Below are 285,170 nucleotides of genomic sequence, written 5' to 3' on the forward strand. Positions count from 1 at the left end.
CTGGTCGCAAGAAAGCTAAGGCAGCACTCCATGACACTCGTCCTGGTTGCTCCAACGTGGGCGCGCCAGGCTTGGTACACCACGTTCCTCGAACTCTCGGTGGTGCCGCATCAAAGACTGCGCCTCACACCCAGTCTTTTGACGCAGAACCATGGAGACATTCAGCATCCAGATCCACGACAGCTCAACCTGGCGATCTGGCTCCTGAAGTCCTAGAGTTTGGATACCTTAACCTACCTCCAGAATGCATGAGTATCATCAAGGAGGCGAGGAAACCTACTACTAGAGCATGCTATGCTGCTAAGTGGAAGCGTTTTGTCATCTACTGTACGTCCAATGACATCAACCCGCTAGATGCATCTATTCCCAACATCATCTGTTATCTGTTACATCTCTACAAGTGCAATCTGGCGTACACTTCCATTAGGATACATCTCTCAGCCATAGCGGCTTATCTTCAGAACAGGCAGCACCTCTCTGTCTTCAGGGTGCCCGCCATTAAAGCCTTCCTTGAAGGTCTGAAGAGAGTCATTCCCCCAAGAACTCCACCAGCTCCGGTGTGGAACCTCAACGTCGTTCTCACCAGACTGATGGGGCCACCATTTGAGCCACTGCACTCGTGTGAGCTCCAATTCCTTACGTGGAAAGTGGCCTTTCTGATAGCTATTACGTCTCTGAGGCGTGTCAGTGAGCTGCAAGCGCTCACCATACAAGAGCCGTTCATTCAAATTCACCCAAATAGGGTGGTGCTACGCACTAACCCTAAATTCCTTCCTAAGGTGGTGTCACAGTTTCATCTTAATCAAACTATTGACTTGCCAGCATTCTTTCAAAACCCGCAAACGGTGGCGGAAAGAATGCTCCATACCTTAGATGTACGGAGGGCGTTGATGTACTACATAGACAGAACACAACCCTTTAGAAAGACGAAACAACTCTTTGTTGCCTTCGCACCACAACACAAAGGCAACCCAATTTCCAAAGCAGGGATAGCCAGGTGGATTGTTAAGTGCATCCAAATATGTTATCAAAAAGCCAAGCGCACTTTAACAATACCCCCCAGAGCGCACTCCACACGCAAACTGGGGGCATCCATGGCTTTCCTAGGGAACATTCCTTTAGAGGATATTTGCAGAGCAGCCACGTGGGTCACACCACATACCTTCACAAAACACTACTGTGTTGATGTGCATTCCAAGCAGCAAGCAGCTGTAGGACAGGCTGTTCTAAAGACACTTTTTCAGGTTTCTGCAGCTGGCACGGGCAACCGCCGCTGATGGAGGGACTGCTATGTATTCTATGCTAAGATATGAATTTAGCAGCCCACATGCCTCGAACTGAATATGCTACTTACCAGTATGCATCTGTTCTTGGCATGTAGGGCTGCTAACATTCATATCGCCCGCCCTCCTCCCCGGTGCCTGTCGCAGCTGCAGATATACTATTGTATTTATTCATTAGCATGGACATCCTTTACACTTTCACTCCATCTCCTGCCACAATGGCGAAAAACAATCTGGGGATGGAGCCGATGCCCATGCGCACTGTAGTCCAGGGGAGGAGCCACCTATCTCAGGATACTTCGAAGACTCTTCCAGGACAACAATGTGCAATCATCCGAGCCCAACACTAGGCGGCGATCTAATGCTAAGATATGAATGTTAGCAGCCCTACATGCCAAGAACAGATGCATACTGGTAAGTAGCATATTCAAAACTCTTTATCAGATCCTAATGTTCAGGTTACTCAGTCCAGTGGTGCTCCTAAATGAATGACTCTGGTCTATACTGTTGAACAAAGTGTCATAAATGGAAGAGTGTAACTAGATGTAGCAAGAAGTGTGAGCGTGCTTTTTTTTCATCATTGGATAATTAGCATCTCTTCTCCTTCTCCCCCAAACCACTCTTTATAGGTTACAGAACAGCTACACGGCGTCCCAGAGGTCCAACCAAGACCTGGAGGAGAAGCTGCACGCACTGGTAACTAGGCCTACCGCCATGATCTTTGTGTCCATTCGGCAGCCGCAGTGTATTTCTCTCTAATGCAGGAGCGTGTGCACCAGTTAGCCTTGTATTCGTTTTATGATTTAGTTCCATAAATAGTCTCATATTTTCGAAATTACTGCCTTTCTCTCTTGTCCAAATAACTGATGCTGTTTCTATGGGGGGCATGTGGCTCCTTTGGAAGAAAGGGAAACTGAATGCGAGTGGCTGCGGGGAGCGGTTCTCTAACACAGATGTTTCCTGCTTTGTGGGAAATCCTGAAGCTTTGGGAGTAGGATCTTCAAATGCAGGGTTCATTTTGTAGCCTATTCACGTCATTGGCCTCAATGGGGAACTATCATGTCTGGGTGGTTTTATGACCCCCCAGCACCATCCTACTGTGGTACCTGGTTTGCAGGAATACAGTAGGCCAAATTCCTGCTTTTGAGTAGCGGGTGTGGCCCAAAGCATTTGAATCAGTGTATTGTTCCCTAGCTGTAGATCTAGCATTATTGGTCAGTTCAGGATCATTGGACCCTTATTAATTACTGGGATGGGATACCCGTATAATCCATATTTAAAGTCAATCTTAGAGTTTCACAGTAGTTGCTGCTCAAAAAGGTGTGGGAGGGAGGGAGAGCGACTGCGGAGTAGAAACACTAACCTCAGCCTAACGAGAACTTTATACGTTTGCATTGCTACTTGTCACATTCACATGCAGCCCCCGAAGGGGGCATACATCACGTCCATACACAAATGTGGTGCCTCGCACACGTATTTATTGGCAGTTTTATAAAGTGCAGACCAGACCCGGTGAGTGACAGTGCGCTATACACTGGATTTGGCTACAAGCGTGATGGCGGCGTACAATACGGAGATGCATGATAAAAAAATAGATAAACAGAGCATCATCCAATATATGCATTGGTGAAACAAAATCTGTGTGGAACACTTTGAAACGCAGGGAAATAACCAATGTATAAACAAAAAGATATCTCAACTTATTTGTAAGAGTGCTTGGAATAGCTTTAGAGAAGATTATGCAGAAATGTACAACTTGGCATAAGCATGATCCCTTCGTAATAAGTGGAGACGTTGAAAGAGGCTCTTCTGGTGTTGGGTGACATGGAGTTCCAGTCCACTTGTATGCAAAACTGTGTCACTTATTCATGTGAAATTGAATGAAAATGTAGACAAATTAAGTTTTTGTAGAAAAATCTAATCTGCTTTGCTGTTATTGCAAATTACTTTTGTTTTACCAGCATATGCATCTCATGTTAAAAAAAAAAAAATTACCGGGTACCAGCCAAAGACCAGTTGTAGCAGAAACTGCCTTGTGATGAAACATGTTCTTTGCGAAGTAGTCCCTCCTTGGAATCTTAATTTTTCAAAATATTTTTATGCGATGTGCCTTGCTTTGTGGGCGTTGTGTCCGCTTCATTATGCACCACATGTGAATCTGAAATTGCTTCAAAACAACTATTACAGGCAAATATTATTTTTTCCTTCATGAGAACTCATGAGCTTCCCAATGCCGCCTCCTGATCTCCCATGTTGTAAAGGGCAGACCTCTCCTCCTTGACTGTGGGGTGGGTTTTTTCTCATGAGCGTAAAAAAAGAATTCTCCCACTCCCTCGTCTTGAGTCCTGTCACTTTTATGGGATTGTTCCTAAGAAGGGACCTTTCGTAAGTTTGTTCTAAGGAGTTATTGTCTTTAACAATACATTTATTGTCACTTTGTTCCTGTTGTGGACATCATTGTTCTTATTGTGCCCACCATTTCAATCCGTACGTACTGTTTCTGGACTTGGTTTACTCACCTTTTCCACTAGATTTACAGTGATTGCGATCCTGCTCCTCGCAAACCCATTACTCAAACTGAATTTGTTGTTTGGACTGTCTCTTACAGTCACCAGATTTAAATTTATATTTTTCCCAAATGGAAGTGAGAAAAATGTACCCGAGTGAAGCCCGACCTTTTGTTATAAAACTCATATGTACCTATAAAAGGTTTAATTTAATGGGCTGAAGCTCATTTTAGATACAACTCTGAACTAATGATCGTAGGATTGGATAGCCAGCAAAGGCCATCTAGACTACACGTGGTCTCTTAAATGTTGCACTGTCTGCGTTCAGTGGCCGAGGTAAGCTTTGAGCATAGTCTGAACATTGGTGTTCAGTGGCTGGTGCCCTGTTAAGTGAGGACTCTTGTATGTCTGCTCCAGACCGCTGCTGTAACGGAGCATGTGAGCAGTTGCCTTTTTTGTCATGCTGCCTGGTCCTGCTGACCTGTCTTTTCTGGGAGGCCTAGAAAATACCCCAGAGTCGCTGCATTAACTCCTGTGGTGGTAGTATAACTACGGGTCCTTCTGAGATGTTGATCTACCTGGCACTCAGTTCTGAGACATCACAAAGCCTATAATCAGAACTGTACTTGCCTAATGCCCATTTCATTTCTGGGATGTGTATGGGGCTCACCAAACTCTAGTGCAGTCCCGTTGTGTCCTGTGCCCTAAATAACCAAGTGTCGAAGTGGTTTAATCTTCCTCCGGGTACACACTCATGTAATTCTGTTAGAGATATCATCCTAAGTGTCGCCATTTAGTTGATGTGAATCTTTAAGTTGCATCAGACCTTCAATGTGCAGAAGGAAGCATTATGTAAAGAATAAAGCACCCTTCCAGCTCTTCACTCCTGCACTGTGTACTATGCTGCTTGTCCAATACTGCCCATCAGCTCCCCTCAAAGTGGTGCAAAGTGCCTTATAAATGACATAATATAATATGAATAACATCAGCCATTCTCTGCTTGAGAGACTGCTCTATTGGTGGCCTGTCCTGGTTAGTTTTATGGCCCCCAGGTAGACTTCAGGAGTAACTAAGAATAGTGTATGAGCCTTACTACATTGTGACTTGCGTGATGACACTACAATGGCAAAGAGAATTGATCACCCACAGATGGGTGTCCTCTTAATGCATTTGCAGTGTATAGGTTCTAGAATTGGTGTTTCAGAAATATTGGCCCTACCTCCTTACATTTTATTGGAGAGGTTTGCTGGTTTCATTATTGTAGGTGATTGGGAACAAGAGTTTTGACTGTGCCCGTCATGAGTAAAATAAGCTGTTGCACTTTTGAAGGACCTCCAGATGGTTTATTTTTGTTGTGAAGTAATCTAGACAAGAGGGGACCACAGACCAGTGGCCGAAAGCACTGCAGGCCTACTTGGTTCCTAGGTCCTTTACTGGCTTCACCTCTCCCCACCCACACGCAGTGATAGTGCCATCTTGCCTGGTGTGTCAAAGCCCAGCTTTGGCTGGCATATTGTGCCAAGAATCCTAAATGCTTGGAAGAGAGGACCTTCCAGCAAGCTTTGAAAACCGAGAGATCCACTGGACCTCACCTATTACCTGAGAGTTTGGATGCAAAAATGACCACCAAGTACATGTCCTTTAACATGAGCTTAAAGAACTATACCTTGTTGAAACCCCCATAAAGGTTTTTGAGTCCCCCAAACTGACAGACAAAGCCACCAGGGGGCATATTGCAGGGTTATCCTCTCATCTCATCTCATCTGCAAGTTTTGCAATTTGAAAGCATTTTCATTGCAAACATGGGATTAAATCATTGTCATCAGTTTCTGATAATGATAGGCCTAGGATTGACATAAAGGTCAAGCTCAAGGTTTGGTTTAGAATTTGGGTTTGGATAAATGTTGCAATCTAAGGGTAGGGTTAGACTGAGAACCAATGAGGTACAGGGGCAAGTTGGGGTCAGGGTAGTACAAATGTTATTTAGGTCAGGTTTGCTCATTTACAAGATATGCCTTCATCCCCGTTTCCAAAACTCCCAGATATGTTTGATGCGAGTAAGCCAAAGGGCTGGAGAAGATGCTGCATTACGGTAAGTTGCATGTTCCGTACTTTCTGTTCCAAGGACCTTCCTAAAGTCAGGCCTTTCCTCGCTGTGGAATCTCACTCCTGTGTATGATGAGTGCAGCATGCACCTGGGGACTCTCTGCCACCTGCTTCCACAGGACAGGCCGAGCTGCCCTTGCAGTGCAGCTAGACCTGGAGGGAGACGATAACGCATGGGTTTAGTTTAATTCAGCTCCTTCGTAGGACCTTCGGCTTTTGAAATATACCAACTAACTGTATGCAATTTGTTGTGTTTTTTTAGGATTCATTTGTTTCTCTCTTCTCTTCTCTCCTCTTCTCTTTTTCTCCCCGCCCTTCTTTCCTTATGCTGCCTGTGGCCCTCCTCTCAGGCCTCGCTTAGCCAAAGCTGGATCCATGCAGTTGCGTTTCTTTATTTCATTTTCTGTCTTTCTTTTCCTTGATGAACTTTCTCTAGTTTTTATCCCTTAGCTACCTTGGCATCCACCACTTTGAGCTGTTGCAATTATTCTGCCACAGAGATTATGCAACATTTCCACCCCTCTGAGACAACATAGAGGCTCAGAGCTGCATGCTTGTTGGGAAATAATCTGTTTCTGATGTATTACAATACTCAGATTGCTTCCTTGGCTATTTGTGGTGAGGACTTGCTCCCTCTTTTTTGTGCCAAAACCATGATATTGAGGTCTAAAAAACCAAAACCCGTATGCCTGATCTTCTTAACGTTTATTGTTCTCAGACTGTATCCAACTACTGATAAACTCTGTCTACTAGAAATCTCTCTGCTTTGTTAGGTATCCTTTAATAGTAGTTTGTTGCTTGGTAGCTACTGAGATGCTCTGCTAGCTGCCTCTCTTTTAAGCAAATGCCCCTTTGCCCCAGGCAAACTGAGTAGCACTTGGACCTCACAGAATCTTGCTGGATACTTCCTGGTATGAGTTACACAAGAAACCCTTCAACTTAATCAAATAGAGTTTGAGGGGTTTCTGCGGGTTGCACTTCATTTGCCTACATTGCTGTATTCAACATTGCTTCCATTTGCTCATCTAGCAATGCATGAAACAGCAGGTAGTGCCATGTTAAGACTGGTCTGTAGTAAAGCATGTCAAATAACTTCATCCCGCTGCATGCAACTATATGGCGCGAACTCACACTGTGACTGGAGCATGTGAGTGTGTCATTTATCAATTAAAGGAAGTGCGTTCCTATGCTGAGTAGTAATGTTTTCTTGCTAATTGTGTCATGAAACAACATATAGCAAATGTTCACTTCATGAGATCTCCATTTTTAGAGTTTAAATTAGGAAGCTGTCTCCTAGTTTCCCTATTGCTGAAATGGAGCAGCTCCGGCTCGCTCCCTTCCAACTTAGAAGAATGCGTGGTAGTCCGTGCTTGGGCGCTTTGGAGTTTGATCCTACTGCCAGCTCCTGTTTTTTTGTCAATGTCTGGGGATCACTTTTGTCATACATTAGCAGGTTTTCTGGCTTTTACAAACATGATTGTTTAATGTTTTTGTTGGTCTATTCAACCATCAATCTACTACATGCAATGCGAGTCATTGGCTAGCATTCTCCATGACAACTGGCAAAGTGAATTCTATCATGTCCTAGCGTCTTTTTTTTAACCTTTTCTACTAAAGGACTGGGTTGCTCCCCTGGAGCATGGGAATACATTATCTTGTTTAGTCTAAAATGTCAGAGGAAAGGACTGGGAACCCAGATCAAAGCAACATCTGGTTTCCCAAGTCTGGAAAGGGCACTTCAAAAGAGAACCGACCCAAACCCGGTTTGAAAGGGGCAGGCCAAGAATACGTATCCACTTTCTGCTGTAGCAATATAAAAGTAGGAGTTATTGACCCACTTGTTCTAGCAAGCTCTTCGACCAAGGAAAGGGATACTCCACAGAGTACCCAGAGGACTTGCTAGCAGTGAGAGAATACTGTGTACTCAGACTGAATGCACAACTCTGACTAGCAAGGGGCATTAGCATTGTACCTGTGCCTGAGACCTGCCTTTTGCGTTAAGAGAAAGTGGAGCAGGGTAAGAGACGCCTAGACACCTTACTAGGCTACAGCGCCAGTGAAAGAACACCTGCATTTTGTAGTTTGAAATATTTTATTTTAGTGTATTAAATTACTTCCTTTTTACGAAATGCAAGCATTGGGTTGAACAATCATTATTGCGCTGCTTGGTGATTGTTGAGTTCTGAGTTGGTTACACCCCCCTTCCCTCCCCACTACCTCCCTGAGAAGCCTGGGTCTGCTCGCCATCGCTACCACTGAGTGTCGATTTCTAAAGGGGTTCTACTTGGTCCAGTTTGCGGAGCCATAAACTGAGCCCAGCAACACCAGGCACCATGTCTGAGGTCCAGAGACCCTGCTTTCCACCCTCCCCATCAAACAAAGTCTGACAGTGACAAGACAAGCCTCGTTTAGGCACTCACCCCCAGTCAAGTAGGTTTGCAAGGACAGTGGTGGAGCAAGACTTTATGACTCAAACCAGAAGCTGTGACTTAATGTGTGACCGAGTCTTGCTCCAGGTGGCATTCTGTGAGTCTTTTCACTTCCCCAAGGTGGTGTCTTCTGTAGAGGTTCTCCTTGCACTGAGGGGCGTGGTCTCTGCAGGTTAATGTGAGAGGGGTGTGGACAGGAGAGGCTTTGGGTTGGAGAGACAGTGAGTACAGTCATAGGACATCTAGTCAAGGCTTATTCCAAAGGAGCCTGTGGTTAGATAATGACCAGAAGAGAGAGGGAGGCCAACTTTCACTGTCAACAGTCTGACGAAGGTTGAAACTTGCGACGTTAAATGGTACCGTATACCATGATGTTAAGGTTTATTCCCTCCCCTAGGGTCCCTTTGTGGAACAGGTCCATTTGCTTTAGGCCTGCTGATATCTGGTGTCTAGGTTAATTCCTTAAAGTAATCTGCCATATTCTCATCTAAGTGCACATCTCTGTCCCCTACTGCCCCATTCCTGTTTTTAATGTTGCTGGCTGACCCTTATTTTCCCTTTTATTGGCTCTCTGCCTTTGTGTGTGCACATGTCCTTGTGTGCAAGCAACAGAACAATATAACTTCTCTGTGCCTTGAAGTATAATGGCAGCACAGTAGGTAATAGATGGAATGAATGATTTAATCTCAGTCACTGCTAATTACTCTAGGCCACATTCCTGACCATCGTTGCTTTCGCTCATCTGTGCCATTGTAAACCTTGGTCAGCCATATACAAGCAAGTCTTTTCTCCACCCTATGACCAATGGTCCCAGGCCAACCTACCACGAATATTCACTGCGTTATTTTGATTCCAGAATGCCCCTTTGTTTTGGTGTTGTCTGGTATGGTATCATACGTTTGTTTGTTTGATGGCGTTGGTAAGGCTTTATATTCCAGAATGCCCCTTTGTTTGATGTCTGTTAAGGTTGCACATTCCAGAATGCCCACTTGTTTTATGCTGGATAGAGGATTGGTGGAATCCAACCCTCAGGTGCTTGTTTTTTTAAATTAGTCAAATAATAAACATATAAATAAAATTGATTTTGGGGCTGCGGAGTACTGTTGCAGCAGCATTTTGAACATGCTGCACCTTAGCAGTAGCTTTAGAAGGATGTTGACCAAGTTAAAGAAATCAGGTATGTGAGTGGACAAAAGCATTTACCAGCATTCTGAAAAATAAAAAAATGCAAACACACCCGCTGCAGAACACGTAACTGAAAACAAGACCCGTCAAAGACTGGAGTCCCATTGGTTCAGAGAGTTTGTCAGGAGAGGTTCAGATTTTGAAGGGCTCTGTTTCAGATGTAGGTTTCTTAGTGTTGAAGAGCCTAGACTGGGTTAGTATCGAGAATGGATCATTGTTGCTTATTACAACAGCTAGATTTTACTGTATTAAACATGCATGTCTGCTTACCTGGAAGCTGATGACATACATCATCAGCGCCAAGTGAAGTTGTAATGCACAGGTCCTGATGTGTGGTTGCTGAAATGTGATAATTCCAGGGTATTTGCATGTCATAGGCGCGGACTGTCCGGTTAGCTTGACACGTGCATCCAGTCGTCTGGGTTGGCTTGACAAGCGTATCCCAACCTCCGGGTTGGCTTGACATGTGCATCCTGACGTCTGGGCTGGCTTGAGATGTGCATCTGGACATCTGAGTTGTCTTGAGATGTGCATTTTGACCTCCAGGTTGGCTTCCGATGTACATTAAGATGCCCAGGTTGACTTCACATTTGTATCCCGCCGACCGGCTTAGTTTGACGTGCATCCTGATGTCTGAGTTGACTTCACTTCTGCATGCTGTTGCCCAGGTAAACGTGGGGCATGCATCTTGTAGTTAAACATGTGATTTGCATCCCAAGGTCCAGGGTGAACGGTTCGCTTCTGCCTCGTACCGAGGTTAGGTTAGAGTTTGCATCCTGGAGCATTCCTTTACTGGAAGTATGCCTTAGTGTTTTGGTTACCTTCGGGTAAGTATCTTCATGTCTAGGATCACTTCTGGCATTCTCCTTAAATACTGGATTAACATCTGCCAAGCATCCCAGTGTGCAGAATATAGTGCATGTGCCAGGGCACCATAACCAGTTATAGGAAATATGCTTATTGGCATGTGGCTTAAGTTTGATAATCTTCCTGGTATCTGGATGAAATTGTAAGGTGCATGCAAATTATTGTCTGAAATGTTTTCTTTTATTGTTGATACAAATTAATATGTAATGTACAGCTGTACAACCTGGTGGGAGTTAACGCGTCTTAGTGACCCATAAAGGGATAGCGTGCATTACACTGCTTTAGGGCCTGTGTCCATATAAGCGTCAAGTCACAGTTCCATCTGTAAGTTTTAGTCCCCAAAGCCCCTTAACACAAACCTGATCATATAATATTCCTCACTGGCAGCTCGATCGCCCCCACATGAGTGGAGACATCCGGCTGGATGTTGCCAGGTTAAGCTGGTATAGAATGTGGCTGGGGGTGCACGTAAAAATATTGGTGATTTAGGAGGCAGTCGATTGAATGTGTACCCTTGCCTTAATTCCATATCGCTCATACATGTGTAGCAGCAAAGAGGTCTCTGCAGAAGTTACACATGGTGGACGTTCCACTGGCTGGCCACCAGTTCGCACCTTTTTACACATGCTCCATATAGAGTGAAAGTGGCTTTATCGCTAGGACTCCCATTATGATGGACACAGGAACGCGGTGTATCACTTGCTTGATGCTTGTACTTCAGTGTTCTCTATCAATTAAGTTGCTCTATGTAAGACTTTGAACCACCTTTCTCTGAGCTGACAGTCTGTGTCCTGTGTGCTAGATAAAGAGGGCTGAGCAGGACCGGAAGACACTTGACTGGGAGATTGTAGAACTTACCAATAAGCTGCTTGATGCCAAGACCACCATCAACAAACTGGAGGAACTGAACGTAAGTATCGAAGCATATGTACAAGTGCAACACAATGACAGCACAAACTGACTTTACTTGCTGGCGAAGCTCAAACAACCTTATTAGCGGTTCCTATGCCACTGTCTGCTGGCTGTGCTTTCTCTCAGAATGGAGATACCTGTACTCCCTTCTGCAGCCACCACACTGGGCGTGCTGACCTACTTTCAGTCATGGTCTCTAGCCCACATACCCTGGCGGACATTGCACATCGAAGAGCTGTCATCTGGGAACATAGCTATCCGAACCGTCGCCTGAGGCGTCCTCCAGGCAATAAGTGTACTGCAAACATTGGTCATGCTTTAGCCAAATCATTATAATGCAGGCCTCTTCCAGCCCCCACTCCACCTCTGTGCCTAAGCTGCTGCACAGGTTGGGGGCATATCTCCCATCCCTTTCTTATCAAAGTAACATTGTTTGTTTCTCATGCTCAGGCACAACCTTTTGGATTTCCTTATGGGAAGTTCTAGGGTGTGTTTTGCATGTACTGACTTGGCCTCCAGTTCTAGGAAGGTTCACGTGCACCTCGTTGTGTAAATTGGGTGGCAGTGTTCGTGAGGGCATTTGTGGCTGCCCAAGGTGCCATTGGGAAAAGATAGAGCTTCTCAGGGCATTCTTTTTAATAGACTACAGATGTATAGCAAAACATCACAGATTTGACAGTCAAAGTACCATATACAGTCTTGTAGGCATCATCATCTGTCTACTTTCTTTAGGTACTTCCCACTAGTTTCAGGATATTTGGGTAACAGACCGGTCGTCAGTTAGCTCCTGCCCCTTCTATAAATACCTCTCATCATGCATCATGTCCCTTACATTTCGTCAGATCCCTCTATCTGTCTCCCACCTATTCCAGACTTTCCCCCACTTTCCAGATAAATTGCTTTAGTTATTTGTAAATGCACAAACAAGTGCCAGAAGACTAGCTTCTAGGTATAGAAAACTGTATTAAATGGATGAACCATATAATTAGCAAAGTAGAAATAAGTAGTCAACAGAATATTAATACTGTAAGACTGAAAGTCAAGTTAAAATGTTAGCAAAGGTTTACATTTGCTGAGCAGAATGGTTTTTTTCTGTCTAGAATAGCAGGCAGTCTTGCATCCTCATGATAGCAGCCCTGCAGAAAAGATGCAAAGGCTAGAACAGTGCTGCACGCTATCAATTCCATCTTCTTCTTTCCAGAATCACCTAATTTTTGGTAAATATTTTTATCTAAACTTTAGGATGGTTCATATGTTCCCATTGGAGCTTGTATTTTCTCTCTCCCCAGCACCAGACTAGCATTTCTATATACTCCCAGTACGCAGGCCAGCCCCATCGGACTGGATCTTTGCGGCCTGTGATTGCCCTTTTCTGTAGGGTACAATCTCCATCCGTATCCACCACTTTCAGTCTTCCTCTGCATCCGTTGAGGATCCAGAGTCGTCCACCACATCGAAGCAGATGCTAGCCGGTTGTGTCAGGACTTGGGAGACCACAAGCAGATAAAAACAGGCTGCATCAGGACTTGGGGGATCACAAGCAGATTCTAGCCAGTTGTGTCAGGACTTGGGAGCTCACAAGCAGATTCTAGCCGGTTGCGTTAGGACTTGGGGGTTCACAAGCAGATGGTAGCCGGTTACGTCAGGACTTGGGAGATCGCATGCCATGGAAGCTGCCTGGTAGATGTTGGTACAGTGGAGCCAAAGATCCTTGCCAGCTTTGTGAAAAGTCTGTACTTGAATACACCTACTGCTCCTAACCTAAGACACTTTGTATTCTTGGGTTCATATTTCTTGATATGTTCTTAATGTTGCAGTATGTTCCCTGCCTCTCTCCCTTCATGATAACCGAACCATGTCTCTCCATTTGCAGGAGCGCTATCGGCAGGACTGCAATCTGGCGGTGCAGCTGCTCAAGTGCAATAAATCCCACTTTAGGAACCACAAATTGGCTGATGTGAGTAGCTGCGCGTGTGATTTGCAGTTGTTTGTGCGTACTGTTTGCTTGTAACTGTGCACTGGAGGTGTTTGTTTCTGAACATTAAGGGTCGGTAGGGTCAGTAGGTATATTTGGGGCTATGAGTGAGCCGATAGCTGCACTTCGTGATCCATGGTTACTTGTGTAGCGTTGCAATTTGTAACTGCACGCCTAGTGGTGCTGTTTCTGAACATGGAGTGACGAGAGGGATTTGTAGATACATTTTGGGGCCGGTTGAACCTGTAGCTGCATTTTGTGATCTATCTGTACTTATCGGAAATGTATGGTTAAACTTGTAGTGTGCCTATAATTCCCCTTGGGAGCACCCATAGCTACACCAGAGTCTCGAACTGCATGGTAGTATCTTTCAACTGCAATTAGGGGTACAAAAATGGACATGTGGTTTAATAGTCCACTCGGGGATTGTGACTGTTGATCTGTAGCCTCATTCAGTTGTGTGGCCTAGGGTGCACAGTGGCTACACTCGGCGATGAGGGCCTGCTTGTGCTCTCTGTGCTGCACATTAGGAGGTGGTCCTTGCCTACTGATGTGTTCTATGCCTGTTCCTAGAGCTACGCTGCTGCATTGTGCTATGTACGGGAGTGATCCTTTGCCATTATCATAACACTCTTTAACTCATAGGCAACTAGCCTCATTAATAAGGGAGGCACCTCCCTCATTGTGGAAGCAGGCTGGCGTTCAGACCTTGGCCATACAGAGCAGCTGTGTATTAAAGCATAAGCATTCCAGAAGAGTGTTCCACAGGCCGCTAGCGTGAGATTGAATGGCTCCCCCACCACTTCTAGCCCTACTGAACTTGGATGAAGACAGCCTGTGTTTACAGCTCCTGCATTCATTTAGTTTTTGGCTTAGTAAGTATTTGCATTGGTCTGAGTGCCCACGACTGGCATATAATAGGTTCTACGGCCCATCTGTATTTGGAGAAAGCCTCTTATTTATCATGTTTATGCTACTTTACCACAAATGGTGTCTGTAAAGATCTTAGTGTTTTTCTTTTTACCAAAGAGAAAGACACCAATGGGTGCAGATTAATTACTTTGGTAACTCTAGAGTCAACAGTTCAGAGAGAGGTTTGTTCACAAGAGATGTATTTTAAAGCCCATCTGAAACAGTCTCCATAACTGGAGATGAAACAAACTAAATATATCTAGCCAAGAGGTGTTGTGTACAGTGCAGCATGTTGCTCCAAATGGGAGCCAGTGGGGATAATTCAATTATGTTTTGTCGAGGGCTGGTTTAGTAGACTTGTGAGAATTGCCCTTCTGGTGATTAAGACCAGACCTTTGGGCAAAGAGCCTACTGCAGCATCATGATGAAATTTTCATTGAGTTAAGAACCTAGCGTTCCACCCGGCTAGTTGATATCCTAACGTGACCAAGGTAGAAAGGATGTGAAGAGTGATTGAGGTTCGATTGTGTGATGTGGGCTTATGAGGAGGACCTCTGTATCCAGTCAATTCCACTTCATCCACTGTTCCAAGTTCTGACCCTAAAGGGGTCAGTGCCTCATCGGCACAAGGATTAGAGAGCAGAGTATGAGTTCTGTAGCAGAAAAGTGAATATATGCCCATAGGGATTTAATATACAAGTAAATCTTCACTTACAAAATTAGACAATGAAAAAATTGTATTATAGGGATGATCTCCCCTTCCTCAGCTGTGCAGGGAGAGTTCTGAAGACCCCACTAGGGTTGAGGGCTGTACTAGAGTGTCTTCCTGTGTATCCCAGTGACGCGTATCGCACCTACTTCAGTCCTAAGATGGTGATTACAGTCTCCTGCAAACCCAGTGGCTAGTTGCTGAAAAGGGAGAAACGGTGCCTCCCCAGGAGTGGGTAAGGGAAGGTACCCATACTTGTCTTTAGAGAGCTCCCTCGGCCCCACTAAGATTCAGGCGTGCATTTGCTAAGGACTGCTTTGCCAAACCGCGAGTCATCTCATGACCAGGCTTCCAGAGAGTATTGCTTACAGAAGGCACGGAGACGCCCACATGTCCGTCCTACTGATTTCCCCTGACTGGGAAATGCCTCAACAATCCCACGGAAGCTGCCTTGGCTCTGGTGAAATGTGCATGTACACCATCTGGACCAGCCCTAGCTTGGATTTCATAGCGATGAATAATACAGGAACGTCTCCAATCCACAACACGTGCCTTTGAACCTTTGCCTGCTGGGGAATACCAATTTTTAAAGCTTTGAGGCACAGCTTTTTACAACAGTGAGGCCTAACTAGATGAAAATGAAGAAACCCTCTTAAGCCAAAATGAATGAGTGTCTGTTCAGTAGTGCATGTTTCTTAAGGGTGAGGTGCAGGAGGATTTGAGTGACCATTTCCAATACAGGATGACGGTGCACAAAGCTGCATCATGTTTGTGTATAAAGTGTGTAAGGCTCAGAGACCAAGATCTGATGTCTCTGACCTTCCTAGGACATACTGTGTGTGCTAGAACGGTCCCCATCCGGTAAAGTGGTAATTTACACAAAAGGAGTGCAGACACTGTCCTGTTACCACATGGGCACCATCACAGTGCAGAAACCTAGAGATCAAACTTTGTAGTAGATGGTTCCAGTGTAAAATGGAAAGCTGTTTCAGAGCAGGGTATCTCCACATGTGTTTGGCTATGTCTTTGAGTCCTAGTGCAGAAAAGGAGTACTGAGCTGCACTTCACACTACACTTTGCCATAACTGGACTAGGATAACGTGTAGTATTTCCCAGAGTCCTTTGGCGTACTACAGCCTCTGGTGATAGCCTTGTTGAGCTGTTGAGGCTTACGATACAAGGTGATTTAGGTTCAGATCCCCAACGACACAATGGTCTGTCACAACAAAGATCAACAATTCTATTCTTTATCAAATAAAAAAAATTAATTCCAGTGTTCTGACTCCCTTTGCGGGGTGTTAGTTTTTGAGACCCGGAAAGAGATTCCCACCTCTCTCATGCTAAGGTATGGAGCTGACTAGAACCTAGAGGGACTCTTGGCATACCAAACTATAGCTTACCATACTATAGAATACAGCACCTACTTACCTTGTACTATACATAGGTTAGGTAGACTGGGATAGAACTAGTTAGAAGCATCAGACGAGTATTCACTTTTTAGCTTGTGTTATTTATGTAGATGTATATGAATATGTGTTCTAGCTAAAAGACAATGCTATTGCAGTATTATTTCTTTCTACTGCTTACGCTGTACATAATATATCTCGCTATTTCTGTGTAACTCTGAAGAAACTAAGCATGCACGATTAGCTGAGTGAAATTGTTATCTATTGTTTCCACGACTCTGAGAGTGTTGCGATTCTAAAGGGAAACAAAGTTGTCATGTTTATGCGGTTGCCAGAAACTACTCCCTTCTTGTTTACAAGGAGTTTCTAGTGGCCTCTGTGTTAGCTGGCACACAAAGTAATTAAGTTTAATATACTTGATAGGGGCATACTGACCCAGTCCTATGCCAAACCTATAGTGTATATTATTCCAATGCGCAGAACCTATTAGGGAAATAGGAACTACACTACTGCAGGACAATGTAAAATGGGACAGTGGGAGCGAACCACTCATGAGAACGAATATGATATCGATGCAGTTTCTCTAACAGCCGATATTCGCAGGTTATTCAAGTGGGATAGTTGTATGCTCACATCCCAGCATGTTCCTCCGCAATCTACATGTTAATGCTGCAGGGGTGGGCAGTGGACTTATGACTAGTGGTTACAAATATTTAGTAAGAGGAACTTGAAATTTTGCCTGGATCCAGGAACTCCCACATTTTCTGGCTGAAGTGCTGCATATATTGCTGTTTTCACTGCCTTTTCGGTTTGTTTTTTAAGCAGGCACTGCATATGCGATAGCTTCTGACACAGAACCTCTGGGGTCGGGGTCATTATATAGGGTACAGAGGGAAGCAGAAGGTTGCCCTTGGATTCGGAACTCTGAGGTTGGAAGTCTCTTTTGGTTTAGTCTCCCTCCACAAATAGATAGTGCAGGTAAAGTGGAGAGGGGTGGAAAACTAACTATTAGTCCAATTGTTTTGCTAACAGGGTAACTTCAACAATGCCTAATAGCCAAGCTTGATCATTAATAATTCACTTTTTTTTTGTTTGTTGAAGCATTGATCATTATTTTCTCTCTTCTGTTCTCTTTTGCAGCTCCCTTACGAATTACAGGATATGGTTAGTAAGCACTTCCAGGGGCCTCAAGATCCCAGTGTGCCTGGGCAGGACAGTGTTTACCCACTCACCCCGTCAGATGTTGTGCCTACTTCCATCATCGCGCGAGTCCTGGAAAAGCCAGAGTCTATGATCCTCAACTCTGCCAAGTCCAGCAGCAGTAGTGGTCCAGTGGCCGAAGACGTGTTTGTCCATGTAGACATGAGCGGCACCCCGTCTGATGCCAGTGCAAGCCCAGCACTGTCTGGGAGGGATGGCAGCCCAGTGTCTGGAGATTCTGGGCAGCGACAGCAGCAGAATGGAGGACTGAAACAGCAGAACAGTGTTGAAAGCACTTCAGAGGAGATACCTACCTTTGAGAAGTTGAATCCTTACCCAACACCCCCGCCCCCACACCCCATGTACCCCGGCCGCAAAGTCATTGAATTTTCAGATGAAAAAGTGAGAATCCCAAAGAACAGTCCATTGCCGAACTGTACCTATGCTACAAGACAGGCCATCTCACTGAGCTTGGTGCAGGGAGAGGAAGAGGGGCCGGATCGTCACAGAACCGTACCAAACAGCCCTGCTTCAGAGGGCAGGCGCTCAGGAGCCAGCCATGCTAATCGACCATCATCTACACCAGGCAGAGCAAGAAGCGCAGAGCAGGATTTGCGCTCCTCGCACAGCAGTCCCTTCAGCAGTCCTCCTCCAGTCCCCAGCGCCTTTGCCAGCTCTGCCAGCTCTGAGGAGGACCTCTTGGCCAACTGGCAAAGGATGTTTGTTGACAAGGCACCTCCAACCTCTGGTGGTGTGCTGGTGAACCGTACTTCCTTCAGCCGGGACACAGCGCAGGAATTGCAGCGCAGATTCAGCCGGTCCATGCAGGAGCTGGGCAGGGTGGTTGCAGCATACTCTGATGGAGAAGAGTCTGGGCAAAGCTGTAGCTGGACAGTAAGCAGAGACTCCAGCCTGGACACCGACAGTACGGAGAACCGGGCAAGAAAAGGCCGCTTCTCATCAGAGTATGGCACGGACTTCTCACATGATGAGGCCAAGAACCTTCTGCAGGCATGCGGCCCAGGCGAGCGCAGTGGACATGGCAGTCCCCAGGAGAAGCACAAAGAGTACCCTGCTGATGAACTGGGCGGATTCCCCCTAGTGTGTCCATCTGAAGAGAGAGAAATTCTGGTCCTTCAAGAGAACTTCAAAGACCTCAGCGCCGGCCTTGAGGAACGAGGCGAACTGAGGGAAAAACCGCCGAGTGGCCGACCCCACCGCAGCCCCAAGAGGATGGGGGTGCATCACCTACATCGAAAGGACAGCTTGACGCGGGCTCAGGAGCATGGCAACTTGCTCCAGTAGAACCACAAGGGTGACTTCAGAAACTCTGCAGCTGGTTTCTTTCCCCTGACCGCACATGAATATATTGGATGCAGGGCTTGGAAAGTGCCTCTGGACCATGTGAACTTGTAAACTCCAAGCGCTGGCATGGGCAACTCCAAAAGAAGACTAACCCCCCCCCCCCCCCACCCCCCACATGTCTGGGAGGTCTGCACTGCAAAACTCAGCTGCTCTTGAAAATGCAACCAATTGTGTCTGGGGGTACTGCGGCCCCTACCTTTACCGTTTCCCTGGTGGTGCAGCCCTGCTCGTTTCTGCAGTGTTCCTCAGGAAAGTGACTGAGGTGTGAAGAACACACTTCTAGACATGCACATCTATGCCATGTCAGCCCCTTGACCATGGAACTGTGTGACGGGTGCCCACCGTCCTATGCCCAGGGATTCTCAGGTCTCTATTTATTCTCTTGTGTCTAATGGAATTCTGCTACATTGTCATTTTTATAATTTCATTTTTAAATTCTTTCCAGCGCCCCATTTCCCAGAGTTGCTTTTTACATAGATGTGTGTGTGCCCAATACCAACCTGGTACAGACGCGCACACATCCTGCTCTAACACACTGGTTTGTGTGCAAGTCACAGGTGACCAGTGTCATTTGCACTTTCCACATGTAAATCTTACTCAATCATTGGGTGAACTGTGATCATGTTAAATGAAAGAAGGCACCCTGGCAGGGAGTTCTCTCCCCACTTGGATTTTTCCAAATGGTGTGTGCCCAGAAAAGAAAGACGGTCATTTTTTTTTTTGTGGTTTTGTTTTGCTGTATTGTTTTTGATTATAGTTTGATTTGGTCCAAAAATACGACTGAATATTCTTCTGTTGTCCCCATTAACCCCCCTCACTGACAAAGTGAGCTCCATTTTGTTAGTGCCCGTCTCCTTTATAAATCATTGGGCCACCTCCCAGCAGCGGAGCATCAGCTAAAAAACAGACAATGATTGTCCTCGCTGCAACCTCAGCGACACTAGAATGTCTTCTAAGCACTTAGGGCTGGTGAGTTACCACCTTCTGCTTTCCCGTCCCTTTTTACTTCCAAGCAGTGCTTCAGAACACACCCTCCTTGGCATTGGGCTTGGCAAAAATGACGCCATAGTCCAGACAGGACCAGCGGAAGTTGTTCTGCCTTGTACAGTGAAGGCCATGTTGTTTTCTTGCTAGTATTAAGATTACACCGCACATGTTAATGTATTTCTGTTTACTGCTACATGAAATGGGATTTCTGAAAAAAATATTCCCTAAGCTTCCGAGGCCAGTAAGATCAGCCCATCTGGCTCTACTCACTAGCAGCCCACAGCAACAGTGTTTCCTTTCAAGGCATTGTAGCCTATGGTGGTAAAGGCCCGTGATGTCATCCAGAAGCAACTTGGTTGATGTCATCACTGGGCGATGGGTGCTTTGTCTTTGGACTGCTAGTGCAGCTTTACTCTTGCTTTTAACCTCACAGTCGATATTTACAAATGGATGCCATATTGTATTTTTAAAACTGGTGCAAAATGTACTTTCAGTTCAAGCGATTGCAGTCAATGTAGGTTTGCGAGATTGCTTGTATGTTGCATCTGCGGAAACATAGTTACTGAAAAAAAGCTTAGAGCTTTACTTCAACTGTAGTGCCCGATCTTTGACTTACACAACTAACACCGACATCAGTTTGCATTGTTCACGGTGCTAAATGATGGTACTGTGCATGAGGGATGCACAGTAGAAAGGGCTGCAGACCCCACCGCATGCCAGGAAATGGATGCATCTGTTGTGAGGACATGGTTGACTGAAGAGCATCATCCTCTCTCCCTTCTTTTAAAGGTATCCACAGAAAGTCTGCACTACAGTAACCTCTGTGTTTGCGAACATGTTCTTTCTTGCACCATTGTGGTTTGAGCAGAATGTCTGGAAATCCAAACCAAAAGCATCATTTTTGTACAAGAGAAAAAACTATTTATTCCACAAATCTGCAAATGTTCAGTATTGTAACCAGCCGGAATTCCTGAACGCTGTTTAATGGCAAAAACTGTGCCAAAAGTCTTGATATGACATGAGCATTTCTGGTCCTAAAGGATGTATTTCAATCCATTCAATTTATGGGCAGGAACAATAGTATGTCACTGGTAGAGCGTGCTTACCTGAACGTATAGGTGTGATATACCTACTTTTCAAGGTCCCAGATTTCACATTACCTTGTACATGATCCTGTTACAGGTGGGTTTGACTGAATAGATTCCTTTGTACTGTGTCTGAGCCCAATAAAATATCATCAAATACTTTCTAAATTAAATTATCTATCCAGGATGGTGGTGCTTCAACGGCGCAGGTGCTTCCTAGAGGCAACAGTTGGGTCCAGCCATTTCTACTGATAGTGGTACCAAGATTAAAGCAGCGCATTGATGGTTCATTGGAGTCTGCCTGGTATTATCATTCCACACAGGCTTCTGTGTGCTGTTATTTATATTCTCCTCTTCCCATATCTCCGCCCCAGTGTCTGTTCGTTTGTGAGGAATTGCTTTCTACAGTGGTAAGTGTCTGTCTCCTTCCTCTAGACCCTAAGGATGAACACATGCATGGCCATGTACTGAGGCCCAGTTTTCCTGAGTGTCTGACGACTGTAGTATCTTCTTTAGATTGCTGCTGCTTTTTTTCTATTTTAGTTTGAATGACTGGTCCTGGATTAGCCATATGTGTTTGATGAGGATATGTCATAGACTCGGCCATAATCTAGATTTCCTCAAGTGGGGACATGAAAGCTATACCTTTGTTGTTGGTAAGAGTGAGGAATGCTTCGGGTGGCAGTGCATTTTGTACCTTTTTATTAAGGTTTGTTGCAGGTCATAGCAGTTTGGATCTTGAGGTCAGAATTTCTTTCCTTTGCCCTTGGTTTTGACAAATAAGCATAATCCAGCTAGTTTTTCAGTTAAAGATTTTGCAGATTTGCTTTGTTATGCTTGTGTGGTGCAGCCTGTCTTTCTCCAGAGTCATACGGACCGCTTAAGAGTGTCGTCAAGTTTGACTATTGACATCTTGTCGCAGGTCTTTGAGACCCGTCCTAAATTTCTGCATTCTTGTAACTATACGTTTTTTTAAATATTTTTGGTGGTTGGAGATTGATGACCCCCCCAGTATAGCAGCTGCACCAAGATTTCAGAAATAGATTCTGAATTGAAGTTATATTCTGCAATTTTAGAATTCTAAAAATAAATCCTAGTCTGATATTAAAATAGGCTTGAAAAATAATGTATGCAACAAGGCATACACTTAGACATTTTAGGTGGAATGGACAGTAGTGAATTGGAAATCTAGCTTCAATAAAGTTAAATAATGGCATGTCCTATATTTACTTACTTTTACAATATTCTGCATGTGTGATGAGGAATTATGTTATTCAAAAAACGTATACATAAACAATACTTTTTCTTTTGACTGTAAATGTAACTAATCACATTGACAAATTCGTCAAATAAGTTTTACCGTTTGTCCTCATACCATTAACTGAAGATTCACTAGCCTTCCTTTTATCAAGACCAGAATAGCTTTGCAGTAATTTATTCAACGACCATGGGTTTGAAACTTTATACAATGCTCTACAGTACAGCTGAACACTATATATGCATACAAAGCACTGATGTATATTTGCAGACCACACATATGGAATGATCACTGGTAGAGCTGAAGAAAATAGATACAGTGTCCTGTGATGGAGCTCAGGTACTAATAATTCTTGGAAAGTTAGGCTTACGCAAAAGTTTGATTTTATTTTTACTAACCTGAAACTCTAACTTTGAAAAGTTTTTAAAAGTACAAGCCTGGTTGGTAATCTCATGTTTCTAAAGTCTCTAGATATTTGAATGTACTGTAAATCATTACGTCGAACAAGTATAATATTTCTCTAGTTTTCTATTTCCTACAGTGTTTGTCTCAAAAACATTGTTGGACGCTTTTGCCACATTGGCTACCACTGACTACTTACCAAAACCGCACAGATTCTGAGTTCTTGTTTCATGCCCGGAAATAAAACTGAACTTTCTTAATTTTGCTTTCCCAATTATTTTTGAAACTTTGCAAATCTCTCCATGGTAGAACCACTCTCTGTAGACAGCATTGTGAGTATGTTTGCCTCCAAGAGATGTAATTATGGTCTTAATCACAGACATTTCAGCACAAAAATTGAGATGTAATTGTTGTGGTGCCCTTTCTCACTTTCTACAACTTGCTTTCGTATGATTAACAAAATTGTATTTGATAAAAATAGAAACTGATTAGCTCGTCAAAAATGAATAAATCCAAATGACCTCCCAGATAACTGAATGTAGAGAGCTAAACAGTTGCAGCTCCTGATTGTTTTCCATTTGCAGTATCTAACAGTTCCATGTATATATCCTGAATTAGATACTCATGGTCTAGGTATACATTAGGTCCCTTCAGAATACGTGCCTTAAATACATTCACCTTAGTAAGAAACAGTTGTCGTCCGCCTGCTATCTTGTATAAATCCCAAATAAGTCACTTAAGAAATGCAAAAATTCCTCATTTTCCACAACTGTGTTTCAGTGCACATTGTCTAGTTGGACTTTCCATTACTTTCATTTTCAGATAATTGCCCAAAATATTGATTTGCAACCATTTATTAGTGCTAGAATTATTTAAATGTGAATAAAAGGAAATCCATACCTTAGCCTATGCAAATCAAACTGATGCCCTCATTACAGTCTTTATCAGACCTCTAATTTGAAGCCTACATTTCTTTCTCTTTTCGTTTTGACAGTAGTGTGATCTTGTCTTGGAAAATTTTAAGAAAAAGTTTCCAAGTATTCAGCTTCTGCATAGACATCAATGAACGTTTTCAGTGACACGTGGTGTTCATGAATTTCAGTTTTTGGGACATGAGTAAGTCATCAGGCTGGAATTCACAGGCCTGATAGGAATGGTGCTGCTGCTGTCCCATGTGAAATATTTTATTGAGGCTGCAAACTTCTGTTACTGTCCCAATTAAAAGCATTGATAACTTTCTGAGAAGTTCTGGTATCGTCCCAATTAAAAGAAAACTGCTTGCGCTGTCCAAAAGTGCTTGTTCTTCGGTCCACCAAAGGAACACAATACTCCTGCTTTACCGAAAAATAAAATGCTGGAGTTTGAAAAATTGAAAATCTTACAATACTTCCTAACCTGAGTAGTCATCACCTTTCCAAACTCACATATGCATTGATGACAAGAAACCGTGACTTCGTAACTTTCTCTCCACCCACAGAAATTGTTCTTATGTTTGCCCACTTCCTGGTCTGGTTTTGCAATTAAATCTCACTTAAACCTATGCAGACTTGCATCCTCCAATGGGCCGTCCTCTCTTCTGATGTGAACCATGTGACAGTTTCAGACTTTTTTAGACCAAGAGATTGGACAAGAGATGTGAGCCCTGTGAACATCCCGCATTCTGATTTGAACTTTTTACTACTCGGCCAAACCCAGTGTAACGGATGCTTATTTTTTTCTGAAACAGAAATCTTGCATGGTGTATAAGTTTCTGCTGTTATAAGAATGCGATCATAGTGACATTTTGTGTCATTGAGCATTATGTTACTTTCCTTCTCACAGTACTAGTTATGGCAATTTGAGATGCCTTCGTGTTTTCACCTTGCAGCTATTAGGTCATGACATTTCTGATTCTAGTGGTCAATCAAAATGTTCATGTCATACTTTGAGCTGCAAGTGCAAATCAAATATAGCTTCTCAATAAAATGCATACAAAAAACACTGAAAAATTATTACTTCTTCGTATAGTAACATAGCATACGTGTTTTGCATGTTCTACCTGAGGAATACAAAGATCTGTTATATCACAGGCAGACTTTGTTTCTTGAACACATACATCATAGTATTGTCGGCCCTACTGGACACATCTATGGAAGCAAATAGTATGTGAATCATTTAACTTCCAAGGGTTTTCTTCAGAGTGAAGGTATTCACTTGACTTTCATTTGGAATCCACTTGTAATTGTTATGACTAACCCTGGGGCTCTTCAGTCTTTCATGTCTTTACATAGCTCACGGGATTCACTTCCAACTGCATCTCTCAGGCTTGTTGGAGTTTCTGAAGTTTGAAGTGTATCTTGCAGAATTGTGTCACTCTTGTGATGGCATTCCAAACACATGTATTTGGCAGGACCTAGATCACTTATCTAGGGTCTTGTAATGTTTTAGTTTCAGGATAATTCAGACAGAGATCAAGTATGTTTTACTTTTCTGTCCTTAATGCCTTTTCAAGATCCTCCTTGGTACGAATGTGAAGTTTTACTACAGGGATATTCTGTCAAAACCCTCTAGTCCATCCCGTTTTGTTAGTCGATAGTTTTCACAAAACTTTTCTTTACCATCTGCGAAAATGGAGGGTCTGCGACTTAAAAAAACGCCTTTGTCCTGATTCTCTCTTTACTTCGTTACACAATTTTCTCCTTTTGAATTTCTTCAGTAGGAAAGATTTTAATACAAGCTGACTGTCTCTTTTCTCAGTTGGACTCTGAGATCTTATCTGTATTAAGCACTCAGTAGTATTCGTCTTGAAATCCTAGAAAACAGTCTTGCTTCCCACATAAACAACACCTTGTATCATTTTTGGGAGATATCAAGTGTCATATTTTTGACATCTTACTACGTTCCCCAGAAGCTGCTTTATCAGATGCTTTCTTTCTGTAACCTTTCTCCCTAAAGTTTGATCGAATGGCTGACTGAAGCTCAAACAAATTGTCTGTCTGAAGAGTCCTTGTAGGACGTGCTGTGTTGCACCTCATGATCTTGGATTGTTGGGCAGTCTCTTCTCTTTCAACGTTGTGTTGATTTTTTGGTTTTTTTTTCTTTTTCTTGCTAGTCTGTATCCTCTGTCAGACATTTTATCTTCCACATTAACCCCTTCGCTGCGGGGGTAGTTCCCCCGCTGTGCTGGGGGGAGGGGGGCGCGCACAGCGCCCGCATGCTCATGAGGCACGGCGCTCCTGTGCTCATGACGAGCTGAGCTCGTCACAGGCGCACCGGCTCCCGTGGAACGCTCAGCACAGCAGGGGAATTCTCCCGCACCTGAGCGTTCCACGGTCATGACGAGCTGAGCTCGTCATGAGCACCGGAGCACCGTGCCTCATGACGAGCTGAGCTCATCATGAGCATGGAAAAGGTTATTCACGCCAATCCGTAGAGTCTTGGACATATTTTATGAAAGGTGCTCAAACACCAATAATTGTTTGAGTCCCAGCGGGGGAATGTCTCATGAATGTTCATATTGTACCATGTTTGTGTAACTTGTTATTCTTTCTGAGGTTGAGCATGACGTCCCTTCAAGGTATGGGTTTGAACCGTGACAGGGGCCACTGTGGTCTAGGTATAGATAGATCTCGGGACAAAATGGCTGAGCCGTATCACCATCATTTAAATTTTATCTTTGTACTTTATCTTTCTCCCTAAATTACACAATTCCAATAAAGCAAACTCTGCCTGGCGCACTCAGCTTATAAGGATAGTCTCCTTATAGCAGTGTTAATTCCCTCTTCATGATTTAAATGGTATATATTCTTTAAGAGATTATCTGTTGGGCCTCGGGCAGAGATCACTATTGACATGTAGGTGTAAGGCTGCCGGTAGATTTGGGTGAACGCATTGCCACTAGGGTGTACCTACTAAACTGTGTGGTAATGGGTCAGTTTCTTCATCTTTTTGTGTCTCTCTTCTTATCTACCAAAATTGGCTATGCATAGAAAAGGGCTAAATATTTCCTATGGTAAATAAGGAAAGGCTGTAGTGTACAGGAGCCAGCATTGCGTTCTCGTTGATGGACAATGAGTTACGATGTCCCTGAAGATGTGGTGGTCTGTTGGCTAACAGATGCATGTCTCCATCTGCTGTCAGGGCCAAACTTAATGGGAACTGAAACTTCAGCAGTGACCTGTGCAGGCTGCATGTGGTAGAGCAGTGGTCTGTGAGCAAGTTACATGCCTCCCGGTTTAAGCAAACACTAGCCATAGCGGGAGCTGCATATAACCGACACCCCTACGGTGTAATATTATTTAGACCTGGAAGTGTGGAAATCTCGTTGTACTGACAAATGCTAGAAGCCTTATCACTGCAGCAGGAAGGTTGTATCTTCACAGATACCGCCTGCAAATACTGAGCTTCATGATATTTGAATGCAGATCATCTTTGGCATTTCCTATTACCCGTGAAGGCTGTCTCTTCGGTTGCTCTAGCATAAAAGCAAAGCGTTTTTTTATAAACCTCGACCGGTTAATAACAATGCATATGCGTTCAGCCTTTAAAGTCCTCTCATTAGTATTTTTGAACTGCTGAGTTTTCTGATAGGTACATTTACTTCTTTCTCAATTTTTTTTCTCTAGTCAAATTTCACCAATTTGACACAATATACAAAAGCATGTTCAATATTTGTTTCAATATTTCTGGTTTTTTTATTTTTTTTATTCTTTGTTTTGCCCGGATGTTGCGTGAATCAGCAAAATTTGGGAAATTGTGTAAAATGCAGAATTCATCTGCATTGACACCTCTCAAAGTAGGCTCACTGATGCTTGTTCCCCCTTTTTTCCATCCCGATGAGTCTGAACCATGCAACAGGACGATTCCCACAGCCACTCCCATCAACCCGGAAGCCTTTACCTCATGATCATCTTCTGATTCGCAATCGGTTTTAATCTTCAAGCCTCTTTTGAGGACTTTATGCTCTGATGATCGCTGACCGTGGTTTTATCATTCGTGTAACAGTGCTTTAAGAATTAGTAGGTGAATAGATTTTTTTTTCCTAAAATGACTTTGTATTTGTGTTATGCTGATATATTTTCGCAAGAAGGAAATGATCCTATTGAGTACAATTTTAATGATTACATCTGTATAGCAGATGCATCATTTCCCGAAGTGTATGCGATCTGTACGCACCTTATGCAACAAGTATATTTAAATATCGCTGCTGTCAATGGGCTGTTTTGTCTGATAAGTCCTATTTGAATGAGTAGCGAGAGAGAGAATATATTGTAAAATAGAAAGCTGATCTAAAGGATGTAAGAGAATTTGTACTTCATCCTACAATGCAAAGTTGACATTTTAAGTAGTGTGGTTTGAAGTACCCTAGCATTGAGGACTGTCCGGCGTTCTGGTTCTGAGTCTCCCTACTGTTTTTCTTAGCTTTGAATAGGACAGACACAAAGTGTGTCATTCTCCCTCACCTTGTTTGTTTTTCATAAAATTCTTACCATACACAGCAGTGCTGTCAGGCTGCTGACCTCGCCTGGCAGATAATTCAGCTTAATACCCCAGACCCTCCTATGTTTGACATAGTGAACTGACCAGGTATGCGGTTAAAGCAGCCAGGAGTCCTTCTCTGCAGAGTGTTTCTGAGAACCAAAGTGGGATTGTTAATGACAAGGTGGACCCGCAATTACCACTTTGACAATGGCCAACACTTTGCAGTCATGTAGGTGACACATCTGTAGTAAGTGACACCAGGGTCCTAGGTTATGGCTGATCAAGACATTTGCTCTTCTCTGCAGCCCCCTTACACAAATGAAATGACATGAGCATAGGAAGTTACAAGTTTCTAACTTAAAGTTAATTGCTAAACCAGAGTTGTGTGATGAAGGCTGTCTTACAATGGGTGTGCTAGGCTACTTCTAAACTCTGAAATAAGACCCTCCTACCCCAAACGTTTTTGGTTTTGCCCGCTAGACCTGTGTCTCCGTGACACTGATTGACATGCGCACCCATATAGTGCTCCCGGCTTCACTGCCGTCAGACTATGCAGGTGGTTACTATTTTGAGTCTGCATGTAATTTTTGTTTTTGTGTAATTACTATTCTAACAGTATTAAATCTCTGAATGTCTTGCGTCTCTCGCCTTTGGTTCTTCATACTTCTTTTCTTAACACAAGAGACTGTTAATCTACAACTAGTTTTATTTTCAGAATTTCTCAAAACTGATGTATATTTTAAGACAAGAAATAAACTATTTTAAAAAATATGTCTGGCTTTTTTTACTTTTGTTTTGTGGTGAACCACCTGGGTTCTTGTATACTGTGAATGTGTCAATGGTGAAAGCATTCTGGGACGACTCCAGGTAAGCAGAGTTAAGGGGGTCCAACTTTTGTTTATTAAAAACAACTGTTTATTTCTTTTAAAATCCAATTCATACAAATGGTGCAGGTCTTTGCAGACTACTGCTGAAGGCTCGATACGGCGACTCCTACCTCGATGCAGGAACTCGAATCCCCGCTATTTGCGGAGATCCCACTGCCCATGATCCCATTGTCGTTGGCACATGACATCGATCAGCCAGTCTTGGCTGAGCAGATTGACAGGGCCCTGTTGGAACCGGCCTTGTGTAAAATGCCAGGCCATGAAAGGTTCTGATCAAAGTTCTTAAGCGCTACCAATCCCTCTTATTTCCTCTAGCATTGCATACAGAGGCGGCAGACCGAGGATCGTTTCCCCATGACTTGGACACTGCCGCCTTTGTTGTGATACCCAAGGCGGGGCACCCTTCTGACCAATGCTCCTGGTATAGGTTTATCTCTTTCATCAACGTGGACATCAAGGTGTTCGCTAAAATCTTGGCTGCCTGCCTGAGTCCGGCCCTTTCACACCTGATTCACACCAACCAATGTGGACTCATGCCAAATTGGAGTACTCAACAGTGCATCAATCAATCAATCATATAATTTGTAAAGCGCACTACTCACCCGTGAGGGTCTCAAGGCGCTGGGGTGGGGAATGCTGCTACTGCTGGAAAAGCCAGGTCTTGAGGAGTTTTCTGAAGGTCAGCAGGTCTTGGGTCTGCCGTAGGTGGATGGGGAGGGTGTTCCAGGTCTTGGCGGCGAGGTGGGAGAACGATCTGCCGCCTGAGGTCCCTCTTCGGAAGCGGGGGACTGTAGCGAGGGCGAGGTCGGCGGAGCGGAGCTGGCGGGTGGGGGTGTAGAAGCTGAGTCATCTGAGGTACGTTGGTCCGGTGTTGTGGAGTGCCTTGGGTGAGGAGCTTGAAGGTTATCCTCTTGTTGACCGGGAGCCAGAGCAGGTCTCTCAGGTGGGGTGTGATGTGGCTGCAGCGAGAGATGCCGAGGATCAGGCGTGCAGAGGCGTTCTGGATGCGTTGGAGCCGTCTCAGGAGTTTGGCCGAGCCTCCTGCGTAGAGGGCGTTTCCATAGTCCAACCTGCTGCTGACAAGGGCCTGGGTGACTGTTCTTGTTTCAGTGGGGATCCACTTGTAGATCCTACGGAGCATGCGGAGGGTGTTGAAGCAGGAGGAGGAGACGGCGTTGACCTGTTTAGTCATGGAGAGGGTGGAGTCGAGGATGACCCCTAGGTTGCGTGCGAGGTCGGTGGGTGTTGGAGCGGTTCCCAGTGCGGTCGGCGACAAGGAGTCGTCCCATGCCGAAGGGTTGGATCCGAGGATGAGGACCTCCGTCTTGTCAGAGTTCAGCTTCAGTCGGCTGTTCCTCATCCATTCAGCAAAGGCCTTCATTCCTTCATGAAGGTTGGTTTTGGGGGTCATTGGTGAGGGAGAGTATCAGCTGGGTGTCATCGGCGTAGGAGAGGATGTTGATGTCGTGGCGACGTGGGCAAGCGGTGCCATGTAGATGTTAAACAGAGTTGGGCTGAGGGATGAGCCCGGAGGTACGCCGCAGATGATCGGTGGCTTTGGAGCGGAAGGCGGACGCTCTGTGTTCTGCTGGAAAGGAAGGAGGTGGTCCAGTCCAGGGCCTTCTCTTGGATCCCAGCGTTGTGGAGGCGTGTTCGTTGTGTGTAGTGACAGACCATGTCGAAGGCAGCTGACAGGTCCAGGCGGATGAGGGCCGCCGTTTCTCCGTTGTCCAGCAGGGACTTGATGTCATCGGTGGCGGCGATGAGGGCAGTCTCGGTGCTGTGGAACCCGGACTGGGAAGGGTCCAGGATGTTGTTCTCCTCGAGGTAGCGGGTCAGTTGTTCGTTGACTGTCTTCTCGATGACCTTTGCCGGGAACGGGAGCAGGGCGATGGGCTGGAAGTTCTTGAGGTCCTTGGGGTCTGCCTCTTCTTGAGTAAGGCTTTGATCTCCGCGTGCTTCCAGCTCTCCGGGAAGGTTGCTGTCTCGAAGGAGGGGTTGATGACTTCAGCAAAGTCCAACTGGCTTTGTCCCAGGCACGTCGCCTCAACGCCCCATCGGCCTTGTTCTTAATAGATTTTGAGAAGGCATTTGACACTATTGCATGGACCTTTTTGGAGATGTTATTGCAGAGGACACGCTTTGGACCCTTCTGTAGACTGGTCAGCCTCCTTTATGCTAGACCTAACGCGCAGATTTGGGTTAAACGTATCTTTTAGTCACAATTTCCAATCCTCAGAGGCACCTATGAGGGTGGCCTCCCTTTCTCCCCTCTAATTCGCTTTGGCGATTGAACCACTCTCACTTTTTATCAGACGCTATGCTTGGATACAGGGGTGGTCCTGGGGAGGAGGTCCAGACGAATGTATAGCCTTATACGCAGATGACCTCTTGCTGTTTCTGGAGGACCTGCTAACATCAGGTCCCCGATGTTTGGAGATTCTTCGCCTATATAAGGAGGCCACTGGGCAAACATATCCAAGTCTCTACTGATGACTGGCAACGCAGGGGTAGGGACTCCTTGTGCCCTAGGATCCCACAGTGCCATCTGTCCTTTAACCGCATGCGTGCGGGCGGAATTCCGCCCGTACGCTGGGTTTTTAAAAAGCGCACTTTACGTGACGAGCTGGGCTCGTCATGAGCGTGCGAGGAGGCTACGCCATGACGAGCCCAGCTCGTCATGAGCGTCGAAGGGGTTAAGTACCTCGGCATCCATGCTTCTATTCTCCTGCAGCTAACATGGAGTCTTACCCTGCGTCCCCTTATGACCAGAGACCTGCAGAGGTGATGTAGGCTACCTTTGATTCCCCTGGGTCGAGTAGCATTGTTCAAAATGATGCATCTCCTGCTTTTTTTGTACACCCTCGCAAATTTCCGTCAGATGATGGTTCCATTCACTGGCGTCCAAGATCATCACTTTAAATGGGTGGGAAATCGTCACAGAGTGGCCTTTGTTAATACAAGACAATCTTCCTAAGACCGGGGGAAAGGAATAACCCGGTCGACCGGACAGAATTTCACCTCCTAAGACTTAACGATATCACAGTCCTCCTTTATGGAAGCCCACTCTTTAGGTCCCTCCCTGACTACACCCAAGCGAACCTAATCTGCTGGAGTGCAGGACCTCGTTTTGTGAAATCGGGTCGTTAATTCACTGGAATTACCCTGTTGTGGCAAGGGATGTGGCTGAACCATATGGCAGCCCTGCATGGCTTCACACAATGGGACAAAATAGGGATTGCCTATCTTAGGGATATCTGGTGAGGTGATACTCTGATGTCTCAGGAACTGCAAGAATAATTCCAGCTTTCTCATGCCCAGTTCTATCGCTAGCTACAACTAAGAAACGCTTACCCACTAGTACTCACATCTTGGATTTCAACCCACTTGAAGCCAAGCTCCTACTGAGGAAATTGGGTAAGTGTGCTACCTCCCTAACATACCGCTCTCTCGTTATTAACGATCCAGACCGATTTACTGACCTGCAAAAGAGGTTGAAGGCGTGGGTGGGAGACCTTAATTTTGACAATTGGCCTCCCAGGAGCTGGCCATTCCCAGGAGCCTGCGTATGATCCAGCTCAATTATTTACATTTGCATACCTGACCACCCCTCCAACTATTCCAGTGACTATTCCGGGCAGGCAGTGCCCCTCAAGCCTGCTGTGCACAATGCTCCCTACCACAGGCTGTTTTCTTTCATGTGGTCTGGACTTGTCCTAGCTTTGACCCAGTTCTGGGCAGGGATTGAAGGGTCCTGCAGCATCCAATCGCCCTTCCCCCTGGGGTTGCACTACTGGGGATGTTCGGGACAGAGGATAGAGTGGTCCTTTGTTGGAGACGCAGGTTGGTGGCCAAACTAAACATTGCATGTCACTGGAAATCTCTGGTTCCCACCTCACTGGGGGAGTGGTGGATGGGGGTGCACTGGGATGCTCGCCAGGAGAGACCTATTTATGAAGTTTGAGGATGCCCGCAGGAGCATAATAAGATCTGGGGCTGTCGCTGGTGGTGGGAACATCATGGACTGGATGTATAATACGGATGTGTCTTATTTGATGCTGTGCTTACCTTACAGTCATGTGGAGTTTTCCCTGAACACAGAATGTGGTTATTAAAAAATAAAGTTCAATTTAATTCACTATACAGTTTTAAGAACTTTGTTTTGATGCAGTTTGTTAATGAATTGAACATAACTCAGTTCTACTGCTGCCTTCAAAAAGCTCTTTTCAACAATCAAAAATACTTATATAGTGCTGCTAATCCCCCATGAGGGTATCCAGGCGCTCAGCATCTTGCTGCGGAGGCTTAGTTGAACTGCCAGGTCTTGAGTCTGTTCCTGATTTCCAGTAGAGAGGGTAAGGTCCGGAAGTGGAGGTTGTTCATGGACCTGCTGCAAGGTACGAGAAGGAACCACTACCACTGTAGCTTTGACGTATTTGAGGGGTGTGAGTGAGGTGAATGGAGGCGGAGCGCAGGTGTCTGAAGGGTTGGTGTAAGTATAGGCGTGGCTAATGTACGCTGGTCTTTCTATATGCAGGGCCTTGTATGTGTGGCTCAGCATCTTGAATTGCCATCTTTTCTGAAAGAGGAGCCAGTTGAGATTCCTGAGGTGGGGGTGATGTTGGTCTGCTTGGGGAGGTCAAAGATGAGTCTCGCCACAGAATTCTGTATGGTTTGTAGTCTCTTCAGGAGGTGCGAGGTGTTTTTCCTGCAAAGAATGCATTATTGTAGTCCAACCTGCTGGTGACTAGGGCTTGGGTGACGCTTCGTCTGGTGTTGATCGGGAGCCATTTGAGGATCTCGCCGAAAATGAGGAAGCGGGTGGAGACCTCATAGATCTGGTTTTCCAGTGCTGAGGTTGTGGGCATGGTCTGTTGGTGAGGGTGAGGTTCCTAGTTTGGAAGGCCACCAGGAGTCATTCCACGGGGAGGTGTGGTTTCAAAGATTAGTACCTCCTTTGTGTCAGTGTTGAGTTTAAGGCAGATTTCTCTCATCCAGCCTGCAATGCTCCTCATGCACCTGTGGAAGTTGGCCTTAGTGGTGGAGGGCTCTTCTGATAGTGAGAGAATGAGCTGGGTGTCGGCAAAGGAGATGATGTTCAGTCCATGGTTTCTGACGATGTTGGTCGGAGGGGCTCATGTATGTGTTGAACTGGGTGGGCTGAGAGATGAGCCTTAAAGGTCACTGCAGATGATGGTCTTTGGTTCGGAGGTGAAAGGAGGATGGCAGATTCTTTGGGTTCTTCTGGTAAGGAGGAAGGCAATCCATCTGAGGGTGTCTCCTTGAATTTGGATGTGGTGGAGCCTCATGATAAGTGTTTGGTGGGATATGGTGTTGAATGCTGCTAAGAGGTCGAGGAGGATCCGGGCCGCCATTTCTCCTCGATCAAGGAGGGCTCTGGTGTCGTCGGTTGCCGCGATGAGGGTGGTTTTGGTGCTGTAGTTGGTGCGGAATTCAGGTTGGGAGATGGCAAGAAGATTGCTGTTCTCCTGGTGTTCCGTGAGTTGGCAGTTGCTGGATTTTTCGAGGACCTTGGCGGTGAAGGGGGGCAGAAAGATGGGACGGAAGTTCTTGCATTTGCTGGGGTCAACTGATGTTTTTTTTAGGAGAATTTTGACTTCAGCGTGTTTTCATTAATCTGGGAAGGGGCCGTGACAATGAAAGCATTGAGGATGGTGGTGAGTTTGTTGCTGATTTTCTTGCTTCCCATTTTGAAAATGTGGTGGGGGACTGGGGTCAGTGCGTGCTCCTGAGTGGACGGCGGTGGTGTTTTGAGTGGTGAGCTGATCCCAGATGTTTAGCATGTGGTTGGGGTTTGCATTTGTCAGAGCAATGAGGCTGAGGATGTCAGTGGTTTGGGGCTCGAAGTTTTTGTAGATGTTGGAGATCCACCTGGGTGTCGTACAATTCCTTGGAGGGGTGATGACGGTTTCTGAGGGGTTGGAGAACTCTGACGATGTTGACTAGTTCTTTGCGGTTGTAGGTGACCTCTAGGCGGTTAGCAAGGGCGTTCCTTTTCGTCCTCACGAGTTTTTGGTAATGGCTGAGTGCTGTTTTAAAGGCGGTTTGGTTTGTGGTGCCCTTGCTGGTACGCCACTTTCTCTCCAATTGCTTGGAGTTGCGATTTATAGCTCTCAATTCCGTGATGTACCAGATGGCATGTTTGGTTCTCTTGGTTTTGCAGGCTTGATTGGGGCGACTGTTGGCACAGGCAGAGAAGTTCTTGACAGCCTGTTCTATGTTGGTTGAGGAGTTTGGGTGGGAGGAGTTGAGGGCCTCCGTCCATTGGCTCTTGCCAACTTTTCTTCGGCGAGGTGTGCTGGGTGGTTTGGCCGAGGTGCTGGTGGCGTAGTCTGTCCCTTTCATCATGTATGTTTCAAATACAATGAAATTGAATTTTAATTTCCATTGCCTCGATTATTCTGCCTATATAATCTCTTAACGTATTGATTATAATTGGGGATTAGGTGAAAAAGCCTCGGATGCCCACCTGTGACCAAGAGCGAAGCAGCCAAAACATACCACCCCACAACATCCCCTGGATTCTAGTGAACTGCACAAAACATACTCTTTCAATTCGTAAATTCAGGGATGGGACAAACAGCACAAAGAGAACAGCAATTCGTGACACATGTAGTGACAGCAAACTGGTCATCTGCAGCCTGGGCTTTAAGTGGGCCGGGTCTCACCGGGTTTGAGCACCGGCAGTTTTTTTAAGGGGGCCTCGAACCGGGTCTCTAGCGGGCTCTGTCTTGTGCCCTGGCACAGGCGGTCTGTTTTTTTCCGGACTGCAGTGACAGCAGCACATCGATGTGCGCTGCTCACACTGCTCACTTCTCACCAGTGGAGAAGTTAAGGCATGACGTCATGCCAGGTGAGTGTTGTAGGGGAAAGAAAATCCTTTAGAGAGAGTCATTTTCTCTCTGGATTTCTCTTCTCTTTTTGAAACTCAGGAGCAGCAACATTGTTGTGGTGTCACCAGGGCTATAAGTGGAAGTTTTTTAATATTATATACAATCCATAGTTGCTGCTTATTTATCTCATGTAACAAACAACCGTTGACAAATAGTCCTGCCTTGTTGTAGGTATGATGTTACTTGTTGTATCATATATCTGGGTGCAATGTCAGAAACAACAAAATACAAGTCGGGCGGCACACTATGCGAAACACAGATTTTTAGCTTATGTTGTTTTAAGCCATGCCCTTAAATACATTGGCCACACCCCTTTGAGAGCCCCCTCCCCCCCACTCCCCCTCACTCCCCCCGTTTATCACCCCACTTAAAGCCCTGACTGCAGCGTTTCTATGTTTACAGTTGTGTCCACCGCGGGAGTGCGCCTGGCATAGGGGCGACCCGAACTGAGACCTTCCGCAGGCGGCTGAGGGACTTCCACATTCTAGATGGACAGACAGACATCATTACTAGAGTCGGAAGAATCTTCCAGTGAATCCTTCTGGACGCCAGCTTAGAGCAGTGGTTCCCAAACTTTTTTGACCTGTGGCTCCCTTGACCAAATTGGCAGTTGGTCGTGGCTCCGCACCATTTATTTTACCGGTGGGCAGGAATGTAAGCCCGACCTCGGGAGTACTTCCTGTTGATATTTCATTTTTCAAATTGTTGTCTAATTAATATGTTTTACTTATCTAATTTGGAAACCGGGTCAAATCGGTAATCGAATCATCATTTTGGCCGGGGGATTAAGCATATTGAACCACAAAGAGGAGGATATTAATGAATGTCGCAAAGAGAGCACACACACATACACTACCATTCACACATAAACACATGCAAACGCTGAAAATACAGCGCTGCACACACATACACACCATGATCGTGATAAGCCTTATGTGTAAAACGGATTTCCACATCAGGTGAAGCTAGTGCTTATTTGAGCTGGTGGTTGTATGTGGGGCACACAGGCACACATATTGGGGGCGGCACTTATTTTTCCTCATCAGACATGACCCAGTGCAAGAGAGGAAAAAAAACTAAATGGGAAAACCAAGAGGCAGAGAAAAACAAAACAGCGAGGAAGAAACCAAGATGAAAAACAGAGCAGGCAGGAGTGAGATAAAGAGGCAAATAGTGTCTGGTAGATGAGAGACATGAGGTGAAATTAAACTGTGGCAACCTGAGCATATCAACACCCAAGAGTGCCCAACTCATTATATTCCAAATTGAGCACCGAGTCCTGCAGCACACCAACGGGAGCTGCGAAAGTGATGGAAAGGAACGGTAGGGCCTTATTACGTAACAAGGGTAAGGTTTGGTGAAATTTGTTTTCCTTTCACTTCCTGACAGAATAACGTGGTTTCTTAAACAGGGAAGAGTGTGATGTCCAGGCTCAGGTGTGCCAGAGAAGGCTCTCTAGACTCGGTCGTATCCCTGAACCTGGGGGAGGGTGGGCGCCATGTTTCTCTCACCCTGGCCGGTCCCCTCCCTCCCAGCCCTGTAGTTATCAGAGGGATTAGGAAGGAGCACAAATATCCACTCGCATGTATGGCCTGGGGGCGCTGACAGAGTTTGGGAACCACAGGCTTAGAGGGTTATCTTGTCCCCGCTGGTCTTCTCTGCAGACTGTATCTCACAAACGCCCAAGAACGTCTTGTGTCTTCCTATTTCCGTGATACGTCTGCTTTTTCCTAGCCCATTAACATTGTAATTTGAGGAGACTCGTTGATTCAGAGCAGCGCCAAATACTCTGAAATCACCTGCCAATGATAGGCCGCGCGTAGATCTGGCACGGCTGTACACCGACCTCTCTCCCTTGAATGCGGCGTTTCAGCGGTAGGTGGCGCTGTTGTAACACAGCAAACATGCTTTTGAACTATAACATGTAAAGCACTCGCGTGGCCTCAGTTTCTCTTACCTAGTAGTGTATAATTTGGCTTGTTTAACTAGAGGTCAGGGTCGGATTGGGATCACAATTCGGTCCGGGCACTCCTCAAAAAAAAAAAAAAAGTGGCCCACACCAATTGATTTAGTCTCATTGAGCACAAGTTTATAGAAATGTTTGGTCATGTGAACATTTTATAATTTTTAGAGCCAGCACTACAACACCGGATCTGATGGGTATTTTGGTACAAAAAATGACAAAACTCACCCGAATCCAGTATTTTTCCCCCTAATCAATATGTATTTTAGAATTAAATCGGTTTTTATTGACAGTACACAGGGCAAATAGAATACAGAGCGTTAGCGCCTACAACCCTGTGGGCCGGCAAATTAACAAACATGTAGTAGAGGGCATAGTACATGGTCCAACCAACAATTATACCTTTACAGTATGTATTTTAAACAGTAAACGTAAGGCAAATGCACTCTATATTGGTTTCTAAAGGTGCTTTAATGACCCGTGACTGATCGTAAAATTAACAAAGCTAGAAAAGCCATGTTAAAAAGGAATAAGGTATTTATTGTATATAAAGATTTGTATTTCATTATCGTGCTCTGGGGTTTGCAACATTTAATACATGAACAATGTCTGGTTATTTTTGATTAATTGTTTTAATATAGTTTTATATAGTGTGAACTGCACCCAAGGGCATTGGATCTATTTACATGAGCACCAACTGCCTTAGAGGAGATCAAATTAGTTTTTATTTTTCAGCCTCAGGACATTAAGTGATTTGCCCAGAATCACAGGATGTTGAGCTAAAGCCCGGACTCCAACATAGTTCCTGAGTTGCAAAATTGGCAGCTCTGGTCAGGGTAGCCTCACCGCTAGGCCAATACAAACCCCCTTCTCCCCCTCACTCCCCTCCCCCGCCACCTTACACTCAGTGCAGAAAGAGACGGGGCTGTCGCAGATTACAAGGTTTTGTGAGCCGTGTGACACAGAGCTTTAAAAACAAGCATTTGGAATGCAATAGGTCTCACATTTGTGATAGTTTAAGCTATTACCATTGTAAATGACAATGCCTTTTATTCATCTGTTTTGATAATTACCACATAAATGAAAGGCATTGTCATTTACAATGCCAATAGCTCAAACTCATATAAATGCGAGACCTGTTGCATTGCAAATGCTTGTTATATACTGCTTGGACTTTTGGGACCCACCAAAAAAACATTGCAGCCCACAGTTTGGCAAACACTGCTCTAGCCACCTTAAGAAATACATGCAGTCTTGCGCACACGGAAATAAAGTATTTTGATTACTTTAGATGCACCCCATATATGGTTATCTTTCTGCTTCTTGTGCGAGTGTCAATAAACACACTTTTCCCCAGCACCTTTTTTGCATAGAAAGCTGAAAAGCATCTTCCTTCGATTTCTGTATAGTCTGTGATAGGGTATACATTGCAATGCCAGCATAAAGGGTCTGTGTCTACGTTCCACTAGTTTGAAAAAAGGAAGGATTGCAACTAGGCAGCGTTGGATTGGTAACGCGGGCACTCGGGCAATGCCCGAGGGGCCGGTATCCGAATTCCAGCTGTGGGCTGCTTTTTTTAGCAGCCTGGGGAGCCGATTTGGGCGGTTTCTGCTGCATTTGAAGCCGCCAGCGGCCCAGCGGGTGCCTGAGTGGACTTTCTGGAGGCAGATGGGCGTCCATTACCTCCCTTTTATCAACGGCAGAGGTGTCACTCCCTGTCTCTTGCTGGGCCGGCCCGGCCCATTAATGTATGCATATTGAATAGGGGTAGGGGACCTGAGCAAAAGTGGCCTCACTTGTTTTCAGGTGTACTTATTAAGGAGTGCCTACAGCAATGGACTTCCCCGATGCTTTCAAAATCTTCTTGCTTTAAATCAGAATAATGCTCTATGTAAATTAGAACAGGCATAAAGTCCCTCTGATGTTAACCGTTCCTAGGGCAATCTCCCAGCCTGTGAATGTATGGCTCTTTAACACTGGAGGCGCAGGGTCCCTGCACAGTAGATGCTGGAACCGTGGCCCACAGGGCACTAGAAGCCAAATGTTCACATTCCGGACATTTTGTGAACTGTAGTCCACTGAGATCTGCTGCTAAAAGTGAACCGAACCATTGCCCTTTGAAAGAAAATGTAGTCAAATAAGATCAGAATTTTAAACTTTCATAATTTAAATTTAAGGTCCTGGTATAATAAAGTATAAATCATTCACATCCAGTTTAGAATGGAGTCAGGACACTGTCATAACAACCGCTTTCTTACGTTATTTTTCTAAGATTGAAATGTCAATGGGACTTTGAATTCATTACAACCCCACACCCCGACGTTCATTGTGTTGCGCAGCCACCCATTTCCTGCGCTGTCTAACGCGATGTAATGAGATAACGTGATTTACATCCGTTTACAACTTCGGTAGAAGTTGGGTGAATGCTACATTACTAAAACATGGGCAGATACATTGGAGAACTAAAGGGTTTTTTAGTTTGAAAGCACGTTCAAGGCATTTTTTGAAAGCATTTTTATTTACTTAAAGGCAATTCAACCAAGTTTGTTGATATCTTGCCGATATCTTGCCTAATTTTACAAACAGCTCCAGTAGGGTGAACGCGTTATGTTCTGCAAGCACGTCTAAAACCTGGACAGAAACAATTGAAACGGGCATTTGTAATGCAATAGGTCTCCAATTTACGCGAGACCTATTGCATTGCAAATGGTTGGCAACTTGCCATCACGGACAACGGGAGGGTGGGGGGGAAGGGAAGGCACAGACATCGGTAGGGAAGGGGGGAGAAGGCATGGACAATGGGGGCGGGTGGGGGAGGAGAAGGCACGGACCACGCTGCCTGACACTAGGTGTGCACAAATGAAATTGTACATGCCCCGTTTAACAACCAAATAAAGGGGCCAGTAGCCATGGGAGGATACAAATGACGACATGGCTGTACTAAGGAGGAACTAACAAGCCTCATAATGAATCAGAAGCTAGCATTTACAAAGGACAAACCCACAAGCCAATGAAAAATAAGGGTGGTGGGAGTGGGCGAACCTTCTCTCCATAGTCGAGTACCGCAGCTCTTTGGAGAGCAGCACTTGCGTGCTGGTTCACACTCGACCTAAAAACGGCCCACAGGTGACACTTAGGCCTGGCCCATGGGCCAATGCCCGCCTTCCCAGTCTGACCCTGCTAGAAGTTCGGTCCAAGGGGCAACGCTGTCAGCTAAATTGAGTTTCACTTCTCTCCGAACTGCAAAAGCTGCTCCCTCGTCTAGAAAAACACAGGAACCATAATTTGCCTCGCAAAGGATAACTGTGCAATACAGTGCACTAACTGCCAAGAAGCACTGTTTGGTGTGTCACAATAGTAGTTAGCCCACGATTTTTAGCCCAATGCGTATTGCATTCTGGGACTTGTAATTTTGTGTTTGCTATTGAAAAGATGAGTTCACGAGTGTTTATTAACCGCATGCGTGCGGGCGGAATTCCGCTCGTACGCTGACTTTTCCGCAACTGCATGTTACGTGACGAGCTGGGCTCGTCATCAGCGTAGCAGGAGGCTACCTCATGACGAGCCCAGCTCGTCATCAGCGTGGAAGGGGTTAAAATCCAGGACTGCTGAATGTGTCCTACAGTGGAGATACGAAGGGGGTAGCAACACCAACTTGTGGTGTATGGGAGGGGAAAGAAGAAACGTGGGCAAAAAAGTACAAATAGTGCCAGAATCACAGCGCTAGCAGCAGACACTACATTACAAAAAACATCAATATTCCACATCCCACCGCAAAGTGGAATCTATTCCTTCTAAAACTGAACGCTTTAGATGTTGACTGTTGGCAGTAGGTCCAGGATGAATAAATCTCAAATGGTCTCCTGCTTAGCATCCATTTCTAGCAAAATATCACCTAATTTAAGGTTTTTTTTCCCCCCACAATCTTCTGATGGCACTAGCATCATACCCTAACAAACACCATGACTCAGGATGGAAATTACTTCAATACACCAAAATTTGATCTGCCCAAATTACAAATACCTCCATGCAACTTGTTTTGTAGACGCGTCGTAAATACCAAGCAGGGATCTGCCCTGGTTTTGGCTCCTTCGTGCCATTTTACTCCTTGTTTTTTTTGGTTTTTCGCTTCATCTCCTTTGTACCACTACACCATGGTTTCAAGTTCCCGACATCAGCAACGGCCAAATTATTTCAAATTCGAGTGACCTTTCGCCCGAACTGGACACAGCTCCTGGAAAAAGGGCACATTTGCCCGAAATGCATCGGAGCAATTGAGCAACATAATGAAATATGATTTGAAAATGATTAGACCAATGGAATTGAAAACATGAGAGTAAAAGTGAGATGAATATTAAAAGCAATTAAGAACTTAATAACAAATCAAAGAGGAGTCTGTCGTTTTTTGACCGAACCTGAAGAGTGCCCACATATAGGGATGCGTCCATATGCCAATGTTCGCACATGATGCTATTCGCTTTTTGTAGCAGCTGACCAGGGTAACCTCTGTCTCTTATGTCTGGGGAGAAGTCACCTGGTGCAGGCCTGCTCTCTGAGCTGCCATCTTTACCTAGCCCCACCAGAACTTTCTATTTTGCAAGCAGAGCAAGGGCACATTCACGGTCTTGGACACTGTGTCTGATACCAAACACACTTCCTGCTTTAAAGTGCTCTGGTTTGTGGACATATGTCATGGCATGTCTGCTGTCTGAATCCAGAGTCCTCTTCAACCACACGTTGACTGTATCCTTGTCTTTGACACTGTGCTAGGCCACCGCAATCCAAATATCACATACATGGATTATGCTCCTAATGTGTGTGTTCTTTCCCATCAAAGTCTGCTGCTCTCAGTCAGAAAACACACCCGATTAGTTCAATTTTTCAAATTAATAGGAAATGGCAGGTGATGGGCCATGCTGCTTGTGACTTATGCTGAACTGGCATGCAAAAGCTCTCCATTAAACTAGTGGTGAGCAGAATGTTCCATTTCACTCCAGGATTTTGGCCACTCTGTGTTACTCTTTAACGCCGAGTTTTGGCCAAGTTCCACTAGTCGCCACAACGTGGAATTTTTCTCCCATGAGGCTCCAGAATATGCTAGCTGGCGAGCGAGATTTGGCATCCCCTGGCTCAGTTCTCGAACTTGAGCAAAGTCTGGTGTTCGCAGTCAGATGGCTCCCGTTCGAGTAGATTTGCTGCTGTTTGAGTACATTTTCTACTCGAGCTGCAACAAAATCAACTTGAATGGCTGCACACTCTTGCGCAACGCATGGTGCAGTTCGCTCTGATTTTCCACGGTGCTTGCACTGCTGCCGCTAAATTTCAGCACAAGCTGCACGTTTTCCATCTGTTTGAATCCAGCAGAGTTTTTCTGTAACTCTGCGTTATTCAGCGGAGTGACACTCCTCGTGTTCTGCCCACCCCTAAATTAAACAGCAAGGGAGGTTATTGAAGCCGTGTCCAACTTTGCCTCTATGTGGCACGGCTACACGTAAGCTGATGACTGATAAGGGCCTTCATACTAAGAGTACAGGTAACTTTATCCTTCAATTATCTGGGTACTGAGTATTAGCAGGGCTTTATTTTCTTATTTGTGGATCAGCAGGTACACCCTACCTGCGTGCAATAGGAGCCACACTGCCCAAGCTTTGCTGTTGAAGATGAGTGGTGTCTGAAGTGCAGTTGGAAAGGTAGTGGAGTACCAGTACGTTTGCCTCAGCACAGGGACAAGGGATCGTTGTTTTTCATTCCTTGTGTTCCTTTTAATGGTGCTACAAATCAGAAAGAATGACAAATGATTTACTTTGATCAATTAGCCGCCTGTCACTGGAGGACCTGAGAAGTCTCCTTGAAAATGATTATCTTGTCCAATAGGCACTTCCCATGCTGGGCCAATTGCAGACATAAGATCCACTTTAGAACCCACAAGTGGCACAGAGGGAAAGGTACCAGTAGAATGCAGAATTCCAACAGGCCTGAAAAACAGTCAAGGCTGGAAGACTTGCTCTCGCTCAAAACATCGGGATCATAGGCCGAGTGTCCAAGACCTACTGTGTTTGGCCGAAAGGTCCTGCATGTGATTGTATCTACGATGGCTCCAAAGGCACCATCTGCATGGTTTGAAGGCGGCATTTGGATTGGTTGATGCACACAGTAATGACCTCATACTCCGAAGGTGGACAGAGGCTCGCTCCCCCTGTAACTGCAGCCAGTCGAGGAGTTATGGAAGCACCTATAGCCGCAATATGTGAAGGGGACCCGCGACCCTCATAACTATCATAAAGAACTGAGGGGCTGATGTAAAAATCAAAAAGGAGGACCTTGGATTGAAAATGAGTGGAACCACCTACAAGACAGGTATTTCCTGTGGCACATGTGCAGGTCCAGCTCAGCCTTCATGGTCCATGGCCAGCTATACCTGGGCATGGATCACCATTTTCAATTTTTGTTCCTGGGGGAATGACTTCAATACTGAGATCCAGAATCTGCCTTAGTGCTTTGTCTTTTTCGGCAACCAGATGTGGCACAGAAACCATGGGCTGTGGGAAGGAGCATCCACCGTTGGGTAGGGTATGGCCACTTTGGCCAATCTGCGGGGCTCGTTAGTCTGAAGTTATCGAATGCCAGTGGGACAAGAGGGGCAAATTCAACCCTCCACTGAAAGCTTGTGTTTGCCCAAGGATGCTCAAAAAAGGTATTGTTGTAGAGTCGGACGAGGACAAGGAAGAGGTTTGAGGCTGAGCTCTTCCCTTCGAACCACCTCTGCCCTGAAGGAATGACTTTTGTGTGGTCTGTTTGAGAGTATGTGGTGATTTCTGTTGATGAAAGACGAGGCCCCTGGAGTCACCTCTTAATTTTCTACATTGCTGGTGGAAGTGATGCTCTGGGGAAGCCAAACCCATAGATCACACCATTTGACAGCTGGTCCTAAACTTCCCCAAGGCACTCTCACCGAAAAGCCAGGTGTCACCAAGGAAATCACCATCACAAAATATTGGACATCGCCTGAAAATGCTGTCCAGCACATCCAGGCTTCTCAGAGGATGATAACACTAGTCCCCAGTGCACAATCTACCAAGTTTGTAAAATCAAAGCCAGAATGCAAGATGTGCGTGGCCCCGTCCTGGCTTGTACTTCAACAAGCAGTGAGGTGTGGTCTCATGCGTCCTTTGTCTGAACTATTGTGGCACTGGCTGGCACTCAATGCGATCTCGCTGGTGATGAAACGTCTAGTGGGGGTTTGGGGAAGCTGGCTCTGTATTTACTATACCAAAGTGAGGTATAGTGTGCAGAGTCCAGCTGATCCCCAAAGGTAGGCAAAGGTAAAATTAGATAATACTTTACTCTTTGTGGTAGTTTAGGCGAGCAGTAAGGCTTTATCAGAGGGTAGTGTTAATCATTTATTGTACACACTCAGGCAAAAAATGATGTCACACACTCCGAGACTGAACTCAGATCAATTTGTTTGTAAAAAAAAAATATTATTTAGTTGTGTTTTATTTTTCTAGAGCCAGCCAGGCCTGGTACAGGTAAGTATATTAATACTTTGCAAGAATTATGCAGTGCAATGCAGCTGAATGTAATTGGATTGGTTACAGGTAAGTAATTTGTTTATAAAACAATTTGTATGACTTTTCAGATTACGTTTTAAGTTACAGTTTTTGTACATATGCAGTTTCTCAAGGTTTCATACAAGTCCACTCCACACACAGAACAATTTTCACAAGAAAGCAGTCAATGCAGTCTTATGGGTGAAAACAATGTTATCAACTTACTGGTATACTTAGGTTTGGGAGTTGGTTTTCTGGGGTTAGAACCAGGGTTCCCCCAGGGTCAAGGATGCACTCTCAAAGCACCCTCAGCAGCACTAGGACGGCTGGGCGCAGAAAGCTGAGGATCAATGTCATCCAATAGGGGATAGGAGGCCTATGGTTGGTGGCTGCTCACGAGCAGGCCACAAGGTTATGGGAAAAAAGCTCCTGGATTTAGGCTCCAGGCAAAGAGGGATCCGATTTAGCCCACAAGGTGCACCCACAGCGGCACGGGGCGCCCAGGTGCAGGGTGCTGTTTTGGCGTCTGGTTCCTTGTTGTTTTCAATGGGGATTCTCTTGTTGCAACCAACACTGCAGGCTTGGGGACGTAGATTTTTTGGGGGCAATCACCAGTTTGAGAGGTAAGTTGTGATGTCTGGACATGCCGGGACACCATCAGTTGGACCACCCAAGGCAGTGAAACTTCAGGTGCAGGAGTGTCTTTTGACATCGGGTTTTTCTTAACGGCTCTGGAACGGTTAGGAGGATCTTCCAGAAAGGGGTTGCAGGTGTCGGTTGGAGACTCGAGGTAGGTCTTGGACCACTCGAACTCAGACTGTGGACGTCGGGTGCAGAGTGGTGCAGACTGGTGGATTTGGCAGAGACAGTGTCTGTGGGTGAGCAAATCTGGTGCTCATGGGAGACAAAGTCTTGGGTTTGGGAAAGTTGGGCAGGTCCTCAGTGTTCTTGGGAACTGTTGGCTACAGGACACTCTGGGATTTCGTCGGCACAGGCTGGTAGGGCTGAGGCCAAGTCTGTTGGTATCCTCCTCTTCTTTCAGCACGGCTTCTTCGGTCCTTCTTCATATCTCTTCTTGTCTGAGGAGGCAAGGTTAAGGTTTGCCCCTAAATATTACATTTTGGGGCGTAGGTAGGCACAGGTTGGGACCAATGGGTCCCTTCCTTGGGGGTGAGTAAAATGACTATCCAGTGGGTTGGGGGCATATGCCTCACTCTGGATGGCTGGGTCCCTCCATCTTCAATAAGGGGGGGAGTTTGAGAGTTGTGCTTCTTCTCGCCTCCCCCACCTGAGGGGTGGGGATTGGCAAAGGTAGGCACACCTTTCCTCCTAACTTGGTTTTCCCGCCTTTTGTCCCACCCAAAGTGGGCATCAGAACCGGTGGGGCCAGTTGCTGGGAGCAGCAATTGGCTGGGGTAGCTCACAAAGGCGGCAAGCCTTTGAAGCTTCCCAGGATGTGCTTTGTTTCAGGACCCCGAGAGCGGCAGTCTCTCGACCCAGGGGTCCAGAAACATGTCTGGTGGTGGCAGCTGGCGAGCAGCCACTCAGCCAGGACACTAGAGTTGGGTCGTTTTTCAGGAGGCATCTCTAAGATACCCTCTGAGTGCATTTTTCATTAAATCACACACAGGCATCAGCTTGGGTTTAATGTGATGAGAAGTTTGATACCAAACTACCCAGTTTTCAGTAAAGCCATTATGGTGCTGTGGAGTTTGTAATGACAAACTCCCAGCACCATATACTCTTAATGGCATTACTGCACTTACAATGTCTAAGAATTGCATTAGACGCTGTAGGGGTACAGGTCTCATGTACCTGAACCCTCACCACTGGTATAGTGCACCCAGCTAGAGGGGTGGCTTACTTATGCCAGAGCAGTGGTTGTAGGCTTGACACACAGGGATGTGTGCCATGTCGACCCTTCACTTTGTTCTGCACCCAAACACACAGCCTGCAATGGCAGTGTGTGTGTGTACAAGTACAGGGCCTCCAAGGGTGGCACACTAAGTGTTGCAGCCCTTAGTGGCCTTCCCTGGTCACAGTGCCCTTGGTACCTATGGTACCCTTTACAAGGGACTTGCATGTGGCCAGAGAGTTGCCAATTGATTTTTGCAACAGTGCAGTTTAGAGAAAGAACATAGGCCCTGGGTACCTGTTTGGCAGGAACCCTGGGCACACGCAGTCAAAGTACATCAAAATTAGGCAAAACACGGGGCAACCATGCAAAAAATTGCACTTTCCCCAAACAACCCCTTCCCCAAACGAAAGAGGATGAGACTATCCTTTCCCTAGAGAGTCTTCATTTTCTAAGTGGAAGAACCTGGAAAGTCCACCTGCATTGGCATGGGCAGTCCCAGGTCTGTGTTCCACTATAAAGTCCATTCCCTGTAGGGAAATGGACCACCTCAACTGTTTAGAATTTTCACCTTTCATTTGCATTAGCCATTTGAGAGGTCTGTGGTCAGTTTGAACTGTGAAGTGAGTACCCAAACAGGTATGGTCCCAGCTTCTTCAGGGACCAAACCACAGCAAAGGCCTCCCTCTCAATGGCACTCCAACGCTGCTCCCTGGGTAGAAGCCTTCTGCTTATAAAAGCAACAGGCTGGTCTTGGCCTTCATCAAAAGCCTTTTGACTACTAACTGTCCAGTTTACCTTCTTGGGCATCTTCTTGGAGATGAGTTCTGTGAGGGGAGCCACAATGGAACCATATTCCTTCACAAACCTTCTGTAGTACCCAGTCAAGCCAAGGAATGCCCTGACTTGGGTCTGGGTTGTGGAGGTGCCCAGCCCTGGGTGGCCTGGATCTTGCGCTGTAAGTGTTGCACTTGGCCGCCACCAACAAAGTAGCCCTAGTATACCACTGTTCCCTGCCCTATCTGGCATTTGGAGGCCTTGGTAGTTAGGCCTGCAGTTTGCAGGGGTTTACAACCTTCCCCAGGTGGATCAGGTGATCCTGCCCGGTGGAGCTAAAGACAGCAATATCATCAAGATAGGCTGCACTAAAGGCCTCCAATCCAGCAAGAACTCGGTTCATCAACCCTTAGAAGGTGGCAGGGGCATTCTTTAAACCAAAGGGCATAACAGTAAACTGATAGTGCCTATCGGGTGTGGAGGATGCTGTTTTTTCTTTGCCTCCTGGGGCCATGCCAATCTGCCATTACCCTGCAGTCACGTCAAAGATACTGAGGTATTTGGCTGCTCCCAATTTGTCAATCAACTCATCAGCTCTTGGGATAGGGAGAGCATTTGTCTTGGTGACAGAGTGGAGGTCTCTATAGTCCACACAGAACCTCATTTCTTTATTTTGCCCCTGGGGTGAGGTTTTGGGACGAAGACCACTGGGCTGGCCCAGGGGCTCTTGGAGGGTTCAGTAACCCCTTTCTCCAGCATCTTGCTGACTTGAGCTTTGATGCTCTCCTTAACTTGATCAGACTGTCAATATATATTGTATGTTTGACAGGTACACTGTCCCCAGTGTCCATATCATGGGTACACCAGAGGGTCTAACCAGAGGTCAAGGAGAAGAGCTGAGCGTACTGCTGTAAGACTTGCTTGCAGTCAGTCTGCTGTTGGGCAGTGAGGGTGTCTGAATGGGCAACTCATCCACTGACCCATCTTTGCGGCTGTAAGAGAGGAGGTCAGGGAGAGGTTCACTCTCTGTCTCCTGATCCTCATCAGTAACCATCAGCATGGTTTTGTCAACCCTGTTATGGAATAGCTTTAAGCGGTTCAGATGGATCACTCTTTTGGGGGTCCTGCTTGTGCCCAGGTCCACCAAATAGGTGTCCTCACTTTTCTTTTCTAACATGGGGTAAGGGCAACTCCCTTTTCTTGGGAGGACCTTTGTGCCACAGGCTCCAAAACCCGCACGTTTTGCCCTGGTTGAAATTCCACCAGTGCAGCATTTTGGTCATACCAGTGCTTCTGGAGCTCCTGACTGGCCTTTGTAAAGCTTTTTCCATGTACTCTGCCATTCTGGGCATAGTCCACCATATCCAGTTTGGGTTCTTGGCTTCTCCCACCCTCTTTAACAAGACAGAGTGATCCCCTAACAGGATAGCCAAACAGAAGTTCAAAGGGAGAAACCCTACTCCCTTCTGAGGAACCTGCCTGTAAGCGAAACGCGAAATTGCCCAAAATTCTGCGTTGCGCGGCTTCGCGAAATTTTTGCTTGTTCGCGAAATTTTTGCTTGTTCGCGATCTCAAAATGCGTGTTCGTGAGATATTTCACCCCGAGCACGCAAACCGCAATTGCGAACAGTAAATAAGCATCGCTAACAAACCATTCCGCGTGTTCGCGGAATTTTTGCCTGTTCGCGGCGATTTTGTACCGTTTTGCGGAGATTTGCGTAACGCGATTACGCAAATTCCGCCCACCCCTAAATTGCTTCAGGATACCCAGTGGCATGATCCACTGCCACCAGCATAAATTAGTTTTATGAGGTGGTGAGAGGTTCAAGTGGACCCACTATGTCCCCACCTACCCTTTCAAAGGGAACCCTAACCACTGGTAGTGAAATTAAGGGAACCTTTGGGTGTCCGCCTGTTTTGCCACTGGCTTGATAGGTGACCCAGGAGCTGAAAAACTTTTACTTGCTGGGGCCAGTAAAAGTGACTAGCCTTTCCCAAGTCTTGGTCTGACCAATATGCCCAGCTAGGGGGATGCCATGAGCCAAAGTGAGTAAAAACTCTTTGTACATTTGAGGCACTACCACTCTCCAAGTGACACCAGGGTTGGGGTCTTTGGCCTCAGTATACAGGAGTCCCTCCTCCCAATAGTCTCTGTGGTTACCACTGACATCTCCCTTTTCCTGTGCAGCAGCTAGCTGCCTCAGGCTTTCAAGAGTTGGACAGTCCTGCTGTCCAAGGCACAGCTCTTCCCTAGAGGGTCCCCCTGGGCCCAAGAGTTCAACCTGGTAATGGTCAAGTTCCATGGGCTCAGTGCCCTCTGGGGCTTCCAAGCCCTCTCCCTGAGGTGAGGGGGTCCTGAGTCTTAGGCAGGTTCAAAAGCTGGTTTCCCAGTATTCTTAACTTTCCTCTTGGAAGGTTGGGACATTCTTTTGGGCTCCAATTTTTTTTCACTCTGCTTTCGGCTCTGTGCTCTAGTCTTGACACACACAATCTCAGGGATGTTCAGCAATGCTGCATACGTTTTGAATTCTACCTCAGCCCATGTTGAGGTCTCCACGTTTTTTCCAAGCAGAAAGGCAGCTGGAAACTTTGGAGAGACCACTTCCTGTTTCAGGCCATTAACTCCCCCCACCCCAAGTCTAATGTTACCATAGACATGGCATGGTTAGTAGTAACACTGTCAGTGTTGGTGACTGGATAAGATTTCCAATCCGGTATTGCTGTGGGGAAACCAGATTATCTCTCACCATAGTGACACTGGCACCCATATCCCTCATGGCTTCTATTCTAGTCCCATTTATCCAGGGGTATTTTTAATACTTCTTTAAGTTGGGTGGCCACGTAGCTAAAGCGATAAACTCCACTTCACCCCCAGTGACTAGAACTGCTTCAGTGTGAACCCTGATCTGCTCTGGACACACTGTTGATCCCCTCTGGAGATTGGCCACACCAGTACTAACTGGAGGAGCACTAGGGGACTTCTTGTTAGTAACAAAGTTCTTCCTGTTGTACCTCCCATTGGATTGAGAAGAGTTTTGGGACCCACCCGAGCAGGTTTTTGCGTTCCTTTAGAAGACTCTGGCTTTTTGTCTTTGGGGTTTTACCCCCTTTTCCCTGGGGAGGTTTGGTAACCACTTTCTTTTGGTCGCCCCAGTGGCTGTTTGGATTACCCTAGTCTTGGCCCAGTTGTCTGCCTTCTTTCCCAATTCTTGGGGAGAAACTAGACCTAGGTCTACCAGATGTTGATCCAACTTTTCATTAGTGCAATTACTCAAAATATGTTCTTTCATAAAAAGATTGAAAAGTCCATTGAATTCATGCACATTATTTCCAGTTAAACATTCATCTAGTGTCTTAAATGAGTAATCTACGAAGTTAATCCAGGATTGGTTTTGGGTTTTGTGAGGCCCCCTGAATCTAATCCTATATTCCTCAGTTGTGAGCCCATAGCCCTCAGAGTGTTCTTCATGAGGTCATAAGACCCAGCATCTGCCCCTGTAAGGGTAAGGAGTCTAGCCCTGCAGTTACCAGTGAATAGTTCCCAAAGGAGTACCCCCCCCCCGTGTGACTTCCTTCCTTTCCCCATTTCACAAACGCTCTCAAATGCTGTGAACCATTTGGCAATACAATCAACAATCGACATAGGAACGAATCGTCCGTGGGAACAAAAACGGTTCACAAATTGCAATAGTAGCAATCTCATATATCTCATCACCTGCCCGTGCGCACTGAGATATGTCGGAATGACTACTCGGAAGATCAGAACGAGAATCTCAGAACATAAGAGCACAATAAGGTGCAAAAGGCAAGCAACAAGACTGACAAATCATTATATTCAAGTGGGGCACAGACCTACGGACTTCGAATGGACTGTGTTAGAACAACCCAACATTCCCACGCACATCACAGATATATCTAGACATTTGTTTAAAATTGAGCAAAAATGGGTGTACAAACTCAACTGTGATAAAGGCGGGCTCAACGAAGACATCCCATGGATGACACTGTAGAAACATCATCGGATGATTTCATGTATATTGATATGACTTCGGAGATGCTTGACCAAATAGACTGACTGGCCACCTGCTATTATCCTGAGGTATTATAGTAGGGTTGTCCTACCTAACGAGTTAAAGATCACATGATCACCTTTACTGATTATATTTACTGATTGTATTTCCACCATCTATATTCAGGCTAAATAGCCATGAAGATGTCTGTCTTGTAACTGTGCTAAGAAGATGGCGACATCTGTATAAATAATACAATCAGCCGCCTCGGGACACCCACGAGCCGTCCTTTTATAGCGTTCACACCTATTTACCAGCACTTTCTATAGCGAGTTTTAGTTTTTCAGTGCTGACATCATTAATACATTAATTTATGTATTTGCCGCGTTTTGAATCGACACTCCCATGCCCGGTAGTGGGCTTAACGCAGTGCGACTGAGGGGCGCTTCTCAAACTACATTTCCCAGAGGCGAGTGTAGTTTTCATTGACGCGCGCCAGAGGGCGCGTGCGGGACCACATTTCCCAGAAGCACGGGTAGTTTCAGGAGCCACGCGTGTAACCTATCGCGCAGGCTCTGAAACAATAAGGAAGTGCTCGTCTCCCCCCGCGGCACCTCCCCAAACAGCCCGGCTGGCTGTTTGAAGTACCGACGGAGAGGTAAGGGTGCGGGAGGGGCTCTGATTAACTCCTTAGATGACACGATGTGCATGATAGACGCTGCGTGTGAAAATCTAGTGAATGCGCTTTAAGATTCAGCGCATGGGCGCATTTTTAGACAGTCAGCGCATATTTATCTGTGGCTGATTACCATTGATCGTAGCCATAAACAATTAATGCCTAGATGCGCTATGTGTTAACTCCAAAGCTGATGATTCTGGAGTGAAGGCTAAAGTGCAGATATCATGCTATGATAGCAATAGACACTGAATGGCTAATGAATAGACCATCTTTATACTGCATGCCTGATGCCATTGAATTAAATTTGCCTAATCTTGGAGAATGATAAGACAATTGACCCCTGTTGGTTTGCTATTGGGCATCCCACAGGTTGTGACTCTGCACTGACCCGACACAGGTTTTTAATACTGACTTTTGTATATATTTTCTGCACTCTAGAGCGGTGCTTCATTTTCCTGAGCTGTTTGCCAGGTGAGGTGAGGCAATTCCCCTTACAAATTAAGGTGAGGCATTGATTACGCTGACAATGTTATACACACTAGGGTCATTTGACCCAGATGCAGTACTGGAATAATTTTAGCAATGTCGCTTGTATAGCCCTTACTAACGAAGGTGTTATTATTGTTTATGTCTCATTACATGTGGATTTGCTGGCTTAATCACAACTGGACTTTCACAGGAGAATAATGGAAGTGTACAGGTGACACTCTTTTCTGTTCACAAATGTCCTGTTTTTTCACATATTACCACGTAAGCAGTAGCAATTAAGTTTATGGGTCCTGAGGAAGCGGTTGGTATAGTAATTGACCATTACCCGCAGAAACATGTCGACCAGATAGCCCAGTCAGAAGGTATTTGTTTGAACCACCTGACTTTTTTGCACTATTGTTGTTTTTAATATTGGAGGTGCATGACCCTAGAATAAAGTAATAATTGTATGCACTATCCAATCTTACACTTATATTTTTTCTTACACTCACTTTTTATGCACTGCTCTCAGTTACATACAAATAAAATCTACCAGACATCCATCCATCACTACGTATCTCCAATATATATCTATGGGGATAGAGTGGTGGTCAAACTACTGTGGAGTAGACCAAATGATGTACTGGGTGCCCAAAAACGAGTAACTGATGGACATTTTTCATAGTGGTTAACTGTCCAGTCTGTCTTCTATTTTAATAGTAGCAGCAGACACATAGCCAGCAACACATAGCATGTCTTGAGTTTATTACTAGACCCACAGTTATTTGTTGTTCTCTAACCATTTGGCAATGTCATCACCTTCCTCAAATTTGGGGACCATTCCTTTGGGGATTTTGGGACATTAAGATTTCTCTATGTGCCTGTTTATTAAGTTGTTGCCTTAATTGATGGGACGTAAGCCCATCTCTGCTTTTTCTTTTTTTAGAGCCATGAGTCTAGTCTCTAGGTGTAATATTTTGGTCATCCTCACTAAGAGGTTGGTTTCCTCACTGAGGTTGTCCTCAATGGACTCAGAAGCACCTGACCCATCTCTGTGGGATCTAGGTGATGTGAGTTGTATTCTTGGAATCAGAAGCACAGGCACCCTGACCTCCCTAGGAAGTGGCGGTGGGGGGAGGGGGGTGGGTGGGAAGTTATTCTCATCCCCTCCATCCTCTTCCCCCATCTGAGAGGTCTTCACCTTGGTCACAGGGGTGGTCCTTTAGCATTCCCTGCGAACAGCTCCTGGAGCCTTTGTTTGAAGGGATTGGACCCCATAGCAATGTTTTTAAGTTTACATAGAAACCTTACTCCCTAAATTCTGAGTGGGGATAAGGGATGACTTGGAGCTCCTCAACCATGTTCTCTGTCATTGGTTATATTTTCACTAATCGCTAGGTTCTGGTTAAGGGACATTCTAACAAACATTCTAACCCCTCTTACCCCGAACTATTGTGAGTTTTTCATTTTCTAAAATACTAAAGGGACTTAACCAAGGCCCTAACAAGGCTTTTAGTAATTTGGAAAAATGTGTCCTCGGCATTCTGAAGACAATTTAAGAGTAATGTTGTGTGATCCGGTGTTGACCAAATCAGTCCATCAAATGCAAAGTTGTAGATCACCCTGCTACATGTTTCGAAACTCAAAGATACATTTTCGTCTCTCTCCATTGATATTACTCACACTTTAGCTGTTCCCATCAAGTGTATTGCCGGTGGCTATCGGACAAGATAACCAGGGGTATCCAACAAATCATTTGAAGGTAAATCCATTTAAGTATGGTGCTCTCAAAATATTTTTCACTTTTCAGGAGGAAACTGAGTTTTAAAGCTTCTGCCCCAGGTTTCGAAACTCAAACTCCAGTCAAGAGTTGTGTCATGACAAGTTAGTCAACCAATCATCTGTATCCCATGAGGAAGGGAAATTCAAAGCGCCTGCAAAGGATTTTGGCAATCGATAAAACACAAAAACAGCTGCCTGGAGGGTCAACACAACAGGTATTTGTATTAATAAAAACATTCTCTCATTATCAAAATGTGGCTCCACCTAGTAGGGATATATAGTTTTCACTACTCCAAGGATGCGGCGTTGTTTGTCCACCTAAACGTATTGGCCAGACCAGCGCTTAATTTGCAAAAAATAAGTACCAGGGCTCTCATCAGGAGGCCACTGCACCGTGTACCACACATTGCCCATGCCAGTCCTACCAATGATGGTAACAACACCACTACTAACCATCACACTCCTACAATTGAGACAATTTGGACTATTTCAGGCCCCCAAAGCTGAAACATTGATTTGGGTGGCGGGTAATATTAATTTTTAATGTATATTGAGTTAATATTGAATACACCATCGGGGGAGAAGCAAGATGGCAGTCACGTAGGTGGCTGACAACAGCATGCTGACCCGTGATAGTGGACTGACCTGATGCTTTTATGGCCTCTGACACTCTCAACGGGTATCCTGGCACCTCTAGGAATTGTTCCAGTGTGGCGCTGATTCTGGGAGGCCTTTTTGTCTTCAGGCACCTTGTAGCAGCCGCTCTGAGCCGTTCGGACTGCAGTATCTGCTGTGCTGTGGCTTCAACGGCAGGGATGGGGCCTAAAGGTACCGCAGAGCTCTGAAGGGAAAGATTGTTCGCCCCACCACACAGGCTGCATCGGGCTCAGAGGCGCAGGGGAGCGAGATCGCAGGAGGTCCGACCCCACAGCCAGGTAGAGTACGTGCCCTGTTGACCCAGGAAGTGGAGCCGGAGGAGAGGTGGGGCCGCCGGCAATCCACGTCCGGCCGGCCCTACGGTGGCTGATCTCCTGAAGGGCTCTGTGGGGAAACCGAACCGGCAACTTCAGGATATGCCGGATGTAAGTGAATCTGATCGACCAGATTCGCCGACCATTGTACCCCAGATGCCGAAGGATGTGCTTAAGCCGGGGACTCAGGGTGGCCAAAATGCAGCAGGGCTTCCCACCCTTCACCAAGCTGAAGGTACCCAGGTGTCTTCTTTCTTTTTAACCACAGCTCTTACCAAGGGAAAGAGGAAGGGGGGCCCCATTGTACCAGTTACTGTAATGGACGAGGAGGCTATAAATGATGACCGCAATGCACTAAATGCAGGGGTGGGCTCCCTGCAACTGGGGAGGGCCCGGATCACCCAATGGGAGCCAAAAATTTAGCTGAATTGCACCAGAGGGTTGTTACGAACCTTGCACCCCTGAGCTCAGCCTCACAAGCTGTATATAATTATAGCTCTCTGGATCAATCAATTTATGCTATGAATGTTCAGGCATTAAGCTCAATACAGTTAGGCCAGCAACAGGAGGGGACAGAGCCTGGCAAAAGCGACCCGGAAAAGGAGCCTAGCGACTGCTTTTTTTCGTTGTCTGAAGAGGCTGAGTGGTCAGTGGATAGGTCCAACTCCTTTTCTGATTTCAGCGAGAAGGACAGTGACCCAGAAGAAGTTCAAAGGGGGCGAGCCATGACAGCCTGCAAGACGGGCAAGAAGGATGGTCGGCGAGTATCAGAGGGTAAGGAGTTGGCCTGGGATTATACATCCACAGAAATCTTAACCCGCTCCCATCCTGGCACTCAACAAGGCATTGGAGTCTCTGACTACCCTACACTGAACGATATCTATCAGGCAATTTTAATGCATCGAGAAGAGACGCACCAAGATAGCCGCAAGGCTCAGTCTGCATTAAGGAAAGTGCAAGGGGTGGTCAGAAAACGTTCGAAGGCATGCAATGTATGGAGACTCATGTCAACAAAACGACTGCCTGCTGTTTTGCTATTCTCCGATCTCTGAGGAAAATCCTACCACTTTTACCATCCCACGCACGTGCTCAAGTGGCAAGGTGCACAATCCTCAGTAGATTGGACTATTGCAATGCTCTTTTATTGGGTTCCCCTGAGTTTCTCTTGGATAGGCTCCAAAGGGTGCAATCAGAAGCTGCCAGAATGGCTCTGGGGCTTCCTAGAAGAGCACATGGACCGGCTGCCCTTGCGAAGCTGCACTGGTTACCTGTGCGACAGAGGATACAATTCAAAGCCCTCTGTCTGGTGTTCAGGGCTCTTCACGGAATGGGCCCTGCCTCTATGCAACTGAAATTTACCTGGTACACTCCAACCAGGCACCTTCGGTCCTCAGCGGCCAAGTTGGTGAAAGTACCTAGATTTAAGAAGGTTAGAGCAGGAGGCAGATCCTTTGAGGTGACAGCTGCTAAATTATGGAATCTGCTCCCACTCGAGATAAGACAAACCGCTGAGCTTCTCCCATTTAGGAGAAAGATTAAGACCTGGTTGTTTCCTGAGTAACTAGATGTGTGGTCCTTGCTCTGTCTGATACATGTTCTCTGCCCGCGAGTTAGCTAGCGCCAGGATGCCTGCACGGTGACAGTGCGCTTTAGAAATAATAATAATAATAATAAAATAATGTCATTGGGGAACACCTGACAGATTTTGAAACAAGAATTACCTCCACTGAAACAGATCTTGCCACCACTCTGCCACAATCGGAGGCACACAAATCCCAGCTGGGAGATATACAATAGAAGCTGGACAGAGGCGCAATAATCTTCACTTGTTAGGGTGCCAGAAGGGGTTAGACATTCGGGCATATGTGGTGGAATTATTACGTAAAACCCTCCCAGAGTTAACAGGCTGGAACTGGTCACAAGAAGTTCAGCGGGCCCATAGAGTACCCTTTGTGTTGAGGCAACCTCTTGGGGAGGGCACTAAGCCACAGGCTATTCTTGTCTACTTTGGAAACTTTCTGCTAAGACAAGCAATCTTTGAGAGAGCAAGGCCTGAAGCAGAGTGATCCAGTGGTGTTTCATTTTTTGTGCAACTGGATTTTTGCCACACAACGGTTGAGCGACAATGGTAGCAGCTAATCTAGCCTTTTCAGGACAAACACGCACAGGCCTATTTGGTTAACTTCGCCCGTTTAAAAGTGGTCTGGGGGAACAAATTCGAATTTTTGTTTCTGAGATTAAGGCTAAGGGGTTCCTGGACTGTATTAACCAATAAGAATAGGGTCATGCCTGTAACCATTTCACATCTGTTTTAGACATTAGATGCTAGATTTAGGGCCAGGACTAAGGCCAGTTATATATATATATATATATATATATATATATATATATATATATATATCACACACTCCTGGCCTGAATCCTTTCGTGGAAAAACCAGAGTCGGAGCCCAATTATATTACGGTGCTTCATCAGTGTTTATTCAGCAGAAAAAACACACCCAACGCGTTTCGAGATCAGCCGATCTCTTGCTCACGGGTGGAGCTTACCGGCACCATCATTCATTTAAAGAAACATACTTAGTTGTAAGGTGTACCACGTGATCATAGACATAAAGAATTTCTTCAGATTAGATGCTGTGTTAACCAAATAATCATTTCATGTGAATATATTATTATATATGCAGAAACTAAATCAGTTATAAACGAAAGTCACCGTTCATCTGGCAATTAGAATTCAATTACGAACTAATTCACGAACTAATTCAACATTGCGTGTAAACAAAATTTCTCGCTTAGTGGCCATGTGAAAATTCATCTTCTCATAATTAACAGCCAAATGTCGTACAATACCCCAACTGTATTAATTGCATACAATTGTGAAATAGTTCGTGATTTAACAATACCGCCCAAGTGGGCATATGTCGTGTATTCTGTTTGGCCCATGGAATGACTTCCAAATTCAGCCCAAGTGGGCACAATCAATGAGAACTTCATGTTCCTGAAAAGGAAAAAGAAAAAACACAGCTGTATATGACAAATCTTACTTTACAGATCCGTGTACTATTAAAACCAATTAAAATCCTTGAATTTCAGTTACCCAAGAAGCAGCATCATATTCCCACACCAAATTAGACTATTACTCAAGCCTGGAGGCGAATGGCTAACTCCTCCCCCAAGTTGTGTCCCACAGGCTGCATGGTGTTGTACATTATGATATACTTTGATTCTAGTTTTCTCAGTTCCAGCCATCTGTTACCTCCCCTTTCATTGCTTTCAACGCTGTCCAGAGCACAAAATGTCATTAAGTTCGGATTCTTGTTATGTTTCTCGGCAAAGTGCCTAGCTACAGGATATTGTTGGTTCACATTCCTGATAGCTCTCTGGTGTTCTAAAATTCTGAGTTTTGCTTGTTTCGTGGTACACCCTATATAAAACTTCTTACAGGGACATTCCAGTGCATAAATAACGTACTCAGTTGTGCAACTCAGATGTTTGGTAATCTTATGTGCACAACGATCGTTGGACAGTTGTATGGATTTGCAGTTGTTACTATATTTGCAAGCCTTACACCTGAATTTGGAAGTCATTCCATGGGCCAAACAGAATACACGACATATGCCCACTTGGGCGGTATTGTTAAATCACAAACTATTTCACAATTGTATGCAATTAATACAGTTGGGGTATTGTACGACATTTGGCTGTTAATTATGAGAAGATGAATTTTCACATGGCCACTAAGCGAGAAATTTTGTTTACACGCAATGTTGAATTAGTTCGTGAATTAGTTCGTAATTGAATTCTAATTGCCAGATGAACGGTGACTTTCGTTTATAACTGATTTAGTTTCTGCATATATAATAATATATTCACATGAAATGATTATTTGGTTAACACAGCATGTAATCTGAAGAAATTCTTTGTCTATGATCACGTGGTACACCTTACAACTAAGTATGTTTCTTTAAATGAATGATGGTGCCGGTAAGCTCCACCCGTGAGCAAGAGATCGGCTGATCTCGAAACGCGTTGGGTGTGTTTTTTTCTGCTGAATAAACACTGATGAAGCACCGTAATGTAATTGGGCTCCGACTCTGGTTTTTCCACGAAAGGATTCAGGCCAGGAGTGTGTGTAATTTGAGGGGGTTGGCGAACCCCGTCGAGAGCCCGCCGCCGAAGTGGCTTAAGCATGCCAATTCTGTGTGTGCATATATATATATATATATATATATATATATATATATATATATATATATTGTTTTTCTTTCTTCACTCAGTCCTTCTCTGCTCATCAGGAAGAAACGTTTGTATAATTTTACGGGGCACATGTGCTGCATCCATCTCTCTCAGACTGCACCGCAGCAGTCGGCCAGCTTCTCATGGTTGGGGAGGGAGGGTATTTCTGGGAGCTGGACCTGGGGTGGGAGGGAGAGGGAGGGAGGGGTGGTGGGTCGGGGGCACAAGTGCAGGGGGGCGCAAATTCCCCCAAAAAATATTACCCAGCATGAGAACGAGAGGCTGTTGGGGGAATTGGCTGAGGCCGTACAAGAGCATGTGACCCGTATTGCACGGGGCAAGGGATAGCACAGACGCAGCTCAAAATTAACACCTTAAAAGCAGAGATTAACAGCTGGCTAACTCAAACATCGGCTGAAGAATTCCAAACTCATTGGAACGCAATATATGAGTATGGAGCATCAGTTGGGAGAGGGCTTGCACTGCACACGCGATAGAAAGCAGCTAGAAGTATGATCACCTGTATTAGGAAGGATGGAAGAACCTATTCAGAGACTAGTGACATACTTCGAGTGTTTCAGGGATTTTATCAGGCATTATATAAAGGAGATGTTGGGTTACCCCCCCCCCCACCCACCCACCCCCCCGATATCTCTCGAGCAGTGTCAGAGCCGAATCTTGGGGCTATATGAGATCAAACTGCCAGGAATGAGTTAGGAGAGGATATAACACTTGAAGAGGTCCTAGCAGCAATAAACTATCTTTCGTCAGGGAAAGCTGCCGGTCCTGATAAAATACCTCTTGAATTCGATAAGACACTTGAACCCCAGTTAGCCACTATTTTATTAGACTTGTCTCCACCTGAGCCCTGGGAAGGTACTGATATCATATTTACCAAGAAGGGCAAACCCCTGGACAACCCAGCCTCTTATAGGCCAATATCATTGATAAATTCCGACACTAATATCTACTCCAAACATTTGGCGGCTGGCTGGGGAGGGTCATAGCCCACCTGGTGTCACCCTGGCAGCATGGTTTCATACCAGGCAGAGGAAAAGCGGACCATATAAGACGGGCTATAACTTTATTTGATATCACAGCCGAGACACGGGGAAGATGGCTATGGTCCTCCTCAATGCTGAGAAAGCTTTTGATCAGGTGGTTTTTGTGGGGGGATACTTGAATTAAAGGGGTTTGGCCTCCAAATGACTACCGCTATTAAAGCCATGTATTCTAATCCATATGCACGAGTTCAGCTTTTGGGTGAAGAGTCGGAAATTATAAATGTATCGAGGGGGACCAGGCAGGGGAGCCCCTGCTCTCCCATCTTGTTTGCCCTTTATATAAACCCATTAATTGGGAAGATCTTGAATAACCAGGGGATAAAACCGATTATCTGTGGAGGATAGGAGACTGAGGTGCTCGCATATGCCGATGACCTTGCTATTGTCATCACTTACCCTGAAGGAGCAGTCCGGAAAATCAAAGCTGTAACCTGAGAGTTTGGCCTAACCTCTGCCTATACTCTGAATAAAGGGAAAACACAAGTCATCTGTCCAGACAAAAAACAAAATTCAAGATCCAAGGCGGAGGATACAGCTGTGTATCTTGGTATCCGCATTAGTCCCAAGGTAGACACTAAAGGCAAGATCAATTTTAATCCCCTGGTCAAAACAATATCTACAGACTTGAAACTTCTAAATGAGCTACACTTAACAACTATTAGTAGGGGCAATGTCCTGAAAATGACAATGCTTCCTAAGATCCTTAATTTCTTTCCGTCGCTACCAGTGGCTGTAGATGAAGCAATATTGACAACTCTGGAGTCCATTTTTATAAATTGTATTTGGCAATATAGGAAGGTGAGGCGCTCACTAAGGTATCTGTCTCTCCCACAGGGACGGGGGAAGGTGGCAGTCGGTCCCTAATAGTACGTTTTAATATTTGGCGGCTTTACTACAGTTAATGCGAATTTTTCTTATTATAGACAATGGTGAAAGGACAGATCAGGAAAGCCATAGTGCTCTTCCCACAATTTATGAGTTAGGCCTAGGGAGAAAGGCAGAGGGACTGGTGTTGCAGATGGAGCCGAGCTATTATAAGAAAGTCTGATTCAGGATAGTACTTAATGCTTGGAAAGTGTGGAGTAAGGCTTGCAGAGTTATGAGGATCTTGAAATATTGTAGATATCCACCACTGTGGAGTTCCTCCCTTTCCCCCTCTCTGTTTTATGATGTGATGGGAAGACAGTGGGAGCAGCTTGGCCTGACAGTAATAGGGAATCTTTATCTCTTTGACCAGATATGTCCTTTTACCCATTTGCAGCAAGGGTTTGACATCCCTAACAATCAATATTTTAAATACGTGCAAATTAGGAACACCTCAGCAATTTTAGGGTGGCCATATCCCTAGATAAAATACCACTTGTGGAGGTAATCATCCGAGCTGACTGTAAGATAAGAAATATCTATAGCATGTTGCTGGACAGTCTGCCCGATGATCATGAGAAGACGGAGGCAAATTGGTCTGGGAAGTTAGGTGACCCCCTGCCGATTTAGATAAGGCACTAACATTAGCCACAAATATGTTTTTGTCAACAAGCCTGAAGGTGAAGCATTAGAAAACTCTATTTAATCTGTACTTCACCCCCGCCAAATTGTTTGAGTTGGGTAAAAGAACAGACGATAAGTGTCCTAGGAGGGGGGGGGAAGGGCCCGGCCGCGCTGGTACATATGCTTTACGACTGCGCCAGGTTACTCCCTCTTAAGAATGGGCTGGAGCTCTTCTGGGAGGGATTATTGGGGCGCAGGATCAATCTTAGTCCAACTTTGATGATTTTAGGACATGATAGCAATAGTGGCATGGGTACCACGCAGATGTATTTGTATCAGTAGCTGTTGCTAGGATATTCATTGCTGTCAGATGGAAGGTTCCAGAGTCCCCCTGGTTTCAGACCTGGCTAGCCCGGCTGCTGGGTATTTACAATCAAGAGATGGCACTGTATGAATGTAGGGGCAGACAGGCCAGGAAGCGGGGGAAAAAATTAGGTCTCCCATTATAGACTGGAAGAACAACACTGAATGTGTAATCGATTAGCGTTCTGGCCACCTATAACCATTTTAATTTTGATTTACCAACTGAGAATACTGTTTTATAAGATAGCCTGCAGGCCCCGGAAGATTTATTATCATTTTATAAGATATATTTTCCCTATTAAAGGGTGGCTCAATTCAGCTCTTCCTAGGTAGCGACTGGTAACTGACGTGTTGTAAAGATGGATGAAATATATTATTTGATGTTCTTACCGCTATTTTTATGTATGACTTGTAACTATATTGTCTTATCCATGATACTTGTATATGTCTGCATTTTACTTTGTACAACTTATAATATGCATTCTCTGGGTATGCATAAATTAAAAAAAAGAGTTAATTAACGGTTGTTGTGGTCATATCTAAGTTAGCTGAACAGCGCCACCTTGTGGAAGACTATCACAGGCCCCGGTACTAACAATTAAGTGCCAGTGCCGAGCACCGTAAACCACCAGCTCAAATTAAGCACTGGTACAGACCGATGCAGAACAAACACTGTTCATACACAGCTGTCTTTAAAGGGAGCTAGGACTGTGGGTGAGCGAAGCAGAGGTGACGTTTTCCCATCCGCCCCATTGGGAAATTACGTCTGGGCCTCATGCATCCTTGATCAATGCATTCACCCATGACACCATTTGCCAAGGATTCCCTCTGGGAGTTGTAGTCAGGGTTGTGTTTTCATGATGGAGTGTTTTTTAAAGCATAGTCCATTAGAGTCATCATTGTGATATTTGAATCCCGGAGAGGCTGGCTGTGTGAAAGTGTACTCTATGCACTAATTGCATCAGCATTGGTCTACTTTAGTGAGCCACTCAATATTCAAGAGTGGTACTCGGCCTGTTGGTTTCCTCTGGGTTGGTCCAGATAGAAGCAAAATGCCTGCTTAGGGTCTAAGCGATGAAGTAGTTCTTCCTCCTTGGAAGGGTGAGGCGGGACATAGAACGCAAATAAGGTGATGGATTGCCGTAGATGGATGGGTGTGACTACCTTGGGACAGGAATGCAGCTTTTGTCCATAGGACTAATTTGTCTAGGACAAAAGATGTATATGGGGGAACTACGAACAAATCCTGAAGTTCGCTCACTCGCCTGGCCATTGTTATGGCGATGAGGAATGCGGTCTTGATGACTGAGAGCAAAAATGGATGGGTTCAAAGAGAGTGCACATCAGCTAGGCGAGTTCCAAATGAAGGTCCCACTGCGGCATGACAAATTGGGGTGGCAGGAACATAAGGGCCAGCCCCATCAGAAAACCCCATCACAAGAGGTGATGCAGCCCCTTCAAAAAATACATCTGACGACTTGAAGAGTGTTAGACGGGGACCTGGAGGGTCGGCCGAGCACAGTGATCGCACAGACAGGTAACTTCCCCCCCCACAGATGGACACCACACAAAGCTTATGGTAACACCTTTTATAGGCACTTCGGGTAGTAGAGTGGTACGATACAGGGCGACCAGGACACGATGATCCTCTCAATTCTAGTCTCTAGTAAGGGAAGGGGGTAGCGGGACAGTCTTGGTACCCACGGGTACGGGTGTGTAACGGTGATAGCTCACAATCCTCGAGCTCGGTGTTCGGAGGGGGGGTCAGACCGCGGCGGCGCCGGCAGGTCCCGAAGAGGTCGTAGGTGGCACGGGCCGCGGCAGCGCCAGCAGGTCCCAACGAGGATGAAGGTTACAACGGGCCGCGGCAGCGCCAGCAGGTCCCACGAGAATGCAGGTTGCAAAGGGCCGCGGCAGCGCCAGCAGGTCCCACGGGGATGAAGATTACAACGGACCGCGGCAGCGCCAGCAGGTCCCACGAGAATGCAGGTTGCAGAGGGCCGCGGCAGCGCCTGCAGGTCCCACGGGGATGAAGGTTACAACGGACCGCGGCAGCGCCAGCAGGTCCCACGAGAATGCAGGTTGCAGGGGGCCGCGGCAGCGCCAGCGCCAGCAGGTCCCACGAGGATGAAGGTTGCAGAGGGCCGCGGCAGCGCCAGCAGGCAGGGCAATAGTTCCCAAGGCAGGGCTGGGGCAGCGCCAACAGTCCGTCAAGGATGAGTTCGTCGCGGTGTCTCTCGACTCCAGGATACAACTGCCTTCCTGTCCTGGGGCTGCCTCAGTTATAGGTCTGGCGCCCTTTGATGTCCGGACCCTCGCTCTTGGAGGTCGGGAGGTCCGGGATGAGGGAGTCCAGACACCCAGCAGGGGGGTGGAGCCAGCGCCCGAGGAAGCTGGGGGTGCTCGGCACCTGGCGGGGGAGAGCCATCGACACTTCGTACTCCCATTGACCTGCCAAGTGGGCCGTTCACCTCCTGGGTGGAGGGTGGTGCCGGGATGTCGGGGCCTGGCCAGGCCCAGGGTTGGGGTCGGGCTGAGGCCGCACGGCCACGTGGTGCCGTGTCCAAGATGGCGGTTGGGCCGGGCAGTGGTGCTGACGGTGGCCCGGGCCCTGTCCTGCGGGGAGGGAGCGAGCCCTTCATGTGGCCTGTCCAACATGCGTCCCCCCCAGCTGAAGGCGGGGAGAGTCACCCATCTTCTTGGGGACTTTCCTCGTCGAGGCGGAAAAAGCGGGACAGGCCATCCGCGTTGGCGTGGTCTTGGCCGGGTCGATGTTCCACAGTGAAGTCCATCCCCTGCAGGGAGATGGACCAACGTAGTAGTTTCGGGTTTTCCCCCCGCATCTGCATGAGCCATTGCAGGGGTCGATGATCGGTCTGGACCCGGAAGTGGGTGCCGAAGAGATAAGGCCGGAGCTTTTTGAGGGCCCACACCACGGCGAAGGCCTCCCTCTCGATGGTGCTCCAGCGTCGTTCTCGGGCCAGGAGCCGTCTGCTGATGAAAGCCACTGGCTGGTCAAGTCCTTCGGGGTTCAGCTGGGAAAGGACTGCCCCAACGCCGTGGTCGGAGGCATCTGTCTGGACGATAAATTCCCGGCTGTAGTCGGGGGCCTGGAGCACCGGGGCGGAGCACATGGCGGTCTTCAGCTTCTCGAAGGCCGCTTGACAGTCTGGGGTCCAGTTGACCTCCTTGGGTTGGTTTTTAGAGGTGAGTTCCGTGAGGGGCCCTACGATGCTGCCATAGTCCCTCACGAACCGTCGGTAGTAGCCTGTGAGTCCCAAGAAGGCGCGGACCTCGGTCTGGGTGATGGGGGACTGCCACGACTGGATGGCAGCGATCTTGAGTTGCAGAGGGGCCACCAGACCGCTTCCCACCTGGTGCCCGAGATAGGTCACGGACCCCTGGCCAATTTGGCATTTGCTGGCCTTGATCGTGAGGCCAGCTCGTTGGAGGGCCTGTAGCACCTCTCGGAGGTGGTGGAGGTGGTCGGACCAGTGGTGGCTGTACACAGCGATATCGTCCAGGTAGGCGGCGCTGAATCCTTCGAGTCCTGCCAGGACCTGGTTTACTAGCCGCTGAAATGTTGCTGGCGCATTCTTCATGCCGAATGGCATGACCTTGAAGTTATAGTGGCCATCAGGGGTAGAGAATGCCGATCGTTCTTGGGCCCGGGGTGTGAGACCGATCTGCCAGTAGCCCGCTGTCAGGTCGAAGATGCTGAGGTAGCGGGCAGCTCCCATGCGGTCGATTAGTTCATCCGCTCGGGGGATGGGGTGTGCGTCTGTTCTGGTGACCGCATTCAAGCCCCGGTAGTCGACGCAGAACCGGAGCTCCGGCGTGGCGCCGGGAGCGGCCGCTTTGGGGACCAGTACCACTGGGCTGGCCCAGGGGCTGTCTGAGGGCTCGATGATCCCGAGTGTGAGCATCTTGGCGACCTCCTCTTGGATGCAGGCCCGTACCCGATCTGGTACGCGGTAGGCCCGATGGCGGATAGGGGGACTGTCTCCAGTGTCCACGTCGTGTAAGCACCAGGGGGAGACCCCTGGGGTGAGGGAGAACAGGGTGGAGAACTGGAGCAGGAGGACTCGGCAGTCTTGGCGCTGTTCCAGGGTGAGGGCCTCCGAGAGTCGGACCCCGTCCACGGAGCCGTCCTTCTCCCGTGACCGTAGGAGGTCAGGAAGGGGTTCGGAGTCCTCCTCGGTTCCATTGTCGGTTGCCATCAGGAGACTGAGTTCGGAGCGTGCAAAGTGGGGTTTCAGTCTGTTAGCGTGGAGGACCCGGAGGGGGTTTCGGGAAGATTCCATATCGATGAGATAGGTGACAGGGCTCTTGCGCTCGATTACTTTGAAGGGCCCCGTCCATTTGTCTTGCAGGGCGCATGGCTCGGTAGGAGACATTACCCACACTTGTTGGCCGGGTTCAAATTCGATGGAGGATGCATTTTGATCGTACCACCTTTTCATGTCCTCCTGACTGGCCTCCAGGGTTGCTTTTGCCATCTCTCTGAACCTTCTGGTCTGGTTGCGGAGGGTTAGGAGGTACTTGAAAACATCTGGAGTGTCTTTTAGAGGGGGCATTTCCCAGCCTTCTTTGACTAGGCTGAGCGGGCCTCGCACCGGGTGTCCATACAAGAGTTCGAAAGGGCTGAAGCCGAGGGACTTCTGGGGGACTTCTCGGTAGGCAAAGAGAAGGCACGGTAGTAGCACATCCCACTGGCGACGGAGGGGCTCTTCCAACCCCCCAATCATCCCTTTGAGCGTGCGGTTGAACCGCTCAACCAGTCCGTTCCCTTGAGGGTGATAGGGGGTCGTGAATCGGTAGGTGACCCCACACTGTTGCCAGAGGGACTTCATGTATTTTGAGATAAAGTTCGTACCCCTGTCGCTGACGACTTCCCGGGGAAAGCCCACTCGAGAGAAGATCCCCATCAAGGCTCGACCCACTACTGGGGCTGTTATCGTACGAAGGGGGACCGCTTCAGGATAGCGGGTAGCGTGATCCACCAGGACCAGGATGAAGCGATGTCCCTGTGCTGTTCGGGGGTCCAGGGGCCCCACAATGTCTATTCCCACCCTTTCGAACGGGGTGGTCACCACGGGGAATGGTTGTAGGGGTGCCTTGAGTTTGCGGCCGCTCTTCCCACTGGCCTGGCAGGTCTGGCAGGACCGGCAATGGTTGGATACGTCATTCCTCATTTTGGGCCAAAAAAAGTGAGTCACCAGGCGGTGGTAGGTCTTGTCTTGGCCCAGGTGCCCGGCCAGGGGGACATCATGGGCTAGGTTCAACAGGAAGTCTCTGAAGTGGAGGGGCACCACCAGCACTCGACCGGCCCCCAGTTCTGCGATTTTCTGTTCGCTGTACAAGAGATCATTGTCCCAATAAACCCAGTGGGCCCCGGTGGTGTCTCCTTGGCTCTGGGCGAGCGCTTGCTGTCGCAATCCCTCGAGAGAGGGGCAGGTCTTTTGCTCCTGCCGGAATTGTTCCTGGGTGGGCCCCCCTTCTCGACGCCACTGAGCCAGGTCGGGAAGCTCGGGGGGCTGTGTGGACCCCTCTGGGGTGGGGTCCGGGTGGTCGGTCTGGAGGAAGTCTTCTTCTGGAGTGATCGAGGGCGGAGGTGCTGCCCATTCTGGTTCTTTTGGTCTAGGGATGGTGCGGGTGGCCATGGACCGGGTGGTTACGCACGCCCAGTCCGGGAGACCCAACATCCCCAGATGCTCTCTTCTTTCCACAGCGGCCCACGGGGAGCTCTCGAGATCGTTCCCCAGGAGGCAGTCTACGGGGGCATCGTCACGGACAGTTACTTTCAGCATGCCGGACACTCCTCCCCATTCGAAGGGGACGCAGGCCATCCGACACAGGCTCTCCGAGTTATCTGCCGATCGGACGGGGCAAAGTACGTTTGGTAGGATTTGTTCTGGGGTCACCAGGTGACAGCGGACGGCCGTCACACTGGCCCCGGTGTCACGCAGGGCCTCGGCCTTGCGCCCATTGATGCTCACCCATTGGCTGTACTTCCGAGTGTTGGCGGGCAGGGGAGTCCGCGGGACCATGTCTCTTCCTCCTAGGCATGCCAGGGTCATGGCGGCGGGTTCCCACTCGAACTGCTCCGACTCATAGGTCTCCGTGTCTTCGGAGACTTGTTCTTCTCCCAGGGCGGCGGCCGCCATCTGGCGGGGCCCGGGGGCCTGGTTCTTCGGGCAGGTCGGGTCACTAGCATAGTGGCCGACTCGCTGGCATCGATGACACGTCACGTTAGCTCGGAACCCCGGGCGCATCGGGGGGTTTCCCCGGCCTGTTGGGGCCGGGGTGGCGTTAGTGGGTGCGGCCGGGGCGGCGTCTCTGCCCCGGCCCGGGCCTCCTCCTCCTCCTCGGGGACGATGGTGACCTTGGTTGGTTCTGTTCTGCTCATTCGGCCCACTCCGGGCCACTCGGGTGCTCTCCCACCGGTCAGCCTCGGTGGCGAGCTGCCGGGGTTCAGTCAATTTACTGTCGAGGAGGTGCTGCCTGAGCTCGACAAAGCAGTTGTTGGAGAGGTGCTCCCACACAATGAGATTGAAGAGTTGTTCGTAAGTGGTTACGTTGTTACCCTTGATCCACCCCTCGAAGGCTCGGCTGAAATAGTTCACGTATTCCAACCACGTCGTACCTGGGATCCTGGTGCAGTTGCGGAACCTCTGGCGGTACATTTCGGGTGTAAGTCCATATCGATTGAGGAGGGCGGCCTTCATGTGGTCATAGGACGTCATTTGATGGTCCGGAAGCTGCAGCAGGGCATCACGACCCTCGTTGACGAATCTCCCCCATAGACCGGCTCCCCAGTCACTTCGAGCGACCCGGTGGGCGGTCATGGCAATCTCATAGGCCTTGAACCACTGCTGTATGTCGTCGTTCCGGTGATATTCTCGGACCACATCCTTGGGGATGTGGACCTTCTGCTCGGTAGGACCCGGGGAGTGCGGTTGCTCGGGCACCCCTAGGTTTTTGTTCAGTTTGCGCATTTCTATCTCCGCTAGTTTGCACTCGTGCTCGTATGCCAGTCTTTTTTCTTCGAGGTCTCTCTGTCTCTGTTTTTCCTCTCGCTCTTCTCTGAGCCGTAAGTGTTCTAAGTTTATCTTTTGTTCCGCCAGTTTCAATTCTCCGTCTAATCTGAGTCGTGCCAAGTCTAACTCGTGTAATCTATTTTTTTCCCGCTCTTGGATCTCTTCATGGGAGGGGCCTGTTCTCCGTTCCTCCGTCCGGGTGGTGTTGACTTCCGGGGCTGCGGGGTCCCGGGGGGTTGCGGTATTTGTCTCTGTCCAGGCCTCTAGGGCGTCTTTGAAGTCTTCTTTTGTGCTTAGCCCGGTGGTAGCAATGCCTAAGTCCATGCAAAATTGCTTGAGCTCTCGGTGGTTGTATTCTTCCAGCTTTTCCATCTGGAACTTCTCCGCCGATCCGCTCTCTTTGGTCGTCATTGTGGTTTTAGTTGTAGGGTGAGTTACTGTCTGTACGGTACGCGTTGGTTCGGATCCCGCCGCTAGCCACCAATGTTAGACGGGGACCTGGAGGGTCGGCCGAGCACAGTGATCGCACAGACAGGTAACTTCCCCCCCCACAGATGGACACCACACAAAGCTTATGGTAACACCTTTTATAGGCACTTCGGGTAGTAGAGTGGTACGATACAGGGCGACCAGGACACGATGATCCTCTCAATTCTAGTCTCTAGTAAGGGAAGGGGGTAGCGGGACAGTCTTGGTACCCACGGGTACGGGTGTGTAACGGTGATAGCTCACAATCCTCGAGCTCGGTGTTCGGAGGGGGGGTCAGACCGCGGCGGCGCCGGCAGGTCCCGAAGAGGTCGTAGGTGGCACGGGCCGCGGCAGCGCCAGCAGGTCCCAACGAGGATGAAGGTTACAACGGGCCGCGGCAGCGCCAGCAGGTCCCACGAGAATGCAGGTTGCAAAGGGCCGCGGCAGCGCCAGCAGGTCCCACGGGGATGAAGATTACAACGGACCGCGGCAGCGCCAGCAGGTCCCACGAGAATGCAGGTTGCAGAGGGCCGCGGCAGCGCCAGCAGGTCCCACGGGGATGAAGGTTACAACGGACCGCGGCAGCGCCAGCAGGTCCCACGAGAATGCAGGTTGCAGGGGGCCGCGGCAGCGCCAGCAGGTCCCACGAGGATGAAGGTTGCAGAGGGCCGCGGCAGCGCCAGCAGGCAGGGCAATAGTTCCCAAGGCAGGGCTGGGGCAGCGCCAACAGTCCGTCAAGGATGAGTTCGTCGCGGTGTCTCTCGACTCCAGGATACAACTGCCTTCCTGTCCTGGGGCTGCCTCAGTTATAGGTCTGGCGCCCTTTGATGTCCGGACCCTCGCTCTTGGAGGTCGGGAGGTCCGGGATGAGGGAGTCCAGACACCCAGCAGGGGGGTGGAGCCAGCGCCCGAGGAAGCTGGGGGTGCTCGGCACCTGGCGGGGGAGAGCCATCGACACTTCGTACTCCCATTGACCTGCCAAGTGGGCCGTTCACCTCCTGGGTGGAGGGTGGTGCCGGGATGTCGGGGCCTGGCCAGGCCCAGGGTTGGGGTCGGGCTGAGGCCGCACGGCCGCGTGGTGCCGTGTCCAAGATGGCGGTTGGGCCGGGCAGTGGTGCTGACGGTGGCCCGGGCCCTGTCCTGCGGGGAGGGAGCGAGCCCTTCATGTGGCCTGTCCAACAAAGAGGAACAGCTGGTCAAGTAAACTTCAGAAGGTCGAAAGGGACACTATGCTACAGCAAGACCTTGCTGGGCCAATGACAAATACAACAGGAGATAAGTATGCATTCAGGAGTTGTATGTCTTAGGAAGAACAGCAGACAAACTTCTCCCAGCGGCCTGCATAAATCAGTTTGGTTGATGGTCACCTGACTGAAGATCCAGGAACCACACTCTCCTCGGCCAGTTCATGGGCATTAGAATGACGTGGGCCTGGTCTCCTGAACTTCAGGAGAAGGCCGGGCAGAAAGGCAGATAGGAGTTCCAACCTGCAATGCAGCGGAGGGTGTCTCAGAGGGAGCAGTGCCTTGGGAACTCCAAAACACAAGTTTTGACACTGCACATTCTCTGCGGTAGTAAATTTGAGCAGATTGAGCAAGGTTTCTCCCTATTTTCAGAAGATGCCCTGTGCCACCTCTGGGTGTAGTTGCTATTCGTAATCCATGAGGTAATGTTGGCATTGAGGTCTGACCTGCTGGCAGTAACCTGACCGTAGTCCCCCTCAGTTTTAATGAGGCCGGGAGGCACTCCAGCGGGATCTGGTGTGGCAAAAATACATCTCTTCCATGACCAACACAATGTGATCCATATCGCTAACTTAACTAGACGTAGCTGGGAGTGGCAGGACGATGGAGACCTATTCTTGGATTTTTTATGTTTATGTTGCATAAAATACCCGAGGCCTGTGACCTCGTTGATGAACAATCATGGGAGCGCATCCATGCCCTTGACTTCGACCAGGACCGCTGTGACTTCGTCCTTGAGCGTTTTTGGGAATTACCATGTTTGGCGACAGAGAGTTTGGCTTCACGTCGCGGCTGGCCTCTTTGTTCATCTTGGGGCAGCACAGACTCAATGCCGAGTTGTGTTTGGAGCAAGGACACCCGTGGCGGATATGGTAGGCAGCGGCAGCCGGCACAGGTAAGGGCGGTGAGGTGGGCCATGGCAGGCCAATAAACGACGGGATAGGTATTATTTATTTATACCTATTCCATCGTCTGTCGACTTCACCCATCCCCACATTACCCCCCAAGACCCACCCCGCCTGCACCCTGCCATGTTAACCTGTGCCGGCCGCCGCTGGTCGTAGGTGTCATCTACCGACATCTACCGGGTGCAGTCACAGCAGCTTAAAACCTGTAGATTTGGGAGGTGACAGCTTGCACCCCTAAGAAAATTCTTGAAGGAAAATCTCTGCCTGATGTGACAGGATTCGAGGAACTCCAGAGCTGCATCAGTAGGCTTGGAAAGAAAAGAACGGACGTCAGCGCACAAAGGTGGCGGTCATGTGGTGTCCCCAAAGTCATGTCCAAAGCGGGACAAACCCAACGCAAAGCCACCTGACGCTGCCTGTTTTTTTCACGTACAGTTTAGCACGTAACCAGTACACATATCAGACAATTGCATCCGCCACTGCTCAATGCACAACCATTAGTGGCAGGTCAAATAGTACAGATGCGTGTAGAGCAACGGTTAACAGGAAAGCGCATGCAGTTGTACGACGGTACAACACTGGTAAATACATTGCATGCCTTTGCCTCGCATTTTTTTAGCACGCATGTTTTTACTGCAGTTATGCATTTATATTGTATGCCAATACCACATGTTTTTTTAAAGATTAAAAAACCACGTATTTGGGGGGGAGACCCGTAACTTGCCGAAAATACGTGGAATTGGCATGCGATGTAAAATCACGGTAAAAATATGCGTGCTAAAGATCCGGGTTAAGGCATGCAATGTATTTACCTCGTTGTAAAGGCTGTTTCCCTGCACATGCTAGTGCGACAGAGCAAAGCCAGTACACATTTGCAAAAGCAATAAAAAGCTGAAACTCTTTAGAGCTTCAAACAATAGAACTAGCCCACACCCATACATTATGTGAGGAAAATCAATATATTAGAGCACGGAAATGTATATTGCTTGGACTGGAGGACCGTCATCACTCGGAGAATGATGTGCTGGTCGAGCTAAATTAATAATCTCAATTGGCCATTGGGCGAAGATGCGTCAATAGGGGGGTTTATCATCCCTCAAGGCACACCGCAGCTCACTCAGCAGAATGTCCCAACTGGCAAAGATATGGTACTTAGGCAGGCCCCTAATATCCTCCTGATGCAAGGCCAAGCTTTGGGCTCGAGCCCCGGCATCCATGGAGTGTGCCCAGGCAGAGAGTGTGGGGGGAGTGGGTGATTTCCATCTGCGAGTGATCAAGCGCCTAGCAAGTAGAAGAGCCAGGTCTATGAACCGCGCAGTTGCTCTGTTCTTTTTGGTCCGGTGGAACCCAGCGAGCAGGCACACTTCCCATGTGTGTAGCGAGGGGTTCCCCGTGCACCTTGCGAAGTAAGTTGTGACACCCAGCCAGTACTAGGAGAGCGAGGGGCACGCCCAGAACATGTGCCGAACAAAAATAAATGTGTCCTTGTGTAATGCAACTGGTGCTTATGTATAGCGTGCCGATACCTGATACTTTTGGGTCAAGTTTGCGCTATATAAAATTGCTAAATAATGCAACACCAATAGCTCAAACTTTAATAATGCGAGACCTATTGCATTGCAAATGCTTGTTTGTGTTTGCTTGAGGAAGGAATTCCCGTTTTAATTTTTTGCACAGAAAAAACGTGTGAAACGAAAGTAGAACACATTTCATGCACACGCGGCTGTTGACTTGTGGACATGTCTTCCAGGACAGTGTGATACGATTACCCCCTGAGTTCGACTGGCCAGGACTCGGTGGGACACAGATATTGTAAATAGACGGCGCCCATGGCCTTGGTGCTGGAGCACGGGAGAGTGTGGTGCACCGACCGCCTTCTAAACCTCCACGTCCTGTATTGCCCAGAGGTCGGAGTGGGCTTCCCCTCGCTGGCCTTGCTCGTGGGGCGGAGTGGGTGTGTCCCGTCTCGTGCCCCATAGGTTCAGTAGCTGACCTTTAGTGGTAGGAGGAAACGGCGTTTGATTGGCATCGAGTGAGGCTGTGCTGTCGAGCTGGGCATTGTAGGAGGCTGTGAAGGGTTTCCAGAGTTACTGTACCCCTGATCCTTTGTTCTGGGGCAGGAAGCAGTGTCCAGTAACTGTCCCTCACCGTGCACTCGACCAAGAGGCCTCTGTCCTGCTGTCTTCGGGCGCTCTATTCCTAGCCCAGCCCTGCAGCTGCTGTCTCGCCGCAGCTGCCGCTGCCCTGTCTCTGGTGTCCACACACTCAGCCTCAACCACACTGGGTGCATTCGTACTGGTCCAGCCACCGTCTGGGGGCTGCCTGCATACCCACGACCGACTAGTATCCCCCGCGTGGGGGAAGTGAACCCGCGCCCCCTGGCTTTATGCTGGTGTTGCTGTTGGTGGAGCTGCTGGTGCCATGTGTTGAACCCTCTGATCTGGGGCATCCCGTGGCCTTCCGTGCCAAAGCTAAGAAGCATTTGCAATGCACTAGGTCTCGCATTAGGAAAGTTTGAGTTATTTGTCCTGTACATGACAAATTTGTTATTTATGTGTTATTTTTGAAAATTGTGAAATTAATAGCTTTGTCATTTACAATGCTAATACTATTATTTTTTGACAGTGTGACACCTATAGCATTTTTAATGCAACATGTTTTGTATTTACATGACTTAGAAGTATTGATTTTACAAATAATGTTTTTTTAAAATAATTAATACTTAAATAAAAGTTATTAAACTTTTGTAAATAACTTTTGTGAAGATTATGTTCAGTGTATTTTATCGTGACTAAATTATTAGAACAGAAGTTAAATATCAACATTTTTTTGTGACATTTGTAATAAAGCCCTTCCCCGGCTCCGTCGCTATCTGTTTTTTTACTCAACACCAGGTCAGCGGTCAAGCACCATCACGAGCTGTTCGTCTTGCTTGACACCAAGAAGCCTGACTTACTGCTCTTGACCGAAACCTGGTACTGTGATTCTTCCCTCCCTGTCCTCTTGGCTACCCTCCCCCCTTCCTACGTCGCCTTGCGTGCAGATCGTTCGGCGGGCAGGGTTGGTGGTGGTGTGGCACTAATCGCCCGATCCGAATTGAATTTTCAAACGCTTCCCTTTTCCCCTATCCCCCCTACTGAATTTCTTGTAGCCCGCTCCCTCTCCTTTTCTCCCCCTATTACCCTACTCCTAATGTATCGTCCACCCCAGTCTTCGTCTCTGTTCTTACCGGCATTTCAAGACCTACTGGCGAATTTGGTGATCAACTACGCCTCAGTTTTGGTGTTAGGGGATTTTAATTACTGGCCCTCGGATCCCTCGGAGTGCACTGCTTCGAAACAGTTCACTGAATCTCTTTCCTCTCTGAACTTGGTCCCGCACATTACCATCCCCACTCATTCGCACGGTCACATACTAGACCAGGTTTGGTCCCTTAATCTTCCAGTCTCCTCGGTGACAATATCTCCCTGTCCCTGGTCTGACCATGCCCTTATTGTTTTTTCCATCTCGTCCAAACCTGTATCCAAAGCCCCACGCGCCAAAAACACCTGGGCGCGGAATTGGAACAGAGTCAATCTCCCCTCTTTGTTTTCTCTACTTCGAAACTCCACTCCCATCCTCTCTGACCTCTCATCCGACTCCCAAGCCAATGCCATTAATACCTGGCTGACTGGAGGTTGTGACTCAGTGGCTCCCCTGCGTCGCATCTCCATCCGGCGACCTAAGGATTCCAACAGGTGGTTTAACGACCACCTAAAAAAGTTAAAACTAGCCACCCGACAGGCAGAGAGGCAGTGGAGAAGAAGTTATCACCCCTCATTAAAAGCTCCCTACCTCACTGCTCTGGCCGAATATAAAACCGCAATTCTCTCCGCAAAAATTTCTTACTTCTCCACCAAAATAATGTCAGCCGAGAACAAACCTAAGGAAATATTCGGCATAGTCAATGACCTGGCTTATTCCGACAGAGCTTCACCCCAGAACCCTCCATCTCAGTCACTATGTGATCAACTCAATGCTTACTTCTTAGAGAAGATCGATACCATCAAAGCCAACATCCCCCCTCCTTCGCCCGCATTTGTGGATCCCTCCCCTCCTATTGTCCGATGTCTTCTCACCTCTATTACCCCCCTCACTGAGGCAGGATTCCGGGAGATGCTCCCTAAAGGAAAGTCGGGCTCTCCCGCAGACATCTGTCCGGCACGAATCCTGCAACAAATTTATTCTTCTTGCCCTGAGCCCCCTATTACTTTTCTCAACCACTCCCTTGCGCAGGGAGTAGTGACCCCTGCGCTCAAATCAGCCACCATAGTGCCCATCTTAAAAAAGCCTGGCGCCGACCCGTCCATCTCAGCCAATTATCGCCCCATTTCCCTGCTGCCCTATTTGGGCAAGGTGCTGGAACGCCATGTCACCGCAGCTTTCAGCACCCACGTAGAGGCTAATGGGGGATTGGCTCCCCGCCAGGCTGGCTTTCGCCCCAGGCACTCGACAGAATCAGTTGTGGTTGCGGTCCTGGACAACCTCAGGAAGGGTATGGATAATAACAAACATCAGGTGCTGGTACTCCTCGATCTCTCTGCCGCCTTTGACACGGTTGACCACACCTTCCTATTGTCCCGTGTCAAGGCGGCTGGAATTGAGGGTTCAGCCCTGATCTGGCTGTCCTCCTTCCTGAGGGACCGCACCCAGGCGGTTCGGCTAGGAGACCTCACGACCACTTCACTCCCTGTCACCTGTGGTGTTCCCCAGGGTTCCTCTCTTTCCCCTCTACTCTTCAATCTGTACATCTCTCCTCTTATTTTTGCTCTTCAGCAGCTGGAGGTCACCGTGTACAATTACGCCGATGACCTCCAGCTCATCTTTGATCTGTCCTCTTCTTCCCTCTCTGTTTTTAACTTCCAGTCTTCTATGACATTTATCAGGGATTGGATGAACCACAACCATCTCAAATTGAACCCGGATAAAACCGAGTTGGTTCTCACCGGTGGTTCTTCCAGTCCCTGGAACTCTCTCTTTTGGCCCCCCACTCTTGGTCCCCCCCCCCCCCACCCCCTCAACTTCGGTCAAAACACTGGGTGTTAAAGTGAACAACCAGCTCACCCTTCATTCACAAATCAGCTCTGTAGTTTCCTCCTGCTTCCTCACTCTCCGCACCATCCGCACTGTCTCACGTTTTTTTTCCCCTCAGGCACTCAAGCAGATCATGGCCGCACTGGTGATATCGCGGCTGGATTATGCCAATGCCCTTTACAACGGCATTCCGGCATACAGCATGCGGAGGCTCCAGATGGTCCAGAACCAGGCGGCCCGGCTGGTTTTTGGTCTCCCGCGATATCATCACTCTACACCGCTCCTTAGGGAGCTTCATTGGCTTCCCGTCAAGGAACGCTCCCTCTTTAAGACCGGCTGCATGGTCTTCCAGGCCCGCCAGGGCACTGCCCCTGCCTTTATTTCCTCGCTAATAAAAGAATATGTTCCCACCAGAGAGCTCCGCTCTTCCTCCAAATCTCTCCTCCAAATCCCACGTTTCAAATGGAAAAAATGGGGCGGAACCAACTTTTCTACCTTAGCCCCTACATTTTGGAACTCCCTTCCTGATCACCTTCGCTTTGCCACCCACTATCTCTCTTTTCAAAAAGATCTTAAAACGTTTCTTTTTAAACAGGCCTTCCCCGTGTAATCTTCCTTTTTTTTCTTGACAGGTTGACTTTGCCTCTGCTGCCGACTCCCATACTAGCGCCAAGAAACCGTACGGTGCACGCTGCGCTTTATAAATGTTTTAAATTAGAAAATTAAATTAGAAATTAGAAAGTTTGAATTATTGAGAGAACATATTTGAACCAGTTGTTGTTGAATGTTTGCACAGATTGATACTGTGTTGGCGCTGAGTGATGTTGTGGAGTGGTTTGTGTGTAGAGGTAATTGTGAGAGTTCTGTGTAGAAGTGTAAGTCTGAGTGGTCTGTGTGAGTGCGGCAGAGTGTGTGGTCTGTGTGTGTTGTTTGTGTGAGAGTGGAGGTCAGTGTGTGTGGTCTGTCAGAGGGGGACATTGTGTGTACTTTGTGTGAGGCTGCAGTATGTGTTGTCTGTGAGAGGTGTCAGTGTGTGGTTTGTGTGAGAGGGGGTGCCAGTGTGTGTGTTTTGTGCGAGGAGGAGAGTGTGTGTGTGTGGTGTGTGTGCGAGGGGGCCAGTGTGTGTGGTCTTTGTGAGAGGGTGGCAGTGTGTGTGGTCTGTGTAATAGGGGGCAGTGTGTGTGTGGTGTGTGTGTGAGAGTGAGGAGCTGTGGGTGTGTTGTGTGTGTGAGTGGGGAGCAGTGTGTGTGGTTTGTGTGAGAGTTAGGCAGTGTGTGTAGTGTGTGTTTTGGGGGGCATTGTGATGTGGTGGTGTACCTGAGTGATGTGGTGGTGTACCTGAGTGATGTGGTGGTGTCCCTGAGTAGTGTGGTGGTGTCCCTGATTGATGTTGTGGTGTCCCTAAGTGATGTGTTGGTGTACCTGAGTGATGTGGTGGTGTACCTGAGTGATGTGGTGGTGTCCCAGAGTGATGTGGTGGTGTCCCAGAGTGATGTGGTGGTGTCCCAGAGTGATGTGGTGGTGTCCCAGAGTGATGTGGTGGTGTCCCGGAGTGATGTGGTGGTATCCCGGAGTGATGTGGTGGTGTCCCTGATTGATGTGGTGGTGTCCCTGATTGATGTGGTGGTGTCCCTGATTGATGTGGTGGTGTCCCTGATTGATGTGGTGGTGTCCCTGAGTGCTGTGTTGGTGTCCATGAGGGCTGTGTTGGTGTCCCTGAGGGCTGTGGTGGTGTCCCTGAGGGCTGTGGTGGCGTCCCTGAGGGCTGTGGTGGTGTCCCTGAGGGCTGTGGTGGTGTCCCTGAGTGGTATGGTGTTGTCCCTGAGTGATGATGTGGTGGTGTCCCTGAGTGATGTGGTGGTGTCCCAGAGTGATGTGGTGGTGTCCCAGAGTGATGTGGTGGTGTCCCAGAGTGATGTGGTGGTGTCCCGGAGTGATGTGGTGGTATCCCGGAGTGATGTGGTGGTGTCCCTGATTGATGTGGTGGTGTCCCTGATTGATGTGGTGGTGTCCCTGATTGATGTGGTGGTGTCCCTGAGTGCTGTGTTGGTGTCCATGAGGGCTGTGTTGGTGTCCCTGAGGACTGTGTTGGTGTCCCTGAGGGCTGTGGTGGTGTCCCTGAGGGCTGTGGTGGCGTCCCTGAGGGCTGTGGTGGTGTCCCTGAGTGCTGTGGTGGTGTCCCTGAGTGGTATGGTGTTGTCCCTGAGTGATGATGTGGTGGTGTCCCTGAGTGATGTGGTGGTGTCCCTGAGTGATGTGGTGGTGTCCCTGAGTGGTGTGGTGATGTCCCTGAGTGGTGTGGTGGTGTCCCTGAGTGGTGTGGTGGTGTCCCTGAGTGGTGTGATGGTGTCCCTGAGTAATGTGGTGGTGTCCCTTAATATTTAACACAGAAACTGTAGGAATGGCGCGGACTAGAGCTTTAAAGGCTAAAACAAACCTATTTATTAGATTAATTACGATTTAATACTTGCTGTTTGACAGCTGAGTTTACTGGACTTAATATGTATTGTTAGTGTTGCTGGGGCTGTTATTACATTGTTCCTTGTAATATTAGCAGAGATCCTATTAACAGCATGGGCATAGTTCACACTGACGATTTACATGTATGCATTAGTGGTGCAGCAGACGCAGTGACACTAAGACGTATAGGGGCAAGGGGCCTGCCAACAGTATTTTAAGAAAAGCTAATGTTTTAATGTACGTCTTTTTTGGTGATGTATTTTACGGCTTTTGACGGAGTTTCCTGGGTCCGTTCTCTTTATAAAATATAGGCAAACATGACATTTTTATTTGTCTTGACGACTACAAAGTAATAGCATTTTCCATGCATTTAAACGTATGCGAAGGGGGCGTTGTGTTTTTACCCCTTACTTCAGCAGTGACTTCCATTTTTTTTCCGGAGCTTAGCTTCCTGCTATTAGTTGATTTGCATCTCACAGATGCTGCCAGGCAACAGATTACAATCTTTACGACGCAGCTTACAGCACTAACGTATCATGTTCTGGTTTCGTTTCCAACTGGTGAAAACATGTGATGTTTCACACTCTTGCAGACTTTCGGTCTGTGTTTTTTGTCTGAACTAAATGGCAATGCATTACAATAGCTTAGTCAAGTTACAAAATGAACGTACGCAAATTTGTTTATTTAAATTGTTTAAAGCTTCTAGCGTAAAACATATTGTTTTTTCTGAACACAAAACTGCTTTTTAGGTTTTGCCTGGCGAAAGCTGCGCTCTGCGCAGCTTTTTCGCGCAGGCGAAAACCTAATGAGTATAGTAGGGGAGACAGGAACGGCCCCGTCTTCCATTGGCTAGCTCCATAAATGGAGGCTAGCCATTGGAAGACGGGCCTGTCCGTCAATGCCGGACCAGATTCGGGGGCGTTCCCGAGAATTTTTGGCTTTGGCTACGTCACGCTACGTCAGCCGAAAGCCAATTCTCGGGAACGCCCCCGAACCCCATTGCGCTTTATTTGTGCCTGCATAGCGCTGGACGCGCTTATATTTCTCCCCCGAGCGCTTCATAGCGCTTTTCTGCCCTAGCGAGTGCCCACCTCACTTATTTGTTATTTAATTGTCCCCTGGCAGGCGCCCAGGGACCTTGCCGCTATTGTTTCTTTCACCTCGAGGGAGCCCACCCCTCGATGAATTCACTCCCCGCCTGCAGTAGCTGAGGCGGGCCGCCGCGCTGCCCGCGGCGACCCGGAAGTGACTAGCCGGCCGGCCAATCCTAGCGCGGCCGGCCGGAAGTGCCCCCCCCCCCCCCGCAGCCCGGGGGAAGAAGAAAGACGGCAGCCCAGGAGAAGAAGTATGGCGGCCCACGCGGGGCTCCCGTGGCTTGGAGGGAGCCCCGGGAGAAGCGGAGGACTTTGCCGGTCTCCCATGCTGAAGAGGGAGACCGGAGAAGTGCCCAAGAGATTGCCACCCTCGCAAGGAGCCCCCGCCAGGACGGCGGCCCAGGAGAAGAAGTATGGCGGCCCACGCGGGGCTCCAGTGGCCTGGAGGGAGCCCCGGGAGAAGCGGAGGACGTTGCCGGTCTCCCATGCCGAAGAGGGAGACCGGAGAAGTGCCCAAGAGATTGCCGCCATCGCAAGGAGCCCCCGCCAGAGTGCCCGGTAAGTTAAATGGGCTACCGAGCGCAGCAGCACCACCACCAGAGGCTTGGGGCTCGGAGCCGCACCATGGTGGACCTGGGCGGCTGCCCCAGGAGACACCTCTGCGAGCCCCTGCCGCCCCCCCGCCCTGCTCTGCTGGGCCCTGCTGCTGCTCTGCTTGGGGCTCGGAGCCGCACCATAGTGGACCTGGGCGGCTGCCCCAGGAGACACCTCTGCGAGCCCCTGCCGCCCCCCGCCCTGCTCTGCTGGGCCCTGCTGCTGCTCTGCGCCCCGGAGAGCTCCGCGCTGGCAGACTTCTCAGGTAAGACCCTCTCTGCTTCCCAGCCTGTCGTCACCCAGCCTGTCGTCACCCAGCCTGTCGTCACCCAGCCTGCCCTCTCCCAGCCTGCCCTCTCCCAGCCTGCCCTCTCCCAGCCTGCCCTCTCCCAGCCTGCCCTCTCCCAGCCTGTCCTCTCCCAGCCTGTCCTCTCCCAGCCTGTCCTCTCCCAGCCTGTCCTCTCCCAGCCTGTCCTCTCCCAGCCTGTCCTCTCGCAGCCTGTCCTCTCGCAGCCTGTCCTCTCGCAGCCTGTCCTCTCGCAGCCTGTCCTCTCGCAGCCTGTCCTCTCGCAGCCTGTCCTCTCGCAGCCTGCCCACTCCCAGCCTGCCCACTCCCAGCCTGCCCTCTCCCAGCCTGTCCTCTCGCAGCCTGTCCTCTCGCAGCCTGTCCTCTCGCAGCCTGTTCTCTCGCAGCCTGCCCACTCCCAGCCTGCCCTCTCCCAGCCTGCCCACTCCCAGCCTGCCCTCTCCCAGCCTGCCCACTCCCGGCCTGCCCACTCCCAGCCTGCCCTCTCCCAGCCTGTCCCCTCCCTGCCCTTTCCCAGCCTGTCCTCTTCCAGCCTGCCCTCTCCCAGCCTGTCCCCTCCATGACCTTCCCCAGCCTGTCCTCTCCCAGCTTGTCCACTTCCAGCCTGCCCTCTCCCAACCTGCCCTCTCCCAGCCTGTCCCCTCCCTGCCCTCTCCCAGCCTGCCATCTCCCAGCCTGTCCCCTCCCTGCCCTCTCCCAGCCTGTCCTCTCCCTGCCTGTTGTTGTGTCCCGGTGGCAGCAGGCAAGAGCGTGCACTGCGTCCCCGAAGTAACAGCCCTAAAGCAAGCAAGAAGTACGCCCCCCTCCCACCAATCCCTGTTAGGTAGTGGAAACTGTCCAAACTGGGGTGCAGACAGCCCCTCTCACCTTTCGGCCTGGTACCACTGCACCAGCCGCACTACTTCCCTACTGACCGTTCTCCACTTCAGCCCCGTCTAAATTACAATTCCTGCTTGTGACCCTTTTGCCTGCTTGTGCTTGTTTTCGTGACCCTGTTTCCTGCTTGTGCCTCCGTGTGCCCCTGTTGCCTGCTTGTGCCTCCGTGTGCCCCTGTTGCCTGCTTGTGCCTCCGTGTGCCCCTGTTGCCTGCTTGTGCCTCCGTGTGCCCCTGTTGCCTGCTTGTGCCTCCGTTTTCGTGCCCCTGTCGCCTGCTTGTGCCTCAGTTTTCGTGCCCCTGTTGCCTGCTTGTGCCTCAGTTTTCGTGCCCCTGTTGCCTGCTTGTGCCTCCGTGTGCCCCTGTTGCCTGCTTGTGCCTCTGTGTGCCCCTGTTGCCTGCTTGTGCCTCCGTGTGCCCCTGTTGCCTGCTTGTGCCTCCGAGTGCCCCTGTTGCCTGCTTGTTGCCTGCTTGTGCCTCCGAGTGCCCCTGTTGCCTGCTTGTGCCTCCGGGTGCCCCTGTTGCCTGCTTGTACCTCCGTGTGCCCCTGTTGCCTGCTTGTGCCTCCGTGTGCCCCTGTTGCCTGCTTGTGCCTCCGTTTTCGTGCCCCTGTTGCCTGCTTGTGCTTCCGTGTGCCCCTGTTGCCTGCTTGTGCCTCCGTGTGCCCCTGTTGCCTGCTTGTGCCTCCGTGTGCCCCTGTTGCCTGCTTGTGCCTCCGTGTGCCCCTGTTGCCTGCTTGTGCCTCCGTGTGCCCCTGTTGCCTGCTTGTGCTGTGTGGGTGTGTGTGGAAGGCTCTGTGTGGGTGTTTGGAGGGCTCTGTGTGGCTGTGTGTGTGGGGAGCTTTGTGTGGCTGTGTGTGTGGGGGGCTTTGTGTGGCTGTGTGTGTGGGGGGCTCTGTGTGGCTGTGTGTGTGGGGGGCTCTGTGTGGGTGTGTGTGTGTGGGGGGGCTCTGTGTGTGTTTGTGTGTGTCATTTGCGAGAGATAAGGCTAGTGGCATTGTAAATGACAATGCCATTTATTTATGTTAAAAAAAAAAAAATAATAATAATGTCAAGAGCAATGCCAATAGCTCTAACTTTAACAAAGGCAAAACCATTGCATTGTAAATGCTTGTTTTCTTTCTTTACACGTTTAAAAAAGTAGCTACAATTTTTTTTTATTAGTACTGATTAGACACCGCTGGGAAGATAAAACGATGTGTAAGTTAAGGCATAGCAGGAAGCAGTGAATATGGTGAGGTAACCGAAAGAAATGTGGGGCACAGCCGTCGAGACAAAAGAAAATTCAGGAAAGATGGGCTTATCTTCTAGGAACGGCAATTAGACATGACTAGATCTGAAATTGTTTGGTATTTGGAGTGGCGGGGTGGGGCTAGGAGTTACAACATGAGCTCCGCCAGACACAGCAAATGTTTGCATTGAGACCATCTCCGATAATTAAAGTTCCCAACCACAAAAGTGTTTTTCTTGCCAGACTGGTTTGCACGTTATCCCGCATGTGCCCAGCTACAGGCAGTGGGCGCTGTAACCTCCGCCTCTTATTCAGAACAACTATATATCCTAGAGGTGGGGGAGCCAACCAATCCTGTGCACCCTGGACATGATTCTAATGTAAATCTTACAACAAACATCATGTAAAATATAGTCTGTTCAGAATTTTAAAAAAGTGCATTTCTTTATCATGTGGAAGCTTCCTGCTAAGACTTGAGTGAGCAAAGTAGCGACTGCAAAGCTCAGTCATCGTGCCTGCTAGAACACATTAGTACATCGAGCCAAATTGTGCATTTCTTAACTAGAGGAGGCAGAAAAGCAAAAAAAGACTGCGAGTTGTCGGTGATTGATTCAAGCCCTGTTCACAGTAACAGCGTGTTCCTGTTTTCTTTATTTAAGCGCTAAGCATGCTTGAAAAGAGACGGGTGGAAAGGAAGGCAAAAAAACAAGCTCTTGGCATTGCTTTAAGCGCTAAGCGTACCTGAAAACTGAGGGGTGGAAAGGAACGCAAAAACAAGCTCTGGGTGAGAGCACAGCCCGCTGCCAGTTATGGTTGTAATCTCCTCATTCGCATGAAAACCAATGCTCGGTCAGTGAGGGGAAATGCATCAGAGAGCACGGAAAGGAAGCAGCTGTTACTGGAGCTGTCTTTCTTTGATCTGTTTGAGTGTATGAGGGGCCAACAATGCAGCTTTACAGAAGGAGGCCGCTGTTGGACTCGGGAGCTGGAGACCAGAGTTCGAGCCTCAGAGTGTTGGGGGTTGGAAGAGAAAGAAAAACAAGCAATAAAAAAAGAATTACAAGCGCGAGGACCATTATAGGAGGAGGGAGCAAGCTATCGCCACTGAGCAGTTTGTTTTCCATGGCATCCGCTCCAAAGTACAGTATGTGCACGGCTGTGAGCTTCCAAGCACTCCCCTCCTCACAGAAGCGCTGTATAATCAGCCGCGCTTCCCAAACAATTCAATCAGCTGTAACTACTGACCCAGGGCAGCCTGAGAGTCTGTGGGCAGAGAGCGGCAGAGCACGTGCACAATAGCTAAGCGTGCCTGAAAAGAGACAGTGGAAAGGAAAGCAAAAGAACAAGCTCTAGGCATTGCTTTAAGCGCTAAGCGTGCCTGAAAAGAGACGGGTGGAAAGAGAGTCTGTGGGCAGAGAGCGGCAGAGCGCGTGCACAATACACTCCCGAAAGAACATTAGTACATCGAGCCTAATTGTGCATTTCTTAACTAGAGGAGGCAGAAAAGCAACAAAAAAAAGACTGCGAGTTGTGGATGATTGATTCAAGCCCTGTTCACAGTAACAGCGTGTTGCTGTTATCTTTATTTAAGCGCTAAGTGTGCCTGAAAAGAGACGGGTGGAAAGGAAAGCAAATGAAAAGAGACGGGTGGAAAGGAAAGCAAAAAGAAAAAGCTCTTGGCATTGCTGTGGGGGGGCGGGAGCGCATTGCTTTGAAGTCTGATGCGGGGGCGGGGAGCGGCAGTTTTGAAGTGTGACGGGAGGCACAGACAAATGGTTGTTTGTGCACGCGCATAGGTCACATGAACTGTGCCAAATCCGCCGTTGGTAGACTGTTCTTTTGCCCAATTATTATAATCTCAGCCAGCAATGCGCAAGCGCATTGGCAGGCAGAGACCTAAAAAGCTGTGCTTCACCTTTGTGGTCACGAAAAGAGGTGCAGGACCAGCTGGGGTGGGGGTGCTTTCTGAACACCGTGGGTGGGCTGTGGTTTCACCTTTCACCCTGTCCGACCTCTAGAGGTCATTGGAGAGTAGCCCCCTTGATTCAGAAACCTCCTGCCCCTCCTGTAGTGACTTGGCAGGGAGGGACGCAGCGGGAGGGGCTGGTACCAGAGAGACCGGGGGCTTGGATGGGGGCGGGTGGGGTGAATACCGGGGGCTCTGCAGAGGTGCAGTGATGTATCCTTGCCCGGCATGGCCTTGTACTCTGTCTGTTCTGTCGTCACTGTCTCCTGCTGGAAGCAGGTCCCTGTTCCCGCTTCAGAGTGTGGGTGGGACTCGAAGTATGGTCCTTGTATCTTCTGTCATGAGATATGAGCCTTAATGTCATCCTCAGGCTGTGGGTGTCCAGCGTAGGTCCGAGGGGGCAGGCCCGTGCCGCATTCTCCACTGCTAACCAGTGAGGGCGTAAATCACTTTCAGGCTAATTGGTGGTACGTAAATTCCCGGAGCCTCTGGCACAGATACGGCCCTCCTGCTCCTAAGGTGGACACGGGTGGCATCGAGCGGCCACGGGCACGTTATTTCACTCGAAGACTCACTGGAAATATTTAGCATGTATGTGTTAAAGATCAATTTGAGGCGCAGAGGTCGAGATGTTCGGACGAAGGAGTGAACGTCTGTGAGTGAGGGCAGCCTTCCTTGGCAGTGGGCTCTCCAGATTTTTGAGGGGGCAGAGTGGGGTCTCTTGAGGAAAGTCCGATTTCAGAGTTCCACTGCCGGAGACGCTAGAATCCAACCTGTACCCGGTCTGTCGCCTCCTTGAATGGACCGAAAATAAACATGGCTCATTCATTTGTAACCACAGATGCGCGCTGTTTATAGACCGTGCGCCTTCTTGCTCCCGTGCCACGCCCCACCCCAAGTGACCTTACGCCAGGCCAGCAGGCCATGGGTCATAGGTCATGTATTACCTACTGAAGCTTTCACCTCGTGTGAAGTTGTCATGCTGCTGACACCAACCCCTGCTTTGAAGGTACTCCGGTGAAGCAGCTGTGGTGAGCGGTGCGGCGGCCGGGCAGGGATGGACTAAGGTTTGAGGTGCTGACTGGTGAAATAGTGCCCCCTCGCAAGCACGGAGGGTGGGTGGCCGGAGCTGGGCTACCTGGAGGGTCCCAGTCCGAGCTCCCTCCTCACCCCTACAGCCCGATGCAAGCGCCTGGAAGCGGCCGTCGGCACTGTGCTGAAGTCTGGCAGGGGCATTGGAAAGCAGCTCTGGGCGTGGGTGTACGTCTGACCCTGGTTTGGGTGGGCGGGGGGCGGCTGGGGCTTTGGTTCTGGGGGCTTTAAAGGGGTTCTTTGTTCTAAAACTAGTCCAATATTTCCGCCTGCCTCCTGTTGCCGGCCCTCAGAGCACCATTCGACGGGCTCGGGGTGACCCTCTGCACCCACACTGATGCACGGAGCAGCCTTACCTGCCTTGCTTTGGACTTGGCTTTCCGCCCGCCTCTTCCGTTTCTTCACCTGGGGCTTATACATACTATGCATAGCTGTGAAGCTGACAGTGCCTCGAAGCACAGCTTTTTCGGTGATCTGTTGCAAATGGCGGCGCTCTTCTTAAATCCCGTGCCCCAGGCACTTCATACAGACAGGCTGTGCACAACACATTCCCTTGTCCTGCAGCAGCTTCTAGAATGTGTATAACACACTCCAAGTGGGTGTTGTGTGGTGAACCTGGACACGAAAGGACTGAGTTGTTAGGCGGCCTTCAAAACGCTTTGCATGATTTGGGGTTTGTGATGAATCGAAGTGGGAAACTAGACTACAGTGGCCGCTTAGACTCTGACGTGATAACGCTGTTATCGCATAAAAAACAAAGAGCGCGGTGTCCCTGAAGCGGGCACCGCGCTCGGGTGGAAGTGATAAAAAAACACAAGTTTCCAATCCGAGAACAAGGAAAGCGATCGCTTTCACTTTCGGTAAACAGATAAAGCCGCGAGTGGTGCGCGCGCATGCACGCGCCACAGCGAGCCATATGGGTCCAATTATCGCGCCCGTGTATGGGCACGATAATTGAAACCATATGGCAGGAAATGCGCGTAATAGACACCAATAGGCCAGGGGCGGAGCTGTGGACCCGCCTCTGGCCTATTGGGTGCTATCTTTAAAAGGAACACGCAGGGAAAGGCCAATAGCAGGCCGCAAAAGTAAAAACACACACACGCGCGTGTTCATTTTCAGGGTCCATTTCTGAAACCTGGTCAAAAGGACTCTCGCTGCGTGAACACTGCTGCGCAGTGTAACGCTAGGCGCGAGTCCTAAAAATGTAGAGGGAATCAGCTTCTGGCAAGAGACAGATGACGCCGCCTGTTGACGTGCAAGGGAATTGCTACAAACGTTTCTGGTTCCAGTCTAGCTCCTTGGCAAACTCACAAGGTGAGGAATTTGAGGTTCTATAGAAGGTTCTATTAAAAATAAAAATATGTTTGGATTAAAAGTGAGGGATGTGAGCTGGTATGGCAGAGATATGCACCAGTGCCGCACAGTGCGGCGTATTCTGTCTCTTGATGTAAATGCCTATGGAATTCTATCTCACTCTTCCATGTAATCGGTTGCTATTTATTGGATAACTGTAATTTGTCTCTCTTCTTATTTATTCTGTGATGCCATGTGTTGTTTCTGCTTTTTTCCCGTTCTAATAAAAACATTAAATAATTCAAGGTATTCTATCCCACTCCCTGCCAGACCTTGATAAACACATTCATAAAAGGATCTTCAATTGTTTCTGATTTTTTGTACACATCTATTATTTATTAATCACTGATTAAACCAACAGGAAAGTTTATGTAAACCTCAAACAGGGGTTGACCGAAGTTCAATGAATATGCTGTTTAGTTTGATAGACATTGTCATCTGTGTCCTTGTATATTCACTGGGCTTGAAAAGCACATTTGTGTGTGAAACTTGTCAACAGACATAAGAGCACCGAGATAGCTGTCTAGAGTGTGTGTGGATTGCAGAGAACCGTGTTACCGTTCGAGGAAAAGAAAGATAAGTGTGAAAATTTTTTATTATAGTTTAGTAGTGATCTGCATTTCACTTTTGGCGGGGGGTGGGGGGGGGAGGCAGTCTCCTTGAAGGTCCGACAGAGACCACCTATTTCCGTTGCACAGAAGAGCAGACACAACAAGCTTGTTTACAGTATAACTTTATAAAACTTCCATAAAGAGAAAGTCCATCACAGATTGTTTCCGTAAGCATCAAATGGAACAATAGAATATTTATATATATAATTTATATAGAGACTTTTTTAACAAATATACAAATTCTAATAAATATGTTTTTCATAAGTAGTCAGAAATCTATATCTACTGTAGCGTGATGTGTCTCAGCAAAGGATATTTACTAAAAATGTTGGCAGGTGTGGGAAGTCTCCGTAGGTGTGAGTTCAGGGAACTCTGGGGTTTGGGAAGTAGGAGTGGACGGGTGCGCGCCATTTCTTCCGGTTAACGGCTGAAGAAGGCATGGGGATACTATTGAAGGAAACCTACTTGATTCACAAGGCATATGTATACGGGTGTGGGTGAAGCCTGAATGGTAGTGCAGTGTTAGTCAATACAACACCTCTGGGAAGTAGATTAGTGCACAAAATAGGGCTAGATTTGATGAAAGGAATCCAGCATGGGGAGTCCTTTAAGGTGAAGGGGAGGTGAAATGTGATTAATGGGACATTTCCTTAGAGAATGGCCAAGAAATTAGATCTATCGTGATTTTGAGAAAGTGTGAGAAGAAGGGCATTACTTGAAATGAGGCATAACCTATTAGGGCAGATAGACATGTCTTGGAAAGAGTAGGGTAAGGACTGGTGTATACCTTGGTTTGAAGGTCGAGTGGTTTGTGGGACGTTGTATGAATTTTAGGGCGCTTTTCTTAGGTGGGTCTTGCAACCCTTGCAATATCTCAGTGGTCATTCACAGAGTTCAAAATCTCGTGGTGAGTGAAAGTGAGGTATGGGACGCCCATCACATGGAGGTTGTGGGAGTCACTGGCCATTTAAGAGGAACCTTGCGTGGAAAAAAAATACAAAATGTTTATTGCACGTCTTAACAACAAGTTAGTGGAGGTTTGAATAGGTCTCAAGGTGACAGTTGAATGAGATATGCTTTATTCCTCAAGATGAAAGCTGAGTGAGGCATTTTCCCTGTATTAAGTTGAATCCTGAGCCTTCATATGGTGAAAGCAGGTCGTGGAATTCCACATTAGTCTAAAATGAAGGCTGAATGAGGAGTTGGTCAATTCTTTGGATGAAAGTTAAGGAAATTGTTAAATGTTTCTTAAACTGAAGAATGAATAATGAACAAGGGCCATCTCTGAAGAGGAAGTCTCCATAATAGGACCTTTGGGTGTAGATGTTAAAGGATAAGTCAGGAGTAGCCCACTCCTCAAGATGAAGGTCAAGTGTAAGGTTGGGTGCTCCTTAAGATTACAGGTCAGAGAGGCATGGGTTATTTCTTAAAAGGAATTTTGAGTGGGATACCGCTTTAAATGATCGTTTAAGATGAAGTCCAGGGGCAGGTAAAGGCATTTCTCAAGATAAAGCTGATAAAGCTGAGGAGAAGGGTCAATTCTAACATGGAGAATCACGGAGTAACTGCATGCTCCTTAACATTAAGACTGAGTGAGTTACAGGACATTTCTTGAGTTGAAGATTTACAGAGTAGTTGAATATCTTTTGGGAAAAGGATGTGGGCCGGATGGGGAACTGAGATTTAAGGAAGGCGGCCGCGATAGCATGTAGGACTTCTCAGAAGACAGTTGTGCAGTCTCATCAGCAGGTGTGCGGCCTGTCTCATGAGAGAGAAAAGTGCAAGGCCAATCACATGAGGCGGTGTGAGCTCCCTTATGTTTAGCCAGATGAGGAAGTGGATGCAAAACCTGTTTCTCCGTTTGTAGGAAAAGGTGCACAGCCTGCCCTACAAGGGGTTTGGCGTCAGCGCTCCACCCTCTGTGGGAGGGGATATAAGGCCGGTCTCAGAGGTGGATAAGGAATGTTGTTCCACCCTCCCACATGGTGGAGAGTTTTGTAAGGCTTGTCTTGTGATGGGGCGCTAGGGGCAAACAACATGCAGCATTTGGATCACCACAGTCAGTTCACAATTCAAGTCACAAATACAAGCACACAACCAACCCATCACGATGGAAAGAAAGGGGCAAATAAAAGGCATGTGAGCTCCATGTGAAAGCAATTGTGCTAAAGTAAGTTTTTGACTGTACAGCACTTCCAATGATGAATAAAAAGGTGCACACGGGCTCTTGTGCTTCCAAAGGATGACGAGGACGACCTGGTCACATCTCGGTTTCCGCAAACAGGTTGTCCCCCAGACCAGAGGTCAGCAGCACCATCTGAGAATTGGAATCTATAAAGGAAAGAGAACAAGACATGGTTGTTAGATACACTGGATTGTGAGCAGAGTTCCTTATTTCCCATTGGCTTGAAACCAGGGTTGGATATCTTTGGAAGTAAGAGATCAGTGCATTGCAGTTGACACAGTCCCTGTTGGAGGCACCGGGCCGCGGGTACGTGAGGTCCATTTGAACAGTAGAAGTCCCATCCATTATCGGATAAGAACCTCCTTAACAATGATCTTACACAGCAAGTTTGCAATATCAAGTTGTCGTTCTACAATGCATCCTAAGCAATCACTGTATATATTAACATTTGAGCACGTATGTACTTGAGGTCATACATACCAGGAGTTAATATACTTTGGAAGCAATTAACTCTGGGGGGTTCAGCAGCAAATTAGGATTCATTTACGGGGTCCACCTTTCACCGGTGCTGCTGCATGTTGCGCAAGAGAATAACTTGTTGGCTATCTTTGACACTATCAAGTAGAGTTACAAGGATAAACATCTCACCCGCTTTATGGCCCCGGGCTGTTCGGTTAAAACTCACATTCCAACTTACAGAACTGAAGTATTCTCCGAAAGGCCCCAAGAGGTCTCTGCACCCCCAATGGGCATCCATTCCTCCTTGCCATGCTTTGAGGAAGTGGGATGTACTCTGGGGGGGGGGGGTGAGTAAAAGTTATACAGGAGCCTCGGGGTTGGGGAAAGATGGAAAGTAGCAGTCTGCTAGGTGAAGAAGATACCTTCTGGGGTCAATATGATGTCTGGAGATAAGTTACAAGGATTCTGTTCATAAGAGCAGAAAGCAGAAAGAGCAGTACTTCACGGTTAATGTACAATGTCTCGCGGACCACCACTACACGTGACTGCACTAAGAGGTTTCTTTTATTATGTATTCTGAACAGTGTATGTGCAAAGCTGTGAATGCACTATGGGTTTGTCCTGTACACTATGAGCACTGCAGGTTTATTCCAAGTTCACACCAGATGGGCATGTTGGGTGCTGAGGTATTGTCATGTGTGTGCCATTGTGGGTGATTTAGCAAAGTACTTTGGGTAAAATGTTGCTTGCCAGGTTTTATTTTCATGAATCCTGTTAGTGTATTTGATGCTCCTCTGGGCTGGGTTTAAGGGTGTATTTATATATTAACTGTGTCTTTGCTGGGTGTAGGATATTTTCAGTCTGTAGGTGTTGGCAGTGTTTCATTTGCAGGTGTTTCATTTGCCCTGTCTGGTGTTGTCTATGGACTGTATGACTGCTCCAGTTGTGTATAGCATGCCATGATCTAGTGCTTCTCTACAGAAGTTTTTTCTGTCTGGTAGTATCTACATGGGCTGCTTGTCTGTTCATTTGTGTTGCACTAAAAACAAGTGATACCTTCAGAGGTGTTTTTTTCCTTTATGATGTGTCTGTGGATTTCTTGCCTGCTCGAGGACATGATACAATGTTCCTCTGCATATGCGTGTTTGATTTTCTGCTGGTGTCTGTGAGTTGCTTGTACTGACAATGATAGCACCGACACAACGGCAACAACTCTATGCCGGAATCTCCAAGCAATTCGTAGACCGACTCTAGCCAGACCATCCATATTGCCGCCGCAAGAGTTCTACTCGCCCTCCCTCGCCGAACCCACATCTCGCCTCATCTCTTAATCAGTTAAGCGGATTATACTTTAGACCACACCATAACTGATTAAGACGCAGTAACTCAAAGGACATCATCAGGGCTGAAATAGGGTTTACAATGTGATTACTTGTTGTGTAATTTGTTGAAACCCAACAATATGAGCTGTGTGCTGATTTATATTTTATCACTTTATTTCAGCCATGATATCCTTTGAGGACGAAACGCATTGGCTGATGTATTATTTTGAAATGATCTTGTGAATCGAATTGATATAATAGAGAAGAAAATTCTGACTGTTTTGATATTTGGATATCGATCTGTGATAATTGAAATAAAAGACAAAGAATTTTCTTGAACTTGACCTACTGCCTAAGGATTGATGATTGGAAGACTTCCACATTATGGATGATTACACATTTTGAGACTGTTTGGCGCTCCTCTGATTTGCTTTTAGAATTTAAAATCAGTCCACATATGTTGTTGTCAACGTTTCAACCTCTTAGCACAATTACTTAGACGAGGGTCATCATCAGGACAAAGTAAGAACAGGAGACCCCAGAGGATTGGGGTACAGTGACCCACAACCATATATGGTTCAGTCTTAGTTGCATGAGAAAACCTCAGCAAACTGTGAGCAAGTAGCACAAACAGAGTACTGCCATCTGTAAGGAGTATATAAGATGCGTGCAGCGAGCTGGCCAGATCCATCTACTCCCTCCCAGTCTGGCTAGAGGGGGCTGAGATAGATGCAGGCTGCTGTTTTCAACCTCTTCAACTTGGAGGCCGCAGATCTTCTATCCCCAGGGCCAGCTTGCATCAACAATGCCTGTCAGACCTATACAGCCTTCTAACGGCATAATTAAGATTTTTTATTTTGTTGTTTGACCCTGGACAGACCTGGTTCCTTCAAGTTGTGGAGAGAGTTTATGGGTCTTACAGCAGAAGCTTTTCAGACATGAGATGCTATACATGATGGATTAGAAGGCGTGTTTAGTCTGGCTTGGACAAATGACAGAATCCAGAATGTTGCAGCCATCGGTTCTGGGAAGAATTTTCCCCCAGTTTGGTGTTTGTGAAAGCTTTTATCTAAGGACACAGAGCTGAGTGTGTGGCATTGTTCCTCAGATTCTGTCTGAGCATAGCCAAACCTGAGAGCTGTTAGTTAAATTCAGAAGTGGGAAGTAAATCCTCCAGCAGAATGCCCTCCGCTTTACTGTTCTCCGGTTGATTCTTTTAGGGACTCAGTATATCCTAAGAGGATTTTTAACTCCCTCTGCACCCTGTTCTTATGTAAATCTGTGAAGCCGCTTCATGGTGGGTCTGAGTAACCTGAAGCAGCGTAAAACCGGATTATACTTTAGACCACACCATAACGGATTAAGAGACAGAAACTCAAATGTGCACGTTGCAGGTCTAGAAAAAAAAGACTCTGAAACTGAGACAAGTTGAAGTACTAGCACCAAATAAGCATGCTTGCATTTGTAAAAATAGAAGAATTTAGATGCAATAAGCTTAACATGCTTATTAACTGGGTGTTATAAAAAAAAACCAATTATGATAAATATTCATGAAAATGCTTTACTGACAAAATAGTGTAACCTTAACTATCCTCTTTATGAATTAGAATACATTGACTTAATGGGTGGTTATATACTTACATGCTGTAAGATTAATTACTGAGTTGCTTAAAATGTTACTTATATGCATTGATTTTGCAATAACCAAATTACCTGCCTGAGTCTTTTCATAGTGCCCTAATGTTCTTTCCATAGAAACTGTGCCTATGAGCTATAGATGATAATTATTAGTTAAAAATTAAGACCAAGGAAGAACCCACACCAAATGTAGGTAAGATACTGTGCCTATTGTGATCACTGCAAGGTCACAGTAAAAGATTGTGTCTTCTTGGCAAGATCTAACAGGGCCATTGTAGGAAAGTGCCCTTTTCAACATGGTCACCCCCCACTTTTTGCCTGATATTTGATGTGATTTCGACTGGAAGTGCACTGGGTACCTGCTAATCAGGCGGTTACCAGTGCCAGATCTCTTTCCCAAAACTGAACAATTGCATCCCCCAATTGGCAATACAGTTAGTACCCTCTGAAAGGCCCTACTAAATGGTACATAGGGCCTGAGGTACCAAAGAGGGTCCCCAAATTAGCCATCTTGGTGATGGCAAAATCAAGAATTCTAGGATACTGATATGACCACCTCCCCGAGAAAGTGGTAATATGGGGGCGTAGTGACCCAAGGATAGGTAGGCCATTGGCTACTATCCTACCCTCCCCAACACACCTAAATTCTGCATTTAGGGGAGCTCCTGGCACCAGAGAATCAGATCCTAATGACAAAAAGAAGAATGACTGAAGAGCAGGAAACCAAGAACTGCAGAGGAAGCAACTGACTTGGCACCAGTCCTGCCGGCCTGTTCCACAGTTCTCGACAATTGCGCCAAAGTCGTCTCTCCCTGCATACTGCTGATCCTCTAAAGCCTGGAAGGACTGCTAATACTTCTCCAAAGACACAGGAACTCCCATGGAACAGCGGAGCTGTTCTCCTGCATCTTGCAGGTACGAAAGATTGAGCTGTGAGGGGACAAGACCGAGGAAACCCAACACCGGGAAGCACCACTGCACCCGAGCTGCCTAGCCCGAGCTGAAATGGGCCAATGATGAGAGTGTGGTCCCCTGACTCTCCAGGCATGAAGCCCACCTGGGGTTACTCTGCTTTGGACTTCTCAAAGTCGCCTACAACATCTGTTTGCATGCCCCATCTACCATGACCGCTACCGGTGAAGAAAACCTGCACACCAGTCGCCCCTGGCCCAGGGAGAAGAGGTGCAAAAACAACAGTTGATGGACAGAATGCAGAACAATGTCATACATTCACCCCAGTACAGAGGTCTGGGCCTAACTGGGGTGGTGTGGTGAGCAAAATAACGATGGATTAAACCCAGATCTGTGACTGGGGGTGAATGTTTTGCCATCGTGCAACATTCCGTCCATCAATTGTTGTTTTGCATTTGTCACCCCGAGTGGGATGGGTATGCTCAGACGTGAGTCCCGTGCTCTCCATGCCACTGGAATAAAGCTATCCTGGCTGATTACGGCTGATAGCCAGAAACCGTTCCTAGGATGCTTGATTCCGGTCCAGGGAAGACATGGCTGGCAGTTCGGGCTAGACTGTTCCCATGAGGCACAGGGTCAAGACTGATTTGCATATGGCCATGTCTGAACTGGGGTGGTGTGGTGAGCAAAATAACGATGGATTAAACCCAGATCTGTGACTGGGGGTGAATGTTTTGCCATTGTGCAACATTCCGTCCATCAATTGTTGTTTTTCCAGGGAGAAGAGGGCTGAAGGTGTTCCCCCCAACCCCCCATCCCCGAACATTGTGAGGTCTGTGGCCCCCCTGTTGGTTCAGCCTGACTAGTCCAACACTGCAGCATCTGTTCACAAAGACCAATCACCATCGACTTGCATTGGGTGCCCGATGCTGTTTGGTACCACTGCATCAGGCCGCTCTTGTGCCGTGGGTGGTGTTCTGCTGGTGCTGCCTTGGACCTTGCCCCATACTCACCTCAAGTCCAGGAGGTTGGTCTCGTAAATCGCTGCAGAGAACTTGTATGCTGTATTTGTTTTTCCTTCCAGAGGATAACATTGCAGCCTCTAAAAAATGCACTGTTGACTGTTTAACTGCAAGAGTATTTTTCTTGAAAAACAGACTTACCTGATCGTATTGAGTGGGCGTACCTTCCTGCATACATCTGTCAGGCTGTACCCATTAGCAAATTTTGTCAGTCGTGTCTCCTTCTTATCACTGTAGCGCCTTTTGAGGGCACTATAACATAAACTGTCTATTACTTCATTAAAGTCCCCCGCTATAGCGTGCAGTGATTCTGGTGAGTTTCTATCCCACTTATTAGAGCACCTTATCCTAGTGTTGGAGGGTTTTTTTCGCTGACAAATGTCAATTTTTGTCAGCCCAATTGTTTAAGTTGAGCCAGTGGACGCTGGTGGGGGTCCCCGGCGCTTATTTTTGGGGACTGCCACTTATTTTTCCGCATCAGATATTTACCAAGCATAAGAGAGGGAAAAACACCCAAATTGGAACAACGGAGGAAGAGAAAGATGGAAAACCCATCACAAAGGGAGGAAGCAAGTACCTGCAAGCTTGAGATAAAGGTTCAGGGAGTGTCTTCTAGTAGTGGATTAAAGAGGCAGAAGATGGATTTAAGACGACGAGCTCTGGCATTCGGTGCCACCGACGTTTAAATGCACTGGCTGCGGGTTTCTGACCAGAGCTTCGGGCACCAGCACTCTTTCTTTTACAAATCAAGCACAGGTAACCCTCATGGCTCCGTCACACCACTTTGGGTCTTCCCATTTTGCAAGTGTCATGAAGAGGAGACCCTTTTTAGAAAAAAAAAATCACAACCTCCATCTCTCTTGATCCTCATATAAAGTCAGCTGATTCAACCAGCCTGTATTTCCCTTCGGCCATGAACCTACACGCTTCGCCTACCATGTGTGTTGTTCACAACAAGATGACCTCTGGATTAAGTTGCCTCAAATATCGTCCAACCACAACACGTTTAATCCTGTCTCCCAGGTCGTTTATGTTCCACATCATGAAATTTTGTTTCTTTTACATTTGTTCTGGCCAACATGGTTACCCCCTTAAGCAAGCATGGTGGGGCAGCCGGGTCGGATGGCTTAGATGACAAATCTGTCCACTGTATCGGCCCGTGGGTCTGGACCTCATGGTCACATGTTCAAATCCCAGCTGATCCATTCAGCCGTTTATCCTTTTGAGGTCAATAAAATGAGTACCATTGAGTTGGGTAAAAATAAATATTTGTTATTCAGCGCCAAGAAACCCTTCGGGGTGAACACGTGCTTTACAAATACACACATTATGGCAAGATTGAATTCCGAGCTGCCCTCCTTTATGAGGTTGGGATCTATGAAGATGCTCCCCTCTCCAGTTTCTGTCTGTAAAAAAAAAAAAAAGTCAATTGTGTTTTGATTATAGCCGGTAGCTGATGGAATGGTGAAAGGGTATCATTAAGGAAAGCGAACCCACATTTTAGAAGTGAGGAAGGCATTATATGGGCAACTATATTCTACTACATCACAGGCTTTACCATTCACCACTTCTGGGCAGATTTCACAGCAAAAGTAATGGAGATGGAAGACAAAGTTGCACTGATGAACAAAGGCTCACTGCTAAGGAACCAGGCGCTCAAGCTGACCTATGGAAGCCAGGGATGCTGGATCCTACCTCCGTCATCAGGAGGCCCTACCTCTGGGGGACACAAGGTCCGTTGCATGAAAATGCATGATGTTGCAGTGCTGACTTTCAAGGGCGAGGAGGAAACAATAGAAGAAAATCTTATCGATCTGTCCTTGATCTTCTGTAGAAAAGAAGGGAATAAGGAATCCGGCTGTCCCCTCGGAACTGTCACTTGCCCTTCCGGGGGGTGAACATCTCCGCGCTGGTGTTCCAGCAGGTAAGAGAGGTGCAGATGACTGGGCACCTCGGGTCTTGAAGAATGGGGGACTCCTTGATGGGATTCACACTGATCGATAGTCAGGGTGTTCGCTCCAACTGTCCGCTCTCTGGACCACTGCAATATGAGGGTTCACCAGGAACATGCACTGTGCGATGGCACCTCCAGGGAAAGGTGGGCATGGTTGCCATCTTGATCATCTACTAAGCATTGAAAAAAAACAGCACAGCGAGCACAAGACCTGAACTGTGATGTCAGTCAGGAATCATGAACAAAATTTGGGGTCGCTGAAGGAGCATCCTACAAGAAGATTGGGAACACGGACAATCCTCTCCAAATTGGTTCTGGAGACAGGTGTGCCAGGGTAGGCGTGGACGGGCTTTCCAGCAACTCACCCCAACTATCTGCCAGATGCGGCAGTGGCTAGCTGATGTGGAGCTCGGCATGGAGGACCATCCGAAGACAAGACGCCAGCTGAGCCAGATGCGTCTGGGACCATAGCAATGCAGAATCGTTCTCCGGGATCTGGAATCTGATCGTTGATTGAGAATCCTTACAGGGAGCAGGCAGGGGCGTTTGCAGGTCTGAGGTTCAGGATGGCCCAGGTCAACAGATCCACCATGAGGGAATGTTATGTCAATACTGTTTGCATCTTAACTGGGCTTCTATGCCATTCAATAAGCACAATGTGGTAAGATGATGTAGAGAACGTTGTGGTATAGAGTCCGAAGGTAGAATGTGTGGATCATAGAATGTCAAAGGAGGGTAGGAATGTTCATAAGGTTCTAGCAGTGAATACACCTTCATGCTCCACCATCATATGGAGTCCAGCTACTTACTTCACACAGCCGTACAACTCCCACCTCAAACCTCGTTTGCAGATGGTCGGCTGGGGCACCCAAAGGGCTGTTCTGCACCACCCTCGGCCTCTAGCTCCATCTGCACCGAGCACCCTTCAAATGCTCGCTTCACATTACTGCTCCCACAGCCCATCCCACGGCTACCTGCTCGACGTCTTTACCGGAAGTCAATCCCCCTCATTTTTTTTGGGGGGGGGGGGGGGAGAGTTTTATATATCGCAAACTCAACCCGAAGGTATCAGAGCGGTTTACATGAGCACCAGTTGCATTACAGATGGACACATTCGTTTTGTTAGACACGGGGAGATTAAGTGATTTATCCAGAATCACAGGATGTTGAGTGTCCCTGCCGAGACTAGAACCCGGTTCCCCAGCTTCGAGATCGACCGCTCTAGCCGTTAAGCCACATCCACAACACCCGGCAGCAGATACAGGCCTTGCTGCATGAGTAATTTCAGCCCACCTCTGCCCGCCCTCACCACCCAGCCCACCTGGTGGCCTTACTTTTCCGCTGTGCAATCCAGGGGTGCTTCTCCCGCCCCTGTCCGTCCAGCTCGTGCCCGTCGCCCTCCTCCTCGTCCTCGCCCTCGGACAGCAGGTCGGAGATCTGCTGCTGCAGGTCTGTGCTGATGTCGTTCTCCGCCAGGATGAGGGTCCGTAGGGTGGTCGGGTAGTTCTCCACCATGTCCAGCAGGATCTAGAGAGCAAAGGATTCTGGTCAAACAATCTGTAGTAGACGCAGCATCGCAGAGGATTCTGGGAGGCCAGGGCATCAGTGGCCTTCACCTTCTTGTACCTGAGCTGGAGCTCGGACAAGCTGCAGAAGCAAGATGCAATCTCATGCACACGCAATGAACAGAGATCTTTTAAGGCATGGGCAAAGTGGGATCTGGCCCGGGGCCCCAGCCTTTCAGGGGGCCCCCTGACAGACACACCCCTCACCGCCGAACACTTTAACTTCCAGATTCACACCGACCCCAAAACCACCCTCAGAGGAACACTCATCTACAGACCCCAGTGCCCACGCGCACAATTCAGCGAAACCATCGCCGACTTTATGAGCCCACACGCCCTAGCCTCACCAGAATACATCCTCCTCGGGGACCTGAACTTCCACCTGGAGAAAAACAACGACAACAACACCACCACCCTGCTCGACAACCTCGCCAACCTCGGACTCAAGCAACTCGTAAGCACCCCCACACACAGCGCAGGCCACACCCTCGACCCCATCTTCTCCGCCAGCAACCACGTCTCCTTCAGCCACTCCTCCGAACTGCACTGGACCGACCACAGATGCGTCCACTTCACCTTCGAAAGGGATACCCACCACCATCGCACCCAACAAACCCCCCGCAGATGCTGGAGCAAAATCACCACCGACCAGCTCCTCTCAACACTCAGCCAGAACCCACCAGCCAACAGCTCTGACGCAAACAATGCAGCCCACAACCTCACTCAGTGGCTCACCAACTGCGCCGACAACCTCGCACCTCTCAAAAAAACCCTAGCGGGACCAGCAACAGGAAAACCCCATGGTTCACTGACGCCCTCAAAGTTTCCAAGAAATCCTGCCGAACCCTCGAAAAAACCTGGCGCCAAGAACGAACAACAGAAAACATGACAGCCCTCAAGAGCGAGATATGTTATCCTGAGCACTCTGTAGATCGATTAAATGAATGTAACTTTGACTCTTCAGGTGGGTGCCCTGGTCGTCGCACGTAGCCTTAACGTGCCTTGGAAACTGCAATGTATTTTGAAGTTAGGGTCACTAACTTCTAGACTGGGCTCTCCAAATTCACACGAAAACACTGTTTTCTCATTGCATTATTTACTTTTAATTGCAGTTCATATTGTTTTCCATTTTGATTCTTAGATTAAATGTTTACTGTTGATGTATATTTCCAACATAATAACATCTTATGCTGTCTGCACAATAGTCGAATTCATCCAAAGTTTTCAACGTTTCACAATACCCAATGCATTTCGGGTCAAACCATAGCCAAGACCCTTCGTCGGGGGTCTGAATAAGGGAAAACAAACAGGACCAAATTAGTCACCCTGCCAGATCAACAGAAATGTAAACGCCTCGCTGAGACTGACACTAACAAAGAAAACGAAAAAAGAGGGTGCTTTGGAAACCAGTACAGCCCAAGCTTCAACTCTAAATAGGTTAACGCGATGCAAAACAAACGAGCCCAAGGAGGCTCCACCATACGAAAAGTGAGAAGATCTTACGCATTACTGTTAGGCTGAAATATACACGCGCTCACATAACAGTTCACAGTGCAAAACTTACAAGTTTGAACGCGCGTGGAAGCTTCTATGGGAGTCTGCTGAATAACCATAGTCTAACAAGCTGCGTGCTGATAGGGAAACTTCATATCACGTGATCGCGGTGGTAACCAATAGCGTTGCAGCTGAACGGTCACATGTACTGAGTGCGAAGGCTTCAAAACAACATGAGAAGCTGGCGCGATGCCAGGACTGAAGTAAAGGCATAACAAATTCGAATTCAAAGCATAAACATAACGTACATTATCAAACCCGAGTGGGCTGATAAAATAACCAAAATCAAAGAAAAAAATATTAATTTACGAAATTTCAAGGCAATTGAACAAGTTCAAAGGGGACACCAGGATTTGGAGAACAAGTCGGTGCATTATAGGACCCACGCATATTCTATGCGATCATTTAACCCAATTGGCTGGGCTGAGTTCAGTTTTTTCATCCAAAAGTACTCTGCTTTAAGTCTTTGTTTGACGGGATCCATGTCGGGGCGCTGATGGATGACTTCAAGAACCGTAAATTTCAACTGTGATATCTGGTGATGACATTCATTCCAATGACATGCTATAGCTGACTTAAGGTTGCTAAGCCTGATGTTACTTTTGTGTTCTGTGATTCTGATTTTAACTTTCCGCTCAGTTTGACCAACATAAACCTTGCCGCATGGGCATTTGATTAAGTATATGCAGTTCGAGGTGTCACAATTTCCGGAATGCTCAAGTTTGATAGGAAAACCTTTGGTGGGGTGCATTAAAGTGTTGCCACAGATGACATTGTTGCAGTGGATGCAGTTAAAACATTTAGTCATTCCTTTCCAGTTCTTTTTCTCTTTGTTGGGAGTGTTTAACAATTCCTTCAGGTTTTTTGATCTTTGATATGCGAAAGTTACACGATCACTGTATATGTCCTTCAAATCTGGTTCATTTTGTACCAAGTGCCAATGTTTATTGATAATTCTCTTGATTTTAGAAGCATCTGTAGAATATTTCAATACGCACACTGTTTTTTGCATGGTCGGTTTGTTTTTAGGTGTCTAACTTCAAAATACATTGCAGTTTCCAAGGCACGTTAAGGCTACGTGCGACGACCAGGGCACCCACCTGAAGAGTCAAAGTTACATTCATTTAATCGATCTACAGAGTGCTCAGGATAACATATCTCGTTTGTCACAGGATTTCAGCCTATTTAATCCTTGAGCACCATTCTCAAATATGCAATTGGATGACATAGCACTTTCCACCACTAACAGAGCTGAAACTCTAGTATATACCTCAGAAGCCGCCAATGAAATCTACGGACTCATCCAGGAGACCAGACGCATCACCCCTCAAAAAACGACCACTGCGCAAATTCTCAGGCAATTTGAATACATAAGCAAAAAAGAAATAAATCAACGGTTGCACGCAACCACCCTCATACACTATCACAAAAACCAAAGGATCCCTAGGGGACTCAGGATAGCGCTCAAGCCGATGCTTTGTTCGAACAATAAAAAGTTTTTAGAAAAGTGGTATCAGATTTTGAACAAGTGCTCTCTAGACTTGATACTTTTGATAGTTGAGGAACTATCGAAAGTGTTGACAGAAATTGAAGAAGAAATTAAAACTGTGAAAGAGCAATTGAATACCATTCCCGACCTAGAAAAATTACTGGAGGAAACAAATTTGAAACTCGACAGATACGCAAAGGAAGTGAACGAAAGAAAAATCCGCAAGTATCGTCGTGATACATTAGATTACAAATTAGAAGAGGTTTATTCTTGGGCTGAAATTTACAACAGAAGGAAATGGCAACCACAAGCTCAACAAAAACAATCAGCAACCACCTCCTCTCAAGAAAGTGTAGTATCCGATGGGGATATTGCGCAAAACAGACCACCCTTAAAGAAATCCACCATACCAAAGGAAACAACATCAGCCGGTTCAACAGACGTGTCACAAACATCTTTTTTAGACATAAGTCCAGCAGCAAACGCCCCTCCAACCACGTCGCAACAAGAAGGGCAAAAAGGAAAAGAAACAGCAGAGGAAATCGCGAAGCGAACACGCAGTCAAGTACAGAAGATAACCTAGTCATTAATATCTCGGAGAAACCGTTGACCTCCATGCAGCTGGCAGTACTCAACAAAGGAACCACATTTGTACCTACCTACAGGTCTAACATTGGTGAGACTGAACTCTCTCTCTTTAAATTTTTCAGGAGCTTAAAACTCAAATATTTCTTCAAAGACACTAGCCAAACAGATCTCATCCCAGTGTGGGATCAGGAATTCAAACCACCTAGCACCTTCTGTGCTCCAACCACTCACAAAACACTTGAGGCATTCGAGAGGTCAGTGATGTCTGAAATTCAGAAAATTTCCTTCAGCAAAGTCAATAAGCCCAACTTAAGCACGAAAGAATGGAACACGCTTAAAAACCTCTGTAATGACAAAGATCTCACATTCCAAAAAGCTGATAAGGGCGGTGCCCTTATTGTTATGGACACCAAATTTTACACATCCAGTGTGAATGAGCATGTTCAGAACGCTAACATCTATTTACCACTTACATCTGATCCTACAATTGACTATCAAAAAATTTTGTATAATATTGTTGACCACGCTTTGAACATGAAATGGATAAGCCAGAAGACTCATGCCTTTTTTCACCTTAAATTTCCCAGGAGACCGCAACTCTACATGTTGCCCAAAATACACAAGGATCCCTGGAGACCTCCTTTCAGACCCATTGTCTCGGCCTGTGGGTCGATATCAGAACCGATTGGCAAGTTTGTCGACAAGTTTTTACAACCATTGGTCCAGAAAGGCGTCACATATATCAAAGATACCACTGCGTTTTTGAATATGTTAAACTGTGTCAAATTATCACCTAACGAGACATATTGGCTATGCACAATCGACGTTGTAGCATTATACACCTCAATTCCACACAAAGAGGGCATTGAAGCTCTGGAATGGAGCTTATTGAACAGCGACTTGGAAGACTATCAGAGAGTTTTGATATTGGAATTGATGCAGTATGCACTGTATCACAGTTATTTTGAATGGAATGGTGTTTTTTATAATCAATCTAATGGAACATCCATGGGTTTTGGGGGGGCCCCCTCATATGCGAACATCTTTATGCAGAAGTTTGAAAATGATTACATACTGTGCAACCACACTTGGATTGAAGGATTAACCATGTTCAAAAGATTCATTGATGACATTTTCCTAATTTGGTGTGGTCCAAGAGAAACATTGGAAGAAAACATCAGGGTACTAAATGTTCAAAATGAAAGGATTAAATTTACTCACACCATATCTCAGGATGCAATATCTTATCTGGATGTATTCATCAACATCTCTAACCATGAGATCACCACTAGAGTGTTCCAAAAACCCACCGACAGAAACTCAAGTTTACTGTTTCAAAGCTTTCATCCGGAGCCATTGAAAAAACACTTACCATTCTCGCAGTACACTCGACTAAAACGTATAACCTCTGATGGAGAACAAGCGAAACAAGCCATTGTGCAACAATCAGTCAAGTACAAAAAACGAGGGTATCCTAACGACATTCTCATTCAAGCTTTATCTAAAGTTGACAAAATCAAGAGAATTGATTTATTGACACCTAAAAACAAACCGACCATGCAAAAAACAGTGTGCGTATTGAAATATTCTACAGATGCTTCTAAAATCAAGAGAATTATCAATAAACATTGGCACTTGGTACAAAATGAACCAGATTTGAAGGACATATACAGTGATCGTGTAACTTTCGCATATCAAAGATCAAAAAACCTGAAGGAATTGTTAAACACTCCCAACAAAGAGAAAAAGAACTGGAAAGGAATGACTAAATGTTTTAACTGCATCCACTGCAACAATGTCATCTGTGGCAACACTTTAATGCACCCCACCAAAGGTTTTCCTATCAAACTTGAGCATTCCGGAAATTGTGACACCTCGAACTGCATATACTTAATCAAATGCCCATGCGGCAAGGTTTATGTTGGTCAAACTGAGCGGAAAGTTAAAATCAGAATCACAGAACACAAAAGTAACATCAGGCTTAGCAACCTTAAGTCAGCTATAGCATGTCATTGGAATGAATGTCATCACCAGATATCACAGTTGAAATTTACGGTTCTTGAAGTCATCCATCAGCGCCCCGACATGGATCCCGTCAAACAAAGACTTAAAGCAGAGTACTTTTGGATGAAAAAACTGAACTCAGCCCAGCCAATTGGGTTAAATGATCGCATAGAATATGCGTGGGTCCTATAATGCACCGACTTGTTCTCCAAATCCTGGTGTCCCCTTTGAACTTGTTCAATTGCCTTGAAATTTCGTAAATTAATATTTTTTTCTTTGATTTTGGTTATTTTATCAGCCCACTCGGGTTTGATAATGTACGTTATGTTTATGCTTTGAATTCGAATTTGTTATGCCTTTACTTCAGTCCTGGCATCGCGCCAGCTTCTCATGTTGTTTTGAAGCCTTCGCACTCAGTACATGTGACCGTTCAGCTGCAACGCTATTGGTTACCACCGCGATCACGTGATATGAAGTTTCCCTATCAGCACGCAGCTTGTTAGACTATGGTTATTCAGCAGACTCCCATAGAAGCTTCCACGCGCGTTCAAACTTGTAAGTTTTGCACTGTGAACTGTTATGTGAGCGCGTGTATATTTCAGCCTAACAGTAATGCGTAAGATCTTCTCACTTTTCGTATGGTGGAGCCTCCTTGGGCTCGTTTGTTTTGCATCGCGTTAACCTATTTAGAGTTGAAGCTTGGGCTGTACTGGTTTCCAAAGCACCCTCTTTTTTCGTTTTCTTTGTTAGTGTCAGTCTCAGCGAGGCGTTTACATTTCTGTTGATCTGGCAGGGTGACTAATTTGGTCCTGTTTGTTTTCCCTTATTCAGACCCCCGACGAAGGGTCTTGGCTATGGTTTGACCCGAAATGCATTGGGTATTGTGAAACGTTGAAAACTTTGGATGAATTCGACTATTGTGCAGACAGCATAAGATGTTATTATGTTGGAAATATACATCAACAGTAAACATTTAATCTAAGAATCAAAATGGAAAACAATATGAACTGCAATTAAAAGTAAATAATGCAATGAGAAAACAGTGTTTTCGTGTGAATTTGGAGAGCCCAGTCTAGAAGTTAGTGACCCTAACTTCAAAATACATTGCAGCCCTCAAGAGCGCCCTCGTGAGCACCACCAGCTGATCCGCGCCACCAAAAGGACATCATTCAAAGAACGAATAGACAACAACACCCACAACAGCAAGGAACTCTTCAACATCATCAAAGAGCTCTCCAACCCCAGCGCCAGCTCCAACGACATCACACCATCACAAGAACTCCGCAACTCCCTCGCCACGTTCTTCCACCGAAAGATCGCGGACCTACACGACAGCTTCGGACCCCAGGCCCCGCCTTCTACCAACAAACCAACAGCCCCCTCCACCACCATCAGCTCCTGGACCCCCATCAACTCTGAAGAGACCACAAGCATCATGAACACCATCCACCCTGCATCCCCCTCGGACCCCTGCCTCCTCCACATCTTCAACAAAGCAGACACCATCATCACACCCCATCTCCGGAACATCATTAACAGCTCATTCGCATCTGCCATTTTTCCCGAGAGCTGGAAACACGCAGAAATCAGCGCCCTCCTGACAAAACCCACGGCAGACACAAATGACCTGAAGAACTTCTGCCCCATCTCTCTTCTTCCCTTCCCGGCCAAGGTAATCGAGAAGACCGTCAACAAGCAGCTGACCACTTTTCTCGAGGCCATCAAATCGCTCGACCCATCCCAGTCTGGATTCCGAGCCAACCAAAGCACGGAAACCGCCCTCATAGCAGCCACTGATGACATCAGGACCTTGATGGACAACGGAGAAACAGCCGCCCTCATCCTCCTGGACCTCTCGGCTGCCTTCGACACCGTGTGCCATCACACCCTAATCACACGCCTCCGCTCCACTGGAATCCTAGGAAAGGCCCTGGACTGGGTCATCTCGTTCCTCTCTGACAGAACCCAGAGAGTCCGCCTCCCTCCCTTCCACTCAGAAGCCACCGAGATCATCTGCGGAGTACCCCAAGGATCCTCACTCAGCCCTACCCTCTTCAATATCCACATGAGCCCCCTCGTCGCCATCGCACGCAAACACAACATCAACATCATCTCCTACGCCGACGACACCCAGCTCATACTCTTCCCTCACCAAAGACCCTGCCACCGCCAAAACCAACCTACACGAAGGAATGAAAGACGTCGCGGAATGGAGGAGGCTCAGCCGCCTTAAGCTGAACTCAGACAAAATGTAGGTAGTCATCCTGGGACACTCCCCCTCCGCCTGGGACGACTCCTGGTGGCCCACGGTGCTGGGCACCGCACCGACCCCCACGGACCACGCACGCAACTTGGGGTTCATCCTGGACTCCCACCTCACGATGACCAAGCAAGTCAACGCCGTCTCGTCATCATGCTTCAACACCCTTCGAATGCTACGTAAGATCCTCCGGTGAATCCCCACCGAAACCAGAAAGACGGTTACCCATGCCCCCGTCACTAGCCGACTGGACTACGGAAATACCCTTTACGCAGGAACCACCGCCAAGCTTCAGAAACGACTACAACGCATACAGAACGCCTCCGCACGCCTCATCCTCAACATTCCTCGCCACAGCCACATATCCGCCCACCTGAAAAACCTGCACTGGCTACCCATCAACAAGAGGATCACCTTCAGGCTCCTCACCCACGCACACAAAGCTCTTCACGACATGGGCCCCGAATACCTCAACAGCCGCCTCTCGTTCTACACGCCCTCCCGACAACTCCGCTCCGCCAGCCTCACCCTCGCCACCGTCCCACGGATCCGCAGAACCACCGCCGGAGGAAGATCCTTCTCCTACCTGGCGGCCAAGGCATGGAACTCCCTCCCCGCACACCTAAGAACTACCCAGGACCATCTCGCGTTCAGGAAACATCTCAAGACCTGGCTCTTTGAGCAGCAGTAGCACCCCCCCTCTCCCTCCCCTTTCAGCGCCTTGAGACTCTCGCGGGTGAGTAGCGCGCTCTATAAATGGACGGGTTGATTGATTGACAATGTCAGCTGTGTTCTGGAGAGAGTATTGTCCCGATGACCTTGAATCATTTTTAAACAGATTGTTTAAATGCTGTTTTCCAATAGTTTATTTTTTAATGTGGGTGATGTAGGTGTCTATTGCAGACATTTTGCATAGAAATGTTGTGTTTATGTCTCAAGCAACATCCATAAAAATGCTTTTATAGATCAAAACAGGACATGGCATATGAGAAATGGAAGTGGGGCACAGAGATTATTTGCAGTAATATTAGTGAGCTGCTGCTGTGTTACAATATTTAAAACACACGTCACTAGCCCTGAATATTAGATGTAAACACATTTACAATTTGGATGAGTGTGCCTGTGCACTGCCATGACCAGGGCCGGACTGGCCGTAGCGGGGACCGGGCTATCCCCTGGTGCGCCGCACGGGTGGGGGCCGGTTTTGGGCCCCTGATGCAGTTTTTGTTACAGGGCCGTTTTTGCAGCATAGCTGCAAAATTGGCCCTGTAACAAAATCGGCCGAAAACCTGCCCTGGCAAAGAGCTCGGTCGCACCCCCAACCCCCGGGGGCGGGGAGACGGGAGGGGGCCGGCCGAGCACTTTGTCAGGGCAGGTTTTTGTTCCCAGTCCGGCCCTGTTTGAGAAGTAGGGTACCCCTATATAATAATTGTACACTTGCTATACATAGGGAGAGAAATTTACTTTGAAAATGGTCTATAGCCAAGTGAAGAAGAAATAAATTCAATAAAGAAAAAATTGTCTAAGGAAGACAATGATTAAATATAAATCCAAAAGCCCACAGGGCAGAGACTAACTACCCAGTTGATGGATCAAATTCTTTTTATTTATATAACTGTTCAAAATATATAATCCTTTTTATCATCTTTTCTCTTTTCTTTCCTTAGTTTTAAATAATTTTCAATTCATATACAAAAATTCTTTAAAAAACATGTAACAAAGTCCTGGCCATGACTTGACCGAACAAGGCACGAAAAAGCCGAAATTGTATCATAAATTCGAAACTGTTCCGAACAGGGGCCACCAAGCTACGTTTGGCTCAAGGCCCCCCAAATCCTTAAAATGTCCCTGAATGAATACATACAAGCAGGTGCACTCACACACTTCTGCCCATCTGAAACAAAAACACCTGCCTGAGAGACACGTTTTGAGATTAAACAGAATTAGCTATGAAACTTGGAGGTAGGTGTAAGTGAGTAACAAGGGGTTAGTACAGTCCATTTATATTTTCTTTTAAAGCTACCCATAAAAAAAGCATTACTCCTTGATATGCAGATTACAGAGATGGAGCGTTTCTGTAACTGTCGCAAAACAAGCATTTGCAATGCAATAGGTCTCGCGTTTAAAGAGTTTGAGCTATAGGCATTGTAAATGACAATGCCTTTTATTTATGTGTTGTTTTTAAAGCAGATAAATAAAAGGCATTGTCATTTACAATGCTAATAGCTTAAACTCCTGCAAATGTGAGACCTATTGCATTGCAAATGCGTTTGTGCTATAAACATTTTAAAAAAGCGTTAGGAGAGAGCAATTCCTGCCTGCAATAGCAGGCAGGACGAAGCTATTTGAAAAAATTGTGCTCGGAGGCTGTAATTAAAGCCCACCGAGTAACAACATACGGAACAAGTCCAGTCAAGTCAAGTCAATAAATTTGTATAGCGCGCTACATACCCAGAGGGTCTCAAGGCGCTTGAAGAAGGGTGGGGAATTATTTGTCAAATATCCACGTTTTAAGTTGCTTTCTGAATGCTAGGTGGTTCTGGTTAAGGCGAAGGTGAGTGGGAAGTGAGTTCCAGGTTTCAGCTGCCAGGTAGGAGAAGGATCTACCTCCCATGGTGGTCTTGTTGATGCGAGGTACATTGGCAAGGGCTTGGTTGGAGGATCGTAGCTGGCGGGAGGGGGTGTAGAAGGACAGTCGTGTGTTAAGGCATTCGGTCCGATTTCGTAGAGCGCCTTGTGTGCGTGGGTTAGGAGCCGGAAAGTAATCCTCTTATTGACGGGGAGCCAGTGGAGGTCTTTCAGGTGACCAGAGATGTGTTCTCTACGCGGGATGTCTAATATGAGTCTGGCTGAAGCGTTCTGGATGCGTTGGAGTTTTTTCTGGAGTTTTGCGGTGGTACCGGCGTAGAGGGTGTTTCCGTAGTCCAGTCGGCTCGTGACCAGAGCATGGGTGACTGTTTTTCTAGTTTCGGTGGGGATCCAGCGAAATGTTTTTTTGAGCATGCGAAGAATGTTGAAGCAAGATGAAGAAACGGCGTTGACTTGTCTGTTCATCGAGAGTGAGGAATCCAGGATGACGCCCAGGTTCCGTGCGTGGTCCGTCGGGATGGGTGCTTTTCCAAGGGCCTCTGGCCACCAAGAGTCATCCCAGGCGGAGGGGGAGGTGCCTAGGATGAGGACTTCTGTTTTGTCTGAGTTCAGTTTCAGACGGCTGAGCTTCATCCATTCGGCTACTTCTTTCATTCCTTTATGCAGGTTGGTTTTGGCAGTGTTAGGGTCTCTGGTGAGTGATAGGATCAGTTGAGTGTCATCCGCGTAGGAGATGATGTTGAGGTTGTGTTGGCGTGCGATGACCGCGAGGGGGCTCATGTATACGTTGAAGAGGGTGGGGCTGAGTGAAGATCCTTGTGGTACGCCGCAGATGACTTCAGTGGCCTCTGACTTGAATGGTGGAAGGCGGACTCTCTGGGTTCTTCCGGAGAGGAACGAGGTGATCCATTCCAGTGCTTTTCCTTGGATTCCGACGTTTCTGAGGCGTTGTAAAAGGGTGCTATGACAGACCGTGTCGAAGGCTGCGGATAGGTCGAGGAGGATGAGGGCGACTGTGTCTCCATTGTCCAGTAGAGTTCGAATGTCGTCTGTTGCTGCGATGAGGGCGGTTTCGGTGCTGTGCTTGGCTCGGAAGCCGGATTGTGAGGAGTCGAGGGATTTGTTGGTTTCGAGGAATGCGGCGAGCTGATTGTTGACCGCTTTCTCGATGACTTTGGCAGGGAATGGAAGGAGTGAGATAGGGCGGTAGTTTTTGAGTTCGGTGGGGTCAGCTGTGGGTTTCTTAAGGAGGGCGCTGAGTTCGGCATGTTTCCAGCTTTCCGGGAAGGTTGCGGAGTTGAGGGAGCAGTTGATGACGTCTCGGAGGTGCGGTGCTATAATGGAGTCTGCTTTGTTAAAGATGTGGTGAGGGCAAGGGTCAGTGGGGGATCCTGAGTGGATAGAGTTCATCAGACGGATGATGTCCTCAGTGGAGATTGGCTTCCAGTCATTGAGGATGTTCAGGGGGGGTGGGGGTCCTGTAGGGGGATGGGTGGGTTGGTCTTCAGGTCGGTTGTCGAAGCTGTTGTGGATGTCTGCAATTTTGTTGTGGAAGAAAGAGGCTAGGGAGTCGCAGAGGGCTTGAGAGGGGGTGATGTCGTTGGAGTTGGCTGAGGGGTTGGTAAATTCCTTGACGATGTTGAATAATTCCTTGCTGTTGTGGGCGTTGTTATCTAGTCGGTCCTTGAAAGCGGCTTTCTTGGCCTTCCGGATCAGTTGGTGGTGTATGCGGGTGGCGTTTTTGAAGGCGTCTCTGGTGCTGGTGGTTGGGTCTTTTTTCCAGGCCTTCTCAAGGAAGCGACAGAGTTTCTTGGATTTCTTAAGATCATCGTTGAACCAGGAGGCCTTCTTGCTGTTTAGTTTGATTTGTCGTTTTTTCAGTGGTGCTAGGATGTTGGCGCTGTTGGATAGCCATTGGGTGAGGTTGGTGGCTGCTTGGTCGGGGTTTGAGGAGTGGGCTGGGGGGTTTAGAAGAAGCGATGAGGAGATCTGGTCGATGGTGATTTTGTTCCAGTTTCTTTGCAGGGTGGGTTGGGGGTGGTTGTTGGATGTGGGCTTGTTGTAGGTAAAGTGAACGCAGCTGTGGTCGGTCCAAAGGAGAGCTGTGGTGTGGCTGAAGGATACATGTTTGCTGGAGGTGAAGATAGGGTCGAGTGTGTGACCTGCGATGTGGGTGGGGGTAGTGACAAGTTGTTTAAGTCCGAGGTTGGCGAGGTTGTCCAAAAGGGTGGTGGTGTTGCGATCGTTGTTCTTTTCAAGGTGAAAGTTGAGGTCTCCCAAAAGGATGTAATCCTCGGAGGGGAGCGCGTGTGGGGTGATGAAGTCCGTGATGTCTTCACTAAATTGTGCGCGGGGTCCAGGTGGCCTGTAAAGGAGGGTGCCTCTGAGTGTGGTCTTGGCGTCGATGTGGATCTGGAAGTGAAGGTGTTCAGAGTTGGCGAGAATGGCGTCTGAGCTGGTTGAGATGCGGATGGGTTTCTTATGGACGATAGCGATGCCTCCTCCTGTGTGGCCGGTACGGTCCTTGCGAATGATCTTATAGCCTTCCGGGATGGCAATGGTGATGTCTGGGGCTGATGCGGCGTTCATCCATGTTTCTGTTAGGAAGGCTACGTCCGGTGAGATGGTGTCTAGTAGATTCCAGAGGTCGATGGCGTGTCTGTGGACCGAGCGGGTGTTGAGCAGGATGCATTTTAGGTGGTTGGTGTCAGGTCTCTGTTTGGTGGAGGTGGAGTTGGTTTTGGTGCCGTCGAACTTGCAGGAGTTGCAGGAAAAGGGTCCATGGGTGTGTCCTGGGGCGGCTTGGATGCAGTTGGGGGAACGGCCGGGGTTAAGGGCTAGGAGGGAGGTGCCAGCGTAAGTAATGCGGGTGGGGTGGGCATTACGCGGACCAGGGGTACTGGCGCTGGGCGCGGTCCAGGCGCGGACGGGCGTAGACGGGCTTACTTTGGCGCACCCGCAGCGCGTGGACGCTGCACGTTGGGACATCTGTCCATAAATGGATGGTGGGAGGGGCGGAGCGTGGGAGGGGCAGCAGGGAGGCGGTAGTGTGGGTGAGGGGCGGGTCAGGGGATACCAACAACAAAATGGAGGGTCAAAGGGAAAGCTAGACAGGGACAACAAATGCACAAATGCGTCGAGTGAGCAGTTCTCTGAAATCAGTACCTAAACACTGGAGAAATGAGCGCAGCAGCCTGAGCGAGGTCGCACTAATGAAATCAGTCAAAGCAGCGGCGCTATAATTGAAAGCTACCCAGCGCTACGATTGAATGTTACACAGCGCTAACATTGAAGGTTACCCAGCGCTACAAACGAATGCTAAACAGTGCTACAAATGAAAGATACACAGCGCTACAATTGAAAGCTGCCCAGCGCTACAAATGAATGCTAAACAGCGCTACAAATGAAAGTTACACAGCGCTACAATTGAAAGCTGCCCAGCGCTACAAATGAATGCTAAACAGCGCTGCAAATGAAAGTTACACAGAGCACGAAATAGACGATACCAGGAACGCGATAGCGTGGAGTGATACAGCTGTAGGTGAGGAGGAGCGAGGGTGAGCGACCGTTCTGAAGAGAGTCCAGGTGGTCACAGTTTGGCCGGGGGAATGGAAGGCTCGGTAAACGTGGGTGGGAGGGGCAGCATGGAGGCGGTAGTGTGGGTGAGGGGCGGGTCAGGGGATACCAACAACAAAATGGAGGGTCAAAGGGAAAGCTAGACAGGGACAACAAATGCACAAATGCGTCGAGTGAGCAGTTCTCTGAAATCAGTACCTAAACACTGGAGAAATGAGCGCAGCAGCCTGAGCGAGGTCGCACTAATGAAATCAGTCAAAGCAGCGGCGCTATAATTGAAAGCTACCCAGCGCTACGATTGAATGTTACACAGCGCTAACATTGAAGGTTACCCAGCGCTACAAATGAATGCTAAACAGCGCTACAAATGAAAGATACACAGCGCTACAATTGAAAGCTGCCCAGCGCTACAAATGAATGCTAAACAGCGCTACAAATGAAAGTTACACAGCGCTACAATTGAAAGCTGCCCAGCGCTACAAATGAATGCTAAACAGCGCTGCAAATGAAAGTTACACAGAGCACGAAATAGACGATACCAGGAACGCGATAGCGTGGAGTGATACAGCTGTAGGTGAGGAGGAGCGAGGGTGAACGACCGTTCTGAAGAGAGTCCAGGTGGTCACAGTTTGGCCGGGGGAATGGAAGGCTCGGTAAACGTGGGTGGGAGGGGCAGCAGGGAGGCGGTAGTGTGGGTGAGGGGCGGGTCAGGGGATACCAACAACAAAATGGAGGGTCAAAGGGAAAGCTAGACAGGGACAACAAATGCACAAATGCGTCGAGTGAGCAGTTCTCTGAAATCAGTACCTAAACACTGGAGAAATGAGCGCAGCAGCCTGAGCGAGGTCGCACTAATGAAATCACTCAAAGCAGCGGCGCTATAATTGAAAGCTACCCAGCGCTACGATTGAATGTTACACAGCGCTAACATTGAAGGTTACCCAGCGCTACAAATGAATGCTAAACAGCGCTACAAATGAAAGATACACAGCGCTACAATTGAAAGCTGCCCAGCGCTACAAATGAATGCTAAACAGCGCTACAAATGAAAGTTACACAGCGCTACAATTGAAAGCTGCCCAGCGCTACAAATGAATGCTAAACAGCGCTGCAAATGAAAGTTACACAGAGCACGAAATAGACGATACCAGGAACGCGATAGCGTGGAGTGATACAGCTGTAGGTGAGGAGGAGCGAGGGTGAGCGACCGTTCTGAAGAGAGTCAAGGGGTGTCACCATGGGAGGTTACAAAATTAGACCAGGCGGTACTATGGAGGGACTACTAAGCCTTTTGACCAATCAACAGCCACAGTTTACAGTGGACAATGACACAAGCCAATGAAAAATATGGGCGTAGAGGGGGCGGAGCTTCAAGTCCTTACCTGAATACAGCATGCCTCACAGAGCAGTGCCCGCGCTACCCAGGCTCGGCCTAAAAACCACAACAGGCATGGTAGGATTGGTAAGGCGGGCACTCCGGCAATGGCAGAGGGGCCAGTATCCGAGTTCCAGCTGTGGGCTGCTTTTTTTTGGCAGCCTGGAGGGCTGATTTGGGCAGTGTCTTTGTTGTTCGGATGCCGCCAGTGGCCCAGTGGGTGCCCGAGTGGCCTTTCTGGTGGCATATGAGTGTCCATTACCTCCCTTTTATCAATGGGCAGAGGTGTCACTCCCTTTCTCTTGCTGGGCCGGCCCATTAATTTATGCATATTGAGCTAGGGCAAGGGGCCTGAGCAAAAGTGGCCTCACTTGTTTTCAAGTGTTTCACCACTGTGTACTAATCTGTGCATTTTTTTCAATCTATATAAAGTTAAGAAAACATGCCTCTGTCAGAGAACCCCCCCCTTCTTTTTATAAAACTTTGCAGAAGCAGAGTTTTGCGAAAAAGCAATGTGCAAATGTGGGCCACTTTTTTTTTGCGTGCCGGGCCGATTGTTAATCCCAATCCAACCATGATATCAGGCCTGTGAACTTGCTATGAAAGTGAATTGATTGTATCTACTTAATGTTCTGAAGGAAGGCCAAGTGAAAACCTTCCAGATTTGGAAGGCACATAGGGCTCAGTGAATTTTTGGTCGAACCATGGGGCATATTACCAAGGGCAAGTATCGCCGCTTTCTTGGCCTGCCCCAAGCCCACTTTGCATGTCGGCGATAAACATCGCTAATGACATGCAAAGTGGGCGTTCCCACGTCCAACCACATGAAAAATGTGGTTGGAGGTGGGAACACCCTATTACCAAGGAAGGCGATGGGTGGAAAAGACCTGCGATAAACTCATTTATCGCAGGTCTCCCCACGCCTGCTCTGGCCAGGCGTTAGGCATTGATAACATGGGGGTGTGGATCATAAAGCTGCAACACCCCCCCATATTATCAAGGCCCACATTAGCACGTGACAACAGCGTTTGTTTTCATGCGCTAATGTGCCATATCGCCGACTATCGCCGGATTTCTATTCGCCTGCCTGATGCGCATTGATAATTGCGTGCTAAAAAGGCAATGAAATCCGGCGACAGCCGGCGATACGGGAATGTGCGGTGTGCGTTTTCCAACGCACTCCTCGGTAATATGCCCCCATGATTTTTAGAAAACCTCAAAAATGTAGCTGCCCATTGCACATGCATGAATTATACACATAATCCTTTCTCTACTTGTAAATTTTCGGAACATTAAACAACAGTAAAAAAAAAAAACCTTATAGGTTAAATGTATATAATTTTCACAAATGGAAACAAAAAACAATTTGTTTGAAATCTGTGACTAGTCAGTCAATAGTACTTTTATTTGATTTCATTAAAATCATAAAAGGGTAGGACAAACCACCAACTTACATTTAAGCAGCAATTAATCATTTAGTAAAAACATGGATTAAAAACACAACAAAGTTCATATCCTCAAGATAGAAAAATGTATAACAATGTTATCAATGCGATAGAGAAATGTGCAAGCGATTCAGTTAAAAAATATTACGGTAAGTTCTGTTTTTTTATCCAATTATTTTGCCGCAACGTTCCAGAATATTATAGCTCTGCAGGACAGTTGGGTCGACGAGCCTCCGAGGCATTTTATATCTGCCGCTCTGCAAGTCCTTATTTGTTCTCTGCTTAATAATTCTCGAAGGTCAGTTTTTCGAATTTCTGATACTCATGGACAAATGTAATAGAGACTCCTCACCTTGTCCACAGAGAGGGCATTCCTTTGTTGACCACATCTGTTTCCAATTTGGAGTAAGATCTTTCGTGGGGAATGACCCCAGCCTTAATAGCGTCAAATATTGCTTTTTTGGGAGGGAAAAGTGTTCGGGAAGGTATGGTTGAGGTTTTAGCGTTTTATAAGATTGTATCACCACCCATGCATGTTATTTTTTTTCGAAGGCTGTTTTGTCCGTAGACCGTGAGATCCGTTTGTTTGCGTTATTCACTGTGTTTTTAAATCCAGAGAAGATAGTAATTGTAAGCCAGGCCTCCTCTAACTGTAGTGCCGAAAGCGATTTGATTAGGGCTTGATTTTCAATCTCCTGCCAACAATAATAGGCTAAGGTGTTATCTTTGGCTGCCCTCATTCTCCAGTAATATCTAGCTAGAGCCCCTTGTCCTGCTGGTATCTTTTTTTTAAGCCATATTCTAAACGTATTTGTTCCTGTGAGATTTGTCGAGGGATTAGAAACAAGTTCTGAACCCTTTCACTGCGGTGTGTTTCCACCCCTGCTGTGCGGGGGGGGGGCGCGCGCGGCGCCACTGTGCTTGTGACGAGCTCGGCTCGTCATGAGGCACAGTGCAGCTGCACTCATGATGAGCGGAGCTCGTCACAACCACACACGTTTTTCGAGCGTTCAGCACACCGGGGTCATTATCCCCGCATGCAACGTTCCAACAGTTGTGACGAGCTTAGCTCGTCATGAGTGCAGCTGCACTGTGCCTCATGACGAGCTGAGCTCCTCATCAGCATAGAAGAGGTTAAAGAGCCTAGATTGAGCTATGTTTAGGACTGGAACATGGGGGTGCTGGGGCTGAGGGGTGCACAAAAGGCAGGGTCTACAGCTGCATGGCCTCAGCGTCGCTGAAGAGGATTCTTTGACAAATGATCAGGTCTTAAAAACTGCTTTACTCTCAGCGGATGCAAGTCATTACCACGCATGCTTTTACAACGCATGCCTTTACCACGCAGCTTTCACAACGCAAGTCGTTACAACGACTTGCGTTGGGGGGTGCTGGATAGTGAATAGTTTAATTTACTATTCCAACTCCAGTCTCCGTGGATAGTAGGGAAGGGTTTGGATAGTAAATTAACTATTCCCTATCCTATAGCGCCCCCCAGCGCAAGTCGTTGTAACGACTTGCATTGTAAAAGTTGCGTGGTAAAGGTACTGCATTGTAAAAGTTGCGTGGTAAAGGTATTGCATTGTAAAAGTTGCGTGGTAAAGGTACTGCATTGTAAAAGTTGCGTTGTAAATGCTGTTTCCCCTCTCAGCCAGTGGTCCTAAGGGGAAATGTCCTGGACAAGCACAGTCCAGGTCAGCCAGGACAAACCTTAGCAGATCACTGACCACCACCAGAATACCTGGGGCATCAGAGGGGCACCTCAAAGGTTCTGAGGAGGCCCATCCCAGCCAAGGAGCCCCGAACATGGTTGCGCTGGCATGTTTTTGGGTTTCGGCCTACTCCTGACGTGTGCCTCCAAGGTTCATAACATGTAGTTCTTCCTGTCACTTCTGCCGAGCCCTTGCCTCCCTGAAACGTTGGGCTGATGTTTAAGCCAAAGTCTCTCTATTTATCGCCATGGAGGATGAACGGCGGAGTCAGCCCCACTGTGATTCACACAGCGCAGCGATCTTAGCAGCACTGGACCGACCCAGAGAGCTAGATCGAGGGGGGCCCTTCTTCCATTCCAAGCAGATGGTCAACTTCAGGGGCAGAAAAAGTGGAACACCTCTCTCTTGGTAGAGATTGATTTACAGCAAGAGCTCTGAGCCGGGGCTCAAGCACAGAACATATCTGGCAAATCCTTCTTTTCTTAGTGGTGGTCTGTGAGACACGTTTAATATATAGAAGCCCCGGGCAAGAGGGTGTCTGCAATTCAAAGTATAATTGCTCCCTTTTAATATAGATCTTTTTGGGATGATCGCTTAAGGCATTTCCTATGGTTTCTAGTGGGATAAAGAACCCGGGGAAGTAATGGCCATTTGCCCGGATTGCACTGTTTTTGGGGAGGCTGAAGATATGTTTGGATCTGACATCCTACAGTCCAAAGCGTTCTTGTATTGTGGGACTTGCATAAAAGCATAAGTCTGCAAGGCGCAGGTGTGTTTCTGAAGGAGGCGTGGCGGGGAGGGAGGAAGGGGACGAATAGCGTAAATTAGTTATAAGGTTGTATTTAGATCCCTTGCCTCCCTATGCTCTGGGCTGCTGTGTTTATATATTGTTATTGGCAACTAGTGATGTCATTGACCGGAAGTAAAGAGTGTGCATTCAGCAGCAGCTCTGGGCATCGCTGGAAGCTCGCCTCTCCTGGTAGTCTCACAGTGTGGAGAGGGGAGCTCGAGCTGGGGCCTTTCACCGCGTGCTCTCCTGTGCTTCTGTGCTTACTTATGTGGTGTAATAACACCACCCCAGGCTACAACAGGATCTCCTGGGAAGCTGTGTGATGGAACCGCTGGAATGGAGACTGCATTACCTCCCTGGCTCGGGCCACTCGTTCTCCTGGACGCCTCTGTGGAGCAGACACCACCAAGCTGGAAACATGCAAATGTGCAAACATACAAAAACATTGATTTCCCCGTCCAATCGAATTGTAAATGCATGAAAATGTCCGAATGTTGCCTCGATTACTTCACCCGTACCAGCAGAGAGGACAGGTGTGTGAGCAGCGTTCACATACTGCAGACATCTCTTGTTTGTTGCGGCCTCCATTTTAATTTAGTGAACTGTATATAATCCTGGTCTGAAACATTGTTTACATTATGCAATTGGTGATGAAACAAGTTTCAGTTACCAGTAAGGCTTGTTACTCTGTGCCTTATCGATGACTAGGCAGCCCTCAGCGAATGGCACACATGGATAATTCCTTGGAGTTCTTCAATTGTGATATTTATAACAAGATGTTCCACCTTATTGGAAAGTGGTGATGTTCAACCCGTTGTGTGCTCAGGATGGCCCCCGGCCATCCTACGTCACACTGGGCATGTGCTCAGGATGGCCCCCGGCCGTCCTACTTCACGCTGGGCATGTGCTCAGGATGGCCCCCGGCCGTCCTACGTCACGCTGGGCAGGTGCTCAGGATGGCCCCCGGCCGTCCTACGTCACGCTGGGCGTGTGCCCACGATGGCCGTCCTACGTCAAGCTGGGCGTGTGCTCACGATGGCCCCCCGGCCATCCTACATCACGCTGCGCGTGTGCTCAGGATGGCCCCCGGCCATCCTACGTCACGCTGGGCCTGTGCTCAGGATGGCCCCCGGCCGTCCTACTTCACGCTGGGCATGTGCTCAGGATGGCCCCCGGCCATCCTACGTCACGCTGGGCCTGTGCTCAGGATGGCCCCCGGCCGTCCTACGTCACGCTGGGCCTGTGCTCAGGATGGCCCCCGTCCGTCCTACGTCACGCTGGGCATGTGCTCAGGATGGCCCCCGGCCGTCCTACTTCACGCTGGGCATGTGCTCAGGATGGCCCCCGGCCATCCTACGTCACGCTGGGCGTGTGCTCAGGATGGCCCCCGGCCGTCCTACGTCACGCTGGGCCTGTGCTCAGGATGGCCCCCGGCCGTCCTACTTCACGCTGGGCATGTGCTCAGGATGGCCCCCGGCCGTCCTACGTCACGCTGGGCATGTGCTCAGGATGGCCCCCGGCCATCCTACGTCACGCTGGGCCTGTGCTCAGGATGGCCCCCGGCCGTCCTACGTCACGCTGGGCATGTGCTCAGGATGGCCCCCGGCCGTCCTACTTCACGCTGGGCATGTGCTCAGGATGGCCCCCGGCCATCCTACGTCACACTGGGCGTGTGCTCAGGATGGCCCCCGGCCATCCTACGTCACGCTGGGCATGTGCTCAGGATGGCCCCCGGCCGTCCTACGTCACGCTGGGCATGTGCCCCCCGGCCATCCTAAGTCACGCTGGGCATGTGCTCAGGATGGCCACCGGCCATCCTATGTCACGCTGGGCGCGTGCTCAGGATGGCCCCCGGCCGTCCTACGTCACGCTGGGAGTGTGCTCAGGATGAACCCTGGCCATCCTACGTCACGCTAGGCATGTGCTCAGGATGGCCCCCGGCCGTCCTACGTCACGCTGGGTGTGTGCTCAGGATGGCCCCCGGCCGTCCTACATCACACTGGGCGTGTGCTCAGGATGGCCCCCGTCCGTCCTACGTCACGCTGGGCATGTGCTCAGGATGGCCCCCGGCCGTCCTACGTCACGCTGGGCGTGTGCTTAGGATGGCCCCCGGCCGTCCTACGTCACGCTGGGCATGTGCTCAGGATGGCCCCCGGCCGTCCTACGTCACGCTGGGCGTGTGCTCAGGATGGCCGCCGGCCGTCCTTACGTCACGCTGGGCGTGTGCTCAGGATGGCCCCCGGCCGTGCTACGTCACGCTGGGAGTGTGCTTAGGATTGCCCCCGGCCGTCCTACGTCACGCTGGGCGTGTGCTCAGGATGGCCCCCGGCCATCCTACGTCACGCTGGGCGTGTGCTCAGGATGGCCCCCGGCCATCCTACGTCACACTGGGCATGTGCTCAGGATGGCCCCCGGCTGTCCTACGTCACGCTGGGCGTGTGCTCAGGATGGCCCCCGGCCGTCCTACGTCACGCTGGGCGTGTGCTCAGGATGGCCCCCGGCCGTCCTACGTCACGCTGGGCATGTGCTCAGGATGGCCCCCGGCCGTCCTACGTCACGCTGGGCATGTGCCCTCCGGCCATCCTAAGTCACGCTGGGCATGTGCTCTGGATGGCCCCCGGCCATCCTACGTCACGCTGGGCGCTTGCTCAGGATGGCCCTGGCCATCCTACGTCACGCTGGGCGCGTGCTCAGGATGGCCCCCGGCCGTCCTACGTCACGCTGGGGATGTGCTCAGGATGGCCCCGGCCGTCCTACGTCACACTGGGCGTGTGCTCAGGATGGCCCCCAGCCATCCTACGTCACACTGGGCATTTGCTCAGGATGGCCCCCGGCCGTCCTACGTCACGCTGGGCATGTGCCCTCCGGCCATCCTAAGTCACGCTGGGCATGTGCTCAGGATGGCCCCCGGCCGTCCTACGTCACGCTGGGCATGTGCTCAGGATGGCCCCCGGCCGTCCTACGTCACGCTGGGCGCGTGCTCAGGATGGCCCCTAGCCATCTTACGTCACGCTGGGCATGTGCTCAGGATGGCCCCCGGCCGTTCTACGTCACGCTGGGCGTGTGCTCAGGATGGCCCCCGGCCATCCTACGTGATGCTGGGCATGTGCTCAGGATGGCCCCCGGCCGTCCTACGTCACGCTGGGCATGTGCCCTCCGGCCATCCTAGGTCACGCTGGGCATGTGCTCAGGATGGGTCCCGGCCATCCTACGTCACGCTGGGTGCGTGCTCAGGATGGCCCCCGGCCGTCCTACGTCACGATGGGCATGTGCTCAGGATGGCCCCTGGCCATCCTACGTCACGCTGGGCGCGTGCTCAGGATGGCCCTCGGCCGTCCTACGTCACGCTGGGCATGTGCTCAGGCTGGCCCTCGGCCGTCCTACATCACGCTGGGCATGTGCTCAGGATGGCCCGCAGCCATCCTAAGTCACGCTGGGCATGTGCTCAGGATGGCCCCCGGCCATCCTATGTCACGCTGGGCGTGTGCTCAGGAAGCCCCCCGGCCATCCTACGTCACGCTGGGCGTGTGCTCAGGATTGCCGGGGGTTTTCCGAACTCCGTCGCTCACACAGCGCGGCCTAAATTCCACACCTGTGCGGAAGAATTAATTAGTGGGCGAAGTTCGGACGGCCCCCGGCTGTCCTGAGCACACACTCAGCGTGGGCACGCAAGGGGTTACGCCCCCTAATTAAATCCCACAACGCTGCAGAATTCGCGCCACAGGGAAGGTGTTAAATGTATGGTGTCTATCTCTGTGTTCCTTTTTACTGCCCTCTAGCGGACAGTGCCCAGCCCAGCCATGGTGTTTTCATTCTGTCCCTTACAAATTTAAGTAACTTACATTTACGGTTTCATTGAGGAGAGGGCATTAGTCCTAACTTTAAATAAGTTGGAGTAGTGTGCTATCCGCCTCGACAAGTGCTTGGGTACCTCACATGGGGTTAATAGGTGCCATACAAATACCACAATACAACTCTCAAGGTCAGATGCAAATATTGTTGTTTCCTTATTCATATTTATATATTTACATATCATGCTATAACAAAAAAGCCTCGTCCAGTGGTGTAGCAAGGTCAGAGGTCAGGTGGTACCCGGTGCAGAAAATTTCTTGCCAACATTGAAATTATTAAAATACAGAAAAAGAAGATAGTTACAATTTTTTTTGCCATTTTGTCACCCCCTCAGTGAAATTTTTTCACCCCCTCAGTGATGACACCCAGGGCGGCCCGCACCCCTTTCCTACGTCACTAGCCTCGTCCTACTATCTTCCCAAATTGTCCTGGACTTTATGCTATTAATTCTTCTCTCTCCTTTCATCCTACAGAGTGACCCTGAACTTACTTTCAACCATATACATGCCTTACTCTCTCTGAATCTAGCCTACCGGCCTGCCTGCTTTATTCTCTATGAGTATATTTCTACAAATTGCCCACACCTCACTTCATAGATCACCGCCTCGGCTTCTTTGAAACCATATCTCACCTCATAGATACCCGGTATTTTGGGATTTATAAAACGCAAACTAATCACCCATAAGGGTCTCAAGGCGCTGAAGGCAATCAGGGAGATTAAGTGAGCTATTGCCCAGAGTCACAGGGTGCTGAGCTGAGCTGCCTCCGGCGCTACGGATCGAACCGTGAACCCCACGCTCCGGAGTCAGCAGCCCTGGCTGCTGCACCACACCTCTCCCTTCACAGTCTCTCCTTCTTCGAAACCATCCCTCACCTCATACATCACAGCCTCTCCTTCTTCGAAACCATACCTCACCTCATAGATCACACCCTCTCCCTCTTCGAAACCATACCTCACCTCATAAATCACAGCCTCTCCCTCTTCGAAACCATACCTCACCTCATAGATCACAGCCTCTACCTCTTCGAAACCTTATCTCACCTCATAGATCACACCCTCTCCTTCTTCGAAACCATCCCTCACCTCATAGATCACGCCCGCTCCTCCTTCGAAACCACACCTCACCTCATAAATCACAGTCTGTCCCTCTTCGAAACCATACCTCACCTCATAGATCACAGCCTCTCCTTCCTCGAAACCATCCCTCACCTCATAGATCACAGTCTGTCCCTCTTCGAAGCCATACCTCACCTCATAGATCACACCCTCGCCCTCTTCGAAACCATACCTCACCTCATAGATCACACCCTCTCCTTCTTCGAAACCATACCTCACCTCACCTTATAGATCAGTCTCTCCTTCCTCGAAACCATACCTCACCTCATACATCACAGCCTCTCCTTCTTCGAAACCATACCTCACCTCATAGATCACACCCTCTCTTTCTTCGAAACCATACCTCACCTCACCTTATAGATCACAGTCTCTCCCTCTTCGAAACCATACATCACCTCATACATCACAGCCTCTCCTTCTCGAAACCATACCTCACCTCGTACATTACAGCCTCTCCTTCTTTGAACCCATACTTCACCTCATAGATCACACCCTCTCCCTCTTCGAAACCATTCCTCACCTCATAGATCACAGCCTCTCCCTCTTCCAAACCATTCCTCACCTCATAGATCACAGCCTCTCCCTCTTCCAAACCATACCTCACCTCATAGATCACACCCTCTCCTTCTTCGAAACCATACCTCACCTCATACATCACAGCCTATCCTTCTTCGAAACCATACCTCACCTCATAGATCACACCCTCTCCTTCTTCGAAACCATACCTCACCTCATAGATCACACCCTCTCCTTCTTCGAAACCATACCTCACCTCATAGATCACAGCCTCTCCCTCTTCGAAACTATACCTCACCTCATAGATCACAGCCTCTCCCTCTTCGAAACTATACCTCACCTCATAGATCACAGCCTCTCCTCCTTCGAAACCATACCTCACCTCATAGACCTCACCTCTGGGCCGGTCACCCCACGCACCGTGCGCACTCCCCGTGAGTGAGCCCGCTCCCGCCCAGTGCCGCCACTGCTCGCAGCTGTGCTCGGCCCCCGACCACCGGAGCTGCTTCCGCCCTATTTGTATTTTTGTTCTCCTGCTAACCTCGCATTTTGCCTCCGTGTATCTTAGCTTTGCTCTCCCCTCCTGTTGTGCTGCATTTTGCCCCGTGTAACCGTTGCTTTGCTCTCTGTGACTCCCCTCCTGCTCTCCCCTATCGTTGTGCTGCATTTTTCCTCCGTGTTTTCTCCGCCTTGCTCTCTGTGACTCTCCTCCTGCTTCCCCCTTGTTACTGTGCCCGGCCCTACCGCGTCATCCCCCTGCGCATTTTGTACTTGTGCCTACTTGCTAATTCTTCGCCGTGTGTACTTAGTTTTCTTCCGTGACTTCCTTCGTCCACTGTTGACCCCTTGTTTTGCTGTGCCCAGCCCCTGCCGCGTTTCCCGCCACCTCCCCGCTACCCGCCGCTGACCCCCCTGCGGCCCCGCCCCCTTCCCTCGCTCGTCCTTCCCATTCGCCACCCCGCTCCCGCCTCCCAGCTGACCTTCCCTCCCACTGGACCATAAATGGAAGAGTGAACACGGTGGTGAGCAGTGACCATCGTCCCTCTGGGCCGGTCACCCCACGCACCGTGCGCACTTCCCGTGAGTGAGCCCGCTCCCGCCCAGTGCCGCCACTGCTCGCAGCTGTGCTCGGCCCCCGACCACCGGAGCTGCTTCCGCCCTATTTGTATTTTTGTTCTCCTGCTAACCTCGCATTTTGCCTCCGTGTATCTTAGCTTTGCTCTCCCCTCCAGTTGTGCTGCATTTTGCCCCGTGTAACCGTTGCTTTGCTCTCTGTGACTCCCCTCCTGCTCTACCCTATCGTTGTGCTGCATTTTTCCTCCGTGTTTTCTCCGCCTTGCTCTCTGTGACTCTCCTCCTGCTTCCCCCTTGTTACTGTGCCCGGCCCTACCGCTTCATACCCCTGCGCATTTTGTACTTGTGCCTACTTGCTAATTCTTCGCCGTGTGTACTTAGTTTTCTTCTGTGACTTCCTTCGTCCACTGTTGACCCCTTGTTTTGCTGTGCCCAGCCCCTGCCGCGTTTCCCGCCACCTCCCCGCTCCCTGCCGCTGACCCCCCTGCGGCCCCGCCCCCTTCCCTCGCTCGTCCTTCCCATTCGCCACCCCGCTCCCGCCTCCCAGCTGAACCTCCCTCGCTCCGCCCCCCACTCTCCACTTATGGCAGAGTGGCTAACGCGCAGCGTTGACGCGCAGCGGGCGCGCCGAATACGCGCCGAAGGTGCACCAAAGGTAAGCCCGTCTGCGCCCGTCCACGCCTGGACCGCGCCCAGCGCCAAGACCCCTGGCCCCCGCAGAAACCAGCCCACCCGCCGTACCTACGACGCCACCGACCTCTACGCACTCAACGCCGGGAGATTCCCAGACTGCTACCGAGCCACCCCGAGACGCACCCACGGACCCTTCTGCTGCCACTCCTGCAAGTTCACCTGCATCCGGACCTGCACCTCTCCAGCACCGACCAAGACCAAGACGAGCAACAGTAGCAGCCACCTGAAATGCATCCTGCTCAACACCCGCTCCGTCCACAGACACGCCATTGAGATCTGGAACCTGCTCGACAAAACTTCACCAGACGTCGCCTTCCTCACGGAAACCTGGATGAACGCCTCTTCAGCACCCGACATCGCCATCGCCATCCCAGACGGCTACAAGATCATCCGTAGGGACCGTACCAACCAGACCGGAGGAGGCATCGCCATCATCCACAAGAACACGATCCGCATCACGACCAGCACCGACGACTCCCCCGCACCCGCCGAACACCGGCACTTCCAGGTCCACATCAACCCCAAGACCACCCTCAGAGGCACCCTCATCTACAGACCCCCAGGACCACGCACACAATTCAGCGAGGACATCGCCGACTTCATCAGCCCACACGCCCTCCTCTCCGCTGACTACATCCTCCTCGGGGACCTCAACTTCCACTTGGAGAACAACAACGACCGCAACACCACCACCCTGCTGGACAACCTCGCTAACCTCGGACTCAAGCAACTGGTGACCACCCCCACCCACTACGCCGGACACACACTCGACACCGTCTTCTCATCCAGCAAGGACATCGCCTTCAGCCACGCCACCGGACTACACTGGACAGACCACAGCTGCGTCCACTTCAGCTTCAAAAGGACCACGATCCACCACCACCAGCAACAGGCTGCACGCAGAAGCTGGAACAAGATCACAGCCGACCAGCTCATGTCTTCCCTGAGTGTGAGAAGTTGGCCTGGTAGGGGATGTTTCCAATTCTGGAACCACCTACTACCTGACCAAACAATCCCTTATGGTGTCTGGTTGTAAGTCAACCTTATTAGACAAGCTATCCTAGGGGTAGCATGGACTAAGCAGCCTAAAGGCTTAACTTAAGAGGTCGTGTTAAGCAAGCTGTTTTACCACATACAATCCTGTAATACCAAATGAAAGGACACCACACAAGTATATATTATAAAAATATATGTGTTTATTACTAAAAACAATCCCCAGTATTCTTTATGAATAAAGGGGCACAAGCGTTAAATCAAAAGCACTGTTTAAACATACAAGTTGCACAATTATGGATGAGGGCGGGTGGCCACTCAAACCATATACTAAACAAGTGGTATAAGAGAGGCCACTCGAACAGTGGTTAGGCCTAGGGCCTAGGGAATCGCTGGGAGCAGTCAGGACAAGCAATGCTGAAGTCGGGAATGGCCCTCAGGATTCGGGAGATGTGCGGAAAGCGCACGCATGCACCAATGTTAACCAATGGTGCGTAAAAGTCATAGAGTTAAAGTTTAAGGACACTTCCGCTGAACCTAGAGGAACAAAACTTAACACACAGACCCTAGAGGTGTGCACCAGTGTGGGAACACCGGCGGAGCAAAGTTACCTCACCCACAGGAAGTGGGTGCACAGGGTCGAAGTGACGTCGGGTTTTGACACGCAGGCTCTTGGTGCTTGAAGCTGAAAGGGCTGCAGGCGGGTTAAAGATGAAGTGTCCGGTGGAGTCCAAGGGTGGACTCAAGTTGTAGAGTACCTGAAAGCAGAGGGGACAGAGTCTGGGTCACTCAGCAGTGACCAGGGTGGAACCAGGATGGAACCAGGCAATGTCGGGCGCAATCAGGTGGTCGTCGAGGAGCTTCTCTCCGCTGTCACGTGGGCTCTGGGGCATCTGCGACGTCCAGGAGCAGGTCACGATCTGTCCCACGCAGGCTCTCACCGTCGGTGCAGTCGGCTTCAAGTTTGGAGCAAACAAGCCTTGGTAAGAGCAATCCACGCAGGATCGGAAGATTGCTTCTCACTCGGACCAGGAAGGTCAGAGTTGGGGCTCCTTTTCAGGGGAGCTGGTGTGGATCTGGAGCAACCAGATTCACGAGTCTTCTTAGGTAGTTCGTCGGCACAGGGACCACTAGCCAGCTGGCAAGTGACCGGGCCAACACATTGAGCCAAATAGTGCCAAAGGGCCCCACGCAGCACTCGTCGAGTGTGGAGGGCTGAACTTCGGCTCAAGAGTAGCTCAGGGTGGGGGCTTCTCAAACCCCGGTGCACAGCTTCGAGGGTCACTCGTGGGCTGCACGGTCAGCGTCTCGTGGTCAATTCAAGATGGCGTGCCCCACGCTTCCGGTCGCCTACACGGGTCTCAGCTCTGCAGGGACTGTGGATCGGGCTGTTGGAAGACAGGCAAGCTTGATCTCGTCGATCTCAGTTGCTCGAGTTCCGGCGGGAACTGCAACTAAGTAGACGTCGAGGGCTGGATGGTGCCTGCTGCTGCAGGGTGGTCACTCCTTGACCACAAGGGAGATTCTTCGGGCTTCCACGTTGAGATGGAGGTCCAAGGGTCCAGAGTTTCGTTTCAAATGTTTCTTCCAGGAAATCTGATGTGCATTGGCACTGCTCCCACTCTTATTCGAATCTGGTGGGCGTGATTACCTGCTAGGTCCCCTCCTATGGGTGGGACCCAGGAAGTGGGTGGATACACCCCCTTCCTTTGATCCAGGCCGCCCTGGCACGAGGGCTGGAGTGCCCCAGAACCGGTTTGGCCGGATTATGCAAGGGGCAGCCTTGTGCGCCCCAAGCAGTGTCTGGTTTCTTTCAAACCTCCCTGCTACAATACACTATCTCCTGTCTGGAGGGCGGTGACACCCTCCTGTGACAGGAAACCCTTTGTCCAGGACCCATTTGGTCGAGTTTCGGTCGACTGCAGGGGTCCAGACATTTGTCTGTGGCAGAGGCATCCATTTTGTGGATCTTAAGGCCTTTGGAGAAATCAACCGCATTAAAGTGAAGTAACATGTCTTACCCCTCTAGAGGGGTGGAATGCCATCCCCGTCGCCAGAACTGGCGAGGGGATGGTATTCCAAAGCGTATGACACCTTACACGACATGTTTTGATAAAGCCAAACCAAAGTTGCTAAATAACCGCGAGGATTATAAGGCACTTAATAGTATATGGTATGGCATTATCCTGAAACAGCTTAGGGATTTGTTCCCGACGGCTGCAGACAGGCTCAGCTCATGCTAGAGCTCCATCTCACATAAAACCATGCACCCAGCCTCCAGGATTGGTGAGGCCTGACTATAGGAGTGGCTCACAGGTTTACATGTGTCCAGATATAGGTTTAGACATAGGTATACTATATCCAAGCAAGGGGTGTGTACACCACCTTACCCCAGCTGAGTGATCAGCCAGTTGTGTCAATTTAAGAACCAGCCAGGGGTGGCAAAAGATATGCTGCAGCCCCTGGTAGGCCTTGGTGGCCCCTATGCCCTGTGCACCTATAGTGCATTCTACAGGGGCTGACAAGGAGTCCATTTCCAATTGGTATGTGCCTATAGCACATGTGTCATTAATTTAGTGAGAGAACAGCAGGCTGGGGGTCTGATCAGCAGGCCCACAGCCTCAGTAGTCGAAAACCAGTGAAGCAAAAAGCAAAAATTTGGGGTGGCCATAGGATAGCAGACCCTACTCTCCTACACAACCCCCCCCCCCAACGCAGGGACATTAAACTAACCTTGACCAGATAAGTCTTCATGTTCTAAGTGGAAGTACCTGGAGAGACCATCTGCATTACCATGGTCAGTCCCTGGGCGGTGCTCCACTGTAAAGTCCATCCCCTGTAGGGAAATGGACCACCTGAGCAGTTTGGGATTTTCACCCTTCATCTGATTAAGCCATAAGAGGGGCTTATGGTCTGTCTGCACCAGGAAGTGAGTTCCAAACAAGTAGGACCTCAACTTCTTTAATGCCCAAACCACAGCAAAGGCCTCCCTCTCAATGGCTGACCAACGTTTCTCTCTGGGAGTCAGCCTCCTGCTAATGAAAGCAATAGGCTGGTCTTGACCATCTTGATTAAGTTGTGAGAGCACAGCTCCCACCCCCAACTCAGAAGCATCTGTCTGAACAATGAACTGTTTGGAGTAGTCAGGACTCTTTAGGATAGGTGCAGAGCACATGGCCTTCTTCAGGTCTTCAAATGCCTTCTGACAGCTAACTGTCCACTGAACCTTTTTTGGCATCTTCTTGGATGTCAAGTCATTTAATGGTGTCACTATAGACCCATAGTTCTTCACAAACTTCCTGTAATACCCAGTCAGGCCCAAGAAGGCTCTGACTTGTGTCTGGGTAACTGGAGGAGCCCAGTCCTGTATGGCCTGGATTTTGCTTTCCAGTGGCTGAACCTGGCCTCCACCTACTAGGTGGCCCAGGTATACAACCTTACTCTGCCCTATCTGGCACTTTGTGGCCTTGATAGTTAGGCCTGCCTTTTGCAGGGCCTCCAAAACTTTCTTCAGGTGGATCAGGTGATCCTCCCAGGTGGAGCTAAAGACAGCAATATCATCTAGATAAGCTGCACAAAAGTCATCCAACCCAGTAAGGACTTGGTTCACCAACCTTTGGAAAGTGGCAGGTGCATTCTTCAAACCAAAGGGCATTACCACAAACTGATAATGTCCACTAGGGGTAGAGAATGCTGTTTTGGCTTTTGACTCCTCAGCTAGTCTGATTTGCCAGTAGCCAGCTGTCAGATCAAATGTGCTCAGAAACTTGGCAGAAGCCAATCTGTCAATGAGCTCATCTGCTCTTGGAATGGGGTGAGCATCTGTCCTAGTGACAGCATTGAGACCCCTGTAATCCACGCAAAACCTCATTTCTCTCTTACCATCTTGGGTATGAGGTTTTGGCACCAGGACTACTGGGCTGCCCCATGGGCTCTCTGATGGCTCAATCACTCCAAGCTCCAACATCTTTTGCACCTCAGCCTTGATGCAATCCCTGACATGATCAGGTTGCCTGTAGATCTTATTCTTGACAGGCAGACTGTCACCAGTGTCCACAACATGGGTACACCAGTCAGTTTGGCTGGGTGTGAGTGAAAACATTTGCCTGTGAGCCTGCAAAACTTGTCTGCAGTCCCTCTGTTGTTGGTCAGTGAGGCTGCCTGCCAAGGCTACTCCATCAACTGAACCATCATCAGGGTTCTGAGAAAGCAGGTCTGGGAGAGGGTCACTCTCTTCCTCCTGCTCCCCATCTGTGGCCATGAGCAAGCTCATGTCCTCCCTGTCCACAAATGCTTTCAAGCGATTCACATGGATTACCCTGTGAGGGCTCCTGGGTGTTCCAAAGTCTACCAAGTAGGTGACTTCCCCCTTCTTCTCAATAATAGGATAGGGTCCACTCCATTTGTCTTGGAGTGCTGCTGGAGCCACTGGCTCCAGTACCCATACCTTCTGTCCTGGTTGGAACTCTACCAGCACAGCCTTTTGGTCATGCCAAGCTTTCTGCAATTCTTGGCTGGCCTCCAGGTTTTTGGATGCTCTTTCCATGTACTCAGCCATCCTGGAGCGGAGACCAAGTACATAGTCCACTATGTCTAGTTTGGGCTTTTTGAGAGGTAACTCCCATCCTTCCTTCACCAAACACAATGGACCTCTCACAGGGTGGCCAAACAAAAGTTCAAAAGGGCTGTAGCCAACCCCCTTCTGTGGGACCTCTCTGTAAGCAAAGAGCAGGCAGGGTAAAAGAATGTCCCATTTCCGCCTGAGCTTCTCTGGTAATCCTTTTATCATGCCTTTAAGGGTCTTGTTAAATCTCTCCACAAGCCCATTGCATTGTGGATGATTTGGGGTGGTAAACTTATAGTTTACTCCACATTCCTTCCACATTGCTTTCAGATAGCTGGACATAAAATTTGTCCCTCTATCTGATAGTACCTCCTTAGGGAAGCCCACTCTTGAGAAAACTGCAATGAGGGCCTTTGCCACCACAGGTGCTGTGGTGGTCCTTAGGGGAATAGCCTCTGGATACCTGGTGGCATGATCCACTACCACCAGTATGAATCTGTTCCCAGATGCTGTTTGGGGGTCCATTGGACCCACAATATCAATTCCAACTCTCTCAAAGGGGACCCCCACCACAGGTAGTGGTATTAGGGGGGCCTTTGTTGTGCCACCTGACTTACCACTGGCTTGGCAAGTGACACAGGAGCGACAAAACTCCTTGACATCCTCTGACATGTGAGGCCAGTGAAAGTGTGGAACAAGCCTGTCCCACGTCTTGTTCTGGCCTAAGTGTCCTGCAAGGGGAATATCATGGGCCAAGGTAAGAAGGAACCCCCTAAACTGCAGAGGTATGACCAACCTCCTGGTCATGCCAGGCTTGGGGTCTCTAGCCTCTGAGTAAAGGAGTCCCTCATCCCAATACACAGTATGGGTACCTTTAGCATCCCCAGCAGCCTCAGCAGCAGCCTGCTGTCTGAGGGGTTCAAGGGAAGGGCAATCTAATTGAGCCTGCCTCAGGTCTGCCCTTGAGGGTCCCCCTGTCCCCAGAAACTCAACCTGGTCAGGTTCAAGTTCCTCTGAGACAGTCTCCTCTTGGACTGCAGAATCAGTTTCCTCTGAAACTTGATCCTCAACCTGGGGCAAGGTGGAAGGCTGGGCCTTTCCTCTCTTGCTCCTTCTCTTGGGTTGTGGCTGGTCTATTGTCTCAAGATCCACCACTGGTTCAGGAAGGCACTTCTTAGCCTGAGCCCTTGTCATGGCAAGGACATGCTCTGAAATCCCTAGCATTTCTGCATGAGTCCTGTACTCCACTTCTGACCATGCTGAGCTTTCAAGGTCATTGCCTAACAGACAGTCTACTGGTAGGTCTGCACTCACCACAACTTTCTTTAGGCCATCAACCCCTCCCCAGGAGAAGTTCACAACTGCCACACTATGGGAGGTAGTGGAGTTGCTGGCGTTGGTTACTAGGTAGCTCTCTCCTAGTACAATCTGCCCAGGGTCCACAAAGTCAGGTGTCACCATGGTGACACTGGCACATGTGTCCCTGTATGCTTGAGCCAGTTTCTCATTAATTAAGGGAGTCTGCCTGTATTTGCCCAGGTTAGTGGGGCTTACTGCAGTGGGCAACTCAATGTCCACATCATACAGGAGAACTGCCTGTGTAGGGACTCTGACTAGGCCAGATCCTACTTCAATACCCAGGGTCAACCCAGCTACACCCTTGGACTGTGTTCCACCACTGCTTACTGTACTTGGGGTTGCAGTTGCTTTAGGAGCTGTAGTGGTGGGAACTGGATTTGCCTTGGTGCACTCACTGCCCCAGTGGGAAACTGATTTGCAGGTATTACACCAAGGTGTCTTTGGACCTTTGTTCTTCTTCTTCTTGTTACCATTTTGGGAACCACCCTCCTTACTATTAGTTTGGGGGCCTGAAGACTTCTGGTCTTTTTCTTTATCTTTCTGATTCTGATTACCACCCTTCTGGTCTGTTTTCTTCTGGTCACCACCTTGGTTCTGGGGTTTCTGCTTAATCCTTGTTCTGACCCATTTGTCTGCCTTCTTTCCCAATTCTTGGGGAGAGGTCAGATCAGAGTCAATAAGGTATTGATGCAACAGCTGGTTTGTACAGTTATTAAGGATCTGTTCTCTCATCATAAGATTGTACAATCCTGTATAGTCTGAAACTTTACTTCCCTGCAACCAACCCTCCAAAGCCTTAGTGGCACACTCCACAAAATCAGTCCAGTCTTGAGTCTGTGCTTTCTGGGTGTCTCTGAACAACAACCTGTATTGCTCAGTGGTTAGGCCATACCCTTCAATGAGAGCACTCTTCAAAACAGAGTAGTTTTTGGCATCCTCAGGTCTAACTGTGAGGAGCCTGTCTCTCCCTTTCTCAGAAAAGGAGTACCACAAAATTGCAGCCCACTGATTCTCAGGAACCTGCTGTACCATGCAGGCTCTCTCAAGAGCAGTCATCCATTTGTGGATGTCATCCCCTTCTTTAAAGGGGGGCACAATTTTGGTCAGGTTTCTATTGTCATAGGCCCTGTCTTTTTCTCTTGGAAAATTGCTGCCACCAGTGACATCTAAGCCACTTAATTTCTGCTCTCTTGCCAAGGCAAGTCTAGCTTGAGCCAAGGGTACCTCCTCCCTCTCTATCTGGAGTTTGACAGCCCTCATTCTGGCCCTATGTTCTAGCTTTTGAGAAGCATTCATGCCTCTCTGTGATTCTCTGGAGGCACTAGAAAGATGAGAGTCCCCTGAGGGAGATCTCACTCTTCTGTTGCCTGGGAGAATAACATGTTGGGTTCTGGGGAGGTGCTGGCCCTCTCCATTCCCCAGTAGGTCCAAGTTGGCCTGGCTAAGCCTACCAACTGGAACCTGGCTACCCTGATCCTGTACTTCTAAGTCCTCAACATCTGAGTCCTCATCCACGTCATCATCATCCTCCTCTTCAGGGGGATCAACTACAGGGGGGTTCCCTCCATTTCCTGTGTCTAGGGAAGCTGCTTTAGCCTTCTCTAAGTCATCCTGTTCTAGGATTTCTACCAGGATTAGGCAGGTGGGGCTTCTGCCCCTTTTTAACCCTCTTGCTTTGCACAAGGCAATCAAGTCTCTGCGGGTTAACTTGTCATATCCAAAAGTTGCCTGGGTAAGGTCAACTGTCACAGGAGTAGACCCTGAGGCTTTTCCTGTGTCAGACATGGTTACTAGTGAGGTGTAAGTGGTGCACTTACCTACACTAAGTGTTTTCCTACTGGACCTTGCTAGTGAGTTGTAGTCAGGGGTGTGCTACTCCCTTCAACCTACAACTACTAAGTTCAGTAGAACTTAATATGCTAAGCTTTTGATTTTATATGTACCTAGAGGTACTTGATGTGATCTTTCAATTTGATACAAAGATTGCAATGGTAAAACAACAGCAAGCTCAAATCCCACCGCTGCCACCAATGTGAGAAGTTGGCCTGGTAGGGGATGTTTCCAATTCTGGAACCACCTACTACCTGACCAAACAATCCCTTATGGTGTCTGGTTGTAAGTCAACCTTATTAGACAAGCTATCCTAGGGGTAGCATGGACTAAGCAGCCTAAAGGCTTAACTTAAGAGGTCGTGTTAAGCGAGCTGTTTTACCACATACAATCCTGTAATACCAAATGAAAGGACACCACACAAGTATATATTATAAAAATATATGTGTTTATTACTAAAAACAATCCCCAGTATTCTTTATGAATAAAGGGGCACAAGCGTTAAATCAAAAGCACTGTTTAAACATACAAGTTGCACAATTATGGATGAGGGCGGGTGGCCACTCAAACCATATACTAAACAAGTGGTATAAGAGAGGCCACTCGAACAGTGGTTAGGCCTAGGGCCTAGGGAATCGCTGGGAGCAGTCAGGACAAGCAATGCTGAAGTCGGGAATGGCCCTCGGGATTCGGGAGATGTGCGGAAAGCGCACGCATGCACCAATGTTAACCAATGGTGCGTAAAAGTCATAGAGTTAAAGTTTAAGGACACTTCCGCTGAACCTAGAGGAACAAAACTTAACACACAGACCCTAGAGGTGTGCACCAGTGTGGGAACACCGGCGGAGCAAAGTTACCTCACCCACAGGAAGTGGGTGCACAGGGTCGAAGTGACGTCGGGTTTTGACACGCAGGCTCTTGGTGCTTGAAGCTGAAAGGGCTGCAGGCGGGTTAAAGATGAAGTGTCCGGTGGAGTCCAAGGGTGGACTCAAGTTGTAGAGTACCTGAAAGCAGAGGGGACAGAGTCTGGGTCACTCAGCAGTGACCAGGGTGGAACCAGGATGGAACCAGGCAATGTCGGGCGCAATCAGGTGGTCGTCGAGGAGCTTCTCTCCGCTGTCACGTGGGCTCTGGGGCATCTGCGACGTCCAGGAGCAGGTCACGATCTGTCCCACGCAGGCTCTCACCGTCGGTGCAGTCGGCTTCAAGTTTGGAGCAAACAAGCCTTGGTAAGAGCAATCCACGCAGGATCGGAAGATTGCTTCTCACTCGGACCAGGAAGGTCAGAGTTGGGGCTCCTTTTCAGGGGAGCTGGTGTGGATCTGGAGCAACCAGATTCACGAGTCTTCTTAGGTAGTTCGTCGGCACAGGGACCACTAGCCAGCTGGCAAGTGACCGGGCCAACGCGTTGAGCCAAATAGTGCCAAAGGGCCCCACGCAGCACTCGTCAAGTGTGGAGGGCTGAACTTCGGCTCAGGAGTAGCTCAGGGTGGGGGCTTCTCAAACCCCGGTGCACAGCTTCGAGGGTCACTCGTGGGCTGCACGGTCAGCGTCTCGTGGTCAATTCAAGATGGCGTGCCCCACGCTTCCGGTCGCCTCCACGGGTCTCAGCTCTGCAGGGACTGTGGATCGGGCTGTTGGAAGACAGGCAAGCTTGATCTCGTCGATCTCAGTCGCTCGAGTTCCGGCGGGAACTGCAACTAAGTAGACGTCGAGGGCTGGATGGTGCCTGCTGCTGCAGGGTGGTCACTCCTTGACCACAAGGGAGATTCTTCGGGCTTCCACGTTGAGATGGAGGTCCAAGGGTCCAGAGTTTCGTTTCAAATGTTTCTTCCAGGAAATCTGATGTGCATTGGCACTGCTCCCACTCTTATTCGAATCTGGTGGGCGTGATTACCTGCTAGGTCCCCTCCTATGGGTGGGACCCAGGAAGTGGGTGGATACACCCCCTTCCTTTGATCCAGGCCGCCCTGGCACGAGGGCTGGAGTGCCCCAGAACCGGTTTGGCCGGATTATGCAAGGGGCAGCCTTGTGCGCCCCAAGCAGTGTCTGGTTTCTTTCAAACCTCCCTGCTACAATACACTATCTCCTGTCTGGAGGGCGGTGACACCCTCCTGTGACAGGAAACCCTTTGTCCAGGACCCATTTGGTCGAGTTTCGGTCGACTGCAGGGGTCCAGACATTTGTCTGTGGCAGAGGCATCCATTTTGTGGATCTTAAGGCCTTTGGAGAAATCAACCGCATTAAAGTGAAGTAACATGTCTTACCCCTCTAGAGGGGTGGAATGCCATCCCCGTCGCCAGAACTGGCGAGGGGATGGTATTCCAAAGCGTATGACACCTTACACGACATGTTTTGATAAAGCCAAACCAAAGTTGCTAAATAACCGCGAGGATTATAAGGCACTTAATAGTATATGGTATGGCATTATCCTGAAACAGCTTAGGGATTTGTTCCCGACGGCTGCAGACAGGCTCAGCTCATGCTAGAGCTCCATCTCACATAAAACCATGCACCCAGCCTCCAGGATTGGTGAGGCCTGACTATAGGAGTGGCTCACAGGTTTACATGTGTCCAGATATAGGTTTAGACATAGGTATACTATATCCAAGCAAGGGGTGTGTACACCACCTTACCCCAGCTGAGTGATCAGCCAGTTGTGTCAATTTAAGAACCAGCCAGGGGTGGCAAAAGATATGCTGCAGCCCCTGGTAGGCCTTGGTGGCCCCTATGCCCTGTGCACCTATAGTGCATTCTACAGGGGCTGACAAGGAGTCCATTTCCAATTGGTATGTGCCTATAGCACATGTGTCATTAATTTAGTGAGAGAACAGCAGGCTGGGGGTCTGATCAGCAGGCCCACAGCCTCAGTAGTCGAAAACCAGTGAAGCAAAAAGCAAAAATTTGGGGTGGCCATAGGATAGCAGACCCTACTCTCCTACACAGAGCAAGAACCCACCCACCAGCGGAACGAACCCCAGCCAAGCAGCCACCAACCTCACCAAGTGGATCAGCGACTGCGCAGACGACCTCGCCCCCCTGAGGACCCCGCCCAGCAGACCCGGCAGCAAAAAAGCCCCATGGTTCACCGACGAACTCAAGAGCTCCAAGAAGAACTGCCGAGACCTCGAGAGAACCTGGCGCAGAGACCCAACACCGGACAACATGACTGCCCTCAAGCTCGCCACCCGAAAACACCACCAACTCATCCGTGCCACCAAGAAAACTGCTTTCAAAGAACGACTGGACTACAACGCACACAACAGCAAGGAACTCTTCAACATCGTTAAAGAGCTCTCCAACCCCAGCGCCGGAAACAACGACATCACCCCTTCGCAAGACCTCTGCAACTCCCTCGCCACCTACTTCCACAACAAGATCGCGGACATACACAACAGCTTCAGCACTCAACCATCGCACGCCATGACCGAACCACCGCCCCCCACCACCACCCTCCGCGCCTGGACCCCGATCAGCACCGAAGACACCGTCCGCACGATGAACTCCATCCACTCCGGATCTCCGACCGACCCCTGCCCCCACCACGTCTTCAACAAGGCCGACGCTGTCATCGCACCCCACCTGCGGGACATCATCAACACCTCCTTCGACACCGCTACCTTCCCGGAGAGCTGGAAGCACGCCGAACTCAGCGCTCTTCTCAAGAAGCCATCAGCCGACCCCACCGACCTCAAGAACTACCGCCCCATCTCGCTGCTCCCATTCCCTGCAAAAGTCATCGAGAAGACCGTCAACAAACAGCTGGCCGCCTTCCTCGAGACGAACGGATCCCTCGACCTCTCGCAGTCTGGCTTCCGGGCCAACCACAGCACCGAGACCGCCCTGATCGCAGCCACCGATGACATCCGAACACTGCTCGACAACGGAGAAACAGCAGCCCTCATCCTCCTAGACCTCTCCGCGGCCTTCGACACTGTCTGCCACCGTACACTAGTACAGCGTCTCAGCAACGTCAGAATCCAGGAGAAGGCACTGGAGTGGATCACCTCCTTCCTCGCCGGAAGGACACAGAGAGTCCGCCTCCCACCGTTCAGATCTGAAGCCACCGAAGTCATCTGCGGCGTTCCCCAAGGCTCCTCGCTAAGCCCTACCCTCTTCAACGTCTACATGAGCCCCCTCGCAGCCATCGCACGCCAGCACAACCTCAACATCATCTCCTACGCCGATGACACCCAGCTGATCCTCTCCCTCACCAACGACCCCGCCACCGCCAGAGCCAACCTTCACGACGGGATGAAAGAGGTAGCCGAATGGATGAAGAACAGCCGCCTGAAACTGAACTCGGATAAGACGGAAGTCCTCATCCTGGGATCCTCACCCTCCGCCTGGGACGACTCCTGGTGGTCCCCTGCCCTGGGCAGCGCACCCAAACCAACAGACCACGCACGCAACCTGGGATTCATCCTGGACTCCTCCCTCTCCATGACTAGACAAGTCAACGCCGTCTCTTCATCGTGCTTCAACATCCTGCGCATGCTACGTAAGATCTTCCGGTGGATCCCCACCGAGACCAGGAAGACGGTCACCCAGGCCCTCGTCACCAGCCGCCTGGACTACGGCAACTCCCTCTACGCCGGAACCACCGCCAAACTCCAGAAGAGACTCCAGCGGATCCAGAACGCCTCAGCACGACTCATCCTGGACATCCCCCGTCGCAGCCACATCTCCGGACACCTGAGAGACCTGCACTGGCTCCCGGTCAACAAGAGAATAACCTTCCGTCTCCTCACCCACGCACACAAAGCCCTACACAACCAAGGCCCAGGGTACCTCAACAGTCGCCTCAACTTCTACGCTCCCAAACGCCAGCTCCGATCGACCGGCCACGCCCTCGCTGCCGTCCCCCGCATCCGAAGAGCCACCACAGGGGGACGGTCCTTCTCCTACCTCGCCGCCAAGACATGGAACTCCCTCCCTACCCACCTCCGCCTGACCCAGGACCACCTCGCCTTCAGGAAAGAACTCAAAACCTGGCTGTTCGAGCAGTAGCGGACCCCCCTCCCCTAGCGCCTTGAGACCCTCTGGGTGAGTAGTGCGCTGTATAAATGCTTTGATTGATTGATTGATAGATCACACCCTCTCCTTCTTCGAAACCATACCTCACCTCATACATCACAGCCTCTCCTTCTTCGAAACCATTCCTCACCTCATAGATCACACCCTCTCCTCCTTCGAAACCATACCTCACCTCATAGATCACAGCCTCTCCCTTTCCGAAACCTTATCTCACATTGTAGATCACAGCCTCTCCATCTTCGAAAGTATACCTCAGCTCATAGATCACAGCCTCTCCTTCTTCGAAACCATACCTCACCTCACCTTATAGATCACAGTCTCTCCCTCTTCGAAACCATACCTCACCTCATAGATCGCAGCCTCTCCTTCTTGGAGTGCGAAAATGAAGGGAGAATAGAATGAAAATAATGAAGAAGCTGCAAAGATATAAGAAAGATGTAACAATAAAGGAAAGAGGATGATCAAAAAAAAAAGAACACAAAAATGAATGGGAATACAGACTATGGAAATATGAAAAGAAAAGAAAATATGAATTTAAAGAATAGAGAGAAAAGAATGGTATATACATATATGACTTGTACTTATGTTGGTTGTCAATTTACTTACTCATATACTATATTGCGCGACCTCCTCTGGTGTGTCTGTAAAACGTACCTTTTGTCCCAAATTTTTGTCCTGAATTTTGACCTTCTATTTGAATTTCTGTCCTGAATTTTGACCCTTTGTCCTGAATTTTCACACCCACCATTCTGAATTTGCACCCATGACAGATGGTCACCCTAATTACAATACAATGTGTTCCAAATACACCATTACGATCATTATATGTTTGGTGCCACAAATGTAAAGAAAAGTGTACTAGAAATGTTTGCTCAAAAGAGGCCAAAGTGAGTCCAGCATAGACTACTCCGGCGGTGACGGAGTTAATAGGTGGGGCTTCGTATGCTCACAGCTGTTTTAAATAAACTGTTTAAAACTTGCTTTAAATGTGGTCCCCTGCAGGGCTTAAAAGCTGCCAGCAAGTGGCGCCAAAGTCTCACTATTGCACATCGTGCTTGCACGTACTGCCTGCAGCAGAGAGGATTCCTCCACATCAGCGTGCTGTGGTAACTCGAGCACAAGACGAGGAAAGAGACTAAGGGCCAGATTCTGAGAATCTGGCCCTTTGCGAGCGCTATTTTTGCATTTGGGATTCATCATCCCAAATGCAAAAATCGGTAATAGCGATTTCGCTATTTTGCAAGGAATTACATTTAAGGAATCTCTATTTGAGATTCCTTAAATGCAATTCATCATCCATTTAAAAACTGCGAATTCGCAATTTCGGCCCGCTATTTACCGCGAGGTCAAACCTCGTGGTAAATAGCGAAAACTTAGAAAAATGCTTTTAAAAGCATTTTTCTAAGTTGCATGTTGCACACACACATGTCCTTTGGACATGTGTGTGCGCAACACCTGTTTCAATTTGCATTTAAGGGGTGCTGCAGGGTGTCCTTTGGACACCCCTGGCACCCTTTAAATCGCTATCTTATTTGCGATTAGCTAATTGCTAATCGCAAATAAGGAATACTCCCCATTCATTCCTATGGGCCTTTTGGCCCATAGGAATGAATGGGGAGTTATTCCTTATTTGCGATTAGCAATTTGCTATTCGCAAATAAGGAATGTGTAGGAATCGCATTTCTTCATGCAATTTCTACATGAATCCCGTTTTGCAAGTCCTTAATAGCGATTCCTTATGAATCGCTATTAGGGGCTCGCAAAACGGGAGAATGATGAATCAGGCTGTATGGACCACTGCACTTAAAAACAGCAATAATTAGGGGGCATATGTATGAAACCCATTTCCCGTTCGCCCGTTTGCGAACGGGAAAAAGCCTTTTGAGATGCATCATCCCAAAAGGCCCTCGCAAAATAGGGAATCGCAAAATTTGAGATTCCTTATTTTGCAAAAGCATTTAAGGAATCGCAAATTGCGATTCCTTAAATGCGATGTGAATAGCATCCAAGTTGTGCGATTTCTCCTTAAGAAATCGCAAATTACCACCAACTTCAAGTTGGTTGTAATTTGCGATTTCTTTGAAAAATGCACTTTTTTGCATTTTTCAAAGTGCCATGTGGCACACATACATGCCCTTAGGTCATGTATGTGTGCCACATGTGCACACATGCACATTTCAGGGGTGCAACAGGGTGTCCTTTTGACACCATGGCACCCTTGAAATTGCATTCTCAATTTGCGATTCTCTAATTGAGAATCGCAAATTGAGAATTTCTTCCCATTCATTCCTATGGGCCTCTAGGCCCATAGGAATGAATAGGGAGGTATTCCTTAACCTTTACCTTGCTCATGACGAGCTGAGCTCGTCATGAGGCACGGTGCTCCGGTGCTCATGACTAGTTCAGCTCGTCATGAGCCGTGGAACGCTCAGGTGCGGGGAGAATTCCCCTGCTGTGCTTCCACGGGAGCCGGTGCACCTGTGACGAGCTCAGCTCGTCATGAGCACAGGAGCGCCGCGCCTCATGATGAGCTGAGCTCGTCATGAGCATGCGGGCGCTGTGCGCACCCCCCTCCCCCCAGCACAGCGGGGGAATTACCCCCGCAGCGAAGAGGTTACTTGCGAATCGCAATTTGCAATTCGCAATTAAGGAATAAGTAGGATTCGCAAAATTATTTGCAAATCCTACATACATAGCATTTTGCGATTCTCAAATAGTGATTCTCTAAAAATCGTTATTTGAGAATCGCAAATGTATCCTTTGATACATATGCCCCTAGATAGCTAGTAGGATTCTACACCTTCTCCCACTCATCAAAATGAATTCTCCAATACACATACATTTTAATCTTGAAGGTAACCCCATATTTTAACTTCAGCCCCAAGAAAAGTTACTCCATTGGTAGTGTCAGTATTATGTGCATACGGTGCTTACTTTGAGCTGCTGTTGATGGTATACAACGGTAACCACGCATTTTTTACAACGCGGTACCGTTACCACGCTACTTTTACCACGCAAGTCGTTACCACGACTTGCGCTAGGGGGTGCTCCAGGATAGTAAATAGTTTAATTTACTATCCAACTCCTTTCCCTAGAGTCCACGGGGACTGGAGTTGGAATAGTAAATTAAAAAATGTACTATCCAGCGCCCCTCCACGTAAGTAGCGTTGTAACGGTACGCGTTGTAAAAGTACGCGTGGTACCATCATACATCCGCTGTTGATAGGGCCCACAGCCCTTATTTTTGGGGGACTAGCACTTATTTTTCCTTATCAGACATTTATCGAATATAAGAGGAAGAAACAGACAGCGTCCACCCACTGGATTTGTTGAGTTGACGCCGTCTACCCTGCCAAGAAGTTGGGCCCCACTGAAACATGCTGAACTCATCTTGGTGTAATTATCAGACACTGGGACACATTCGGCAGCGCCTGCATGTTGGTTGCTTTCACACCTGCATATTGGTTGCTTTCACGCCCCGGGCAGGTCTGGGCGTAGCGGGCATCGAGCGTCGGGCGTTTCCCTGGTTGGCTGCCAGGGTGGGGGCCGGTTGTGGGCCGCTGGGGGGCTGTTTTTGTTACCGGGGGCAGCAATATCGACCTTCAGTAAGAAACAGCTCGGCTGCTCCACTCCCCACCCCCCAAGGGGCTAGCCGAACAGTTTGCCAAGGCTGGTTTTGGTTCCCAGTCCGGCCCTGTTTATGCCTGCATGTTGTTTGCTTTCATTCCAATCAGCAACATGCAGGAGGGGAAGGGGCGTTGTTATTTTAATTCAGAAGTCGAAGTGGGCAGGATCCCCATCTTTTTTGATTTATGAAAAACCGTTCCCCGACTTTAAAAAAAAAGACAACTGTCCCGGGACAGTTAATTCTGATAGTTTAAATGCTTCAGCTGAAGTGTAAGGCTGGGAGTCTCCTGTGCCGTGCAACTGTAGCTGGGTAGATAGCTACACAAGCCTTCTTGCCAGGGTGCCTGTCTGCCTAAAAGAAATGCAAATATGTGCTAAAAGTCAATCTGCAAATGTAGAGGGTAATCAGCAAATGTAAAGGATGCTTGGGAGCCAGTAATGGCATTAATTGATCAAATCACTCGAAGCTTTGTGATGACAAAAGTGTATTCTTTTTGCGTGGTAATGCAAAGAGTTAACAACTGAGCTGTGAAGTGACTTTTATTTATAATTGTACTGATATAGCTTCTACTGCACCTGACCAAGCGTTGGAGGGGTAGTCATGTAAAAAGATTGCATTACACACAGTCTGGGTATTACTAAAATCTGTATTTTGGAAGTACTATTTTATCTTAAACATTTTGCGGATTTGTTTCTTGTAGCCTTACACTGTGTGTAATGCAAGTTTAAAATAATGACTTGCATATTCACAGTGCTCTCTGCTGAGAGGGGACGGCAGTCGCGAACATCTAATGGGGCTCTCCCTTTCTTTAGGAGTAACGCAATCGGCACCTCTATCACCCACCTTGAGAGTTCTTTCCGTCAAAGGAGGCGCATTATATACTGATAGCAGCTTTTCAGCTAACGGGGTCTTGTGTGCAACATAAAACTCCACATGGAGCCCATCGAGGCCTGGGGCCTTGTTACGTGTTATCTGAAGCAGCGCCATACATACTTCATTTTTAAGCCGGAGGGGATCTGGCACAGGAGTGGACGCAGCAAGAAAATACTGGCCCAGTTGTTCGGGTGGTGAACCGTCCAGTTGTATATGGAATTTAGAGTAATAGTCACAAAATATGTCAATGATTTTCTTCTGTGTATTCACAATCCGTTCCTGATTTCTAATCGCCCCTATCTGTGGCCATACGTATCTCCGACCTTAGCAGCCAGACTGGCTTCCTGCCGGCCCCATCCCCTTCTTCACGCTGAGGGGTCCTCTCCCGCATCCGAGGCTGCAACCTCTCGGTGCTCCGCCCGTCTGAGTGAATTTACCAAGTCAAGAATTTCCCTGCATTGCACCTGTTGTGCTCAGCACGTGGTCTTTATACAGTGTCCCTCTTACAAGCACTTTGAATGCATCCCATTCTGTAGACGTGTGTGTGGCAGTTACCTCATTGTCAGCAAAGCAAAAGGAGTATTCCCTCTCTACAGGGTGACCATATCTTCAGGCATCCGTGAGGCACATGCCCGCCTGCCAATCATGAAATCGGCGGGAAGCCCTATTTACAGCCATTCATGGTAGTGGAGGAGGGGTACGATCTACAATAGTATCTCTTACACAGTTAAAGTCTCCTCTGCTCTGCAGAGCTGGGGACACATGGGTCGTGCAACAGCTCAGAGGGCAAGTGGCTAAAAACTCCATTTGTTGCACTTTCGGGGCTCAGATTGTTATAATGGTCAAAGGTTGGCCATCTAGAAACCTCTCCAGAACCACGTATCTGCCAGCTGAGTCAATCTGCATGCGCTGCATCACATAGGGGACCCCTGGCACCACTCAGATCAGCACTCCTTCCATATACAAAGTATGTGGTCCCTCCCCAAGTCTGTTTATACACTGGGAACCCCATCCCCTAGGTCCTTTTTTAGGTCGAGCATTCGAGACCTCTTGTATATACTTTAGTAATTCTTATATACTTTAGTATATACTTATATGTGTATGTACTTTGTGGGCTCTGGAGATCATCCTTAGGACTTGTCTGCTTCCGCTTAGGGACTTTTTTTCTGTTCAACTGCCTCTATTTAACTGTCTTGACAGAAAATGACCAGCAGAGGTCAGTAAAATACCAGAATCACTTTAGCATTCTCTAGATTCCAGTCCATAGAAATTGTCTTCCACAAGCACCCATAGAAAATATTTTTTTCAAATCTTGTATTTTCAATGATATGACCACCGAAGGCCCTGATTTTATAATAAAAACAGAGCTTGGACTATACCATTTCCAGCTGAAAGGCAATATTTCTCTCTATGTGCTCCCATACCTGGCGTGTCACGCAGTTTGGTGCTTATTTTCTCCATTTTAAAGAACAATAGCTGTTTCATCACCCAAGCTAATGTGCTGCATAGCTAAATACATATAAGGTCCCAAAGGCGAGACCGATTGCATTGCAAATTCTTGTTTTTATTATTAGAGGGGAGGGAGGTCGTGTGGTCCCCCTCCCAGAGTCTTGAAAAAGGCCCTGGGGACCCCATCCCGCTACTTAAGTTTAAGGGGAGGTGGGTCATATGGCCGCCCCTTCCCAAAACTTAAAAAGGGCCTGGTGACCCCATGTCCCAGGATTGTGTGTTTTTTTAAAGGTAATAGCCCCACCTTTCCCGCGCCTTTTCCAGCTCTGGAGCCTGCATTATTAAAGGTGGGTGACCTCTGCCTACACCGGGCACCCAGCATACATTTGTTGGGGGCTTTGGGGGAGCCACAGGTCTCCCACGGCTCCAGCCAGCTGCAAACATGCATTGAGAGCCGACATTGCCCCCTCCTGCAAGGAGCAGTTACTTATGCTGCACACTCAGGGCAGGAGCAATCTCTTGACCTGTTTCCCTGCCCATATCAGTGCGGGCAGTAAAACGGACCAAAAGTCTGCTCCCGCATGGCAGGAGATTAAAAAATTCGCCCACCAGGCGGAAGCAAACACAGGTCTCCCTGCCCCCGCCACTGCGGACAGGAATACCAATGTGTCCCGGGGTGGGCTCACCGGAACACAGCTGGTGAGCCGGCTCCAGGGATTGGCTCCCTAGGGCCATAGAAGGCCCAAGGAAGGGGGGGGGCACCCGGCCCCCTTTCCTTTTAAAAAGCTAATTGCCCAAGGGGAATGAGGTCCCCAGTGCCTATAGAGGGAAATTTTGGGGCCCTGAGTTTGGGCTCCCCGGGGCATGTGATGGCTCGGGGAAGGGGGCTACATAGACCATTGTGGCCCAATAAAAATATTAAACTTGGGAAGAAGAAAGAAAGAACAAGGAAAAGGTATATTGATACAAGATTGATGGAGAGCAATTCCTAACTAGTAGGTTGTTAGGTAGGTTTGTGTGACCAAATGAGTGCACCCATGTTCTTTTCCGCACACTGGGACAATCACTGCATAATGTTATGTTAAAAAGATTATTTACCCTTATGTTAGCAGAATTCAGGAGCCAAAGACTTGGAGCATCGCACTCGCTCCTTGGAGGTATATGGTACCTTCAACAAAACATGTTTCCTGGTGCAAATTAAATATTACGTGCCAGACAAGTGTGCCTCTCCCACAGCCATACAATCTGTGATGCGTCGCATTGTTGATGTGCACGATTCTGAATGCGATCAATGCACTCGTTTGCAGTGGTGACGCCAGAAGGCGGCCCACTCCGACATATAGGCTCCGCTACAGGCGAATGTACCACTTTGGACTGGAAGCACTGGCTACCTTACCATCGCGCATCACTTCGGCATGTATGTACTGCCACACAATAGTTCACACTATGGATCATGCACAGGACACAACTTGAGGTCTAACACACTTGAAGGCAGTTGCTGTGCACCGGATGAGTTGGTGACTGGAAACGAGACCAGAGCCACAAGTTCCGGAAGTCCGCAAGCTGAACACCGACTTGCCCAAACAACAACTTTGCCTTAACCACACATGTGCAAGAGGATGTAGCCTAATGGCTTGAGTGGTTGAACTCGTAGCTGGGGAACCAGGTTCGAGTCTCGGCAACGACGCTCAATATCCTGTGATTCTGGGCCCCGTGCCCAATAAAAATGAATGTGTCCATCTGTAACGAAACTGGTGCCCATGTAAAGCGCTCCGATACCTGATATTTTCGGGTCTAGTTTGCGCTATATATAACTCTTTAAAAAGGTTCAGAGTAGTTTTTAGGAGGTCGGGGTAGTTTTTAGTGGGTGGGGGGTTTGGGGTAGTTTTTAGGGGGTGGGAGGGGTTCAGGGTCGTTTTTAGGCGGTGGGGGGGGCTTGGGGTAGTTTTTAGGGGGTGTGGGGTTCGGGGTAGTTTTTAGGGGGTGTGGTGGTTCGGGAAAGTTTTTAGGGGTGAGGGGAATTCAAGGTAGTTTATAGGGGGTGGTGGGGTTTGGAGTCGTTTTTAGGGGGTGGGAGGTTCGGGGAAGTTTTTAAGGGATGGGAGGGGATCGGGGTAGTTTTTAGGGGGTGGGGGTTCCGGGTCATTTTTAGGCAGATGGGGTTGTACTTAGGGCTCGGGGGAGAGGGAGGGGCGTGATAACCTTAGCCATGGATAGCTGTTTACCATGCATGCCTTTCTAACAAAAATTTGTGGTAAAGCAATTCGTGGTTAAGACTCGGTCGTTGTAGAGACCACATTGTTAAGGTAGGCAGGGTAGAGGAACTCGTTGTTCCAACATACAGCCGTTGGTGACTGACTAGCAGGACCCAGTCCTCATGAGGATAGATTTGTAGTATGGATTGTGGGTCCATTGTCGACATCTGCTAAGTTAGCATGAGCTTCGCTGCCATGAGGCTGCTTTTGCGCACGACACTGCATGCATATATTTCGCAAGACTCTGTTTGTGCCCTTCTCACATGAGAACTGTCTGCTTTTCGCGTTCTCTACCATGCTCTGAGGTTTAGTCTGCCGAAGATGTAGAAGGTCGATCAACGATGCCCTTTATTATTCTGTTCTGGTCAGTCCCTTGCATCTAGACATATCATGACACACACAGCTGCACTACTGGAAATCGTATGCTTTAAGATTGCAAGCTAAGCATGTTGTTCACACACTAGGAGAGACACCTTTCCGGAAAGAAGAGCTGTGCTTGTCCTGAGATGTAAACCTTTCATCTAGGCCTTGAGGTATGGGGTCTGCTGACAAAGCCCAGAGGTCTTCTTTTTTTATAATAAACTATTTATTACCACGGGGAGGGTGGTAAGGTATTGTAGCCCTTTTCCACTGTCTATATAAAATGATATCCCCGTTTGTATTCTATGGAATTGTGACAATGCTGACTATACTGTGTTTATGCATTTTGCTGCTAGTAATGGCATGTGTACTGTACCATAGAGCGCATTAGTTAAAATATACATTTTAAACTATACAGTGTCTCTGATTAGTCGCATTGTGGACAGGTATGAGTGAGTGAGCGAAAGAGTTGTCTGGCTCCTGCGATTCCTGAGAGTCGAGAGTGTCGTGTTCTGGTTTGTCTAATCATTGGTAGGTTTGCTGTTAGTCGGCGAACGAATGGGACACTATAGCTAGCCGTTTAGGAATTTGGGTACTAATGTGGTAGGTTGGTACACCCCTATTCACCGAGGTCCTGTTTTCCTGTGCATAGTTCTGTATATATGCAGAATCCCTGCAACAGATTGCATCCCAAACTCATTGCCAAAAGAAAGCTGTAGTAGGTTTCATGAGGCAGCATGCAGTAACGTCATTTATAACATTAGGAGCGCCAAGCACCAACGGGCATTAATGTTAATAGAACAAGTACTCAGCGCCAGTGTTCCAACAGTACTGCGTGCTATGGAAGCACGCGCACATCCACAGGAGGGAGGGGGCAAGTGGGAGGAAGAGGCAAAGGATCACTGTATTTGATAAGAACTACAATATTTAACAGGATACTACGCATTCTCCAGTGGGGGATCATCAGCCATGGCTCAGTGGCAGGAATCATCATCAGCCATGGCTGCAAAGGTATGATGATCAGTCCTGATCCAGCAATAGGATCCTATATTGTGGCTCCTACTGCAGGGTCCTTGCTCCTCCTTTCAGCGGTGTGGAGCAGCGGCCAGGGTGCCTGACTCCGGATCACGGTATTCATGGTTCAATCCCCAGTGCCGGCGGCAGGTTAGCCCACTACCATGTGACTCCAGGCAATAGCTCGCTTAATCTTCCGGATGGCCCCCAGCGCCGGGACACCTCTCCGGAGGTAGCTGTGCTCTTTACAAATGCTGGTATTTCATATTTCATTTCTGTAGCCCAAACTTCAATCAGGCTTAAACGATTCAAAGAGGTGCTCGCTGTTGTGCAATCACGCAAAGCTCCAGCCGTCAAGCCCTTCATCTGCAGACATAAAACCCTGTAAAACAGATCATCGCAAACTTCTCAATAACTTCCTCATAAATGAGAGGGTTTCCTGGTTATTGGGGACTTTAGGTACAGGGTGCTACAAATGCATCAAACCTTGTAGTTCTCCCATCTGCATCATCAACCCAATCTCTCTACCAGGCAGGATTTCAACACTGCTCTCACATCTAGGACCAAGGAGATCCGGATCTAATTCACGAGAAGGGCACCACAAGCTGGTAGGGGCTGTCGGGCCATGGGAGCAGCTTAAAGGGCTGCGGCCAGTTTGCTTTGTAGCCAAAGAGGCTTTCGAAACACATTTTTTTCACTTGTGCTTCATACTGCACTTCTTTTTCTAATAAACGGTGTTAATGTAACCGGCTTTAATGGATTTCAATGTAACTACGAACAGATGGAAGGCTGTGTTGGCCTTGTCAGGTTTCAAACATGCAACTTTGGTTACAGCAGAAGTCTGCAGCAAGTGTTTAACTCGCTGAGCCATATTCCTGCTCCCTTGCTTCTACTTTTTCTCTTCACTGTTATAAACACTCCTCTCCAGGAACGTAAAAAATAACGTATTTGTAAAGCGCACGTTCACCCAAAGGTATCTTGGCACTGAATAACAGATGTTTATTGTTACCCAACTCAAGGAACTCATTTTATCGACCTCGGAAGGATGAAAGGCTGAGTGCACCCGCCAGGATTTGAACCTGTGACCATGAGGTCAAACACAGACCCCTACAGTGGACACATTAGTCCACTGAGTCACCAGACCGGGGCAGGACCCAAAACAGGTGGAGAATGCGGCATGCACGTTTCACTGACTTGAAACGCCTCGCCCTGCACCTTTGGATTAAACATTAACTCATGGAAGCTAGAACATGCTTCAACTGGTTCCACTTGCTGCCAGTTGACGATACGTTCTAAATGGAGACCTTTAAACAGGAACGCGGAGCAAGACACACCCTGTGCACACTCGGCGAAGGGCCTGACGACACTGCACAGGAATCCACCCCATGTCTGATGCTCAACAGTCAGCTGGTTACCAGAGTCACTCCTTCCACCCATACACCGCACAACATACTCTACCAGTGGGACAAATGTTCAACTGCAAAACCCTTTATTCGGTTGAGACAAACCATAAAAGCACAGATATAAAACATGAGAACTTTTAAAAGTACAATCGATTTAATAAAATAAAAATAAAACCAGCATACAGTATATCCAAAAGACTTTTGTACATTAGAAAAATAAAGTGACTTTGTGCATTACGAACAATTGATACAGATCTTTTCTTCTCTGATTGATGCTGAACACATATGCAACAACACTAGATGGATTCTAACTAGTGACTAGAACCAGCCAGTTAGGAGTACTCAATAGTTGCAAGCAGCTATTTCCCAGCAATGCTCCTGCAGTTGACCAGTGGGACCCATTTTTAGTGATGGCTTGAGACATTATCTTTCTCTGGAGAATTCTGTGCCAGATGTATGACCGTGTTTAGCGGTCACAAACAGGAAACTGAGCCATTTGCGACTGTTAAAAAGGGTTGTAGTATGTACGAACCCTATTTTACAAGTCGGTAATCTGTTACCCGCTCGCAAAATAGGGTTTGCGAGCCTCTATTAGGAAGGGGGTACTAAGGGCGGCCCTTCCTAATAGCGAGTCACACTGGTATGTGCAATTGTTTTGCAACTGCAGTTGCGGTCACAAATGAATCGCAGTTACCACCTACTTCAAGTAGGTGGTAAGCCAGTCGAAAATGAGAAGGGGGCCCCAGTGGACCCTTCCCCTTAGTGAATGTATGCAAAAATATTTGTTAGACCATTGCCTGCCCTTAAAACATGAAAAGAAAATGTACATTTTCTTCTTTTAAATGCATCCAGTTTTCCTTTAAGGAAATGGACTGCATTTGAAAAAAAGTTGCTTTATAGAAAAGGAAACACAGACATGGTGGCCTGCTGTCTCCAGCAGACCACCAGCCCTGTGTTCTTGCCCATTCCCAATGTGTTGCAAATTGCAACCTGCTTTATGAATATTGATGAGGCAGGTCATTTGCGACCCCATTGGGAATCACTAGATGTGTCCAAGACACATTAGTACATTCCGTTTTGCGATTCGCAAAAAATCGCAATTTGCGACCCTCAAACCAGAATAGTCGTACACCTGGCCCATTTACAAAATTGGTGCATGTACCTTGGTGCACTGGACGCAGAGACCAGGCAGAAAATGCGTAGGTCAACCAGTGATCCTGGGTCATACAAGGTCATTAATAGAGGTAGGTTACACACAGAGCCCACCGGGAGCCAGGCCCGGACCTCCTCGCCCAGCGCACCCACTGAAGAGACCCCACACACTGCATTACCTGTGCCGACGTGTTCGTGAGGCCCGTTCCTTCCAGGTCCAGCACCTCCAGGGTCCGGCTGGACGCCACCGCCACGGTCAGCATCCCTGCGATGTGGTCACCTGGAGGCAAGCGACAGTCATCAGAGGACCACGTGATGAGCAGGTCACCTGCATCAAGTCACAGGGCTGCGCATGCAGATGCAGGACAACCCTCAACGTTCAAAGGATGCACAATCACAAAATCTAAGTGCAACACAAAAGAACAATATTGCATGGCACAGACCTGCACACGAAATTCCATGTCTTTTTCTGCATACTACGTGTGTGCTTACTTCAGCAGTCCTGAGGGTTTGTTACAGGAAGAGTTGGTTGCTTATCTTCTGAAGGGCCCATGCCTTGTACCATTCTGAGCAGAGGAGCTTTACCACAAATTCTCATCAACCCTCACACAGCTCTCTTTGTTATGGGACACCCAACTGCCCACTGTGAATTTGCTGCACCCTGGTACCTATTTCTACCAGCGGTGTCACTCGGGAATATTACAACCAGAGCGATTTCTCCCAGCGTCGCTCTTAGCTAGTGAATATTAAAGCACGTGGAGTTGTGAGGATGTAACAACAGCCAGCTCCGATTTGTTTACGCAAAGATGGTAATGATAATTATGGGGCATATTATCAAGGACAGGCGATACATTATCGCCGCTTTTATGTGTTCACATCTAACATGGGCTTCGATTGGAATTCATAGAGCATATTATCAAGCCCATTATCGCCGCTTTATCGGCAGTTTCCTGCCGATAAAAGCGGCGATAATGTATCGCCTGTCCTTGATAATATGCCCCTATATTCTTTACTGTATGATTACTTAAAATCTTTTACAAAAGCGATAGCATAAAAAAGACACTGAGTATAAAAGTATAAAAGACGGCATGAGTTGTGCCATAAATGTATGCCATATAAAAATGTAATGTGTTGTGACGTTTATCGTCAAGTGACGTTAATCAGCCGGCGAACGTGTGCAGTTCGGTTTGTTTACGTAACGATGGGAGTATGGTATCAAGATACAAGTGGTTCACTAATGTCACTCCACTAAGTCGCTACAAACACTTCAGAAGGACACGAGAGCTGAGGGGGTTGTGAGCCTCTGTGGTACTAAGTCTCAAGTGCAGTTAGTTGCTAGTTGCAAGGGTTGTTGTTGGTTGTGATGGTAGGAGGTCTGAGCTGCGCGTTGTTATGGTTGGAGTTGCGAGTAATGATGGGTGATCAGTGACAGCTGAGAGTTGCAAGTTGGCATTTAGAAATAACTGGATTTGTGACATCCATTTACATTGTAATGTCAGAAGATGCCGGGGTATTTACTTTATTCTGACTTCTTATAGGTAAGCCTTGTTGGGTTGTTTGTTCTTTATGTTCTTAATAAATAATTCTATAAAAAAAATTACATTGTCCCTTTCCATTAAAATGATACTGGCCAATCTCCCTTAAAGTGCCTGAAAACAATCACTCGATGTATTCTCAGATGCCTTGAGGAAGCATGCGGGTGCGAAACACGCTTCAGAACACAGCGGGTACCAACGCACACCTTAAAGAGACAGACTGATTTAAAATTTTCTAAGCAGAATCTCTAAGATCATTGCAGATGTTTTTATGATTTTCAGATAGTGTTTATTTTTGTATGTATTTAGTTGATATATATTTGAACTTGTGCAGATCTTTGTTCATGCTAGCCCTTCAGCTCACCCTTTATGGGCCCACGTTCAGCTTTGTGTACCACAACAGAAGCAACACTTTTATTTGGTCTCTGTAGACATGCAGCGGTGTTAATTCTGCCCTTCACGTTCTGTGCTCTTACCAGACTTTGAAATGCTCATAAGACTCCATTCTGAGTTTTTACCAGACTTGAAAAAACTACCCCTGAAGCCTTCCAAGAAACCCTTACACTTATATTATGAGCTTTGGCATGACTGAGAACATGGGAGCAATTAGAAAGATACTGGCTGCTCCAGCCACCCATTTCTGATGGTTCGCAAAACAGTCAGACCCAGTGCTTAATTTGTAAAAACATATGCGCAGGGGGCCCTCGTCAGGGGGTCACTTCAGATTGGCGGCTTGTACCACCCATTGCGCCTACCAGTGCTGCCAGTGACAACTGACTGTGACAATTCAGACTATTCCAAGCCCCACAGCTATGAGAATGGATTCAGCGGCCTATTATTACTCATTTTAAAGTATATTGAATTAATAAACAGCTGTTTTGCTTATCTTAGATTAGATCTACAGCACCACCATGTGTCAGACTCATTAGTGCGAGTGTTGACAATTAAGTGCAGAGCACCGTAAACCACCGGCTCAAATTCAGCTCTGGCCTTTCCTTGGTATGGATTGTCCCAGGACGAAGGCAAATTGAGGATTTGGGTATTCACTAGCATATAAACATTTCAAATATATGTAAAGCACAAGCAATCTCAGACAGAAAAAAGAGAAATATGGATCTGGGGTTCTAAAATTGCCCTGCAGATAAATCCAGAAAACATGAAATGTGAAACATAGCAGAAGTGAGGTTAGCACCCAGTCTCTCACCTAAGGGGTTGTAGTCCAAGTTCAACACCCGGATCTGGGAGCTGTGAGCCACTGCGATGGCCAGTCGAGCCCATCCCTTAGCCGTTACTGCGGGATTTGCGCTTAGGGTCAGTTCCTTCAGCCCTAAAAGGAGAAAAAAAAAACAGTTCCGAACTTCATTATACAGTGGTACATAGATAGCAATCTCAAATAAATTTTTGTATTCATGTTCACAGTAAGCCATGCCTCAATCCAGAGCCACAAGAGTTCTCAATCGATTCTCCTACTTTCTACTTGGGCAACTTAGCCCGCCTCAAATAATGGAAGACCCTCACCCACAACCATGGAAAATAACCAAGCTAAAGCGACAAATACAGTTTTAAAAACTTCAGATCTCTACCTGAGCCAAAGATAGGCACCCACCATTTTTCATACCGCCACGGACAGTGTTTCCAGTCCTAAATTTTTTACCTACAAGTCATTGTTATCAGGAGTGTCAGTCAGTCTATTTAATTCACTGGAAACAAATCAAGGCTACAACATCCAGAAAAGATTAGGTTGCCCCATGAAAGCCCAGGGCTGGACAGTTTCTGTGATGACACAGATTGAAGTAGCCACCGAAAACCTCATCAGAGCTCCTAGCCGTAGCATCCAGGGGAGTTGGGACCTTTAAGGAGCAGATCAATTTTGAGCGTCCATATGTGAACCAGTGAAAATCAGCCGTGGACTTTCGAGGTGCTTGGAAGAACTCTTTTATCAGCCCTGGATTCTAGTGAAACAGTCAAGCTTGCACTGTCCCAAAGAGCCCCCTTCTGAGACTTGGCTCCAACAGGAGAGCTACAGGAGGAGGCAAGGACATCTTCATAGTAGAGGGCCATGGACAGACTGGAATTGTACATACTGGAAGCCACAACAGAGAATTGTGATTGTAGGAGGCTGGCTTAGTATATGGTGTACACTTATTTAAGTGAAGCACCCTGCACTAATCCAGACAACACTTATGGTGATTTTAGTGGTCTTAGACTACCATAGAAGTGGTAGCTGAAGAGCCTAAGACTTAGTCCAGAAGGAGAGTTAAGCAGCTTGTTTTACAACTATACATTAGATTGCATTGTACTATGTCCTAGCATGTGTGTTGATTCTGTAAGAATTGCAAAAATCAATAAAATTTGTTTTTAAAAAAAGCAGCTTGTTTTACCAGAACTAATCATACAGTGTAGGTTAAACGAAAAATAATCAAACAGTGTAGTTATATAAATATTTATATTTATTATACACACTCACTAACGCATTGGTATATCTCCTACCCAGAGATATGAACACTGTACACAAAATATTTCAAAAGGAAACAAGTAAGTAAGTACAAATACACAGTGGAATGCGAACTGTGAGCCTCGGAGGCTGTGTGAAGAGTGAAACACAGCTGCATACTTAATGCAAGTCAAAGGGAAAGTCGTAGTTGCAATTTTTAAAAAGAAGGACCCTTCCCAGTGGACCCTGAAGAAACCCTGTGGAAGATGGAAGGTTGGAGAGCCACCCCACATGTTGCTACCCCAGGAACCAGGATACCTATACCAGGGAAGCTAGGTGCATAGGTGCGAAGTGATGTCGGAAACCGCCTTAGACCACAATGGAGGACTTCAGGAAGATGCCGCTGGTGAAGGAGGGAAAAGAGTCCGTTGGAACCCCAGGATGGATTCTTGACGTGGAGTACCTGCAAGCAGAAGGGACAGAGTCTATGCCATCCGGAAGTGACCAGGAGGAACGGAAGACCAGTGACCACCGATGACGGAAGAAGCAGGAGAGTTGACGGCGACCTTGCTGCTGCAGCTGTGAGGACCAGGTGATGCTGTGGATGACCAGGAGCTGTTCATGAGCCGTCCCATGTTGGAAGTCAAGAATCAGAGGGACGGTGTCCGGCGAGAGCACCAAAAAGTCTTGGCAGCAGCAACAGATGTGGTAAATGAAGGAGGTGCAGTGTCTGGACCAGCAAGGTCCAAGGGACTCACCAAATGCAGGAAAGTCAGAGCAGGCCCGGAGCAAGCAGGGAAGTTCACTGAAGCTAAAGAAAACCCTCAAGAGGACACACAGGCCGAAGGCACAGGAGTCGCAAGAGGACCTCGAGCAGCTCACCAAGGATGCAGGACCACGGTGCAGAGGATGTGGTGAGGACGAAGATCTGAGCAGCAAGAGATATTGGAGCTGGAGCTTCTTGTAGCCTGAAGATCTCTCGAGGACATAGTCAACAAGCCTTGGCAACGGCAAGTCAACGCGGTGCAGAGGAGTTCTGTTCCAGCGGTTCCGATGAGGGATGCTGGCCTCAAACTTGCTGAGAAGACAGTCCAGGCCTCAAGGGAGTTGCAGGACCACCACCTGTGTTGCTGAGCCTTTCGGAGTCTTTGGGACCTCAGGAGTAGCAGACCGGTCAGCTTCATTGCAGTGCCTGCAGGAGAGTGACTTCTTCGCTCCAAGGGAGATTACTTTGGGTGTCTTTGATGCCCACAGACCTGGAGAAGAAATGGTATGAAGCACAGACGACAGGCAGGATGACGAGACCAGGGGCAGCAGGAGTCTTCCCAGATGCAGTTTCAGTTCCAGGCAAAGTCCAACAAGTCCAAGGTGCCCAGACGGTTGAAGTAGAAGTGGTTCCAGATCTAAATATTCACCCATGACAAATATGAAGAGCCACCCACAGGTAAGCCCTTAAGTACCCAAAGGAAAGGGTTGGGACGATTCAGGGATCCCTCCCAGAGGACGGGCTGGACAGAGGGGAAGATACCTATTTCCTTTGTCTACGGGGCCAAGGGCTCCTTGAACTGGTTCAAACTGGAGTAAGCAAGGAGGGCACCAACTGTGCCATTCAAAGCAGTCTGGTGACGCTGGCAGGCACCCCCACCCCAGCCCAATGTACTAAGTCCTGTATGGGAGGTGGCCACACCTCCCTGTGACAGGAAACCTATTGTTCTGCCTTCCCCTGCTTGAGCTTAGCTCAGCAGCAGGAGGGCAGAATCATGTGTGTTCGGCTGCAGCACTAGCTTGCTGTCAGACCCTGGAGGGCATATACCAGTGGAGCCCCGCAGTACTTGGGATCCTACATCCAACTCTGGAATCGTGGTTGTGGTAGGATTCCAACTTGTTTGATACCAAGCATGACCGGTTTCAGTGCAGCCAATATATAGTTAGACATCTCGTAATTGTCTTGCTGTCCATTATATGTATTAAATGGCTGACCGCAATTACAAAGCCTGGAGAATCGACTTCTGGGTTTGTAGGGGGGTGTCCTGTTCATGCAGGACACGCTCAGACTTATGACCTAGAACCCTGTGTTCAGGATTTAAAGGCCTGCATTAGGGATGGTTTATAGGTTTTAAGTGTAGTGACCCCATTTATGAGGAACCTTATATCTGTTGTACTTGGTGCAAGCACCACCTCAAACAGGCTGCAATGACAGGTTTGTAGTCACAGTTTAAGTTGACTCCCATGGGTGGTATAATACATGCTGCAGCCTGTGGGAGACCTCCGAGGTACCTATGGCCTGGGCACTTCAGTTACATATATTAGGGACTTAGGAGGGTTCACTAGTAGCCAATTGGGAAGACACCAAAGTACTTACCACAGTAAAATGTAGCGAGAGAGCACAGTGACTGGGGTACTGATTAGCAGAATCCCAGTTAGACGAGTCAGAAAATAGAATAACAACAGCAAAAAGTGGGGGTAACCATGCCCGAAGGATCCTACCTTCCAACAGTGATCTAGTGTTGATTCAAGAATCTGGTCTGGTGGGAGGATACCCCAAGAGGTAGCGTAAGGAAAGTAGTGGCGGGGGAGCATATGAGGGACAGAGCTGAAAAAACATGCACTCTCATGGATTCATACGCGGACAGGACGCATGCCGTTTCGGCAGTTCTCCAGCCACTAGCTTATCAGGGCTTGTGGGCAGATCGGTCCCCGTGGTATTCCACATTTATACTGACAGCTCGCCTTTGAACATACTGTAACGTCCACGGCTGCCTACAGGTTGCGTATAACAGTGGTGAGGTGGCTGCAGTTCAGATTTAGGCATTCCCGCCAGTTGAACACAGGTGCCCATTAGTATTGGACCCTGGGGCAACCTGTGCCTACTTTGTAAATCCCTGCAGAATTGGGCCTTTTTTATTGAACACTTCTGGTTAATGGGTTGTGCACCGCTCCTCAATGGTTATACACTGCTTAGGCTGTGCTCCAGAATATCACCTCCCTCCCTGGTGTATGAGATACTCTACTAGTCGCACACCTGTTCCATCACAGGTGTGTCACCCTGGGCACAAGCTACAAACGCTGGGTTCCAGCCTTAATAAACAACTTCGTTCATACTGTAGTTTGATTGGTAATGTTTATTTCTTGTTATCACCAATTCATTCACTTTGAATTCCATTCAGTTCATGTTAGGCGTAAATACAAATTATTCCAATGCATTTCGGTGCATTTATCACCTTCATCAGGGAAACGCCTTCGGATGTCTTTCTCCAAGCTGCTGGGGTCGGCAGGCAGTGTGCAAATGGCGTGGCTCACCTCTGAGGTGAGCCAATCGTCTGAGGTGAGCCACGCCATTTGCACACTGCCTGCCGACCCCAGCAGCTTGGAGAAAGACATCCGAAGGCGTTTCCCTGATGAAGGTGATAAATGCACCGAAATGCATTGGAATAATTTGTATTTACGCCTAACATGAACTGAATGGAATTCAAAGTGAATGAATTGGTGATAACAAGAAATAAAATTACCAATCAAACTACAGTATGAACGAAGTTGTTTATTAAGGCTGGAACCCAGCGTTTGAAGCTTGTGCCCAGGGTGACACACCTGTGATGGAACAGGTGTGCGACTAGTAGAGCCTTTTTTATTGAAGCCAGCATCCACTGACTACTGATCTCATATCTTCCACAGTTATTTATTCTGCCTGCAGGTACAGATAACCGTGGGGACAAACTTCTCCATTAATATTGAAGACCCGGTCTGTTTGAAAACTTTATAGGATCCGGCAAATCCCTCGACAGAATGCATCGGAAGCAAGATGGCAACTGACTGGCACCGTCGCGAGGACGCTCCGCTGGGTCTCCCCTCACACGATAAATCTGGATGCCTTCGACCGCTGCTGGTAGCAGAACAATGGTGATCTACTGAATCCAGAGTTAACTCCCATCGCGGTGTGCGGGAAAAAAAACAAAAAAGGGAAAAAAACTAAAAGACATGCGGCAGAATAACATTTTCGATTCGCCTTTGCAACTCGTACTCATGCTCTGCTTTAGCCGCAAGGATGTTGTGGTGACGGTCTAGTGTTAAGAGACCGGAACCGGAAGGGAGCGCGAGCGGAAGCGGAAGGCGGCCATGTTAGCTAGGCGCCGACCGCGATCAGTTAAGCGGTGTTGTCCCGGCGCTCCGGGCGGAATAAACAGAACTTACCCCTCACCCTGGCTCTTGTCATATGTAAAAGGGGGTTCCACAATGGCGACAAGGATGGGCGCTCACCCGCGGCACCAAGTTTGAGGCGGCGCTCGTCGGCAGTCGCCGGCGCAACAGGAAGATCGTGCACACACGGACGAGCGTTTCCCGCCGGTGAGAGAGACGCTAGTCGATCCCGGAGCACGGCAGTGGACAGCACAGGCGGCAGTTGCTGCAGAGGCCTTGCTCCCTGTCTGCCACTACATACCAGGCAGCACTAACGGACGTCGAAGACGACCACAAGGGCTCAGACCACACACAGAGCGCCAAGTAAGCAGAAGGCAGGGCGCAAAGGGGACACAGGAGGACATAAGCAGTGAGTCTCCACGCCGCAGTAGGCGAGGGTGCTGGGGACCACAGCGCACTTCCCACCGTGCCACGCTGGCGGAGCGGCGAGACCGAAGCGGAGGGTCTATTGAGGACGGTGGGGAAGGGTCCCGTTCTCTGCAAGCTACAGCTGAGGCGTCAGGAGGCGCGACCAGCAGCGAACGCAGTGCAGAGGAAGTAGACACGAGACTAGCGCCTGGCAGCCCACCCAACAGAGGGTTCCCAGCTCCAGCAGACCCCAGGGTGAACAGGAGGATGGCATCGCAATCCACCTCTCTCACGCAGATGGTGCCCTTTCTTCCATCGAGAGGGGAGCCTGCTATTCCCTGGGAGGATTGGAAAAGGTATTTCCAGAACTACTTAGAGGCACTAGAAGAAGAAAGCGGAGCTGCGTATTCGAGCAAAAGAAGGAAAAAAATCTTATTACACAACTTGGGCCCAGAGGGCATCAGAGTGTTCAACACCATTGTCAAGGGGCAGAGAGCTGACACAGACACAGATGTTTTCAAACATGCCATTGAAGACCTGGATGCGCACTACAGACCTGTGGTGTGGTGGCCATCGACAGACACAGTTTCTTCCATAGAAAACAAGTAGGAGGTGAGACTATCGACGAATATGTAGCCGCACTTCAGAAACTCGCTCTCACCTGCAAATTTGGTCCCCTCCATGACGAGTTGATACGGGACCAAATCATAATGCACACGTCGAGCACGCATGTCCAGGAGAAGTTATGGGTCAATGGTGATGCACCTTTGAAAGAAGTTTGGGCCATGGTCAAGAAGGCGGAGATGTCCAATCGATGCGCGCAAGCAGCCCGGAAGGATACAGGTAGCACACCGACGGTCTGCAGAGTCATAACGAACTACAAAGGGGAGAAGACCAAGCAGAAAGACACAACGAGGTACCAAGACAATAAAAGGGGTCCGCAACCTGTGGGAACAACCCAAAGGACAGGCAGAGGAGGAAGACCAAGCTGCTACAGATGTGGGAGCACAGCGCACCTGGGAAACGACAAAGCGTGTCCGGCGTTCAGAGCTAAATGTACATACTGCAATATCTTCGGACACTATGAAAAAGTATGCCGGCGCAAGCCCAAGAGCGCAATGGTCAGGTATGTGGACCATGAACAACAAGAAGATGAAGCGAACCGAACAGAAGAGGAAGAACTGGAAGAATTCCTCTACATCGACGCCCAGATACTGGATGTGGGGTGCACAGAGTCGGACAAACCCAGGCTGAATATGCATATAGGAGGAGTGCCCATAGAGATGATAGCGGACAGTGGAGCTCCCATCACCATAATCCAAAAGCAAGTGTGGGAAAAAGAATTCGCAAAAATAATTAAGGAAGAGCTACAACCAATGGACTTACGGCCAGTCACGTACACGGGGCAGAAGATACCCATGTTAGGATACTGTCCGCTGCTTTTCGATTTCAGAGGGCGGCATGCCAGGTGCAAACTGTATGTGGCGGAAAAGGGGCCGTCAGTGTTAAGTTGGAAGGACCAAGGAGCGTTAGGAATACAACTGAACCCAGGAGGAATAGAGGAAATAATGTTGATGGACATGGAACAAAACTGCGACAACGAGGCTTGGCGCAGGGAGTACCCTAAAGTGTTCAATGGGCAAATAGGTGAATTGGTCAAGTTCAAACACCTCATCAAGTTGAAGGAAGGAGCAAAGCCAGTCATACACAAAGTGAGGAACATTCCTTTCAGGTGCCGGGAGGCAGTCCAAGCCGAACTGGACAGACTAAAAAAAAGTGGGGTGATACAGGCAATTGAAAGCTCGGAATGGCTCTCGCCCTTGGTGGTGGCCCAGAAACCAAATGGGAAGGTGAGACTATGCATCGACCTCAGGGAACTGAACAAAAACATCATGGTCGACAAGTTTCCCCTACCCCGCATCAACGAAATGTTAGCCAAAACGAAGGGCATCAAGTGGTTCTCCACTTTGGACTTATCCTCGGCCTATCACCAGGTGAAGCTGCATCCCTCATGCAGTCATCTTACGTCCTTTATCACGCCTTTCGGTTGCTACAAATTTGTCAGGATGCCATTTGGATTGGCATCTGCAGCCGCAGTGTTTCAAAACCTCATGCACAGACTCTTCAAGAAGGTGGACGGCGTCCAATTCTTCCAAGATGACATTCTGGTCATGGGAACGTCCAAACAGGAACACAACGAGAAGCTGCACCAGGTACTTCGCACACTGCAGGAAAACGGGCTGACTGCGGAGTGGACCAAATGCAAATTCAGGGTACCGTCAGTGACGGATCTCGGACACGAAGTGAGTGAAAGAGGCATTGAGCCAAAGAGAGCCAACATGCAAGCCATCCTGGACTCGCCGGCCCGAGGAAGAAGGAGGATGTCAGGTCATTCCTGGGAATGGCTGAGTACTATAGCAAATTCATTCCCAACTTCGCCACCAAAACTCACTACATCCGTCAATTACTCAAGGAGAGAAATGGATTCCAATGGAACGAGGAGGAGCAGGAAGAATTTGACAAGTTGAAGCAGGAACTGAGCAACACCATACCATTGAAAGGATTCGATCCTGAAGCGGACTCTGTTCTCACCACCGACGCAAGTGACAGAGGCCTGGGAGCAGTGCTGATGCAGAAATCAGAGAGGAGCGAGATGAATACCATCAGCTTCGCTTCGAGGTCCTTGGCACCGAACAAAGAAAAGTTTAGCGTCATTGAAAAGGAGATGCTGGCAGTGGTCTGGGCGATGGAGCGATTCAGGCAGTATCTGTGGGGGGCCAAGTTTCTAGTGAGAACGGACCATAAACCTTTAGTAAAAGTGTTGACATCAAGTGGACATGCCCACGCCACGCCCAGAATAGCGAAAATGACGCTGCGACTGTTGGACTTCGTGTATGAGGTGGAGCACATACCAGGACCACAAAATAAGGTGGCTGACTTCCTGAGTCGAGCAGCAGCACAAGAAGGAGCCGACAATCAAGTGACCCCGGGATGGGACGGCTACGTGGTAGCTACCGTCCAGGACATGGAGGGAGTGATCAGGGCCCAGGAGTGGGAAGAGGCTTACAAATCAGACGAAGATCTGGAAGTGATTAAAGGATATGTAGTCCACGGATGGCCTGAGAAGAGACACCTCAAAGAAACCCTACGGAGGTACTGGGAGGTACGGGACAAGATGTCACTGGGGGAGAACCCCCTGTTCCTACTGAGAGGTGACAAAGTGGTGCCTCCCCGCGGAGTGATAGACCATTTATTAGTACTGTTGCATGAAGGACATCAAGGCATCACAAAGACTAAGGCATTGGCTAGGCAAATGTACTGGTGGCCAGCCATCGACTCCCAAGTGGAACAGTTCGTAAGGCAATGCGAGTCTTGTGCCAAAGCGGACAAATCCCAGTGCGTGCTGAGGCCCCCGTTGGGAAGGTTCCCAATACCGGATGGACCCTGGGAGATGGTGTCCGTCGACATCATGGGACCCGTCCTCAACACGGAGGGAAAACAAAAGTACGCAATTGTGTTGATTGACAAGTACTCCAAATGGCCGGAGGTGGAAGTGAAGGAAACAGTGGATACAGAGGCAGTGATTACATTTTTGAGAAGCACGTTCATCAAGGAAGGAATCCCGAAGGTGATCACATGCGACAATGGGCCACAATTTACATCGGCAAAATGGGAGGCGTTCGTATCAAGAAATGGTATAGAGGTCAAACACACGCCAATTTATCACCCTGCAGGGAATGGACAAGTTGAACGTTTCAACATGGTGATCATGGGCACCATTCAGGCAGCCATAAACGACGGATTAGACTGGGAGAAGGAATTACCGAAAATGTTATGGGCCTACCGTATCACACCAGGAAGCACGGGATACAGCCCATTCAAGGTACTAAGAGGGAGAGAACCTTTCACAAAGGACAATGCAGTGTGGAGGAAGATGGTTGTGCAGAGCAAATGGTCACCAGCCGTGGTCAAGAGAAACCTGGAAAGAGCACAGGAGACATGCACAGAACATTTCAACAAGAGACACAGCGTCCAGGGAGCGACATTAGAGAGAGGCGATTGGGTAAGAGTGAAGGTAGCCACCCTTAAAAGAAAGGGAGAAAGCAAGTTCACTCCACCTTTGCAAGTTCTAGAACCGTATGCCAGATCTGCTCTCCTCAGCGATGGCAAAGTATGGTCGCAGGACAGGATGGTGAAATGCAGCAAGATCTTGAACTGGGGGGCAGAGACAGACGAGGACGTAGAGGACGTAGAGAGAAGCGAGGAAGAAAGTTGTGGACGGATAAAAGGGGAAGTAGAAGAAGGCATGCAGCAAATGGAAGATAGAGCAGGCAGAGAGGACCAGGAAGTCAGAGACACAGGCGAAGAGAATGGCGGGAGTCACAAAGGAAGGGAAGGAAAAGGGACTGGAGTCTATGGTGAGAAGACAAGGACCGAGGGTCGCAACGCAGAAGGACAAGGAAGAGAGCAACGTGAAGGAGTGACTACAACGAGAGCTGGAAGAGTTACCAGAATGCCGGAGAGGTTCAAGGACTTTGAGATGGACTACTAGTAAGACAAACAGTTATTGTGAATGTGTTTATATAAAGGGGGAGATATGTGGTGACGGTCTAGTGTTAAGAGACCGGAAGGGAGCGCGAGCGGAAGCGGAAGGCGGTCATGTTAGCTAGGCGCCGACCGCGATCAGTTAAGCGGTGTTGTCCCGGTGCTCCGGGCGGAATAAACAGAACTTACCCCTCACCCTGGCTCTTGTCATATGTAAAAGGGGGTTCCACAGATGTCAGGACAGCTCTGCTATCGCTGATGCGACTTGGCCTGCGTGAACATCTCCCGACTCGGCAGGACAGCAGAAGATCAAGAGGGAGCCAGCACCAGCGCGTTTACCTCTCAGAACAAAAAAGCTCTTCATCTCAGCAGCGCTGTGTTTGTCCCAGTGAAAGAGAGTGGAGCAGGATTCCAGGGCGGATACAGTGTATCAGCAAATTCTGCTGTAAGCGCTTCAACAGAATCAACAGACAAGTAAGGATGACCGGCAAGGGAGCGAGGGCTGGCAAGGGAAAGTCGGCGCCGATTGCATCCCAGCCAAATGGTGCGCTGGCAGCCACCCGTCAAAAAAGAATGGATGCCTTGAGTGCTAAGGGTAGAGGTGGTGGAGAGAAAGCTGAATGCCTGAATAAAAGCGCACAGGAGAAAGACATAATAAATCCGGTCACTGTGAAAAAAAACATTACTCGAGGAGTAAAAAAACCTGATGCCTTGCAACCTCTAATAACAAACAGCTTCACTGCAGCAAAAGGGGGTGAGGGCAACGGTCCTACTTCTGGAGCTGATAACCAGAACATAGCAAGTTCGGCAGGGCAAATGGTAGATACTCCCCCCTCCTCTGTGACAGACAATGCCAGAGCCCTGTAACATTGATCGAGGCAGGCAGCCCTTTGGATAAGCCTATCTTTGCCCGGAGCAGCACCACCATTGCAGGCAATAACATCAATCCTGCGGCCACTGCGGATACTGCTAGTCCTTTATTTACACCCCAATCAGCCAATTGTGAACAACACGACGGTATGCCCAGAACGCCAGACAATCGAGACAAGTTCTATTCTCTGACAGAAGAGTCAGACATGTCTGACATCAGTAAATCACTTTCAAGCGGGGAGGAAGGTCAGAAGTGGTACAGTAGCCCCAACACTGACACACAGAGAAATAAACCAGGCACTAAAAAGCGTCTAAAAAAAGAATAGAGATCGACTGCAAAAAGACAGCGACATGTTCGATAAAGAGTGTGCAGGAAAACTGAAATGGGACTATAATAATACCCCCCTTACACTATTCTCAAGTACCACCTCGGCATCCGGGCGTGATCAAACAAATACAGGCAGTGCAAAAGAGGGAGCCCACTCAAGAGATGAACCTGCCTTGACAGATATCCTGCAAGCTATCAAAGGCTTTCAAGAGGAAGTTAAGGCGGACAGACGCAGATCTCGACTGGCCGCCAAAAAACTGAAAGGGGCAGTTAGAAAGGTCAGTAAAACATGCTCCGATATTGCAGAACAAATGACCATGGTGGACAAAAGGACAGAACAGCTAGAAAAAGATGTTGTCACACTGCAGACACAACATGATGAACATAAGGGAGTGCTAAAGGACTTAATGTGGAAAATGGAAGAGCAAGAAAATCGACAGAGATGCAATAACCTCCGTTTTCTAGGAATTACGGAAGGGGCCGAGAAAGACGACCCCAGGAAATTTATGATCACCTTACTGAGAGGGGCTCTTCCTGAATTACAATCCTGGGATCTGGACAGAGAAATCCAATGGGCCCATAGATTTCCTCTGTTTCCTGGGAAACGCACTACAACACCACAGCACCCCGTGCCATGCTGGTATTCTTTGGGAACTCCCTACTCCGCCAAACTCTCTTTGACCTGGCAAGACCCACAAACAATCGAACCTTTGAGAGGATAACTTTCTTCACCAGACCCGATTTCGCACACGCCGCGGTAGAGTGCAGGTGGAGGCTCCGCAACTGTTTGAGCCTTTTCAGAGACAGGGAGCTGAGGTTTATTTACAAAATCCAGCCAGGCTGAAAGTGGTATTCAAGGGGGCCATACGTAGCTTTGTTTCTGAAATTCAAACGCGAAAGTACCTAGAGGAATTGACTAGTCATAAGTAAGGCTGACAACATGCTTTTCCTAGCAGGAAGAAAAAGGGGGGGAAGGGGGAGCCCTAACTTGAGCATGTCACTGGGGGTAATCTGTTACATAGGCTTAGATACGGATTAAGGAATTTTGTGGGGCATGTAGGGCACAACAATGCACAAGGTACTCATTTTTCAGCTGAGGGTATTGGTCTTCCTGCCTTTTGCTTTTGCTTTTGTTAATGTATCTTCCAGCTTTTTTCTTTTATTTTTTCTTCCTTTCTGTACTGGACGTTAAGAAGCCTCATGTTGGGGGGGGGTGGGGGAAACAGCTAACAGAGCCCCCCCATTCTTTAAGGGGGGGCTCAGCGGACTTGTGGGGCTCTGCACGTCAGATGTCAAATTCCTGGCTCGACCAGGTAACCTCCAAGGGTGGTGGGGGGGTGGGAGGATGGGAGAGAGGTGTGGGTGGGCTGGCTCAGACAGGGTGCTTCAAATTTCACAATATGGGGTAGACAAACTAAGTATGTCGGTAATACCTGGTCTCAATATGTTTCAAGTCTTGATTATGTGTATGGTCTAACGAAGGGAAGGAAATGGGTCTTCTAAGAGTATTGTCAATGAATATATGTGGCTTAAATGACATCAAAAAAAGACAGACGGTTGCCGCAGGACTTGAGGCTTGGGGGACAAATGTTGTTTGCTTACAAGAAACGCATATTGAGGGTTCACAAACGCACATTTTAAAATCACTTGGGTATAGGCTGATTTGTGCAACTACACAAGGCGCCAGGGTTCGGGGGGGGTTGCCATTCTTGCTAGGGAAAGCGGGTTTGTTTTTAATCACTCTAAGGTAGACAAATTTGGTCGTTGGGCAATCACAGAATGCCAGTATGGGAAAGGGCAAAGATTTACTCTATGTGCCGTCTATGGTAGTAACAGTGATGACCCGTCAGTCTTAGACGTGATCTCAAACAAACGTATGCATTGGCCATTACCCCTTATGATCTGCGGGGATCTCAATATTAATCTCCCTATTGATGGGTCTTTAAAAGACAGTCGCAAACCCAAAGTATTTAAAGCACTGAAACATATGTGCAGCATACATGGCCTAGTGGATGGCCGGCAGACCATAAATCCTAACGACCCTGGTTTTACATTCTTTTCTAGTCCACATCTTACGCACATGGGATTGGATTATATATTAATGTCTAACTCAATAAAAACTAAATGCGATTTGAAAAAACTCAAGAAAATCCTATCGGACCACAATCTATTAATTTGCTCCATAGAAATAGATCTTGACAAATGTGTACCGAACTCATGGACTTTTGAGAAAACCTTGCTTTTAGATGATAATTATTGCAGTCACATGAGAGAATGGATCCCGAACTTTTTAACAGCTAACAAGGGGAGCACTTCAATCGAAATAGTGTGGGATGCTCTGAAAGCTGGGATCCGTGGGGAGACCTTGCAATTATTATTATTATTATTATTAAATGCTTTTGTAGCGCGCTCTATTACTAACAAAATAGTATCCTGGCGCGATGAAGGCACAGCAGTATTGACGGAAAGCAGATATCTGCAGACACTAAATGGGGAAGATTTAAACTATAGTGTTAAAAAGGTGAGTTTTTAGACCTTTCTTAAACGCACTGAGAGTAGATGCAGTTTTCAGATGGAGGGGTAAGGTATTCCAAGATTTAGCCGCTCTCACTGAGATTGATTGCCCGCCAAGTCTACAGTATTTAAATTTAGGAATGGACATTTGACACAGGTTGGCCGATCGCAGTGAGCGGTTAGGAACATATACAGGCAAAACCTTTTTCTCAAATAAGCCGGGCCAGTTTGATGAATAGCTCGGTAGGCAAGCACTAGAATTTTGAACAGGATCCTATGAGCAACTGGAAGCCAATGAAGAGCGTGGAGAAGCGGGCGAGCACTGGAACGCCTGGGGACATTAAACAAAAGTCTGGCAGCGGCATTCTGAATAACCTGAAGGCGGTGGATCAGATATGCCGGCAATCCGCAGAACAGCCCATTCGCATAGTCTAGCCTAGACAAAATTAAGGCACGAATAACAGTCTCTTTTGCTTCTTTTGGAAGGAGAGGAAAAAACCTGCGTAAAGTTTTTAGGGTAGAAAAACAGACGCCAGTGAGTTTATTTAGATGGTCCTCAAACTTAAGGTTCTTGCCGAACCAAACCCCCAAGTTTTTCACCGGGCCAGACGTGGCTTTTGGTGGGGGTAGGTCCGTAGGCCAAAAACGTTCACTAAAATCCTCTGGGAAAGAGCCATACAGCAAAATCTCGGATTTACTTTCGTTACATTTTAGCTGGGCCCTTACTAACCATTGAAAAACAGAGGACAAACAGAGTTGGGCCGCCGACGTATCTAAATTATCTTTGGACCAGGTAAACAAGAGTTGTGTATCGTCGGCGTACGCCATAATTTTAGCCCCCAACTGTTCTGCAAGATAGACCAAGGGGGTAAGATAGATATTAAAAAGCAGCGGGCTTAAAGTTGATCCCTGCGGAACACCAGTAGAAAGTAATTTAGGGGTAGAGGCAAAAGGAGGTAGCCAGACTTGTTGAGTACGATGACTCAAAAATGAGGAAAGCCAGTCAAAAGCATGTCCCACAATACCAATATCGGCCAGTCTGGAGAGTAGGAGGGAGTGAGGGACCGTATCGAAGGCAGCAGAGAGGTCTAGTAAAATCAGAGCCGCTCTGCCACCTTCGTCCAAACACTCCCGAATTGCCTCCGATACTTCGACTAAGGCCGTCTCGGTGCTGAAGGAGGCCCTAAAACCGGACTGAGCTGGATGTAGAGCTTCGGTGGATTCAACAAATTTATCCAGCTGATTGAAAACAACCTTTTCGCATATCTTTGCGACTGCAGGAAGCAAAGATATTGGGCGAAAATTAGACGGAGTGGCTGGGTCCAATCCATTTTTTTTTAATAGTGGGAGCAGTTTTGCTTGCTTCCAACAGGCGGGAACAGTGGCCGTAAGAAGCGAGAGGTTAATAATCTGAGTTACCTCATTTCCCACTGTTTCCGCTAAGCTCGCAAAAACTCTAGCCGGGCATGGGTCAGAAGGAGAACCGGATTTTTAGGCAGCAACAATAGCAATAATGTCAGAGTTTGATTGAGGGGTGAAGGTGGTCAATTTCTCGATGCGTGGGGGCATTAAAGGAAGCAGAATTGTTTGGGACGATGAAAGGCCATTACAAACATTTTGCAGATCCGTCTGAATTTTGGCAATTTTATCAATAAAAAATTCAGATAGCTCTTCACACCATTCCTCAGATGCAAGCGGCAACGGCAATATTCCTTAAATGCTAACAAAAGAGCTAGGGAAGCTATGCAGCGGATGCAGGACAATTTAAGGAAGGCAGAGGAGGGGTTAATAAGTGTGACAATGGGAAATATGCCTGGTGGGAAGGAGGAGTTAGAGAAAATGCAGAACTCTAATTATCAATGTCTTTACCAATAAAGCGGTTAAGAAAGCGCTCTCACAAAAGCAAATGATATATGAGGTGAATGAACAAATCGGACACCAATTGGCTGTATGCACAAGGCAGCAGACCTCCTCGAATCTAATTCGGGAAATTCTTGACCCTCAGGGAAATCTTGTATCTGACCCAGAACTTATAAGACAGGCTTTCGGGTAGTTTTATAGAGCTTTATACACAGAAACTGGGGGGTAATCAGGCAAGCAGTGAGGAATATCTAGAGAATGCTAGCAACGAGAAGTTCAGGGACGGGAACGCAGATCTTCTAGAGGAAACCCCCACAGTAGACGAACTTTTAAATACCATCAAAGAACTGCCAAAAGGGAAAGCAACCGGGTTGGACTGCATCCCGTCGGAGTTCTATGCTGCCTTCTCAGAACAAATTAAAAGCACTTTATTAAATCTTATCATTCACATTTTTAAAGGGGGACAGCCACCGAAGTCATGGTCCTGGGCAAAAATAGTCATCTTCCCTAAAAAAGGCAAACCCCCGGAGCAACTAGGCTCATATCGCCCCATCACTCTTATTAATTCGGACTCCAAAATATATTCGAAAATCCTGGCAAATAAGATAGCGCCCATTATCTACAAGGTGATAGCTCAAAGTCAACATGGCTTCATTCCTGGTAGATCTACTATCAACCACATCCAGCGTGTAATCACCTTGTTTGACGGCATGGATGTTACAGGAGATCCTGTGGTGCTGGTTCTGCTTGATGCGGAGAAAGCGTTCGATAGGGTCTCCTGGCACTTCCTATGGGCTGCCATTGCCAGATTGGGCATAAAGGAAGGGTACATACAGGCAATCCAAAAACTATATGTGAACCCCAGGGCTGTAGTCATGGTGAATGGAAGCCTAACTGAAGAACTGATGATATCACGGGAACCCGGCAGGGCTTCCCTTGCTCACCGCTACTCTTCGCAATCTATATTGACCCTTTCATCCGCAAACTAGAAGAGAACGGAGCAATCAAACCCATAATTTCACAGGACTATGCCACCAAAACACTGGCATATGCGGATGACATCGCAATTCTGACATCCGAACCTAACACCGCCATGGTTGCTATTAAAGGAGAGGCGAATCAGTTCGGTATGGTGTCCGGATATGCACTTAATAAAAGTAAAACACAGATTGTGCTAAATATGAACTGTGAAATGAGGGATGCACGTGTGGTGGAACAAGCTACATACCTAGGAGTCAGTATAACATCTGATCTGGATAATCTGGTCATTATAAACTTGAAACCTATGATACCTGCTATACAGAAAGACCTCCAGCGCCTAGACAACTTGCACCTTTCTATCATTGGAAGAGTGAATGTGATTAAAATGGTTTTCTTTCCCAAAATTCTATATCTACTCAGGGCAATCTGCCTGGAATTTTCGTCCTCACGGTTTAAATTAATAAAACAGGTGTTCTCAAATTCTGTCTGGGCATACTCAGCGGGCATTTAAGCTTCTCACTTTACACAAGGATAGAGGAGGATTAGCTCTCCCTAATCTAAAAGCATACTATTGGGCGACAGTGCTATCATATAGCAACAAGCTGTTACAGAACACCTGAGGAATGGAGGAGAGAGAGGATCACACGCCTTTCATATTTCAATTACTCTTAGGCCGGGAGAGCAGAGGTTATCTGTGGCGCCATCTACACGATAGCTATCACAAGAAAGTAAAAATTAAAACACTACTCAGTGGATTCAAGGTGTGGAAGGCTGTTAGGAAAATGCTGGGTTTAGGGAGATGGTCCTTTTACACTCCCCTAGAAAACAATCCACTTCTTCCAGGAATTTTTAATGACAGGTATATACATAAGTGGCTGGACGCGGGGATTGTTCAAATAGGCTGTCTACTCTCCTCGGACGGGATTCATTCTTTTGAAGAACTGAAAAATAACTTCGGTCTGGCTTGGAAAGACTTTTTCAAGTATCTCCAAATTAGGGACTTCTTGCCTCGCAAGGTAGGGAGGAGAGGGGCCTTGAAAAAAGCAATTTAGTGGAAACTATACTTCATGGCAAACAAAATACTATTGGGGGAATTTATTCATTTATTAATGCACTGTTTCCGGACGATGTGGTAAAAACTTCACAGAAATGGAAAGAGAAAGTTGGATTGTCTGATGCCGAATTTAATTATGCTTTTTTAATGTCACAAACGATTCTCTTGTCAACCAAATTGCAAAAACAATTTTTTTAAACGTGCTTCTTTTTATATTATACCCCGGAAAAAATAGCTAAGTGGGGAAGTGGCAAAAGCACATGCTGTCCTAGATGCAGGCTCTATAGTGCGGATTCAGTGCACATCTTCTCTATCTGTGATGGATTATTATAGCTTTATAGCCCTTCGTAGAGGGCTATACCGGCTATTAAAGGCCCTCTCCAGCGTTAAAGGCCCCGAGCCGAAGGCGAGGGCCTTTAACAAGGGAGAGGGACTTTAATAGCGGTATAGCCCATCTACGAAGGGCTATAAGGCTATTAGAACATTCTGTCACTAGAGGACAGAATGTTCTAACAAAAAAAACAAAGCCTTTTGGGAGCGCGAGGGGATTGGAATCCGCTCAGGTTCCCTGAAGCCTTTGTTCACAGCCAGAGCTGTGAACAAAGAAACATTGGAATGTTGGAGCTCCAGGCTTATACCAGCCATTAGAAGCCCAGAGCACTCCATTGTTTTCAATGGAGCTCCCAACATTCCAATGTTCTAATAGATATTAAACAATAGATTGGGAGGTTTTCATCAACAGTGTTGCAAAGCCCGATAGTGTTATCTAGCGATGTTATCCTACTTGGGGCAACAGATCCTAACAATGCCATAGTAGGGCATGAACTCATATTCATAGCTATTGGCTAGACTCTATTGCTCCTTCATTTCAACAATGGTTAGCTAGATTTCTTGCCATCTCAAATATGGAAAGCGCCATTTATAAACGGAAGGGCAGAAGGCGACGCAAAAGAGGGCTGGAGACTCCCCTATTGGAATGGTGCCAGTCTCAAAGCGGTAACTGAATAAATGTATTCTTAGTCTAAGCCAAAGCTAGGAACAATAACCCTGTAAATGCCATGAAATAATTAATGTAAATGTAAATATATGCATTCTTGTCTGACGGGGGGGGGAACAATTATTGTTCAAAAACTGAATAAAGAAATTGTTTTTAAAAAAAGGATCCGGCAAATACGGTCAACGTTCGCATGATTTACGTTTTACAGAATCTTTGCATTTACACTTGCCTCCGGTACGCTGTTCTAGCGAGGTGCCGGATTTCTTTGCCTATAAAATCTAGCCTTGAAAAAGTCTGTTGGACGAAATACGTGTCGGCTGCCAGTGTGTTTTTGTACATTGGATCTTTCAGGAGAAGAGAAAATAAAGACAAAGCAACATTTTATGAGCTCCCTGTGATTACTAAATTGGTTACTACCTACTTTACAATTTGGACTGATTGGGTGTGCATTGGCACATGTGCATGTCACTCTCATGGAGTGCTTAAGAAAAAAGTGGTTCCTTAAAAGCAAGCAATTGAAGGATACAAGTTAGTCAATCAAAAGGATGGTAAAGTAACTATGCTCCAGTTAAGGGCCAAGCACAAGAAGAGGAAGGCTAGCCATCACATAAGAAGTAAGCACATAAGAGTGACAAGCAATGGGCAGGCTCTAAGCCGGCTGTAGGTTTTTGATATTATCCACAAGCAGCTTTCTCCTACAGAAAGTTAAAAGCTATCTGGTAGGTGAAACCCAACGAACCAGGAGGGTGTATGAGCAGGGACCTGGAATTGTGTGGCAGTGGCACACCAAAGTATGCAGCAGGGTTGACTAAATTGTGTGGTAAGAAAAGACAAATGATGCGGCCACCACACATTTTTTTGCTAGGATTACTTCATTATTTTGAAATTTTTACACATGATAATACTGCCTGGGTAAATATTTCACATTATTGGTACCAGAATAACAACTAAATACAGAAACAAGCAATTGAAAGATGATGATTTGAGCTCTGTGAAGGGCCATCAACTGCGTGTCGCCACATTTTAATGAACTTTTACGCCTTTTGTTCTAGAAACGTTCTTTTGTTAAAATCTGCAGATTACGATCGATTATGTGGCAAATGCATCAAATAAATAATGATGCGAATAAAGCTTCGGCCACAAAAGTGCATAATTCCAGTGGCCCTGGACATGGTCTTGGTGAAAGTGGGACCATACAGAAAGGATGAACCGCCTGCTGCAGCGAGCCATGTGCAGGAGATGTGAGGGCTAGCGGGGGGATGGGACCTGGGCTTCTAAACATGAAGGAACTGGAAAAATGTCCTGCTGGGGATTGGATTCTGCGGGGACAGGTGGAACCTGCAGGACCAGGCCACCAAACAAAGCCCCCCGGAGCAAAATAAAACTCAATAAAGGGTAAGCTGCAAGTGTTATTGCTTTAGAGGTGCCCTGCCATCTGAGTTGGGGAGATGCACAGGTTTCTGATTGAAGAGAGGTGTGGCCTCTTCTGGGGTGAGGGAATGTTGTGCGAACGATTTACTACTGGTCCTCTAACTTCCATACCCAATGCCTCCCCCCCCCGTCATCCCTGCTTACTCCATTATAAAAGCACCTTGTTCTATAATAATGACAAGTGCTGACTAGTGTACGGCAGTGCTTAATTTGTAAATATATATATATATACACACATATATATATATATATATATATATATATATATACACATATAGATGGCAGCACTATCGCCGATCGTAAAAAAAAAACTACTAAATATCACATGCCTACAAGTGTGACAATTTAGACTACTCTATGCCCCAACCGCTATAAGAATGCCTGGGCAGCAGGTAATAGTTCTTTTTAGTGTCTGTTGAATTATTAAACAACAGTTGTTGTGCACATCTCTAAATTAGACAGAAAGCGCCACCATGTGGCAGACTGCTGCAAGTGCCAGTGTTGACAATTAAGTGCAGAGCACCGGAAACCACCAGCTCAAATCAAGCACTAGTGCACAGCGGTGAGGCTGGTGAGTGATACTACACAATCTGTTTCAATGTTCTATTTTATGTCATCAATGTTCAAACTAAAATCCATTTGAAGCAAAAAAGAAAATTAGTTCTGAATATATGTCTTCTAGCGGTTATAGTAAATAAAGGTGCCTTCGGGGCCATGTGAACCAGAGGTTTCAGCCTTTAAAAAGTGTAGCATGAATTCTCGCTGATATGTCGTAGACAGCTGGGTGGAGACCAAGCACCGGCCTATAGGGCCTAAAGGATCATCTAGCCACCCCACTCCACCCAATCCAGGGATTGCTCTCATGCTACTGCTCCAGGACGTGCAGCTCTGTCAATGCACCTCAGCGCTGCCAGGTTTGAACCTCATACTTTGATAAAAATGAGCGCCACACCATAGTTCTGGTAAATTACCTCATAACTGCTCTATTGTGCCCGGGTTATTCCAGTGTGGAGCCCTCGTCACAGCTCACTTCAATCCCAACCCGGTTATCAATAAGCTTGGGTGGAATTTTAATTACACTGGAGTAATCTGAGTACCTTCTGTAATTTCGCATTAATCGAAAATTATGCGATTTCACCCGTTTGAGTCATGTCAGCCAAAACTGCGTACCAAAGAGCAAAGCAGGAGATGGTGATTGGCTGCTGGCTGCTGCTGACCCTTTTCTGTTGCAATTAGCACTATCATCCTTGCGCAGAATGCATCCTCGCGTAATTTATTGGTATTATGCGTAATTACGCTACAGCAAATTATGCAAGTTACGCCCAACCCTAGTTATCATCTTGCTGCATTGCGTCGTACGTATAGTGCTACCATGGTACTCTCCCAGTCACTATCACCGCCTCTCTCAGAGCTACGAAGCTGCCACCCATGCTTCCCTACCCTAAATCTACCCCTGCCTTACCTGACTTGGCTCCGTCGGGAGGCAGAAGCCCGCAAATCAGGTTGACGCCCTCATCGCCCAGCATACAGTCGCCCAGGTCGAGCGACACCAGCGAAGGGTGCACGGCGAGGGCTGGGTTGAGAAGAGCCAGCCCGGCATCGGTCAGAGGGCTTCCATGGAGGCTGCAGAATACAGAAGGATAGAGGGTTGGTTACTGGATATGTTGCATAGAGGTGTGGTGGAACATAACAGTGGTCAGTAACACAGGAATTATTCTGATAGCGAACCATGCAGATATCAACCATTAGAGGTCTTGGTTACTATAAAGAGTAAAATGACTTTATTTGCAAGGTCACAGTGCCCTGCCCTCAGAAGATATTTCCATTCCAGTTTCTAGTCCATGGACCTTTCATCATCACCCTCACTTCTTTCTTCCACCTCCAGTGCACAGAAGGACCTGTGTCTCATCAACTATGATCAGATGAGGCTCAGTGCATGCAACCAGCCCTAATACACATTGAAGCCCAGAGTCAGAGCATTCTTAAGCTTCATAACATATTTCCACACCAGTGGCGGCTGGCACGGATCGAGGGTGGCGGGGCAGTGGGGTATAGAAAAATAAAAGTAAATGTACCGCGTCTCTCCTCCATGTCTGTCTGTGCCCGGCCGGAATCGAAGCAGGAAGCACATAGGCTCTCCTAAGCCAATCACGACACTGCTGTTAGCAGCATTTTGATTGGTCTGAGTGGTTCATCGCTCAGGAAGGGACAATGAACCTCTGCATGTTCTCCCCGAAGGCTTTAATACAGCCTGGTAGAAAACAAGCTAAATGAGCATGACTGTCCGGCAGCGCCTGGTTGGAATGGTTAGAGAGAAATCAGTATCTGAGAGCTGGGTACGGTGATCAAGCATGATGCAATACCAAAGGGTTGCTTGCGATGGTTAGTGGCGGCTTCATACCCATGGCTGGTTGCAATGGTTACATAGGGCTCCAAAGTTGGGGTCGGTTCCAATCATCAGGCAGAGTTTGATTGCTACAGCTGGGTGCAATAAGCTAAGCCTGATATTTGCAATAGATTGTTATATTAATGCAGGTTATGACTGAGTTGGTTGGGATAGTCGGGCACATTTTAATATTTGGGTTGGATTGCAACAGATATGTAGGGCTCGACACTAGGGCTGGGAGGCAGTGCTTGATATTTGGGGTTTATTGACTTGTTCAGCCAGGACTATGTAATTGGAGTTGGGCGTGTGATTTCTTGACATGGCTTAATACAGGCTTCTCCAACGAGTAGCCCTGAAGCTGCTGGTAGCTCCCCAGCCTCCTGAAAGTAGCTCTCTTGTGTGCAGCACAGCCTACTAAAGGAGAGCATTTGGCTTGGTTGATTTCATATATGCATTCCCAAAATTGAAAAAGGTTTATTCAAGATGAAAATGTGTGTATTTTCAGAACTCATAGACTGATGTTTGGAGAAAAATAGATTTCTAAAATGTATCCAATTTACATGAGTGTTAGTTACCCTGCCTGCTGCACTGGGGAGATCTCTGCTGGCCTTCCAGCATGTGGAGCCACTAATATTTTGATTAACGTGATCATCATTACGAAACTAATATTAGTTTGGGCGATTTTACTTACTGTTCGGTTAGTGCCGGGACACTCTTTTGAGTAGCTGTGCGCTTTATAAATCCCACATAACATAACATAACAAACAAATTCATTGAACAAAAAGAGCTCTTGTACACGAAAAGGTTGGAGACCCCAGGCTTAACACATGGGAGTTTGTTGTCGTGGTCAGGCTGGCTCGATCCCGGTGATTGGTTGTAACGGCCAGCGAGTGTTCCATACTTGGAACAAGCTATGATGGGCATACACATATTGACACTTATAAACTGCTGCAATATGCAAGCGAGGCTGTGGGGCTATGTTCGATGGCCATGCAGGGCGCGAGAGCGAGTTACAATGCTTTGGCGGGTTCTGAGAAAGATATATGAGCCGTGGGCTAGAAGGAGGTCATGAATTTCCACAGCACAGTGATATGAGAGGAGAGTGATGTCTCAATATGTGGTGTTGACAGGTTAATGGAGACTTTGAGTGAAGGCTGGGGTGCTGAAGGAGATGTCATCGCGCACTGCTTGGGTGTTAATCGATGCCGTAAGCGATGCTGCTCATCGTATGTCACACTCAGTTGGTTGACGGATAATAGCTGTGCATCGACAAAGCAAGGTTTGATATCTGTTACTGGTTGTTCCTGCTCTGTTTCAAAGAGCGAATCTCTCCCATCTCTGGGATCCAAGCCTGGCATTCTTTACTAGTAATGCAAGACGAAAGGGGGTCCCAGGACAGAGAATACAAATATAACAGAAGAGAACAACAGAGAACAGCAGTGAAGCCCTTTCATACAACAACAGGAAGAGCAAGTCCCATAAATCCCAATAAGAATAGTGAAGACCACTCAGTAGACAATCTTAACCAAAATGTACTTTAAGAACTTTCGCGATCTTTGAGTCACAGCCTGCAGTCGTCAAGCTGCATTGATCAAGAAGATTTCCGTAGGGGTCACCAGTCCATTTATGCATCTGAATCACCAGGGTTAATTCACTATTCGAACCGAAAGCAGATAATCATAAGGAGTAAACCATGGGCCACATGTACAAGGACTGGCGCTAACTACTGCTAACGCTCGTTAGCGGCAGTTTTCCTACTGCCCTGTACCACTGAAAACTATCGCTCTGTTAGCGACGTATGTACAAGACGTCGCTACATGGCAATAGTTTCAGGGATAAGAAGATCAAGCTGAACAGCTTGCCCTCTGCGCACTCTGGCTAGTCCCTTTTGGGTTTACTATTTTCCTGCTCTAAATGATTTGCGTTTCAAAATTCAAAAGAAAACAACACAAGCTGTAATTTGAATTCTATTCGATATGTATTATTAATCCATTGTCACAAATTCTTATGCAACACGTACACTGATTAAACAGAATATAATGACTGCATTGAATCTTAATGTTGTAATCACATCTGTATAAATTTCATCTTACAAATTGTTATACCCACAAATTGTCATGCCCAATGCATTTCGGGCCCCACGGCCCTTCGTCGGGGGCAATACCTGAAAAAAAGCATAGAACTTGTTTTTACTTCATATACTGGTCTAACCTCGTACAGTTGTGTAGTGTGCCACAGTTACTTATTAACATATAAAGATAAATAACTTAGATGCCAAATTAATAAAAAAAAAAGGGAAATGCATTCAAGAAAACTGTAATCAACCATGGTCACCGATTTTGGTATGTGAAAATGAAAATATGCATTAATGCCACATTTAGTTGACACATCAAAAATACATGCGAAAACATGTGCATTACTAACTACGCTATATGCACAAAATAACTCACGTGTGCAACCAAAGTCACTGACAGAAAATGGGGTCTGTGAAATGTCATATGCAGGAGCGTGGTAAGTCTGGTCTGGTTTTTCAAGATACTGAAAAAAATTTGACAAACAAGTGTAAATAAACCCTCCCGAATACGGGTGAATAAACGTACCGACACAAACGCTGAAAATTCGCACTCACTTTGGGCTATGCTATGATTTCAAAGTATGATAAACACGAATGTGGCGGGAGTCATGTGGAAAGCTGATACGCCTGATCTAAAAAAAGCGTAAAAAGGCACAATTTAAAGAAAATCCTCCATTCTATGTTGAATCAATTGAACACCGCATAAAACAGTTTTAAATGCACTGTATGGCACTCTCTTTACAAAGTCTTGCCATTGCATGATTTTAGACGGACACAATCTAACACTAACCTTCCTGTGGTCCAAACGTTAACACGCGGACTCTATTCTGCCGTCACGATGCAAATTGCAGCTTGACCCGACTTTCTGCAACGAAATTAGAAGTCAAGACTAAAGGAACCTTCTTGCGTATATACGCTGATACTCTTTCTACAAAAACAATGCTGATGTACCTGAAAACGCCAGCGATGAACTACAACTCAACCGGAGATTACAAACATCCAATCTTTCGTGCCATATCTTGCCCTAAACCGTGCGCGACGCCGTTAAATGACGTGGCTCCTAAAAAAATAAATAACGGACCAAACAAGTGGTGAAACGGGAAGAAACATAAAACGACGGACTGACCTGTGTATGTGAACGACTATAAATGGAGAAACACCATGTTGTAATGTGAAAGAGTGTGTGTATGAACAGAGTCATGTTTTAAATATTACGAATAATTTTTAAGAAAACATTTCCACATAATGAAAAACCCCAAAATACAGTCTCTGCAATCCTTCTGCATGCATCAGTTATGCAGAGATCACAGAAAGCAAGTAAAGTCCACTCGGTCATTAATCCCCTTGGGATCTTGTGTCTGTAATCTCCGAATCCAGAATATCTCTCTCTGTAAAAGAGTCTTAGTGAGACATAAAACCTATGTTATTCCGTTTCCACATGAAGAAAGACTTTATGGACCGCTGGTACGCAGTGCTCAATAAATGTTCTTTGGACTTGATTTTATTGTTGATTGAGGAACTATCAGTTGTCATTAAAGAGATCACAGATGAAATTACACTTATTGAATCAGACCTTCAGGCCAGAATGGATTCAGATGATTGGTCGAAATTTCTAGAGGAAATGAATGCTAGAATGGACAAACACACAAAGGAGATTCAGGAAGGTAAACTTAGGAAATACAAACGAGACACTCTCGATTACAAATTAAATGAAGTATATACTTGGGCGGAGGTGTATGCCCAAAGGAGAACCTTTGTTAAACGAACCACCAACACTTCATCACAAGAGAGTGTGGCCTCAGAGGGAGATACTAACATCAATAGAGCCCCACCGAAAGTAGTTGAAAGAACCCCTGACAGCAGGGACACAACAACAGTGGAAGGTGCTTCCTCGTCTAAAACGTCTTTTTCCGCGCAGGACGCGGATGTCACTCAACCACCAGGAAAGACAAAAGGAAAATCAGGAGAGGCAAAGGAGGTAGTAAAACCAAACCTGAGGAGTACCAAACAAACCTAGTGATTAACATCTCCACACAGGAACTGACCAGGCAACAAACTAGAATTCTCAACAAAGGTTTAAATTTTGTACCGACCTATCAAACGAACTCCTTAGAAACTGAAGTAGATTTTTTCAAATTCATGAGGACCTTACGACTTAAATACTTTTTTTCAACTTTACCTGATCAACCCTTAGAATCTGATCCTTCAGAATATGTTGAGTTCAGACCAAAATCCACCTTCCAGGCACCAACATCACATAGAATTCTGGATGCGTTCGAAAATCTTATTTTAAAAGATCTGAAATCAATTAACACAAAGAAAAGTTGCCAATTGAATTTTTCAAAACATGATAAAAGGATTCTCAAAGAATTGGCGGAGGACTCAAGGATACATATCCAACAAGCAGATAAGGGCGGCGCAATCGTCGTCATGGATCCAACATTCTATGATTCTAAAGTTCTGGAACACATATCTGATACTAATACTTATCTCAAATTGGATCAAGATCCAATTAAGGAACTACAGATCACCTTGGATAGTATTCTAGAACAGGCAGAGAACATGAAATGGATCAATAAAAAAACCCGTCAATTTCTAACAGTCTCTTTTCCTAAACAACCGGGAATCTACATGTTGCCAAAAGTCCATAAGGATCTTTCGAACCCACCATTTCGTCCCATAGTCACCGGGTGCGGCACCATCTTTGAGCCTCTGGGTCAATATATTGATCAATTCTTGCAACCATTTGTCCAAGGCTGGTACTCTTATACCAAAGATACAACACATTTTTTGAAAAAACTCATGGATGTACAGGTAAAATCAGGTTTATTGATGTGCACCTTAGACGTCAAGGCCCTCTACACCTCTATCCCACACACTGAGGGAATAGAGGCTGTGGAATGGGCCCTGTTGAAACAAGATGAGATACCGGTGGAAAAAAATGTTTTGTTGGAACTTTTGCATTTTTGTTTACACCACAGCTATTTCAGGTGGAATGGTGATTTCTACTTACAAAACAAGGGTACCTCAATGGGCTTTTCTGGAGCCCCGGCATATGCCAATACATACATGGCGAGGTATGAAGACATGTTCTTGAAGAATGATGGAGATTGGGCAGATAATGCAATTCTGTATTGCCGTTATATCGATGACATTTTCTTGATATGGCAGAACACGAAAGAAATGTTGGAACACAAAATCGCACAAATGAATTTGTATGATGAGAATATTCAATTCACTTTCAACATACAAGAAAAAGAGATTGCATTTCTGGATGTACTTGTGAAAATGGAGGACGACACCATAGAAACTGAGGTATACCACAAGGTAACTGACAAAAACACGGCCCTCATGTACAACAGCTTCCATTCAAGGAATCTCATCAACAATTTACCCTATTCGATGATGCTGCGAGCCAAAAGAATTTGTTCACAAACAGAAACTTTTCAAACAAATCTGAACACCATCATAACTAAGTATGCATCCAAAAAGTATCCTTTAACAGTACTAGAAACAGCAAAACACAAGACTGAAAAACAACCGCGGGAATCTCTACTCATCACGAAAACGAAAATGCAGCAACAGCGTCAGGTATTTGTCTCCAAATACTCCACCAGCTCAAATGAGATTAAGAAGAGCATCAATTTACACTGGGATCTACTGAGTCATGAGACTGATTTCAAAGGGTTGTTCTCTGATAAACCCATATTTGCTTATAAACGTTCCAAAAACATAAAAGAATTGTTGAAATGTAACTCCATCATCAAACCAAGGACTTACAAAGGCATGAAAAAATGTCATAATTGCGTTCATTGCAATAACGTGATTGTGACTGACACTGTAAAGCATCCTCACACAGGAGGGACAATTCCAGTCAGGATTAGCGCAGATTGCAACACAGCCAAGGAAGGTTAGTGTTAGATTGTGTCCGTCTAAAATCATGCAATGACAAGACTTTGTAGAGAGAGTGCCATACAGTGCATTTAAAACTGTTTTATGCGGTGTTCAATTGATTCAACATAGAATGGAGGATTTTCTTTAAATTGTGCCTTTTTACGCTTTTTTTAGATCAGGCGTATCAGCTTTCCACATGACTCCCGCCACATTCGTGTTTATCATACTTTGAAATCATAGCATAGCCCAAAGTGAGTGCGAATTTTCAGCGTTTGTGTCGGTACGTTTATTCACCCGTATTCGGGAGGGTTTATTTACACTTGTTTGTCAAATTTTTTTCAGTATCTTGAAAAACCAGACCAGACTTACCACGCTCCTGCATATGACATTTCACAGACCCCATTTTCTGTCAGTGACTTTGGTTGCACAAGTGAGTTATTTTGTGCATATAGCGTAGTTAGTAATGCACATGTTTTCGCATGTATTTTTGATGTGTCAACTAAATGTGGCATTAATGCATATTTTCATTTTCACATACCAAAATCGGTGACCATGGTTGATTACAGTTTTCTTGAATGCATTTCCCTTTTTTTTTATTAATTTGGCATCTAAGTTATTTATCTTTATATGTTAATAAGTAACTGTGGCACACTACACAACTGTACGAGGTTAGACCAGTATATGAAGTAAAAACAAGTTCTATGCTTTTTTTCAGGTATTGCCCCCGACGAAGGGCCGTGGGGCCCGAAATGCATTGGGCATGACAATTTGTGGGTATAACAATTTGTAAGATGAAATTTATACAGATGTGATTACAACATTAAGATTCAATGCAGTCATTATATTCTGTTTAATCAGTGTACGTGTTGCATAAGAATTTGTGACAATGGATTAATAATACATATCGAATGGAATTCAAATTACAGCTTGTGTTGTTTTCTTTTGAATTTTGAAACGCAAATCATTTAGAGCAGGAAAATAGTAAACCCAAAAGGGACTAGCCAGAGTGCGCAGAGGGCAAGCTGTTCAGCTTGATCTTCTTATGTTTTGACTTTCTGACGCAGTATGGGCATTGCGTCTACCTCTGCAGCACGCTTAGAATAACATGTTATGAAAAGCAAACCAATTTATTAGTTAGGAGTGCCTCTCCCATTACTAATAATAGTTTCAGGGAGCCACGGTGAATACTGCCGCTAACACTAGCGTGAAGGCAATAGAAATTCTGGTTTTAGCGGGCAAAAACTAACGAAAGGCCAATCAGCGGCAAAAAAACTCATGTTAGTCAGCCCAACGAAAAATAGGAAATAAAACCAATGGAATGCAGAATGGAGCAGCCAGGGCCAAGTGCAGCACAAATCAACAACCCCCTCAAGCCCCCCAACAGCCAGGATGGCAAGCCAGAGTCCCAAGGGAAGAGGAAATTCAGAGCTACATCTATGAAAAGAGGCACATCGCTGTGCAAAACCAGTGATGCATCACTTTTCATTGTGCACTCCTTGCAAAACCATGGCATCCAAAACCATGAAAGCACGGACAGTCTCCAGGGCCAGGAGGCCTCGCTGGGCCTGTGTCTGGAACCCAAAGTGGGATGCGGAGATGCTGTGGAGTCGCTGGGCCATGGCGGTAGTCATTGAGGCGCGGCGATTGCCCCTACCTGGTGGTGAAGTCTGGCAGGTCGCATGCTGACACGTTGCAGACCTGTGTAAGAACACCGCCTTGAGCCTCTTTGAGATGTGAATTGTAGAGGTGCTCCAGCGCACCAACGTAGGGAGGTTTGCATCCCATATTATGATCCAACACTACACCAGGGTGCACAGAGGAGACAACCAATGGTTGGCGGCACCTCTTTGCATCACAGTCCGGATGATGTTGCGCTGGCCGGATGCTGTGAAGGGTGATGCCTCTGAGCTGCGCAGAACATGTGTGGTGGGAGCGCTACAACTTCAAGCCTAGGGGGGCCTATTGCATCACCTGCATCGGGCGGTTCCCCAGCGGACTTGGCGGCGGCTGCAGTACCCAGGCTTGTGAAATATCACCTGGCTGAGGCTCCTGCTGGCTAAGTCACAGATTAGGAGAAAGTGCAGCGGATTGCACCATGGTGTCAATGTCCAGGTAAGGAGAAGGTGGGATGCGTAGTGGGCGAGGCCCGGGGGTCCAGTCGCCCAGGCCTAGCACCTGTGGATGACGCACACCCAGTGGCGGATCATCTGCTATGGCGGAAGAGCTCCGCCCCACTGCTTTCAAACAGTGCAAGAAGAGGCAAAATAATACTATGATGAAAACTTCCTGATGCACCCATGCTATGTTTCCTTTGCATCCGAGGGGTGGGTAGGGCTGCTCCACTCATGGAGCAGGACAGGGGTACGCCCACTCAAGTGCGCAATGACTGTTTTGTCATCCTTCTCAGGCCACCCAAAGCAGTCATGCACACATCCCTGTTTGCAATGCAGACTGCATTACAGCCTGCATGGAGAACATGCCCACCCCTCCAGCCCCTGGCTGAACGCCTTGTCACGGTGCTCAAGAAGCTGCATTGCAGCGTTGTGATTGGCTTAGGGGAGGGAGCCTGGCTGCCTGCTTCCTGTTCCTGGAAGCAGACTCAGGAGAGCAGGAGCACAGAAGACGCGTGACCCAACCTTGAGGTAAGAAATCTTTAAAAAATATTTACAACCCCCGCTCACACCCAGACCTGCGTCCCCGCCCTCTCCAGTGTCCTTTCCCATGTTTCCTGTCTCCCAGTAGTTCAGTCCCCCCACAGCACTTCTCAATGGTGGCCACTGTGCACCCATGCGCAGCGGGCGTACCACTGGTGTGCCAAAGGAATTTTAACATTACAACACATACCATTACATCGCATTCCATTACAATGCATACTAATACTACGCATATTGCAATAGTGGGGACAGTGCTGGATAGCGGAGGGGTTAAAATTACTTTTCCCACTCCAGTGAGTGCAACCCTAAAACTAACTCTTGTACCCCAAAACCCACCCTGAACCCTCAAATGAACCTTTACACCCCAAAACCCACTCTGAATCCTCAAATTGATCTTTGCACCCCAAAACCCATACCCACCCGAAAATACAAAATTCTCCATTACTAACCTCACAATGCGTTGTAATGGCATGCGTTGTAAAGACACCTTGTTTTGTAAAAGTTGCATTGTAAAGGCATTACGATGTGATGTCTGTTTTCTAATGGTCGTCTCCAGGGCCAAAGGCAAGCCTGTCTGCGTCCGTCTGCCCCTGGACCGCGCCCAGCACCAAGGACCCTTCCTCTAGGTCACTCCACCACTACGACGCCAGGATCCTCCGCGCCATCAACCCTGGACACCACATCCCCTGCAAACTAGCAACACTGTGGAATTCTCTTGAAGGCTGCGACTGTTAAAACTACAAACGCACCCTCTGCCACATCAACACACCAGTGCCTCGTGCCACCCAGCCGACCAACAGCACACCCGACTGGTTCAACTGCATCCTCCTCAACTTGCGATCCCTCCAAAAACATTCAACAGAAATCTGGGACTTCTTCGACACCACCGTTTCAGACGTCGTCTTCTTCGCGGAAACCTTGACCAACCTCTGCTCCGGACCGGACATCGCCATCGTCATCCCTGGCATCTACTAAATCACCCACAAGGACCCCCCCCCGACCGTCCAGGAGGAGGCATTGCCATCTCCTCCAAAAGCGCACTCCGACTGACCATGCACTCTAATGACCCAACGGTGAGCATGGAACGCCTCAACTTAAAGATCCGGACCAACCCCAACACCATCCTCTGCAGCACCCTCAATCAATCAGGCATTTATAGAGCGCACTACTCACCCGTGAGGGTTTCAAGGAGCTAAGAGGGAGGTAGGGGGGAGCTGCTACTGCTCGAACAGCCAGGTCTTGAGAAGTCTTCTGAAGGTCAGCAAGTCCTGGGTCTGTCGCAGGTGGATGGGGAGGGTGTTCCATGTCTTGGCGGCGAGGTGGGAGAAAGATGTGCCGCCAGTGGCCATTCGGTGGATGCGTGGAACGGTGGCGAGGGTGAGGTCAGCGGAGCGAAGCTGGCAGTTGGGAGTGTAGAAGGTGAGTCGTTTGTTGAAGTATGTTGGTCCGGCGTCGTAGAGTGCTTTGTGAGCGTGGGCAAGGAGCTTGAAGGGGATCCTCTTGTTGATGGGGAGCCAGTTCAGGTTTTTCAGGTGGGCAGTGATGTGGCTGTGGTGGGGGATGTCGAGGACGAGGCGTGCGAAGGCGTTCTGTATGCGTTGAAGTCTTTTCTGGAGTTTGGCTGTGGTTCCCGCGTAGAGGGAGTTGCCGAAATCTAGCCTGCTGGTGACGAGGGCCTGGGTGACCGTCCTTCTGGTTCCGGTGGGGATCCATTTTTAGATCTTGCGAAGCATGCAGAGGGTGTTGAAGCAGGAGGAGGAGACGGCGTTGACTTGCTGGGTCATTGACAGTGATGATTCCAGGATGAACCCCAGGTTGCATGCGTGGTCGGTGGGTGTCGGCGTAGCTCCCAGCGAGGCCGGCCACCAGGAGTCGTCCCAGGCGGGGGTGGTGGAGCCGAGGATGAGGACCTCCGTCTTGTCCGAGTTCAGTTTCAGGCGACTGTTCTTCATCCATCCTCCCTCATCTACAGGCCCCCCGGGCCTTGGATCCCCATTCACTGATACCATTGTAGACCTCATTGCACCCCAGGCTCTCCCATCCTACTCGGAGCCCTCAAGTTCCACCTGGACAACCCCAGTGACCAGAACACCACCCCCTCCTGGAGAAGCTCGCCAACATCAGACTCAAGCAGATAGTCACCGCACCAACCCACATAGCAGGACACACGCTCAAGCACGTCTCCTCCGCCAGCGGGAACTTCAACTACAGCCACACCACAGGACTCTCCTGGACCGACTATCATTGTATACATCACGTCTTCACCATGCCCACCGTACACCACCACCATCATTGCCCCCCTTTGCAGCTGGATTAAGGCCACCGAAGAACTTCTCGTCAACTCCCTCAGCACCACCACTCTGCCAACGCTTACAGATGAAAACACCACAGCACGCAACCTCCACCAATGGATTTCCAACTGCGCCAACACCCTGGCACCCCTCAACAAAAGACCAGGCGAACACTTCAAGAAGGCCAATTGGTTCACTCCCGCCCTCCACTAGTACAAATGCCCACATCAATTAACTCCGCAACACAGTCATCCTTACACCATGGCGCAAGGGTGCCTACATTGGTGCTTGGCAGCCATTGTGCGACAACGTAGGTGAAAAAGACAGGGGGCCATGACTCCCTTCTGACAGTTTCACCCCGACAGTGTGTCAGTTTCTTGACGTACTTCCAGCGTGATTCTTGCACCAGGTTGCACCGTATTTGCAAAGTGACGCATGTAGACATATGCGTGGCCTTGTGCCACATTATACCTGCATCAGGTATGATGTATGCAGGGTGTGCGTTCCCACACAACAAAGCCTCATAGGAGTGGCACAGTGAAATTCATCAGATTTCACTGCGACAATTGTAGGATGGCACTGCGTCAGTACCTCACTCCTGCCTCATGGCAGGAGCAACGGTGACGCTGTGCCACAGGGATAGGCTGGACCCATGCATTGCTGGAGTTGCATCATGCTTGTGACACAACTGCAGCAATCTGTGGCTTTAGCGCTGACATATACGCCATGATTCCAGACGTATCTGTCATTAATTGCGACAGGGAGCTCTATACGGTGCTACAGCGCATCCATTGTGTCACAAGAAGGGTGTAGTGAAAAATGTTGCAACGCTGTTTTGTCGCAGCGCTGCAACACTTTTCCTGAATGAGGCCGATGAATGCGCCCAATCTTGTTGATGGTACGCATTCCTGCCCTGTATCTTGTTGCAGGGCAGCTCAACAACATTCCTTGCAGCGCTGTCCAGCACCAAAACCTGCTGAAATGAGGCCCAAGTCTTTGCACCATTTTTAAGACTAAGAATGTTCTGGTCTTAAAAAACTGCCTCTCACTGCAGTTAGAGGCAGTTTTTTTTTTGGTCTTGCTCCATACAAGAAATTCCTTGAAAATATTGGCAAGTGGGGTAAGCTGTCGTTTTTGCACGGGAAGGCCTACCTTGAATCTCATTTTCGTGAACTATTGCTAATAGAAGTGGCGATCTTTGAAATGCACATTTTCGCAGAACAACTGCCGCTAACTGAGGTGTGCGACAGCTTGTACATATGGCGATAAAAAAATTGCTGCCGTACCGTCAAAAAAGTGCAGCTAAGGCGGCATTAACTCCTTGTACATATGCCCCCAAGTGTCTTAATATTACTTTAAGGAGAAGAACTCTGAGGGAACGTAGCCAAGATAACCTTAGTTTCACAATCAGGTGAAGGCACCTGAGACCCAGCATCATCGGATCATGCCAGATTGAGGCCTGGTTCAATCATAGAACGGCTTTTGCTGACGCCAGTGACTGGAAGCACTGCGGCCACGCCCACCACCCTTAGGCCACACCCCCTTCATTCTATAAAAATGTGCTTCCCCCGGAAGCGCAGCGGACGAGCGCAGCGGGCGCGCCGCTTGCGCGCCGAAGGCGCGCCTAAGGCAAGCCCGTCTGCGCCCGTCCGCGGCCGAACGGGGCCCGGGGCCACTGACCTTGGCTCATATACACCAGCCACTATAAGGTATGGCAGACATGCTTTGCTTGATCTCCAACCTGACAAGCCTGCAGCTTGTAAGCACACCATGACTGCCCAGTCGCTAAACAAATGTACAGGGTGTAGCTTTGAACCCATGATTCACATTCCTACAACAAGCTCGGGTCACTCTTTGAAAGCAGCTCTACTCAATTGTAGATCTCTCCGCAAACACGCCCTCGAAATATTTCATCTACTCGAGGATCAAAATCTTAACATTCTATTCTTGACGGAGACCTGGTTAGATGAGTTTTCTGACCCTGACATTATCCAGGCCATGCCCCACGGCTACTCCCTCTCTAGATTAGATAGGAAAGACGGAAGGGGGGGAGGTATTGCCATAGCTACGAAAGCCCCTCTAGTCTGCTCCTTAGCTCCTATACAGATTGATCACAGTGAAGCTGGATCCTTCACAATTAATACCGGCCCCAACCACTCCGTATCGGGCATCCTGATCTATCGCCCACCTGGCAGAATGTATGATTTTACTTCCACTTTAATGGAAGCCATTACCCACTTAGCACTTAGAAAATCTAGACTTCTAGTGCTAGGTGATCTCAATGCTCATTTTGAAGATCCACTAGATAATGATGCCTCTGAGATCCAAACGGAGCTTCTTTCGGTTCAACTTGAAATGAAAAACAAGGAACCGTCTCATCAATTAGGTCACCTACTGGATCCTATCTTTAGTAACTGGCAGGGAGTTCACACCTTAGAGCCTTTACCCATACCTTGGTCGGATCACCACATTATCCCGATCACGATTCAATTGGACAAAATTGAGCATTTCCAACACCAATCTCTGCGGTACAAACGCAGAAAATGGAAGAGCTTTACTATAGAATCTTTTATTAAAATTACCCAGGAGGAGGGCCCTCCGAAAGGGGAAGACTGTGAAGCAGCTAGCAACAACCTAAATAGTATCGTAATCAAGGCCCTCGATATTACTGCCCCCAGTCGTATCATGACCAATGCCAGGAGATTAAAAAAAGCTGCTCCCTGGTTTAGCCAAGAACTGCAGACTATGAAAACAACCTGCAAAAATCTTGAGAGAGCCTGGCGTCAGAATTTCTGTGCAGAAACTAAAATGAAGTATAAAAACTCTCAAAGAGTGTATTACAAATCTGTACGTTTGGCTAAGGCAAAGCATTACCATTCTCGTATCATGGAAGCAGGCAATTCCTCGAAGGAATTATTCCAGATCTACAAAGAAATATCAGTAGTGGATACTAACTCCTCCACTCAAAATGATTCTGTGGAATCATGTAATAAAGTGGCACAGTACTTCTCAGGTAAAATCAATAAAATATATATAAGCTTCGCCAATCATGTAGAGTCGGCTTCTGACTTCACAGAAAATGACAGTCTTATTAAAACTCTAAAGTGCCTCAAATCTTTTGAAGTTCCCCCGTACGAAGTCCTGTCTAAATTGTGTAATAAAATCAAATCGGGCTCTCCCCGAGACCCGGCGCCTCCGAAAATCTTAGCTGAAGCCTTCCCTGCTCTAGAACCTCATTATAGACATCTACTTCAGATTTCATTCTCCACAGCTTGCCTGCCGGCGGATTGGAAACAGGCAGTTGTACTACCAATCAAGAAAAAGCCGAATGTCAGCCAAGACATTATGGACAATCTCCGGCCAATTTCCCTGCTACCATACTTAGCTAAGCTAGCCGAGAAAATTGCTAACATCCAACTCATGGAACATCTAGAAGAACATGATGTTTTCCATAAATCCCAATCGGGCTTCAGATCCAACTTCTCAACGGAAACGGCCCTCCTCAGGGCCACTGAAACCCTACGAGAGGGAGCAGACGAGGGCAAGATCATGGCCCTCATCATGCTCGACCTCAGTGCTGCGTTTGACACTGTAGCACACTCCATCTTGCTACAGTGTCTAAACAAAGCCGGAGTAACCAACAGGGCACTGGGATGGCTGAAAGCCTTTCTGATCGATAGGAGCTTCCAAGTCCAAAGAGGGACTTCCCTCTCAGACAGTGTGCGGCTTGAACAGGGGGTGCCTCAGGGTTCGGCCCTGAGTCCCACCCTGTTTAATCTATACATGGCCCCCCTGGCAGAGGTGGTGCAATCGTTCGGTGTGGAGCTTGTCTCTTACGCCGACGATACGCAACTTTTAATATCTTTGACGCAAGCCCCATCCACGGAAGCCACGAACTTCAACAACTGTATGAGCAAGCTTTCCTCTTGGATGACAGAGCACTGTTTAAAACTGAACGGTACCAAAACAGAGGTCATAATCATTGGAGGTAATGAGACCAATTGGACTAAAGAATGGTGGCCCACTTGTTTGGGTACTTTGCCCCCTCCCAGCCGGGAGGCGAAGAATTTAGGAGTCTGGGTTGATAATAAGCTATCTTTTGATAGCCATATAAAAAGAACGGTAGGCAAGTGCTTCGGAGTGATGAAGACTCTCAACCGTACCCTTGACTTGCTGCCTCTCAACTCCAGACGGACTATGACGCAGGCGCTAATAACTTCCCGAATTGATTACGGGAATGTTTTACTCTTAGGCACTTCAGAGAAAAATATAAAGAAATTACAGGTCCTACAAAATTCGGCAGCACGCCTAGTATTAAGACTGCCCCGCAGAGCCCCTTCACGACCCTCTCTAGCAACTCTCCATTGGTTGCCTATCAAGAAGAGGATCATTTTCAAAGCTCTGCTATGGTGTCACAAGATTCTCCATAACAAGGCACCTGCCTATATGTCCGATCTGGCTTTGCCATATGAACCCAACAGAACCCTCAGATCCAAAGGTACAGGTCTGCTCAGAACTGCCCGTCCTAAAAAGGCCAGAATGGGAGGCAGATCCTTCCGCACAATGGCGGCGAAGCACTGGAACCTCCTGCCCATGGACATCCGAGTAGAGGTGAATGAGACCCCCTTTAGGAAGAAATTGAAAACTTGCCTCTTTAATCAGTGATAGGTTCTCCTTCTCCTCAAAACTCACTCTCTCCACAGCGCGGGGACACGCCGGGAGGCGTCACCAGGCGCTTTACAAGCTCCTTTAAACTAAACTAAACTAAACACAATCCCTCTGCATCAATTACTTGAAACGCAAAAAGGATCTCCGCTTTTGCGTGTGTTCAAAACAACACCAGATAAGCTAAGCAGTGCATATGCAAGAGAATTGGATCTACAACAAAGGCTCATCATTCCAAGATGAGGGATCATACCGTACACAATATCGGATCCTGTGGGGATACAGGAATAGGGTTTTCAATACTCCAATATTACCTCACGATTAGGAGCCCCACAAATCAGAATAGGGAAAACGCTCTACTACACCTTGCTCCACCATTCACAGAGTCAAAGCTCTGAATCTTGCTTTTTTTCCCTGCACAAATTACCTGGCGATATTTGAGTGTGCAGACACCTGGTCAGTCTGCACATAACCTGTAATGCTAATACGGATGCAAAACCCGGCCAATGTGGAACAAGTGTAAGAATATTAAGACCGACCAAATCCTGAATACCGAAATCTGCAACTGGATCAACTTTACATCCCTTAGTCCCAATTTTATTAAATAACTATCTTCTAACAAAGGCAGTATGATTCTGAAGAAACCAGTTTAGATTCAACTGGCAAGTCTGTATTTAAAGATTCAAAAGTTAATGACAGAATTGTGAGACATTAAAACTCATTTCTATGCTGCTTACATGCACTGATCTATTTTCAGCTCCTGCTGGCACCAGATTGACACACTGGGGGTCCTCTTCTGCCTATAGATCACATTCTCTGCGTGAAAGAGATGTAAACTTTATAGACCAGTAAGACTTAGGCCAATAAAGTAGTGACCTGCTTTCAATTTTTTAATACATTCTATTTTGGGATAAGAAAATGACTTGGTAAAGTTTCTATTTAGCAACAGTTGAACATTAACCCTGGAACATTAGGTGCACTTCTTCTGTGATACCATTTGTCACAATGGCCTCTCAAATCAAGAGGCGGAAATCTCAAATCACGAAACAAGTGGATCAATGGTGATCCATTTCTGATAAAATAACTGAAATATTTTAAAGAGTTATAACATAAAAGGTCCCATAAACCTGAATATATGTTAATAAAACTAAGAGAATATTGTAGATAGCAAATAACTATGTGTGCTTAAGCCATTATTTCTAACACCATAATACAAAGCAAAAACATAAATAAACCTGTGTTTGTTCCACAAAAGAACAGTCTGTTTCAGGCACAAACCCACTATCCTCTGTCTTATCAATAAGAAATGTTCTTAAATAACTTTATATGTGCACTTGTACTAAAATTATGATATTTTCATATGAGTTTATTGTTATATTATATTTGGTTCCTTTGAGTACTAAAACTCAACAGGTATTAAAGTGTGAGTACACATTTACTGCTTACATGAATATGGAAATAAGCTAGGTACAACTTCATTTGTTTGCAAATCACAAAATAAATAATAATAATATGGCCAAAAAGAAATATGGATATAGACATAAATATTCAAAAAATAAATACCATAAAATTGGGAGTCCTAACTGAAACAAATGTTAAACTTTTTAATAGAAATGAATGACCGGTATTTGATAGATGATGATAACGGTTTAGTGTAAATTTCCACGGAAAGGGAAAGAAAAAAGGTGTCCCCAATTTCCATAACAGTTCACTTCTCAAGAGGACCCAGTTCAAACACCTTAAGACAGTGATTGCACTATAGAGTTTGGCAGGTGGGGTACTCAAAATGTGTCGATTATCCCGTCCGCCGTATTACAAGTGCATAGGCTTGCATAGGAAGGAACTGAAGACATGGCTTTTTACCCAGTAATTTTTTCTGTTGCTCTGCATCTGCCCTGGATTTTCTCTCCTTCGGGTCTTTGTCAAAGCGCCGGGACACTCCACGGAGTGGCCGTGCGCTATAAAAGAGCCAAATTAACATAACATAACAAATTAACATAATCAGGGCCCCTGGAATTATGAGATTGTGCGACCGCAGCGTTTTTCTGCATGATTATGGATTTGCTGGCTCCACATGGGCATTGGTACATTTTGTTGTAGAATTAAAATCTAATGATTTGATGGCTATGACAATTCGTATTCATGTCCCTGAATAGCACAATGCTCTGTACCAGCGTTTTCCAAACTGTCAGTTGGTCGCAGGCCGATATTTGGTAGTTCAGGAAATTCCCAGCAATAATTAAAGATGCATATACATTTTGTATTTATCTCGTCACATTTGCTGGTGCTTCACACAGAGGACAAATACAGGATGTGTCTTCTGACAAATTGGTGCTTATTATTTTAACATGGGGATTGCTATTTACTTTTTTACCCTACTGCAAAGTGAGAGGAGCTTTTAAAGTGAACTATGTGACAATCTTGCTGGAGTACAAGCAGTGTGAAGGGAAAGGCTGTTGGATGTTGGGGGTGCTGCACACAACAAAATGTAAATAATTGTAAGTGGACTGTATGTATTCAGCTGTAATGAAAGCAAAAAGGAAGCACATTTTTTTCTATTTCTGAATGTTCTTGAAAGTGGAAACAGAGATTTTAATAGGATCTGAACAGAGCAAGACACTTTACTTTACTTGATGATACACAATTGATATATAATCACAGAAACCCAATTTCCACACACTACCCTTTGTGAGCTCCATAGTTCTATCAGTAAAGCTGTGAGTCTGTGCTAATTTAGAGGCCTTTTCAATGGAAATGTGCTGTCTGTACAGAACAGTGCGCGGCCTCACGATGTTTCAGTTATAATGAAAAATCGCCCTGCCTCATGTCTATTAAAAGTAGGTGGGTTGCAAAAGTGTGTCTTTGTAAAAGTTGGGTTGTGGTTGTAAAAGGTCTGGGAACCACTGCTATGCTAATTATTGGTCATTAATCTGGTCTTGTTTTTCCAAAAATTGTGAGGAGTTTGGGCTTTTAAAAAAAATGTAACTGGAATTTGATACAGGTCGGGTAATCCATTAAATTGAAGATGCAGCAGTCTGCAATCATAAGACTTAATTTTCTAATTTGGTTTTAAACAAAAATAAGGCAATGTGAAATCAGGAAGTCCACATTTTCCCTAATCTACAGCAAGTTCTTGGCCTGTAATTCACTGGAGCAAGGCTGTGCTTTTCCCCTGGCAGAATCTACTGTAGGACTGCAATAGTTCATGGACTGGTGTAGCACCATGGGCCCCTCAAATACCTGGAAATTCACTGTAGGCTTTCTGGGGATTGCAGTCTAGCACCTAGAAAGACAGGGAGAAGGTTGGCTAGAGCTTGCATTAACCACCATGATGTGGCAGGATCTACACAGGTTAACACTATCTGGACAGAGAGTACACCTCATTAGTGTCAATTTAACTCCTAAATAAAGCATCACCAGCTGAAAGATGACCATTCAACTTTGGCAAAGGGCCTTCCATTGAGGGACAGCATGCGCAACAGTGTTATTAGTAACTTTTGATCCTTTTGTTCAAATGTACAAATTACGCTGCAGATGATAAATCGGGGTCAATTTGTAATAAAGCATAAAACACTGAAGTCGTATAATCCCATAAATCCAGTGCCCTGGCTGTGCTTCAAAGACCTAAGTGCGCATTCCTGCACCGAGGGTAGAATCAGTGGCCTTAGCGATGCTTTATAAGCCTTCGCCATCACCCACAGCACCATATTCCAGCAGAGGCCAGCACTGTTGGCAGCTGAGTGCAGCTTACACTCTCCTGACAGAACTCTAAGGTCTGATCATGTGGACCTGGTGCAGATTCCAGAAAACAAATGGGTCAAGACAGGCAGAAGGGCCTTCACTGTTGCTGAAGCAAGGCTTGGAAATAATCCTCCCTCACCCTGGCACAAGGAGGACTCCCTCCTGAAGTAGTCAAGGAAAACTCTTACAACAAGGTTGTATCCTTGGTTTCTGCTGGTCTATCAAGCTGTATTCAGTTGTGATGTCACATCTGTTAAGGATAGATTGAATAACTTGGGTGCCAGCACACATCCCTGCTTCACTCCTGAATACGTTTTGATTTTCCTTGATAGGCGTTTCCCGTCTCTGATTTTTATCCTTACTCAGGTGTTAGTATACAACATTTGGATCAGTCTTACTAGTTAGGGTGGCATTTACAGAACAGCGGTGTAGAGTTGTGCCTTTTCTTTTACTGTTGGTCCATGATAAGTGAGAGCGTTGGGATGTTTGTCGTGGTTCCTACACCTTTGTTGAAGCCTGTTTGTTTGATCAATACTATCTCTTGTTTGTTGCCCATGGTGACAGGTCTTGGAACAATAGTGTGGCAAAATATTTAGCTTGGTTATCCAGAAAGGAAATAAGTCTGTAATTCTCCGGTAATGTCCAGTCACATTAATATATTGGGTGAATGACCGACCCTCTCCAAGAGTCGGGTATAACCCCTTGACCGACCCTCTCCAAGAGTCGGGTATAACTCCTTCTTGTGGTATATAGCAATGGACTGTTTCTAATTGACCTGCTCAGAACTCTGGTATGTGACTTGGTGTTGGCTTGTGGGTTCTTTCTTTGGTCCTGGTGACCCATCTCCGCAGCCTCCTTTAATACTTTTTAGAATCATGCTCTACTACCAGAGGACCGTGCAAGCCTCCACCTTTTTTGATGGCCCTTTTCTCCAACCATTGTCTTGATCTACAGGAACTGCATGTATACTAAAGTGTCCTATTGGACACTTTTCCAGCAATGTTTTCTAATATTTGAGTTTTTTACACTGTTTGGACACGTCCTATGAGGTTGACTGTCATTCAGAATTCTTATAAATTTGAATTTCCACTAGCAGCAGCAGGGAAACGTGCTGATCCACGAGTGACCTGGGGTACCTGGAGTCCCCGCCTGCTAGCCGGATCACTGCCTCCTGAATCGGAGTCTCCCTGCGGCCACCGGGAAGGGCTGTTGGGTCGGGCTTGCAGAGGGTGCGGACTACGATGGTGCAGGGCAGCCCTCTGATGTATGCCCCTACACGCCGGCCATAAGCGCAGAGAGAGTAGCATACCGGGGGGGGGGCCCCACAGGCGCAGAGACGATCCGCGCCCCCCGGGAGGTGGCAGACAGGGGCGCGGCCTGTGCAGTCTAGGAAGACCGGGGACCTCGATTTTCGCGAGGCCCATGGACGAACTGAGTGTGGCTGGCGCGCCTGGCGGACATTGGGAGGGAGATGGAGATTGGCCGTGGCGGCCCCTGCCACATCACACGGCCCTTGCCACATCACACGGCCCTTATTGGCGGCCTAATCCTTGCTATCCGAGTGGGGCCAGGGCGCAGGTCACGGACAGAGAGGAGGTGGCTGGCGTTTAGGGGCCCGAGTGCTTTGGCTGCCCTGGGCCCAGGGGGCGGCTGCTGCAGAGAGGTGTGGTGCTTGACTAGTAGCTATTGTGGGGCAGGGCCCGGGCCTCCCTTTCTTCTTTCCCTTCCCCCCCCCCTCCCTCCCGGTGGGGGTCTTCCCTGGCACGGGGCCTCGGCGGTCGGATCGGGCCGTGCCGGTGGCCGGGGGCGGCCTGCTTCCGCTGGTGTGTGCGCCCCGCTGGACTGTGTTGCCTGCCCTGGGCACGTGCAGAGGCAAACGGCATATAGCGGATTGCGATAGGGCTGGAGGTGAGGCAACTGGGGAGAGGCGTATTCACTACCATATAGAGGCAGAGACCCCAGGTCGCAGAAGACGATGACGCGAGGCGGTGGGGGACCACCCAAGCAAGGCCCTATGGACAAATATACAGACTCCGGTGGGGGGGCAGGAGCGGCCGGGGGCAGTCAGGATGCTGGTCCTGACAACGCAGCGTTAATGGCTGCAATCACGCAATCCAGGGATGCTCTTGACGCCAAGATTGGGGCTGTTGGGTCCGATGTGATGCTGCTTCGCCAAGATCTACGCAATGCCGTTGGCCGCATTACGGAGGTGGAGACCCGCATTTCGGGAGTGGAGGATGACATGGTGACCTTAAAACGAAAAGTGGCGAGTATGGAAGAAATCCAAAAGGGGCTGGCACGCAGGGTGGAGGATGCAGAAGGGCGCGCCAGGCGGAATAACCTGCGCTTTGTGGGCCTGCCGGAGGGATGCGAGAAAGGGGACATGGAGGGCTTCCTCACGACCTGGCTGGAGGGCTGGCTCCCGCAGGACTCCTTGTCACAATGCTTCATCATAGAAAGAGCGCACAGGGCCCTCATGCAGAAACCCCCAGAGGGCGCGAGACCGAGACCGGTCATTGCTAAACTGTTAAATTATCATGACTGGGACACCATATTGAAGATGGCCAGGGAGAAGGAACCTCTCATGTTTGAAAATCATAAGGTGTTAATATTCCCGGATTATACGCGCTTAGTACAACAGCAGAGACAGTCCTTTACGGCAGCAAAGGCCCGCTTGCGTGGATTGCAGCTCCCATATGCCTTGCTGTATAATGCCCGCCTGCGAGTGGTGCATCAATCCCGCACCCACTTTTTCAATACCCCGGAGGAGGTGTTTCGCTGGACGGACGAGACGGTTCAACTCAGGGTGTATGCACTGTCCACCGGTGCGGGCCAAAATGGGTCGCCGACGCGGTCGAACCGTGGGAGCAGGCGCAGAGGACAAAGAAGCTCGTGATCCAGGCAGCGGGCGACTTCAGAGAGCGAGGCATCGGAACAGGCGGAGGTCCAGGTGGAACACGGCGATGGGACTTGAGCGACAGCTGGGACTCCCTGGGGTGCTCTATATGTGATGTGTTGTTTACTTGCTTGATTGATAGCGTATCCTGGTTTGTGGTCCACGGAGGGGACGCCGGCCTACCTTCAGTTGTGTTGATTTTACGTATGGAGTGGTGGCGGCCTTGTATTGAGGGTAAATAGAAGGGATGGGGGGGGATAGTTATACGGGCGGGTCGCATCCCCCAGATAAGGGGTTGGGGTGGGAATAGTTGGAATGTTGGGCTTTGGGCACTTGGGGATCTATTAGCATGGGTGTCGCCCGGCCCCGCGTTTGGGGGTGGACGATACCCAAGCCGCGACAGATACTTCAGCTGTTTTGAGGTATGGGGGTGGGGCCTGGGGGGGGCTGGGGGTGTGGGGATGGGGGGGGTTGTTCCGGGGAAAAGAGTTCGGGGTTGTGCTGCACGGCGATTCTAGGATGTTGAAGTTACCAGAGTATGTCCTTACGTGGCTCCGGATGTGGGCTCCTGACAAGTTTGCCCCGTGATGACGGAAGGTAAAGCACAAACAACAAGACCCACAGTGTCCCTAAGGGTGCTCAGTTGGAATGTAAGGGGCCTACTGGATAAAATTAAAAGGGGTGCGATTTTGAGGCAGGGGAAAAGGGAGAGTGCAGATGTTCTGTTGTTGCAGGAGACACACCTTATGGGCACTAAGACGCCCTGCTTACAGCGCTATGGCTACCAACAGGCCTATCATGTGGGGTTCGCCAGGGGATCCAGGGGAGTGGCTATTCTACTACACCGCAGGCTAGCATATGTTCATTCTAGACAGTGGGTGGACCCGCAGGGTAGGTACATATTTATTGAAGGGAAAGTTGGTGAGGAACCCCTGGTGCTGGGATGTGTGTATGCTCCTCCACCGCTGCAGTGGGCATTGGTTGAAAAACTGTTCGCACTTTGGGCAGAGCTTCCACAGGTGCTGGCAATAATAGGGGGTGACTGGAACGATGTCATGGATGCTGGGGTGGATAGATATCGACCTGGTCGGGACCGAGCTGAGGAGGCGCCCACTAAATTGGGGGACATGGCCAGGGGAATGGGCTGGGTAGATGCATGGAGGTATTTACACGCACATAATCGAGAATACACTTATGTGTCAGCAGTGCACGCGTCCTTTTCTAGATTGGACTACGTCTTTGTGCCCCGGGCGGTGGTAGGACGGGTGGAATCGGCCACGATTTTGCCTCGGGGGTTGTCGGACCATTCACCAGTAGTTGTGGTAGTCAGTTTGGGCAAGAACCGACAACCCTTTCGCTGGCGCATGTCTACTTGGCACCTTCAGCGGGAGGATTACAGGAAACACATGGGGGACGCAGTCACACATTATTTGGCTGCCAATGTGGGGTCGGTGGCGGACGCAACGACGGTGTGGGAAGCTATGAAACCCACTCTCCGCGGGGTCGACATTGCATGGAGCGCGGCAGAGCGAAGGAAGCGCAGGGCAGAAGTGGATGAGGCAGCGGCGGCGGTAGCGACGTTGGAAGACCGTTGCGCTGGGGAGGAGAGAACCCAAGAGGTCGGGCAACTCCTATTAGAGCAGCAGCGGTATGCATCCCTACTGTTGGATGAGGCAAGGCAGATTTGGCTGGCGACCCGCAGTAGAATTTACCAGTGGGGGGATAAGTCCAGTAGCATGTTGTACAGGTTATGTCAGGAGACGTTTCAGGCGCAGGTTCTGCCGGGGATAAAAGATGAGACGGGAGCCCCGATTGTGGACGCGAAAGAACTTGTGGATAGCTTTGCACGCTACTTTTCAGTGCAATATGAGGAAAAGGAGCGCCTTCCGGCTGAGGCGGTCGACAAATTCCTGGCGGATCTGCCACCACGGGCGGTCTCGGACGAAATCCGGGAGAGCCTCGATCGACCGCTGACCGGAGAAGAGTTAGGCACGGCGCTGGGGGAGCTCAATGCGGGTAAAGCTCCGGGTCCCAACGGGTTCCCGAGCGAGTTTTTTAAGAAGTTCAACCTCCAACTAGGCCCACACTATAGAGCAGTATTGGAGGAAGCGAGAGAGAGGGGTAGGTTGCCGGAGGATTGGAGACATGCGGAAGTGGTGGTATTCGCTAAACCGGGAGGCCGATCTCCCTACTAAATATCGAAGCCAAAATTCTGGCGAAGGCGCTGGCTAGCCGCCTCCTCCCATATGTTGCGGGGCTCATACACCCTGATCAGGCTGGGTTCATGCCGCACCAGGCGACGAGACATAATATCCGCCGAGCGAATGTGGCGGTGGCTGCGATCCGAGGTACGGGAGAACAAGCGGCTCTGCTGTTGGCAGACATTGACAGGGCCTTCGATTCATTAAGTTGGGTTTATCTTTTCGCGTTACTGCCCCGCCTGGGTTTCGGACCTCGATTCATATCCTATATTAAATTATTGTACACGGACTTAACAGCCTCCGTGAGAGTGGCCGGAGCGAGGTCCGCGGAGTTCTCAATAAGCCGGGGCACGCGTCAGGGGTGTCCCCTCTCCCCGTACTTATTTGCCCTGGCGATGGAGCCGCTGGCGGGCTGGGTGCGCAACTGCGGGGGTTTGAATGGGCAGACGGACCTGCGGACAGGATCGCTCTGCATGCGGACGATGTCCTATTCTTTCTTACAGCTCTAAATAGGTCCGGCCCACGTATTTTGGAGATAATGAGAATATTTGGGGAGGCATCCGGGTTATATTTGAACCCGAACAAGTCATCGCTGTGGGTGATAGGAGATGGTTCGGGACTGGGGCCATGGGCCTCGACGCTGCAAACGGCGGTGGATGGACTTAAGTATGTAGGGGTGTTCCTCACGGAAGACCCGGTGGTGGCGTGGGAGCGAAATCTGGCTCCGGTCTGGGACCGCGTACAAGTGGAAATGAAAACGTGGTCGCGTATGCCCCTCAATATCTATGGGCGATCTGCCATATTTAAACTGGTCGCCCTGCTTCGGCTATTGTATCAGCTGCAAAATCACCCACATGCGATAGCTCCGCAGTGGTTCCGGCGAGTTAATTCGGTCTTGGGGCGGTTTCTGTGGGCAGGGGGTGCTCTGCGTACGTGCTTTTTGTCGACCTATAGTGGTGGGCTAGCCACGTCGGACATCCTCTCCTACTATCAGGCGTCCCACCTCCTGATCCTAAATGACTGGTGGTATGGTGATCGACAGGACCCGGCTTATGCTCTCGAGCGTTATCTGATGGGGTCGGATACCCTTCATGTCATCTTGTATTCAGCGCGGCTGAGGAAACGGCTACCACAGGTGACACAAGTGGTTTTCCAAGTGTGGCGACAGGCTCTGCGTCGCATGGGTTGGTGGGGCAAGCTGCCGGGGGAGACTCCGCTCTGGCTGAACGGACGACTGTCTGAGATGTTGGCCTTACAGGGGTTCCGAGGGTGGGACAATATCGGGATTTCAACGTTAGGAGATGTATTGTCCGGAACGACCCTCAAATCATTTCAAGATCTGAGTGAGGAGTATGCTATGCCACAGTCTCCATTTTATAAATATCTCCAATTTCGCCACGCGTTGCTGCCGGCCCTGGAGAGTTTAGAGTCCTTGCCAGATTTCAGCCCCCTGGAAGCTAAAGTGTTTATGGGTGAGCTGGGGGATAAAAAGATTTCCCGGATTTACCAAACATTAGTGATCCACTGCTCCACTTCATTGCACAACTTGAAGAGCGCCTGGGAACAGGATGTGGGGACACTAGATGAGGATGACTGGCGGGAGGCACTTGAGGCCCCAAGGGGAGCCGCAATCGCTATACGACTGAGGCTTATACAGTTTAAATATCTTCACAGGGCATACTTTACGAGAGAACGGCTGTGGAAGGCGGGTCTGATTGAGTCCCCGGTTTGCCTGCGATGTGGCCAGGAAGCTGGCACGCTGTTGCACACTGTCTGGAGTTGTGGGTCCTTGGCCAGGTTCTGGGACGGGGTGTGGAATTGTCTGTCGGAGGTTCTGGGGTGGGAGCTGCCTCGAACCCCAAGGCAGGGCCTCTTGCACGTGATGGAAGGGATAGGGGAGAACCTGTATAAGAGGCATCTACTGTTGCTGGGACTTACGATGGCTAAGAGGGATGTGGCCCAGGCCTGGAAAAACCCCCAAGCTCCATCGATACGGGTGTGGAAGAAGGGCCTGGACTTTTGTATGGGGTTGGAACGGCCTGTATTTGAAGCTCGAGGGTGCCCTAGAAAGTATTTTAAAATATGGAAGCGATGGGCGGACTACAGAGGACTGTGGCTTGAACCGCCAACTGACCAGGACGATGACCTACGTGGAGCGATATAGTGGGCCTGAAGGGAGGTTGATGTTATTTCCTGGAGCATGTGTAAGGATGTTTGGTACAATGGATGGTCTCGTGCAGCACGGGGGGGGTGGAGGGTGGGAGGGTGTGTTAGGGTCATAGCTCTCAGTAAAAAGACGTATGGTATTTCTACGACCTGATGCAATTTAATGTTACGCGGTCTCTTCGGATTGTGGAGGGCTGCGCTGTTTGCACCATATGTCAATAAAAACAGTTTATAAAAAAAAAAGGCCTCCCAGATTTCAAGTGGGATTAATTCTTCCTAGTTATCTAAAATCAATTTTCTGCTGTGTTTTTCTAGGGAAACTATTGTGGTTTTGAAACACCTCAACAGATTGTAATCTATTATGTAAAGTGTTGCAACTTGTGGCACTGGAGTGCCTGTTATACGTTTTACAATTTGTAGTTCTATTCTCTGAGGGAAGTGATCACTTTCATCTCTTTGATTAATTGAATATGATCTTATATACCTAAAAAAGGAGTTGGATGGTAATGTATATAGTCCAGGGTTCTCCAAAGTTGGTCCTGGAGGTCCGGGTCCATGCCAGATTTTAAGATAACTACATTTATCTAAACGGGGATATGCTAAAAATCTGGTATGGATCCTGCCCTCCAGGACCGACTTTGGAGATCCCTGGTATAGTCTATTATCGTATGTGATGAACCGGAGTAATGAGTTGGTGCAGGTGGTCCATCAGTTGGGAATCTCTGATTTAGTACTCCTAGGCACAGCGGAGCAACCCATGTGGCAACATTTGCACCATTCTTACCAGCTCTATTTGGATGGCGCTTTCCCTGTGGTTGGACCTTCCACATTTGATCTGTGATTAGTTGTTGCTCGTCATCCTGCGGGCAGTGGAGTAGGTTCATGTTTGAAATCCCCTGTTATTGCAAGATGAGTCATGTCAGGGTGTTTTTGTAGTTCCCTCATTAGCGCTATTAATTTCTCAGCTTGGTTTTGCTTTGAAGACTTATTTGGGTGTATGTAGGCATTGATCAGGTTGTATGACACAACCACGCTTTCCATAACAACGCAGGCTGAACAAAAAATGCATCTAAACCACACATTCCATTTACAATGCAAGTCGTTAAAACAACCTGCTGTACTTCGGAATAGCATAATTTACTATTCCAACTCCAGTCCTCGCAACAGTAGGGAAAGCGTTGGACTTTAACGTCCAATGCCACTTTACTTAACGCTAGTCGTTTTGATGTCTGAACAAACAACTAGGAAATCTACCTGCTGGCGAGCTGCACGCGGAGCTACATGCTAGCGCTTCGCGCTTTTTAAAAAAACGCCCGTTTTTGTATTTTGGTCAAATTTATTTCCTTCTCCCCTGTTTTTACGAGGGTTCCTGGCCCCTACCTGCATTGTAATTGTTGTCTTCACCGCTACTTAGCGGGTCCGGGTCTGTGGGCTTTCTGCTCCCTGTTCGCTGTCTGGCCGCCATTTTGGGTGTGGATGTGCCGCTCTAGAAGCGCTGGACCGAGCGCTCTAGTTTCGTGGACCTCCTCCGCCCGCCCTTCTCAAACCTTTCCTCTAGCGCGCAGTGGTGACGCGCAGCGGTCGCGCCTTCCCTGCGCCTGAGTCGTGCCAGAGTCCTGCCCGTCTGCGCCCGTCCGCGTCAGACCGGGCCAGACTGGGCTTAGGGACTGTAACAAGACTGCTCTTCTCGGGGTCTTTTCAAGGGATTTTAACAGCAGCTATGCCTTCATCAGCATTTCAAGCTGCACCTATGTTATCATACACGGGTGAGTTTTTAAAATCATTACGTCCCCCTTCTTTTTTAGCTTGCTCCTTACGTTCCTTACCGACCACAAATTTCAACTGTGAGGGTTGTAAATTTCGTACAGGCAAAATGTCTACCTGTAAGGCCATGAAACCGGTTCGAACGCGAGGTAGAAGAAGGACAAAGATATCCTTCTCTAGACACCCTATCCTGCAGTTCTGGAGTATTAACTGCCGGTCCCTTCCCAAACATAAATCAAACATTTTTGATTTTTTGGTCGCAGAGCAACCAGACGCCCTGTTCCTAACGGAGACTTGGCTCCATGGTAGCTCTGGCCCTGATATTGCGAGTGCCGTCCCTAATAACTATGTTATATTGAGACAGGATAGAGATTTCGGAAAAGGAGGGGGCATTGCAATAATTTTCAAGTCTTGCTATTTTTGCAAACTTGAAGCCTTCCCCCTTTCTGGATGTGAGGCAGCGCTTTTTAAACTCGCAATCAATCCCCAATTTACTTTATCTGGCCTTCTAATATATCGCCCTCCTGGCAATGCTCACACCTGGACATCCTCGCTTGCCAATTCTATAGCCCCCCTACTTCTTAGGGCCGCACATTTTACAATTCTTGGAGATTTAAATTTACACCTTGAAGACCCTTCATGTGCCACCAGTAAGAGTTTTCTTAATGATTTAGAGGTGTTGAGCCTTATGCTGTGTAATTCGGGCCCTACTCACTCTGCTGGGCATCAATTGGATCCGATTCTTTCCAACCTCTCCTTTGATTGCTCACAGAGTGCTCGTCCTTTGGAGTGGACTGACCATTTTGCAGTCCATTTCGCCCTATCCGACATTATACAGCCTATTTTGAGTAGACAGGGCAAGGGCGAACTAATTCATAGGTGGGGTAAACTTGACATCTCGAAGTTTAATCAGTATCTCTTCGATACCCGCCCTTTGAATGACGAGGCCCCTCTCAAAGAATTGAACACGGCAATAACATCCTGGCTCACGAATGCCGTAAATATCGTGCTTCCCTCTACTCCAAGACTATCTAAACTTCATCGATGTCCGGCCCCATGGTTCTCGGCCGATCTAAAGGTCCAGAGAACTAATTGTAAGGCTTTAGAAAGGAAGTGGAGGCGTACTTACTCGGCCTCCCGGAAGATCATTTATAAAGAAGCACTGAAGGAATATCATTCCAGGTGTAAAGATGCAAGACCTGCGTACACGGTAAACACTGTGGAGCAAGCACAGAATTGTCCTCGCACTCTATTTGCAGTGGTCAAAAAATTGACAGGAGCAGACACCATACCGATTCCCCCTGTCTTGGAGGAAGCTCAGTGCAATTCCATTGCGGAATTTTTCATCGCCAAAGTTGAGCGTATTAATAACTCTATGAGTCTCCCCAACATAGCACATCAATCTCAATCGGGGTATACGGCTGTGGCTGCACCCTCGCTTTCGAAGGCAATGATAACCAACTGGCATCTGTTCGGTGACGACTCGTTCCGTGCCTGTCTGGATAGTGTTAGATCTGGCTCACTGCGTGATCCGGTGCCTGCAAAAATTTTAAAGCTGCTTGATCTTGATTGTCGGCGCCTTCTTATGAGACTCTTAAACACTTCTCTGAGTGAGTCTCTTGTGCCACAGGACTGGAAACATGCGATGGTGGTCCCACTTCTGAAAAAGGCTGGTGCGGACACATCAAATCTCTCTAATTTCAGACCTATCTCCTTGCTGCCTATTTTTTCGAAGATACTGGAGAGGCATGTCAATACGCAGCTCACTCTTTTTATTGAAAACCAGGGCTTTTTACACCCCTCTCAGTCCGGTTTTCGAGCTCACCATCCTACCGAGACTGCACTACTAGGGGTAACGGAGAGGCTTCGGCACGGTATCGATCGCGGAGAAACTTCTGCCCTCATCCTTTTGGATTTGAGCGCAGCGTTCGATACCGTGTCTCATTCTATCTTACTGAACTCTCTCCGTTCCCTTGGAATAGCTGGCCCTGCACTTGCCTGGTTCGCCTCCTTTTTAAGTGAGCGCACATTTCAGGTTTTTTCTCAGAAAGCTGCATCTACGATCTGTCCATCGGCGTATGGTGTCCCCCAGGGGTCCATTCTCAGCCCGTTGCTATTTAATATTTACATCAAACCTCTCGCTACCATCGCAGAGGATGCCGGGCTGACTATTTTTTCATACGCCGATGACACGCAAATTGTCTTCTCCCTTTCCAGCACCGAAGCCAATAGCGTGTCTGGTTTGAAAACCGGTTTGTCACTTGTGGCTGAGTGGATGCAGAGGCATCTCCTCAAGCTAAACGGTGACAAAACCGAGATTGTCATCTTGGGGAAGCAGAAAGATCTGTGGGGTCCGCAACACTGGCCCAGTACTATGGGCCCCACTCCTCAACCAGTCCCGGTGGTACGTAACCTGGGTTTCCTCATAGACGACAGATTGTCTATGAGGCAACAGGCCACTAAGGTGGCGGCCATCTGTTTTACCACTCTAAGATGGCTCCCAAAAATTCTTTGGATGTTGCCTCATGCTACCAGGAGAACCGTAGTCCAGGCGTTGGTAACATCTCGCCTGGACTATGGTAATGTCCTTTATCTTGGTGCGGATGTTGCAACTGTTAACAAACTACAGGTCGTACAAAATTCATCAGCCCGACTCCTCTGTAACATCCCGAGGAGATCTTCGGCCTCTCAGGCTCTCCGTGATCTTCACTGGCTCAAGGTTTCGAGCCGTATTAAATTTAAAGCCTTATGCTACCTTTTTAAAATTAAACAGGGCTCTGCCCCACTGTACCTCCAGAGTCTAGTTCAACCCTACAGGCCCTGTCGTACCTTGAGATCATCGGCCAATTGTGACTATGTCATTCCCAGATTCAAACTGGTGAAAATGGGGGGAAGATCCTTCTCTCATCTTGGCCCCAAATATTGGAATGCCCTGCCTGTTGCCCTGAAGACTGAGACTAACATGCTCTGCTTCCGCAAAAAACTGAAGACCTTACTTTTTTAATTATTCCTTGTAGTTCTTGTTGCCAATATTCAGCAGTGTTGTTGTTATTTTTCTTCTTCAGTCTATCCCTTGCGCCGGGAAACCCATTGCGGGTAGCTGTTGCGCATTATAAGTTTTAAATAAATTTTTAAAAAAAATAAATGTCTTGCGTTGTAAATGGATTGCGTGGTTCCGATGCATTTGTTATTCTGCCTGCGTTGCAAAGGCAAGGCGTTATTTGGCGGTCGTGGTATTTGCTGGTTCCTCATTGACCATCGCAAGGATTGTCCCTTCTTTGCTGTTCCAGTTTCCAATTAATACCACCAAAATTCCCGGGTCTTCTGAAGGTCTTGGTTCACATTTTGCCTGGATTGATGCACATTGTGAGTTGCCAGCCCTCCTTTCGGGTGTTTTTTCCATTCAGATTTTTGTAAATTCTATAAAGCCAGGGATTGGAAGAGGCTCCAATGACCATGTTTCTTGCAGCATAATAATCAGTGCCTCTTCCAGTAAATCACAACGTCCATGTTATGCAGTTTATGTGCTTAACCTCCAGTGTCCCAGGAGCACATTAGGAGCTGCGTATCAGTATTCTTTAAGCCTGGGGCTAATGCCGTTTATTAATTCCTACAGACTGGGGCTATTAACTAATATTCACCGGGGGACCGATTGACACTCTGAGCGAGGCGCCTTTATTGGCATTTTCAGCTGGAGTCAATAATGTTTATTCTTACCAGGGGACATGGATACTCATTTAAGGACAGGGTCCTTAAAGAAGATTGTGTTCATAACCTCTGCTTAACAAATGTACATATTACTGACAGGTACATTATTCTATGTTTTAACATGTATATAAGTGACTGCATACATCTTTTATCATAACTGTTTGTCTACAATTGCTTCACTATCGATCTACAAAAAATATATATATAAATAAAACAAAAATGAATTTATAGGACTCCCTTAGCTGGGTTTATCTTTTCGCACTGATACGCAGCTTAAATCTTGGTCTGCGCTTGCTGTCCTACTTGTCCTTACTCTGATCTTACTGCAGAGGTACGAGTCGCGGGCTCCACCTCCTCCACTTTTTCGCTCAGGAGGGGTACCCGGCAGGGATGTCCGTTGTCTCCCTACTTGTTTGCACTGGCAGTCGAACCTTTGGCCGCTTGGTTGTGCATGGATGTGCAGGTGACCGGCTTCGAATGGGCACATGGCTTGTCGGATCGTATTGCCTTATATGCTGATGACATTTTATTTTTTCTTAAGGATGTGGACAGGACTGGCCCGCAGCTGCTTTGTATAATGCAGATCTTAGGGGAGTCATTGGGCCTCTATTTGAACCCCAGCAAGTCTATCCTGTGGTCCCTGGGGGATGTGTCGGGCCTGGGCCTCGTCGGTCTGGGTTGTTACCGGCGGGATGAAGTAACTCGGGGTCTTTTTATCGGACTCACCTACTGTGGCATGGGAGCGGAATTTGGGTCCGGTCTGGGAGCATGGGCGGGACGATCTCAAGACATGGTCACATATGCCTTTATGGCTTTGGGCCAATTTCTATGGGCGGGAGGTGTGGCTAGAATCACCCTACGGACATGTTACCTCTCCACGCACTGCGGTGGACTGGCGACCTCTGACATACTATCGTATTACATGGCTTTGCACCTGCTTGTCTTGAATGAGTGGTGGTATGGGGATAGGGATAACCCTGCATATGCTGTGGAGCAGCGCCTTATGGGGGATCTCTCCCTTCATACGATTCTGTATTCAGCACTGATGTGTAGATCACTGTCGCCGGCAACACAGGTGGTCTTTCAGCTCTGGCGACAAGCCTTGCGGAGGATGGGGTGGTGGAATACACTGGCATGGGAGACTCCCCTATGGAATAATGAACGCCTGCCGCAATTGGCTACTCTGTCAGGGTTCCGTGGATGGGACAACATTGGTATCTTTACCCTGGGAGACGTCATGCGGGGGTTGACTCTGAGCACCTTTAAAGACCTGAAAAGGGATTTTCAGATACCAAAAACCCAATTCTACAAATACTTACAGTTTCGGCACGCCCTTTCCCCTAGCTTACAGGGTCTGGAGTCACTGGCGGAGTTTAGCCCGATAGAAGCAAAGGTGTTTATGAGGAACCTTCAAGATCATAAAATATCTAAGATCTACCAAACCCTGGTGACTCACAGCTCCCCCACACTACTGCAGCTCAGAGGGGCCTGGGAGGAAGATGTGGGTCCACTTGATGAAGAGGACTGGACCGAGGCCCTGGCCTCCCCCCAGGGGGCGGCCATAGTGGTGCGGCTGCGCCTAGTTCAGCTTAAATATCTGCACCGGGTCTACTTTATGCGGGTCTGACTGTGGAGGGCGGGATTGGTGGCCTCCCCTATATATCTTAGATGCGAGCGGGAGGAGGGGACCCTGATGCACACGGTTTGGCACTGTCTCTCTTTGGCACAGTTCTGGAGAAGGGTGGTGACCTGTCTTTCTGAAGTGCTGGGCTGGGACTTGCCCCATTCGCCAAAACTGGTGCTTTTACATGTTAAGGATGGAATTGGGGGCAATGTCTATAAACGTCGTCTTATGCTGTTGTGGTTTACCTTAGCTAAAAGGGACATTGCTAGGGCATGGAAGGAGCCGGCTCCACCTTTGGTGTCGACTTGGAAGAAGGGACTGGACTTCTGCATGGCCCTGGAACTTCCCATTTTCATTGCAAGAGGGTGCCCGCAGAAGTACTTTAAAATGTGGAAGCGCTGGGCAGACTATCTGGGCCTGCTGCTTGAGCCGGTCGCTGCACCGGGACACCTCCACCCGGAATGATGATTCCTCGCTGGTGTAGGAGGTTGTTCTTTAATATTTAAGTTTTGGTAGTAAGTGGTAATGGAGCGTAATTAACAGCTAGGCTGCTATTAACGAGGCTGTTAGTGCGACGGGGAGGGTGGAGTTGGGGGGATTTTCATTTGACATATTTCATCTGTAATGCTCCTATTTTCTCCTTGTATTCATTAGTGAAAAGTTAAAGTCATAATGCTGAATCTTGATTGTGCAGATGTCTCTGGGTTACTGAGCTCTGCTCCATATGTATCATTTGATAAATAAAATGTGATTTAAAAAAATTCCTTTATAGTACAACAACACTTGAAAGCCAGAGTTTATGTAATGCAGCTTTAATCTATATATACTACCTTCCTTTATTAATCTATATACCTTTCAAGTACTTATGGATCTATATAGTTATTACGTTTCTTCCAAATCAGCATATCCAATGCACTACCCTATTTTTCCCCCTATACCGCTCTCAATATATCCTCTACCTCATGGGTACTCACAAACATTTCCCAGAGGACCAAAAAGTTTGCCTGTAGTGTGATCGAGGGCCGCATTGATGGCACATGGGGATGAGCTCCAACACACAAAAATATATATTATATATACATATATATATATATATACATATATATTTTTTTTCTAAATCCTTCCCTCTTCTATCCCTTCACTATCCTTTTCACTCCAAATAACAAACTAACATGTCCACCACTCAAATTAATTTCATATTTCACTAAATTTATTCACCACTAATCCTTCATGGGTTCCGGAGTAGCGTGCTACTCACTGAAAAACCACTACAACACCTCATCAGGGGTAGCAAGGGCTATATAAATGCAAACCTTTTTACCGCTTCTACCCCTTCGCTATCCTTCTCAACCCAAGTAACTGACTAACATATACACCACTCAAATTACTTTCATATTTCACTATACTAATTCACCACTAACACTGTATGGGCATGCTACTCACTGAAACACCCCATCAGGTGTAGCAAGCGCTATATCAATGCAAACCTTTTCCCTTTTCTATCCCTCCACTATCCTTCTCAAACCAAATATCTGACTAACATATTAACCACTCAAATTAATTTCATATTTTCACTATCCTTAGTCACCACTAATCCTTTATGGTTTCCGGAGTAGCGAACTACTCACCCAAAGCGCTTCAATACCCCATCAGGGGTAGCAAGCGCTATGTAAATGCAAAACGTTGTTCCCTCTTCTATCCCTACACTATCGTTCTCAATCCAAATAACAAACTAACCTGAACACCACTCTAATTAATTTCATATTTCACTAAACGTATTCACCACTAATCCTTCGCCCAGATAATCTGTAGCTAATACGGTGTCACTCTGGCCTTCCCACAACTGACCAGGGACACAGAACACCACAGAAGATTCAATGTCGGAGCAACGTGGACATGTTCTGCGGATGGTGCCCGCTCACTACTCTTGTGAGCAGCCCAAACAATCTATAGCTGATAATGTGTCACTCAGGCCTTCCCACAATTGAACCAGGGATACAGAGCACCGCAGAAGCCTCAATGCGCCTGGATACCCTATCGGGTGATTCGCAGCGCTTTATAAATCCTGATTGATTGATTGGTTGACACCACCAATCTAGAGTGTCGGACCAATGTGGGCATGATCTCAGGTTCTGCAGATGGTGCCCGCTCACTACTCGTGATGCCGTGTCGCGAAAGCTTGGGATGCGCAGTCTGGGTGCTCTCTCTGCCGCCAGTGGAATCAGTTATTGCAGTTCTGAGGAGCGGAGAAAAGATCACAGGTGACCGAAGCACACGTCAGGTAGCGCCACTAGTGGCAGGGACACAAGATGCTATGGGCAGATGCACATGCCCACCCCCACCCCCCATCCTGAGGTCCAGAGCCACTGGATACCTGCCCGGGTGAGATGTGCACTCTACAAATAGTCATAAGATAACATAACAGGTAAATGGGCATGTGTGCCCCCACATTGGGGGTTGGTGTTACTAACAGAGACAGCAGGCGGTGTTGGTCGGCCATTGTGGGCGTCCGGTCTCTGCAGGCTCGGCTCCAAGGAGAAGGGGAGCTCCATAGGGGAGAGAGGCCTTCCAAGCAAAAGGTGAATACAACTATAGGAGAATAGACAGGAGCTCAGGCAGGGAAGGAAAAGACAGCAGCTCTAAGTACCTTTTAACCCTACAGAGCACCCTGAAACCTCAGGAGTTGCTATCTTAGGAGTAGATGGAATCCAACATTAGGTTCTCCACATCTCATGTGCCCACACAACCTCATTTGGGGCCATTCACGAGAAACTGCGCACACTTACACAGCGCTGAACCAGGACTATTAAGTGCCTGCCAGCAAGTGTTAGAAGTGTTATTGCCTGGCAGTGGGGACGGGAGTCACCCATGTTAAAAGGAGTACCACTCGGGCACAGCTGTATCACCCAACATGGTCCCGACTCTGTTGGTGAGCACCAAATAAAATGATGTAGAACACTGGTCCGTGGACCCGTGAGGCAAGTCTCCTGCACATGAAGAGATACCGGGACAGTCAGAAGAAATACATGAGGAGCAGCGTGTGAAAGGACATATCCCAAGGGACTTTCGACCCTACACCCTCTCACTAAAAATTTCAGAACTGGATATCAGATAGCAAAGGACACACAAATGATGGATGGAGTGCAGAACAAATCAAACATTCACCCCCAGTCAAAAGATCTGGGTTGAATCCATTGTTCTGTTGCTCACCATGCCACCCCAGTTTGGACCCAGCCATATGCATATTAGTCTTGACCCTGCTCCTCATGGGAACAGCCCAGACCGAACTGCCAAGCCAGGTCCTCTGGTTTCAAGTTAGCCTGGCTGATATGGGGTGATACCACGAAACAGGACCCAGGATGCTTGTTTTTGGTCCAGGGAGGACCTGGCTTGGCAGTTCAGGCTCAACTGCTCGCATGAGGAGCGGGGTCAAGACTGATTTGCATAAGGATGGGTCTAAACCGGGGTAGCATGGTAAACAAAAGTAGGATCGGTTTAACCCAGATCTCTTGAGAGGGCGTGAATGTTTGATTTGTTCAGCATTCCGTCCATCATTTGTTTGTCTTTTGCTTTCTCGCACTAAGTGCCCCAGGTATGCCTAGACATGGGTCCCGGGCTCAGTGTGCACCTAAATTCAAGCTCGCCTGGCTGATCAGGGGTGATACCCCAAAACCAGTCCCAGGATGCTTGTTTCTGGTCTCGGTAAGACCTGGCTTGGCAGTTCGGGCTGGACTGTTCCCATGAGGAGCACGGTCAAGACTGATTTGCATATGGCTGGGTCTAAAGTGGGGTGGCATAATCTTGGAGAAAAAATTCAGGCTGCAATAATCTTTCACATAGATAATATGTGATATCCTTAAGTAAGAAAGGGCACCTGTAAACGAGCAAGTCCCTATGAAGCTCCCTTCTGAATTGGAAACAGTATCAGCTCATCTAGGCTCAGAGTCTTCATAGGGTGTGGGAGGCAGGAAGAAAGGGGAATTATGCCCCAAGCCCCACGCTTTCAAGGACCCCCCTCTCCTTCACCCACATTTAGATATAGATTTTTAATTGCAAGCAAGCCTGACATCTTTATTAATAATGATATTGCAAACAACAATGTCCATCCATTATAATCTACAAATAACGGGGAAAACACTAAGGGCCTCATTTGGATCTGACCGGCTGACAGCCCTCCGGTCCGACTGCCGGTTTATGACACCGGCGGTCTGACTATTTGCTGTCAGGGGGAAGACCGTCACCTGTCCTGCTTCGCACTCCCAAATAATAGAAATAGAGCATTCCCCCACGTAGGGGCACACACGGTGAAGCAAGAAAACACACTGGAAAGGGGTTTCACTCTTATAAAATGAGGCACATCAAAAGACAGTTTTCTGAATAAAGCATGGGGTTTTATTTGTGCAACACTCCCTAACAGAAAGGCTTTCCCAGATGTCAAATGATACATTATGCAAATATATCAGTATAAATATATATAAATATATATATATATATATGTGCGTGTGTGTGTAAGCAATAATAACACACTTACAAGTAAGAAAATGCAACTGTTAAATGAATGCGATCAAAACACAAGCGTACAATATTGATAATAATACTGGACATCCACTGCAAGAAATAGGCACTGTTAAATGCAAATAATCAGACACAAGGAATCAACCCTGTCAAAGGAAAGATATACGGTATATACACAGAATACATCAGATGATTCTGACCACTGGAGACTTGAACGTGCACACAATCACACTCACACATCACAATGCCAATAATTAAAGAAAATACATCACCAGCTGCAATAACTACATCTTAGCCCACACCAGACTGGGGGTATTCACAGCCAGAGTCAAGATACTCAGCAAGTCGGAAACTGCCACACTGAATAAGACAGCTCAAAACAAAATCCTGCTTTCCAAGTCAAGAAACCCCAGTTTTATAATCTCAATGCTCTAAAAGTTTCAGAGAAGAGCTCCTCTGCGCCAAGGAAACTTACTGGAGTTGGCCAATCTCCCGCAAGCATTCCAAAGGCAAAGGAGTTCTCATGTATTCTTCTGCAATCCCACATGTTCCAGCCCCTTATCTTAGTGAAACTTGAGAACGTAAAAAACATCTCCAAAAATACAGAAAACAATCTTGAACGTGAATAGCCTCAACAACATGAGTAATATGGGGGCCTGCCTGTGTGCGCAAAAGCTCAAGCTAGACAGTCAGAATTCAAGATGGCATGAGGCAAAGCTAATAGTCATGAGGGCATGTCAAAGCCAATAGTCATTAGTGCATATCAAGGCCAATAGTAAAAACTTCATTAAACTTCCCAATGTACAACATAATGCACATTTGTGCACCACTGGCTATAGAATCACATACTTAATTTCCCAGTATACAACATGATGTACATTTGGGCACCACTTCCTTTAACACTACATTCCAAGACAGAGAAGTACATTCCACACCTTTCTCTCTCACATGCTTTCAAATGGCATCCCACACGCTCTGTTCCTGGCAAGGCTGTAAAAAGCAAACACTCCCACTCTGAAGCTTTAAGGAGACACAAAAGAAATCACAAGGCAGAGTGCACATGCAGAACAAATGGGGGACCGCCAACTCATTGTAGGACGGACACCTCCATGCGTCGGCCATCGTAATGAGGAGCATTTAGGTGAAATATTCAATATGTTACAAAAACATTAATGTTGTAGAACAAGCTGAAAAAGGGGGATTAGAAACCGACCATGTAAACATAAATGAAAAAGACAACACATGAAAGAGAACTTTATCACTTAAGCATCAAGAGACAAAGCTGTGTGGAAGATCTGAATGTGCTCAGTGTGACAAAGTGAACTCACAGTGCTCAACTCAAGTGAGGATAAATGGCCCAAAAAACGTGATCATAAAACAAAAAATGGCGACAGACTATATACACAATGTAAGTGGAGATCTGGTCCTATATATTAAGCCCAAGCAGTTGTTCAGGGTGAGACTCTGCTTCAATATTGAATTTCACAGAGAGGGTTCATTAGTACCATTGTCAGTGTCACTGGTGCTTCAGCCTTCAAAACATTCAGTGGGTCTTCATCAGGACAGAGTAAGTTGGCTGAGCCCACTTAGAGGTAAAATAATCACTACGAAATCATAAGACAACAAAAGTCACAGTTAGGAATGTGCAAAGGCAGCCCATGGTCAGAGAGGAAAGAGGGTGTCTCGTACTCCAAAAGATAATGAATACTTGTAAGACAGAATATGGGCAACAACACAAATCAAGGACTCATAAGAGAACGAGCATTTGCAATGCAATAGGTCTCGCATTAACGAGAGTTTCAACTATTAGAAATGCAATAACTTAAACTCTCACAAACGAGACCTTTTGCAGTGCAAATATTTGTTTTACTAGCGCCCATGCGGCGCTTTCATATTCATAAAGGCTGCGCCCCTTTCTTTAGACAAGCCGCGTCTAACGAAAGGGGCGTGTCGGACATTAAAGTGAAACCACGGCATGGGGGGTTTTTCACAAAAAAGAAGCATCGGTTTGTCAAGTTGACAAACAGATGGTTTTTTTTTGTAAAAGCGCCCATGCTGAGCTTTCACTTCAATGTCGGCCGCATACCTTTCTTTAGACGTGGTTTGTGTAAAGAAAGGAACGCAGCCTCTATGAATGTGAAAGTGCTGCATGGGCGCTAGGAAGACAAAATAAAAATATAAATAAGCGTGGCCACCAAATGCGGACCGCGCTGCTAAAATACATAAATAAAAAACATAGCCACTATCGTAAAAGCGGATCACTTTTAAAATTTAAATAAAAGCGAGCGAGCGGCGTGCTGCAGGTAGTGGGTGGAATAGGGGAAGAGCATTAAATAAATTAGTGCTCACTGACTTAAAAAGCAGATCATGTAAGAACACCAGTAAAAGGTCCAGTCATTATGGGAGGTAACAAATGCAGACAGGCGGAACCAAGGAGGGACTAACAAGCCTAATAACGACTCGGAAGCCCGCGTTTACGAAGGACAACAACATAAGCCAATTATAAATATGGGCGGAGAGTGGGCGGGGCTTCAAAGCCATACCTCACTACTCCATGCCTCGCAGCAGCGCATGCGCTGCCCAGGTTCGACCTACAAATACAGCACAATGTGAAAGCCTCACGCAAGGTGGGCACACGGGAAAATTACGTACTGAGCTGGGATTTACAGCTCTTCTGAATCTGGCATATTCAGAACATAAAGAGGGGCAAGAGAGGATAGGGCCACCCAAGAGACCTTCCTCCCAAGTGTAAGCAGGATAACAATCACAAGGCCATGCATGCGTCGGTATATCAGCCCCTGGAATTTTCTAGGTAAGGGGATCCCTGCGCTCAGTGTGACATATTTAATTTTGAGCAGAATTTTATATAAAAATACAATGCATTACCAGTTGCAGAGTAAAACTTTATACATAAATAAATGTGATGGCGCTAGGCAGCCGAGTGTGAGCCAGGGCTAAGCAGAGTGCAGGCCAGCGCTGTCTTGCTCTCTCCATCGCAGGCAGACAAGCAACTTTGGTTGCTGCACTGCATTGCATGACATCTTTATTGATCTGCCCCTTTGAATCAGGTGCAGCTTATCGCACCTGGCCAAAATAGAAAAGCCTCCAGGGGGTCCCTATTCAGTTTTGTCCCCAGGCCTCCCAATAAATGTTGACAGGGCTCTGCATACCCCTAATCCAGTCTTCAGCAGGAGGGACAGAGGCTGAAAGAGAACACGCTATAAGTATATGACTTTGCTGTAAAATGGCACAAGGTGTTGTCCCTTTCTAGCTCAGCGTGGCTGGCACTGTGCTAACTCTATGCTTAAAACTGTGCTAGAAAAACAGAACTTTGAGGTGAGCCGATTCAAAGGGTCGTTGGTGTTGTAGGGTGCTCCATATAAAAAAAAGCTGCTCTCCGTCTAAACTTGGGAACTACCCAGAGTTCCTTGCTTCCTGTTTTGCATAATTTATTCAGCACTCTTAGCCTGAAAGAGTATTATATTGACTTATACTGGGTGCTCCCATGTGTCTGTGCAAAGCTGTATCTCTCCGATGAGCTCTACCTAGAGTAAAACATGCTTCAGGGGTTGCTTCCAAAGCTGTAATACGGTGTCTGGACTTGTAAAAGGCTTTTGACATTTATTAGCTCTGCATGGATGCTCTGGGCAAATCCTATGCTTAAAGAGTTTGCTGTAAAAATGGCAAAAGGCTTTGTCACTTGCTAGCTCGCTGTGGCTGGCACTGCGCTAACCCTATGCCTAAAAACTCTGCTAGAAAACAGATATTTGAGGAGAGCAGATTCAGTGTGTCGCTGGCGCTGTAGTATGCTACATATAAAGGAGCTGCTCTCCACCTAGACTTAGGAACTACCCAGAGTTCCTTGCTTCCTGTTTTTCATAATGTATTCAGCACTCTAAGCCTGAAATGGTATTGTCTTACCTTATAAGTATATGAACTGGCCTATCTGGGGTGCCCAACTCCTGGAATCAAAGTACAGTGAGTTGGGGTTTTTTATGTGCGGTTTTATACACCTTGAACTCCACCCAAAGGTATTCAAGGGTTGTACAAGAGCAGCAGTTACATTACACAAGGACACTTTCATTTTTGGTAGGCATGGAGAGATTACGTAATTTTCTCAGAATCACATGATTTTGAGCCGACGCTGAGACTCCAACCTGATTCCCAACAATCGGCAGCTCAGGTCAGTATGCCACATCCTCACAGTGGATGCCTCCTTACGCTTCCTTGCCTAGGAAACTCACCACTGGTGTTCCACAGGGGTCTACTCTCAGCCCCCTACTTTTTAATGTTTATTTGACTCCTTTGATTTACCTGGCCGAACAGTTGGGGGCTAAAATAATGGCCTACGCCGACGATACCCAACTTTTGTTTACCTGGCCCAAGGACAACTTGGATACATCGGCGGTTTGGCTCTGCCTCTCTTCTGTCTTCCGCTGGTTAGCACTTGCCCAGCTTAAGTGCAATGAAGACAAGTCCGAGGTTCTTTTTTAAGGCTCCTTTCCCGATAACTTTAGAGACCACCTATGGCCACCTGACCTGCCTTGTCCCAATTCTATGGGTGGCCCAGCTAAGAACCGGGGGGTCTGGTTTGGGAGTGATCTGAAGTTTGAGGACCATATCAAAAAACTTATCGGCGTGTGTTTTGGCACTCTCAAAGCCTTACGCAGGTTCTTTCCACTTCTCCCGAGAGAGGCCAAAGAGACTGTGTCGCGTGCTCTAATTCTTTCCAGGCTTGATTATGCGAATGCCTTGTTTAGTGGTTTACCTGCTTATTTGATCCAACGGCTTCAGGTAATTCAAAACGCGGCTGCGCGCCTCCTGTTCAAATTGCCCTCATCTACGCAGCCTCCATTGGCTTCCGGTGGCTCACCGGATTATGTTTAAAACACTGGTTCTCTCTTTCCGAACTATCCATCAGCTCGGACCTGTGTACTTGAGGAAACGGTTTGCTCTCTATGTTCCGAATCGTTGCCTTCGATCGGCCAATCAATGCAAAATGATTATGCCTAGATTTAAGTACTCCAGTTTAGGAGGCCAGTCTATCTCTGTCAGGGCCGCTAGGGCCTGGAACGCTCTTCCTTTGTCTCTTAGAGCAGCCCAGTCCATCACCGCCTTTAAGAAAGGATTGAAAACTCATCTGTTTAATAAGATCATGTAATTGTCCTCTCCATCTTGATATCCTGCTTCTATGCCACTTCTTTCTCCGCGCCAGGATACTTGTTAGTAATAGAGCGCTTTATAAAAGTCTTTATAACATAACATAAAGTGTTTTTGATGGGGATGGACTAGCCATTTTCACAGCTGGGGGATACCAATGTCTTTTTAAATGTGGGGTACAACTTGAAAATCTGCAGAAGCCGCAGTGACAAGGGCACACAAATCAGTCTAGCTGCACAATTCCAGCCATCCATGTAAGTAGTATTACCTGAGGTGCCTCAGATGGGGACCAATCCTGAGTAATCAGGTAGGTATTATGTGAAAATCTCTCCCCCAATACCAAGAAACCCTAAACTATGACCAGAAACGTTTGAGGGCGATGAGGGTTTGACCACAAATGAAAGAGGGGGTTGAGAGGAGCTCAGACAGCCCCAGGAAATAAAAGCTGCAGCAAAACAATAACTTGTATGTTTAATATAGAGCAACAGCACGCTTCTAAACGCTGTGATTAACAGAGTTTATCATTAATTCAGTGTTAGAAGTGGGCGGTATCGGAAGGGCACAGCGTGCCCCTACTTTTAAAAATCATGTTAGTCCGTTCCCCTATTTCTTGGTTTTAAAAAAGTGTACTGGGACTGCAGGAATAGCCCTACTTTAAAATGACAACTTTATTTTTCTGCCTGTGTGGTGCAACATGCACATCGAGGAAGGCCTCTGCAGTGCGCCCGACCTCCTCCCCTTCCCCGCTGTGTCTAGGGGCCTGCAAAGTCACACCGAAAGGGCCTTCAGTCTAGCATAGCGCGAAAACGGCTATCTCCGATGGCCCTGCTGCTGCCGTGAGCCCGTGATTCACACCTCATTTTGTGAGGACTCTGCCTGCCGCCCCCTCTGTGACCAATACAATGGACACATCCGGATACTTTGGGGTCACGCAGACTGACGGACGCCACCTGGGAAAGACGAAAAGGGCTTCACTGAGGACTTTGTGACTTGCCGTAAATCTGCTCTCCAGCCAGCCAGAACTGAAAAGCTGACCCAGCCCCACCAGCCTCCCCTCCTTTACAACTCTGCTCTTTTCTCTGTACGGGGCCTGGACTGCCTCTGAAGTTGAACTCCACAAACATCAAGTAAGTTGGGAAAATAAAAAACCTGGTGCATTTGTCGAATGTCTTATCTGCTGTTTTTTAATGTTATATTTTTTAATATGTAGTGCCCAGTAGTGCGGGTGTGTAGATCTGTGTCTAATGGGCTGGGTAACATGAGAGATCCTTGGCCCACTTAGAGTCTGATGAACATAGATGTTTTGTTAATAGGTGCGACTTACTCCTCAACGCCCCGCTCAGTCAAAGGAGGCTGCATCAACAAGCATTGGAAATGCAATAGGTCTCGCACCATTAGAGTTAGTGCTTTTAGAATTGTTTATGGGTTTTTTTTGTAAATGTTTAGCATTTTTGTTTCCTGTAGCCTATGCTAAAGAATTACAAATAAAAAAAGCCATAAACCTTTCTAAAAGCTCTAACTGAAATGGTCTGAGACCTATTGCACTGTGTGAGGGTGAGGGGTTGAGGGTGAGTGAGGGTGAGGGTGAGGGTGGGTGAGGGTGAGTGAGGGTGAGGGGTTGAGGGTGAGTGAGGGTGAGGGGTTGAGGGTGAGTGAGGGTGAGGGTGAGTGAGGTGTTGAGGTTGAGTGAGGGTGAGTGAGGGTGAGGGTGAGTGAGGGTGAGTGAGGGTGAGGGTGAGTGAGGGTGAGGGTGAGGGTGAGGGGTTGAGGGTGGTGAGGGTGAGGGTGAGTGAGGGTGAGGTGTTGAGGGTGAGTGAGGGTGAGGAGTTGAGGGTGAGTGAGGGTGAGTGAGGGGTTGAGTGAGGGTGAGGGTGAGTTAGGGTGAGGTGTTGAGGGTGAGTGAGTGTGAGGGTGAGGGGTTGAGGGTGAGTGAGGATGAGTGAGAGTGAGGATGAGTGAGAGTGAGGGTGAGTGGTTGAGGGTGAGTGAGGGTGAGGGTGAGTGAGGGTGAGGGTGAGTGAGGGTGAGGGGTTGAGGGTGGGTGAGGGTGAGTGAGTGTGAGGGGTTAAGGGTGAGTGAGGGTGAGGGTGAGACCTAAAAACGACTTGAAAAAACAAGATCACACAGAAAACCAGCTTCTACTTCAAGTTATTTGTTGGAGCCCTCACACCTCTCAGAAAGTAGGCACTCTGAACTTTTTTTAAATGTATTTTCTTTTCTTTAATGGTACACATTCGCAACTCAAAAGTGTAAAGGAGTTGATAAACCAAAGGAACAGTGAATTATATTTAATTTCGATAATTTTATGGAGATTTCATCGACCTCTGCAGCAACAGCATGTCTGTCTGCATGCGTTTGTGTTTGGGAGAGAAATAAAACGTGTCTTGCAAATCACCTGTGTACCAGGTATGCTGGAGTCTCCGAAATACGATTTATTATTAATGTTAATACATGACAACATACACAAGAAGCACCTTCTCTACATGCTACCACGCGAGAATGAGCATGTTAAACTCTGCAGAGCACACTTTGGCATGAAGCACCCGGCTGCGGTGCGGTGTACAGTCTGTCTGCAAATAACTCGGCGCTGGCAGGCAATTAGTGTGCATGAACAAGTGAAGTTTTTATCGCACCGACCACGCGCGCTGAGCTCTGAGGAACATTCCCTAAATGTGCTGATATTTTGTGAAACGGGCACATGCCAAATGCGTGATGTGTGGCGCTGCTCAGTGAGACACAACACCACAACTTAAAAACAGTGTTCACAACAAGTTCTCACTTCCACTCTCTTGACAAACAACAGGCATGTCTAATTCGATATCAGCACGTTGTTATTGTTCACGTGCTCCTGAAAAGTAAAGTTATTTTCACATGCTGTGTTAGCTTTTCATGTAGCGCGGTACTTGTTAAAGCATATAGCACACCTTTGTTAGCGGAACTTGAATTTCAACACACAGCATTTACTGTTCGTAATACATGCAGTTCTGATTATGTAAACATCATTAAAATGCTGTGTTGCACCTTTCAGTTATCTGAAAGAAAACGCATTGATAAATCATTTAAATACAAAGTACCCTAAATGTTTTTCGACTGGGTTAATTACTTGGTTTGATTTGAATTCACCTGCGCCTAGCACCGCGATGCCATCCAAACAGCTACATTAGAACAACTACTTCACTTTACAGACACTTCTGTGCGAAAGTTTAAGTTTGAGACCAACAAGAAGTAACCATACCGAACATGAAAAGAGTATGGGGCTATACAAATAAAAATAAACAACACGCAATTCCTTTCCCGCATTAAAACACCGCCCAGCCGAGAAGAAAGTCACAAACACCCAACTCCAATGACATTCCAACTTCAAAGGAGCCAACAGAAACACAGGAAACGAAAGAAAACTGCTGCAGAGAAGCTCTTCCAACTGCACAAAAGCCAGACACCTACCTAGGAGCGAGGAAACGCTGCATCCACCGGCGTCAAGGCGAAGGAAAAGTTAATCACTAGTGAAAAAAAAGCGAAAGAGAAAGCAGGGTAACCTGACCCAGGAGGGGGGAGGAGGGAGGAGAAATGCGTCTCGGCCGGAGCAGGGGGCGGAGCAGGGAGAGCGGGCTTTGAAATGCATTTCACACGGCCGGCCGGTCGTGAAACTGAAAGCATGGCCGGCCGGCCGTGAAAGCCTTTGATGCCGCAGGGGGTGGAGCGGCACCAGCTGGGAGAGTAGGCAAGGCAGGCGGCTGGGGGCATGTGCACGCGCTTTTAAGCTCAATGCGCATGCGCATTGAGCTTAAAAGTCACGGGCACTGCAAGGAATCGCCACGATTCCTTGCAAGTTGGACAAAGAGTGGATAAGCCCCCATAGTCTCGCTTGCTCGATGCGCATGCGCATCGACAGGCGAGACCTAAAAAACCTGGCTTGCAGGGTGGTTTGAAAGAGAGCTAGAGCTTTTCATGCATATTTTGGGCCGGTGCTCTGGGACCTCGGTGGCAAAGCTTTAAGTGATTTGATGGGTGTGCTGAAACGTGTACTTAAAGGTAGGTGGGATGGCATTTGGAAAAGCTGGAGATTTCAAATAGAGATTTAAGCCTACACCCACATCAAATTTATATTTCTGCTGCTTTCATAGAACTGCCAAGATAAGTTACTTTTGACTTTGCAATTACATTCAAACTGAGAAGCTAAACGAGCAGCCTCATTTTTGCTTTCAGAGTTTTTCCTCTCGGCTAGATTTTGTTCTTGCCTTTCGCTCCAAATCACCCCTTTTAAATGCTAACAAGATGTGCAGTTCATGCCCCGCATTTCCGTTCACAGTGCCACCAATATGTCAGTATATGTGAATATCGAGCTCTCTAAAAACACTAAAAATTGGTATGTTTTGCTATTTCTAGCCACACCTCTGGCTCCGCCCACTAATCCAATCCTCGAGTTATTTACCGACCTGGAAATGATGGACCGCTCAGTCGGCCTCTTTGGGATTCGACCTCGTGAGCTACTGATAACGGCCTGTGTCAGCAGCGAGCGATAAACTCAGGGTCATGTTGGCGACAATGATGCCAAAAAAATGCAGTAAAACTTGTTACACGTGAGTGTGATGTTCACTGCAGGAAAGACCCAGGGAGTCAGTGACTTCTCAGACATAAAACCATGAAACCAGAAGGGAGGGAAGAGATATCGAAATGGATTCACAAACACAGCTGATGCCTGTGCTCTCAATGTTCAATGTTATCATGTCACATATAAAGGAACCATAGGTAACTAAAACTACTTTGCAATAAAATGTCAAATTATAAACATGAAAGGAGAAAGAAACTTGGTCAAATCTAAGAAAATTACAATAAGAACATCTTGACTTGCATGGGGAAAAAAAGCGCTACGACCAGGGGCGGCTCCTCCATGTGGGCGGAGGAGCGTAGCCCCACAGCTTTCTAGCAGTGTGAGAAGCAGAAACATAAAATGGTATTATAAATACCATTTCATGTTTCTGCTTCTTGCATGCGAGAAAGCAGAAGGGTTTGGTTTGAGGCGGGGGGATCTGCTCGAGGGCAGGGGATGTATGGCTAGCCCAATGCTGCAGGCCCTGACTGTTTGGTCGGCCCTCTGCATGCAGCCTACATGGAGAAAATGGCCAGCCCATAGATACCTGTTTGATCGGCGTCCCAGCCAATCACAACGCTGCCACTGCAGTGTTGTGATTGGCTTAGAAGAGGGGAGGGAGGCTGCCTGCTTCTTGTTCCGCAACACACGTGCAGGAGCTGAGACGGCGCAGGGCCCGGTAAGCTAAGTTTATTTTATTTTTTAATTACCCCTCCCCCCCGCAAACCCCCATCCCCACTTTGAGTCATGTCAGCCACGACTGGCTACGACACAGCCAAGATTGACATCATAACAGTGTTTTTTTTTTCTTTTTTTGCAGCACAATGTACAACATGACTAAAAAACATTGACAAAGCCAATAGATCTTGAACTTAAATATATAGTGACCTGTTTACCAAAAAAGGAATACATCTCCACCAATAAAAGCACTTCTTGAACGGGTGAAAGTGTGCTCCTTTTTTAGGTCTCGTGACCTATCAATGCGCATGCGCATTGAGAGAAGCGAGACTATAGGGCTTTAAACAAAGTTTACCTAACTGTGGCGATTTGGTGCTGTGCCCGTGGCTTTTAGGTCAATGCGCAAGCGCATTGACCTAAAATGCGCGTGCACATCACCAAATCGCCGTCTGTTCCCTCAGCCGCACTCCTCCCACACCTTTGAAGTGAAGCTTAGCTTCACTTCAAAGGCCCCGGCTGCTTCACACCCTCATGCCGCTCTCCCCGCTCCGCCCCCTCCCCTGCCCGCCGTGTGCATTTCTCCTCCCCCCCCCCTCCCCACAGCAATGCCCTCCGTCTTGTTTCCTTTCTTGTTTTTCTTTCAGGTGAGATATCTTTTCCATCATTTGCGATAATACAGTTCTCATATGCATTTTTTAATTATTAGCAGCATATACACAGGCGCCCCTTCGGCGCTTTTGCTCTCAACCCTACTATCCTGTCAGCCGCATCTCTATAAGTTACTCGAAGCATGGCCTGACATGTGCACAGCTTATTCCGGCACCACCATCCTGCCAGACGCTTCTGCTTTGTTCGCCCACCGCATGGCCCTATTTGTGCACATTTTACTTTCGTGCATACCCTTACCCGCAGCCTCTCCTTCCCCACTTCTGCCTTTTCGGGTCTCGCGCTCACCGCAGACCCCTTCACATTGTTCACACCCACCTTTTTTTCAGGTTACCATGCCATTCCCCACCTATCCCCCAGTCATTTCCGGGTAGGACGCGTGCACCCAGTGGACTCTCGGCCTTGGCCCGCTTATTCTGCCAGCCGCTTCTGCTTTGGTCGCCCACCGCATGGCCCCATTTGTGCACATTCACTTTCGTGCACACCCTTACCCGCAGCCTCTCCTTCCCGACTTCTGCCTTTTCGGGTCTCACACTCACCGCAGACCCCTTCACATGGCTCACACCCACATTTTTTTCAGGTTACCATGCCAGGTTACCTCACTCACCCTCAACCCCTCACCCTCACTCACCCTCAACCCCTCACCCTCACCCTCACTCACCCTCACTCACCCTCAACCCCTCACCCTCAACCCCTTACCCTCACTCACCCTCACCCTCACCCTCACTCACCCTCAACCCCTCACCCTCACTCGCCCTCAACCCCTCACCCTCACTCACCCTCACTCACCCTCACTCACCCTCACCCACCCTCAACCCCTCACCCTCACTCACCCTCACCCTCACTCACCCTCACCCACCCTCACCCTCACTCACCCTCACTCACCCTCACTCACCCTCACCCTCACTCACCCTCACCCTCACTCACCCTCAACCCCTCACCCTCACTCACCCTCAACCCCTCACCCTCACTCACCCTCAACCCCTCACCCTCAACCCCTCACTCACCCTCACTCTCACTCACCCTCAACCCCTCACCCTCCCTCACCCTCACTCACCCTCACCCTCACTCACCCTCAACCCCTCACCCTCACCCTCACTCACCCTCACCCTCACTCACCCTCAACCCCTCACCCTCACCCTCCCTCAACCCCTCAACCTCACTCACCCTCAACCCCTCACCCTCACTCACCCTCACCCTCACTCACCCTCACTCACCCTCCCTCACCCTCACTCACCCTCACTCACCCTCACTCACCCTCACCCTCACTCACCCTCACCCTCACTCACCCTCACCCCCTCACCCTCACTCACCCTCAACCCCTCACCCTCACTCACCCTCAACCCCTCACTCACCCTCACCCTCACTCACCCTCAACCCCTCACCCTCACTCACCCTCAACCCCTCACCCTCACTCACCCTCAAACCCTCACCCTCACTCACCCTCAACCCCTCACCCTCACTCACCCTCAACCCCTCACCCTCCCTCACCCTCAACCCCTCACCCTCACTCACCCTCACTCACCCTCACCCTCACTCACCCTCACTCACCCTCACTCACCCTCACCCTCACTCACCCTCACCCTCACTCACCCTCACCCTCACTCACCCTCACCCTCACTCACCCACCCTCACCCTCACTCACCCTCACCCTCACTCACCCTCACCCACCCTCACCCTCACTCACCCTCAACCCCTCACCCTCACTCACCCTCAACCCCTCACCCTCACCCTCACTCACCCTCAACCCCTCACCCTCAACCCCTCACTCACCCTCACTCTCACTCACCCTCACTCACCCTCAACCCCTCACCCTCACTCACCCTCACCCTCACTCACCCTCAACCCCTCACCCTCACTCACCCTCAACCCCTCACCCTCACTCACCCTCAACCCCTCACACTCACTCACCCTCAACCCCTCACCCTCACTCACCCTCACCCTCACTCACCCTCAACCCCTCACCCTCAACCCCTCAACCCCTCACCCTCAACCCCTCACCCTCAACCCCTCACCCTCAACCCCTCACCCTCACTCACCCTCAACCCCTCACCCTCAACCCCTCACCCTCACTCACCCTCACCCTCACTCACCCTCAACCCCTCACCCTCACTCACCCTCACCCTCACTCACCCTCAACCTCACTCACCCTCACCCTCACTCACCTTTACCCTCACTCACCCTCACTCACCCTCACCCTCACTCACCCTCACCCTCACCCTCACTCACCCTCACTCACCCTCACCCTCACTCACCCTCACCCTCACTCACCCTCACTCACCCTCAACCCCTCACCCTCACTCACCCTCACTCACCCTCAACCCCTCACCCTCACTCACCCTCAACCCCTCACCCTCACCCTCACTCACCCTCAACCCCTCACCCTCAACCCCTCACTCACCCTCACTCTCACTCACCCTCACTCACCCTCAACCCCTCACCCTCACCCTCACTCACCGTCACTCACCCTCACTCACCCTCAACCCCTCACCCTCACTCACCCTCACTCACCCTCAACCCCTCACCCTCACTCACCCTCAACCCCTCACCCTCCCTCACCCTCACCCTCCCTCACCCTCACTCACCCTCACTCACCCTCACCCTCACTCACCCTCACTCACCCTCAACCCCTCACCCTCACTCACCCTCACCCACCCTCACTCGCCCTCAACCCCTCACCCTCACTCACCCTCAACCCCTCACCCTCACTCACCCTCAACCCCTCACCCTCAACCCCTCACCCTCAACCCCTCACTCACCCTCACTCTCACTCACCCTCACTCACCCTCAACCCCTCACCCTCACTCACCCTCACCCTCACTCACCCTCACCCTCACTCACCCTCAACCCCTCACCCTCACTCACCCTCACCCTCAACCCCTCACCCTCACCCTCACTCACCCTCACCCTCCCTCACCCTCACTCACCCTCAACCCCTCACCCTCAACCCCTCACCCTCACCCTCACTCACCCTCACCCTCACTCACCCTCAACCCCTCACCCTCAACCCCTCACTCACCCTCACTCACCCTCACACTCACTCACCCTCAACCCCTCACCCTCACTCACCCTCACCCTCACTCACCCTCACCCTCACTCACCCTCACCCTCACTCACCCTCAACCCCTCACTCACACTCACTCACCCTCACCCACCCTCACCCTCACTCACCCTCACCCTCACCCTCACTCACCCTCACCCTCACTCACTCACCCTCACCCTCACTCACCCTCACCCTCACTCACCCTCACCCTCACTCACCCTCACTCACCCTCAACCCCACCCTCACTCACCCTCAACCCCTCACTCACCCTCACTCTCACTCACCCTCAACCCCTCACCCTCACTCACCCTCACCCTCACTCACCCTCACCCTCAACCCCTCACCCTCACTCACCCTCACCCTCACTCACCCTCAACCCCTCACCCTCACCCTCACTCACCCTCACCCTCACTCACCCTCAACCCCTCACCCTCACTCACCCTCACCCTCAACCCCTCACCCTCACTCACCCTCAACCCCTCACCCTCACTCACCCTCACCCTCACCCTCACTCACCCTCAACCCCTCACCCTCACTCACCCTCAACCCCTCACCCTCACTCACCCTCAACCCCTCACCCTCACTCACCCTCACAACACATATTGTGTTACAATAGGTGTCACATTTGCGAAAGATAAAACTATTGGCATTGTAAATAACAAAGCTATTAATTTCGCTATTTTCAAAACAAGCACATAAATAAAAAATGTGTCCTTTACAATACCAATAGCTCAAACTTTCCTAATGCGAGACCTATTGCATTGCTGTGCTTCTCTCCCCTGCTGCACTCTCCTGCTCTCTAGAGATGTGGCCTAACGACCAGAGCTGCCATCTAAGTGACGTAAATACAAAACATGTTGCATTCCAAATGCTATAGGTGTCACATTCGCGAAAGTTATAACTATTGGCATTGTAAATGACAAAGCCATCAATTTAGCAATTTTAAAAACCAACAAATAAATAAAATATGTCATTTACAAGACCAATAACTCCAACTTTTCTAATGCGAGACCTATTGCATTTCCAATGCTTGTTGGAAGTGGTAGGCTTGGTAAGCTGTGCCAGTCTCCGGTTTCCAGGCATACAACTGGCAAGCAATCACCCGAAGGGAATGGGATGAAAACCTGCAAATAGTCTAACCCGAGGTTCTCCAAAATTGATCCTGGAAGGCCGAATCCATGCCAGATTTTTAGCATAATGAATGAATACATTTATTTGTTTCAATTAATAAAAACTGTTACAAAACCATAGCATGATCGTACTAAAATTAACACATTATTAGTTACCCCATTTTGCTTCTAAAAAGGCTTAAAGAAAAAAAAAGTTCATGAGCCGTCACTGTAACTTAAGTTTGCGTTCCAGCTTGGAGCCGTATCAGGTTTTTTCAATGTTAATCGATAGTCACAGCCTCCTTTTAAAAGTCTTTGAAGCTGGCGTGCAAATTTAGGTAGCTAGCCTGGTCAATTCCATTGGAGTTTTTAAGTTAAAAGAAGTTCTGTTGCCTCTTTGCAAGTGCGGGTGCCATATTTATAAAATAGAGGTTTTACTAAGGTGTGGGGGGCATTTATCATACTTGGGCAGATGCCGAGAAAATGAGCCAAGGATTTGTCATTTGATTTACACAATCTGCAGGCAGTGAATATCTCTAGGCATTTTCAATGTGTCTTTTATTGGAAGCAACTTTAGCCGGATTGTTAAAATTTGCTTTAAATCGGTTTATTCAGTGCACTCTTTCAGTAATGCTGGCATGATTTGTCCCTGTAGGAATTGACTAGTACCTTGATGTTGCTTTCAGAGGTTTTTATGAGTCGGATGTCTTCTTGCCAGGATGAATGTCTAACTTGGTCCTTCAGTAGTTTTTTCAGGATCCCAGGAAGGTGGATAAACGATGGCCAGTTTGTCTAAAATGTAGTTTGCTGGAGGCAATCCGCAGATGCTCTGACCAGGGATTATTCTCTTCAATGAAAATATCCTTTAAAACTTCCTTCATGATTTTTGGGGGCGCCTCACAGATTCTGCAATAATATTGCACCATGGAAGCCCAGTTTTCGTATGTTTGTTTAATCTGAACTCCAGTCTTACCAGTGCATTCCGGGTGTAACGGGGAATTTGAAAGATCCTTTTAAAAGCCCTACAATGTGTGGTTGCCAAAGTTTTTACCAGAGCCCCTGGAAATGCCAGATGTCCATATGCAATTGCAGGCAGTAGCTTGGCTTTTATCACTTTTCGTTTTGCCGCCGTGGATGGGTTGTGCATTTCTTAATTTAATTTGCACATGGCGTAGGTCAGCGCTTTAGCCTCTGTTCCCATGGCGGCAATGTGCTGCTTGGGCCTGCTCTTGCTCGTGAAGCACACGCCCAGGTAGTTGGGGACGGTGTACAGCTGGTTTAGATCATTTCTGGCTGGCCGCCGACAAACGGTCTGGGCCTCACCTAGCTCGGCCGTGATGCCGCCACTGGGAGTCGGAGTTCCGCAGGGTTCTGTGTTGAGCCCGACTCTTTTTAACATCTTTATGACCCCTTTGGCGGCATTGGCTGAGTCCTTTGGGGCCCAGATCGTATCTTATGCCGATGACACCCAGCTCCTCTTTTCGTGTAGGAAAGGAGAAGATTTCGATGGAGAGAGTATCCGTGAGTGCCTTGGGGCTGTTTTTAAATGGTTCCAGCTGAACAGCCTCAAGTGCAACTCAGATAAATCTGAGGTACTCTTCTTCGGCTGTCCTTCGGACCCGGATTGGCAGGCATGGTGGCCTGTAAACATGTTCCCCCCGTCTTGCTCGTCCCAGTTGGCTAAGAACTTGGGGGTCAAGATGGATAAGGGTCTGACGTTAAGATCTCAGATCCTCGGTCTAACGGGAACTTGCTTCGGTCTCCTCAAGATGCTCCGGAAGTTTCTGCCTCTACTTTCAGAGGAGCACAGGAAGATGACAGTGCAGGCCTTGATTGGTTCAAGACTGGATTATTCCAACGTCCTTTATCTGGGCCTGCCGGAATATCTTTTGCAGTGGATGCAAGTCGTCCAGAACTCAGCTGCGAGGGCGATTTATGGCCTGAACAGGCGAGCCAGTGCTGCCAGCCTTCTGCAGTCACTCCATTGGCTGCCTATCCGGAAGCGGATAGTTTTTAAGGCCTTGACCTTGGCCTATAAGGCTCTTCATGCTGTGGGAGCACAATACCTCCAAAGGAGACTTGCCTTTTATCACCCGGCCCGATCTCTAAGATCTGAATCTTTGTTTCTTGCGGTGGTCCCGCGAGTAAAAAGGGCTCGTATTGGAGGCCGCTCCTTTAGGTTGCTAGCGCCACAGCTATGGAATACTTTGCCTCTGGCTCTACGTGGTGCCACTAATCTTCTTACCTTTAGGAAGGGCCTTAAAACCTGGCTTTTTGCCTCTTAGGCTGTCTATCCTGTTTCTTTGTTTTGTTGATCTGTTTTTATTGCTGTGTTGTGTTACCTTGATACAGGTTCTCAATAAAAGCGCCGGGACACTCTTTTTGAGTAGCCGAGCGCTATAAAAGACAATATATAACATAACATAACATAACGTTGTACTTAGGAGCTGTGCTTATTTTCAAGTTGCCCAGCCTCCAGTGTTGCTTAAGTTTGTTAGCATTAGGTCCAAATATCACCACCTTAGTTTTGTTGGCGTTGGCAACTAGATTATTAGCGCTGTTGTACGTACTTAGTGCGTTTAATGCCTTCTGCAGTACCATACGTGTGCGGTCCATTAGTAGGGGTGGGCGGAATTTGCGTAGTCGCGCTACGCAAAGCTCTGAGAAATGGTAAAAAATCTCTGCGAGAACACAAAAGTTCAGTGAACACGCGGAATTGCTTGTTCCGCCCGTTCGCAATGCTTTTTTCCTCTTTGCGAACTCTGTTTGTGTTCTCGGGGAGAAATATCTTGCGAACACGCATTTTGAAAGCGAGAACAAGCAAAAAATTCTGCAAAACCGCGAATCGCCGAATTTTTGGCAATTCTGAGTTCTCCGCGTAACACGAAATTACCCAAATTCCGCAAATTTCACGAGCGGAACGGAATTTACCACCCAGGCCTATCCATTAGGACCATATCGTCTGCATACTGCATTAAAAACAATCAGAAGCGGCCAATTTTTGGAGTGAACAGATTGGCGGCTGTTAAAGTTACCTAAACCTGCAGTGTACAGATTAAAAAGTAGGCCTGCCAGCACACAGGCTTGCTGGAGTCCTTGGTCCGTGAACACCTTTTTTGTTGCGGTGCTTGCCGTACGTTTGACCCGTACCCAGGTTTTTAGCTCTCGCGCCTAGCGTTGCAATGCACAGCACTGCTTGCGCAGCGCAAGACCTCTTGTATGGGCTTCAGAAAGCTACCCACACGCTTGTGCGTGTGGTTTTGCTTCCCCCGTAAGGCGGGCACATGTCCCGCCTTTGCTACGCCCATTCCCGTCCGTGTCTAGGGCGCGCATCAGCGCGCGGCACAGACGACACCACTAGTTTTTCTTTTGAGAATCTGGTCACCCTACACTGATAGCGTTTTCTTCACATCGCAGCTACCTCGTGGTTTAACAGATGTCAACTTAGTTATTGCTGAGAGTTAATTCCCAACTATCCCATTAGCAATGAACAAATACGTGTAGTATGAGGTAAGTGTAAACTGTGTGACTGAAATCTCTTGACGACCTTTATTTAACCAAAGGCAAGTTAACTTATGTTTTCTCGAAGTCTTAATTACTATGCCAGCTGCTGGTCTTTGGGAACCATTATTTTATTTGTTTATTGGTTTCATTTACATGGCGAGTGCACGTTTTGCACAAGACCTGGTGAAGCCCACTTCATTGAGACGGGGACGGACGTTATTTCACGCGAATATCTTCAAACTTCTCAGCAGCTGCTTGCGCTGTCACAATGCCCAGCCCACCTCCGGAAAGCCATACTGTGTGCCCTTCATCAAGCTTATAATCCTTGTCTCGCGAGCTGTGTCATGTGCAGAAAGCCGAGCGTTCTCCCCCTTTGGATTTGGAGCCAGCATTGTGCTGGGCACGCAGAGGCAAACGTGATCCATTGTTAGGTGGCGCACTTCGCATATCACACACATGAAAGCCTTCATTGCATGTTTATTCATTGTGGGCGTTTATCCAAAGTGTTGTTTTGGAGCACAGGGGCCTATATAAATAAAAATAATGCGTCAATATTCAGAGCAGCATAGAACATTGGCGGTGGTTTTTTCCGGGGCTGCTCATCCTCCGGGGGAATTATGGTTTATGCGCAAACATGAGCCGAGAGGAATGGAGGAACTCATTCCATGGAGGAACTCATTCCTGAGGTATGGAACGTTGGGATTATGCTCCACGGGTCCAGTGGAAGGTACCAGCTGCTATGCTTTTCAAACATCTTTATATTATTTTGTTTGAGATTAAAACAAGTGGGTACTCCTGTTCTAGGGGATGAGAGTAACATGTGGACTTAAAATTTCTGCAGATGCCTGCATTTAATTAAGTAGCAGGCACAACATTTCGAACAGAAATGTTTTACCACCAAACGGTAAATGGTGCATGGTAATTCAGAGGAATGTGAGGTTACACAAACCAGGTTGAGAAGTTGAGGTGATGGTAAACAACACTGTTGTGTCCGTTAAAGAGGTGACTTCCCTATCTGTCCTTGAAAAACGACAATTAAAACAGCAAAAAGAGAAGTGAGATTTAAATTGCATGTGGGTTATATGTTAATAGCGAACTCTGCCTTCCAACCTCAGGAGACTGTTCTCTTTTAAAGATTTAAACTTGGGACTTGAGGGTCTATATCCTTAATAGCGGGATGAAGGCAGCTCCAGTGGTGGGGCCCAGCAGGTAGAATAACCCGACTCTAGATAAAGTGCAAGTCTTTTTTAATGCCGCCGGACGGTTCTGGTTGGCAGAACGTAGACAGCAGGTGGCTTTATGCCAGGTCCGTGGGGGTAGAAAGATAGTCTGGAGGGAGGCATCGAACAGCTTTCAAATGAGCTGTCAATCTATATATATAAAAACGAATGTATGTCTGTCTGTCTGTTTGTCCTTTATGCATTACTACACCATTCATCCAATCGCCATGAAACTTTGGGAAGTTGTTGAGTACACTCCCGCGAAGGTTTCTGGCATAAATTTTTTTTAAATATCGGCCCCCCCAGGGCCCTCATAATCTTTCGGATACTGATAAACGTTTACAGTTTCTGGTGCGACTCGCTTTTGCAATGATCATCAACAAAGCACAAGGACAATCGCTGCTAGTGTGTGGACTAGATTTGGAGAATCCGTGCTTCTCACATGGACAACTGTATGCGGCCAGCTCACGCGTCGGAAAACCTTCTGATTTATTTGTGTACGCACCAGACAGAAAAACAAAAAATATTGTGTATCCACAAGCACTCGAATAAATAAATAGAAGTAAAACAACACTTTGAAATGTTTTCCGTATTAAAATGAATAAGTTTCAATAAAAATGACACAATGTAAATTGAATGTTATAACAAGTTTCCTTGAATTTCCTTTCTTCTGAGATCGCAGCAACGCGCAACGGGTAAGCTAGTTACATATAAAGAGCACTGTTTTTTGCAGAGAGGCACTCATCCTGGTGGAGCCAGAAATCTCTTCAGACTCCCATTTGTGTCTCTTCGGGTGTAACATGTTCTGCAGCTCATGTCACCACATTATTAAGCACAACTCAAACTTAACCTCCAACAGCAGCGCAACTGACACAATTCCTATCATCATCCTCCTGAATCAGCAGATGTCAGCTCAGCTGGGGTGTCTCACTGAGTGAAGCCTCCACCTGCTGTGGGTCCTTTCGCCATTGTCTTTCTTCTCCGATGTCGCTCTGAGCTTAGCTGAGGGATGCCCGCCTCAACTGCTTATTGACTATGAAAGACTTCATTCATATGGTTTCAGAGATCCAGCCTGTAAATAACTATTTCCTCTGTCCTCTATACATGGGCTCAGCTTTCTTCCTGAGGCTTCCTCTCATTGTTCTTTCCTTTTCTGTCATATCGTTGAGTCTGATTATTAGGTAAGACCAACTTCTGACCCATGGGTGGTTAGGACCTTCAATATTTCAGCTGGTAACAATAATCTACACAGATGGGTTATTCTACCTCACCCAGATCTATCTCCTATTCAACCTAGTAAGTCATGAACCGTATCAGGGTTCTGGACTCAGAATCCATTGGCACATTCTAGTGGCTCTATGCTGCAGGCCAGGACTCTGATCTCTTTGATGACAGCATCCATCTTCATGTGGATCACTTCCAGGCATGGCAACATGTTTTAGTGTCCTTGCTCCAAAGTTCTTCAGTTTCTTCTCTAGGGTAATGATTCTCACACTCAGTTATCTAATTTGCCCTCCCTTTGGGATTTTCACTGGCCACTGCCACCTCTTTTTCTTTGACACTCTTTCTGCTGTTTCTACGTTCTGGAATCATTAGCTACTACCTGAGCCTTCGGTTGCTATTTATGTTTGCTTGTTAGTTCTAAGCTACAGACAGTTCTTAGCCGGCTGCTGTTGACGATCTATTGTGGACAACACAGTCAACCCATTGCAGGCTGCTGGTTGGCTTCCTTGTCAATTGCCCTCCCCCCCCCTTAAGCTGCCCTGGTCTTTCTATGTTGCTTTCACCTCCCCCAGTGCATCGGTTGCTTATCCCACCCGTCCGTGGCTGGATTTATCTTTTTTTAATCATCCACAGCCCCCTCCCAAATCTCCTTTATTGCTCTACCGCCTCTCCACCTGCTCCTGCCTCTAATGTTGTGACCTTGGAGTTCTTTTTGAAATTTGTTTTTTTTACATTTAAAAAAAAACGTTTTGGAAGACATTGTAGCTGCAAATTGTTCCCAGTCTGCTCCTTTAACTCTGGTACTCTGTTTTCGATATTTTCTAATTACCCCTTCATGATAGTCACCCACCATCATGGAACTGTAAATCAAAAGTTGACACATGAGCACATATATGTCATCGCGCTGCTGCAACTTTTTTTCTCCAATGCTGTCCTGCATTAACAAATAAGCGATTTTGGGCTAGACGTAGGTAACTCTAATTTACCGACTCATAAATACCGAATTTTACCGATTCGGTATTTATGAATCGGTAAATTAGAAGGAGGGAGATGTAGGTACATTTTTAATTTGAATTACCGAATCTGTAACATTCGGTATTTACCGATTCGGTAAATACCGAATCGGTATTGCCCATTGATTCCTATGGGCCTTGAAGCCCATAGGAATCAATGGGCAATACCAAATCGGTATTTACCGATTCGGTAAATACCGAATCCTGCAAGGGTGCAGGGGGTGTCACTTTGACACCCTCTAGCACCCCAAGTACAGGCTTGTGTGACATGTGGCACACACACATGCGCTAAGGGCATGTCTGTGTGTCACATTGCACAGGTGTGCATGCACACCTGAATTCGGTATTTTACCACCCAATAGGATTGGGTGGTAAAATACCGACTGTTAAGGGCCTGTGGCACTCTTAGGAGTGTTAGCTACATATGGATTTACCGAATCGGTAAATATACCGATTCGGTATTTTACCGATTCTGTAAATTTACCGATTCTGTAAATTTACAGAATCTGTAAAATATAGGCCCCCTACATCAGAAAACCCTAATACCGGTCGGTAACGACCGAATTCGGCCATTACCGACCGGTATTAGGGCTCCTACATCTGGCCCTTTGTCCTTTTTAGGTCTCGCCTACACAGCGCGCAAGCGCTGCTTAGGAGATGACCTCTTGAAAACGCTCAGGGCTTTTTGGGAAACTTGTGCATGTACTGCACTGTTCCCAATGAGCCCTCGTGCATGTGTGGCGTTTGCCTTGCGGGAGCGAGCAGCGGCGCCATCTGTTTGCAATTATCGCGCTCGCTCCCTCAAGGTAAACGCTGCACATCGCTTTAACTTTTGCGGCCACGCTTGTCTTTCAGCGCTTGTTCGATTTCCTCGTTGCCTGTGGCCGCTTGCACTTTCCCGGGTAGGCACATACCTCGATACCAAGTACTCGGCCAAAGCCCCCAAGGCTTGTGATAACCATCACGTAAAGCACCTGATTGCATGCATCCTTGCACTTACAGGCTGGCATTTAAAAGTGAGCGCTGCAAGGTTGATAAGTAAACCCAGGCACAAACATCCAGAGAATGCCAAACTTTTCTTTTGTGAAGACTACTTTGTCGATGTATACCCGCTTCTCGCGCATGCGCCTACTTTATTTCACTCGTCCCATATGTGGCACGCCAAGTGAGGGAACCTTTGCATAACCAAGTTCACAGAGGTTACTTTGAACCTCAGAGCTCGATCAGATTCTGAAGCAGCCAAAGAATCAAGAAATCAGAGTGACAGTGGGATTTCAGACACCCAGCCATCCATCTCCTTTTAAAGTGCAAGTGAAGCACAATTAAAGATCTGGGGGTGTGTAGTAGGTAGTTATGCAGAGAGTTCACAACTAAAGCAGTTGTGTCTCGCTCCCACCTAGTTAAGCCGAGAACAACGATTTACCTCTTCACAGAGGATGAAGGTGGAAGTGGTGGTTGTCGGGTATGAGACCAAATGGTAGGATGGGTTGTCAGTCAGGCATATACATTGAGCATACTTTCCCGGTGTCCACACTAACAAGCATTTGCAATGCAATAGGTCTCGCATTTATGCGAGTTTAAGCTATTGGCATTGTAAATGACAATGCCTTTTATTTATGTTTTAACCCCTCACTGCGGGGCTAATTCCCCCGCGGTGCGGGGGGAGTGGGGTCGCGCGCAGCGCAGCGGTACTCGTGACGAGGCTGCACAGTGGAGCTGTGCTCATGACGAGCTGAGCTCGTCATGACTCCGCCACTCAATGGAACGCCCTACAAAGGAGGGAAATTATCCCCGCGTGGGCGTTCCGCGGCGGTTATGACGAGCTCAGCTCGTCATGAGCACAGCTCCACTGTGCATCATGATGAGCTGAGCTCGTCATGAGCGAACGAGTTAATAACGAAAACAAAAATAAAAGGCATTGTTATTTGCAATGTCAATAGCTCAAACTTGCATAAATGCGAGACCTATTACATAGCAAATGCTTGTTGTGTAAAGGGCAGGGATTTTTAGCATATCCCCATTTAGATAAATGAAGCTATCTTAAAATCTGGCTTGGATCCGGCCCTCCAGGACCGGCTTCAGAGAACCCCGGATAGTGGCAATCGCTGGGGATGCACTGTGCCGCTCTAGACAGAAGACCTAGTTTAAGGCTGGTCTGCAGATACCTACGAACTGGTTATGCCTACTGCAGCAAGTGGCACTAGGCGCTATACACACATATTGTAGTTGCAGTTGTAATCGTTAGTAGCAGAGAGTGACGCTCACAAGAGAGAGTCACCGAGCGGTTTTCTGCACATATGTACCAGCCTGCTATAATGAATGCAGCTATCGGCACTAGGCGCTATAGATATAAAACATTGTAATTGCAGTTGTAATCAGAGAGTGATACTCACAAGAGGGACTGCATGAGCGGCTGGTCTGCACATACCTATGAACCTTCTATACATAATGTTGCTGAAGGCACTAGGCGCTATAGATACATACACATTGGTTGTAGTTGTAATCAGAGAGTCACTCATACTCATAAGAGGGACTGCACCGAGCGGTTGTCTACACATACTACGAGCCTGTTATAATGAATGCAGCTGCAGCACTAGGCGCTATACACACACATCTGTTGTAATCAGAGAGTCACTCGTACTCACAAGAGGGACTGCACCGAGCGGTTGTCTGCACATACTACGAGACTGTTATAATGAATGCAGCTGGCGCCACTAGGCGCTATACTTACACAACTATTGTTGTGGTAATCAGAGAGTGATTTATACTCACAAGAGGGACTGCACCGAACTGTTGGTCTGCACATACTACGATCCTGTTTATAATGCATGCAGCTGGTGACACTAGGCGCTATACATACACATCTGTTGTAATTGTAATCAGAGAGTCATACTCACAAGAGGGACTGCACCGAGCGGTTGTCTGCACATATGTACGAATCTGTTATAAGTAATGCAGCTGCGGCACTAGGCGCTATATACACATATCTGTTGTAGTGGTAATCAGAGTCACTCATACTCTCAAGAGGGACTGCACCCACCGAGCTTTTGGTCTGCACATCCCTACGAGACTGCTATGATGAATGCAGCTGGCGGCACTAGGCGCTATACACACATATCTGTTGTAGTGGTAATCAGAGTCACTCATACTCTCAAGAGGGACTGCACCCACCGAGCTTTTGGTCTGCACATCCCTACGAGACTGCTATGATGAATGCAGCTGGCGGCACTAGGCGCTATACACACACATCTGTTGTAATCAGAGTCGCTCATACTCACAAGAGGGACTGCAGCGAGCGGTTGTCTGGACATACTACGAGCCTGTTATAAGTAATGCAGCTGGCGGCACTAGGCGCTTTACACACACATCTGTTGTAATCAGAGTCACTCATACTCACAAGAGGGACTGCACCGAGCGGTTGGTCTGCAGGGCCTCGGCCAGCAGCCGCACCCGCTCCAGGCTGCCCACCACCCCCAGGTTGAGGTTGAGCTGGGCCAGGGAGTGGGACTCGGCCAGGCCGCGGCAGACGCGCCCGAAGTCCCGGTCGGAGAGGCGGCAGCCCCGCAGCGAGAGCAGGCGCACCGAGTTCTCCCGCAGGCTGTCCACCACGTCCTTCACCTCGGCGCTGGACAGGCTCTCCCCGGAGATCTGGATGGAGCCGGGCAGCATCTTCAGGGGGTCCGGGCGCCTGCGGCGGAGATCCGGGTGCAGCCCGTGGGTCACAGGCTCGGCTCCTGGGAAGCTAGATCAGTGGGTTATGCACCTGGGGCGGCGACCCGGGGTCAGGGGGTCCAGTTTTACGATGATGCTGGTCCAGTGGGGGAATGCACCCGAGGGAAAATCAAAGTGACATGCAGTTCAAATTCCAATATACCAGGCTAGTGGGTTAATGCACCTGCCACTGGGAGGTCCGAGTGCAATGTGCAGGTCTCAGCTTTGAGTGCCCTGAGGGGGTTCAGAAGCGTCAGTGCAAATCAAGAGTGCCAGCTGCAGAAATGGTGCACCATTTGCGGGCCTAGGGTAAGCAGGGTAGTTCGGCAGGTTTGGAGCTTGCAGTAACAGCTCCCAGGCTTCCACTACAGTCAGATCGCACAGCTGTTTACCGCAGAGGTCTGAATGCAACCTGTAAATCCATTCCAGTCCTGGTAAGATAGCCGAGTGGGTTCTGCATCCGATGCGGCCCTCTGTTTGCGAACTACTGGTAGAAAATTCCAATTCAGATAGCTGAGCGGGTTGATGCACGGACTGCGCAGATCTGTGTAATATGCCGGTCCCAGGTTCGAATTCCAGTAAAACAGTTGAATGAGCGCAGGGCCTGCAGTGCACATCTGGGGTCCCCTGCAGGTCACTGGTGGGAGTGCGTTCCCGGGCACTTACTCTGTCGAGGCGGGTGGGGGTGGCATTGTGGAGGGGGGTGACAAGGGGGTGGGTCACAGAGGTCAGGGGAGGGCTCTATGCAGCGGCGGCAGGGGGGTTGCTGAGGCAACAGGTGGGTGCTGTGCTATTGGGAATGGTGGATGCTGGGGCGGGGGGTGATTGGGGGGTGTCAGGGCTGCGGTACTGGGGGGCTAGGGAGGACAGATGAAGGGGCAGCGGGTGCCCCAGTGTCTGAGTGGTTGCTATGGCAGCGGGTGGGTGCTTGGGTGATAGCGGATGGTGGTTTCGGATGCTGGACTGCGGGGGGGGGGGGGAGAAGCTGTAAGAGGATACAGGGGGGCCAGGGAAAGGTAATTTCTAGGACAGACGAGGTCCCTTGGGGGCAAGGTGGAAGCCGTGGGGGTGTTTATGGTATAGGGAGGGCAAGAGCTGGGGGGAACGGGGCTAGGAAGGGGTGGGGGCTGGGGCAGCGGGGGGGGGGTGCTTTGCTGCAGCGGGAGGGGGGCTGCTGCTGGGGCAGCGGGTGCCCCGATGGCTGGGGGGGGGGGGGGGGCTGATGCCAGGCTCTGCTCGCTCGGTCAGGGTGGCAGCGCCGCCATTAATCACCGGCAGCTTCCCTGGCAGTGATGGGTGATGGGCAACCAGGACGGGGGCGTGAGCGTGCGTGGAGGGGGCGTGAGTGTGCGTGGAGGGGGCTCCCTCCTCTTATGCCGGCCGAGGCGATCCGTCCAGAGAGGGGGCGCTCCTGCACCCGAGAGCTTCTTCTGAGAGAGAACAGGTGCCTTTTAAAGCGCCAGTGGACAGCTCCGCTTTTCGTGGGCGCTATGGAAATCATTAAAAATGGCCCCTTTCTGTGACAGGCGTGCTCTTCATGATGCCGGGTCCCCTCTGCACGTCTTTGGGGTGGGTGGTCCCCTAGATCGCTTCAGGTGGGGGTTGCTCAGTGACCCCCGGGCCCTGGTGCGTGTAGCGCCGCCTCGGATGGATGCTGCCCGGTCCTCGCCCTGCCCCCGTCCGCAGGACCCACGAGGCCTTTAGACCCTCGGCAGAGGCCCATTCTACCGCCCTCCCTGCCTACTGTCCTCCCTCCCTGCCTGCCTGCTCCCCCTCCCTGTCGGTGATGCCTGAGCGGTGCAGGTGCTGGAGGAGGGGGGGGCAGCCCGGCTTTAAAGGGACAGTGTGCCTGTGAACGGACGAGGGAAGGAGGGGGGATCTGTGGGAGGCAGCTGGTCAGAGGGACAGATGGGGGCAGGGCGCCGGGGATCACCGGGTTAAAGGGACAGGAAGTAAAAGGGGCTCTTTTGACAAGAACATAAAACTTAAAACAGCTCACTGCAGCGGCGTCGGGGGCTGCGCGGGCCTCGGATAGGTCCGGGGGGCCGAGATGGCGCCAGTGGTCACCCCTCGGCAGTACCCCAGGTTGCCCCTCCTCGAGGTTGGGCCGGCTGAAGCCGTTTGATGGAGGCGGATGGATACACCGTGTGACCTGTCAGATGGATACGCCATGTGACCTGTATGTTGGATACACCCTGTGACCTGTCAGATGGATACCACCCTGTGACCTGTCGTATGGATACCACCCTGTGACCTGTCGGATGGATACGCCGTGTGACCTGTAGGTCGGATACACCGTGTGACCTGTCGGATGGATACACCGTGTGACCTGTCCGATGGATACACCGTGTGACCTGTCCGATGGATACACTGTGTGACCTGTCGGATGGATACACCGTGTGACCTGTCCGATGGATACACCGTGTGACCGGTCAGATGGATACGCCGTGTGACCTGTAGGTTGGATACACCGTGTGACCTGTCGGATGGATACACCGTGTGACCTGTCGGATGGATACACTGTGTGATCTGTTGGATGGATACACCGGGTGACCTGTCCGATGGATACACCGTGTGACCTGTCGGATGGATACACCGTGTGACCTGTCGGATGGATACACCGTGTGACCTGTCTGATGGATACACCGTGTGACCTGTCGGATGGATACACCGTGTGAACTGTCAGATGGATACGCCGTGTGACCTGTAGGTTGGATACACCGTGTGACCTGTCCGATGGATACACCGTGTGACCTGTCGGATGGATACACCGTGTGACCTGTCGGATGGATACACCGTGTGACCTGTCGGATGGATACACCGTGTGACCTGTCAGATGGATATACCGTGTGACCTGTCCGATGGATACACCGTGGGACCTGTCGGATGGATACACCGTGTGACCTGTCAGATGGATACGCCATGTGACCTGTAGGTTGGATACACCCTGTGACCTGTCAGATGGATACCACCCTGTGACCTGTCGGATGGATACCACCCTGTGACCTGTCGGATGGATACACCATGTGACCTGTCCGATGGATACACCGTGTGACCTGTCCGATGGATACACCGTGTGACCTGTCAGATGGATACGCCGTGTGACCTGTAGGTTGGATACACCGTGTGACCTGTCCGATGGATACACCGTGTGACCTGTAGGTTGGATACACCGTGTGACCTGTAGGTCGGATACACCGTGTGACCTGTCGGATGGATACACCGTGTGACCTGTCCGATGGATACACCGTGTGACCTGTTCGATGGATACACCGTGTGACCTGTCGGATGGATACACCATGTGACCTGTCCGATGGATACACCGTGTGACCTGTCCGATGGATACACCGTGTGACCTGTCAGATGGATACGCCGTGTGACCTGTAGGTTGGATACACCGTGTGACCTGTCCGATGGATACACCGTGTGACCTGTTGGATGGATACGCCGTGTGACCTGTAGGTTGGATACACCGTGTGACCTGTAGGTCGGATACACCGTGTGACCTGTCGGATGGATACACCGTGTGACCTGTCCGATGGATACACCGTGTGACCTGTCCGATGGATACACTGTGTGACCTGTCGGATGGATACAACGTGTGACCTGTCCGATGGATACACCGTGTGACCTGTCAGATGGATACGCCGTGTGACCTGTAGGTTGGATACACCGTGTGACCTGTCCGATGGATACACCGTGTGACCTGTCGGATGGATACACTGTGTGATCTGTTGGATGGATACACCGGGTGACCTGTCCGATGGATACACCGTGTGACCTGTCGGATGGATACACCGTATGACCTGTCTGATGGATACACCGTGTGACCTGTCGGATGGATACACCGTGTGACCTGTCAGATGGATACGCCATGTGACCTGTATGTTGGATACACCGTGTGACCTGTCCGATGGATACACCGTGTGACCTGTCGGATGGATACACCGTGTGACCTGTCGGATGGATACACCGTGTGACCTGTCAGATGGATATACCGTGTGACCTGTCCGATGGATACACCGTGGGACCTGTCGGATGGATACACCGTGTGACCTGTCAGATGGATACGCCGTGTGACCTGTAGGTTGGATACACCGTGTGACCTGTCGGATGGATACACCGTGTGACCTGTTCGATGGATACACCGTGTGACCTGTCGGATGGATACACCATGTGACCTGTCCGATGGATACACCGTGTGACCTGTCCGATGGATACACCGTGTGACCTGTCAGATGGATACGCCGTGTGACCTGTAGGTTGGATACACCGTGTGACCTGTCCGATGGATACACCGTGTGACCTGTTGGATGGATACACCGTGTGACCTGTCGGATGGATACACCGTGTGACCTGTCCGATGGATACACCGTGTGACCTGTCGGATGGATACACCGTGTGACCTGTCAGATGGATACGCCGTGTGACCTGTAGGTTGGATACACCGTGTGACCTGTCTGATGGATACACCGTGTGACCTGTCGGATGGATACACCGTGTGACCTGTCAGATGGATACGCCATGTGACCTGTAGGTTGGATACACCGTGTGACCTGTCGGATGGATCCACTGTGTGACCTGTTGGATGGATACACCGTGTGACCTGTCGGATGGATACACCGTGTGACCTGTCAGATGGATACGCTGTGTGACCTGTAGGTTGGATACACCTTGTGACGTGTCCGATGGATACACCGTGTGACCTGTCAGATGGATACACTGTGTGACCTGTCCGATGGATACACCATGTGACCTGTCGGATGGATACGCCGTGTGACCTGTAGGTTGGATCCACCTTGTGACCTGTCCGATGGATACACCGTGTGACCTGTCAGATGGATACACCCTGTGACCTGTCTGGGCTGTTATCACTGAGCCCTTCTTTCAGTAACTCTGAGGGGGCGACCTTCACATGGAAGGCGGGGTTCCCCCGGCGTGTCTGCTGTTCACTAGGGACCCCGTCACCCACGTCGAGGTCTGATGACCCCCGAGCTGTGCCCACCCTCGCGTTGTTTGCTCCCGTCGGCGCTGAGGGGTACCTCGTCTAGGGGTGCCGGCGTCCCCCATACATCCCTGAGGGGTGATGTCCCATGCTGCTCTTCCGAACAGGGCATCAGCCGGGCCCGGCGGTGGTACTCTGTGTGCCCCAAGGGTTCTATACGTCTGCTACCATGTCCTGCTGTTCTTCCCCAATCCTTATGGCTTTTGTGGAGCGTCCTCTTGAGTCTTTCTACCTCCAAGTTGGCCTGAGGCCCCCAGGGCATCACTTACCTGTTCCCCACGGTGAGTGCTGCATCCAGGCAGTCATGGAAACCCTGTCCTTCGACAGGAGGGGCCGTTGTCACCCTTTAATGTCAAGGGGTCCCCAAATGTTGCAAAGGTTCTGTATAGGCAGCACATTGTTTGCTCTAAGTTTGTGTTGTAAGTAGTTCCCCTACTGGGACTTTGGAGAGGGCCTCTCACACCACCACATCTCTTTGCTGATGTTTGTTTGCAAACCCCCGCTGGGATGTTCTGAGAGGATTGGGGCCGGTCTGTCTGGGGCCCTGCAGGCTTGGCACCAGTGATACTGCCTCACTCGCTCACCAGTGTTTGAGTCCATCCCAGGGAACCAGACCTTGCCCCTTAACCGTGCTTTGGTTTTGGTTGACCCGTGATGTCCAGAGTTGGCCTAGACTCAGTATTTGGTACCTCATCTGTCGGGGAGTGGCAGTCCTGTGTCCTCTCAAAGGGACCCCTGGTTCAGTGATGCTAAGCTCGTGCTTGACGTTGCATAGGGCGGTTGGGCTGCCTTGGTCAATGTTGTCATGCTTGTTGACGTTCCTCAGGAAGTCCTTCCACTTGTTCATCAGTGTTGGGCCTATTGCCCCCTGAAGGCAGGGATCGCAGTGCCTCGCTGTGGTGATACCAGTCAGGGTTTCTGTGCAAGGGCATCGGATTTCTGCCACTCACTGGACAGCGTCATCTGCTCCCGCAGCAAAGTCTTGTTGGGTGTCAGGGGGTGGCACGGGTGTCTCAAAAGATAGTCAGCAGGAATGGTGCACCCTGGTTTGCAGCTTACTGACATTTGGTACTTTTGGATTTGGAGGGACACATTTTCTGTGGAGGGTGATGGGCTGTCCTCGTAAATAGTGGTATTAGTAGTTTGTGCTCCCTTATTACTTTAAAGGGCAGGCTGCAGACATACAGGTGGAAGTGATGGCACCCTATTTGATTGATGTGGCCATATCTTTTCTTTGGTCTACGAGAGTGCTCGACTGACAAATGCAATGGGCACACATTGCCTGTCCATGGCTTGTTGCATGAGTACAGCTCCTAGGCCTGTAGGACTTGCATCTACTACAAGTTCTGAGCCCTTGGCGGGTTCGAAGAGTGCATGCTTGATGGCTTGGCAAGCTTGGTCTTCTCTTCCACAGGTCTATGGGTCAGAGGACTTCGTTAGGTGTCGTAGCAGGCCAGCCAGCATAGCCAGATTCAGAATCAACCTCCCACAGTAGGTTGCTAGCACTAGAAAACTTTGAACCTCAGAGCATATTGTCGGGCCGCTGTGTCTCTCGTGTAATGATTCTGTTGGGTAGCCGCATGTCAACGCATATGCGGATGCAGCTGGGATGTTTTGGCTTTACGCTACTACTATCGGCGAGACCAGTGGGGTCGGGATTGTGCTTTTGTAGTTCCTTCCCGACTGCAGGGATAAAGTGGGACTCGTCTGTGGAGTAAGATCAAGCATTTATAGTAAGCAGTTCAGAGATTGTGTTTTGATGATAGTGTGACTTTATTTTGTAGAAGAGTGAACAGTATTTTTCAAACTTGTAGCAGGTGTGTCATTAGTGCTGGCATTAGCTGAAAGCAAATAGCAATAATGTAGCTTTTCTATATAGTATTCCTCGCCCAGCAGGACTAGAGGGCATTTTGATGGGTCTGTGTGTGTAGGTGGTGGAGATGGTGGTTGAGAGTGAGTTGGTGAGCTGTGTTGATTTTGTAAAGTAGCCTTGTGTGATAGAAATGGAGATGCAAAGTTTTGAAGAGTGGCATGTTGTTGATTTTGTTGGCATCTGTTTAGAGTGAAAGGTGTATGAGCATGGGGTGGTAGTGCAGCATGTGGGTCATGTTGTAAGACTCTGAACTGTGCAATGGATGAGAGGCGGCTGGCTGAGAGTTGTGTTGGTGTATTTTCGTTACATGTCAGGGAAAGAAAGCTTGGCAGTAAAGATGGTTTAGGATGTGTATTATTTGTGTAGTCAGGAGGCTGGGAGTGAGAGTATGTTTTTTGGTTGCGATGGAGTGCATTATGAACTAGTGTATGTGTGTGAGATTTTGTTGCGCTGGTGTGTGTGTTTTGTTTTGTTTTTGTGGAGTAGCGAGAGGAGATGATGATGTAGGGGGTTTCTGTGGAGAATTTGTATGTAAAGTATTGTTGGTCAGTGGAAGATGACTGATAAAAGGGATGATGATGTGTTTTGGCAAAGAGTGTGTGTGGTGTGCGAGAAGGGATGGACAAGAGTTATTAGTGTATGTGTTAGATTTGATAGCTGGAAGAGGTAATATGCATGGTATAGTGGAGAGTAAAGAATATATTGTTGTGTGTTTTGGGTAAAAAGAGGAGGAGCATGTTGGTGCATGAAATGATGAATGTCTGTGTATCGGTTTGGTGGTGACAGAAAGGGGTCTGTTAGGAGTAAGTAGAGGGTAGAGCTGGTGCTTTGTATGAACAGGGATTGTGTCTTGATGGATTAAAGTTATGTATAGTGTGGCTTTGTGTTGTGTTGGTGATGTGAGGATTTGTTAGTGGTAATAGATAGAGTGCTGGTTTGTGTGAGAGTGATAGTGCCATTGTGTGGTAGTTGGTGTAGAAGGGTATATAGCTGTGGTATGTGGGGTTTTGTAGTGGTTGTTAAGAAATTGAAATGTGGTTAGGATTTGTTTGTAGTACATGAGTAGAGGGCATTTGCTGTGAGTGTGTTAATATGTTTGTGGATGTGGACGGGTTAAGATGGTTTCTGGTGAAAAAAAAAAGTGCAGCATTTCTGGCTCTAGGCCTAACCTGGCCCAAACAGGCAACTGTCCTTGTCTTCCCCGCCCTTAGCTTCAACACCTGGGCTGAGATGCCCCAAGCTTAAATAGCCATAGTGATCAGGTGACACTTTTGGCCAATAGGAACCCTAGCCCTAACCCTAACCATTCAGAACACTAGCCTAAGCCCAAGGACCAATAGGAGATCAGGCTGTTACAAACAATCACAGGTCTAGTCCTAGCAGCCAATCAGAAACAAAACCTTAAGCCCTAGGCCCAATAGAAACACTAGCCCCAAGAACCATTCAAAACCCAGACCTCTCAGCCAATCAGAAACTTTAAGTGTTTCCTGCCTATAATGTCCTACTCTTCAAGGTAAGTCAATGAGGAAAATCAATACCCCGATTTTGTTTTTAAAACCTCCCTCTTACCAGACTCAAAATGTTGGCATGTATGATTTATATACTTAAAGACGTTTCTCCATGCATTTACATGCACTGAGGAGCACTCAATCAATCCCCATTATAGATGCAAGAGAGCAGTTTCTCCTCCACTTCCACCATGTAGAGGCTCTTGAGACAGATTCTCTGCCACCCTTACAGGTGGCAGCAGCTCCTCCCCCATTTACAGGCACCAGACAGCAGTTTCCCACCCCCATTTAAAGTCGCTCAAGACCAGTTTCTCTCTCCCCAGCCCCATTTTCGAGGAGTTAGAGAAAGATTTCTCCACACCGTATCACAGTTACAGGTGTTATAAGCAGCCTCCCAGTTACAGGCACCAGGGAGCAGTTTCTCCATCCCCATTTATATATTTATGGCGAGTATCGAGAAGTTTCTCCACACTCCCCCCGTTATGGGCACTATAGATAGAGTAGTTTCTACAGCTAACCCCCATTTACAGGCATGACGTTTTTCCACCACATTTATTGTTGCTAAAGAGCAGTTTCTCTCTCACCACCTCCCCATTTAGAGGCACTAGAGTGCAGTTTCTCCAGTTACAGGCGGAGAGAGCGGCCCCCATCTACAAGCATTAGAGAGTAGTTTCCCCTCATTTACAGGTACTAAACCAGAGGTCTTCAAACTTTTTGCTATTAGCCCCCCTAACCAAAAGGTTTTGAAGTTGAGCCCCACTCCAAAACTTTATGGCAAGAGTCGAGGGAATGGGGGTGGCAGGACTGAGCGTAAAAGGCAGGCTTCTGAGATAATTTGAGGGGTACTTTTCTATAGCCTAAAATAGACACTAAATGTAAAAATTATAAAACAGCAAATGCATAAAACAGAAATTGATTTTAAAAAGTACCCCTTTAAAATTGGGGTATTATGAGACCCTCCTAATCCTGGGCCCCAATACAATTGCACCTGGTGAACTAATGATAGATTGCCCCCGGAGTAAGTGTATTGGATACAGCGAGAATCCACTGTGAACGTTCAGTAGGAAAAAAACTTTTTCCTAGAGACCCCTCACCCACCAGGGTTGCCGATTGTTGGCATGCTTCATCATTGGGGTTCATCCCAATCCTCTACAGATTGAGGCGTGCTACGACCTAGCAATTACGCAGGAGCACTTATTGGTGTAGAACATGATAAAGGCAGTAAAATGGGAGGGAGTGGGAAATAAAGTTAAAAATACCTGACTAGTAGGAGAAATGTTTTATTCCCGCCCATAGCCGGTAAAGCTAAAATCAGGGGTTATGACTGAAGGCATGGACTATAATGAGTCCGTTTGCTTCAAAAATAAGCAGTCAACATGTTTCGAGCTGTTCCCCTATTGGCTTTTCTTCCAGTCGTCTAGAGCCTCTAATAAGGAAAAATTGGGTCGCATGCCATGCCCATGCTCTGAATATACATACAGTTACAAATGAGTTGTCCCATATCTGTAATGACAATAAGAAGAAAATGTAAAAACATCGGCTCATCAGCCTGGCTGACAAACCCAAATGCTGTCAAAGGACATAGACATGCAACACCCTTATCGTGTGGGTGCTTAGTCAAATAAAGAGGTGATTAAATATTCAGAAATAAAAATAGCTTTGAGTTGTTCCCCACTTTGCAGCAAGGGTATCCTCAGCTCTAATACTAGCAAAACCCCATGCCTCTTCTGGAAAGTAAGACAGTCATGATGGGCGACCTCTCAGACGAACCGCCAACTCACTTATTAATACAGTATATGCATGTGATGGGGAGAGGATCCCATGTGGTGCACTGGCTAGCGCAGGCTCTACAATTTCACACCCAGCCTCCCACCCAGCGCTTGAGAGATAAATGGGCAGAGGATAGAGGTCGGGTTTGGACAGATAAGGAATGGGATATGGTGCTGGCTGGCGCTGTTAACGTCCCCCGTAACTCTCGATTTAAGATTATCCAATATTACATCATGCACCGAGCATACTTATCCCCGGACAAAATTAACCCATATTTTGGAATGGTCACGTCGGCATGTCCAAGGTGCGGCCTGGTGGACGCTGGCTTCTTACATATGATCTGGTCCTGCCCCTCGCTACATGCTTACTGGAGCGTGGTTTCAGACTTGTTGGCCGCAAGCGTGGGAGGAGATCTCCAATTTACGTGGGAGACATGCTTACTAGGCCTATGTAAGCGGACGAAGCTGACCCGAGTCCCTAATAGGTTTTGTGACCTTGGTTTCATAACTGCGAAACAGCTTATAACTAAGCGTTGGAAGAACGGCGACCCCCCGAGTGGCACTGGCGCGATTCCTTTAACAACTGGGCGAGGGCTGAAAGTGTGGTTCTGCATAGGGAGGAGAAGGCCGGGCTGCCTGTGCCTTCCCCGTTCTCCAGTCCTCCCCATTCTTGCCTGCTGGCGACACCGCATTAAATGCTAAACATTTCACATGCAAGATAGCTTGTTTTGTTCCTATTCTTTGTTGCACATTCATGCACGGTTGTGGTTTAGACTGTCTTTATTTCATAGTTCTTATTTCAGTAAGTAAACATGTTTTGAATATCAAACTTCAAACGTGCCTATGCATAGAGTTTGTTATAACGACAGGGGGCGTAGGCCCAGTTGCGCTGATGCCCTGATTAAGGGAGAGATCAACTCGCTCTTCCATATAGAATGCGATGGAGATAAAGCTTCCCTGAGCAAAGATTGATAGCCAGAGCGAGGCATGGAGTGGAGAAGACTGGGATATGGAGGGTACTGCTTGACTTGTGATCTCGAGGACACCAATTAGCATATAGACGCGGTTATTGAGGGGATGCTACTTTCATTTACATATTTCCGTCCTTATTATTTACATGTATCCGTAACCCCCCTTGGGCTCATTTGTACTTCCCCCCCTTTTTTTTTGGTTTCTTCTTCTGATGAATATGTACGTATCTGCTCGACCGATTGACGATTGCTATATGTTAAATCACGACGCCGCAGGGAACTGTTGTTGCTAATGCATGTTATTTTGTGCAATCCTGAGTACTTATTCACTGTCACCTCTTACGATATAGACACAGTGTACGGTTATGAACATGTTGTGTACTGTAAATGACAAAATGCAATAAAAGATATTCAAACAAAAAAAAAGTAAGACAGTCATGATTCTGAGGCAGTGGGCCCCTCACACCCCAGTGCCACTGCACCTGCTTCCCTAATGATAGCTGATGCCTTCCAAAGCAAGCAGTCTCCTCTGCGCCTTGTTGAAAGCATGGGCCCGATCTTGCCCCATCCCTTCTCTGCCGTCTCTCTGAGGCCCAAGCGAAGGTGTCTCCTCTGCTTCAATAGCTTCAATATTCCATCCCTTGGGCCACTGGTACAAGGCTCAAAGCAACTCTGGTACAACAAGGGTGCTCTGCGCTCTAATGCAAGCACGGCTGGACAGTAAAAAGCACACTCTGCCGTTGGAAGACTTCTGCACTAGGCACTAATGGGCCTATTTACGAGGGGATTGCGCCACCGGAACGTCACTTTTCTTTAGGTTCCGGTGGCGCAATGCTCTGCACCATATTTACAAAGCGGCGTTAAGCCACTTTGCATGGCATAACACTGCTTTATAAATATGGGACCGTTCAGTTTTCTGCGTGAAAGGGGCTTGTAATGGGTGTTGCTGTGGGTGTCCACCGCAACACCCATTGCTTTTCGATGCTGCCCCAGAATATAAAAGGATCTGTAAATCGAAGGCAGTGCAAAAACTAATTCCAGGCAAAAGCATGCGTTAGATTGGCGCAACGAGGAGAAATACTTTTATTTCTCCTTGTTTTGGATTCTGCAACACACATAGAAAGAGCAAGTCACCTGTAAAGATTGATTGATGTGCAGGAAGGCGGCTAAGGACTTGAGGAGCTATCTGGATAATGCCTGTTCTTTTCAACTGCAAATGAACAATGTTAATCTCCATCTGTTTGTTTCATCTTAGACTGCGGACGAAAACCTTCCACCCTCCTTCCGGGAAGTCCAGGCTCTGATCTTAGGAGGATGGACCACTGCAACAGTTCCCATCTGGGAGTAAATCCATCTGAGACTAAGACACTTAAGTCAATCCAGAATGTATTAGTTGGACTGATTTGTAAAGTGCCTAGGCAAGTACACCTACAGAAAGCCGTTACATTGAGTTCTGCTTGCAAAATAATTTGTTTTATGGCCTTCTGCCCGGTACAGCAAGAATAAAGGCCTCTCTGTCCCCAGAGCAGAGTTCAGGAATGTCACCTAACTAGTTGTGTTCAGTCAGCTTTGGAGAACAGCGTGAGATGCCAGGACTCAGACTTGTTGGCTATGGAGGGCGAACCTTCAGCTCCTTAGCTACTAAACCCTGGCACACTCTGCCACCTGCCTCAGAGGGGCTAAAGATATATCCTTTAGAAACTTTTAATTCAATTCCATTGATTCTGTGGGGGCTCGGGAGGGTCTTTTCACAATGTGTTCTGCGCTAGGATGTCCTTGTATGGCAAATGTAGCGCTGTAGAAACCATTAAAACATAAAATTACATACAGGGTGGTGGGGTGGGGAAGTGGAAAGCAGGCAGTGATATTAGGGGAAAAAGCTGTATAACATCAGCATTTGTACCGGAAAGTAGGAAAGGTTCTTTAAAAAGTAGAGTTGCGAAGGGCAGAAAGAGACAGTGTTTTCCCTGGCCTCTATTCTACTTCTGCCTTCATCCACCCACCCTGTTCTGCCCTCTGCTCTCTGTCTGTCGGTACAGAACTGGAAATAACAGGGGCAGGTGAAGGGCCCTGGTTGGGATCACCAAATGCCCCCTTAGGTGGGGGTTATGGCCGGCCCATGCTTCGAGGGCTGGGTGCAGGGCCACTCAGGATGTCGAAATAAACTCAATTGTTCCAGGGTTGCCAGTGCACCAAGCTTTGCCCCAGAAAAGTCAACAGGTCCTCATATGGGCATGAACAATCCCTTGTTTACCCTCAAAACCTCTCATTTTAATATATATTAAGTTCTACCTCACTGTGACAAGGACCCCTAAACGCCTTGAAGTAGCATCTGAGGGCTTTGGCATGCCATAAATTAGCCAGAACTTGACATGCCATCAAGAGGCCATCGTTCACTCAGCAGTCTCCTTCTGAGGCACCTTAGGTATCGTCTCTCTCTTACTCACTGTCTTTCTCTCTTCCTGTCTATCTCGCCTTCTTGCAAACACCACAGGGTTGTTGTTCCATTAACATTTTCCTGCATCATCACTGAGGCTCCTGGAGCTCATCTCAACAAAAAAGAGGGAGACAGAGAGAGAGAGAACTGCAAAGCGTTTGCCTTTGAAACTTGACATAATGATCTCCTTAAACGGCTCCTAAGGGTACCTTCTGGTTGAAAACTAATTTCTGAGTCCTGTGCTCAGTGTGCCACTGGAACCAAGCTACACCTGGCTGATGAGCCCTAGCGAGGGTGAAACTGGTCCTATGTTGCTTGTGTTCTGGTGCAAGGAGGACCTGGCCTGGCAGTTCGGGCTGGACTGTTCCCATGCGGCACGGGGTCAAGACTGATTTGCATATGGCTGAGTCCAAACTGAGGTGGCAGAGTGAGCAAAACAACGATGGACTGGGAGGCAGGCCTGAGTAATTACCAGCAGCTGAGATTAATTCACGCATTCCATCCATCTCCTGGTTTTTGATGCCCTGGGACAGTGGCTGCATGCTTGATATAAGAACTCAAGGTTGATAACAGCTGCACACCCAAGATTCAGTCTCCTGTAGGACCCGCTGTAGGTCTGATGCCGCCGCCCTATCGTGTCAGTGTCCCCTACGGCTGTGCACCATCGCCATAGGACCGACCTGACTGCTGCCTCCATGTTATTAAAGAGTTTGCATGTAATGAATGGATGATGACATTTATGAAGCGCACACAGGCTTGTTAGGTCTTTTGGCCCGGCTTTGTAAGGGAGTCTAGAATAGACTGGGCTTCAAGGCTGCATTAAAACTGATAAATGGACCTCGGTAAAGGCTCTGAGTGAAAAGGGGTCCATACAATGGGACCGGCGACTGAAAAAGCTCATCAGCCCCTAGGTCGCTCCCCCCTCCGCTGCAGCGCCTCCAACGCCAGTGCCTTGTGCCCTCTGCGGCTGCTCCTGCGGACTCCCCTCCCTGGTGCCACGATCGCCGTCACCACCGCCTCCTGATTGCCTGTGCCCACCCCTCTGCCCTCTGTACCCTGACTGCCTGAGCCCCGCTTTCTTTTGTTCCCCGTGTGCCTGCCTCTCCTTTGCCCTACTGGTCTTGCCCTTGAGCGTGCCTGCCTTCCCTTGGTATCGCTCTTGTGGTTTCCGCCGCCGTATTTTCCCGCCGCTGCCTCCCCTGCAGCCCCGCCCCCGTGCCCATTCGCTGCCCCTTTCCGCCTCCCACCTCCCAGCTGACCCTCCCTCCCCACCTCCCCCTCATATGGCAGCCGCTGCGCGGTAGAGAGAGCGACCCCTGACCTTCTGGTAGGTCGCTACCCCCTCCGCTGCAGCGCCTCCAACGCCAGTGCCTTGTGCCCTCTGCGGCCGCTCCTGCGGACTCCCCTCCCTGGTGCCACGATCGCCGTCACCGCCGCCTCCTGAGTGCCCATGCCCACCCCTCTGCCCTCTGTACCCTGACTGCCTGAGCCCCGCTTTCATTTGTTCCCCGTGTGCCTGCCTCTCCTTTGCCCTACTGGTCTTGCCCCTGAGCGTGCCTGCCTTCCCTTGGCATCGCTCTCGTGGTTTCCGCTGCCGTATTTTCCCGCCGCTGCCTCCCCTGCGGCCCTGCCCCCGTGCCCATTTGCTGCCCCTTTCCGCCTCCCGCTTCCCAGCTGATCCTCCTTCCCCACATCCCCATGTATGGGGGCCGCTGCAAGGCCGCACGCAGCGGGCGCGCCGCTGGCGCACCGAAGGCGCGCCTAAGGCAAGCCCATCTACTCCCGTCCGCGCCTGGACCGCGCCCAGCGCCAGAACCCCTGGCCCCCACGCCAGCGACAAAGCAAGACTCCACTACGACGCCCACACCCTCATCGCTCTCAATCACGGACGGACCTCCAACTGCTACAAAACCACCGCCAAGCGCACCCATGGCCCCTTCACCTGCCGAAACTGCACCTTCACCTGCACCAACAGCGCCAAAGCACCGACAGCAACGGTATCCAACCGACTGCGATGCATCCTGCTCAACACCCGCTCCGCACGCAAGCACGCCGTCGAGCTCTGGGACCTACTCACCACCACATCACCAGACATCGCCTTCCTGACCGAGACCTGGCTGAACGAAACCTCCGCCCCAGACATCGCAGTGGCCATCCCCGACGGATACAAGATCTCCCGCAGAGACCGCACCAACGGAGTCGGAGGAGGAATCGCCATCGTCCACAAGAACACCATTAAGGTCTCCACAAACACCAACGACACCCTCACCACCGCCGAACACCTGCACTTCAAGATCCACACAGACCCCAAGACCACCCTCAGAGGCACCCTCGTCTACAGACCGCCCGGCCCGCGTCCCCAATTTGCAAATCCATCGGCGACTTCATCAGCACGCACGCTCTGACCTCCACCAACTACATCCTGCTTGGCGACCTGAACTACCATCTGGAGAACAACAACAACAACTCTGGTCGACAACCTCACCACCCTCGGAATGAAACAAATCGACACCACCACGAACCCACATCGCCGGCCACACACTCAATGCCATCTTCTCCTCCAGCCCCCATGTCACCTTCAGCGACGCCTCCGAACTCACCTGGACCGACCAACACTGCGTCCACTTCACCTTCCAGAAACCCTTCACCCACCACCGCACCCTACAGATCCCCCGCCGACGCTGAGGCAAAGTCACCAAGGAACTACTAGAAACTCACCTCGCACTCAACCCACCAACCAACCCCATTGACCCAGATGAGGGGGCCCGCACCCTCAGACTCTGGATGGAAGACTGCGCCAACACCGTAGCACCTGCTAGGCTACCCATCAACAGAGATACCAGCCAGAGAGCCAGCTGGTTCACCCCGGACCTCCTGGCCTCCAAGCACACCTGCCAAAAACTCGAAAACACCTGGCTCAGCGATAGAACGCCCGCCAACCGCGCAACCCACAAAGACACCATCCGCAACCATCACCACCTCATCAGGACCACCAAAAGAGCCTCATTCACAGACCGCCTTGACAACAACGCCCACAGCAACAAAGAGCTCTTCAACATCGTGAAAGAACTCTCCAATCCCAACTCCTGCACCAAAGACATCCCGCCTTCACAAGCCCTGTGCGACACCCTTGCTGCCTTTTTGCACAGCAAGATCACCGACATCCACGACAGCTTCAACCCCCGGCTGAACCCTACGGACCCCGCCACGACAAACACTCCGATCCCCACCCACCATGACCTCCTGACCACCTGGACCGACGTCAGCACCGAAGACATAATCAAGACCATGAACACCATCCACTCAGGTTCCCCGTCTGATCCTCTTCCCCACCACATCGCCAACAAGGCGGACAGCCTCATCGCACCCCACCTGCGTAACATCATCAACCTCTCCTTCGGAACCGCCACCTTCCCTGAGAGTTGGAAGCAAGCCGAGATCAACGCCCTGCTAAAAACCTAAGGCGGACCCGAGCGACCTCAAGAACTTCCGGCCCATCTCCCTGCTTCCGTACCCAGCGAAAGTCATCGAAAAGATCGTCAACTCCCAGCTCACCCGCTACCTAGAAGACAGCATCCTAGACCCCTCCCAGTCAGGCTTCCGTAGCAACCACAGCACCGAGACCGCCCGGCGAGACGGCGGCCCTCATCCTCCTGGACCTCTCCACCGCCTTTGACACCGTCTGCCACCACACACTCCGCACACGCCTCTACGACGCAGGGATCCGAGACAAGGTCCTGGACTGGACCTCCTCCTTCCTCACCGACAGAACCCAGAGAGTCCGCCTCCCCCGTTCCATTCCGGAACCACCAAACCCATCTGCGGCGGCCCGCAGGGATCCTCCCTCAGCCCGACGCTTTTCAATGTCTACATGGCTCCCCTCGCTCGCATCGCCAGACGATACGACCTTAACATAATCTCCTACGCCGACGACACCCAACTGATCCTCTCCCTCACCAAGGACCCCCTCACGGCCAAATCCAACCTGCACCAGGGCATGAAGGCCGTCGTCAACTGGATGGAGGCAAGCCGCTAAACACATGCAGGAGACCGGGATACTCACTTCCGGCGGAAGTTGAGTCCTGGTCCAGTCTTTTGCTGTACTGCCCATCACGAAGCACTTCCGGGGGAGAACGCATATCACCGCGTTTCCCCGCCGGGTCTGCGCTTCGGATTCGAGTTGAATCCCCGGACGCCAGACTCGGCTTGCAGTGCCTGGAGTATGCAGCTAAGCGCAGGAGCGCTTTTCTTGTTGTTTTCTTTGTTTTCCTCAGCCGCGCAGGAGCGCTGTTGGTTTTCGTTTCGAGTCTTCCACGCTGAGAGCGCTGTTTTGCCTTGGACCCTCGCCGCGCTGGAGCGCTAGTAGTTACCCTCACAGCAGCTGTGCTGGAGCGCTGTTGTTTTCATTCACGTTTACCGGGCTGAGAGCGTTGTAGGATTCCTTTCTGTTTTCAGCACTGGGGCTCACTCAAGTACTTTCACCATTTTTTCTCTCTGACCATTAATCGCGCAGGAGCGCTGTTTTGTTTTTCCTTTATGCCTGAGAGGAACACCACTTCCTTGTGTTCTCCAATTGACTTTGTTATAACGCGCAGGAGCGCTATATTTTGAGACTTTGTACCTAACGCGCAGGAGCGCTATTCTGTGGTTACCTGACCTTTCAGCATCCATGAATTCCTGGGTACGACGGTCTGCACTACGCTGGTGAGTCCATGGGTGAACAGGCTTTCTGTATGTGTTTAGATGTCTGCAATGGAAATGAGAGGGGTGGTCTTTCCCTGATGTAGTCTTCTTTATCTTCCAGTTGGTGCCAAGACCATACCCAAGCTCCACACAGGCCGGGCCGTTTTGTTCCTTTCTGGCTTCCTTCCCTGATCCCATCTCATCCATACCGGGTATTACAGTCCGTGCGGGTCAGGTGGGTACAGGGGCGGTAGCTCCTGTCATCTCTACGGCAAGCTCCTGTCGTCTCTGCGGAATCGCTACACAAGCAGAGTTAAGACTTGTGGGGCTCTGACAGAATCCGAAGCCCATGTAATCTATTCCGCCCAGACGACATGGGCGACCCGGAAATCACCTTGCAGGACATAGCTGTTATGCTAGCTGCCATGCAGGCGGATAACCTCAGCCTGCGCAATGATATGAGAGCTATGCAGGGCCAATTAGCAGCTGGTATCTCCAGCCCTTGGGGAACCACCCCTAGCCCCAGGGTAAGGCAAGAAGGGCTGTAGCGGCAACCTACGTTCACCTTTGGGGGGTCCTCCACTGCCACCACTCAGGACACTGCCATACAAGTCGTCACACCCCACCCTGTATAGTTGGCTCCACCTGAACGCTTTTACGGAGACAGCATCAAGTACGGCGTTTTCATCCATCAGTGCCACCTGCATTTCATGGCCAGGACATCGGCCTTTCCCGACGATGCCTCTAAGGTCGCGTTCGTTCTGTCATACATGGGCGGGGATGCCGCCCAGTGGTCCATTTCTTTGGTGGAAAACGACGACCCCATGCTTAACAACCTGCCGGCGTTCAAGGAGGCCATGAGGCGAATGTTCGCTCGTCACACCTTTGTGCAAGCCACAGACAACGAGCTGCTCAACCTCAAGCAAGGCAACAATGACTTGCTTCACTACATCACCATGTTCAGCAGGCTCGTCATTGAGGCCCATTGGCCAGAGTCCAAGAAGGTGTCGATTTTCTATCGGGGAATGCGGGACGACTTGAAGGATCTCATCTCACAGTTGCCCAATCTGCCTGAGGAAATAGGCCCTTTCATAGATTTAGTGGTCAAGATGAACTTCCGCTTACAGGAAAGAAGGATCGAAAAAGGGAAAGGCAGTGACAACCGCTTCCTGTCCTTCGGAGACAAGGGCGTGGAAAAGGGCAAAGAAGAAGCCACTCCTCAGGGTGACACCCCTGAACCTATGCAGATAGGAGGCGTCAGGGGTCCCTTAACGAGCCAAGAAAGGGAAAAAAGGAGAAAGCAGAACCAGTGCCTGTATTGCGGCAAAAGCGGACACTTCGTCCGGGAATGCACGGTAAAGCCCACACGGCCACGGGGCAGAAGGCCCTTTGCATCGCCCACCACCAAAGGAGACAAGTCGGGAAACGAGAAAACCCAGTAGACAAAGGGGTCCGTCCTCTGGGTTTTTCTTCCTGCACCTCAGCGATCCCTGCAGTTTTCGACGGCAGTCACCACATAGGAGTGGAAGTGACCCTGCAGAACCAGGCAGGCAGTTCCTGGCTGGTGACCGCTATGTTGGACTCAGGGGCAACGGGCAACTTCATCGACACAGCCTATTCGCAAGTCTTGGGCATGAGCACAGTGCCCAAAGCACAACCGGAAACTGTCAAAGCAGTCTACGGAACGGACCGAACTTCCGTCCTTATCAGGCATAGAACCGAAGACCTGACCATGACCTTCGAGAATCACCATGCCGAAACCATTTGCTTCTACGTCATCGACGCTCCTCAGTTCCGGGTCATATTGGGTCTGCCCTGGTTAGTAAATCACAATACCCGCATCGATTGGGTGTCCAGGATCATACACCTGGATTCGGAACACTGCTGCAGGTCCTGTTACGCTATGGATAACCCACTGGGTGATCGCACCATACAAGCACACTCATTACCCTTACAGGGCATGGGGATGGTCTCTCAAACAGAAGTCCCCGAGGACTACCTGGACCTGGCAAAAGTGTTCGACAAGAAAGGAGCCAACACCTTACCACCGCATCGCTCCTTTATTTGCCGAATAGACCTGATACCCTGCAGCAGGATTTACTCACTTACAGAAAAGGAGAACATCCATCTACGCTCCTATCTGGACGAGTATTTGGACAACGGGTTTACCCGCCATTCCAGGTCTCCGGTGTCCTCCCCTCTCTTCTTCGTATCTAAGAAGGAAGGCGATCTGAGGACCTGTATAGACTTCAGATCAATGAATGCCATCACAGTGAAGAACCGGTACCCACTACCATTGATCTCCAGTCTCTTGGATCAGGTAAAGAACGCCTCCATTTACACGAAACTGGACCTACGGGGTGCTTATCATCTAGTCTAAGTCCGGAAGGGCGACGAGTGGAAGACCGCCTTCCAGACAAAATTCGGTCTATTCGAATACCAGGTCATGCCTTTTGGACTCTGCAACGCCCCCGCAGCGTTCCAGTATTTCATCGATGAGGTGTTAAGGGAATACATCGATGTCTTCTGTATTGTCTACATAGACGACATCCTGATATATTCACAGACCATCACAGAACACGTCCAACATGTGCGCTCCGTCCTCCAACATTTGGGAAGGCATCGTTTGTACGTGAAGCTGGAAAAGAGTGTTTTTCATGTCGACTCTGTTGAGTTCCTGGGACACATCATCACTCCCGCTGGCATCCATATGGACAACAAGAAGGTAGAGGCCATTCTACAGTGGCCCACTCCGGTAACAGTAAAAGGTGTCCAACGGTTCCTGGGGTTTTCTAACTACTACCGGCGGTTCATCACAGGCTTCTCCGACATGGTGGCTCCTATCACGCGCTTGCTGCGCAAAGGGGTGTGTTTTTGTTGGGATCACAAAGCAGACAACGCATTTCAGGAGCTAAAAATGCGGTTCACCCCAGCCCCTGTTCTAGTGCACCCGGATACAGAGCAGCCCTTCATCGTGGAGGCAGACGCCTCAAAGGACGCAATAGGGGGCGTGTTGTCACAAAGGGATGCCAGCACTGGACAGCTACACCCAGTGGCTTTCTACTCCAAGAAACTCCAACCTGCGGAACGCAACTACCCCGTGTCTGACCGGGAGCTCCTGGCGATCAAGAAGGCATTTGAGGAATGGCGCCACTACCTGAAAGACGCCAAGCTCACCGTCACCATCTACACGGACCACCGGAATCTCCAGTTCCTACGCTCAGCACGTGCACTCACAGCCCGACAGCTTAGATGGACATTGTTTTTCAATGAGTACAATTTCGTGATCACGTTCCGACCCGGAAAAGAAAACGCCAAGGCGGACACACTGACACGGCTGAACCGACGAAGACACCGCTGCCGACGAACCTGTTCCCATCATACCAGAACAACACTTCCAGGGCGTGGTAGCGTCCTCTGAGTTCATGACTCAGGTGCACAAGGACACAAACCTAACCGATGCAGCCGTCCTGGCTGAAGGACTCGAAGAGGTGACCCGTGTTGACGGATTGCTGTACAAAGGAGACAAGTTGTACCTACCCGGAGAAGCTAGTCAGAAAAGAGCCATCCACATGTGTCACGATCACGTCCTCTCCGGCCACCCTGGCTACCACAAGACGCTCGACCTTATAAAGAGACAGTTTTGGTGGCCAACGTTGGTGCATGACACAAGAAACCATGTGTCGAGTTGTGCTATTTGTCTGCAGGGCAAGAACAGGTCAGAACCTTCTGTTGGTCTGCTACGTTCCATCCCCGTACCGCCCTATCCTTGGCACACCATCTCCATGGATTTCGTGGTTGAACTCCCTCTAACCAAGACAGGTCACAACACGATACTCACCATAGTAGACCACCTCTCGAAGATGGCTCATTTCGTGGCTTTGACGAAGATACTCACAGCCACTGAACTTGCTTTGGTCTTCGTGCACAACGTGGTTCGCCTCCACGGCATTCCGTGCAGGATCCTGGACATGGACGTGCACCTTTCCTCCGCATACCATCCCCAGACAGACGGTCAAGCTGAAAGAACGAACCATACCATGGAGCAGTACCTCCGCTGTTTGCTACTTGTTGTTGAGAAGGAATGGTCTGAGGTACTATGGATGGCGGAATACGTGTACAACAACAGTAAGCATTCGGCCATTGGCATGTCCCCTTTCTTCTGCCTCCAGGGACGTCACCCCCGCACCTCTGCCTGGGAGGAACCCCTGGACAGCCAGTTGCCAACGGTACGGGCTTATCATGGTACCCTTTGCAGACTCTGGCAACAAGCCCGGTTTGAGTTGGCCAAGGCGAAGGACTCATATAAATCGCAGGCCGACGCTCATAGGCAGAAGGAACCCGAATACCATGTGGGTGACCGGGTGTGGCTTTCCATTCGGCACCTCAATGTGCATGGACCCAAGAAACTGTTGCCCCGATATGTGGGTCCTTCTGTCATCGAGAAGGTGGTCAATCCAGTGGCTATGAAGCTCCTGCTTCCTTCGCATATGAGAATCCACCCGGTCTTCCATGTCTCCCTTTTGCGTGAGGTCCATCCTGACGGCGCAGTCCCATCTCCTCCTTCCCCGGTGGTGGTGGAGGACCATGTTGAGTACGAGGTCAGGGCTATCTTGGGTTCCCGTCGTACCAGGTGGAAGCTCTACTACCTAGTGGACTGGAAGGGGTACGGTCCCGATGAGCGGTCCTGGGAACCTCTGTCCCATGTGCGCCATGCTCCCGTTTTGGTCCGTGCCTTCCATATGAGTCATCCGCTTAGCCCTCGCCCTGCCTCTCCTTTCTGAGGAGGTGGTTGGGGGGGGTCTGTTTTGGGGGGGTACAGTCGTGTTGCGGCAATTGCCGTTCCCTTGGGGGCCGCTAAACACATGCAGGAGACCGGGATACTCACTTCCGGCGGAAGTTGAGTCCCGGTCCAGTCTTTTGCTGTACTGCCCATGACGAAGCACTTCTGGGGGAGAACGCATATCACCGCGTTTCCCCGCCGGGTCTGCGCTTCGGATTCAAGTTGAATCCCCGGACGCCAGACTCGGCTTGCAGTGCCTGGAGTATGCAGCTAAGCAGGAGCGCTTGTCTTGTTGTTTTCCTTGTTTTCCTCAGCCGTGCAGGAGCGCTGTTGGTTTTCGTTTCGAGTCTTCCGCGCTGAGAGCGCTGTTTTGCTTTGGACCCTCGCCGCGCTGGATCGCTAGTAGTTACCCTCACAGCAGCCGCGCTGGAGCGCTGTTGTTTTCATTCACGTTTACCGGGCTGAGAGCTATGTAGGATTCCTTTCTGTTTTCAGCGCTGGGGCGCACTCAAGTACTTTCACCATTTTTTCTCTCTGACCATTAATCGCGCAGGAGCGCTGTTTTGTTTTTCCTTTATGCCTGAGAGGAACACCACTTCCTTGTGTTCTCCAATTGACTTTGTTTTAACGCGCAGGAGCGCTATGTTTTGAGACTTTGTACCTAACGCGCAGGAGCGCTATTCTTTGGTTACCTGACCTTGGAGCATCCATGAATTCCTGGGTACGACGGTCTGCACTACGCTGGTGAGTCCATGGGTGAACAGGCTTTCTGTATGTGTTTAGATGTCTGCAATGGAAATGGGAGGGGTGGTCTTTCCCTGATGTAGTCTTCTTTATCTTCCAGTTGGTGCCAAGACCATACCCAAGCTCCACACAGGCCGGGCCGTTTTGTTCCTTTCTGGCTTCCTTCCCTGATCCCATCTCATCCATACCGGGTATTACAGTCCGTGCGGGTCAGGTGGGTACAGGGGCGGTAGCTCCTGTCATCTCTACGGCAAGCTCCTGTCGTCTCTGCGGAATCGCTACACAAGCAGAGGTAAGACTTGTGGGGCTCTGACAGAATCCGAAGCCCACGTAATCTATTCCGCCCAGACGACATGGGCGACCCGGAAATCACCTTGCAGGACATAGCTGTTATGCTAGCTGCACAGCAGGCGGATAACCTCAGCCTGCGCAATGATATGAGAGCTATGCAGGGCCAATTAGCAGCTGGTATCTCCAGCCCTTGGGGAACCACCCCTAGCCCCAGGGTAAGGCAAGAAGGGCTGTAGCGGCAACCTACGTTCACCTTCGGGGGGTCCTCCACTGCCACCACTCAGGACACTGCCATACAAGTCGTCACACCCCACCCTGTATAGTTGGCTCCACCTGAACGCTTTTACGGAGACAGCATCAAGTACGGCGTTTTCATCCATCAGTGCCACCTGCATTTCATGGCCAGGACATTGGCCTTTCCCGACGATGCCTCTAAGGTCGCGTTCGTTCTGTCATACATGGGCGGGGATGCCGCCCAGTGGTCCATTTCTTTGGTGGAAAACGACGACCCCATGCTTAACAACCTGCCGGCGTTCAAGGAGGCCATGAGGCGAATGTTCGCTCGTCACACCTTTGTGCAAGCCACAGACAACGAGCTGCTCAACCTCAAGCAAGGCAACAATGACTTGCTTCACTACATCACCATGTTCAGCAGGCTCGTCATTGAGGCCCATTGGCCAGAGTCCAAGAAGGTGTCGATTTTCTATCGGGGAATGCGGGACGACTTGAAGGATCTCATCTCACAGTTGCCCAATCCGCCTGAGGAAATAGGCCCTTTCATAGACTTAGTGGTCAAGATGAACTTCCGCTTACAGGAAAGAAGGATCGAAAAAGGGAAAGGCAGTGACAACCGCTTCCTGTCCTTCGGAGACAAGGGCGTGGAAAAGGGCAAAGAAGAAGCCACTCCTCAGGGTGACACCCCTGAACCTATGCAGATAGGAGGCGTCAGGGGTCCCTTAACGAGCCAAGAAAGGGAAAAAAGGAGAAAGCAGAACCAGTGCCTGTATTGCGGCAAAAGCGGACACTTCGTCCGGGAATGCACGGTAAAGCCCACACGGCCACGGGGCAGAAGGCCCTTTGCATCGCCCACCACCAAAGGAGACAAGTCGGGAAACGAGAAAACCCAGTAGACAAAGGGGTCCGTCCTCTGGGTTTTTCTTCCTGCACCTCAGCGATCCCTGCAGTTTTCGACGGCAGTCACCACATAGGAGTGGAAGTGACCCTGCAGAACCAGGCAGGCAGTTCCTGGCTGGTGACCGCTATGTTGGACTCAGGGGCAACGGGCAACTTCATCGACACAGCCTATTCGCAAGTCTTGGGCATGAGCACAGTGCCCAAAGCACAACCAGAAACTGTCAAAGCAGTCTACGGAACGGACCTAACTTCCGTCCTTATCAGGCATAGAACCGAAGACCTGACCATGACCTTCGAGAATCACCATGCCGAAACCATTTGCTTCTACGTCATCGACGCTCCTCAGTTCCGGGTCATATTGGGTCTGCCCTGGTTAGTAAATCACAATACCCGCATCGATTGGGTGTCCAGGATCATACACCTGGATTCGGAACACTGCTGCAGGTCCTGTTACGCTATGGATAACCCACTGGGTGATCGCACCATACAAGCACACTCATTACCCTTACAGGGCATGGGGATGGTCTCTCAAACAGAAGTCCCCGAGGACTACCTGGACCTGGCAAAAGTGTTCGACAAGAAAGGAGCCAACACCTTACCACTGCATCGCTCCTTTATTTGCCGAATAGACCTGATACCCTGCAGCAGGATTTACTCACTTACAGAAAAGGAGAACATCCATCTACGCTCCTATCTGGACGAGTATTTGGACAACGGGTTTACCCGCCATTCCAGGTCTCCGGTGTCCTCCCCTCTCTTCTTCGTATCTAAGAAGGAAGGCGATCTGAGGACCTGTATAGACTTCAGATCAATGAATGCCATCACAGTGAAGAACCGGTACCCACTACCATTGATCTCCAGTCTCTTGGATCAGGTAAAGAACGCCTCCATTTACACGAAACTGGACCTACGGGGTGCTTATCATCTAGTCTAAGTCCGGAAGGGCGACGAGTGGAAGACCGCCTTCCAGACAAAATTCGGTCTATTCGAATACCAGGTCATGCCTTTTGGACTCTGCAACGCCCCCGCAGCGTTCCAGTATTTCATCGATGAGGTGTTAAGGGAATACATCGATGTCTTCTGTATTGTCTACATAGACGACATCCTGATATATTCACAGACCATCACAGAACACGTCCAACATGTGCGCTCCGTCCTCCAACAGTTGGGAAGGCATCGTTTGTACGTGAAGCTGGAAAAGAGTGTTTTTCATGTCAACTCTGTTGAGTTCCTGGGACACATCATCACTCCCGCTGGCATCCATATGGACAACAAGAAGGGAGAGGCCATTCTACAGTGGCCCACTCCGGTAACAGTAAAAGGTGTCCAACGGTTCCTGGGGTTTTCTAACTACTACCGGCGGTTCATCACAGGCTTCTCCGACATGGTGGCTCCTATCACGCGCTTGCTGCGCAAAGGGGTGTGTTTTTGTTGGGATCACAAAGCAGACAACGCATTTCAGGAGCTAAAAATGCGGTTCACCCCAGCCCCTGTTCTAGTGCACCCGGATACAGAGCAGCCCTTCATCGTGGAGGCAGACGCCTCAAAGGACGCAATAGGGGGCGTGTTGTCACAAAGGGATGCCAGCACTGGACAGCTACACCCAGTGGCTTTCTACTCCAAGAAACTCCAACCTGCGGAACGCAACTACCCCGTGTCTGACCGGGAGCTCCTGGCGATCAAGAAGGCATTTGAGGAATGGCGCCACTACCTGAAAGACGCCAAGCTCACCGTCACCATCTACACGGACCACCGGAATCTCCAGTTCCTACGCTCAGCACGTGCACTCACAGCCCGACAGCTTAGATGGACATTGTTTTTCAATGAGTACAATTTCGTGATCACGTTCCGACCCGGAAAAGAAAACGCCAAGGCGGACGCACTGACACGGCTGAACCGACGAAGACACCGCTGCCGACGAACCTGTTCCCATCATACCAGAACAACACTTCCAGGGCGTGGTAGCGTCCTCTGAGTTCATGACTCAGGTGCACAGGGACACAAACCTAACCGATGCAGCCGTCCTGGCTGAAGGACTCGAAGGGGTGACCCGTGTTGACGGATTGCTGTACAAAGGAGACAAGTTGTACCTACCCGGAGAAGCTAGTCAGAAAAGAGCCATCCACATGTGTCACGATCACGTCCTCTCCGGCCACCCTGGCTACCACAAGACGCTCGACCTTATAAAGAGACAGTTTTGGTGGCCAACGTTGGTGCATGACACAAGAAACCATGTGTCGAGTTGTGCTATTTGTCTGCAGGGCAAGAACAGGTCAGAACCTTCTGTTGGTCTGCTACGTTCCATCCCCGTACCGCCCTATCCTTGGCACACCATCTCCATGGATTTCGTGGTTGAACTCCCTCTAACCAAGACAGGTCACAACACGATACTCACCATAGTGGACCACCTCTCGAAGATGGCTCATTTCGTGCCTTTGACGAAGATACTCACAGCCACTGAACTTGCTTTGGTCTTCGTGCACAACGTGGTTCGCCTCCACGGCATTCCGTGCAGGATCCTGGACATGGACGTGCACCTTTCCTCCGCATACCATCCCCAGACAGACGGTCAAGCTGAAAGAACGAACCATACCATGGAGCAGTACCTCCGCTGTTTGCTACTTGTTGTTGAGAAGGAATGGTCTGAGGTACTATGGATGGCGGAATACGTGTACAACAACAGTAAGCATTCGGCCATTGGCATGTCCCCTTTCTTCTGCCTCCAGGGACGTCACCCCCGCACCTCTGCCTGGGAGGAACTCCTGGACAGCCAGTTGCCAACGGTACGGGCTTATCATGGTACCCTTTGCAGACTCTGGCAACAAGCCCGGTTTGAGTTGGCCAAGGCGAAGGACTCATATAAATCGCAGGCCGACGCTCATAGGCAGAAGGAACCCGAATACCATGTGGGTGACCGGGTGTGGCTTTCCATTCGGCACCTCAATGTGCATGGACCCAAGAAACTGTTGCCCCGATATGTGGGTCCTTCTGTCATCGAGAAGGTGGTCAATCCAGTGGCTATGAAGCTCCTGCTTCCTTCGCATATGAGAATCCACCCGGTCTTCCATGTCTCCCTTTTGCGTAAGGTCCATCCTGACGGCGCAGTCCCATCTCCTCCTTCCCCGGTGGTGGTGGAGGACCATGTTGAGTACGAGGTCAGGGCTATCTTGGGTTCCCGTCGTACCAGGTGGAAGCTCTACTACCTAGTGGACTGGAAGGGGTACGGTCCCGATGAGCGGTCCTGGGAACCTCTGTCCCATGTGCGCCATGCTCCCGTTTTGGTCCGTGCCTTCCATATGAGTCATCCGCTTAGCCCTCGCCCTGCCTCTCCTTTCTGAGGAGGTGGTTGGGGGGGGTCTGTTTTTGGGGGGGGGTACAGTCGTGTTGCGGCAATTGCCGTTCCCTTGGGGGCCGCTAAACACATGCAGGAGACCGGGATACTCACTTCCGGCGGAAGTTGAGTCCCGGTCCAGTCTTTTGCTGTACTGCCCATTACGAAGCACTTCTGGGGGAGAACGCATATCACCGCGTTTCCCCGCCGGGTCTGCGCTTCGGATTCGAGTTGAATCCCCGGACGCCAGACTCGGCTTGCAGTGCCTGGAGTATGCAGCTAAGCAGGAGCGCTTGTCTTGTTGTTTTCCTTGTTTTCCTCAGCCGTGCAGGAGCGCTGTTGGTTTTCGTTTCGAGTCTTCCGCGCTGAGAGCGCTGTTTTGCTTTGGACCCTCGCCGCGCTGGAGCGCTAGTAGTTACCCTCACAGCAGCCGCGCTGGAGCGCTGTTGTTTTCATTCACGTTTACCGGGCTGAGAGCGATGTAGGATTCCTTTCTGTTTTCAGCGCTGGGGCGCACTCAAGTACTTTCACCATTTTTTCTCTCTGACCATTAATCGCGCAGGAGCGCTGTTTTGTTTTTCCTTTATGCCTGAGAGGAACACCACTTCCTTGTGTTCTCCAATTGACTTTGTTGTGCAGGAGCGCTATGTTTTGAGACTTTGTACCTAACGCGCAGGAGCGCTATTCTTTGGTTACCTGACCTTGGAGCATCCATGAATTCCTGGGTACGACGGTCTGCACTACGCTGGTGAGTCCATGGGTGAACAGGCTTTCTGTATGTGTTTAGATGTCTGCAATGGAAATGGGAGGGGTGGTCTTTCCCTGATGTAGTCTTCGTTCTCTTCCAGTTGGCGCCGAGACCCTACCCAAGCTCCACACAGGCCGGGCCGTTTTGTTTCTGGCTTCCTTCCCTGATCCCATCTCATCCATACCAGGTATTATAGTCCGTGCGGGCCAGGTGGGTACAGGGGCGGGAGCTCCTGTCATCTCTACGGCAAGCTCCTGTCGTCTCTGCGGAATCGCTACACAAGCAGAGGTAAGACTTGTCTGACAGGCTCAAGCTGAACACAGACAAGACGGAGATCCTCATCCTTGGACCCAACCCATCAGCCTGGGACGACTCCTGGTGGCCTGCATCACTGGGAACCCCCCCGGCACCTACCAACCACGCACGCAACCTAGGGGTCATCCTTGACTCCAAGCTCAGCATGACCAACCAAGTCAACGCAGTCTCCTCCTCCTGCTTCCACACCCTCTGTATGCTCCGCAAGATCTACAGATGGATCCTTGCGGACACACGAAAAACTGTCACCCACGCCCTCGTCAGCAGCCGGCTCGACTACGGAAACGCCTCTGCACGCCTGATCCTAGACGTCCCACGTCGAGACCACATCACCCGGCACCTGAGAGGCCTGCACTGGCTCCCCGTCGACAAAAGAATCACATTCAAACTCATGATCCACGCACACAAAGCACTCCACATGAGCGGCCCAGCCTACCTCAACAGCAGACTCTCCTTCCACGTGCCCAACAGGAATCTCCGCTACGCCGACCTGTCCCTGGCCTCCGTCCCACGCATCCACAGAACCACCGCCAGGGGCGATCATTCTCCTATCGCGCCGCCAAGACCTGGATCGCCCTCCCCCTCCACCTATGACAGACCGCAGAACTCCCGGCCTTCAGAAGACTGCTCAAGACCTAGCTCTTCGACCACTAGCAGCAGCTCCCCCCCCCCCAGCGCCTTGAGACCCTAACGGGTAAGTAGTGCGCTTTATAAATTCCCTGATTGATTAATTGATTGATTGATTGACCTAAAGGTTGTAGTGCAAGCATTGGTGATCGCAAAGCTGGACTATGGCAGTGCAACTTTTTGTGGCTTGCCCAGAGTGGAAACGGCTCCCCTTAGGGCAGCCCTCAATGCTGCGGCTAGGCTCATAACGGGCACAACATAATTTAACCACATATCTCCAGACCTGCTGGCCCTGAAATGGCTCCCATATGAAGCTCGGCTACAGCTGAAAATTGCATTCATGACACACAAAGCCATCCACCTCAAGACCCCGATGTACCTCGCTCAGAAACTGGGCCTCTCATGTGGTTCAAGAGCCTCCAGATGCGCCAGCACCCTATTACTCAAACCACAAAAATTCAAGAAAAAAAAGACCTTCAATCGAGCATTCAGGTTTGGCGCCAAGGATCTGGAACTCTCAACCCCCTGAAGTCAGGGTGATCCCTTCCACTGTCCTCTTCAAAATAAAAGTTAAAGGGCTCTTGAATAAGAAATATCTGCCTCAGTCTGCCTTCCCAACTTGACTCCCGGGCTATCAACGCTGTTTTGTGGCCTAGCGGCTAGGCTCACGAGAATGTTTGACATTTTGAATCTATGTACTTCACGCTATGTTGACTATGTTTGTTTGCATGTACACGTCCTTCTGCACACCCTGTAAAGCACTCTGATACCCTCGGTGGTCATGTTCGCGCTATATAAAACTTTCTAAATAAATAAAAAGGTCTGTCCATGTTTGAGATAACATATGAGAGTGAGGACCTCTGACTGGCATCTTTGGAGGGGGCCAGATGGGACCATGCCCCAGCTCCATTTGTCTAGGCCTTCCTGTATGCCCCACCACCAAAGCTCAGTACTCCTGTGGGCTGAGCCAAAACATGAATGACAAAGTCTTAAGCCAATGGCTGGAAGAGGCTGACGGAAGAAAGCTGAAGGCTCGAAGGAACAAACCCAAAACCACTCCACGTGTATTGTAAGCAGTATGCTTGTTTTACAGCTGTGCTGTCCAAACCCATCCCTAAAGCACAAACAGCCCACAAGACAAGAGATAGACAGCTAAAAACAAGGGAAAAAGGATAGCCAATCCAGAGAAGGATAGATGTGCTGTACAGATATGCCCCACTAGGAAATTAGCACTGCTGCACTACATAAAAAAAGTAACATACACAGGGAACAGGGAGATCAAAAACACACTCTAGAAAAAAGTGGCATAGATGTATATGGTTAACTGAAGAGTTAGTCAGAAAAGAATTTGGAACCACTAGCTGAAACACAAAATAAAGATTTCCACCCTCAGACAAAGCTTCACTACAAGAGGTTTAAATTAATACATTCAAGACAAGGCTCATATAAACAAATGGATCAATTCCATGCATGCCTGAGTCATCGCATGGTGGTATATTTTACGTTCCATGACCCACCCATGGACAGGCGAGCACAACAATCATCTGCAATTCAGACTTCAGAAAAGGAAGGCTCGTCCGCCGCATGCCAACCTGGCAAGCCAACTATGTGAGGGAGGACGAAGAAAGGTTTTTTGCTTTTTTTCCAACTTTAGTTTGGGTTTTATTGGACAAGGCTGGAAATGTACACACAGGTATGCAGCACATTTCCATTTGTTACACAAAATGTTGTCCATATTGAAGCAAATCATTGACCATTAGCTGCATTTGCCCTATACAACATTGGCCAATGCCCAACCAGCACCCTCTGGCTCGATCATAGGGGCATATTACCAAGCAATAGCGATAATTATCGCTATGCATGGTTAGCGGCTAAAATTATATCGCCGCGCTCCGACGATTTTTACCGCTGAGATACCTTGATATTATCAAGGTTTATCTCAAAAGTGGTAAAAATCCTGCGAAATGCATGAATATCGCTGTAAAATCAGCGATATTCATGCATTATCGTGACAATGCTCTTAGCCATGTTATCCACCTTCCATTGGATAACATGGCTAAGAACTGCTCTGGGCAGGCGTTAGCTTTTGGAGATATTCGCGCTTAGCGTGAATATTTCCAAAAGTAAGGCTTTGTTGATAATTGGAGATAGCGATATTAGCGACTGTTTCCAGTTGCTAACATCTTGGCACGCCCACTTTGCATGTCATTAGCGATAAATATCGCTGACATGCAAAGTGGGCCCCAAGATGATCGCTATCTCCTACGACATGTCGCTAACTGGTGTTAGCGACAGCTAGGTAATAGGGCGATAAAATTATCGCCGCTTTAGCGGGAAAAAGTCCCGCTAAGGCGGCGATAATGGCCTTCGGTAATATGCCCCTTAATGTCTTCCTTCAGAGCCCCCTTCCGGCCTCCAATACTGCAGTGCCTGTTTGGCTGTCAGTCTCTGGGTTGGGTATCACACATATGCCCGAAGCACGCAGAGCTCTGGACATACGCATTTGGGTACCCCCCCCCTCCCGCCCATCCTGTGTTCCCGGTTTATATACGTATCAAAAGGGCGCCATGTTTTCTGAAATTCCAGGACCCTGTCCCTAAGGAGTGCTGTTAGTTTCTCCATGGTGTATATCGACCACACCTTCCTCAACCATATATTTAGTGGAAGACGAAGAAATGTTAAGGCACCACAACACCGGGACAAACAAACCATTGACATCAGCATCGTCCAGGTATCCAGGAAGCATATCTGTTCGGACTGAGTACATCAGTCAGTGCCATGTCCTCATCACTTGTGAGTCCAAGCTGTGAGATGTCCAGTGAAGGAAGAAGAGTCCAAGAGGTAATTGACGCAAGTGTGACAGTAAACTTATGCCATGGGCACTCATGCTTCAACAAGCCCAAGACCAGTGTACATCCATCTGACTTGCATCTGTACACCTTCACCCAACACCATTAATCTTAGATTTCACAGCTACCACTTCCACAGGAAGTTTCACAACAAAGACTATTCTGTGTCACTGAACAAGGGCCTTACTGAACTACACTACAGCAAAACACGTGAAACTGGTACAAATCTGGAGTGCTGTTGAAAAAGACCATCTACCAGTATTGGTGGATGAAAATCCCAGCCCATTTAAAGGAACTGGAACATTAAAACAACACATATCACTGTTCTTCTTTGCAGCTACTACTTACTTTGCTTCTTACTACTTATGGCAGGAGCTCCAACAGAGGGACTCATCGCCTGCCAGAGTATATTTGAAGTAATCCCTGGCCAGGATCGGGTTGACCCAGTTATAGGAAACCCCAGCCCCCCATCCTGTGTTAAAAAAATCAGTGTGGAAATCAGTTACACTTCTCTCCTTGGTAGAAGACAAGGCTGCATCCTCAGCACACGCCTGGATGTCATTAAACACCTACACCGCACAAGCACCCCATAGATACTTCAGCCTAAACTTCCCTAGCTCCATCAAAGAGCAATTCTTGAAATACCGTCTGGGCTTGCTACCATGCACATCCCATTTTCCCCATTGGCTGAGAGAATCCATAACAAATACCTGCTGCTTCTGTGGTACTGACACTGAGGATATACCGCACCTGTTTTGCACCTGTGAAGAGCTGCTGGAGAGAAGAAGACAAATGCTGAAAGTTCAATTTAACCAAAGAGGTAATCGTTCACGGAGACAAGCCATGGCACGGATTAACTTCATATGTTCAAGCACATGGGTCAGTAGCACTGCGTTACATGCCATTGAATGTAACGCAGTGCTGCTGACCCATGTGCTTGAACATATGAAGTTAATATGTCCAAAATGTTTACTACATGAAATATATTCTACATTTACAAGAAATGTTTCCCTGGTTTCTCTCCCCTATGGATTCAATCCTGAATAATTAACGGTGTAATTACACGTATATGAATATTTGTCCTAGGAACGATACCCTTGAGACACTGTTGTTTGTTACAGATTATTGCCCTGGTCTCTTTAGGGTTTATGGGCTACCTCCTGCAGTCTGTTACTGCTTCAAAGTGAGACCGGCATCAGCCAGCAAGTGTCATACTTGCACAAGGGCTTTGTCATGTTCCTCTCGAGTGACCCCAAACACAAGTATATCATCAATATATTTAAAAGCATGTGTGACAGGCTGTACTATGTAGCAAGTGACATCCTGAAAAAGTTCTGCAACTGACAACACCCAAAAATTTGGGGGCATATTAGCAAGAACCTCGTTAAAATTATCGCTGTTTTAGCGGCAGGAAACTGCCACTAAAACGGCGATCATGGGCTTGCTAATATGCGTTATAGAATTCCAATAGAAGCCCAGGTTAGATGTCCTGCATATCTAACCTGGGCTTCTATTGGAATTCTATTACGCATATTAGCAAGCCCATTATCACTGTTTTAGCGGCAGTTTCCTGCAGCTAAAACGGCGATAATTTTAACGAGGTTCTTGCTAATATGCCCCTTAGTCTTTTATATCTGAACAAATCAACATGGGTCAAAATGGTTGTAATGTACCTGAAGTTTCCTCTCGTTTGAGTTAATGATACCCCTTGTTCAGATCAAGACGAGAAAAGAGGTACCATCCAGCTGTGTGATCATATCTGCAATGCGCGAACCAGGATTTCACTCTCTCTCAATTGCCTTGTTAGCTTGGCGCATGTGAACACAGATGTGCACAGCACCTCCACTGTCTTTTTTGGGCACTACCACTATAGGTGAAACCCATTGTGTCAGACCAGTAGAGCCTTCAATAATATCATGCTTTAGAAGCGTTTGCAGTTCTTTCACAACAGCTTCTTGTAAGTTAAAAGCAATTCAACTGTGTCGTTGAGCAACAGGGTAAATGTCCTCATTGATATGAAGTTGCACTTTTATGATATCATTACATCCCCCAATACGTCACATCTAGTTTCATGTCTGTATAAAAAAGCCCAGAGTGAGATACCGTTCACTTCCATTAAAGCGTGGACTCGCTGGAATGAGGCATTACCAGACCCACTATCCGAGAAAGAATGGTACGCGTCCTGCGCGCTAATTAGATTGCTCACTCCTAATGGTAACTTACGCATCCTTCATCTAAAGTATCTACATCAAACATACCATACACCGACACGCCTTCATAGATTCGGGTTACGAGAGGATGCCGGGTGTAAACGCTGTGGGGGACAGGACGCAGACTTTGTACATCTGGCATGGTTATGTCCAAAAATACAGGAATTCTGGGGTAAAGTTGTTACGGTACTTCAGAAAATGGTTGGGGTGGAGGTCGAATGCTCTATAAAGGTGTGCTTACTGGGTCTTCTGCCCGCGATCAAGGCGGGGAGGCTTCAGTTCTGTGCTGTGTCACTTCTTCTGGCCAAAAGGCAAGTGTCGCTTTGTTGGGGGAGTACGAGGGTTTCAACCGTGAGACAATGGCTACAGGACTTGGCATACTGTAAAACTAAACTGCAGACGTACGAGTAGGAATTACCGGTCAGATCTCGACCAAAAGACTATTGGATTTATTTAACATCTTATTTGCAAGACACTGATGTCACCGACACACTGTGAATTTGAATATGCCAAGTGTTACGTTGTGGGAGCAAGGACAACCCGACGTGGGTACTAGGGTACAATGCTTATACCTAAAACTGTACTGCCAATAACGATTTTTTCTTTCTGTTTACATATTTCATACAAGATGGGACGATGAATGCAGAAATGTACTGGTTTATGCTGTATTTCCATTTGTGAATGGTTGTACTTTATTTGTTTTTTGAAACCTAATAAAAAGAATGAAAAAAAAAAAGTTGCACTTTCATGGTCTTTTTTTTTTTTTTTTTTTTTTTTTTGGTATACAGTGAAACCATTTTATTTGAGTCTAACATCTTGTCTTTTTTTACTTTTTTTTTTTTTTTTGTAAAACCTTTATTGTGCAGAAATTGCTCACAAATACGGGCCACAACCCATCGGGCCGGCCACCACACTTATAGAAGCACATTGATCAGGACAGAAGCTACAACAGGATACTACAGTAGTCCAAACGGGAATCAAAGGCAAAAAGCCACTGAGCAACCACCACGAGCAGGATGAGAGAAGGTTGATTTTATAACAAAAGAAAGGGTATAGTAGAATAATGGCAATCATTAAGGTCCAGAGGGCCGTGGCGGGCCGTGAGCAAGCAGTATTACAGAACACAGGAAAATTCAAAAAGAACAGTTACATTTTAGCAAAGGCAGAACGTAAGTCCCACATTAGTAAGCAATTGCAACCGCTGCCCAGCGCCCACCCACCACTACGAGAACACACAATGATACACAAAACAGAAAATAGGCTCGCAAATCAAAGAGCCCTCTGCTACAACAACCCAGGGGAGGAAGGAAAAAAGGGGGGAGGGGGAAAAAGGGAAAGGACATCGGGAAAAAAGGAGAGGGAAGAGAGAACGCGGCATCACAGCATGCGCCCCATGGCTAACAAAGCACTCAAAAATAGACCGGCACATGGAACCAGTGGTAACAGGAGTAATGGATGCGTAGTAAACCGTGACGGCAGGGAGACCAGAAGGCCCATGCTAGCAAAAACACCCCAGGGGGCCACATGCAGACACCGCGTCCCGAAAGAAGGGATACATAAGAGCCATAGAACCAAAAAAGGGAAAGAAAAAAAGGGGGGAAAAACAAAATGACAGACCCCCCCCCCCCACCCCGCACACCCCACCCTGCACCCCTGCAGAAGGCTATGGCCTACCCCCCAGCAGCGTGCCTGTCGCCCTAATCAGAAACCCGAAATATAGAAGAGTTAAAAGTAAAGAAAGAACCACAAAGACAAAAAGAAGAAGGGGAAATAGGGAAATAACAACGGGAGAGGAGCCACAGAATCAAAACCATCAGCTCCCACCCCCCCGTCCGAACACACTCAGAGCCCACGGGAAGATAGTAATTACAAGGAGAAGCTCCAGGAACATGAAGGAGAATCGAACATAGTCATACAGTCACAAACGAATCATCCGACCATACCGCAAAATAATAGTCCACCGAGGCAAGTTCGTCTCAACCCTGTCCTCGTCTATCCAAAGCCGTAGGCATCCCACGCACAAGGAACCAGCTCATGAGGAACCAGAGGCGAATAGCAGGGAGTCCAATCGTCAATCCACACAAGTCATATCGATTTCGACCCGGATGAACAGGAAAATACGGCAACCACCACAGGTAATGCCGGCACAATTCCGCCGACAATAGGAGGAAAGTCGTCTCAGCGGAGCAACCACAGGATCTTCGTTCGGCCATTCGAGGCAAAAACGGAGTGGGAGATCCAACAAGACCGGTCCGGACGGGACCCGGCCGGCAGACCCCCAGCACAGGGGAGAGCACATGATGATTGAGGGCAGCGGGCATCCGCACACCCAAACAAGCGGCAGCCGCCGGGTCCACGACCTCCAGGAAAGTCCCAGCAGCACACAGCAGCGAAGAAGCCGCACACACCGGGGGGGGGGGGGCCCAGCAGGCCCGGCAAAATGATCATCATTCAGTTCAGCGATAGGTGCGGTCACGGAGGCACTCCAGGAGCGCAAGGCAGCGAGAATGTCGCCAAGTGTAGGCTCACCTTTACAGTATTCAGCAAACGTGCCACGCGGCGGACCATCGTCGCCAGTCTCGGCCAGGCTGAGAGACAGGGAGCCGGCCGCCATCTTGAAAGCCCGGCGGGGCTGCGGCAATCTCCGACCCCCGTCCGGCCACAAGCGGGGTCACACAGGATACAGCCGACCACAAGCAGAGGCATCCCCAGGGCAGGAAGGCGGGCCACCAGGATAAGGAGGGTCGCCGGCTCCCCCACGCCACCGGCTCCGTTCTCCGATTCCGGGCGGAGGGACTCAAGATGGCCGGACAGGGGAGACGAGCCACATACACGGTCAACCCCCGTCCATGGAAGGCAGTGCCCCAACACCAGGCCGCAGGACCGCCGGACCGGGCCCGGAGAGCCGCCACCGGTCTAATTGCACATCGGCCTCTCCGACCGAGCCCACACCGCCACCAAGGGCCGGCCACAGCGCTCCGCCCCGCCCGGGCGCCGCCGAGGAGTTTCAGGCCCGCCCGCTCCGGAGGCCCCGAAGCGAACAAGGGCGCAGCTCAGGATCCACGGCTCCTAGGAACAGACGGATCAGACGGTAAGTGCCAGCGAAATGTCTTAGTTCCATAATCTACCAAAGAATACTTCCCGGGGCAGGATAAGACACAGGATAGACGTTCCAGGCAGGAAAGCGAACGGAGCCGAGCTAAAACGCGGCCATCGCGGACGCGAGCTTGGCTCCTCCCCCCACTTTCATGGTCTTAAGCTTTCCTAGTCCATGATACAACAACAGGAACTGACTTACTATACTACAGGAAAACACACAAGAAGGCACAAGATGATGGACGGAATGTTGCACAATGGCAAACCATTCACTCCCAGTCAAAGATCTGGGTTTAATCCATCGTTATTTTGCTCACCAAGCCACCCCAGTTCAGACATGGCCATATGCAAATCAGTCTTGACCCTGTGCCTCATGGGAACAGTCCAGCTCGAACTGCCAAGCCATGTCTTTCCTGGACCGGAATCAAGCATCTTAGTGTTAAAGATTGCAGGGATTTGTTAGCATGAGCTGAAAGCCATTTTGTATTTTGGCAGCCATTTTAGGTAGCCATGTGCTCGCCATGTGCTGTGTCCCTCTTCAGAGCCTTGCACATGCTCAGAAGGGCCTAGCTAGTAGAATGCACCTGCTTCTCTTGTATAAGTGTCAGGCTATTTTTGCTGCTGTATGGAGAAGTAACTCTCCTCCCACTTTGTTGAGCAAGCAGATCTTGCATGCCCATATTAGGCATTTTGCATGCTTACATGAGCCAGGACTGTCCCTTGGTCTTATGCTGACTATGTATCCCTAAGCATATATAAGGCCCCAGTTTTGTGTACTCCTTAAACTGCCTCATTCAGTTGCCCAGGCTTCTGTGTGACGTAGTCTCCCTCATCTGAGGTGAATAAATGCATTATTTTTATATTTCAGCTTCTGTGCCAATTTCTTCTTTGTTGGTTTAAAAGGACCAAGTATCAGTGAGACCCCTGAGAAGGTTTCTATTTTCTTCACTAGGACCGGTTTCTGGCTATCAGCCGTCTTCAGCCAGGATAGCTTGACTCCAGTGGCGAAGTGAGCCCGGGACCCACGTCTGGGCATACCCTTCCCACATAGGGTGAACAGCAAAACATACAAGATGATGGACGGAATGTTGCACAATGGCAAAACATTCACCCCCAGTCACAGATCTGGGTTTAATCCATCATTATTTTGCTCACCAAGCCACCCCAGTTCAGACATGGCCATATGCAAATCAGTCTTGACCCTGTGCCTCATGGGAACAGTCCCTTCCCTAAAAAGAAGGTAAAATGGTCTCATTGTGTTACAATTGGCACACACTTTAGCACCCTCTAGAAAGGCCCTAGTAAGTGGTACCCCTGGTATCTAGTGCATGGGTACTAAAGAGGATCCCTAAGGGCTGCAGCATGTATTTATGCCACCGTAAGGTACCCCCATACAGACTGCGTGTCATGATGCAAACCATGTGTGAAAACACAGCATGGCACACTCACGGTGTACAAAACAACAGAAACTGTTGGATTGAGACGCACTATTCACTGGCCCACTACGGTGCCTTGCACTTTTCAAATTAGCAAAAAACTTTTCACAAAATTCTTCACAATCTTTCTCCTTTGTTAAAACAGAAATGCTTATAATCCATTCAATATCACAATCAAATATCAGCGTTGTTCAAAATTCTTCATCTCATGATTTAATTATTCTCAATCCATGAGTGTTCAACAAAAGTTCATCAAATACATAAAATGCAGTCCATTAACTGTAACACGACAACATCCCTGGTATGTTCCACACCCAATGCATTTCGGTATAAAAACCTTTGTCAGGGGAAATGCTGAAATCAACAAAAAACATTCATGCACAGTAGAATAGAGTTGCATTGAGTGCAGTGGAATGGAATAGAGTGGCGTAGAGTAGTGCAGAGTAGAGTATAGTGGTGTAGAGTTCAGTGATGCAGAGTAGTTGGCGTACAGTACATTGGGTTTGAGTAGAAAGTGATGTTGAGTGTATTAGTGTAGAGTGCAGTAGTTTAGAGTAAAGTGGTGTGGGTGGTGACGTAGAGTGGTGCAGTGTAGGGTGCAGTAGCGTAGAGTGGAGTAGTGTGGCATAGGGTGGAGTGGCACAGAGTGCGGGACGTAGAGTAGATTGTTTCAGAGTAGGGTGATGTGGTGTAAAGCGGAGTGGTGCAGGGACGAGTGCAGTAGCATAGCGTAGTGTAATAGAGCACTGTGGCGTAGAGTGTATTGGTTTTGAGTAAAGTGATGTTAAATGCATTGACACAGAGTGCAGTTGTTTAGAGTAGAGTGGCGTAGAGAGCAGTGGGGTAGAGTAGAGTGGTGCAGAGTAGAGTGGCACAGCATATAGTGCAGTGGGGCAGAGTGGAGTATAGTGGCGTAGAGTGCAGTGGCGTAAAGTGGAGAGGCATAGAGTGGAGTAGCGCACAGTGCAGTAGTGTAGATTGTTTCAGAGTAGAGTGAAGTAGCATAGAGTGGAGTGGTGTGGTGCAAAACAGAATGCAGTGGCATGGAGTAGTGGCGTAGAGTGCATTGGCGTAGAATGTAGTTGCAAAGAGTGCAGTTTTGCAGAGTAAAGTGGCATAGAATGGAGTAACGTAGAGTTGAGTCGGTTGGGTTGGCCTAGACTGTATTGATTTATAGTGCTGTGGCAAAGAGTGCAGTGGTGTATGGTAGAGTGGGGTAGAGTACACTGGCATAGATTAGAGTGGTTCAGAGTAGACCAGTGAATCACAGAGTGAAGTGGCATAGAGTGTCGCACCAGACACCAGCAGTGCTACACCCGGCCCGATGATAGGCCATTGTTGTTTCAGTGTAACATGATCACCTATTTCATTGTTGAAAACACACGCATGCCCCTAATAGTATAAAAACTATGTTTGACATAGGCTGGATGTTTAAAGCTGATTGTAAATAAGGTAATGGGTTTCCAGGCTTCTGTTTTCAGGTTTCAGGACAGCAGTAATCTGTGTTGTTAGGTTTTTATGGCATGGTGCTACTGCACGAGTAGCACATACTGAGTCTTTTGCTCATTAAGTGTGGTTGTGTAGGCTACACCTTTTGGCTTGCCAATGCCTGTTATTATTAACAGGGTTTGGTACTCCAACTTGTTGAGTGTAAACATAAAGATCATTAGATGTTCACCAGAGGGTCACATTAAGCAAAAGCCAACAGTGCTTTGACAGAGGAACCTCAACATGAATATTTGTTTAATACAGCCACAGGATGTGCGCGCACCTCCTCCCAGAAGGCTTATTTTAAGGGTCATGTTACAGCCTTGTATATTGGAGCACGTCAGGGGCATGAGTGGGCTCCAGGAGGAGAGTTATCTGCACTCCTCTTGCTTTCCTATAAATGCTCTCACTTTTGAAGTAAACACCAAGCTCCCTCGGAGCCTGACATACGGCCTTTGTGTTTAAATGCACACCTAATGTGACAAAGTAAGAACAAGATTTAAAGGCCTGTTTACAGAAAATGAGATCTCGGAAGGATACAATAAACAAGGTCTGGGCAAGGGAAGGGACGAACTGAGGCGGGACCACAAAGCAAATGGTAAACAATGGTCAGAATGCATTCATAGGTGAACTTTCTAAATGCCCTCAAGATGTCTTTGCGAGAGGTTGGCCTGGTGTATGCGGTCCACTAATTAAAGGGGGCACCTTGCACCCTCCAAACGACCCTTATGATGTATGAGGTCAAAGATAACCTTTAGAAAGCTATCCTAGTGGTAGCTGTGGAGAGCAGCCTTCAGGCTTAATCTTGAAGGAATGTAAAGCAGCTTGTTTCACCAGAATATCACCTTTAGTATTAACTAAATGAAAGGAGAACAACACAGTAGTTATTAAAATATGTATTTATTTATATAACAGTCTCTAGTAACCTCTACGCGAGGATACAACACAAAGCACGCAATACTTTAGCAAAGAAATAATTTTAAGTAGCACAATACACAGTGGGCTCCAGGGGGAGACAAAACTATATACTAAAATGGTGGTATAAGAACCACGACTGGAGTCGAGACAGTGTCAAGAACATGTAGAATCGCTGAGACCCCAAGGAACCACCCAAGGTGAGTAGAAAGGGACCCCACAGAGGACAGGTGCAGTGTACTAACACGACTGCGGGCTCCGTACAATTCTATGGGGAAGTCGCAGTTACAATTTTAAAGTTTAAGGACCCTTCTTGGTGGACTTTGAGGAAACCCTTTGGAACTTAGGAGTTTGGAGAGCTACCCCACCCGTGGATACCGTAGTACCTG

General features: G+C 48.5%; 2 protein-coding genes across 4 annotated transcripts in view; one reads left to right on the plus strand and one right to left on the minus strand.

Annotated features, from left to right (window-relative positions):
* The window catches only part of TJAP1 (tight junction associated protein 1), a 475,927-nt gene extending 453,079 nt beyond the window's left edge, over positions 1-22,848 (plus strand). For both annotated transcript variants that reach the window (XM_078647440.1, XM_078647439.1), the window contains exons 7-10: positions 1,913-1,979; positions 11,180-11,287; positions 13,163-13,246; positions 17,432-22,848. In XM_078647440.1, coding sequence (XP_078503566.1) covers positions 1,913-1,979; positions 11,180-11,287; positions 13,163-13,246; positions 17,432-18,796 — 1,624 coding nt within the window. In that variant the 3' untranslated portion in view covers positions 18,797-22,848. The remainder of the gene's footprint in view (positions 1-1,912; positions 1,980-11,179; positions 11,288-13,162; positions 13,247-17,431) is intronic.
* A 66,632-nt stretch (positions 22,849-89,480) lies between these two features.
* LRRC73 (leucine rich repeat containing 73) lies at positions 89,481-243,523 on the minus strand. Of its 2 annotated transcripts, none has more exons than XM_078647442.1 (6): positions 242,255-243,523; positions 177,533-177,693; positions 155,719-155,841; positions 153,159-153,259; positions 100,201-100,393; positions 89,481-91,705 (listed from the first exon to the last, which is right to left on the minus strand). In XM_078647442.1, exons 1-6 carry the CDS (start codon positions 242,524-242,526, stop codon positions 91,635-91,637), a joined length of 921 nt encoding a protein of 306 aa, XP_078503568.1. In that variant the 5' UTR covers positions 242,527-243,523; the 3' UTR covers positions 89,481-91,634. The 2 variants fall into 2 exon arrangements, with proteins under 2 accessions (XP_078503568.1, XP_078503567.1); XM_078647441.1 differs by lacking the exon at positions 242,255-243,523 and adding an exon at positions 216,922-217,053.
* Between the last annotated feature and the right edge of the window lie 41,647 nt (positions 243,524-285,170).

This window comes from Lissotriton helveticus, chromosome 6, assembly GCF_964261635.1.
Source record: "Lissotriton helveticus chromosome 6, aLisHel1.1, whole genome shotgun sequence".
NCBI lineage: Eukaryota > Metazoa > Chordata > Amphibia > Caudata > Salamandridae > Lissotriton > Lissotriton helveticus.

What these genes read in the sequence shown, in the direction of transcription:
- LRRC73 (XM_078647442.1), bottom strand. Translation starts at nt 242,526, where the DNA reads ATGCTGCCCGGCTCCATCCAGATCTCCGGGGAGAGCCTGTCCAGCGCC. An exon ending in CGCTCGGTGCAGTCCCTCTT is followed by an intron (nt 177,694 to 242,254) that starts GTGAGTATGAGT and finishes TGTATTCTGCAG; the next exon opens with CCTCCATGGAAGCCCTCTGA. An exon ending in TCACGAACACGTCGGCACAG is followed by an intron (nt 100,394 to 153,158) that starts GTAATGCAGTGT and finishes TTTGCTCTCTAG; the next exon opens with ATCCTGCTGGACATGGTGGA.